Source organism: Anser cygnoides, chromosome 32 (genome assembly GCF_040182565.1).
Source record: "Anser cygnoides isolate HZ-2024a breed goose chromosome 32, Taihu_goose_T2T_genome, whole genome shotgun sequence".
Taxonomy (NCBI): Eukaryota; Metazoa; Chordata; class Aves; order Anseriformes; family Anatidae; genus Anser; species Anser cygnoides.
The window spans coordinates 15,291-251,631 of NC_089904.1; the positions used below are offsets into that span (position 1 = coordinate 15,291).

General features: G+C 61.7%; 18 protein-coding genes and 1 long non-coding RNA gene across 41 annotated transcripts; 11 read left to right on the plus strand and 8 right to left on the minus strand.

Annotated features, from left to right (window-relative positions):
• The first annotated feature begins 77,417 nt into the window (after nucleotides 1-77,417).
• Nucleotides 77,418-80,044, plus strand: LOC125181432 (zinc finger protein 629-like). Its single transcript, XM_066985466.1, has 4 exons — nucleotides 77,418-77,511; nucleotides 78,085-78,141; nucleotides 78,830-78,924; nucleotides 79,039-80,044. The coding sequence occupies exons 3-4, from the start codon at nucleotides 78,849-78,851 to the stop codon at nucleotides 79,845-79,847; spliced, it is 885 nt and encodes a 294-aa protein (XP_066841567.1). The 5' UTR covers nucleotides 77,418-77,511; nucleotides 78,085-78,141; nucleotides 78,830-78,848; the 3' UTR covers nucleotides 79,848-80,044.
• A 146-nt stretch (nucleotides 80,045-80,190) lies between these two features.
• Nucleotides 80,191-82,266, minus strand: PFDN5 (prefoldin subunit 5). Its single transcript, XM_066985467.1, has 6 exons — nucleotides 82,128-82,266; nucleotides 81,433-81,535; nucleotides 81,250-81,281; nucleotides 80,968-81,042; nucleotides 80,524-80,629; nucleotides 80,191-80,440 (listed from the first exon to the last, which is right to left on the minus strand). The coding sequence occupies exons 1-6, from the start codon at nucleotides 82,197-82,199 to the stop codon at nucleotides 80,361-80,363; spliced, it is 468 nt and encodes a 155-aa protein (XP_066841568.1). The 5' UTR covers nucleotides 82,200-82,266; the 3' UTR covers nucleotides 80,191-80,360.
• A 762-nt stretch (nucleotides 82,267-83,028) lies between these two features.
• ESPL1 (extra spindle pole bodies like 1, separase) lies at nucleotides 83,029-96,613 on the minus strand. 6 transcript variants are annotated; one of them, XM_066985460.1, is made up of 32 exons: nucleotides 96,474-96,613; nucleotides 95,413-95,512; nucleotides 94,305-94,392; nucleotides 93,168-94,211; nucleotides 92,948-93,052; nucleotides 92,723-92,843; nucleotides 92,381-92,517; nucleotides 92,008-92,201; nucleotides 91,649-91,891; nucleotides 91,310-91,454; nucleotides 91,073-91,214; nucleotides 90,156-90,295; nucleotides 89,935-90,069; nucleotides 89,729-89,848; nucleotides 89,386-89,557; nucleotides 89,113-89,241; nucleotides 88,866-89,022; nucleotides 88,290-88,399; nucleotides 86,832-88,132; nucleotides 86,361-86,739; nucleotides 86,093-86,251; nucleotides 85,678-85,891; nucleotides 85,374-85,555; nucleotides 85,163-85,290; nucleotides 84,967-85,089; nucleotides 84,733-84,888; nucleotides 84,489-84,659; nucleotides 84,289-84,393; nucleotides 84,061-84,173; nucleotides 83,884-83,967; nucleotides 83,648-83,812; nucleotides 83,029-83,356 (listed from the first exon to the last, which is right to left on the minus strand). In XM_066985460.1, exons 3-32 carry the CDS (start codon nucleotides 94,383-94,385, stop codon nucleotides 83,155-83,157), a joined length of 6,657 nt encoding a protein of 2,218 aa, XP_066841561.1. In that variant the 5' UTR covers nucleotides 94,386-94,392; nucleotides 95,413-95,512; nucleotides 96,474-96,613; the 3' UTR covers nucleotides 83,029-83,154. The 6 variants fall into 6 exon arrangements, with proteins under 6 accessions (XP_066841561.1, XP_066841563.1, XP_066841564.1 ...); XM_066985462.1 differs by having other exon boundaries at nucleotides 84,061-84,170; nucleotides 95,392-95,512; XM_066985463.1 differs by having other exon boundaries at nucleotides 83,666-83,812; nucleotides 95,392-95,512.
• On the minus strand, nucleotides 96,400-99,677 carry MFSD5 (major facilitator superfamily domain containing 5). Of its 2 annotated transcripts, XM_066985464.1 has the most exons (3): nucleotides 99,549-99,677; nucleotides 98,783-99,385; nucleotides 96,400-98,024 (listed from the first exon to the last, which is right to left on the minus strand). In XM_066985464.1, exons 2-3 carry the CDS (start codon nucleotides 98,878-98,880, stop codon nucleotides 96,629-96,631), a joined length of 1,494 nt encoding a protein of 497 aa, XP_066841565.1. In that variant the 5' UTR covers nucleotides 98,881-99,385; nucleotides 99,549-99,677; the 3' UTR covers nucleotides 96,400-96,628. The 2 variants fall into 2 exon arrangements, with proteins under 2 accessions (XP_066841565.1, XP_066841566.1); XM_066985465.1 differs by lacking the exon at nucleotides 99,549-99,677 and having other exon boundaries at nucleotides 98,833-99,501.
• A 3,743-nt stretch (nucleotides 99,678-103,420) lies between these two features.
• On the plus strand, nucleotides 103,421-111,782 carry RARG (retinoic acid receptor gamma). The gene is made up of 8 exons (XM_066985476.1): nucleotides 103,421-103,642; nucleotides 107,190-107,338; nucleotides 107,414-107,555; nucleotides 108,063-108,220; nucleotides 108,448-108,624; nucleotides 108,998-109,202; nucleotides 109,621-109,779; nucleotides 110,304-111,782. The coding sequence occupies exons 1-8, from the start codon at nucleotides 103,555-103,557 to the stop codon at nucleotides 110,465-110,467; spliced, it is 1,242 nt and encodes a 413-aa protein (XP_066841577.1). The 5' UTR covers nucleotides 103,421-103,554; the 3' UTR covers nucleotides 110,468-111,782.
• Nucleotides 111,783-112,526: 744 nt separating this feature from the next.
• Nucleotides 112,527-120,356, plus strand: ITGB7 (integrin subunit beta 7). The gene is made up of 15 exons (XM_066985471.1): nucleotides 112,527-112,651; nucleotides 112,723-112,796; nucleotides 113,928-114,129; nucleotides 114,529-114,699; nucleotides 114,793-115,034; nucleotides 115,602-115,760; nucleotides 115,846-115,941; nucleotides 116,026-116,115; nucleotides 116,289-116,429; nucleotides 116,864-117,051; nucleotides 117,428-117,648; nucleotides 118,421-118,643; nucleotides 119,104-119,330; nucleotides 119,742-119,902; nucleotides 120,002-120,356. The coding sequence occupies exons 1-15, from the start codon at nucleotides 112,591-112,593 to the stop codon at nucleotides 120,092-120,094; spliced, it is 2,349 nt and encodes a 782-aa protein (XP_066841572.1). The 5' UTR covers nucleotides 112,527-112,590; the 3' UTR covers nucleotides 120,095-120,356.
• ZNF740 (zinc finger protein 740) lies at nucleotides 120,195-124,035 on the minus strand. 3 transcript variants are annotated; one of them, XM_066985479.1, is made up of 7 exons: nucleotides 123,896-124,035; nucleotides 123,055-123,284; nucleotides 122,317-122,457; nucleotides 122,081-122,167; nucleotides 121,878-121,968; nucleotides 121,649-121,767; nucleotides 120,195-121,550 (listed from the first exon to the last, which is right to left on the minus strand). In XM_066985479.1, exons 2-7 carry the CDS (start codon nucleotides 123,070-123,072, stop codon nucleotides 121,461-121,463), a joined length of 546 nt encoding a protein of 181 aa, XP_066841580.1. In that variant the 5' UTR covers nucleotides 123,073-123,284; nucleotides 123,896-124,035; the 3' UTR covers nucleotides 120,195-121,460. The 3 variants fall into 3 exon arrangements, with proteins under 3 accessions (XP_066841580.1, XP_066841578.1, XP_066841579.1); XM_066985477.1 differs by having other exon boundaries at nucleotides 121,878-122,001; XM_066985478.1 differs by having other exon boundaries at nucleotides 121,878-122,001; nucleotides 122,847-123,284.
• On the plus strand, nucleotides 124,001-128,906 carry CSAD (cysteine sulfinic acid decarboxylase). 4 transcript variants are annotated; one of them, XM_066985474.1, is made up of 15 exons: nucleotides 124,001-124,115; nucleotides 125,208-125,359; nucleotides 125,446-125,572; nucleotides 126,072-126,162; nucleotides 126,251-126,357; nucleotides 126,442-126,557; nucleotides 126,633-126,712; nucleotides 126,790-126,844; nucleotides 127,230-127,346; nucleotides 127,445-127,509; nucleotides 127,630-127,711; nucleotides 127,789-127,988; nucleotides 128,089-128,140; nucleotides 128,383-128,472; nucleotides 128,549-128,906. In XM_066985474.1, the coding sequence occupies exons 2-15, from the start codon at nucleotides 125,210-125,212 to the stop codon at nucleotides 128,720-128,722; spliced, it is 1,506 nt and encodes a 501-aa protein (XP_066841575.1). In that variant the 5' UTR covers nucleotides 124,001-124,115; nucleotides 125,208-125,209; the 3' UTR covers nucleotides 128,723-128,906. The 4 variants fall into 4 exon arrangements, with proteins under 4 accessions (XP_066841575.1, XP_066841576.1, XP_066841574.1 ...); XM_066985475.1 differs by lacking the exon at nucleotides 124,001-124,115 and adding an exon at nucleotides 124,793-125,063; XM_066985473.1 differs by lacking the exon at nucleotides 124,001-124,115 and adding an exon at nucleotides 124,794-125,080.
• Nucleotides 128,907-128,936: 30 nt separating this feature from the next.
• LOC125181431 (uncharacterized) lies at nucleotides 128,937-131,073 on the minus strand. Its single transcript, XR_010827031.1, has 3 exons — nucleotides 130,927-131,073; nucleotides 129,760-130,181; nucleotides 128,937-129,306 (listed from the first exon to the last, which is right to left on the minus strand). It is a non-coding gene; the product is annotated as an uncharacterized lncRNA (long non-coding RNA).
• A 788-nt stretch (nucleotides 131,074-131,861) lies between these two features.
• Nucleotides 131,862-136,552, plus strand: SPRYD3 (SPRY domain containing 3). Of its 4 annotated transcripts, none has more exons than XM_066985611.1 (11): nucleotides 131,862-131,926; nucleotides 132,438-132,569; nucleotides 132,659-132,734; nucleotides 133,197-133,321; nucleotides 133,409-133,544; nucleotides 133,876-134,067; nucleotides 134,511-134,660; nucleotides 134,741-134,798; nucleotides 135,294-135,413; nucleotides 135,490-135,647; nucleotides 135,857-136,552. In XM_066985611.1, the coding sequence occupies exons 2-11, from the start codon at nucleotides 132,445-132,447 to the stop codon at nucleotides 135,989-135,991; spliced, it is 1,275 nt and encodes a 424-aa protein (XP_066841712.1). In that variant the 5' UTR covers nucleotides 131,862-131,926; nucleotides 132,438-132,444; the 3' UTR covers nucleotides 135,992-136,552. The 4 variants fall into 4 exon arrangements, with proteins under 4 accessions (XP_066841712.1, XP_066841711.1, XP_066841713.1 ...); XM_066985610.1 differs by having other exon boundaries at nucleotides 131,915-131,995; XM_066985612.1 differs by having other exon boundaries at nucleotides 131,915-131,995; nucleotides 133,409-133,502.
• TNS2 (tensin 2) lies at nucleotides 136,553-149,426 on the minus strand. Its single transcript, XM_066985401.1, is given in 34 exon segments — nucleotides 136,553-136,968; nucleotides 137,078-137,107; nucleotides 137,362-137,430; nucleotides 137,891-137,953; nucleotides 137,955-138,057; nucleotides 138,608-138,685; nucleotides 138,916-138,993; nucleotides 139,080-139,198; nucleotides 139,600-139,726; nucleotides 139,835-140,011; nucleotides 140,484-140,818; nucleotides 141,224-141,741; nucleotides 141,744-141,832; nucleotides 141,835-141,969; nucleotides 142,497-142,611; nucleotides 142,700-142,743; nucleotides 142,746-142,757; nucleotides 143,054-143,180; nucleotides 143,667-143,736; nucleotides 143,818-143,878; nucleotides 144,072-144,098; nucleotides 144,101-144,183; nucleotides 144,507-144,590; nucleotides 144,950-145,014; nucleotides 145,287-145,368; nucleotides 145,370-145,407; nucleotides 145,475-145,525; nucleotides 146,089-146,260; nucleotides 146,631-146,680; nucleotides 146,811-146,849; nucleotides 146,955-146,993; nucleotides 147,725-147,762; nucleotides 148,356-148,467; nucleotides 149,297-149,426. Coding segments are annotated over 34 exon segments (3,435 nt in total). The 5' UTR covers nucleotides 149,363-149,426; the 3' UTR covers nucleotides 136,553-136,829.
• Nucleotides 149,427-152,055: 2,629 nt separating this feature from the next.
• EIF4B (eukaryotic translation initiation factor 4B) lies at nucleotides 152,056-158,407 on the minus strand. Of its 8 annotated transcripts, none has more exons than XM_066985669.1 (15): nucleotides 158,315-158,407; nucleotides 156,936-157,076; nucleotides 155,960-156,168; nucleotides 155,246-155,362; nucleotides 154,943-154,997; nucleotides 154,592-154,735; nucleotides 154,187-154,297; nucleotides 153,800-153,979; nucleotides 153,477-153,711; nucleotides 153,279-153,394; nucleotides 152,966-153,179; nucleotides 152,746-152,810; nucleotides 152,514-152,598; nucleotides 152,344-152,416; nucleotides 152,056-152,218 (listed from the first exon to the last, which is right to left on the minus strand). In XM_066985669.1, the coding sequence occupies exons 1-15, from the start codon at nucleotides 158,325-158,327 to the stop codon at nucleotides 152,138-152,140; spliced, it is 1,839 nt and encodes a 612-aa protein (XP_066841770.1). In that variant the 5' UTR covers nucleotides 158,328-158,407; the 3' UTR covers nucleotides 152,056-152,137. The 8 variants fall into 8 exon arrangements, with proteins under 8 accessions (XP_066841770.1, XP_066841769.1, XP_066841764.1 ...); XM_066985668.1 differs by having other exon boundaries at nucleotides 152,056-152,215; nucleotides 152,514-152,601; XM_066985663.1 differs by having other exon boundaries at nucleotides 152,514-152,601.
• A 961-nt stretch (nucleotides 158,408-159,368) lies between these two features.
• KRT18 (keratin 18) lies at nucleotides 159,369-163,614 on the minus strand. The gene is made up of 7 exons (XM_048055988.2): nucleotides 163,067-163,614; nucleotides 162,227-162,309; nucleotides 161,419-161,575; nucleotides 161,186-161,350; nucleotides 160,696-160,821; nucleotides 160,362-160,585; nucleotides 159,369-159,591 (listed from the first exon to the last, which is right to left on the minus strand). Exons 1-7 carry the CDS (start codon nucleotides 163,529-163,531, stop codon nucleotides 159,477-159,479), a joined length of 1,335 nt encoding a protein of 444 aa, XP_047911945.1. The 5' UTR covers nucleotides 163,532-163,614; the 3' UTR covers nucleotides 159,369-159,476.
• Nucleotides 163,615-169,089: 5,475 nt separating this feature from the next.
• Nucleotides 169,090-175,058, plus strand: KRT8 (keratin 8). Of its 2 annotated transcripts, XM_066985742.1 has the most exons (9): nucleotides 169,090-169,550; nucleotides 170,746-170,954; nucleotides 171,511-171,571; nucleotides 171,645-171,740; nucleotides 171,825-171,989; nucleotides 173,291-173,416; nucleotides 174,124-174,344; nucleotides 174,434-174,489; nucleotides 174,583-175,058. In XM_066985742.1, the coding sequence occupies exons 1-9, from the start codon at nucleotides 169,224-169,226 to the stop codon at nucleotides 174,759-174,761; spliced, it is 1,440 nt and encodes a 479-aa protein (XP_066841843.1). In that variant the 5' UTR covers nucleotides 169,090-169,223; the 3' UTR covers nucleotides 174,762-175,058. The 2 variants fall into 2 exon arrangements, with proteins under 2 accessions (XP_066841843.1, XP_047911951.2); XM_048055994.2 differs by having other exon boundaries at nucleotides 174,434-175,058.
• Nucleotides 175,059-182,335: 7,277 nt separating this feature from the next.
• LOC106048691 (keratin, type II cytoskeletal 4-like) lies at nucleotides 182,336-187,611 on the plus strand. Its single transcript, XM_013200753.3, has 9 exons — nucleotides 182,336-183,033; nucleotides 183,431-183,645; nucleotides 184,724-184,784; nucleotides 185,168-185,263; nucleotides 185,359-185,523; nucleotides 185,695-185,820; nucleotides 186,061-186,281; nucleotides 186,457-186,491; nucleotides 186,598-187,611. The coding sequence occupies exons 1-9, from the start codon at nucleotides 182,491-182,493 to the stop codon at nucleotides 186,897-186,899; spliced, it is 1,764 nt and encodes a 587-aa protein (XP_013056207.3). The 5' UTR covers nucleotides 182,336-182,490; the 3' UTR covers nucleotides 186,900-187,611.
• A 3,688-nt stretch (nucleotides 187,612-191,299) lies between these two features.
• LOC125181399 (keratin, type II cytoskeletal 6C-like) lies at nucleotides 191,300-196,668 on the plus strand. The gene is made up of 9 exons (XM_066985741.1): nucleotides 191,300-192,042; nucleotides 192,718-192,932; nucleotides 193,172-193,232; nucleotides 193,480-193,575; nucleotides 193,740-193,904; nucleotides 194,366-194,491; nucleotides 194,677-194,897; nucleotides 195,340-195,374; nucleotides 195,475-196,668. The coding sequence occupies exons 1-9, from the start codon at nucleotides 191,407-191,409 to the stop codon at nucleotides 195,852-195,854; spliced, it is 1,935 nt and encodes a 644-aa protein (XP_066841842.1). The 5' UTR covers nucleotides 191,300-191,406; the 3' UTR covers nucleotides 195,855-196,668.
• Nucleotides 196,669-200,436: 3,768 nt separating this feature from the next.
• LOC125181400 (keratin, type II cytoskeletal 6C-like) lies at nucleotides 200,437-205,351 on the plus strand. The gene is made up of 9 exons (XM_048055990.2): nucleotides 200,437-201,168; nucleotides 201,968-202,182; nucleotides 202,376-202,436; nucleotides 202,594-202,689; nucleotides 202,854-203,018; nucleotides 203,137-203,262; nucleotides 203,489-203,709; nucleotides 204,023-204,057; nucleotides 204,158-205,351. The coding sequence occupies exons 1-9, from the start codon at nucleotides 200,551-200,553 to the stop codon at nucleotides 204,535-204,537; spliced, it is 1,917 nt and encodes a 638-aa protein (XP_047911947.1). The 5' UTR covers nucleotides 200,437-200,550; the 3' UTR covers nucleotides 204,538-205,351.
• A 4,354-nt stretch (nucleotides 205,352-209,705) lies between these two features.
• On the plus strand, nucleotides 209,706-214,336 carry LOC125181401 (keratin, type II cytoskeletal 6C-like). The gene is made up of 9 exons (XM_048055992.2): nucleotides 209,706-210,316; nucleotides 211,190-211,404; nucleotides 211,598-211,658; nucleotides 211,816-211,911; nucleotides 212,076-212,240; nucleotides 212,359-212,484; nucleotides 212,711-212,931; nucleotides 213,230-213,264; nucleotides 213,372-214,336. The coding sequence occupies exons 1-9, from the start codon at nucleotides 209,807-209,809 to the stop codon at nucleotides 213,641-213,643; spliced, it is 1,701 nt and encodes a 566-aa protein (XP_047911949.1). The 5' UTR covers nucleotides 209,706-209,806; the 3' UTR covers nucleotides 213,644-214,336.
• Nucleotides 214,337-223,594: 9,258 nt separating this feature from the next.
• Nucleotides 223,595-229,295, plus strand: LOC106048694 (keratin, type II cytoskeletal 8-like). Its single transcript, XM_066985402.1, has 11 exons — nucleotides 223,595-223,762; nucleotides 224,105-224,291; nucleotides 225,334-225,551; nucleotides 226,217-226,277; nucleotides 226,583-226,678; nucleotides 227,025-227,189; nucleotides 227,290-227,415; nucleotides 227,716-227,936; nucleotides 228,118-228,146; nucleotides 228,831-228,971; nucleotides 229,009-229,295. The coding sequence occupies exons 1-11, from the start codon at nucleotides 223,731-223,733 to the stop codon at nucleotides 229,293-229,295; spliced, it is 1,563 nt and encodes a 520-aa protein (XP_066841503.1). The 5' UTR covers nucleotides 223,595-223,730.
• The last annotated feature ends 7,046 nt before the right edge of the window (nucleotides 229,296-236,341 follow it).

Below are 236,341 nucleotides of genomic sequence, written 5' to 3' on the forward strand. Positions count from 1 at the left end.
TGGGGATGCACTGCAGTGAGTCCAGAGAGTGCAGTGGCACCACTGGAGATGCACTGCAGTGAGTCCAGATAGTGCACTGGCACCTTGGGGATGCAGTGCAGTGAGTCCAGAGAGTGCACTGGCACCACTCGGGATGCAGTGCAGTGAGTCCAGAGAGTGCACTTGCACCACTGGGGATGCAGTGCCGTGAGTCCACAGAGTGCACTGGCACCACTGGGGATGCAGTTCAGTGAGTCCAGAGAGTGCACTGGCACCACTGGGGATGAAGTTCAGTGAGTACAGAGAGTGCACTGGCACCACTGGGGATGCAGTGCAGTGAGTCCAGAGAGTCACTGGCACCAGTGGGGATGCAATGCAGTGAGTGCACTGGCACCACTGGGGATGCAGTACAGTGAGTCCAGCGTGTGCACTGGCACCACTGAGGATGCAGTGCAGTGAGTCCAGAGAGTGCACTGGCACCACTGGGGATGCAGTGCAGTCAGTCCAGAGAGTGCACTGGCACCACTGGGGATGCTCTGCAGTGGGTCCAGAGAGTGCACTGACACCACTCGGGATGCACTGCAGTGAGTCCAGAGAGTGCACTGGCACCACTAGGGATGCAGTGCAGTGAGTCCAGAGAGTGCACGGGCACCATAGGGATACACTGCAGTGAGTCCAGAGAGTGCACTGGCACCACTGAGGATGCAGTGCAGTGAGTCCAGAGAGTGCACTGGCACCACTGGGGATGCAGTGCAGTGAGTCCAGAGAGTGCACTGTCACCTTTGGGGATGCATTGCAGTGAGTCCAGGGAGTGCCCTGGCACCACTGGGGATGCACTGCAGTGAGTCCAGAGAGTGCACTGGCACCACTGGGGATGCAGTGCAGTGAGTCCAGAGAGTGCACTGGCACCACTGGGGATGCTCTGCAGTGAGTCCAGAGAGTGCAGTGGCACCACTGGGGATGCACTGCAGTGAGTCCAGAGAGTGCACTGGCACCACTAGGGATGCAGTGCAGTGAGTCCAGAGACAGCACGGGCACCATTGGGATACACTGCAGTGAGTCCAGAGAGTGCACTGGCACCACTGAGGATGCAGTGCAGTGAGTCCAGAGAGTGCACTGGCACCACTCGGGATGCCGTGTAGTGAGTCCAGAGAGTGCCCTGGGACCAGTGGGAATGCACTGCAGTGAGTCCAGAGAGTGCACTGGCACCAGTGGGGATGCAGTGCAGTGAGTCCAGACAGTGCCCTGGCACCACTGGGGATGCAGTGTAGTGAGTCCAGAGAGTGCACTGACACCACTGGGGATGCAGTGCAGTGAGTCCATAGAGTGCACTGGCACCACTGGGGATGCAGTGCAGTGAGTGCAGAGAGAGCACTGGCACCACTGGGGATGCAGTGCAGTGAGTCCAGAGAGAGTGCTCTGTCACCTTTGGGGATGCAATGCAGTGAGTCCAGAGAGTGCACTGGAACCACTGGGGATGCAGTGCAGTGAGTCCAGAGACTACACTGGCACCACTGGGGATGCAGTGCAGGGAGTCCAAAGAGTGCACTGGCACTACAGGTGATGCCGTGCAATGAGTCCAGAGAGTGCACTGGCACCACTGGAAATGCAGTGCAGTGAGTCCAGAGAGTGCACTGGCACCACTGGAGATGTAGTGCAGTGACTCCAGAGAGTGCACTGGCACCACTGGGGATGCACTGCAGTGAGTGCAGAGAGTGCACTGGCACCACTGGGGATGCACTGCAGTGACTCTAGAGAGTGCACTGGCACCACTGGGAATGCAGTTCAGTGAGTCCAGAGAGTGCACTGGCACCACTGGTGATGCAGTGCAGTGAGTAAACAGAGTGCACTGGCACCACTGCGGATGCAGTGCCGTGAGTCCAGAGAGTGCACTGTCAGCACTAGGGATTCAGTACAGTGAGTCCAGAGAGTGCACTGGCACCACTGGGAATGCAGTGCAGTGAGTCCAGAGAGTGTACTGGCACCACTGGGGATGCACTGCAGTGAGTCCAGAGAGTGCACTGGCACCACTGCGGATGCAGTGCAGTGAGTCCACAGAGTTCAATGGCACCACTGGGGATGCAGTGCCGTGAGTCCAGAGAGTGCACTAGCAGCACTGGGGATGCAGTGCTGTGAGTCCAGAGAGTGCACTGGCACCACTGGGAATGCAGTGCAGTGAGTCCAGAGATTGCACTGGCACCACTGGGGATGCAGTGCAGTGAGTAAACAGAGTGCACTGGCACTACTGCGGATGCAGTGCCGTGAGTCCAGAGAGTGCACTGGCACCACTGGGGATGCAGTGCAGTGAGTCCAGAGAGTGCACTGGCACCACTGAGGATGCAGTGCAGTGACTCCAGAGAGTGCACTGGCACCACTGGGGATGCAGTGCAGTGAGTCCAGAGAGTGCAGTGGCACCACTGGCGATGCAGTGCAGTGAGTCCATAGAGTGCACTGGCACCAGTGGGGATGCACTGCAGTGAGTCCAGAGAGTGCACTGGCACCACTGGGGATGCACTGCAGTGACTCTAGAGAGTGCACTGGCACCACTCGAAATACACTGCAGTGAGTCCAGAGAGTTCACTGGCACCACTGGGGATGCAGTGCAGTGAGTCCAGAGAGTGCACTGGCACCACTGGGGATGCACTGCAGTGAGTCCAGAGAGTGCACTGGCACCACTGGGGATGCAGTGCAGTGAGTCCAGAGTGTGCACTGGCACCACTGGAGCTGTACTCTAGTGAGTCCAGAGAGTGCACTGGCACCACTGGGAATGCAGTGCAGTGAGTCCAGAGATTGCACTGGCACCACTGGGGATGCAGTGCAGTGAGTAAACAGAGTGCACTGGCACTACTGGGGATGCAGTGCCGTGAGTCCAGAGAGTGCACTGGCACCACTGGGGATGCAGTGCAGTGAGTCCAGAGAGTGCACTGGCACCACTGGGGATGCAGTGCAGTGAGTCCAGTGTGTTCACTGGCACCACTGAGGATGCAGTGCAGTGAGTCCAGAGAGTGCACTGGCACCACTGGGGATGCAGTGCAGTGAGTCCAGAGAGTGCAGTGGCACCACTGGAGATGCAGTGCAGTGAGTCCATAGAGTGCACTGGCACCAGTGGGGATGCAGTGCAGTGAGTGCAGAGAGTGCACTGGCACCACTGGGGATGCAGTGCAGTGAGTCCAGAGAGTCACTGGCACCAGTGGGGATGCAATGCAGTGAGTGCACTGGCACCACTGGGGATGCACTGCCGTGACTCTAAAGAGTGCACTGGCACCACCGGGGATTCACTGCAGTGAGTCCAGAGAGTGCACTGGCACCACTGCGGATGTAGTGCAGTGAGTGCAGAGAGTGCACTGGCACCACTGTTGATGCAGTGCAGTGAGTCCAGAGAGTGCACTGGCACCATTGGAGCTGTACTGTAGTGAGTCCAGAGATTGCACTGGCAACACTGGGGATGCAGTGCAGTGAGTCCAGAGAGTGCACTGTCAGCACTGGGGATGCAGTGCAGTGAGTCCAGAGAGTGCACTGGCACCACTGGGGATGCACTGCAGTGAGTCCAGAGAGTGCACTGGCACCACTGGGGATGCAGTTCAGTGAGTCCAGAGAGTGCATTGGCACCACTGGGGATGAAGTTCAGTGAGTACAGAGAGTGCACTGGCAACACTGGGGATGCAGTGCAGTGAGTCCAGAGAGTGCACTGGCACCACTGGGGATGTAGTGCAGTGAATCCAGAGAGTGCACTGGCACCACTGCGGATGCACTGCAGTTAGTCCAGAGAGTGCACTGGCACCACTGGGGATGCAGGGCAGTCAGTCCAGAGAGTGCACTGGCACCACTGGGGATGCAGTGCAGTGAGTCCAGAGAGTGCACTGGCACCACTGGGGATGCAGTGCAGTGAGTCCAGAGAGTGCACTGTCAGCACTGGGGATGCAGTGCAGTGAGTCCAGAGAGTGCCCTGGCACCACTGGGGATGCACTGCAGTGAGTCCAGAGAGTGCACTGACACCACTCGGGATGCACTGCAGTGAGTCCAGAGAGTGCACTGGCACCACTAGGGATGCAGTTCAGTGAGTCCAGAGACTGCACGGGCACCATTGGGATACACTGCAGTGAGTCCAGAGAGTGCACTGGCACCACTCGGGATGCCGTGTAGTGAGTCCAGAGAGTGCCCTGGGACCAGTGGGAATGCACTGCAGTGAGTCCAGAGAGTGCACTGGCACCAGTGGGGATGCACTGCAGTGAGTCCAGAGAGTGCCCTGGCACCACTGGGGATGCAGTGTAGTGAGTCCAGAGAGTGCACTGGCACCACTGGGGATGCAGTGCAGTGAGTCCAGAGAGTGCACTGGCACCACTGGGGATACAGTTCAGTGACTCCAGAGAGTGCACTGGCACCACTGGGGATGCAGTGCACTGAGTCCAGAGAGTGCACTGGCACCAGTGGGGATGCACTGCAGTGAGTGCAGAGAGTGCACTGGCACCACTGGGGATGCACTGCAGTGACTCTAGAGAGTGCACTGGCACCACTGGGAATGCAGTGCAGTGAGTCCAGAGAGTGCACTGGCACCACTGGGGATGCAGTGCAGTGAGTAAACAGAGTGCACTGGCACCACTGCGGATGCAGTGCCGTGAGTCCAGAGTGTGTACTGGCACCACTGGGGATGCACTGCAGTGAGTCCAGAGAGTGCACTGGCACCACTGGGGATGTAGTGCAGTGAGTACACAGAGTTCAATGGCACCAATGGGGATGCAGTGCCGTGAGACCAGAGAGTGCACTAGCAGCACTGGGGATGCAGTGCCGTGAGTCCAGAGAGTGCTCTGGCACCACTGGGAATGCAGTGCTGTGAGTCCCGAGAGTGCACTGGCACCACTGGGGATGCAGTGCAGTGAGTAAACAGAGTACACTGGCACCACTGCGGATGCAGTGCCGTGAGTCCAGAGAGTGCACTGGCACCACTGGGGATGCAGTGCAGTGAGTCCAGAGAGTGCACTGGCACCACTGGGGATGCAGTGCAGGGAGTCCAGTGTGTGCACTGGCACCACTGAGGATGCAGTGCAGTGAGTCCAGAGAGTGCACTGGCACCACTGGGGATGCAGGGCAGTGAGTCCAGAGAGTGCAGTGGCACCACTGGGGATGCAGTGCAGTGAGTCCATAGAGTGCACTGGCACCAGTGGGGATGCAGTGCAGTGAGTGCAGAGAGTGCACTGGCACCACTGGGGATGCAGTGCAGTGAGTCCAGAGAGTGCACTGGCACCATTGGAGCTGTACTGTAGTGAGTCCAGAGATTGCACTGGCACCACTGGGGATGCAGTGCAGTGAGTCCAGAGAGTGCACTGGCACCACTGGGGATGCAGTGCAGTGAGTCCAGAGAGTGCACTGTCACCTTTGGGGATGCATTGCAGTGAGTCCAGGGAGTGCCCTGGCACCACTGGGGATGCAGTGCAGTGAGTCCAGAGGGTGCACTGGCACCACTGGGAATGCAGTGCAGTGAGTCCAGAGTGCACTGGCACCACTGGGGATGCAGTGCAGTGAGTAAACAGAGTGCACTGGCACCACTGGGGATGCAGTGCAGTGAGTCCAGAGAGTGCACTGGCACCACTGGGGATGCAGTGCAGGGAGTCCAGTGTGTGCACTGGCACCACTGAGGATGCACTGCAGTGAGTCCAGAGAGTGCACTGGCACCACTGGGGATGCAGTGCAGTGAGTCCAGAGAGTGCACTGGCACCAGTGGGAAGCACTGCAGTGAGTGCACTGGCACCACTGGGGATGCACTGCAGTGACTCTAAAGAGTGCACTGGCACCACTGGGCATACAGTGCAGTGAGTCCAGAGAGTGCACTGGCACCACTGGGGATGCACTGCAGTGAGTCCAGAGAGTGCACTGGCACCACTGAGGATGCAGTGCAGTGAGTAAACAGAGTGCACTGGCACCACTGCGGATGCAGTGCCGTGAGTCCAGAGAGTGCACTGTCAGCACTGGGGATGCAGTGCAGTTAGTCCAGAGAGTGCACTGGCACCACTGGGGATGCAGTGCAGTGAGTCCAGTGTGTTCACTGGCACCACTGAGGATGCAGTGCAGTGAGTCCAGAGAGTGCACTGGCACCACTGGGGATGCAGTGCAGTGAGTCCAGAGAGTGCAGTGGCACCACTGGGGATGCAGTGCAGTGAGTCCAGAGAGTGCACTGGCACCACTGGGGATGCAGTGCAGTGAGTCCAGAGAGTGCACTGGCACCATTGGAGCTGTACTGTAGTGAGTCCAGAGATTGCACTGGCACCACTGGGGATGCAGTGCAGTGAGTCCAGAGAGTGCACTGGCACCACTGGGGATGCAGTGCAGTGAGTCCAGAGAGTGCACTGGCACCACTGGGGATGCACTGCAGTGAGTCCAGAGAGTGCACTGGCACCTTTGGGGATGCAATGCAGTGAGTCCAGAGAGTGCCCTGGCACCACTGGGGATGCAGTGCAGTGAGTCCAGAGAGTGCACTGGCACCACTGGGGATGCAGCGCAGTGACTCCAGAGAGTGCACTGACACCACTCAGGATGCACTGCAGTGAGTCCAGAGAGTACACTGGCACCACAGAGGATGCAGTGCAGTGAGTCCAGAGAGTGCACTGGCACCACTGGGGATGCTGTGCAGTGAGTGCAGAGAGTGCACTGGCACCACTGGGGATGCCGTGCAGTGAGTAAACAGAGTGCACTGGCACCACTGGGGATGCACTGCAGTGAGTCCAGAGAGTGCACTGGCACCACTGGGGATGGAGTGCAGTGAGTCCAGAGAGTGCACTGGCACCACTAGGGATGCAGTGCAGTGAGTCCAGAGAGTGCACTGGCACCACTGGGGATGCAGTGCAGTGAGTCCAGAGAGTGCAGTGGCACCACTGGGGATGCAGTGCAGTGACTCCAGAGAGTGCACTGGCACCAGTTCGGATGCACCCAGGTTAGTTCAAAGAGCGCACTGGCACCACTGGGGATGCCGTGCAGTGAGTCCATAGACTGCACTGGCACCACTGGGGATGCAGTGCAGTGAGTCCAAAGAGTGCACTGGCACCACAGGGGATGCAGTGCAATGAGTCCAGAGAGTGCACTGGCACCACTGGGAATGCAGTGCAGTGAGTCCAGAGAGTGCACTGGCACCACTGGGGATGCAGTGCAGTGAGTAAACAGAGTGCACTGGCACCACTGCGGATGCAGTGCCGTGAGTCCAGAGAGTGCACTGTCAGCACTGGGGATGCAGTGCAGTGAGTCCAGAGAGTGCACTGGCACCACTGGGGATGCAGTGCAGTGAGTCCAGAGAGTGCACTGGCACCACTGGGGATGCAGTGCAGTGAGTCCATAGAGTGCACTGGCACCACTGGGGATGCAGTGCAGTGAGTCCAGAGAGTGCAGTGGCACCACTTGGGATGCAGTGCAGTGAGTCCAGAGAGTGCACTGGCACCACTGGGGATGCACTGCAGTGAGTGCACTGGCACCACTGGGGATGCACTGCAGTGACTCTAAAGAGTGCACTGGCACGACTGGGAATACACTGCAGTGAGTCCAGAGAGTGCACTGGCACCACTGCGGATGCACTGCAGTGAGTCCAGAGAGTGCACTGTCAGCACTGGGGATGCAGTGCAGTGAATGCAGAGGGTGCACTGGCACCATTGGAGCTGTACTGTAGTGAGTCCAGATATTTCACTGGCACCACTGGGGATGCAGTGCAGTGACTCCAGAGAGTGTACTGGCACCACTGGGGATGCAGCGCAGTGAGTCCAGAGACTGCACTGGCACCACTGGGGATGCAGTGCAGTGAGTCCAGACAGTGCACTGTCACCTTTGGGGATGCAATGCAGTGAGTCCAGAGAGTGCCCTGGCACCACTAGGGATGCAGTGCAGTGAGTCCAGAGAGTGCACTGGCACCACTCGGGATGCCGTGTAGTGAGTCCTGAGAGTGCACTGGCACCACTGGGGATGCACTGCAGTGAGTCCATAGAGTGCACTGGCACCACTGGGGATGCAGTGCAGTGAGTCCAAAGAGTGCACTGGCACCACAGGGGATGCAGTGCAGTGAGTCCAGAGAGTGCACTGGCACCACTGGGAATGCAGTGCAGTGAGTCCAGAGATTGCACTGGCACCACTGGGGATGCAGTGCAGTGAGTAAACAGAGTGCACTGGCACCACTGCGGATGCAGTGCCGTGAGTCCAGAGAGTGCACTGGCACCACTGGGGATGCAGTGCAGTGAGTCCAGAGAGTGCACTGGCACCACAGGGGATGCCGTGCAATGAGTCCAGAGAGTGCACGGGCTCCACTGGGGATGCAGTGCAGTGAGTCCAGAGAGTGCACTGGCACCACTGGGGATGCACTGCAGTGAGTAAACAGAGTGCACCTGCACCACTGGGGATGCAGTGCAGTGAGTCCAGAGAGTGCACTGGCACCACTGGGAATGCAGTGCAGTGAGTCCAGAGAGTGCACTGGCACTACTAGGGATGCAGTGCAGTGAGTCCAGAGAGTGCACTGTCACCACTGGGAATGCACTGCAGTGACTCCAGAGAGTGCCCTGGCACCATTTCGGATGCACCCAGGTGAGTCCAAAGAGTGCAGTTGCACCACTGGTGATGCAGTGCAGTGAGTCCAGAGAGTGCACTGGCACCACTGGGGATGCAGTGCAGTGAGTCCAGAGACTACACTGGCACCACTGGGGATGCAGTGCACTGAGTCCAAAGAGTGCACTGGCACCACAGGGGATGCCGTGCAATGAGTCCAGAGAGTGCACTGGCACCACTGGGGATGCAGTGCAGTGAGTAAACAGAGTGCATTGGCACCACTGGGGATGCAGTGCAGTGAGTCCAGAGAGTGCACTGACACCACTGAGGATGCAGTGCATTGAGTCCAGAGAGTGCACTGGCACCACTGGGGATGCACTGCAGTGAGTCCAGAGAGTGCACTGGCACCACTGAGGATGCAGTGCAGTGAGTAAACAGAGTGCACTGGCACCACTGCGGATGCAGTGCCGTGAGTCCAGAGAGTGCACTGTCAGCACTGGGGATGCAGTGCAGTTAGTCCAGAGAGTGCACTGGCACCACTGGGGATGCAGTGCAGTGAGTCCAGTGTGTTCACTGGCACCACTGAGGATGCAGTGCAGTGAGTCCAGAGAGTGCACTGGCAGCACTGGGGATGCACTGCAGTGAGTCCAGAGAGTGCACTGGCACCACTGGGGATGCAGTGCAGTGAGTCCAGAGAGTGCACTGGCACCACTGGGGATCCAGTGCAGTGAGTCCAGAGAGTACACTGGTACCATTGGGGATGCATTGCAGTTTCTCCAGAGAGTGCACTGGCACCACTGGCGATGCAGTACAGTGAGTCCACAGAGTGCACTGGCACCACTGGGGATGCACTGCAGTGAGTGCAGAGAGTGCACTGGCACCACTGGGGATGCAGTGCAGTGACTCCAGAGAGTGCACTGGCACCACTGGGGATGCAGTGCAGTGAGTCCAGAGAGTGCACTGGCACCACTGGGGATGCAGTGCAGTGAGTCCAGAGATTGCACTGGCACCACTGGGGATGCACTGCAGTGAGTCCAGAGAGTGCACTGGCACCTTTGGGGATGCAATGCAGTGAGTCCAGAGAGTGCCCTGGCACCACTGGGGATGCAGTGCAGTGAGTCCAGAGAGTGCACTGGCACCACTGGGGATGCAGCGCAGTGACTCCAGAGAGTGCACTGACACCACTCAGGATGCAGTGCAGTGAGTCCAGAGAGTGAACTGGCACCACTGGGGATGCAGTGCAGTGAGTCCAGAGAGTGCACTGGCACCACTGGGGATGCTGCGCAGTGAGTGCAGAGAGTGCACTGGCACCACTGGGGATGCCGTGCAGTGAGTCCGGAGAGTGCACTGGCACCACTGGGGATGCACTGCAGTGAGTCCAGAGAGTGCACTGGCACCAGTGGGGATGGAGTGCAGTGAGTCCAAAGAGTGCACTGGCACCACTGGGGATGCAGTGCAGTGAGTCCAGAGAGTGCACTGGCACCACTGGGGATGCAGTGCAGTGACTCCAGAGAGTGCACTGGCACCAGTTCGGATGCACACAGGTGAGTTCAAAGAGCGCACTGGCACCACTGGGGATGCAGTGCAGTGACTCCAGAGACTATACTGGCACCACTGGGGATGCAGTGCAGTGAGTCCAAAGAGTGCACTGGCACCACAGGGGATGCAGTGCAATGAGTCCAGAGAGTGCACTGGCACCACTGGGAATGCAGTGCAGTGAGTCCAGAGAGTTCACTGGCACCACTGGGGATGCAGTGCAGTGAGTAAACAGAGTGCACTGGCACCACTGCGGATGCAGTGCCGTGAGTCCAGAAAGTGCACTGTCAGCACTGGGGATGCAGTGCAGTGAGTCCAGAGAGTGCACTGGCACCACTGGGGATGCAGTGCAGTGAGTCCAGGGAGTGCACTGGCACCACTGGGGATGCAGTGCCGTGAGTCCAGAGAGTGCACTGCCACCACTGGGGATGCAGTGCAGTGAGTCCAGAGAGTGCACTGGCACCACTGGGGATGCACTGCAGTGAGTGCACTGGCACCACTGGGGATGCACTGCAGTGACTCTAAAGAGTGCACTGGCACCACTGGGAATACACTGCAGTGAGTCCAGAGAGTGCTCTGGCACCACTGCGGATGCACTGCAGTGAGTCCAGAGAGTGCACTGTCAGCACTGGGGATGCAGTGCAGTGAGTGCAGAGAGTGCACTGGCACCATTGGAGCTGTACTGTAGTGAGTCCAGATATTTCACTGGCACCACTGGGGATGCAGTGCAGTGACTCCAGAGAGTGCACTGGCACCGCTGGGGATGCAGTGCAGTGAGTCCAGAGAGTGTACTGGCACCACTGGGGATGCAGCGCAGTGAGTCCAGAGAGTGCACTGGCACCACTGGGGATGCAGTGCAGTGAGTCCAGACAGTGCACTGTTACCTTTGGGGATGCAACGCAGTGAGTCCAGAGAGTGCCCTGGCACCACTAGGGATGCAGTGCAGTGAGTCCAGAGAGTGCACTGGCCCGAATGGGGGTGCAGTGCAATGAGTCCTGAGAGTGCACTGGCACCACTGGGGATGCACTGCAGTGAGTCCATAGAGTGCACTGGCACCACTGGGGATGCAGTGCAGTGAGTCCAGAGAGTGCACTGTCACCTTTGGGGATGCATTGCAGTGAGTCCAGGGAGTGCCCTGGCACCACTGGGGATGCAGTGCAGTGAGTCCAGAGAGTGCACTGGCACAACTGGGAATGCAGTGCAGTGAGTAAACAGAGTGCACCTGCACCACTGGGGATGCAGTGCAGTGAGTCCAGAGAGTGCACTGGCACCACTGGGAATACACTGCAGTGAGTCCAGAGAGTGCACTGGCACTACTAGGGATGCACTGCAGTGAGTCCAGAGACTGCACTGTCACCACTGGGAATGCACTGCAGTGACTCCAGAGAGTGCCCTGGCACAACTGGGAATGCAGAGCAGTGAGTCCAGAGAGCGCACTGGCACCACTGGGGATGCAGTGCAGTGAGTAAACAGAGTGCACTGGCACCACTGGTAATGCAGTGCCGTGTGTCCAGACAGTGCACTGGCACCACTGGAGCTGTACTGTGGTGAGTCCAGAGAGTGCACTGGCACCTTTGGGGATGCAATGCAGTGACTCCAGAGAGTGCCCTGGCACAACTGGGAATGCAGTGCAGTGAGTCCAGAGAGTGAACTGGCACCACTGGGGATGCAGTGCAGTGAGTCCAGAGAGTGCACTGGCACCACTGGGGATGCAGTGCAGTGAGTCCAGAGAGTGCACTGGCACCACTGGAGCTGTACTGTAGTGAGTCCAGAGAGTGCACTGGCACCACTGGGAATGCACTGCAGTGACACCAGAGAGTGCCCTAGCACAACTGGGAATGCAGTGCAGTGAGTCCAGAGAGCGCACTGGCACCACTGGGGATGCAGTGCAGTGAGTAAACAGAGTGCACTGGCACCACTGCTGATGCAGTGCCGTGAGTCCAGAGAGTGCACTGGCACCACTGGGGATGCAGTGCAGTGAGTCCAGACAGTGCACTGGCACCACTGGGGATGCACTGCAGGGAGTCCAGAGAGTGCACTGGCACCACTGGGGATGCAGTGCAGTGAGTCCAGAGAGTGCACTGGCACCACTGGACCTGTACTGTAGTGAGTCCAGAGAGTGCAGTGACACCACTGGGAATGCAGTGCAGTGAGTCCAGAGAGTGCACTGGCACCACTGGGGATGCACTGCAGTGACTCTAGAGAGTGCACTGGCACCACTCAGAATACACTGTAGTGAGTCCAGAGAGTTCACTGGCACCACTGGGGATGCAGTGCAGTGACTCTAAAGAGTGCACTGGCACCACTGGGGATGCAGTGCAGTGAGTCCAGAGAGTGCACTGGCACCACTGGGGATGCACTGCAGTGAGTCCAGAGAGTGCACTGTCAGCACTGGGGATGCAGTGCAGTGAGTCCAGAGAGTGCACTGGCACCACTGGAGCTGTACTGTAGTGAGTCCAGAGATTGCACTGGCACCACTGGGGATGCAGTGCAGTGAGTAAACAGAGTACACTGGCACCACTGCGGATGCAGTGCCGTGAATCCAGAGAGTGCACTGGCACCACTGGGGATGCAGTGCAGTGAGTCCAGAGAGTGCACTGGCACCACTGGGGATGCAGTTCAGGGAGTCCAGAGAGTGCAGTGGCACCACTGGGGATGCAGTGCAGTGAGTCCAGAGAGTGCACTGGCACCACTGGGGATGCAGTGCAGTGAGTCCAGAGAGTGCACTGGCACCACTGGGGATGCAGTGCAGTGAGTCCATAGAGTGCACTGGCACCAGTGGGGATGCAGTGCAGTGAGTGCAGAGAGTGCACTGGCACCAGTGGGGATGCAGTGCAGTGAGTCCAGAGAGTCACTGGCACCAGTGGGGATGCAATGCAGTGAGTGCACTGGCACCACTGGGGATGCACTGCAGTGACTCTAAAGAGTGCACTGGCACCACCGGGGATTCACTGCAGTGAGTCCAGAGAGTGCACTGGCACCACTGGGGATGCACTGCAGTGAGTCCAGAGAGTGCACTGGCACCACTGGGGATGCAGTGCAGTGAGTCCAGAGAGTGCACTGGCACCATTGGAGCTGTACTGTAGTGAGTCCACAGATTGCACTGGCACCACTGGGGATGCAGTGCAGTGAGTCCAGAGAGTGCACTGGCACCACTGGGGATGCACTGCAGTGAGTGCACTGGCACCACTGGGGATGCACTGCAGTGACTCTAAAGAGTGCACTGGCACCACTGGGAATACACTGCAGTGAGTCCAGAGAGTGCACTGGCACCACTGCGGATGCACTGCAGTGAGTCCAGAGAGTGCACTGTCAGCACTGGGGATGCAGTGCAGTGAGTGCAGAGAGTGCACTGGCACCATTGGAGCTGTACTGTAGTGAGTCCAGATATTTCACTGGCACCACTGGGGATGCAGTGCAGTGACTCCAGAGAGTGCACTGGCACCACTGGGGATGCAGTGCAGTGAGTCCAGAGAGTGTACTGGCACCACTGGGGATGCAGCGCAGTGAGTCCAGAGACTGCACTGGCACCACTGGGGATGCAGTGCAGTGAGTCCAGACAGTGCACTGTCACCTTTGGGGATGCAATGCGGTGAGTCCAGAGAGTGCACTGGCACCACTAGGGATGCAGTGCAGTGAGTCCAGAGAGTGCACTGGCCCCAATGGGGGTGCAGTGCAGTGAGTCCTGAGAGTGCACTGGCACCACTGGGGATGCACTGCAGTGAGTCCATAGAGTGCACTGGCACCACTGGCGATGCAGTGCAGTGAGTCCAGAGAGTTCACTGTCACCTTTCGGGATGCATTGCAGTGAGTCCAGGGAGTGCCCTGGCACCACTGGGGATGCAGTGCAGTGAGTCCAGAGAGTGCACTGGCACCACTGGGGATGCAGTGCAGTCAGTCCAGAGAGTGCACTGGCACAACTGGGGATGCACTGCAGTGAGTCCAGAGAGTGCTCTGGCACCACTGGGGATGCAATGCAGTGAGTCCAGAGAGTGCACTGGCACCACTAGGGATGCAGTGCAGTGAGTCCAGAGACTGCACGGGCACCATTGGGATACACTGCAGTGAGTCCAGAGAGTGCACTGGCACCACTGAGGATGCAGTGCAGTGAGTCCAGAGAGTGCACTGGCACCACTCGGTATGCCGTGTAGTGAGTCCAGAGAGTGCCCTGGGACCAGTGGGAATGCACTGCAGTGAGTCCAGAGAGTGCACTGGCACCAGTGGGGATGCACTGCAGTGAGTCCAGAGAGTGCACTGGCACCACTGGGGATGCACTGCAGTGAGTCCAGAGAGTGCACTGGCACCACTGGGGATGCAGTGCAGTGAGTCCAGAGAGTGCAGTGGCACCACTGGGGATGCAGTGCAGTGACTCCAGAGAGTGCGCTGGCACCATTTCGGATGCACCCAGGTGAGTCCAAAGAGTGCAGTTGCACCACTGGTGATGCAGTGCAGTGAGTCCAGAGACTGCACGGGCACCACTGGGGATGCAGTGCAGTGAGTCCAGAGACTACACTGGCACCACTGGGGATGCAGTGCACTGAGTCCAAAGTGTGCACTGGCACCACAGGGGATGCCGTGCAATGAGTCCAGAGAGTGCACTGGCACCACTGGGGATGCAGTGCAGTGAGTAAACAGAGTGCACTGGCACCACTCGGGATGCAGTGCAGTGAGTCCAGAGAGTGCACTGGCACCACTGGGGATGCAGTGCAGGGAGTCCAGTGTGTGCACTGACACCACTGAGGATGCAGTGCAGTGAGTCCAGAGAATGCACTGGCACCACTGGGGATGCAGTGCAGTGAGTCCAGAGAGTGCACTTGCACCAGTGGGAAGCACTGCAGTGAGTGCACTGGCACCACTGGGGATGCACTACAGTGACTCTAAAGAGTGCACTGGCACCACTGGGAATACAGTGCAGTGAGTCCAGAGAGTGCACTGGCACCACTGGGGATGCAGTGCAGTGAGTCCAGAGAGTGCACTGGCACCACTCGGGATGCCGTGTAGTGAGTCCAGAGAGTGCCCTGGGACCAGTGGGAATGCACTGCAGTGAGTCCAGAGAGTGCACTGGCACCACTGGGGATGCACTGCAGTGAGTCCAGAGAGTGCACTGGCACCACTGGGGATGCACTGCAGTGAGTCCAGAGAGTGCACTGGCACCACTGGGGATGCAGTGCAGTGAGTCCAGAGAGTGCAGTGGCACCACTGGGGATGCAGTGCAGTGACTCCAGAGAGTGCGCTGGCACCATTTCGGATGCACCCAGGTGAGTCCAAAGAGTGCAGTTGCACCACTGGTGATGCAGTGCAGTGAGTCCAGAGAGTGCACTGGCACCACTGGGGATGCAGTGCAGTGAGTCCAGAGACTACACTGGCACCACTGGGGATGCAGTGCACTGAGTCCAAAGAGTGCACTGGCACCACAGGGGATGCCGTGCAATGAGTCCAGAGAGTGCACTGGCACCACTGGGGATGCAGTGCAGTGAGTAAACAGAGTGCACTGTCAGCACTGGGGATGCAGTGCAGTGAGTCCAGAGAGTGCACTGGCACCACTGGGGATGCAGTGCAGGGAGTCCAGTGTGTGCACTGACACCACTGAGGATGCAGTGCAGTGAGTCCAGAGAGTGCACTGGCACCACTGGGGATGCAGTGCAGTGAGTCCAGAGAGTGCACTGGCACCACTGAGGATGCAGTGCAGTGAGTAAACAGAGTGCACTGGCACCACTGCGGATGCAGTGCCGTGAGTCCAGAGAGTGCACTGTCAGCACTGGGGATGCAGTGCAGTTAGTCCAGAGAGTGCACTGGGACCACTGGGGATGCAGTGCAGTGAGTCCAGTGTGTTCACTGGCACCACTGAGGATGCAGTGCAGTGAGTCCAGAGAGTGCACTGGCACCACTGGGGATGCACTGCAGTGAGTCCAGAGAGTGCACTGGCACCACTGGGGATGCAGTGCAGTGAGTCCAGAGAGTGCACTGGCACCACTGGGGATGCAGTGCAGTGAGTCCAGAGAGTGCACTGGCACCATTGGAGCTGTACTGTAGTGAGTCCAGAGATTGCACTGGCACCACTGGGGATGCAGTGCAGTGAGTCCAGAGAGTGCACTGGCACCACTGGGGATGCAGTGCAGTGAGTCCAGATAGTGCACTGGCACCACTGGGGATGCAGTGCAGTGAGTCCAGAGAGTGCACTGGCACCTTTGGGGATGCAATGCAGTGAGTCCAGAGAGTGCACTGGCACCACTGGGGATGCACTGCAGTGAGTCCAGAGAGTGCACTGGCACCACTGGGGATGCAGCGCAGTGACTCCAGAGAGTGCACTGACACCACTCAGGATGCACTGCAGTGAGTCCAGAGAGTACACTGGCACCACAGAGGATGCAGTGCAGTGAGTCCAGAGAGTGCACTGGCACCACTGGGGATGCTGTGCAGTGAGTGCAGAGAGTGCACTGGCACCACTGGGGATGCCGTGCAGTGAGTCCGGAGAGTGCACTGGCACCACTGGGGATGCACTGCAGTGAGTCCAGAGAGTGCACTGGCACCAGTGGGGATGGAGTGCAGTGAGTCCAGAGAGTGCACTGGCACCACTGGGGATGCAGTGCAGTGAGTCCAGAGAGTGCACTGGCACCACTGGGGATGCAGTGCAGTGAGTCCAGATAGTGCAGTGGCACCCCTGGGGATGCAGTGCAGTGACTCCAGAGAGTGCACTGGCACCAGTTCGGATGCACCCAGGTGAGTTCAAAGAGCGCACTGGCACCACTGGGGATGCAGTGCAGTGACTCCAGAGACTATACTGGCACCACTGGGGATGCAGTGCAGTGAGTCCAAAGAGTGCACTGGCACCACAGGGGATGCAGTGCAATGAGTCCAGAGAGTGCACTGGCACCACTGGGAATGCAGTGCAGTGAGTCCAGAGAGTTCACTGGCACCACTGGGGATGCAGTGCAGTGAGTAAACAGAGTGCACTGGCACCACTGCGGATGCAGTGCCGTGAGTCCAGAAAGTGCACTGTCAGCACTGGGGATGCAGTGCAGTGAGTCCAGAGAGTGCACTGGCACCACTGGGGATGCAGTGCAGTGAGTGCAGAGAGTGCACTGGCACCACTGGGGATGCAGTGCAGTGAGTCCATAGGGTGCACTGGCACCACTGGGGATGCAGTGCAGTGAGTCCAGAGAGTGCACTGCCACCACTGGGGATGCAGTGCAGTGAGTCCAGAGAGTGCACTGGCACCACTGGGGATGCACTGCAGTGAGTGCACTGGCACCACTGGTGATGCACTGCAGTGACTCTAAAGAGTGCACTGGCACCACTGGGAATACACTGCAGTGAGTCCAGAGAGTGCACTGGCGCCACTGCGGATGCACTGCAGTGAGTCCAGAGAGTGCACTGTCAGCACTGGGGATGCAGTGCAGTGAGTGCAGAGAGTGCACTGGCACCATTGGAGCTGTACTGTAGTGAGTCCAGATATTTCACTGGCACCACTGGGGATGCAGTGCAGTGACTCCAGAGAGTGCACTGGCACCGCTGGGGATGCAGTGCAGTGAGTCCAGAGAGTGTACTGGCACCACTGGGGATGCACCGCAGTGAGTCCAGAGACTGCACTGGCACCACTGGGGATGCAGTGCAGTGAGTCCAGACAGTGCACTGTCACCTTTGGGGATGCAATGCAGTGAGTCCAGAGAGTGCCCTAGCACCACTAGGGATGCAGTGCAGTGAGTCCAGAGAGTGCACTGGCCCGAATGGGGGTGCAGTACAGTGAGTCCTGAGAGTGCACTGGCACCACTGGGGATGCACTGCAGTGAGTCCATAGAGTGCACTGGCACCACTGGGGATGCAGTGCAGTGAGTCCAGAGAGTGCACTGTCACCTTTGGGGATGCATTGCAGTGAGTCCAGGGAGTGCCCTGGCACCACTGGGGATGCAGTGCAGTGAGTCCAGAGAGTGCACTGGCACAACTGGGAATGCAGTGCAGTGAGTAAACAGAGTGCACCTGCACCACTGGGGATGCAGTGCAGTGAGTCCAGAGAGTGCACTGGCACCACTGGGAATGCAGTGCAGTGAGTCCAGAGAGTGCACTGGCACTACTAGGGATGCACTGCAGTGAGTCCAGAGACTGCACTGTCACCACTGGGAATGCACTGCAGTGACTCCAGAGAGTGCCCTGGCACAACTGGGAATGCAGTGCAGTGAGTCCAGAGAGCGCACTGGCACCACTGGGGATGCAGTGCAGTGAGTAAACAGAGTGCACTGGCACCACTGGTAATGCAGTGCCGTGAGTCCAGAGAGTGCACTGGCACCACTGGAGCTGTACTGTGGTGAGTCCAGAGAGTGCACTGGCACCACTGGGAATGCACTGCAGTGACTCCAGAGAGTGCCCTGGCACAACTGGGAATGCAGTGCAGTGAGTCCAGAGAGTGAACTGGCACCACTGGGGATGCAGTGCAGTGAGTCCAGAGAGTGCACTGGCACAACAGCGGATGCAGTGCAGTGAGTCCATAGAGTGCACTGGCACCACTGGAGCTGTACTGTAGTGAGTCCAGAGAGTGCACTGGCACCACTGGGGATGCAGTGCAGTGAGTAAACAGAGTGCACTGGCACCACTGCTGATGCAGTGCCGTGAGTCCAGAGAGTGCACTGGCACCACTGGGGATGCACTGCAGGGAGTCCAGTGTGTGCACTGTCAGCACTGGGGATGCAGTGCAGTGAGTCCAGAGAGTGCACTGGCACCACTGGGGATGCAGTGCAGTGAGTCCAGAGAGTGCACTGGCACCACTGGACCTGTACTGTAGTGAGTCCAGAGAGTGCAGTGACACCACTGGGAATGCAGTGCAGTGAGTCCAGAGAGTGCACTGGCACCACTGGGGATGCAGTGCAGTGACTCCAGAGAGTGCACTGGCACCAATGGGGATGCACTGCAGTGAGTCCAGAGAGTGCACTGGCACCACTGGGGATGCACTGCAGTGACTCTAGAGAGTGCACTGGCACCACTCGGAATACACTGTAGTGAGTCCAGAGAGTTCACTGGCACCACTGGGGATGCAGTGCAGTGAGTCCAGAGAGTGCACTGGCACCACTGGGGATGCACTGCAGTGAGTCCAGAGAGTGCACTGTCAGCACTGGGGATGCAGTGCAGTGAGTCCAGAGAGTGCACTGGCACCACTGGAGCTGTACTGTAGTGAGTCCAGAGAGTGCACTGGCACCACTGGGAATGCAGTGCAGTGAGTCCAGAGATTGCACTGGCACCACTGGGGATGCAGTGCAGTGAGTCCAAAGAGTGCACTGGCACCACTGGGGATGCAGTGCAGTGAGTCCAGAGAGTGCAGTGGCACCACTGGGGATGCAGTGCAGTGAGTCCAGAGAGTGCAGTGGCACCAGTGGGGATGCAGTGCAGTGAGCGCAGAGAGTGCAGTGGCACCACTGGGGATGCAGTGCAGTGAGTCCAGAGAGTGCACTGGCACCACTGGGGATGCACTGCAGTGAGTCCAGAGAGTGCACTGTCAGCACTGGGGATGCAGTGCAGTGAGTCCAGTGTGTGCACTGGCACCACTGAGGATGCAGTGCAGTGAGTCCAGAGAGTGCACTGGCACCACTGGGGATGCAGTGCAGTGAGTCCAGAGAGTGCAGTGGCACCACTGGGGATGCAGTGCAGTGAGTCCAAAGAGTGCACTGGCACCAGTGGGGATGCAGTGCAGTGAGTGCCGAGAGTGCACTGGCACCACTGGGGATGCAGTGCAGTGAGTCCAGAGAGTCACTGGCACCAGTGGGGATGCAATGCAGTGAGTGCACTGGCACCACTGGGGATGCACTGCAGTGACTCTAAAGAGTGCACTGGCACCACCGGGGATTCACTGCAGTGAGTCCAGAGAGTGCACTGGCACCACTGGGGATGCAGTGCAGTGAGTCCAGAGAGTGCACTGGCACCACTGGGGATGCAGTGCAGTGAGTCCAGAGAGTGCACTGGCACCATTGGAGCTGTACTGTAGCGAGTCCAGAGATTGCACTGGCACCACTGGGGATGCAGTGCAGTGAGTCCAGAGAGTGCACTGGCACCACTGGGGATGCACTGCAGTGAGTGCACTGGCACCACTGGGGATGCACTGCAGTGACTCTAAAGAGTGCACTGGCACCACTGGGAATACACTGCAGTGAGTCCAGAGAGTGCACTGGCACCACTGCGGATGCACTGCAGTGAGTCCAGAGAGTGCACTGTCAGCACTGGGGATGCAGTGCAGTGAGTGCAGAGAGTGCACTGGCACCATTGGAGCTGTACTGTAGTGAGTCCAGATATTTCACTGGCACCACTGGCGATGCAGTGCAGTGAGTCCAGAGAGTGCACTGGCACCACTGGGGATGCAGTGCAGTGAGTCCAGAGAGTGTACTGGCACCACTGGGGAAGCAGTGCAGTGAGTCCAGACAGTGCACTGTCACCTTTGGGATGCAATGCAGTGAGTCCAGAGAGTGCCCTGGGACCAGTGGGAATGCACTGCAGTGAGTCCAGAGAGTGCACTGGCACCACTGGGGATGCACTGCAGTGAGTCCAGAGAGTGCACTGGCACCACTGGGGATGCACTGCAGTGAGTCCAGAGAGTGCACTGTCAGCACTGGGGATGCAGTGCAGTGAGTCCAGTGTGTGCACTGGCACCACTGAGGATGCAGTGCAGTGAGTCCAGAGAGTGCACTGGCACCACTGGGGATGCAGTGCAGTGAGTCCAGAGAGTGCAGTGGCACCACTGGGGATGCAGTGCAGTGAGTCCAAAGAGTGCACTGGCACCAGTGGGGATGCAGTGCAGTGAGTGCAGAGAGTGCACTGGCACCACTGGGGATGCAGTGCAGTGAGTCCAGAGAGTCACTGGCACCAGTGGGGATGCAATGCAGTGAGTGCACTGGCACCACTGGGGATGCACTGCAGTGACTCTAAAGAGTGCACTGGCACCACCGGGGATTCACTGCAGTGAGTCCAGAGAGTGCACTGGCACCACTGGGGATGCAGTGCAGTGAGTCCAGAGAGTGCACTGGCACCACTGGGGATGCAGTGCAGTGAGTCCAGAGAGTGCACTGGCACCATTGGAGCTGTACTGTAGTGAGTCCAGAGATTGCACTGGCACCACTGGGGATGCAGTGCAGTGAGTCCAGAGAGTGCACTGGCACCACTGGGGATGCACTGCAGTGAGTGCACTGGCACCACTGGGGATGCACTGCAGTGACTCTAAAGAGTGCACTGGCACCACTGGGAATACACTGCAGTGAGTCCAGAGAGTGCACTGGCACCACTGCGGATGCACTGCAGTGAGTCCAGAGAGTGCACTGTCAGCACTGGGGATGCAGTGCAGTGAGTGCAGAGAGTGCACTGGCACCACTGGGGATGCACTGCAGTGAGTCCAGAGAGTGCACTGGCACCACTGAGGATGCAGTGCAGTGAGTAAACAGAGTGCACTGGCACCACTGCGGATGCAGTGCCGTGAGTCCAGAGAGTGCACTGTCAGCACTGGGGATGCAGTGCAGTTAGTCCAGAGAGTGCACTGGCACCACTGGGGATGCAGTGCAGTGAGTCCAGTGTGTTCACTGGCACCACTGAGGATGCAGTGCAGTGAGTCCAGAGAGTGCACTGGCAGCACTGGGGATGCACTGCAGTGAGTCCAGAGAGTGCACTGGCACCACTGGGGATCCAGTGCAGTGAGTGCAGAGAGTACACTGGTACCATTGGGGATGCATTGCAGTTTCTCCAGAGAGTGCACTGGCACCACTGGCGATGCAGTACAGTGAGTCCACAGAGTGCACTGGCACCACTGGGGATGCAGTGCAGTGAGTGCAGAGAGTGCACTGGCACCACTGGGGATGCAGTGCAGTGAGTCCAGAGAGTGCACTGGCACCACTGGGGATGCAGTGCAGTGAGTCCAGAGAGTGCACTGGCACCACTGGGGATGCAGTGCAGTGAGTGCAGATAGTGCACTGGCACCACTGGGGATGCACTGCAGTGAGTCCAGAGAGTGCACTGGCACCTTTGGGGATGCAATGCAGTGAGTCCAGAGAGTGCCCTGGCACCACTGGGGATGCAGTGCAGTCACTCCAGAGAGTGCACTGGCACCACTGGGGATGCAGCGCAGTGACTCCAGAGAGTGCACTGACACCACTCAGGATGCACTGCAGTGAGTCCAGAGAGTACACTGGCACCACAGAGGATGCAGTGCAGTGAGTCCAGAGAGTGCACTGGCACCACTGGGGATGCTGTGCAGTGAGTGCAGAGAGTGCACTGGCACCACTGGGGATGCCGTGCAGTGAGTCCGGAGAGTGCACTGGCACCACTGGGGATTCACTGCAGTGAGTCCAGAGAGTGCACTGGCACCAGTGGGGATGCAGTGCAGTGAGTCCAGAGAGTGCACTGGCACCACTGGGGATGCAGTGCAGTGAGTCCAGAGAGTGCAGTGGCACCACTGGGGATGCAGTGCAGTGACTCCAGAGAGTGCACTGGCACCAGTTCGGATGCACACAGGTGAGTTCAAAGAGCGCACTGGCACCACTGGGGATGCAGTGCAGTGACTCCAGAGACTATACTGGCACCACTGGGGATGCAGTGCAGTGAGTCCAAAGAGTGCACTGGCACCACAGGGGATGCAGTGCAATGAGTCCAGAGAGTGCACTGGCACCACTGGGAATGCAGTGCAGTGAGTCCAGAGAGTGCACTGGCACCACTGCGGATGCAGTGCCGTGAGTCCAGAAAGTGCACTGTCAGCACTGGGGATGCGGTGCAGTGAGTCCAGAGAGTGCACTGGCACCACTGGGGATGCAGTGCAGGGAGTCCAGTGTGTGCACTGGCACCACTGAGGATGCAGTGCAGTGAGTCCAGAGAGTGCACTGGCACCACTGGGGATGCAGTGCAGTGAGTCCAGAGAGTGCACTGGCACCACTGGGGATGCGGTGCAGTGAGTCCAGAGAGTGCACTGGCACCACTGGGGATGCAGTGCAGGGAGTCCAGTGTGTGCACTGGCACCACTGAGGATGCAGTGCAGTGAGTCCAGAGAGTGCACTGGCACCACTGCGGATGCAGTGCCGTGAGTCCAGAGAGTGCACTGGCACCACTGGGGATGCGGTGCAGTGAGTCCAGAGAGTGCACTGGCACCACTGGGGATGCAGTGCAGGGAGTCCAGTGTGTGCACTGGCACCACTGAGGATGCAGTGCAGTGAGTCCAGAGAGTGCACTGGCACCACTGGGGATGCAGTGCAGTGAGTCCAGAGAGTGCAGTGGCACCACTGGGGATGCAGTGCAGTGAGTCCATAGAGTGCACTGGCACCAGTGGGGATGCAGTGCAGTGAGTGCAGAGAGTGCACTGGCACCACTGGGGATGCAGTGCAGTGAGTCCAGAGAGTCACTGGCACCAGTGGGGATGCAATGCAGTGAGTGCACTGGCACCACTGGGGATGCACTGCAGTGACTCTAAAGAGTGCACTGGCACCACCGGGGATTCCCTGCAGTGAGTCCAGAGAGTGCACTGGCACCACTGGGGATGCACTGCAGTGAGTCCAGAGAGTGCACTGGCACCACTGGGGATGCAGTGCAGTGAGTGCAGAGAGTGCACTGGCACCATTGGAGCTGTACTGTAGTGAGTCCAGATATTTCACTGGCACCACTGGGGATGCAGTGCAGTGACTCCAGAGAGTGCACTGGCACCGCTGGGGATGCAGTGCAGTGAGTCCAGAGAGTGTACTGGCACCACTGGGGATGCAGCGCAGTGAGTCCAGAGACTGCACTGGCACCACTGGGGATGCAGTGCAGTGAGTCCAGACAGTGCACTGTCACCTTTGGGGATGCAATGCAGTGAGTCCAGAGAGTGCCCTGGCACCACTAGGGATGCAGTGCAGTGAGTCCAGAGAGTGCACTGGCCCCAATGGGGGTGCAGTGCAGTGAGTCCTGAGAGTGCACTGGCACCACTGGGGATGCACTGCAGTGAGTCCATAGAGTGCACTGGCACCACTGGGGATGCAGTGCAGTGAGTCCAGAGAGTGCACTGTCACCTTTGGGGATGCATTGCAGTGAGTCCAGGGAGTGCCCTGGCACCACTGGGGATGCAGTGCAGTGAGTCCAGAGAGTGCACTGTCACCTTTGGGGATGCATTGCAGTGAGTCCAGGGAGTGCCCTGGCACCACTGGGGATGCAGTGCAGTGAGTCCAGAGAGTGCACTGGCACAACTGGGAATGCAGTGCAGTGAGTAAACAGAGTGCACCTGCACCACTGGGGATGCAGTGCAGTGAGTCCAGAGAGTGCACTGGCACCACTGGGAATGCAGTGCAGTGAGTCCAGAGAGTGCACTGGCACTACTAGGGATGCACTGCAGTGAGTCCAGAGACTGCACTGTCACCACTGGGAATGCACTGCAGTGACTCCAGAGAGTGCCCTGGCACAACTGGGATTGCAGTGCAGTGAGTCCAGAGAGCGCACTGGCACCACTGGGGATGCAGTGCAGTGAGTAAACAGAGTGCACTGGCACCACTGGTAATGCAGTGCCGTGAGTCCAGAGAGTGCACTGGCACCACTGGAGCTGTACTGTGGTGAGTCCAGAGAGTGCACTGGCACCACTGGGAATGCACTGCAGTGACTCCAGAGAGTGCCCTGGCACAACTGGGAATGCAGTGCAGTGAGTCCAGAGAGTGCACTGGCACCACTGGGGATGCAGTGCAGTGAGTCCAGAGAGTGCACTGGCACAACAGCGGATGCAGTGCAGTGAGTCCATAGAGTGCACTGGCACCACTGGAGCTGTACTGTAGTGAGTCCAGAGAGTGCACTGGCACCACTGGGGATGCAGTGCAGTGAGTAAACAGAGTGCACTGGCACCACTGCTGATGCAGTGCCGTGAGTCCAGAGAGTGCACTGGCACCACTGGGGATGCACTGCAGGGAGTCCAGTGTGTGCACTGTCAGCACTGGGGATGCAGTGCAGTGAGTCCAGAGAGTGCACTGGCACCACTGGGGATGCAGTGCAGTGAGTCCAGAGAGTGCACTGGCACCACTGGACCTGTACTGTAGTGAGTCCAGAGAGTGCAGTGACACCACTGGGAATGCAGTGCAGTGAGTCCAGAGAGTGCACTGGCACCACTGGGGATGCAGTGCAGTGACTCCAGAGAGTGCACTGGCACCAATGGGGATGCACTGCAGTGAGTCCAGAGAGTGCACTGGCACCACTGGGGATGCACTGCAGTGACTCTAGAGAGTGCACTGGCACCACTCGGAATACACTGTAGTGAGTCCAGAGAGTTCACTGGCACCACTGGGGATGCAGTGCAGTGAGTCCAGAGAGTGCACTGGCACCACTGGGGATGCACTGCAGTGAGTCCAGAGAGTGCACTGTCAGCACTGGGGATGCAGTGCAGTGAGTCCAGAGAGTGCACTGGCACCACTGGAGCTGTACTGTAGTGAGTCCAGAGAGTGCACTGGCACCACTGGGAATGCAGTGCAGTGAGTCCAGAGATTGCACTGGCACCACTGGGGATGCAGTGCAGTGAGTCCAAAGAGTGCACTGGCACCACTGGGGATGCAGTGCAGTGAGTCCAGAGAGTGCAGTGGCACCACTGGGGATGCAGTGCAGTGAGTCCAGAGAGTGCAGTGGCACCAGTGGGGATGCAGTGCAGTGAGCGCAGAGAGTGCAGTGGCACCACTGGGGATGCAGTGCAGTGAGTCCAGAGAGTGCACTGGCACCACTGGGGATGCACTGCAGTGAGTCCAGAGAGTGCACTGTCAGCACTGGGGATGCAGTGCAGTGAGTCCAGTGTGTGCACTGGCACCACTGAGGATGCAGTGCAGTGAGTCCAGAGAGTGCACTGGCACCACTGGGGATGCAGTGCAGTGAGTCCAGAGAGTGCAGTGGCACCACTGGGGATGCAGTGCAGTGAGTCCAAAGAGTGCACTGGCACCAGTGGGGATGCAGTGCAGTGAGTGCAGAGAGTGCACTGGCACCACTGGGGATGCAGTGCAGTGAGTCCAGAGAGTCACTGGCACCAGTGGGGATGCAATGCAGTGAGTGCACTGGCACCACTGGGGATGCACTGCAGTGACTCTAAAGAGTGCACTGGCACCACCGGGGATTCACTGCAGTGAGTCCAGAGAGTGCACTGGCACCACTGGGGATGCAGTGCAGTGAGTCCAGAGAGTGCACTGGCACCACTGGGGATGCAGTGCAGTGAGTCCAGAGAGTGCACTGGCACCATTGGAGCTGTACTGTAGTGAGTCCAGAGATTGCACTGGCACCACTGGGGATGCAGTGCAGTGAGTCCAGAGAGTGCACTGGCACCACTGGGGATGCACTGCAGTGAGTGCACTGGCACCACTGGGGATGCACTGCAGTGACTCTAAAGAGTGCACTGGCACCACTGGGAATACACTGCAGTGAGTCCAGAGAGTGCACTGGCACCACTGCGGATGCACTGCAGTGAGTCCAGAGAGTGCACTGTCAGCACTGGGGATGCAGTGCAGTGAGTGCAGAGAGTGCACTGGCACCATTGGAGCTGTACTGTAGTGAGTCCAGATATTTCACTGGCACCACTGGCGATGCAGTGCAGTGAGTCCAGAGAGTGCACTGGCACCACTGGGGATGCAGTGCAGTGAGTCCAGAGAGTGTACTGGCACCACTGGGGAAGCAGTGCAGTGAGTCCAGACAGTGCACTGTCACCTTTGGGATGCAATGCAGTGAGTCCAGAGAGTGCCCTGGCACCACTAGGGATGCAGTGCAGTGAGTCCAGAGAGTGCACTGGCACCACTGGGGATGCAGTGCAGTGAGTCCAGAGAGTGCACTGGCACCACTGGGGATGCACTGCAGTGAGTCCAGAGAGTGCACTGTCAGCACTGGGGATGCAGTGCAGTGAGTCCAGTGTGTGCACTGGCACCACTGAGGATGCAGTGCAGTGAGTCCAGAGAGTGCACTGGCACCACTGGGGATGCAGTGCAGTGAGTCCAGAGAGTGCAGTGGCACCACTGGGGATGCAGTGCAGTGAGTCCAAAGAGTGCACTGGCACCAGTGGGGATGCAGTGCAGTGAGTGCAGAGAGTGCACTGGCACCACTGGGGATGCAGTGCAGTGAGTCCAGAGAGTCACTGGCACCAGTGGGGATGCAATGCAGTGAGTGCACTGGCACCACTGGGGATGCACTGCAGTGACTCTAAAGAGTGCACTGGCACCACCGGGGATTCACTGCAGTGAGTCCAGAGAGTGCACTGGCACCACTGGGGATGCAGTGCAGTGAGTCCAGAGAGTGCACTGGCACCACTGGGGATGCAGTGCAGTGAGTCCAGAGAGTGCACTGGCACCATTGGAGCTGTACTGTAGTGAGTCCAGAGATTGCACTGGCACCACTGGGGATGCAGTGCAGTGAGTCCAGAGAGTGCACTGGCACCACTGGGGATGCACTGCAGTGAGTGCACTGGCACCACTGGGGATGCACTGCAGTGACTCTAAAGAGTGCACTGGCACCACTGGGAATACACTGCAGTGAGTCCAGAGAGTGCACTGGCACCACTGCGGATGCACTGCAGTGAGTCCAGAGAGTGCACTGTCAGCACTGGGGATGCAGTGCAGTGAGTGCAGAGAGTGCACTGGCACCACTGGGGATGCACTGCAGTGAGTCCAGAGAGTGCACTGGCACCACTGAGGATGCAGTGCAGTGAGTAAACAGAGTGCACTGGCACCACTGCGGATGCAGTGCCGTGAGTCCAGAGAGTGCACTGTCAGCACTGGGGATGCAGTGCAGTTAGTCCAGAGAGTGCACTGGCACCACTGGGGATGCAGTGCAGTGAGTCCAGTGTGTTCACTGGCACCACTGAGGATGCAGTGCAGTGAGTCCAGAGAGTGCACTGGCAGCACTGGGGATGCACTGCAGTGAGTCCAGAGAGTGCACTGGCACCACTGGGGATCCAGTGCAGTGAGTGCAGAGAGTACACTGGTACCATTGGGGATGCATTGCAGTTTCTCCAGAGAGTGCACTGGCACCACTGGCGATGCAGTACAGTGAGTCCACAGAGTGCACTGGCACCACTGGGGATGCAGTGCAGTGAGTGCAGAGAGTGCACTGGCACCACTGGGGATGCAGTGCAGTGAGTCCAGAGAGTGCACTGGCACCACTGGGGATGCAGTGCAGTGAGTCCAGAGAGTGCACTGGCACCACTGGGGATGCAGTGCAGTGAGTGCAGATAGTGCACTGGCACCACTGGGGATGCACTGCAGTGAGTCCAGAGAGTGCACTGGCACCTTTGGGGATGCAATGCAGTGAGTCCAGAGAGTGCCCTGGCACCACTGGGGATGCAGTGCAGTGAGTCCAGAGAGTGCACTGGCACCACTGGGGATGCAGCGCAGTGACTCCAGAGAGTGCACTGACACCACTCAGGATGCACTGCAGTGAGTCCAGAGAGTACACTGGCACCACAGAGGATGCAGTGCAGTGAGTCCAGAGAGTGCACTGGCACCACTGGGGATGCTGTGCAGTGAGTGCAGAGAGTGCACTGGCACCACTGGGGATGCCGTGCAGTGAGTCCGGAGAGTGCACTGGCACCACTGGGGATTCACTGCAGTGAGTCCAGAGAGTGCACTGGCACCAGTGGGGATGCAGTGCAGTGAGTCCAGAGAGTGCACTGGCACCACTGGGGATGCAGTGCAGTGAGTCCAGAGAGTGCACTGGCACCACTGGGGATGCAGTGCAGTGACTCCAGAGAGTGCACTGGCACCAGTTCGGATGCACACAGGTGAGTTCAAAGAGCGCACTGGCACCACTGGGGATGCAGTGCAGTGACTCCAGAGACTATACTGGCACCACTGGGGATGCAGTGCAGTGAGTCCAAAGAGTGCACTGGCACCACAGGGGATGCAGTGCAATGAGTCCAGAGAGTGCACTGGCACCACTGGGAATGCAGTGCAGTGAGTCCAGAGAGTGCACTGGCACCACTGCGGATGCAGTGCCGTGAGTCCAGAAAGTGCACTGTCAGCACTGGGGATGCGGTGCAGTGAGTCCAGAGAGTGCACTGGCACCACTGGGGATGCAGTGCAGGGAGTCCAGTGTGTGCACTGGCACCACTGAGGATGCAGTGCAGTGAGTCCAGAGAGTGCACTGGCACCACTGGGGATGCAGTGCAGTGAGTCCAGAGAGTGCACTGGCACCACTGGGGATGCGGTGCAGTGAGTCCAGAGAGTGCACTGGCACCACTGGGGATGCAGTGCAGGGAGTCCAGTGTGTGCACTGGCACCACTGAGGATGCAGTGCAGTGAGTCCAGAGAGTGCACTGGCACCACTGCGGATGCAGTGCCGTGAGTCCAGAGAGTGCACTGGCACCACTGGGGATGCGGTGCAGTGAGTCCAGAGAGTGCACTGGCACCACTGGGGATGCAGTGCAGGGAGTCCAGTGTGTGCACTGGCACCACTGAGGATGCAGTGCAGTGAGTCCAGAGAGTGCACTGGCACCACTGGGGATGCAGTGCAGTGAGTCCAGAGAGTGCAGTGGCACCACTGGGGATGCAGTGCAGTGAGTCCATAGAGTGCACTGGCACCAGTGGGGATGCAGTGCAGTGAGTGCAGAGAGTGCACTGGCACCACTGGGGATGCAGTGCAGTGAGTCCAGAGAGTCACTGGCACCAGTGGGGATGCAATGCAGTGAGTGCACTGGCACCACTGGGGATGCACTGCAGTGACTCTAAAGAGTGCACTGGCACCACCGGGGATTCCCTGCAGTGAGTCCAGAGAGTGCACTGGCACCACTGGGGATGCACTGCAGTGAGTCCAGAGAGTGCACTGGCACCACTGGGGATGCAGTGCAGTGAGTGCAGAGAGTGCACTGGCACCATTGGAGCTGTACTGTAGTGAGTCCAGATATTTCACTGGCACCACTGGGGATGCAGTGCAGTGACTCCAGAGAGTGCACTGGCACCGCTGGGGATGCAGTGCAGTGAGTCCAGAGAGTGTACTGGCACCACTGGGGATGCAGCGCAGTGAGTCCAGAGACTGCACTGGCACCACTGGGGATGCAGTGCAGTGAGTCCAGACAGTGCACTGTCACCTTTGGGGATGCAATGCAGTGAGTCCAGAGAGTGCCCTGGCACCACTAGGGATGCAGTGCAGTGAGTCCAGAGAGTGCACTGGCCCCAATGGGGGTGCAGTGCAGTGAGTCCTGAGAGTGCACTGGCACCACTGGGGATGCACTGCAGTGAGTCCATAGAGTGCACTGGCACCACTGGCGATGCAGTGCAGTGAGTCCAGAGAGTTCACTGTCACCTTTCGGGATGCATTGCAGTGAGTCCAGGGAGTGCCCTGGCACCACTGGGGATGCAGTGCAGTGAGTCCAGAGAGTGCACTGGCACCACTGGGGATGCAGTGCAGTCAGTCCAGAGAGTGCACTGGCACAACTGGGGATGCACTGCAGTGAGTCCAGAGAGTGCTCTGGCACCACTGGGGATGCAATGCAGTGTGTCCAGAGAGTGCACTGGCAGCACTAGGGATGCAGTGCAGTGAGTCCAGAGACTGCACGGGCACCATTGGGATACACTGCAGTGAGTCCAGAGAGTGCACTGGCACCACTGAGGATGCAGTGCAGTGAGTCCAGAGAGTGCACTGGCACCACTCGGGATGCCGTGTAGTGAGTCCAGAGAGTGCCCTGGGACCAGTGGGAATGCACTGCAGTGAGTCCAGAGAGTGCACTGGCACCAGTGGGGATGCACTGCAGTGAGTCCAGAGAGTGCACTGGCACCACTGGGGATGCACTGCAGTGAGTCCAGAGAGTGCACTGGCACCACTGGGGATGCAGTGCAGTGAGTCCAGAGAGTGCAGTGGCACCACTGGGGACGCAGTGCAGTGACTCCAGAGAGTGCGCTGGCACCATTTCGGATGCACCCATGTGAGTCCAAAGAGTGCAGTTGCACCACTGGTGATGCAGTGCAGTGAGTCCAGAGAGTGCACTGGCACCACTGGGGATGCAGTGCAGTGAGTCCAGAGACTACACTGGCACCACTGGGGATGCAGTGCACTGAGTCCAAAGAGTGCACTGGCACCACAGGGGATGCCGTGCAATGAGTCCAGAGAGTGCACTGGCACCACTGGGGATGCAGTGCAGTGAGTAAACAGAGTGCACTGGCACCACTCGGGATGCAGTGCAGTGAGTCCAGAGAGTGCACTGGCACCACTGGGGATGCAGTGCAGTGAGTCCAGTGTGTGCACTGACACCACTGAGGATGCAGTGCAGTGAGTCCAGAGAATGCACTGGCACCACTGGGGATGCAGTGCAGTGAGTCCAGAGAGTGCACTGGCACCAGTGGGAAGCACTGCAGTGAGTGCACTGGCACCACTGGGGATGCACTACAGTGACTCTAAAGAGTGCACTGGCACCACTGGGAATACAGTGCAGTGAGTCCAGAGAGTGCACTGGCACCACTGGGGATGCAGTGCAGTGAGTCCAGAGAGTGCACTGGCACCACTCGGGATGCCGTGTAGTGAGTCCAGAGAGTGCCCTGGGACCAGTGGGAATGCACTGCAGTGAGTCCAGAGAGTGCACTGGCACCACTGGGGATGCACTGCAGTGAGTCCAGAGAGTGCACTGGCACCACTGGGGATGCACTGCAGTGAGTCCAGAGAGTGCACTGGCACCACTGGGGATGCAGTGCAGTGAGTCCAGAGAGTGCAGTGGCACCACTGGGGATGCAGTGCAGTGACTCCAGAGAGTGCGCTGGCACCATTTCGGATGCACCCAGGTGAGTCCAAAGAGTGCAGTTGCACCTCTGGTGATGCAGTGCAGTGAGTCCAGAGAGTGCACTGGCACCACTGGGGATGCAGTGCAGTGAGTCCAGAGACTACACTGGCACCACTGGGGATGCAGTGCACTGAGTCCAAAGAGTGCACTGGCACCACAGGGGATGCCGTGCAATGAGTCCAGAGAGTGCACTGGCACCACTGGGGATGCAGTGCAGTGAGTAAACAGAGTGCACTGGCACCACTGGGGATGCAGTGCAGTGAGTCCAGAGAGTGCACTGGCACCACTGGGGATGCAGTGCAGGGAGTCCAGTGTGTGCACTGACACCACTGAGGATGCAGTGCAGTGAGTCCAGAGAGTGCACTGGCACCACTGGGGATGCACTGCAGTGAGTCCAGAGAGTGCACTGGCACCACTGAGGATGCAGTGCAGTGAGTAAACAGAGTGCACTGGCACCACTGCGGATGCAGTGCCGTGAGTCCAGAGAGTGCACTGTCAGCACTGGGGATGCAGTGCAGTTAGTCCAGAGAGTGCACTGGCACCACTGGGGATGCAGTGCAGTGAGTCCAGTGTGTTCACTGGCACCACTGAGGATGCAGTGCAGTGAGTCCAGAGAGTGCACTGGCACAACTGGGGATGCACTGCAGTGAGTCCAGAGAGTGCACTGGCACCACTGGGGATGCAGTGCAGTGAGTCCAGAGAGTGCACTGGCACCACTGGGGATGCAGTGCAGTGAGTCCAGAGAGTGCACTGGCACCATTGGAGCTGTACTGTAGTGAGTCCAGAGATTGCACTGGCACCACTGGGGATGCAGTGCAGTGAGTCCAGAGAGTGCACTGGCACCACTGGGGATGCAGTGCAGTGAGTCCAGATAGTGCACTGGCACCACTGGGGATGCACTGCAGTGAGTCCAGAGAGTGCACTGGCACCTTTGGGGATGCAATGCAGTGAGTCCAGAGAGTGCCCTGGCACCACTGGGGATGCAGTGCAGTGAGTCCAGAGAGTGCACTGGCACCACTGGGGATGCAGCGCAGTGACTCCAGAGAGTGCACTGACACCACTCAGGATGCACTGCAGTGAGTCCAGAGAGTACACTGGCACCACAGAGGATGCAGTGCAGTGAGTCCAGAGAGTGCACTGGCACCACTGGGGATGCTGTGCAGTAAGTGCAGAGAGTGCACTGGCACCACTGGGGATGCCGTGCAGTGAGTCCAGAGAGTGCACTGTCAGCACTGGGGATGCAGTGCAGTGAGTCCAGAGAGTGCACTGGCACCAGTTGGGATGGAGTGCAGTGAGTCCAGAGAGTGCACTGGCACCACTGGGGATGCACTGCAGTGAGTCCAGAGAGTGCACTGGCACCACTGGGGATGCAGTGCAGTGAGTCCAGAGAGTGCAGTGGCACCCCTGGGGATGCAGTGCAGTGACTCCAGAGAGTGCACTGGCATCAGTTCGGATGCACCCAGGTGAGTTCAAAGAGCGCACTGGCACCACTGGGGATGCAGTGCAGTGACTCCAGAGACTATACTGGCACCACTGGGGATGCAGTGCAGTGAGTCCAAAGAGTGCACTGGCACCACTGGGGATGCAGTGCAGTGAGTCCAGAGAGTGCACTGGCACCACTGGGGATGCACTGCAGTGAGTGCACTGGCACCACTGGGGATGCACTGCAGTGACTCTAAAGAGTGCACTGGCACCACTGGGAATACACTGCAGTGAGTCCAGAGAGTGCACTGGCACCACTGCGGATGCACTGCAGTGAGTCCAGAGAGTGCACTGTCAGCACTGGGGATGCAGTGCAGTGAATGCAGAGGGTGCACTGGCACCATTGGAGCTGTACTGTAGTGAGTCCAGATATTTCACTGGCACCACTGGGGATGCAGTGCAGTGACTCCAGAGAGTGTACTGGCACCACTGGGGATGCAGCGCAGTGAGTCCAGAGACTGCACTGGCACCACTGGGGATGCAGTGCAGTGAGTCCAGACAGTGCACTGTCACCTTTGGGGATGCAATGCAGTGAGTCCAGAGAGTGCCCTGGCACCACTAGGGATGCAGTGCAGTGAGTCCAGAGAGTGCACTGGCACCACTCGGGATGCCGTGTAGTGAGTCCTGAGAGTGCACTGGCACCACTGGGGATGCACTGCAGTGAGTCCATAGAGTGCACTGGCACCACTGGGGATGCAGTGCAGTGAGTCCAAAGAGTGCACTGGCACCACAGGGGATGCAGTGCAGTGAGTCCAGAGAGTGCACTGGCACCACTGGGAATGCAGTGCAGTGAGTCCAGAGATTGCACTGGCACCACTGGGGATGCAGTGCAGTGAGTAAACAGAGTGCACTGGCACCACTGCGGATGCAGTGCCGTGAGTCCAGAGAGTGCACTGGCACCACTGGGGATGCAGTGCAGTGAGTCCAGAGAGTGCACTGGCACCACAGGGGATGCCGTGCAATGAGTCCAGAGAGTGCACGGGCACCACTGGGGATGCAGTGCAGTGAGTCCAGAGAGTGCACTGGCACCACTGGGGATGCACTGCAGTGAGTAAACAGAGTGCACCTGCACCACTGGGGATGCAGTGCAGTGAGTCCAGAGAGTGCACTGGCACCACTGGGAATGCAGTGCAGTGAGTCCAGAGAGTGCACTGGCACTACTAGGGATGCAGTGCAGTGAGTCCAGAGAGTGCACTGTCACCACTGGGAATGCACTGCAGTGACTCCAGAGAGTGCCCTGGCACCATTTCGGATGCACCCAGGTGAGTCCAAAGAGTGCAGTTGCACCACTGGTGATGCAGTGCAGTGAGTCCAGAGAGTGCACTGGCACCACTGGGGATGCAGTGCAGTGAGTCCAGAGACTACACTGGCACCACTGGGGATGCAGTGCTCTGAGTCCAAAGAGTGCACTGGCACCACAGGGGATGCCGTGCAATGAGTCCAGAGAGTGCACTGGCACCACTGGGGATGCAGTGCAGTGAGTAAACAGAGTGCATTGGCACCACTGGGGATGCAGTGCAGTGAGTCCAGAGAGTGCACTGACACCACTGAGGATGCAGTGCATTGAGTCCAGAGAGTGCACTGGCACCACTGGGGATGCACTGCAGTGAGTCCAGAGAGTGCACTGGCACCACTGAGGATGCAGTGCAGTGAGTAAACAGAGTGCACTGGCACCACTGCGGATGCAGTGCCGTGAGTCCAGAGAGTGCACTGTCAGCACTGGGGATGCAGTGCAGTTAGTCCAGAGAGTGCACTGGCACCACTGGGGATGCAGTGCAGTGAGTCCAGTGTGTTCACTGGCACCACTGAGGATGCAGTGCAGTGAGTCCAGAGAGTGCACTGGCAGCACTGGGGATGCACTGCAGTGAGTCCAGAGAGTGCACTGGCACCACTGGGGATGCAGTGCAGTGAGTCCAGAGAGTGCACTGGCACCACTGGGGATCCAGTGCAGTGAGTCCAGAGAGTACACTGGTACCATTGGGGATGCATTGCAGTTTCTCCAGAGAGTGCACTGGCACCACTGGCGATGCAGTACAGTGAGTCCACAGAGTGCACTGGCACCACTGGGGATGCACTGCAGTGAGTGCAGAGAGTGCACTGGCACCACTGGGGATGCAGTGCAGTGAGTCCAGAGAGTGCACTGGCACCACTGGGGATGCAGTGCAGTGAGTCCAGAGAGTGCACTGGCACCACTGGGGATGCAGTGCAGTGAGTCCAGAGATTGCACTGGCACCACTGGGGATGCACTGCAGTGAGTCCAGAGAGTGCACTGGCACCTTTGGGGATGCAATGCAGTGAGTCCAGAGAGTGCCCTGGCACCACTGGGGATGCAGTGCAGTGAGTCCAGAGAGTGCACTGGCACCACTGGGGATGCAGCGCAGTGACTCCAGAGAGTGCACTGACACCACTCAGGATGCAGTGCAGTGAGTCCAGAGAGTGAACTGGCACCACTGGGGATGCAGTGCAGTGAGTCCAGAGAGTGCACTGGCACCACTGGGGATGCTGCGCAGTGAGTGCAGAGAGTGCACTGGCACCACTGGGGATGCCGTGCAGTGAGTCCGGAGAGTGCACTGGCACCACTGGGGATGCACTGCAGTGAGTCCAGAGAGTGCACTGGCACCAGTGGGGATGGAGTGCAGTGAGTCCAAAGAGTGCACTGGCACCACTGGGGATGCAGTGCAGTGAGTCCAGAGAGTGCACTGGCACCACTGGGGATGCAGTGCAGTGACTCCAGAGAGTGCCCTGGCACCACTAGGGATGCAGTGCAGTGAGTCCAGAGAGTGCACTGGCACCACTCGGGATGCCGTGTAGTGAGTCCTGAGAGTGCACTGGCACCACTGGGGATGCACTGCAGTGAGTCCATAGAGTGCACTGGCACCACTGGGGATGCAGTGCAGTGAGTCCAAAGAGTGCACTGGCACCACAGGGGATGCAGTGCAGTGAGTCCAGAGAGTGCACTGGCACCACTGGGAATGCAGTGCAGTGAGTCCAGAGATTGCACTGGCACCACTGGGGATGCAGTGCAGTGAGTAAACAGAGTGCACTGGCACCACTGCGGATGCAGTGCCGTGAGTCCAGAGAGTGCACTGGCACCACTGGGGATGCAGTGCAGTGAGTCCAGAGAGTGCACTGGCACCACAGGGGATGCCGTGCAATGAGTCCAGAGAGTGCACGGGCACCACTGGGGATGCAGTGCAGTGAGTCCAGAGAGTGCACTGGCACCACTGGGGATGCACTGCAGTGAGTAAACAGAGTGCACCTGCACCACTGGGGATGCAGTGCAGTGAGTCCAGAGAGTGCACTGGCACCACTGGGAATGCAGTGCAGTGAGTCCAGAGAGTGCACTGGCACTACTAGGGATGCAGTGCAGTGAGTCCAGAGAGTGCACTGTCACCACTGGGAATGCACTGCAGTGACTCCAGAGAGTGCCCTGGCACCATTTCGGATGCACCCAGGTGAGTCCAAAGAGTGCAGTTGCACCACTGGTGATGCAGTGCAGTGAGTCCAGAGAGTGCACTGGCACCACTGGGGATGCAGTGCAGTGAGTCCAGAGACTACACTGGCACCACTGGGGATGCAGTGCACTGAGTCCAAAGAGTGCACTGGCACCACAGGGGATGCCGTGCAATGAGTCCAGAGAGTGCACTGGCACCACTGGGGATGCAGTGCAGTGAGTAAACAGAGTGCATTGGCACCACTGGGGATGCAGTGCAGTGAGTCCAGAGAGTGCACTGACACCACTGAGGATGCAGTGCATTGAGTCCAGAGAGTGCACTGGCACCACTGGGGATGCACTGCAGTGAGTCCAGAGAGTGCACTGGCACCACTGAGGATGCAGTGCAGTGAGTAAACAGAGTGCACTGGCACCACTGCGGATGCAGTGCCGTGAGTCCAGAGAGTGCACTGTCAGCACTGGGGATGCAGTGCAGTTAGTCCAGAGAGTGCACTGGCACCACTGGGGATGCAGTGCAGTGAGTCCAGTGTGTTCACTGGCACCACTGAGGATGCAGTGCAGTGAGTCCAGAGAGTGCACTGGCAGCACTGGGGATGCACTGCAGTGAGTCCAGAGAGTGCACTGGCACCACTGGGGATGCAGTGCAGTGAGTCCAGAGAGTGCACTGGCACCACTGGGGATCCAGTGCAGTGAGTCCAGAGAGTACACTGGTACCATTGGGGATGCATTGCAGTTTCTCCAGAGAGTGCACTGGCACCACTGGCGATGCAGTACAGTGAGTCCACAGAGTGCACTGGCACCACTGGGGATGCACTGCAGTGAGTGCAGAGAGTGCACTGGCACCACTGGGGATGCAGTGCAGTGAGTCCAGAGAGTGCACTGGCACCACTGGGGATGCAGTGCAGTGAGTCCAGAGAGTGCACTGGCACCACTGGGGATGCAGTGCAGTGAGTCCAGAGATTGCACTGGCACCACTGGGGATGCACTGCAGTGAGTCCAGAGAGTGCACTGGCACCTTTGGGGATGCAATGCAGTGAGTCCAGAGAGTGCCCTGGCACCACTGGGGATGCAGTGCAGTGAGTCCAGAGAGTGCACTGGCACCACTGGGGATGCAGCGCAGTGACTCCAGAGAGTGCACTGACACCACTCAGGATGCAGTGCAGTGAGTCCAGAGAGTGAACTGGCACCACTGGGGATGCAGTGCAGTGAGTCCAGAGAGTGCACTGGCACCACTGGGGATGCTGCGCAGTGAGTGCAGAGAGTGCACTGGCACCACTGGGGATGCCGTGCAGTGAGTCCGGAGAGTGCACTGGCACCACTGGGGATGCACTGCAGTGAGTCCAGAGAGTGCACTGGCACCAGTGGGGATGGAGTGCAGTGAGTCCAAAGAGTGCACTGGCACCACTGGGGATGCAGTGCAGTGAGTCCAGAGAGTGCACTGGCACCACTGGGGATGCAGTGCAGTGACTCCAGAGAGTGCACTGGCACCAGTTCGGATGCACACAGGTGAGTTCAAAGAGCGCACTGGCACCACTGGGGATGCAGTGCAGTGACTCCAGAGACTATACTGGCACCACTGGGGATGCAGTGCAGTGAGTCCAAAGAGTGCACTGGCACCACAGGGGATGCAGTGCAATGAGTCCAGAGAGTGCACTGGCACCACTGGGAATGCAGTGCAGTGAGTCCAGAGAGTTCACTGGCACCACTGGGGATGCAGTGCAGTGAGTAAACAGAGTGCACTGGCACCACTGCGGATGCAGTGCCGTGAGTCCAGAAAGTGCACTGTCAGCACTGGGGATGCAGTGCAGTGAGTCCAGAGAGTGCACTGGCACCACTGGGGATGCAGTGCAGTGAGTCCAGGGAGTGCACTGGCACCACTGGGGATGCAGTGCCGTGAGTCCAGAGAGTGCACTGCCACCACTGGGGATGCAGTGCAGTGAGTCCAGAGAGTGCACTGGCACCACTGGGGATGCACTGCAGTGAGTGCACTGGCACCACTGGGGATGCACTGCAGTGACTCTAAAGAGTGCACTGGCACCACTGGGAATACACTGCAGTGAGTCCAGAGAGTGCTCTGGCACCACTGCGGATGCACTGCAGTGAGTCCAGAGAGTGCACTGTCAGCACTGGGGATGCAGTGCAGTGAGTGCAGAGAGTGCACTGGCACCATTGGAGCTGTACTGTAGTGAGTCCAGATATTTCACTGGCACCACTGGGGATGCAGTGCAGTGACTCCAGAGAGTGCACTGGCACCGCTGGGGATGCAGTGCAGTGAGTCCAGAGAGTGTACTGGCACCACTGGGGATGCAGCGCAGTGAGTCCAGAGAGTGCACTGGCACCACTGGGGATGCAGTGCAGTGAGTCCAGACAGTGCACTGTTACCTTTGGGGATGCAACGCAGTGAGTCCAGAGAGTGCCCTGGCACCACTAGGGATGCAGTGCAGTGAGTCCAGAGAGTGCACTGGCCCGAATGGGGGTGCAGTGCAATGAGTCCTGAGAGTGCACTGGCACCACTGGGGATGCACTGCAGTGAGTCCATAGAGTGCACTGGCACCACTGGGGATGCAGTGCAGTGAGTCCAGAGAGTGCACTGTCACCTTTGGGGATGCATTGCAGTGAGTCCAGGGAGTGCCCTGGCACCACTGGGGATGCAGTGCAGTGAGTCCAGAGAGTGCACTGGCACAACTGGGAATGCAGTGCAGTGAGTAAACAGAGTGCACCTGCACCACTGGGGATGCAGTGCAGTGAGTCCAGAGAGTGCACTGGCACCACTGGGAATGCAGTGCAGTGAGTCCAGAGAGTGCACTGGCACTACTAGGGATGCACTGCAGTGAGTCCAGAGACTGCACTGTCACCACTGGGAATGCACTGCAGTGACTCCAGAGAGTGCCCTGGCACAACTGGGAATGCAGAGCAGTGAGTCCAGAGAGCGCACTGGCACCACTGGGGATGCAGTGCAGTGAGTAAACAGAGTGCACTGGCACCACTGGTAATGCAGTGCCGTGTGTCCAGACAGTGCACTGGCACCACTGGAGCTGTACTGTGGTGAGTCCAGAGAGTGCACTGGCACCTTTGGGGATGCAATGCAGTGACTCCAGAGAGTGCCCTGGCACAACTGGGAATGCAGTGCAGTGAGTCCAGAGAGTGAACTGGCACCACTGGGGATGCAGTGCAGTGAGTCCAGAGAGTGCACTGGCACCACTGGGGATGCAGTGCAGTGAGTCCAGAGAGTGCACTGGCACCACTGGAGCTGTACTGTAGTGAGTCCAGAGAGTGCACTGGCACCACTGGGAATGCACTGCAGTGACACCAGAGAGTGCCCTAGCACAACTGGGAATGCAGTGCAGTGAGTCCAGAGAGCGCACTGGCACCACTGGGGATGCAGTGCAGTGAGTAAACAGAGTGCACTGGCACCACTGCTGATGCAGTGCCGTGAGTCCAGAGAGTGCACTGGCACCACTGGGGATGCAGTGCAGTGAGTCCAGACAGTGCACTGGCACCACTGGGGATGCACTGCAGGGAGTCCAGAGAGTGCACTGGCACCACTGGGGATGCAGTGCAGTGAGTCCAGAGAGTGCACTGGCACCACTGGACCTGTACTGTAGTGAGTCCAGAGAGTGCAGTGACACCACTGGGAATGCAGTGCAGTGAGTCCAGAGAGTGCACTGGCACCACTGGGGATGCACTGCAGTGACTCTAGAGAGTGCACTGGCACCACTCAGAATACACTGTAGTGAGTCCAGAGAGTTCACTGGCACCACTGGGGATGCAGTGCAGTGACTCTAAAGAGTGCACTGGCACCACTGGGGATGCAGTGCAGTGAGTCCAGAGAGTGCACTGGCACCACTGGGGATGCACTGCAGTGAGTCCAGAGAGTGCACTGTCAGCACTGGGGATGCAGTGCAGTGAGTCCAGAGAGTGCACTGGCACCACTGGAGCTGTACTGTAGTGAGTCCAGAGATTGCACTGGCACCACTGGGGATGCAGTGCAGTGAGTAAACAGAGTACACTGGCACCACTGCGGATGCAGTGCCGTGAGTCCAGAGAGTGCACTGGCACCACTGGGGATGCAGTGCAGTGAGTCCAGAGAGTGCACTGGCACCACTGGGGATGCAGTTCAGGGAGTCCAGTGTGTGCACTGGCACCACTGAGGATGCAGTGCAGTGAGTCCAGAGAGTGCACTGGCACCACTGGGGATGCAGTGCAGTGAGTCCAGAGAGTGCACTGGCACCACTGGGGATGCAGTGCAGTGAGTCCAGAGAGTTCACTGGCACCACTGGGGATGCAGTGCAGTGAGTAAACAGAGTGCACTGGCACCACTGCGGATGCAGTGCCGTGAGTCCAGAAAGTGCACTGTCAGCACTGGGGATGCAGTGCAGTGAGTCCAGAGAGTGCACTGGCACCACTGGGGATGCAGTGCAGTGAGTCCAGGGAGTGCACTGGCACCACTGGGGATGCAGTGCCGTGAGTCCAGAGAGTGCACTGCCACCACTGGGGATGCAGTGCAGTGAGTCCAGAGAGTGCACTGGCACCACTGGGGATGCACTGCAGTGAGTGCACTGGCACCACTGGGGATGCACTGCAGTGACTCTAAAGAGTGCACTGGCACCACTGGGAATACACTGCAGTGAGTCCAGAGAGTGCTCTGGCACCACTGCGGATGCACTGCAGTGAGTCCAGAGAGTGCACTGTCAGCACTGGGGATGCAGTGCAGTGAGTGCAGAGAGTGCACTGGCACCATTGGAGCTGTACTGTAGTGAGTCCAGATATTTCACTGGCACCACTGGGGATGCAGTGCAGTGACTCCAGAGAGTGCACTGGCACCGCTGGGGATGCAGTGCAGTGAGTCCAGAGAGTGTACTGGCACCACTGGGGATGCAGCGCAGTGAGTCCAGAGAGTGCACTGGCACCACTGGGGATGCAGTGCAGTGAGTCCAGACAGTGCACTGTTACCTTTGGGGATGCAACGCAGTGAGTCCAGAGAGTGCCCTGGCACCACTAGGGATGCAGTGCAGTGAGTCCAGAGAGTGCACTGGCCCGAATGGGGGTGCAGTGCAATGAGTCCTGAGAGTGCACTGGCACCACTGGGGATGCACTGCAGTGAGTCCATAGAGTGCACTGGCACCACTGGGGATGCAGTGCAGTGAGTCCAGAGAGTGCACTGTCACCTTTGGGGATGCATTGCAGTGAGTCCAGGGAGTGCCCTGGCACCACTGGGGATGCAGTGCAGTGAGTCCAGAGAGTGCACTGGCACAACTGGGAATGCAGTGCAGTGAGTAAACAGAGTGCACCTGCACCACTGGGGATGCAGTGCAGTGAGTCCAGAGAGTGCACTGGCACCACTGGGAATGCAGTGCAGTGAGTCCAGAGAGTGCACTGGCACTACTAGGGATGCACTGCAGTGAGTCCAGAGACTGCACTGTCACCACTGGGAATGCACTGCAGTGACTCCAGAGAGTGCCCTGGCACAACTGGGAATGCAGAGCAGTGAGTCCAGAGAGCGCACTGGCACCACTGGGGATGCAGTGCAGTGAGTAAACAGAGTGCACTGGCACCACTGGTAATGCAGTGCCGTGTGTCCAGACAGTGCACTGGCACCACTGGAGCTGTACTGTGGTGAGTCCAGAGAGTGCACTGGCACCTTTGGGGATGCAATGCAGTGACTCCAGAGAGTGCCCTGGCACAACTGGGAATGCAGTGCAGTGAGTCCAGAGAGTGAACTGGCACCACTGGGGATGCAGTGCAGTGAGTCCAGAGAGTGCACTGGCACCACTGGGGATGCAGTGCAGTGAGTCCAGAGAGTGCACTGGCACCACTGGAGCTGTACTGTAGTGAGTCCAGAGAGTGCACTGGCACCACTGGGAATGCACTGCAGTGACACCAGAGAGTGCCCTAGCACAACTGGGAATGCAGTGCAGTGAGTCCAGAGAGCGCACTGGCACCACTGGGGATGCAGTGCAGTGAGTAAACAGAGTGCACTGGCACCACTGCTGATGCAGTGCCGTGAGTCCAGAGAGTGCACTGGCACCACTGGGGATGCAGTGCAGTGAGTCCAGACAGTGCACTGGCACCACTGGGGATGCACTGCAGGGAGTCCAGAGAGTGCACTGGCACCACTGGGGATGCAGTGCAGTGAGTCCAGAGAGTGCACTGGCACCACTGGACCTGTACTGTAGTGAGTCCAGAGAGTGCAGTGACACCACTGGGAATGCAGTGCAGTGAGTCCAGAGAGTGCACTGGCACCACTGGGGATGCACTGCAGTGACTCTAGAGAGTGCACTGGCACCACTCAGAATACACTGTAGTGAGTCCAGAGAGTTCACTGGCACCACTGGGGATGCAGTGCAGTGACTCTAAAGAGTGCACTGGCACCACTGGGGATGCAGTGCAGTGAGTCCAGAGAGTGCACTGGCACCACTGGGGATGCACTGCAGTGAGTCCAGAGAGTGCACTTTCAGCACTGGGGATGCAGTGCAGTGAGTCCAGAGAGTGCACTGGCACCACTGGAGCTGTACTGTAGTGAGTCCAGAGATTGCACTGGCACCACTGGGGATGCAGTGCAGTGAGTAAACAGAGTACACTGGCACCACTGCGGATGCAGTGCCGTGAGTCCAGAGAGTGCACTGGCACCACTGGGGATGCAGTGCAGTGAGTCCAGAGAGTGCACTGGCACCACTGGGGATGCAGTTCAGGGAGTCCAGTGTGTGCACTGGCACCACTGAGGATGCAGTGCAGTGAGTCCAGAGAGTGCACTGGCACCACTGGGGATGCAGTGCAGTGAGTCCAGAGAGTGCAGTGGCACCACTGGGGATGCAGTGCAGTGAGTCCATAGAGTGCACTGGCACCAGTGGGGATGCAGTGCAGTGAGTGCAGAGAGTGCACTGGCACCAGTGGGGATGCAGTGCAGTGAGTCCAGAGAGTCACTGGCACCAGTGGGGATGCAATGCAGTGAGTGCACTGGCACCACTGGGGATGCACTGCAGTGACTCTAAAGAGTGCACTGGCACCACCGGGGATTCACTGCAGTGAGTCCAGAGAGTGCACTGGCACCACTGGGGATGCACTGCAGTGAGTCCAGAGAGTGCACTGGCACCACTGGGGATGCAGTGCAGTGAGTCCAGAGAGTGCACTGGCACCATTGGAGCTGTACTGTAGTGAGTCCACAGATTGCACTGGCACCACTGGGGATGCAGTGCAGTGAGTCCAGAGAGTGCACTGGCACCACTGGGGATGCACTGCAGTGAGTGCACTGGCACCACTGGGGATGCACTGCAGTGACTCTAAAGAGTGCACTGGCACCACTGGGAATACACTGCAGTGAGTCCAGAGAGTGCACTGGCACCACTGCGGATGCACTGCAGTGAGTCCAGAGAGTGCACTGTCAGCACTGGGGATGCAGTGCAGTGAGTGCAGAGAGTTCACTGGCACCATTGGAGCTGTACTGTAGTGAGTCCAGATATTTCACTGGCACCACTGGGGATGCAGTGCAGTGACTCCAGAGAGTGCACTGGCACCGCTGGGGATGCAGTGCAGTGAGTCCAGAGAGTGTACTGGCACCACTGGGGATGCAGCGCAGTGAGTCCAGAGACTGCACTGGCACCACTGGGGATGCAGTGCAGTGAGTCCAGACAGTGCACTGTCACCTTTGGGGATGCAATGCGGTGAGTCCAGAGAGTGCACTGGCACCACTAGGGATGCAGTGCAGTGAGTCCAGAGAGTGCACTGGCCCCAATGGGGGTGCAGTGCAGTGAGTCCTGAGAGTGCACTGGCACCACTGGGGATGCACTGCAGTGAGTCCATAGAGTGCACTGGCACCACTGGCGATGCAGTGCAGTGAGTCCAGAGAGTTCACTGTCACCTTTCGGGATGCATTGCAGTGAGTCCAGGGAGTGCCCTGGCACCACTGGGGATGCAGTGCAGTGAGTCCAGAGAGTGCACTGGCACCACTGGGGATGCAGTGCAGTCAGTCCAGAGAGTGCACTGGCACAACTGGGGATGCACTGCAGTGAGTCCAGAGAGTGCTCTGGCACCACTGGGGATGCAATGCAGTGAGTCCAGAGAGTGCACTGGCACCACTAGGGATGCAGTGCAGTGAGTCCAGAGACTGCACGGGCACCATTGGGATACACTGCAGTGAGTCCAGAGAGTGCACTGGCACCACTGAGGATGCAGTGCAGTGAGTCCAGAGAGTGCACTGGCACCACTCGGTATGCCGTGTAGTGAGTCCAGAGAGTGCCCTGGGACCAGTGGGAATGCACTGCAGTGAGTCCAGAGAGTGCACTGGCACCAGTGGGGATGCACTGCAGTGAGTCCAGAGAGTGCACTGGCACCACTGGGGATGCACTGCAGTGAGTCCAGAGAGTGCACTGGCACCACTGGGGATGCAGTGCAGTGAGTCCAGAGAGTGCAGTGGCACCACTGGGGATGCAGTGCAGTGACTCCAGAGAGTGCGCTGGCACCATTTCGGATGCACCCAGGTGAGTCCAAAGAGTGCAGTTGCACCACTGGTGATGCAGTGCAGTGAGTCCAGAGACTGCACGGGCACCACTGGGGATGCAGTGCAGTGAGTCCAGAGACTACACTGGCACCACTGGGGATGCAGTGCACTGAGTCCAAAGTGTGCACTGGCACCACAGGGGATGCCGTGCAATGAGTCCAGAGAGTGCACTGGCACCACTGGGGATGCAGTGCAGTGAGTAAACAGAGTGCACTGGCACCACTCGGGATGCAGTGCAGTGAGTCCAGAGAGTGCACTGGCACCACTGGGGATGCAGTGCAGGGAGTCCAGTGTGTGCACTGACACCACTGAGGATGCAGTGCAGTGAGTCCAGAGAATGCACTGGCACCACTGGGGATGCAGTGCAGTGAGTCCAGAGAGTGCACTTGCACCAGTGGGAAGCACTGCAGTGAGTGCACTGGCACCACTGGGGATGCACTACAGTGACTCTAAAGAGTGCACTGGCACCACTGGGAATACAGTGCAGTGAGTCCAGAGAGTGCACTGGCACCACTGGGGATGCAGTGCAGTGAGTCCAGAGAGTGCACTGGCACCACTCGGGATGCCGTGTAGTGAGTCCAGAGAGTGCCCTGGGACCAGTGGGAATGCACTGCAGTGAGTCCAGAGAGTGCACTGGCACCACTGGGGATGCACTGCAGTGAGTCCAGAGAGTGCACTGGCACCACTGGGGATGCACTGCAGTGAGTCCAGAGAGTGCACTGGCACCACTGGGGATGCAGTGCAGTGAGTCCAGAGAGTGCAGTGGCACCACTGGGGATGCAGTGCAGTGACTCCAGAGAGTGCGCTGGCACCATTTCGGATGCACCCAGGTGAGTCCAAAGAGTGCAGTTGCACCACTGGTGATGCAGTGCAGTGAGTCCAGAGAGTGCACTGGCACCACTGGGGATGCAGTGCAGTGAGTCCAGAGACTACACTGGCACCACTGGGGATGCAGTGCACTGAGTCCAAAGAGTGCACTGGCACCACAGGGGATGCCGTGCAATGAGTCCAGAGAGTGCACTGGCACCACTGGGGATGCAGTGCAGTGAGTAAACAGAGTGCACTGTCAGCACTGGGGATGCAGTGCAGTGAGTCCAGAGAGTGCACTGGCACCACTGGGGATGCAGTGCAGGGAGTCCAGTGTGTGCACTGACACCACTGAGGATGCAGTGCAGTGAGTCCAGAGAGTGCACTGGCACCACTGGGGATGCAGTGCAGTGAGTCCAGAGAGTGCACTGGCACCACTGAGGATGCAGTGCAGTGAGTAAACAGAGTGCACTGGCACCACTGCGGATGCAGTGCCGTGAGTCCAGAGAGTGCACTGTCAGCACTGGGGATGCAGTGCAGTTAGTCCAGAGAGTGCACTGGCACCACTGGGGATGCAGTGCAGTGAGTCCAGTGTGTTCACTGGCACCACTGAGGATGCAGTGCAGTGAGTCCAGAGAGTGCACTGGCACCACTGGGGATGCACTGCAGTGAGTCCAGAGAGTGCACTGGCACCACTGGGGATGCAGTGCAGTGAGTCCAGAGAGTGCACTGGCACCACTGGGGATGCAGTGCAGTGAGTCCAGAGAGTGCACTGGCACCATTGGAGCTGTACTGTAGTGAGTCCAGAGATTGCACTGGCACCACTGGGGATGCAGTGCAGTGAGTCCAGAGAGTGCACTGGCACCACTGGGGATGCAGTGCAGTGAGTCCAGATAGTGCACTGGCACCACTGGGGATGCAGTGCAGTGAGTCCAGAGAGTGCACTGGCACCTTTGGGGATGCAATGCAGTGAGTCCAGAGAGTGCCCTGGCACCACTGGGGATGCAGTGCAGTGACTCCAGAGAGTGCACTGGCACCACTGGGGATGCAGCGCAGTGACTCCAGAGAGTGCACTGACACCACTCAGGATGCACTGCAGTGAGTCCAGAGAGTACACTGGCACCACAGAGGATGCAGTGCAGTGAGTCCAGAGAGTGCACTGGCACCACTGGGGATGCTGTGCAGTGAGTGCAGAGAGTGCACTGGCACCACTGGGGATGCCGTGCAGTGAGTCCGGAGAGTGCACTGGCACCACTGGGGATGCACTGCAGTGAGTCCAGAGAGTGCACTGGCACCAGTGGGGATGGAGTGCAGTGAGTCCAGAGAGTGCACTGGCACCACTGGGGATGCAGTGCAGTGAGTCCAGAGAGTGCACTGGCACCACTGGGGATGCAGTGCAGTGAGTCCAGATAGTGCAGTGGCACCCCTGGGGATGCAGTGCAGTGACTCCAGAGAGTGCACTGGCACCAGTTCGGATGCACCCAGGTGAGTTCAAAGAGCGCACTGGCACCACTGGGGATGCAGTGCAGTGACTCCAGAGACTATACTGGCACCACTGGGGATGCAGTGCAGTGAGTCCAAAGAGTGCACTGGCACCACAGGGGATGCAGTGCAATGAGTCCAGAGAGTGCACTGGCACCACTGGGAATGCAGTGCAGTGAGTCCAGAGAGTTCACTGGCACCACTGGGGATGCAGTGCAGTGAGTAAACAGAGTGCACTGGCACCACTGCGGATGCAGTGCCGTGAGTCCAGAAAGTGCACTGTCAGCACTGGGGATGCAGTGCAGTGAGTCCAGAGAGTGCACTGGCACCACTGGGGATGCAGTGCAGTGAGTCCAGAGAGTGCACTGGCACCACTGGGGATGCAGTGCAGTGAGTCCATAGGGTGCACTGGCACCACTGGGGATGCAGTGCAGTGAGTCCAGAGAGTGCACTGCCACCACTGGGGATGCAGTGCAGTGAGTCCAGAGAGTGCACTGGCACCACTGGGGATGCACTGCAGTGAGTGCACTGGCACCACTGGTGATGCACTGCAGTGACTCTAAAGAGTGCACTGGCACCACTGGGAATACACTGCAGTGAGTCCAGAGAGTGCACTGGCGCCACTGCGGATGCACTGCAGTGAGTCCAGAGAGTGCACTGTCAGCACTGGGGATGCAGTGCAGTGAGTGCAGAGAGTGCACTGGCACCATTGGAGCTGTACTGTAGTGAGTCCAGATATTTCACTGGCACCACTGGGGATGCAGTGCAGTGACTCCAGAGAGTGCACTGGCACCGCTGGGGATGCAGTGCAGTGAGTCCAGAGAGTGTACTGGCACCACTGGGGATGCACCGCAGTGAGTCCAGAGACTGCACTGGCACCACTGGGGATGCAGTGCAGTGAGTCCAGACAGTGCACTGTCACCTTTGGGGATGCAATGCAGTGAGTCCAGAGAGTGCCCTAGCACCACTAGGGATGCAGTGCAGTGAGTCCAGAGAGTGCACTGGCCCGAATGGGGGTGCAGTACAGTGAGTCCTGAGAGTGCACTGGCACCACTGGGGATGCACTGCAGTGAGTCCAGAGAGTGCACTGGCACCACTGGGGATGCAGTGCAGTGAGTCCAGAGAGTGCACTGTCACCTTTGGGGATGCATTGCAGTGAGTCCAGGGAGTGCCCTGGCACCACTGGGGATGCAGTGCAGTGAGTCCAGAGAGTGCACTGGCACAACTGGGAATGCAGTGCAGTGAGTAAACAGAGTGCACCTGCACCACTGGGGATGCAGTGCAGTGAGTCCAGAGAGTGCACTGGCACCACTGGGAATGCAGTGCAGTGAGTCCAGAGAGTGCACTGGCACTACTAGGGATGCACTGCAGTGAGTCCAGAGACTGCACTGTCACCACTGGGAATGCACTGCAGTGACTCCAGAGAGTGCCCTGGCACAACTGGGAATGCAGTGCAGTGAGTCCAGAGAGCGCACTGGCACCACTGGGGATGCAGTGCAGTGAGTAAACAGAGTGCACTGGCACCACTGGTAATGCAGTGCCGTGAGTCCAGAGAGTGCACTGGCACCACTGGAGCTGTACTGTGGTGAGTCCAGAGAGTGCACTGGCACCACTGGGAATGCACTGCAGTGACTCCAGAGAGTGCCCTGGCACAACTGGGAATGCAGTGCAGTGAGTCCAGAGAGTGAACTGGCACCACTGGGGATGCAGTGCAGTGAGTCCAGAGAGTGCACTGGCACAACAGCGGATGCAGTGCAGTGAGTCCATAGAGTGCACTGGCACCACTGGAGCTGTACTGTAGTGAGTCCAGAGAGTGCACTGGCACCACTGGGGATGCAGTGCAGTGAGTAAACAGAGTGCACTGGCACCACTGCTGATGCAGTGCCGTGAGTCCAGAGAGTGCACTGGCACCACTGGGGATGCACTGCAGGGAGTCCAGTGTGTGCACTGTCAGCACTGGGGATGCAGTGCAGTGAGTCCAGAGAGTGCACTGGCACCACTGGGGATGCAGTGCAGTGAGTCCAGAGAGTGCACTGGCACCACTGGACCTGTACTGTAGTGAGTCCAGAGAGTGCAGTGACACCACTGGGAATGCAGTGCAGTGAGTCCAGAGAGTGCACTGGCACCACTGGGTATGCAGTGCAGTGACTCCAGAGAGTGCACTGGCACCAATGGGGATGCACTGCAGTGAGTCCAGAGAGTGCACTGGCACCACTGGGGATGCACTGCAGTGACTCTAGAGAGTGCACTGGCACCACTCGGAATACACTGTAGTGAGTCCAGAGAGTTCACTGGCACCACTGGGGATGCAGTGCAGTGAGTCCAGAGAGTGCACTGGCACCACTGGGGATGCACTGCAGTGAGTCCAGAGAGTGCACTGTCAGCACTGGGGATGCAGTGCAGTGAGTCCAGAGAGTGCACTGGCACCACTGGAGCTGTACTGTAGTGAGTCCAGAGAGTGCACTGGCACCACTGGGAATGCAGTGCAGTGAGTCCAGAGATTGCACTGGCACCACTGGGGATGCAGTGCAGTGAGTCCAAAGAGTGCACTGGCACCACTGGGGATGCAGTGCAGTGAGTCCAGAGAGTGCAGTGGCACCACTGGGGATGCAGTGCAGTGAGTCCAGAGAGTGCAGTGGCACCAGTGGGGATGCAGTGCAGTGAGCGCAGAGAGTGCAGTGGCACCACTGGGGATGCAGTGCAGTGAGTCCAGAGAGTGCACTGGCACCACTGGGGATGCACTGCAGTGAGTCCAGAGAGTGCACTGTCAGCACTGGGGATGCAGTGCAGTGAGTCCAGTGTGTGCACTGGCACCACTGAGGATGCAGTGCAGTGAGTCCAGAGAGTGCACTGGCACCACTGGGGATGCAGTGCAGTGAGTCCAGAGAGTGCAGTGGCACCACTGGGGATGCAGTGCAGTGAGTCCAAAGAGTGCACTGGCACCAGTGGGGATGCAGTGCAGTGAGTGCAGAGAGTGCACTGGCACCACTGGGGATGCAGTGCAGTGAGTCCAGAGAGTCACTGGCACCAGTGGGGATGCAATGCAGTGAGTGCACTGGCACCACTGGGGATGCACTGCAGTGACTCTAAAGAGTGCACTGGCACCACCGGGGATTCACTGCAGTGAGTCCAGAGAGTGCACTGGCACCACTGGGGATGCAGTGCAGTGAGTCCAGAGAGTGCACTGGCACCACTGGGGATGCAGTGCAGTGAGTCCAGAGAGTGCACTGGCACCATTGGAGCTGTACTGTAGTGAGTCCAGAGATTGCACTGGCACCACTGGGGATGCAGTGCAGTGAGTCCAGAGAGTGCACTGGCACCACTGGGGATGCACTGCAGTGAGTGCACTGGCACCACTGGGGATGCACTGCAGTGACTCTAAAGAGTGCACTGGCACCACTGGGAATACACTGCAGTGAGTCCAGAGAGTGCACTGGCACCACTGCGGATGCACTGCAGTGAGTCCAGAGAGTGCACTGTCAGCACTGGGGATGCAGTGCAGTGAGTGCAGAGAGTGCACTGGCACCATTGGAGCTGTACTGTAGTGAGTCCAGATATTTCACTGGCACCACTGGCGATGCAGTGCAGTGAGTCCAGAGAGTGCACTGGCACCACTGGGGATGCAGTGCAGTGAGTCCAGAGAGTGTACTGGCACCACTGGGGAAGCAGTGCAGTGAGTCCAGACAGTGCACTGTCACCTTTGGGATGCAATGCAGTGAGTCCAGAGAGTGCCCTGGCACCACTAGGGATGCAGTGCAGTGAGTCCAGAGAGTGCACTGGCACCACTGGGGATGCAGTGCAGTGAGTCCAGAGAGTGCACTGGCACCACTGGGGATGCACTGCAGTGAGTCCAGAGAGTGCACTGTCAGCACTGGGGATGCAGTGCAGTGAGTCCAGTGTGTGCACTGGCACCACTGAGGATGCAGTGCAGTGAGTCCAGAGAGTGCACTGGCACCACTGGGGATGCAGTGCAGTGAGTCCAGAGAGTGCAGTGGCACCACTGGGGATGCAGTGCAGTGAGTCCAAAGAGTGCACTGGCACCAGTGGGGATGCAGTGCAGTGAGTGCAGAGAGTGCACTGGCACCACTGGGGATGCAGTGCAGTGAGTCCAGAGAGTCACTGGCACCAGTGGGGATGCAATGCAGTGAGTGCACTGGCACCACTGGGGATGCACTGCAGTGACTCTAAAGAGTGCACTGGCACCACCGGGGATTCACTGCAGTGAGTCCAGAGAGTGCACTGGCACCACTGGGGATGCAGTGCAGTGAGTCCAGAGAGTGCACTGGCACCACTGGGGATGCAGTGCAGTGAGTCCAGAGAGTGCACTGGCACCATTGGAGCTGTACTGTAGTGAGTCCAGAGATTGCACTGGCACCACTGGGGATGCAGTGCAGTGAGTCCAGAGAGTGCACTGGCACCACTGGGGATGCACTGCAGTGAGTGCACTGGCACCACTGGGGATGCACTGCAGTGACTCTAAAGAGTGCACTGGCACCACTGGGAATACACTGCAGTGAGTCCAGAGAGTGCACTGGCACCACTGCGGATGCACTGCAGTGAGTCCAGAGAGTGCACTGTCAGCACTGGGGATGCAGTGCAGTGAGTGCAGAGAGTGCACTGGCACCACTGGGGATGCACTGCAGTGAGTCCAGAGAGTGCACTGGCACCACTGAGGATGCAGTGCAGTGAGTAAACAGAGTGCACTGGCACCACTGCGGATGCAGTGCCGTGAGTCCAGAGAGTGCACTGTCAGCACTGGGGATGCAGTGCAGTTAGTCCAGAGAGTGCACTGGCACCACTGGGGATGCAGTGCAGTGAGTCCAGTGTGTTCACTGGCACCACTGAGGATGCAGTGCAGTGAGTCCAGAGAGTGCACTGGCAGCACTAGGGATGCACTGCAGTGAGTCCAGAGAGTGCACTGGCACCACTGGGGATCCAGTGCAGTGAGTGCAGAGAGTACACTGGTACCATTGGGGATGCATTGCAGTTTCTCCAGAGAGTGCACTGGCACCACTGGCGATGCAGTACAGTGAGTCCACAGAGTGCACTGGCACCACTGGGGATGCAGTGCAGTGAGTGCAGAGAGTGCACTGGCACCACTGGGGATGCAGTGCAGTGAGTCCAGAGAGTGCACTGGCACCACTGGGGATGCAGTGCAGTGAGTCCAGAGAGTGCACTGGCACCACTGGGGATGCAGTGCAGTGAGTGCAGATAGTGCACTGGCACCACTGGGGATGCACTGCAGTGAGTCCAGAGAGTGCACTGGCACCTTTGGGGATGCAATGCAGTGAGTCCAGAGAGTGCCCTGGCACCACTGGGGATGCAGTGCAGTCACTCCAGAGAGTGCACTGGCACCACTGGGGATGCAGCGCAGTGACTCCAGAGAGTGCACTGACACCACTCAGGATGCACTGCAGTGAGTCCAGAGAGTACACTGGCACCACAGAGGATGCAGTGCAGTGAGTCCAGAGAGTGCACTGGCACCACTGGGGATGCTGTGCAGTGAGTGCAGAGAGTGCACTGGCACCACTGGGGATGCCGTGCAGTGAGTCCGGAGAGTGCACTGGCACCACTGGGGATTCACTGCAGTGAGTCCAGAGAGTGCACTGGCACCAGTGGGGATGCAGTGCAGTGAGTCCAGAGAGTGCACTGGCACCACTGGGGATGCAGTGCAGTGAGTCCAGAGAGTGCAGTGGCACCACTGGGGATGCAGTGCAGTGACTCCAGAGAGTGCACTGGCACCAGTTCGGATGCACACAGGTGAGTTCAAAGAGCGCACTGGCACCACTGGGGATGCAGTGCAGTGACTCCAGAGACTATACTGGCACCACTGGGGATGCAGTGCAGTGAGTCCAAAGAGTGCACTGGCACCACAGGGGATGCAGTGCAATGAGTCCAGAGAGTGCACTGGCACCACTGGGAATGCAGTGCAGTGAGTCCAGAGAGTGCACTGGCACCACTGCGGATGCAGTGCCGTGAGTCCAGAAAGTGCACTGTCAGCACTGGGGATGCGGTGCAGTGAGTCCAGAGAGTGCACTGGCACCACTGGGGATGCAGTGCAGGGAGTCCAGTGTGTGCACTGGCACCACTGAGGATGCAGTGCAGTGAGTCCAGAGAGTGCACTGGCACCACTGGGGATGCAGTGCAGTGAGTCCAGAGAGTGCACTGGCACCACTGGGGATGCGGTGCAGTGAGTCCAGAGAGTGCACTGGCACCACTGGGGATGCAGTGCAGGGAGTCCAGTGTGTGCACTGGCACCACTGAGGATGCAGTGCAGTGAGTCCAGAGAGTGCACTGGCACCACTGCGGATGCAGTGCCGTGAGTCCAGAGAGTGCACTGGCACCACTGGGGATGCGGTGCAGTGAGTCCAGAGAGTGCACTGGCACCACTGGGGATGCAGTGCAGGGAGTCCAGTGTGTGCACTGGCACCACTGAGGATGCAGTGCAGTGAGTCCAGAGAGTGCACTGGCACCACTGGGGATGCAGTGCAGTGAGTCCAGAGAGTGCAGTGGCACCACTGGGGATGCAGTGCAGTGAGTCCATAGAGTGCACTGGCACCAGTGGGGATGCAGTGCAGTGAGTGCAGAGAGTGCACTGGCACCACTGGGGATGCAGTGCAGTGAGTCCAGAGAGTCACTGGCACCAGTGGGGATGCAATGCAGTGAGTGCACTGGCACCACTGGGGATGCACTGCAGTGACTCTAAAGAGTGCACTGGCACCACCGGGGATTCCCTGCAGTGAGTCCAGAGAGTGCACTGGCACCACTGGGGATGCACTGCAGTGAGTCCAGAGAGTGCACTGGCACCACTGGGGATGCAGTGCAGTGAGTGCAGAGAGTGCACTGGCACCATTGGAGCTGTACTGTAGTGAGTCCAGATATTTCACTGGCACCACTGGGGATGCACTGCAGTGAGTCCAGAGAGTGCACTGGCACCGCTGGGGATGCAGTGCAGTGAGTCCAGAGAGTGTACTGGCACCACTGGGGATGCAGCGCAGTGAGTCCAGAGACTGCACTGGCACCACTGGGGATGCAGTGCAGTGAGTCCAGACAGTGCACTGTCACCTTTGGGGATGCAATGCAGTGAGTCCAGAGAGTGCCCTGGCACCACTAGGGATGCAGTGCAGTGAGTCCAGAGAGTGCACTGGCCCCAATGGGGGTGCAGTGCAGTGAGTCCTGAGAGTGCACTGGCACCACTGGGGATGCACTGCAGTGAGTCCATAGAGTGCACTGGCACCACTGGGGATGCAGTGCAGTGAGTCCAGAGAGTGCACTGTCACCTTTGGGGATGCATTGCAGTGAGTCCAGGGAGTGCCCTGGCACCACTGGGGATGCAGTGCAGTGAGTCCAGAGAGTGCACTGTCACCTTTGGGGATGCATTGCAGTGAGTCCAGGGAGTGCCCTGGCACCACTGGGGATGCAGTGCAGTGAGTCCAGAGAGTGCACTGGCACAACTGGGGATGCACTGCAGTGAGTAAACAGAGTGCACCTGCACCACTGGGGATGCAGTGCAGTGAGTCCAGAGAGTGCACTGGCACCACTGGGAATGCAGTGCAGTGAGTCCAGAGAGTGCACTGGCACTACTAGGGATGCACTGCAGTGAGTCCAGAGACTGCACTGTCACCACTGGGAATGCACTGCAGTGACTCCAGAGAGTGCCCTGGCACAACTGGGAATGCAGTGCAGTGAGTCCAGAGAGCGCACTGGCACCACTGGGGATGCAGTGCAGTGAGTAAACAGAGTGCACTGGCACCACTGGTAATGCAGTGCCGTGAGTCCAGAGAGTGCACTGGCACCACTGGAGCTGTACTGTGGTGAGTCCAGAGAGTGCACTGGCACCACTGGGAATGCACTGCAGTGACTCCAGAGAGTGCCCTGGCACAACTGGGAATGCAGTGCAGTGAGTCCAGAGAGTGAACTGGCACCACTGGGGATGCAGTGCAGTGAGTCCAGAGAGTGCACTGGCACAACAGCGGATGCAGTGCAGTGAGTCCATAGAGTGCACTGGCACCACTGGAGCTGTACTGTAGTGAGTCCAGAGAGTGCACTGGCACCACTGGGGATGCAGTGCAGTGAGTAAACAGAGTGCACTGGCACCACTGCTGATGCAGTGCCGTGAGTCCAGAGAGTGCACTGGCACCACTGGGGATGCACTGCAGGGAGTCCAGTGTGTGCACTGTCAGCACTGGGGATGCAGTGCAGTGAGTCCAGAGAGTGCACTGGCACCACTGGGGATGCAGTGCAGTGAGTCCAGAGAGTGCACTGGCACCACTGGACCTGTACTGTAGTGAGTCCAGAGAGTGCAGTGACACCACTGGGAATGCAGTGCAGTGAGTCCAGAGAGTGCACTGGCACCACTGGGGATGCAGTGCAGTGACTCCAGAGAGTGCACTGGCACCAATGGGGATGCACTGCAGTGAGTCCAGAGAGTGCACTGGCACCACTGGGGATGCACTGCAGTGACTCTAGAGAGTGCACTGGCACCACTCGGAATACACTGTAGTGAGTCCAGAGAGTTCACTGGCACCACTGGGGATGCAGTGCAGTGAGTCCAGAGAGTGCACTGGCACCACTGGGGATGCACTGCAGTGAGTCCAGAGAGTGCACTGTCAGCACTGGGGATGCAGTGCAGTGAGTCCAGAGAGTGCACTGGCACCACTGGAGCTGTACTGTAGTGAGTCCAGAGAGTGCACTGGCACCACTGGGAATGCAGTGCAGTGAGTCCAGAGATTGCACTGGCACCACTGGGGATGCAGTGCAGTGAGTCCAAAGAGTGCACTGGCACCACTGGGGATGCAGTGCAGTGAGTCCAGAGAGTGCAGTGGCACCACTGGGGATGCAGTGCAGTGAGTCCAGAGAGTGCAGTGGCACCAGTGGGGATGCAGTGCAGTGAGCGCAGAGAGTGCAGTGGCACCACTGGGGATGCAGTGCAGTGAGTCCAGAGAGTGCACTGGCACCACTGGGGATGCACTGCAGTGAGTCCAGAGAGTGCACTGTCAGCACTGGGGATGCAGTGCAGTGAGTCCAGTGTGTGCACTGGCACCACTGAGGATGCAGTGCAGTGAGTCCAGAGAGTGCACTGGCACCACTGGGGATGCAGTGCAGTGAGTCCAGAGAGTGCAGTGGCACCACTGGGGATGCAGTGCAGTGAGTCCAAAGAGTGCACTGGCACCAGTGGGGATGCAGTGCAGTGAGTGCAGAGAGTGCACTGGCACCACTGGGGATGCAGTGCAGTGAGTCCAGAGAGTCACTGGCACCAGTGGGGATGCAATGCAGTGAGTGCACTGGCACCACTGGGGATGCACTGCAGTGACTCTAAAGAGTGCACTGGCACCACCGGGGATTCACTGCAGTGAGTCCAGAGAGTGCACTGGCACCACTGGGGATGCAGTGCAGTGAGTCCAGAGAGTGCACTGGCACCACTGGGGATGCAGTGCAGTGAGTCCAGAGAGTGCACTGGCACCATTGGAGCTGTACTGTAGTGAGTCCAGAGATTGCACTGGCACCACTGGGGATGCAGTGCAGTGAGTCCAGAGAGTGCACTGGCACCACTGGGGATGCACTGCAGTGAGTGCACTGGCACCACTGGGGATGCACTGCAGTGACTCTAAAGAGTGCACTGGCACCACTGGGAATACACTGCAGTGAGTCCAGAGAGTGCACTGGCACCACTGCGGATGCACTGCAGTGAGTCCAGAGAGTGCACTGTCAGCACTGGGGATGCAGTGCAGTGAGTGCAGAGAGTGCACTGGCACCATTGGAGCTGTACTGTAGTGAGTCCAGATATTTCACTGGCACCACTGGCGATGCAGTGCAGTGAGTCCAGAGAGTGCACTGGCACCACTGGGGATGCAGTGCAGTGAGTCCAGAGAGTGTACTGGCACCACTGGGGAAGCAGTGCAGTGAGTCCAGACAGTGCACTGTCACCTTTGGGATGCAATGCAGTGAGTCCAGAGAGTGCCCTGGCACCACTAGGGATGCAGTGCAGTGAGTCCAGAGAGTGCACTGGCACCACTGGGGATGCAGTGCAGTGAGTCCAGAGAGTGCACTGGCACCACTGGGGATGCACTGCAGTGAGTCCAGAGAGTGCACTGTCAGCACTGGGGATGCAGTGCAGTGAGTCCAGTGTGTGCACTGGCACCACTGAGGATGCAGTGCAGTGAGTCCAGAGAGTGCACTGGCACCACTGGGGATGCAGTGCAGTGAGTCCAGAGAGTGCAGTGGCACCACTGGGGATGCAGTGCAGTGAGTCCAAAGAGTGCACTGGCACCAGTGGGGATGCAGTGCAGTGAGTGCAGAGAGTGCACTGGCACCACTGGGGATGCAGTGCAGTGAGTCCAGAGAGTCACTGGCACCAGTGGGGATGCAATGCAGTGAGTGCACTGGCACCACTGGGGATGCACTGCAGTGACTCTAAAGAGTGCACTGGCACCACCGGGGATTCACTGCAGTGAGTCCAGAGAGTGCACTGGCACCACTGGGGATGCAGTGCAGTGAGTCCAGAGAGTGCACTGGCACCACTGGGGATGCAGTGCAGTGAGTCCAGAGAGTGCACTGGCACCATTGGAGCTGTACTGTAGTGAGTCCAGAGATTGCACTGGCACCACTGGGGATGCAGTGCAGTGAGTCCAGAGAGTGCACTGGCACCACTGGGGATGCACTGCAGTGAGTGCACTGGCACCACTGGGGATGCACTGCAGTGACTCTAAAGAGTGCACTGGCACCACTGGGAATACACTGCAGTGAGTCCAGAGAGTGCACTGGCACCACTGCGGATGCACTGCAGTGAGTCCAGAGAGTGCACTGGCACCACTGGGGATGCAGTGCAGTGAGTCCAGTGTGTTCACTGGCACCACTGAGGATGCAGTGCAGTGAGTCCAGAGAGTGCACTGGCAGCACTGGGGATGCACTGCAGTGAGTCCAGAGAGTGCACTGGCACCACTGGGGATCCAGTGCAGTGAGTGCAGAGAGTACACTGGTACCATTGGGGATGCATTGCAGTTTCTCCAGAGAGTGCACTGGCACCACTGGCGATGCAGTACAGTGAGTCCACAGAGTGCACTGGCACCACTGGGGATGCAGTGCAGTGAGTGCAGAGAGTGCACTGGCACCACTGGGGATGCAGTGCAGTGAGTCCAGAGAGTGCACTGGCACCACTGGGGATGCAGTGCAGTGAGTCCAGTGTGTTCACTGGCACCACTGAGGATGCAGTGCAGTGAGTAAACAGAGTGCACTGGCACCACTGCGGATGCAGTGCCGTGAGTCCAGAGAGTGCACTGGCACCACTGGGGATGCAGTGCAGTGAGTCCAGTGTGTTCACTGGCACCACTGAGGATGCAGTGCAGTGAGTCCAGAGAGTGCACTGGCAGCACTGGGGATGCACTGCAGTGAGTCCAGAGAGTGCACTGGCACCACTGGGGATCCAGTGCAGTGAGTGCAGAGAGTACACTGGTACCATTGGGGATGCATTGCAGTTTCTCCAGAGAGTGCACTGGCACCACTGGCGATGCAGTACAGTGAGTCCACAGAGTGCACTGGCACCACTGGGGATGCAGTGCAGTGAGTGCAGAGAGTGCACTGGCACCACTGGGGATGCAGTGCAGTGAGTCCAGAGAGTGCACTGGCACCACTGGGGATGCAGTGCAGTGAGTCCAGAGAGTGCACTGGCACCACTGGGGATGCAGTGCAGTGAGTGCAGATAGTGCACTGGCACCACTGGGGATGCACTGCAGTGAGTCCAGAGAGTGCACTGGCACCTTTGGGGATGCAATGCAGTGAGTCCAGAGAGTGCCCTGGCACCACTGGGGATGCAGTGCAGTCACTCCAGAGAGTGCACTGGCACCACTGGGGATGCAGCGCAGTGACTCCAGAGAGTGCACTGACACCACTCAGGATGCACTGCAGTGAGTCCAGAGAGTACACTGGCACCACAGAGGATGCAGTGCAGTGAGTCCAGAGAGTGCACTGGCACCACTGGGGATGCTGTGCAGTGAGTGCAGAGAGTGCACTGGCACCACTGGGGATGCCGTGCAGTGAGTCCGGAGAGTGCACTGGCACCACTGGGGATTCACTGCAGTGAGTCCAGAGAGTGCACTGGCACCAGTGGGGATGCAGTGCAGTGAGTCCAGAGAGTGCACTGGCACCACTGGGGATGCAGTGCAGTGAGTCCAGAGAGTGCAGTGGCACCACTGGGGATGCAGTGCAGTGACTCCAGAGAGTGCACTGGCACCAGTTCGGATGCACACAGGTGAGTTCAAAGAGCGCACTGGCACCACTGGGGATGCAGTGCAGTGACTCCAGAGACTATACTGGCACCACTGGGGATGCAGTGCAGTGAGTCCAAAGAGTGCACTGGCACCACAGGGGATGCAGTGCAATGAGTCCAGAGAGTGCACTGGCACCACTGGGAATGCAGTGCAGTGAGTCCAGAGAGTGCACTGGCACCACTGCGGATGCAGTGCCGTGAGTCCAGAAAGTGCACTGTCAGCACTGGGGATGCGGTGCAGTGAGTCCAGAGAGTGCACTGGCACCACTGGGGATGCAGTGCAGGGAGTCCAGTGTGTGCACTGGCACCACTGAGGATGCAGTGCAGTGAGTCCAGAGAGTGCACTGGCACCACTGGGGATGCAGTGCAGTGAGTCCAGAGAGTGCACTGGCACCACTGGGGATGCGGTGCAGTGAGTCCAGAGAGTGCACTGGCACCACTGGGGATGCAGTGCAGGGAGTCCAGTGTGTGCACTGGCACCACTGAGGATGCAGTGCAGTGAGTCCAGAGAGTGCACTGGCACCACTGCGGATGCAGTGCCGTGAGTCCAGAGAGTGCACTGGCACCACTGGGGATGCGGTGCAGTGAGTCCAGAGAGTGCACTGGCACCACTGGGGATGCAGTGCAGGGAGTCCAGTGTGTGCACTGGCACCACTGAGGATGCAGTGCAGTGAGTCCAGAGAGTGCACTGGCACCACTGGGGATGCAGTGCAGTGAGTCCAGAGAGTGCAGTGGCACCACTGGGGATGCAGTGCAGTGAGTCCATAGAGTGCACTGGCACCAGTGGGGATGCAGTGCAGTGAGTGCAGAGAGTGCACTGGCACCACTGGGGATGCAGTGCAGTGAGTCCAGAGAGTCACTGGCACCAGTGGGGATGCAATGCAGTGAGTGCACTGGCACCACTGGGGATGCACTGCAGTGACTCTAAAGAGTGCACTGGCACCACCGGGGATTCCCTGCAGTGAGTCCAGAGAGTGCACTGGCACCACTGGGGATGCACTGCAGTGAGTCCAGAGAGTGCACTGGCACCACTGGGGATGCAGTGCAGTGAGTGCAGAGAGTGCACTGGCACCATTGGAGCTGTACTGTAGTGAGTCCAGATATTTCACTGGCACCACTGGGGATGCAGTGCAGTGACTCCAGAGAGTGCACTGGCACCGCTGGGGATGCAGTGCAGTGAGTCCAGAGAGTGTACTGGCACCACTGGGGATGCAGCGCAGTGAGTCCAGAGACTGCACTGGCACCACTGGGGATGCAGTGCAGTGAGTCCAGACAGTGCACTGTCACCTTTGGGGATGCAATGCAGTGAGTCCAGAGAGTGCCCTGGCACCACTAGGGATGCAGTGCAGTGAGTCCAGAGAGTGCACTGGCCCCAATGGGGGTGCAGTGCAGTGAGTCCTGAGAGTGCACTGGCACCACTGGGGATGCACTGCAGTGAGTCCATAGAGTGCACTGGCACCACTGGCGATGCAGTGCAGTGAGTCCAGAGAGTTCACTGTCACCTTTCGGGATGCATTGCAGTGAGTCCAGGGAGTGCCCTGGCACCACTGGGGATGCAGTGCAGTGAGTCCAGAGAGTGCACTGGCACCACTGGGGATGCAGTGCAGTCAGTCCAGAGAGTGCACTGGCACAACTGGGGATGCACTGCAGTGAGTCCAGAGAGTGCTCTGGCACCACTGGGGATGCAATGCAGTGTGTCCAGAGAGTGCACTGGCAGCACTAGGGATGCAGTGCAGTGAGTCCAGAGACTGCACGGGCACCATTGGGATACACTGCAGTGAGTCCAGAGAGTGCACTGGCACCACTGAGGATGCAGTGCAGTGAGTCCAGAGAGTGCACTGGCACCACTCGGGATGCCGTGTAGTGAGTCCAGAGAGTGCCCTGGGACCAGTGGGAATGCACTGCAGTGAGTCCAGAGAGTGCACTGGCACCAGTGGGGATGCACTGCAGTGAGTCCAGAGAGTGCACTGGCACCACTGGGGATGCACTGCAGTGAGTCCAGAGAGTGCACTGGCACCACTGGGGATGCAGTGCAGTGAGTCCAGAGAGTGCAGTGGCACCACTGGGGACGCAGTGCAGTGACTCCAGAGAGTGCGCTGGCACCATTTCGGATGCACCCATGTGAGTCCAAAGAGTGCAGTTGCACCACTGGTGATGCAGTGCAGTGAGTCCAGAGAGTGCACTGGCACCACTGGGGATGCAGTGCAGTGAGTCCAGAGACTACACTGGCACCACTGGGGATGCAGTGCACTGAGTCCAAAGAGTGCACTGGCACCACAGGGGATGCCGTGCAATGAGTCCAGAGAGTGCACTGGCACCACTGGGGATGCAGTGCAGTGAGTAAACAGAGTGCACTGGCACCACTCGGGATGCAGTGCAGTGAGTCCAGAGAGTGCACTGGCACCACTGGGGATGCAGTGCAGTGAGTCCAGTGTGTGCACTGACACCACTGAGGATGCAGTGCAGTGAGTCCAGAGAGTGCACTGGCACCAGTGGGAAGCACTGCAGTGAGTGCACTGGCACCACTGGGGATGCACTACAGTGACTCTAAAGAGTGCACTGGCACCACTGGGAATACAGTGCAGTGAGTCCAGAGAGTGCACTGGCACCACTGGGGATGCAGTGCAGTGAGTCCAGAGAGTGCACTGGCACCACTCGGGATGCCGTGTAGTGAGTCCAGAGAGTGCCCTGGGACCAGTGGGAATGCACTGCAGTGAGTCCAGAGAGTGCACTGGCACCACTGGGGATGCACTGCAGTGAGTCCAGAGAGTGCACTGGCACCACTGGGGATGCAGTGCAGTGAGTCCAGAGAGTGCAGTGGCACCACTGGGGATGCAGTGCAGTGACTCCAGAGAGTGCGCTGGCACCATTTCGGATGCACCCAGGTGAGTCCAAAGAGTGCAGTTGCACCTCTGGTGATGCAGTGCAGTGAGTCCAGAGAGTGCACTGGCACCACTGGGGATGCAGTGCAGTGAGTCCAGAGACTACACTGGCACCACTGGGGATGCAGTGCACTGAGTCCAAAGAGTGCACTGGCACCACAGGGGATGCCGTGCAATGAGTCCAGAGAGTGCACTGGCACCACTGGGGATGCAGTGCAGTGAGTAAACAGAGTGCACTGGCACCACTGGGGATGCAGTGCAGTGAGTCCAGAGAGTGCACTGGCACCACTGGGGATGCAGTGCAGGGAGTCCAGTGTGTGCACTGACACCACTGAGGATGCAGTGCAGTGAGTCCAGAGAGTGCACTGGCACCACTGGGGATGCACTGCAGTGAGTCCAGAGAGTGCACTGGCACCACTGAGGATGCAGTGCAGTGAGTAAACAGAGTGCACTGGCACCACTGCGGATGCAGTGCCGTGAGTCCAGAGAGTGCACTGTCAGCACTGGGGATGCAGTGCAGTTAGTCCAGAGAGTGCACTGGCACCACTGGGGATGCAGTGCAGTGAGTCCAGTGTGTTCACTGGCACCACTGAGGATGCAGTGCAGTGAGTCCAGAGAGTGCACTGGCACAACTGGGGATGCACTGCAGTGAGTCCAGAGAGTGCACTGGCACCACTGGGGATGCAGTGCAGTGAGTCCAGAGAGTGCACTGGCACCACTGGGGATGCAGTGCAGTGAGTCCAGAGAGTGCACTGGCACCATTGGAGCTGTACTGTAGTGAGTCCAGAGATTGCACTGGCACCACTGGGGATGCAGTGCAGTGAGTCCAGAGAGTGCACTGGCACCACTGGGGATGCAGTGCAGTGAGTCCAGATAGTGCACTGGCACCACTGGGGATGCACTGCAGTGAGTCCAGAGAGTGCACTGGCACCACTGGGGATGCACTGCAGTGAGTCCAGAGAGTGCACTGGCACCTTTGGGGATGCAATGCAGTGAGTCCAGAGAGTGCACTGGCACCACTGGGGATGCAGCGCAGTGACTCCAGAGAGTGCACTGACACCACTCAGGATGCACTGCAGTGAGTCCAGAGAGTACACTGGCACCACAGAGGATGCAGTGCAGTGAGTCCAGAGAGTGCACTGGCACCACTGGGGATGCTGTGCAGTGAGTGCAGAGAGTGCACTGGCACCACTGGGGATGCCGTGCAGTGAGTCCAGAGAGTGCACTGTCAGCACTGGGGATGCAGTGCAGTGAGTCCAGAGAGTGCACTGGCACCAGTGGGGATGGAGTGCAGTGAGTCCAGAGAGTGCACTGGCACCACTGGGGATGCACTGCAGTGAGTCCAGAGAGTGCACTGGCACCACTGGGGATGCAGTGCAGTGAGTCCAGAGAGTGCAGTGGCACCCCTGGGGATGCAGTGCAGTGACTCCAGAGAGTGCACTGGCATCAGTTCGGATGCACCCAGGTGAGTTCAAAGAGCGCACTGGCACCACTGGGGATGCAGTGCAGTGACTCCAGAGACTATACTGGCACCACTGGGGATGCAGTGCAGTGAGTCCAAAGAGTGCACTGGCACCACAGGGGATGCAGTGCAATGAGTCCAGAGAGTGCACTGGCACCACTGGGAATGCAGTGCAGTGAGTCCAGAGAGTTCACTGGCACCACTGGGGATGCAGTGCAGTGAGTAAACAGAGTGCACTGGCACCACTGCGGATGCAGTGCCGTGAGTCCAGAAAGTGCACTGTCAGCACTGGGGATGCAGTGCAGTGAGTCCAGAGAGTGCACTGGCACCACTGGGGATGCAGTGCAGTGAGTCCAGAGAGTGCACTGGCACCACTGGGGATGCAGTGCAGTGAGTCCAGAGAGTGCACTGGCACCACTGGGGATGCAGTGCAGTGAGTCCAGAGAGTGCACTGGCACCACTGGGGATGCAGTGCAGTGAGTCCAGAGAGTGCACTGGCACCATTGGAGCTGTACTGTAGTGAGTCCAGAGAGTGCACTGGCACCACTGGGGATGCACTGCAGTGAGTCCAGAGAGTGCACTGGCACCACTGGGGATGCACTGCAGTGAGTCCAGAGAGTGCACTGGCACCACTGGGGATGCTGTGCAGTGAGTCCAGAGAGTGCACTGGCACCACTGGGGATGCACTGCCGTGAGTCCAGAGAGTGCACTGGCACCACTGGGGATGCAGTGCAGTGACTCCAGAGTGTGCACTGCACCACTGGGGATGCACCCCGGTGAGTCCAGAGAGTGCACTGGCACCACTGGGGATCCACCCTGGTGAGTCCAGAGAGTTCACTGGCACCACTGGGGATGCACTGCAGTTACTCCAGAGAGTGCACTGGCACCACTGGGGATGCACTGCAGTGACTCCAGAGAGTGCACTGGCACCACTGGGGATGCAGTTCAGTGAGTCCAGAGAGTGCACTGGCACCACTGGGGATGCACTGCAGTGAGTCCAGAGAGTGCAGTGATCCCCGTGGATCTCAGAACCTCGCCTTCTAAGTATTAGAGGCAAACGTGCTATTTGTATATGCTCCTTAGAAGCTAAACTGTGAGTCTGCAATTGTTTTACCTTACTGCAACTCAAGACCGCACTCGGAGCACTGACTCAATTCCGTGTGTGCTGTCTCCAGCTAGCTGTCAGGCACACACTACTCCATGGAGAAGTCAAATTTCCTCTGTAATTGCTTACCCTAACCAGTATGAGATGCAATAGGAAACTATGGAGGAAGCAACCTCTCCGTTGCACTCGAAGTCCATCCTACCGTCAGCTACAGCATGGGACAGAAACCATATTATTCAGATGCAGAGGTATCAAAGATGATCCTCTGACGTTGCATCGGAGAACTTGAGGATGGGGGCTGGCAGGAAGAAAAGTAACTAACAAGACAAGCCATCCTAAGTCTGTAAAAAAAAAAAAAAGAAAGAAAGGAAAAGGTTGGGGGGTGGGGGTGGGAAGCCAGTAAGAATCAGCCTGATAAAAGGTTTACAAATGAGATGAAGAAGAAGAGGAGAAGGGGAGAGATTGTCTATGCAAGGTAAGAGACCCAGGAGGCAAAGGCTGAAGTCTAGGAAGGCAGACTAGAATTTGACAAGGAAACATACTGGTTTTCTATGAAGAACAGAGCTAGCAGCAAGGACGTAATAATGGCAGACAAGGGAGACTAGTGCCTTTTCCTTTCACGTGAACATACTCCCTTCACTAGAGCATACTCCCCTTCAGTATGAAACGAGGACCAACACTCACAAAATTCAGTTATAAAATATGAAGCTGCCCTTTGGCAGTCTCTTTCTAAGTGCCCATACCCATCACTTGCTCCTCAAACACTTGCTCATATGTTAGAGAAATGCTCAATCAGTCTTGCTAAAAATACTAGCAGTGAGAGCATAGACTCATCTCTCCACAAGTGAGTAAAAGCAATCATTCTGCCTCAGTGCAAACATGCAGTATCAGTATGGGACAGACCACTCAAAGCCTAGAGCTTCTACTTTCTGTGCTAATTTTTTTTAGCATATATTCTTAACAGTTGCAATTTGTTATTAACAATCTATATTAAACATTTGATGTTTAATCGTAGCCTGCAACTCAGCTGTATTCAGCATGGACAGGAAAGTGCTCATTGGTAGGAACCTCATAAACTGCAAGTTAAGCAGGAAACCTACGTTATAAGACACATGCAGAAACTGCACCACCTGAATGTAAGCTAACTCCTTCTCTACGTTGGGTACCAAAAACCAACCCTGAATAACTCTCAATATTGCAGAAGCAAGTCCCAAGAATGTGTCTGTAGAAAAAAAAAATCGGGATGACAACAGAATTCATTTCAGAAGAGTCTTTTGAGGCAAGACTTCTTGCAGCCTTCCAGTAACTCACCAATAGAAATACACTTTTGTTATCAAAGATCTCTCTGCATTACAATTTGTGATGTGCCAGTTTCATACATTTTCTAACCCAAGACCAGCTTCTTGATGCACCACTCTAACACAAAAGAATGGATTTAGTCTATGCTGCCTGAACTGTACTTTCCTCAGTCAGAAGGTAATATGGTTCGTTCTGGAAAGCATCATTTTTAAGTAACAACCTTCCCCACAGGGGCCAAACATTACGTTAACCAGCCCAGGAGATATTCATGCTATTTCATACATGATGATAACAGGGAAGATACTTGCTATATTTAATTTCTAAAGCGAGCCTCCTTTGGCAAAAGAAAACGCTATTTATTTATTTATTTTGATTTTTATTTTTTTAAACTATGCTGTGGGTTGCTGTTTTCAAAGGCCTCTCTATCTTCTCTGATGAAGACCTCTGATGTAATTATGGAAGCTGCAGCTGTTTCCACTGACAAGCTCTCAAAGTCCTGGGTTCACTAACCTGTGACAGCCATAATATCCAATTGCAGGTGACAGAATATCACCTGCTCATTTCCTTTGAGGCCCATGTAAGCTCATGACAACAGAAGTACCATGAAAGGACCCATAATATTACCTTTATTTTCAGCTTCTTCTAAGTCCTTTTCATTTGCTAAGAGAATTTCTTCTCTCTGATCAGTTAATAAGTCAGCAAGACGATAAATAATCTCCGCTCTCTGAAAGAGACAAGTTTCTGAACTGCATTCTTATATGAAGTCCATGCTGTTTGACATCTGGCTCACTTCAGCTCATTTCTACTGACACATCTTCTCACTGTCTTGACTCCCTGAATGCTTGGAGCCAGCTGATTTTTTCCAGGACCCATTTGTGTTATAAGCCTGTATTTTAAAACTTGCCACATGTTCCCAACCTTAAAGAGTGAGCACATACTGTTCTTTCACCTGCTCAGGCTGCAGAGCTGCCAGGGTCCTGCCACCAGCTCGAGACCTTTCACCCTGCTGCTCTACTGGAGGGCCTGCCAAAAGAAACAAACAAACAAACAAAACACAACCACAAGACATGCAGACAAAGGTTACAGCCCATGTGGAAGGAAATGAACACTTAACCTTTCATCTTCCAACTCCTTACTCAAAGCAGGAAAACAGTTACGGTCTTAATAGACATATCAAAGAAATTTACTGTATGCCAGAACAGGAAAATCTGTATCAGATACCAAAATGCTGCCACGGACCCCAAGCATAGCCCTTTTCAAGGCATCACGGAGATTCAGCAAAATCATCCATGTCATAGGGGACAAACAAGCTTGTATCAAAGCTGTATACAGCTTGTATCAAAAAGACTTGATAAAAAGCAAAAGAATACAAGGCCAGCTAAACCTCAGGGCGTAGGAGAAAACTGAAAACAGGGAGGCATCCTTTCAAAAACTTTAATTATACAACAAATGAAAAGCGAAAAGATTGCAAAACAACATGGGAATGTACAAATAATACTAGAAGACAAAACCTTAACCCTAACCCCAAACCCATTCCCTATTCCTAACCCTAACCCTAACCCAAACCCCTTCCCTATTCCTAACCCAAACCCTAACCCTAACCCTAACTCTAAACCTAACCCTAACCCTAAACCCTAAGCCTAAGCCTAAACCTAACCCTAAAACCTGCCCCTAACCCTAAATCCTGCCCCTAAGCCAAACCCTACCCCTATACCTAACTGAAATCCTAACCCTATCCCTTTCCCTAACCCAAACCCTAACCCTAACCCTAACCTTAACCTAACACTAACCCTCTAACCCTAACCCTAAAAGTAACCCTAAACCTCAACCCTAACCCTAACTCCTAACCCTAACACTAATCATAAATCCTACCCCTAATCAAAACCCTAACGAAAACCCTAGCCCTAACTCAAACGCTTTACCTAGACCTAACCCAAACCCTAACCCTAACCCTAAACCCTAAGCCTAAGCCTAACCCTAACCCTAAATCCTGCCCCTAACCCAAACCCAAACCCGAACCCTAACCCAAACCATATCCCTATACCTAACCGAAACCCTAACCCTAACCCTAACTCTAACCTTATCCCTATCCCTAACCCAAACCCTAACCCGTCTGCCTGTCCGCTCTGGGGTTCCGCTCTGGGGTAACCCTACCCTGACCCTGACCCTGACCCTAACCTTAACCCTAACCCTAACTCTAACACTAACCCTAACCCGAAACATAACACAAACCCTAACAGTAACCATAACACTAACCCTAACAGTAACCATAAAGCCTTACACTAACCCTAACCCTGACCCTGACCTGACCCCTGACCCGGACCCCGACCCAAACCCAACCCTAACCCTAACCCTAACCCTAACCCTAATCCAATATGGCCTCCCGGAAGTCCAGTGCCCGAGAACTACATCTCCCGGCATGCTCTGGGAAACCAATATGGCCTCCCGGAAGTCCAGTGCCGGAAAACTACATCTCCCGGCATTCCACGGAATCCCAACATGGCCTCCCGGAAGTCCGGTGCCCGAGAACTACATCTCCCGGCATGCTCTGGGAAACCAATATGGCCTCCCGGAAGTCCAGTGCCGGAAAACTACATCTCCCGGCATTCCCCGGATTCCCAACATGGCCTCCCGGCAGTCCAGTGCTCCGAGAACTACATCTCCCGGCATGCTCTGGGAAACTAATATGGTCTCCCGGAAGTCCAGTGCCGGAAAACTACATCTCCCGGCATTCCCCGGGCTCCCAACATGGCCGCCTGGTGAGCAGCTTCTCGAGAACTACACCTCCCGACATGCTCTGGGAAGGCAACATGGCCTCCTAGAAACCCAGTGCCCAAGAACTACATTTCCCAGCACTCCCCGGAAAATTGAGCCTCGCAGCTTGCCGTAGGACGCCATTTTTTGCTCTGGTATATTCCCAGTTCCGTTTTGTGTTTATGGAGGTTTTCCCGCCGTTTTGGGGGTTTCCCCTCAATTTCGGGTTTTCAGCTCTCCATTTCAGGGTTCTTCCCCACAATTTTGGGGTTCCTTCCCCTAATTTGGTGCTTCGCCCCCCCCCCACTTTTGGGGTTTCCCCTCTGATTTGGGGATTCCTCACCCCCACTTCCAAGTCCCCCACAATTTTGGGGTCCCCCACGATCGTTTTTTGGCCTGCCACCCTAATATTAAGGTTCTTTCCCCCAATGTTGGGGTTCTCACCACATTTTTGAGGTTCCTTCCCTTAATTTGGGGCTTTGTCCCCCGAGATATGGGGTTTAACCCCAATTTTGGGGGGTCCCCTCTAATTTTGGGGATTCCTCCCCAGTTCTGGGGGGTCCACATTCAATTCTGGAATTTCACACTTCCATTTAAGTGTTCTTCCCCCCAATTTGGGGTTCACCCACCCAATTTTGGGGGTTCCTCCCCTAATTTGGTGGGACCCAAGCAATTTTGGGGATTGCCCCAATTTTAGAATCCCCCACCCTCCTTTTTTGGGTTTCCCCCTAATATTAAGAGTTCTTCCGCCCAATTTTAGGGGAAGGAACCTCAAAATTGTGGGGTCCCCCAAATTGGGGCTTCAACCCTTCAATTTTGGGGGTGCTCCCAACCTCTTATTTTGGCCTTCCGCCCTGATATTAGGCCTAACCACTAAGAACCCTGACCCCTAACCCTACGGCACCCAGGGATCTAACCATAACCCCTACCCCTGAAAACCCTAACCCAATAAAATTCACCCCACTAAACCCCTGAAGACCTCTGCCTAAAACCCCTAACCCTAAAAATTAGGACTGGACCCTGACCCTTATAACTCCAACCCTAACACCCTTAAAATCCTAACCCTAAACCCTGGAAACCCTAACCCTGAAACCCAACCCTAGTGCCTTAGCCCTGAAACCTTAAAACCCTAACACCTTGTTAGAAACACACTGTAACCAATACCATAGGCTCAGGCAAGGATCTCAGTGAGGTAGCATTTTTATTCGCAATTGCAATGGCAGGCATCCCACAAGCCACCTACTAGCTCCATAACACTAACTATTTATATACTTTATATACCTTTTTTTTTTTTTTCCTCTTCTCGATGACCGGGACCCTCCCCAGTTTCCCCATTGACTGGGTAATCCATGTTCACAATCTATCCAGTGCTTCATGGAAAATACACAGCTGCTGGCCTGTTACAAGTCAACTTGCTTTTTTTCTTGACTTTTTTCCTCTTTGAGGTGGTAATGGTTCTTACACTGTGATTTCCATGTAATTGCTCTAAGGATTCTGGTTGTCTGTATTTTACAAGGTTGTCTGTTCAGCTTTCTTATCACTGCAAGCATCTCTCAATACCACCTTCCTTCCCTCTAAACGATGGAACTCTGTGCAAAAACAGCATTTTTATCCCCACAACCTTGATCCCCTTACCCTAAAATCCTTATTCCCCTTAACCCAAACAACTCTAACCACAACCCTAACCCAGGTTAGGGTCACCAGGTTGCCTACCGAGTGCTTGACAGTTCCAGAAGGCGCTCTTTCCTTTGACTGGTTCCTCCTAAGGTTTACCCTCTACTAGGGAGGGAAAAGAAAAAGATAAGAAATTCAAAACCCCATATCTGCAAGCTTTCAAGATTCAACAGACCTCTTCCAGCACACTGTTCAAGCACTATGCGAACAGCTGCTCGCAAGCAGCTCGAGTCTCCCCTTCCACATCTGCAAACACCACTGAGATGACTGTGCCAGCTGCCCTTCAGTACGTGCCCAGAGGCAGACTGGATGTCTTTGCCAAAACAGTCCAGACAATGTATTAGTACACCGATGGACCGCCACGTTAGTTACCATCACTAACTGCCAGGCAGGACAGCTCCAGGCCAAACACACACACACAGGCACACTACAAACAAAACACAGAACAACAACAAAAAAAAAAGACTCCCAGAGGGAAGCCCTATGGCAACAGCAAGTCAGAACAGGTGCTCTGCAGCAGACACAAGGAGAGACTCCAATGTCATGACCTGCAACTGGAAGCAACTGCCAGAACTGGGATGATGGAGGCATAAAAAGCCTGCCTTTAAGACAGAGACCGGAAGGATGGGGAGTGTAAACCCCTTAAGAAAAAAGGCTTTGGAAATGAATTCCAAAGCCAGAGCTCCGGATGAAGCCCACATGACTTCCACAACAGCAACAATGGAAACAGATGCAATCTGAAACCAAATATGATGCGCAACACCTGAAACACATCTGCACTTTAAGCTGCGACTGCAAGTCAAAAAGTGCTCAGATCAGCCCTACCATGATGAAACAAGCATTTAGGACCTTTGGTGTGGCTACCAAGTTGCCCATCTAATCTGTCCAGTGGAAGAAGGCAATGAGGATATCAAGACCTGAGGGGTGCGTAACATATGATGATCGTATCAGGAAACATTTGATACAAAATAAAAATTACACACACAGAAGTAGTGAGCTCTTTAAGCTCCCACTGCAAGACAAGAGTTGCTCAGCTTCCAATTGAGCATCAGCATTATTCCAATGAGGTCAAGTGTTCAATACCCTCAGGATGGCTTCCCCAGGGCCTACTGAGCACCAAGAGCCACAGCACAGACAACACAGAACACAGGCACCAAGCTGGAACTGCCCTGCCTGGCACATGCTCAAGCCCTACCTGACAGAACCCCCACCCCCCTCTCCGTCTGACCGTGCTCAATCCTGAAAGGCCCCATCCGCTGCAATGACTTAAAAGCACAGACCCTCACCCTATGGGTCCATTCACAACACCAAACCAAACATAGCACTTGCCCCCCAACTTAGCTTGGGAATGATGGGAGGCAGGTTCCATCCTCAACAAGGAGCACAAAAGCTAGCCAGGACATTGCTTCATGCGCGAGGCTCCACTTTACCTGCAGAAATAAAGTGCCATTAGGCAAAGGCACGCAGGCCAAGCATCTTGCAATGCAACACCCACCTCAGAAACAAAACAGTAGTCAACTGACCTGCTCTGCTACTGAAATCAAATAGACAACTGCTACACAACTCCCCGCCTCCCCCTGCCAACCACCCTCAACACACAGCATTTGCCCCTGGACTTAATTCCCAGGGCTCAGAATTCATCCTCAATGTGGACCACAAAGGGCAACTAGTTCCCAGTATCTTCTTCGTCCCTGGAAAAGATGAGTCACCTAGAGGTGGACCAATAGACTGCCAAACCAAAAACAATGCCCGTTTTCCAACTTTTTGCCAGTCACCTTCCGATCCAGGCTTAGTGCTTCCATTCGCCGTGCCAAGCCAAGGTCACGTAGCTTAGACCAAGGAGAAAGAACAGACAAACGTGACAATCCACAAAACAGTCTATACTTTCTTTCCTTTTCTTTTTCTTTCCTCCTCTACCCCAACAGCCAAGAAGCCCCAGACCCACATTCCCCAACCCAGTACCACTGCTTTGCTCACCTAACATCCCAAAGAGATGCATCACGCTCCTGCTCCTCTTGCGCTCTGAGCATCTCCAGCATTTCAGAAACTGGAACTGATGACATCTGGCACGCCTCAGGAACGTGGCAAGAGATGTACTCCGCTGTTGCAAGGTGCTTGCAAAGCCTGCCTGACAGGCAAAACAAACTAACACAATCCACCAACCAACTCAGTGCCCACGCTGGCATCCACTTTTTTTGCAAGTTTCCAGCGTAGTCCGTGCCTATGACCTGGGCTACTAGAAACAAAAAGAGAAGGTCATGCCCGTGATGGACAAGCTAACAGTACAGCTCCTTACAGAGGTCTCAAGCACAGAGACCAGAGCCAGAAAAAAAACACCCTCAGGTCCACAAATACCAGAAGGCCATGAATGCACAGCAGACCTGACAGGGGTCATCACAGACTTATCCTTTACAGATGAAAAAGGTGACCCTGCTCAGCCTCTTCGTAATACTGCGCCTATGCAGTCAAGCCCCTTGTGGTGTGTACTGAAGCTCTTTGTGAATCCTGTGGACAGTTACATAAATGGCTTGATGTATCTAGAGATTAAAAAGTAACCCAAAAACAGAAGCATATATCACCACGTCCCAAAAACAAGTTAGCCAGCAACCCCTCCTAAACATACCTCTATTACGTGAATTCCAAGCACTCAAAATCTAGAAGGCTGCAAGGTCTAAAGACTCTACAGCCAAAAGTTCCAAAAATATAACAAACTGTCCCTATCCCTAAAAATGACTACACCTTAACTGCCAACTGCTGCTGTTTTCAGTTACATACTTGCACAGTGGACTTCAATGATACATTTCTCCTAAACCCTGCTCTGTCACTTTACTACCAAGGTGGGAACTTCAATAATATTTGACAAACAGGCGAAGACTAACATTAAGCCCTGTAATTCTGCAAAAATTATAAGGGACCCAGAACCACAAAGCAAACACACAAACTAACATTATCATCCTATCCATAAACATGCTATAAGAATTACTCACCTGTGGAAGAGCTACATGTAATAAAGGCACCTGCTACTATATAGATTGCTTTCCTCTAACAGATCCTACTAGTTGTTACCTCAAAAAGATGTGCATACTGGTCTCTGCTTGGAAACACATCAGTCCGTAGACTCCAACCCACCTAAGGAACCTTGCAACCAACTGAAGGAAAAACAAAGCACTTACCCCAAAGAGCAGCCCAGGCACAATGAGCTCTCTGATGGCATACCTGGGGCTCATATCCATTTGCCCCCCCCCCAGCACCCAAACCCAATCACCTGGGAAAGGGGAGTGGCAAAGCACATGAAAGTAGAAAGGGAGCAGGAGCAGCAGCAGCTGCGGTGTTTTTTGTTGTTGATTTTTTTTTTTTTTTTTTTTTTAAATCTGGTTTAGCTCAACACCATGCAGAGTGCAGACAAGAGAACTGGGGTATTTCTAGAAGCAACAATCTCCATGCTTTTGCTGCAGCTTTGAATATTGAAAGGACAATATGACCAAACAAGTAACCGAAATTTTTTCAACTGGAATTAGCTCACATCTTTCTTTACATAGAAAGAAAAATCTAGGAGCATAACAGATTACACGCCAAAAAAAAAAAAATCTATTCCATGTAATAACATCACTCTCAGGAAAAATCACGTACTTGAGTAGGCTATCTGAAAACCAAAAGGCTATGCTGATGGGTCAAAACACATTACAGGACAATGGAGCCTGGCCCTCTGCTGCACCAACTTAAAACCCATCTCTAAACTCACAAAGGCGCAACCCCAACCCAAGCACAGACACAGCATTTCAGCCCCAACATGCCTTTGGGAACTGCTGGAAAGCAGGCTTCATCCTCAGTGAGGCGTGCTCAGGCTACACGGGATGGGGCTTCAGGCACCGCTTCACCTACCAAAGAAGACCACCATCAGGAGCTGCCATGCCAGACAACCTTTTTCCCTCTACAACACCTTTCTCAGGAACCACGCAGCATTCAAGCAACCCCACATGCAACAGGACTCTGTGCCTTCTCTCTTTCCAAACAACCCTAAACATAACCCTAACCAGACCACTGAGCCAAACCCTAAGTAGGACCCTAGACAACACGTACGGCGCCACTTTCTCCCATCAAAATGTGCTCCCAACAGAAGCCTTTGGGTACACCTGAACTCCCTGGGGGAGCCTTTACGCAACCCCACACGCAAGAGGACTCTGCGCCTTCACTCTTTCCAAACAACCCTAAACATTTGATGGGGATGGGATGGGGATGTGGCTGGAGATGGGAATGGGGATTGGGATTGCATCACTTCCAGCCCCTATTTGCATGCGGAGTGGCTGCAGCCCTTACACAGAGCGGGAACGCCGTGGGGGGGGACGCTGCAAGGACCCCCCCCCATCCAAAGCACTGTGCCACCCCCCCTACCACCCCCTATCCCCCCCCCCGCCCCCAGTTCCATTAAAAAATAAAAAAATAACAATCGGGGGGTGAGGGAGGAGGGGGCACCCCCTCCGGTCCCCTTGGGCTTGGGGGGGCAGGGGTGTCGCAACGGGTGCCCCCCCCCCATTATTTCTCTCCCATCGAGCCCCCCCCCCAGCTGTCGGCCTCGCAGTATCCGGCAGCCTCGGCTCCCCCCGCTGGGCGGCCGCGGGGCCGGGGGACCGGGCTGTGGCTGGGACCTTCCTGTTCTCGGCCCCCCCCCGCCCCGCCGCCTCCTCGCCTCCCGCGACGGTGCCCCGAAACCGCTGGAAACCGCCCCCAAACCAACTGCCCCCCCCCCCGTCCCCCCCCGGCACCCGCTCTTTTCCCGAGTCCCCAAAGCCGCGCCGCGGCGCCCGGAGGTGAGTGATGGGGGGGAGGGCGAAGTCGTTTGGCGGGTGGAGATTTTGGGGGGATTCCCCCCCCCTCGCTCTTCGGTGACACCCCCCCCCCATTGCAGGGGAGGGGGGAGCCCCGCTTTGGGGGGGCTGGGGAGGCGCTGGGAGGGGGGCGGGTGATGGGGGGGTGATGTGGGTTTCCTTTGTGCCTCGCGGCCGCTCCCCCCAAAGGAAAAAAAAAAAAAACGTGGGGGAAACTGAGGCACGGAGCGGGGCGGGGGGGGGGCTGTCCTTGCGTCCCCCCACGGGGGTAGAACCCGCGGGAGCCCCGGCCTCTCGATCCGCGGGGACCTGGGGAGGGCGGGCCCGGTTTGCGGCTTGGGGTTTGCTCTGGGGGGGGCACCGATGCCCCGTGCCTCAGTTTCCCCCCGCTGCGTGCAACCGCGGCTGCTTCGGCCCCTCGCCCCCCCCCCCCTGCTGCCCCCCGCGCCCCCCGAGTGCTGGGGGGGGGCGGGGGGGGCTGGATAAGGACCCCTGGGTGCTCAGGGGGTGCACTGGGAGCCTATGGGGATGGACTGGGCAGTGTTGGGGTGCACTGGAAAGCTGTGGAAGGGGTACTGGGAAGCAGGGGGGTGCACTGGGAACCTCTGGGGATGAACTGGGAGGCATTGGGGTGCACTGAGAGGCTGGAGAGTGCACTGGGAACCTGTGAGGATAGACTGGGAACCTATGGGGGTGGACTGGGAGACGTTGGGGTGCACTGGGAAGCTCAGGGGGGTGGACTGGGTAAGCCGGGGGGGATGAACTGGGTGATGTTGAGATGCACTGGGAAGCTGGGGGGCTACACTGGGAACCTTGGGGGTTCCACTGGGCAGTTTTGGGGTGCACTGGGCAGTTTTGGAGGGTGCACTGGGAACCTTCTGGGTGCTTTGGGGTGCACTGGGCACATACAGGGGTGCACTGGGAACCTCTGGGAGTGCACTGGGCAAACTGGGGGGCACTGGGTGGTTTTGGAGTGCACGGAGCAGCACTGGGGCACGTTGGTTAGCTTCGAGGCGCACTGGGAACCTCGGGGTGCACTGGGTGGCATTGGGGTGCACTGGAATGGACTGGGCACTTTTGGGGTGTACTGGAAACACATTGGAGTGCACTGGGGGGCTTTGAGGTGCGCCGGATGCTTTTGGAGGGTGCTTGGATCAGTTTTAGGGTGCGCTGTGCAGCCCGGAGGACATGCTGGGAACGCTTGGGGTGCACTGGGCAAACTGGGGGATGCATTGGGAGCCTTTGTGGGTGCACTGGGTAAACTGGAAGCTGCACTGGGCAAACTGGGGGCCTCACTGAGAACCTTTGTGGGTGCACCGGGCAAACTGAGAACTGCACTGGGGACCTTTGTGGGTGCACTGGGCAAACTGGGAGCTGCACTGGGAACCTTTGGGGTTGCACTGTGCAAACTGGGAGCTGCACTGGGAACCCTCAGAGTGCACTGGGCAAACTGGGAGCTGCACTGGGGACCTTTGGGGCTGCACTGGGCCAACTGGGAGCGGCACCGTGCAACCCGGACCCTCCCCGCGCCCCCCCCCTCCCCGGGCTGCTCCGTTCCCCCCGGCCGCGCCCCCCCCGGGGTCCCGTTACCGGCCGCGGGCCCCCCCGGGGCTGCTCCTCTCCCCCCCTCCCCTCCCCGTCGCCCCCTCCTCGGTCCCCGCCGCCCCCTCCCCGTCCCCGAGGGGGGGTCGGGGCCTCCCCCGCCCCCCGCTCCCCCGGCGCCGGCGCGGAGCCGCCGCCGCCTCCTCGGGCCGGGCCGGGCGGAAGCGGCGGCGGCGGCGGCGGGGCCGCGGCGGGGCCCGGTAAGCCCGGGGCGGGGGGGGAGGAGGAGGAGGGGGGGGGAGGGAACCGGGGGGGGTGGGGAGGCGCGGGGGGGGAGCGCCGTGCCCGAGCCGCCCCCGCCCCGGTTGGTGCCCCCCCCGTGCCAAGATGGCCCCGGTCGCCGCCCGCAGCGCCGCCCCCCCCGACCCCCGCCCCCCCCCCTCCCCCCCTCGGCCGCATCCTGCGGGGGCTGGGGACGGGGTTGGGGACCGGTCCGTGACCCCCCCCCTCAGTCCATGACACCCCCCCCTCCTACGGAATCCGTTGACCCCCCCCCCCCCGGCATCCGGTTCCTCCTCCCAGGATCCGCCCCCCCCCAAATCTGCACCCCCAATCCTTCCCCCCCAAAATCTTCCCCCCTCAACCCCTCAATCCCCCCCATCTGCCTTTTCCAATCCTTTCCCCCCAAAAAATCTGCCCCCCCCTCCCCCCCACCTTAGTGTCTGTGATGCCCCCCACCCCCAGTTCTGGAGGGGGCACAGCCGGGGGGGAGCCCAGTCACAGAGGGGCTGTCACCTCCCCCCCCAGTGTTGCCGCCCGTGTGTCCCCCCCAGATCTCCGCTGCCGTCCCCTGGGCCGAGCACGGAGCCACTGCTGTCCCCGGAGCTGAGGTGAGGAGGGGGACGGGGGCACGGGGGAGGGACGGGACACAAAGGGATGGGGGGAGCAAAGAGGGGTGGGGGGGCACGAGAGGATGCAGGGGACACGATGGAACTGGAGGAGGGGGGGACACAAGGGACACGAAGGGGCACAAGGGGATTTGCAACGTCGAGGGGTTTGGGGTGGCACAAAGGGATTGGGGGCATCACAAGGGGATTTTTGGATGGCACGAGGGGATTTGGGGCTATACAAGGGGATTTGGGGGGGCACGAACAGGTTTTCGGGTGGCACAAGGGCACAAACGAGTTTTTGGGCGGCACAAGGGGATTTCTGGATGGCTTGAAGGGATTTCGGGTGGCTTGAGGAGATTTGGGGCAGCACAAAGGGACCTACGTTGGCACAAAGGGATTTGGGGTGGCACAAGAGGATTTGGGGTGAAATACGGGCATTTCGGGTGACTGAAGAGGATCTGGGGTGCCACAAGGGGATTTGCGGTGGCACAAAGTGTCCTGGGGGGACCACAAAGGGTCCTGGGGGGGCCATGAAGGGCCCCTAGCCCCCCAGCAGTTGCTGTAACCCCCCAAGGGCCGGGCACCCGCACGCAGCCACCGGTGCTTGGAGGCAGCACGGGGTGGGGGGCGTCAGAGAGGGTTTTGGGGTGGGGGTCCTGTGCTCAGCCAAGGGCTCGGCGCCCCCCAGGCCCCCCCCAGCCGCCCCCATGGAGCAGGACGAGCCCTGCGTGGTGGAGCTCCATGACTCGGACGAGGCAGGCATGGTGCGGAGGGTCTACATCGGTGAGGAGGGGGGCGCAGAGCCCCAGGGGGCAGAAAAGAGCCCCGGGGGAGTGGAAAGGAGTCTTGGGGGGGGGAGGTTCCCAGCCCCCTCCCCAGCCTCTCTGTGGCCTACAGCTGATGATGGCATCGTGAGCGACTGCGAGGATGAGGTGCTGCCGCACGAGATCATCCAGACCGTCATCCCCCACAGCCCCCTGGCCTCCAAGGGCAAGAGGCGGGGGGCGGCGGGGGGCCGGGGGGCCGGTGCCGGCTCAGCGGCAGGGGGCTACGGCGAGGAGGAGCAGGAGGGCAGTGGGGGGCGGCTGCGGGGGGGGCGGCAGCGCCCCTTTATCTGCAACGAGTGCGGGAAGAGCTTCAGCCACTGGTCCAAGCTGCTGCGGCACCAGCGGACTCACACCGGGGAGCGGCCGAGCACGTGTGGGGAGTGTGGGAAGAGCTTCAGCCAGAACTCGCACCTGGTGCAGCACCGCCGCACGCACACCGGGGAGAAGCCGTACCGCTGCGGGGACTGCGGGAAGAGCTTCAGCTGGAGCTCCAACCTGATCCAGCACCAGCGTATCCACACCGGGGAGAAGCCCTACACCTGCGGGCAGTGCGGGAAGAGCTTCACGCAGAGCAAGAACCTCATCAAGCACCAGCGCACCCACTCGGGCGCCCGGCCCCACCGCTGCGGGCAGTGCGGCCGCGGCTTCGCCCAGAGCACCAACCTGCTGAAGCACCAGCGGGTGCACGCCGCCCGCAGCCAGCCCCCGGCCTGCCCCGAGTGCGGGCAGAGCTGCCGCGACGGTGCCGAGCTGGAGCGGCACCGGGCGCAGGCACACGGCCACGAGCCCTACATCTGTGTGGAGTGCGGGGAGAGCTTCGCCAAGAGCGCCACGCTCAACCGCCACAAGCGCGTGCACAAGCCGCTCTTCGTGCGCTGAGCCAGGCCGCGGGCGGGCAGGCAGACGGACGGACTGCGCTGCCCATGCCGTGGGGCTCGGGCCCACGACGCCCTCGGCGAAGGGCTGGAGCCCACAGTTGTACATAGCGCGGGGCCGGGAGGAGGTGAGGGCAGAAGCCGCCACCGGGGCGAGGGGCCTGGGCACGGCTGTAGAATAAAGTACTTCTGTTGGGGGAAGGCGTCTGAGTTTTGTTGGACTGGGGGGGCTCCGCCACGTCCTCACCCCTGTGTAAGAGAGGTGGAGGGGCCGGGGCAGTTTCTCGGTTGCTTTTGGGGGCGCTCCCCCCAGCCCCGCGGTTCGAGAAGCAGCAGGCAGCGCTGGGGATGTTCCCACATCTCAATTTATTCCACACGCTGGCAGCGAGGGGCTGCCTACAAAAAGGGGAAGGGTCGGGGCATTGGCAAGGCGAGGAGCACGGGGAGGGGACACACTGCAGTCCGTGCCCCCGGCCCAGCAATGATGCAGAGGAAGGCAGCCCCCCGAGGCCGAAGGCTACGCCTTGGTGGTGGCACCCTGCGCTGCCCCCAGGGTTGTGAGCTGCTGGATCTTCTGGCTCATCATCTCCACCACGGCTGTGGGAAGAGGAGGCACCGGGGCGGTGAGGGGGCTGCCAGGGGGGCCCCAGGTGCTGAGCTGTGGCGGCGCTGGCCCTTACCCTGCTTCATGGCGTGCTTCTCCTGCAGCGCCGGCTGGATCTTCTCCATCTGCTTGGTCAGGAAGTCGATCTTCCGCTTGAAAAAGTCTCGGGCATCATTTGCCGTCTGAGCAGATAAAGGGCAACAGCGGCCTCGGGGCGCTGAGATCCTGCACGCCGCAGCCGGAGGCAGCCCCGTTCATCACCTGCCGCCAAAAGGCGGCTGCTCCGGGGCCAAGCCCGTGCTCCACGCACACCAGCACAGCCCCCGGGGGCGTGCAAAGGTGCTGAGCACCCTGCTGGGAGCCCCATTGCCCTCCCGGGGCTCAGAAATCAGCCTGCTTGCGCCATGGGGAAGCAGCGGCCGCAACGGCCCCAACCCAATGGCCGTTGGTGCAAACAGGCATGGGAGCAGTTCCCTAATTGCCAAACCGCCCTGTGACACTCCCGGCGCTCACCCCTCACCTTCTCCACGTAGTAGCCGGTTCCAACGTCGATCAGGACGCGCTCAACATCCGAGAGCTTCCCAGGGACGTACATCTGGCGGGGACAGTCAGGGAAAGCAGGGGACCAGGACGGTTACGCACCTCCCGGAGCAAAGCCCCGAGCTGGGGCAGAGCCGGGGCGCTGGCAGCACCACGCCATGCTGCCAGCGCAGGTTTGTGCTGGATCAACGGCACTGAGGGATGGAACCGATGGCCCTAAAGACCCCCGGGGTGTTAATGGTGTGGGGTCAGCAAAGGATACAGAGCTGGTGAGCGGCACCAGCAGGTCCTTCCCTGTGGGAGAGCAAGCAGAGAAGTGAGCACCAGGGCAAGGGGAGCCCCCAAGAACAGAGGTTGCTGCCTCTGTGCCCCAGGTGATTTTGAGCGAGATTCAGAGCCAGTGAGGCCAGGAGGGAGGAAATCGGCCCCTCGGGGTCCCACTCGCCTTCATTGCTTTTGTTGAGGACATTGAGGCAGTCCTTGGCTTCCACATACTTGGTCTGCACCACCTTGAGCTGGGCGATGGAGGACGAGAGGAACTCCACCTCCTGGGGAGAGAGCGTGCGGCCCGGCCGCGGGGGGACGGCTGGAGGGGACCCAAGGGCCGGAGGGGGCCCTCGTGGGGCTGGGTCCGCAGGGTCCCTTCTGGAGCTGGTTTTTGGGAACGGCCCCAAACCAGCCACGGGAGATCAGAGGGTGAGCCCTGGAGCCCAAGAGGGATGGGCGCAGGGGGAGCAGGAGGGAAACGGCCTCATCCCGGGGAGGGCACCAAGGTGGGGGCTGTCCCCAGCCGTGCCCCCCGCGGAAACGGGACTGGGGGACGTCGGGCGTGAAGCACCCTGCTGCGCAGCTCCTGTGGGCCAGCCGGCCCCACGCATCCTCCCTGGGCCCCACACACCTCCTCCCAGGCTCACACACTCCCCGTAAGCCGCACAGCCCCCCTTGTGCCCCACAGATTCCTCCAGGCCGCCACAGCCCCCCTGGGGCCGCAAAAGTCCCCCCCCAAACCTCCAGGCCCAGCCTCGCCCCACACACCTCCCCGCAGCCCCCCCCCCAGGCCCCCCCATTCCTCCCGGGCCCCACAACCCCTCCTGCCCCCCCCAGCCCCCTTTGTGCCCCCCAAGCCCCCCCCGGCCCCACCTGGTCGAGCTGCCCCTTGAGCACCTCCAGCTGCGGCAGGCTCAGCTCCGCCACGTTCACGGCCTGCGCCATCTTGGGCCCGGCCGCACCTCCCCGCCCCGCAGCGCCCCCCGGTGGCCGGAGGACCCCCGGGCCCCCCCCCCGCCCCCCAAGTTTCGGGGACCCGCAAAGGCAGCAGGTGCCGGGGGGGGTAGCAGAGGGGGGGCTGTGCCCGCTCCCAGAAAAAGGGGGAGTCCAGGGGGCAGCACCCCATTGCCCCCTCCCAAAGGAAAAAAGTTGCCGCCCCCCAGGAGGGGGACCCAAAGGTGCAGCCCCCCAGGAGCGCAGGCTGGATCCTCACTGCAGAGGGGGCTCCTCTGAGCCATGGGGGGCACACCAAGCAGCCCCCCCCCAACTGTTTGAGGGAGGCCCGGGGTCTCCCTCACAAACCAAGGGTGAAAGGGGGGGCTCTGAGACACCTCTGGGGGCAGGGGACCCCTCAGAAAAGGAAGGGTCCAGTTGTGGGACAGGGGACAAAGGGGAGCAGGACTGGAGAAGAGGAGGCTCAGGGGAGACCTCAATGCTCCCTCCACCCTGCAAGGAAGCAGGGGTCGGCTTTCTTCTTAAGGACCGGAGGGAATGGCCTCAAGTTGTGCTAGGGGAGGTTCAGGTTGGAAATTAGGAGACGTTTCTTCACAGAAAAAGTGGTCAGGCGTTGGGAGGGGTTGCCCAGGGAGGCGGTGGCATCACCAGCCCTGGGGGTGTTCACGAAGTGCATGGAGGAGGTGCTACAGCATAGGATTTAGGATGGAGTAGCTTAATGGGGAGTAGTGCTGCAAGAAGGAGGGCTGGACTCGAGGAGCCCGGTCCTTTCCCACCTTGTGCTTCTGTGAGTCCGTGATACAAGCGCACACCACCCACGTTCAAGGGGAACAGCTTTATTACCTCAGAACATAAAACCCAGCGGAATTAAAATAAATTAAAAGAGTAGGAAAGCCCCCAGCTGCCTCCCCAGGGCAAGGGGTACACCAGGGGGTGACAGCGGCTGTCACTGCAGACACACGGGCAGGCCGTAGGCGACGGGGGCAGCCCCGATGAGGTGCTTGAGACGGGGGGCTTGGCGCGCCTGGGCCACGTAGTGCAGGAGGGGGGCACCGGTGCCTGCCCGCAGCCAGCCCTGCAGCAGCGCCTCAGCGTAGCGGTCGATGTCACGGTCGGTCACGTCCCACAGGTTCCCCAGGACGAGGGGGCTGGGAGAAAAAAGGGTGTTAAGGCCAGCAGGGCTGGGTGCCATGCCCCCCCCCTCCCCCCGCCAGTCGCCTCTCTGGCCCCAGATCAGTCAGATGAAAGTGATCAGGACTGAGAGGAGGACAAGGAGAATGGTTACTGCTTACCAGCACAGGAAAAAGCCGGGGGGGAGGGGGGGGGAGCAATAAAAAGCAGCGAGGGGGGAGTGGGGCAAAAAAAAAGGCAAGAAGGGAAGGGGGCAAAGACTCCATCTGCCCCCCAAAAGCCACACCCCCCCCCCCTCCTCGCCTCACCAGCCGGCCAGGATGTACTTGAGGATGATGCCGGAGCCCTCGAGGCGGCCACGCACAGCTAGCGCAGCACTGCTGCAGCCAAAGAGCAGGGCCACGGCGCTGCAGTCCAGTCGGGCGATGGCCGTCCCATCCAGCAGGCGGGCACCCGCCCCGTGCCCTGCGTAGCTGCCAGGAACAAGAGCAGGGTGAGCAGGGTGAGCACGATGGCACGGCACAGCACTGTTATGGGCACTCACATGTAGAGGTCGTGCTCCAGCAGCGCTGCCTGCATCTGCTCCTGGCTGGGGATGGCTCCTGTGACTCCGCTCCAGCCCTGCTCGCTGCAGGAGAGGAGGTGAGAAGTCACAGAAAGGGGGGAGCGGACATGGACCCCCCCCCTCTTCCCCACTCTGTGCGCCCCGATTGCTCCTCACCTCTCAAACCAGCTCCGGAAGCGCTCTTCGGTGCTCGGGAGGTTGTTCTGGGGGTTGAGGATGTAGAAGGTCCTGGTGGGGTTGATGCCACGGCACAGCACAGAGCCTGCCTGCTGTGGGGGGAGAAGGAAGGAAAAAAAAAAATAATCACAAGTCAGCCCCAGCCCAGCCCCAGCCTCGAGGGGTCCCAAGCCCCGCGCAGAGCCAGGGTCCCCCCATTCCACTCACCCTCTGTGCCAGACTGTAGCTGAGGAGGAAGTGCAGGGACGGGAGGCGGGTGACGGGCAGGGTGCGCAGGCACGCCATGCTCTCCCAGGGCAGCTTCTGCAGGTGCTGCAGGGGAAGAGGAGGAGGAGGAAGGAGAGGAAGGCGTGAGCGACGCAGCGAACGTCTGAGCTGAGGGAGAAGTGGCAGGGGCAGGCTCTCACTTTATCCAGCACGAGGACGAGGGAGCCGCCAGGCGCCTGGGCGCAGCTCCTCCGCTTCTCCAGGGCCTCTTGCAGGAGGAGCTGCGCTTTGCAGGGCTGCGCCGGGCACAGCCCCACGGCCAGGGCTCGCACGTCAGCAGGGGTGAGGAGGGGAGCGGCGTTCAGCACGACCTGCGGCAAGGGGCAGGCGTGAGCGGAGGCAGAGCTCCCCCCGTGCCCTGCCCCAGCCCGGGGAGCTCAGCACCTTGAGCAGCGCCGGGTCCGAGCCCTGCCAGCCGCAGGGACGGAGCTGGGCAAAGAGGTGGGCGGCTTCCTCGGCCAGCACAGGCTCCTGGCTGGTGGGGAGCAGCGCTCCCTTCCAGCAGCCCAGCACCTCCATCTCCAGGGTCTCGATGAGGCTCTGCGAGAGATGACAGAATCACAGGGGGGTCCGAGTGTCACACCCAGGTGTGGGGGGCACGGGGTGCCTCTCGCCTACCTTCATCCTACGGTCCAGCTCGGAGCGGCACAGCCACCAGTCTCGCTTGTTGGTGCAGCTGCTGGTTTCCTTCTGCTCCTTCTGGATGGTGTCGAAGTCACTCAGCACCGAGCTCAGCGGGGCCTAGGGGAGGAAGGGAGCCGTGATTCCAGCCCCGGGCTCATCCCGGCTGCTCCACTCCGAGCCCTTCCCTCACCTTGGTAAACGCAGTCGGGATGCGGACAGTGATGGGAGCGCTGCCCCTCTCCAACCGCGTCAGCAGCAGCGTGTCCTCCACGGAGGAGAGCTGGATGCTCACGAGGGTCAACACGCAGACAGTCACCCCTGAAAAAGTCACCCCCAGACCTTCAGTAGAGGCCAAGGCATCAGGCAGCACCCTCCGGGGCTCTGTTTGGATCAGCCCTCACCTGCAGGGATCTGCTGCAGCTTCTCTCTGAAGCCGTTGAGCTCCTGGGGCCCCAGACCCGTGGGGCTGAAGCCAAAGAGGTTCTGGAGCTTGGTGAGGTGGTGGACGCGCGAGGGAGCGTCCTCCTGCAGGGAGAGCCCTCGGAGCTGCTCAGCCGCATCCACCGCCGACTTCTTCAGTTTGCTACAGAGGCAGAGGCAGTTGGGGGGGGAACGTTGCTCCAAACCAACCCCTCCAGGGCTCTGGGTCTGGCTGAGCCCCTTCGCCTTCTCAGCAAGGCTCCAGCAGGGAGGCGCGGGACCTACTGAAGCTTCCTGTGGACGATGCTGAGCAGCTGATGGCGCATGGTGACGGAGACCGACTCGGACAGCAGATAGGCGGTGGAGACGGGGTCCTGGTCGCCCGTGGCCAGAGCCAGGAGCTGGCAGAGCTGGCTGTAGAGCGTGCCAGGCGGGCAGTGGCTGATGCAGTTGAAGGCAGCTTTCAGGAACCCGCAGGCAGTGTCCAGCAAGGAAACATCTGGAAGGGGCAAAGCAACACCACCAGGATTAGGCAGCGAGCCTGCGGCCACCTTGGCTCTCCCTCTGCTGCTTTCCCCTCCACTTGTAGGGTTTTTGCCCTTTAAGGACACGCTTTGGCAGAGGTGCCCCCAGCTTTGCTGTTTGCCTCTTCCCACCCCGCGGTTCCCTGCTCCCGAGACGTGTCCCCGCACTCACTCACCTCCCACAGCCAGCAGGGCAGCAGAGAGGGCATCGAGGCACAGGGGGTTCCCGCTGCCCGGCCACCGCCCTGCTGGGATGTGCTCAGTGGCCTCGCGCCGCAGCACCTCGTGCTCCCCGTCCGCAGCCTCCTGCCTGCGCTGGGGCAGCTGGATGCTGCCTGCGGGGAGAGACGGAGCCTTTTGGTCCCTGGGGCTGGGGACAGCGGTGACAACATGACAGCTCGGGGCGCTTGAAGGCTCCCAGTGAGTCCTCGTTCCGCAGCTCACCTGCAGCTCCCTCTTCTTCCTTGGAGGCTCGCAAGAGCTCGAAGCTGCTGTCAAGCTCCTCATCTGCCTTCTCCTCCTCGATGGCTCTCAGAAGCTCCCGCTCCTCCTTGGCTCTCCTGCCCGGAGCCCTGCGGGTCACCCGCTGCCTCTTCTCCTCTGTGCCCGCAGCCCTGCGCCCTCTCTGGGGCCGGGTGCTGCTGCTGCTGTCCTCCGAGGAGCTCAGCTGGGAGCCCTCCATCCCTGAGAGTTTGGGGAGCAGAGCTCTCCGGCAGAGGGATGCTGACTGCAGCGTCCTGTGGCTGGGACCCAGGGTTCTGCCGGTTGCCGGGGTCAGCCCCAATTTGGGATCCTCGGTGTCGCTGTCATCACTGAACGTCACCTGCAGCGGCGGGACGGGGACGTGGCGGGGCTGCAGCTGCCTCTCAGGGCCGCAGCTGCCTCTTGGGGCCGCCTCCCTCCCTCCCCACTTACCGGCAGGCGAGACTTCGCCTTCCTGCGGGCTTTGGGTGCTTTCAGGAGCTGGGACTTGCTGAGCGGCGGCGAGGAGTCGCTGAACACGGTGAAGGGAGCCCTGGGGTGCAGGGCAGCCGCAGCCCCCCAGCCCCGTGTCTTGGCGGGGGCACAGACCTGGTGCGGGGTGCAGGGCACTGCCGCCGGCCGGATCACAATGGGGGGCACCTCAGCATCGGAGTCGCCCGAAGCGAAGATGTTGGCACCCGCCGTGGCCGGGGGCTTCGCTCTCTGGTTCTTCGCTCTGGCTTTGGGCATAGGGGCTGCTGCGGCCCCCTGGGCACGGGCCCTGGCAGGGGGACAGGCTTTGTGGCACGGGGTGCAAGGCACCACCGCCGGCTCGGCCTCAGAGTCGCTGAGCACGAAGGCTTGGTTGGCATCCACCACAGCTGGGAGCTTTGCTCTCCGGGTCTTCGTCGCTTTGGGCTTGGGCAGCGAGGACGCTGCTGGCGCCGCCTTGCTCCTGCCCCTCTGGGGCTGAGCCTTCTCCGTCTTGAGCACGGCCGCTGGCACATTGGGCTCGGTGGGACTCGGGGGGAGGGGCTGCCAAGCCCAAGGGGTGGCAAAGATGGCGGCCACAGAGCTGCCGTGCTTGGTGGCCAGGCAGCAAACGGTGGCCACGGCTTTGGCGAGCAGGAGGCTGGCCCTGGAGACCTCGAGGCTGGGCAGGTGGGGTCTGCGGGACGCCACGAAGGACAAACCGGCCTCCAGCTGCTCCGGCAGCTCCCCCTCGGGCCGGGGGCTGGCCAGGCTGTGAAGGGCCAGTGCAGCGTAGCCGGTGGCCACCAGGTCATCCAGCAGCTCCAGCGCAGGCACATCCCCGCCGCTGCCCAGCTTGTCCTGCAGCAGGGCGGCGAAGCGAGCGGCCACGGTGCCGCAGCGCCGCAGGGTGGCCAGGATCAGGCCCAGCCCCTCGGCCGCACTGCCCGCTGCCAGCTCGCCCTGGGCGCAGGTGAGCAGCCAGCGGAGGCAAAGGGTCGAGAGGGCCAGGTCGGAGCAAAGGCAGCAGGGGCAGGCGATGGGGTGGGCGAGGAAGGCCAGCCTCCTCCTCGGCTTGGGTTTCAGCTGCGGCGAGGAGCTGAGCGCGGCCGCCTTCTCCAGCCCGCTCACCATGGCCACGAACTCCAGCGCGGGGCCTTTCAGGAAGCCCTCGTCCTCCCCGGGGGGCTCAGAGCCGGGGTCCTGCTGCCTCCTGCCCCCCGGTCTGCCCTTCCTAGGCAGGATCCTCACGGGGCCTTGCTGTTTCTCGGCGGTGTCGAACTCTGCAGGCAGAGCAATTTGCGAAGGAACCCAAATGCATGTGGTGCAGCCAGCACCACAGCTTCTGCTTCCCAGGAGGGTCCCGGCTGCGGCTCCACGAGCACAGCCGGGGGCTCACCCTGCTCCCAGTCCCACTCCCAGCCTGGAGCCGGGACTCACCAGTGCTGGACTCCAGCAGGAACAGCGCCTGCTGCAAGTCCGCATGGCTCAGCTCCAGGTCACTCTGCTGCAGCTCCAGCTGCGCCTTCAGCACCAGAAAGGAAACGCACCTGGGAAGGGGGGAGGACAGCCCTCAGAGACCCCCCGCTGCCACAGCTCCAGCACCATGCACCAGAGAATGAGCTCGTGGGTGAGCTGGCAAGGACACTGCCAACAGGCACCCCCTGGGGCCACCAGGCACCCCCAAGCACCCTACTCCCCCAGGGCGACCAGGCACCCTGCTCCCCAGGCCTCCAGGCAATCCCTCCACCAACCCTCTGGGCCTCCATGCAACCCCACCAGGCACCCCCCCCCCCAGGGCCAGCAGGCACCCCCAGGCACCGCCCTGAGGTCTCCAGACACCTTCCCTGGGGCCACCAGGCATCCTGACAACCCCTCTGGGGCCACTAGGACACTCCCCACCCTGAGGCCACCAGGACACCACCACCCCCCCAAGGCCACCAGGCAGCCCCCCAAGGCCAGGACCAGTGCCATGGCCGCCCCCCCTCGCCCGCCCTCCCCCCAATGGTCACTCACCACCGGCTTGCCTGCAGCCTCGTGGCCAGCCTGACGGCCTCCAGGCAGAAGGCTTTGGCCCTGCACACCACCTCAGCGCGGCTGAGCAGGGCCACCAGGCACTCCGTGCAGCCCAGCACCTCAGCCAGCACCTGCCACTTCTGCAGCACGTTGTCCCCTGCGCCGCAGGACAGGGCTGGTGACCGGCGCTGCTCCCCCCTGGGGGGGATGCGCCCACGTCCTCCCACCCGCGGCACCGGTGCCTCACCGCAATCTATGAACTGCGCCTCCGCCGCCGGCTTCTGGGCGCCCAGCACGTCGCTGCCCACCAGGAGGAGGATGATGCTGCGGAAAAGCTTGTAGGCTTCGGCTAGAGCTGTCTCAGGAGTCTTCCACCCTGCACCAGGATGGCCGTGAGTGTCAGGGCTGACCCCCCGGCACCCACCTCCAGCCCCAAAACGGGGCTGTTTCAGGGGACAGCCGCGTTTCCGCAGGGCTTTGCCCGCACACAAGGAGGGTTTCCAGCGCCCCAGCGGCTCACCCTGCGCGGAGACACGCTGCCTGAGCTCTGGCGAGAGGCGGGCGGGCGGCAAGCTGAGGTAGACAGCAGTGAGCTGCAGGACGTGGGCTCGGAGCATGTACCACACCTTGGCCACCTTCTGCAGAGCCGGGTTCTGGAGCACCTCTAGCAGGAGGGCAAGGCCCTCCTCAATCTGCAGGAGGCAGCAGAGAGGGGAAAAGAGGCACCAGTCACCGCGTGGAGCATCTCCAGGGCTAAAGTGGGTGCAGGCCGCCAGGGAGAGGTTGCAGACAGAGCTGCTAAGGTCTCCTCTTGCCCCCTAACGCTGCACACGAGGCAGAAAAGGGTTTCTGGGGAGACCCACCTGGTTGCTGGCGCAGCACAGCTGGCTGCGGAGCATCAGGCAGGTTTGCTGCAGCAGCAGGTAGGAATCACTGCCGCTGTCGGCTTTCTGCAAGCAGGACTCTGTCTCCTCCAGGAAGAGCTGGAAGCCAACAAGCCTGTGAGGGCTGGGGCTGCGGGGACAAGCTGAGATGCCCTCCCTCCCTGCTGCTCCCCCACAGGCCTTGCCTCAGCGTAGCTGTGGCACTCGAGCTGGAGGAGCAGTTTGGTGACCTGGCAGAGGGCGCCAGCCGTGCCCAGGCTGTCCCCAAGCGCGCCGCACAGGGCTCGGACTAGCAGGTAGCTCTCCATGGCTTGCAGAGGCTGGGGGTGAGAAAAACCCATGGGTGTGTCAAGGGATGATGCTGGGGGGAGGCCGCTGCCCCCCTTGGCAGCCCCAGCAGTACTACCTTGGCCATCAGCCTGTAGAGAGACGCCGTGATGAGCAGGGAGGCCACGGTCTGCTCAGGGCTGTGCACAGCTGGGACACCCTCGGAGGCCAGGAGCTGCTTCCACAGGGCCAAGGCTTCGTCCAGGCTCTTGGACTGGGCTGAGGGCACGGCACGGGGCTGAGCCGCTTGGCAGCGGCACCAGGACACGGCCAGGCATGCCAGCAGGCATCTCCCGGCCAGCCCTTCCGTCCCCACACCTCCCCCATTGCCCTCCCCCCTTCCTTGGGGAGGGTGTCCTGGTTTCAGTTAGGACAGAGTTAATTTTCCTCCTAGTAGCTGGTGGGGTGCTATGTTTTGAGTTAGGATGAGAGGAGCGCTGATAACATGCTGGTGTTTTAATTGCTGCAGAGCAGTGCTTACACCAAGCCAAGGACTTTTCAGCTTCTCGCTCTGTCCTGCCAGCGGGCAGGCTGGGGGTGCAGCAGGAGCTGGGGGGGGGTGGACCCAGGACAGCTGACCCAAACTGGCCAGAGGGGTGTTCCATGCCATCTGGGGTCATAGCTGGGGGCTGGGTGGATTGGGGGGACCAAGTGCTCAGGGATAGGCTGGCCATCGGTCAGCGGGTGGTGAGCAATTGCATTGTGCATCACTTGTTTGTACACACTATTTTCAGTATTATCATCATCACTATTATTATTTTCCTTTCTTTTCTGTGCTAATACAATGTCTTTATCTCAACTCACAAGCTTTCATTTCTTTCTAATTCTCTCCACCATCCCAGAGAGAGAGGAGGGAGGGTGAGCAAACGGCTGTGTGGTGTTTAGCTGCCGACCGGGTTAAACCACAACAGAGGGGAACCCTGCTCCCACCCCAAAACCAGGTGCTCTGGAGGAGCCTTTTCTGCAGCGCCAACGGCCCGAACCTGCCGCGCTCACCTGACTCTGTCACCAGGTTGAAGGAAATGCCGTCGTACAGGAACTTCTCCTGCAGCCCCGCCTCGTAGTTGAGGTCGTTGGGCTCGAAGTCATCCAGGTTCTTCTGCCCCTGAGCCTTGGCTCTCTGCTCCCTCGCTATGCCCTGTGGCAGGGTAAAGGCAGCAGTGACATTCGGGGGGCAATGCGGGACCCCCAGGACGCCCCCCAGCAGCTGCGGGGTCACGTCTCCCCACGCACCTCCTCCAGCTTGGACTCCAGCGTGCAGATGTAGAGCCAGAGCAGAGCCTGTGCCCGGTCGTCGAGGAGCTGCTCCTGGTTCTGGGCGCTCCTGGGCACCGCCTCCAACAGCCGCAAGGCTTCACGCACCGAGTCCAGCGCGGAGCTGTCAGAAAAAGGGGTTAAAACACAGCCTTCCACCCCAAAACACACCTTAAGAGGAGGAGCGGACGTCACCAGCATCCAAACCAGCCAGGGCAATGTGACCCCGAACCCTTAAACCTTGCTGAGGGCCCTCGAGAGCCCCCCAGGGGCCTGCAGGGACCGACAACGGGCTCGCAGGCATGGCAGCGCACTCACCAGTCCGTCTGCTGGGCATACTTGTGGTAGCACAAGACCTGCGCCAGCTCCATTAAGCTGATGGCACGCTCGTGCAGGCGGCCGCTCTCCTCCGAGCAGATCTCCAGCAGGTCGCAGAGGACGTTGTAGCGCTCCTGCCCGGTGTCGGCACGGACGGCCTTGTACGCCTTCAGCTCCGCAAAGAGCACGGCTACCAAGGTCCCTGCGTCCGGGTAGCGCCCCTCCAAGCCTTCCTTCAGGGTCCTGGTGGAGCGGGGGGGCCGCATGGGGGCTCTGCACAGAGCCCGGCTCGGCGATACGGTTTCATGAGAGCCCCCTGAGGCACCCCCAGGCGTGGGGCAGCGCCAGGCTTCCCTCACCTCAGCCGCAGCTCCTCAGTTCCGTGCTTCACGGCGTCGGTTTTCACTCGGACCCAGAGGGAGACGGGCTCGGCCAGCAGCTCCACGAGGCGGCCCCGCAGCGCCGCCAGCCACTGCACAGTGGAGGCCAGGGCGCTCTCCAGCCGGCCCTGCTTTCGGTAGCTTTCCACCTGCAGCCTGAAGCATCTGTGCAGCTGCAGAGAGAGCGCGGAGGAGCGGCTTTGGCGCCCTGCCTGCCTGCCGAGCCCCATGCCGCAGCCTCTTCCCCTCCCGGGGGGAAGCCAGCCACTCCCCAGCCTCTCCTTCGCTCCCCCAGGCCACAGCTCAAAGCCTTCGGCCCCCTTTGGGCTGAGAAAGTCAGGACACCGCTCACCCTTTCATGGGGGACCTCAGAGTATTTGTAAGCATCCGTCGTCTCCAGCGTCTGGCAGAAGAGCTCAGAGACGGAGCTGGCCTCCTCGTGAAGGTTCTGGTTGTAGAAGATGTAGGCCAGCTTAAATGTGCACGATGCTGTTGCAGGGAAGAGAGAAACATCAAAGATGTGCTGCAAATTCAACGCCCCCCATCCTCCTCATCCCAGCCAGGCACTGCAGGTGGCCGAGGAGCCCTCGCCCCCATCGGTGCCCCTCAAAATGCTCCCAGGGGCACAAAGAGGGGCCGGCGGTAAGCTGCGTGAGCATGCTCGCCCCAGGCAGCCAGGTGTGGGGACACTGACCGGTGACATCGAGGTACTTCGCTCGCTCGGCGTCAGGGAGCCCCTCCAGCGCCTCCAGCATCCGCGCCACGGTGCCCCGGCAGCCTGATGTCAGCCGCTCCAGCCCCAGCCACCCGGCCGCCTGCAGGGGACACGGTGGCTGTCGGGGACTGCAGAAACACCCCTGGGGTGGCTCGAGCAGCCCCTGGAGCCCCCCCAAGGGACTGGCCCCGCTGCTTCTGGCACCTGGGAGCACTGGAAGGCATCGTACGCCACGCTGGTGAAGAGCTGGAGGCTGTGGTAGAGCAGCTGCTTTAGTGCTAGCCTCTGCCTCGTGCCGTCGGGGGGAACCTGCAGAAGGCAGGAGGTGACCGCGCGGCCACCAGTGAGGTTACAGCTTCCCCCCGGCCACTCCAATTAGCGGGGGAGCCCTCATTAGGCGCTAGCCCAGCTCCCGAAGCCTCACCCTCTGCAGCAGCTGGCCGAGGACACGGCAGTGCCCCTCCACAAAGGCGTAGAGACCGAGCACGTCCTCGCGGCCCAGGGGCTGCCGTGGGCTCCTCTTGGCGTGCTCGCCCAGGGCCAACACCACGAGCTGGCAGCCCTCGGCCAGCAGCCGCAGGAGACGCTCCGAAGCCTCGGCTGCGCCGCCCAGCGCCGCCGCTGCCTGCGAGAGATAGGGCCCTGCCGGCCTCGAGCCCTCGGCCAGCGCCCGGCTCAGCCTCACCGCGGCCTCCAGGAGGCCCAGGGGCTCACCCAGCAGCGCCCCGGAGCTGCCCAAGAAGCAGCGGGCATCCTCTGCCGCCTCCTCTGCCTCGCCGTAGCAGCCGCTCCTGCAGAGCTGCCGGCACTGCTCCAACGCCAGCTCGAAGAAGCAGAAGGCCTGCGGCAGGCCGGGGGGTCGTGGCGCATCCCGGCGCAGGGTGAGGAGGCAGCCCCCGAGCTGTCGGCCCAGCAAGGCTGAGGGTGGCACGCGGGGGGCTTCGGAGAGCGTGGCGGCGGCCGCCTGGCGCGCCGTCTGCGAGGTGAAGAAGGGCGGCTCCAGCGGCAGCAGGGCGCCCTCCTCCTCGTCCTCCAGCAGCAGGAGGAAGCGCAGGGCCCGCAGGCGGCCCCCCAGGCCGTCTGCCCTGTTCCACAGCACGACGAAGCCGCTGCGGGCGATGGCAGTGAAGTCAGCGCGGGGCGAGCGGCCGGGCTGGGGGGCGCGCAGGTGGGCAAGGAGGAGCTCGGCCGCTCGCTCGCGGGCAGTGTCGCAGCCCCCGGCGGCCGCGTTGCGCAGCAGGTGGTAGAGGATCTTCTCCAGGTAGAGGGGGGATGGTGGGGGGACGGCCGAGGCCACGTAGCCCCCACAGGCTGCCTCAGCCAGCCCCAGGAGGCTGGTGGCATGCTCGAGGCAGCCCTCCGGCTCCCCGCCCAGCTCACCCAGGCGCTGCACACAGGCTCGCAGGATTCGGTCGCACACCGTGCTCTGCGTGGCGTCCGGCGGCCCCAGGGGGCAGGAGAGGCTTTGCTGGAGAGGGAGGGAGATAGAAAGAGAGTTTTGGCTCCCCAGCAGGGGGTCCCAGCCCTCGTGCAGAGCTGGGCCCCCCCCCCCCCAACTCACCAACAGCTCCGCCAGCAGTGCCTCAGTGCCCTCCCTGCTGGCGGTGCGTGCCACAAAATCAGCGCCCCGGAGGTGCTTCATGGCAGCCCTGGGGGGCAGCGAGGGGGGAGGTAAGGGGGTGCTGGGGGGCCTGGTGCTCACAGCCCCACCCCCCCGGGTTTACATCCCTGCCACAGCCCCTGCTGCTTGGGGGCAGCTCCCAGAACTGCTCCTCAGCCCCCTCAGTGCTCACATCCCCCCCCAAACCCCTCCCCAGCTCCCCCCTCAGGCCTCAGGGCCCCCATCCCCCCCGGGTCTGCTCACGTACCCCCCACCACGCCTCAACCCCTACACCCCTCTAGAGCCCCAAAGACCCCCCGGTTCCTAGAGGCCCCCCCAGCCCCACCTCAGAGCCCCCTCCCAAGCCAGAAGGGCTGTCCCCGGGCCCACCTCTCGGCCTCCCCCAGGACCTGCAGGGCCCCAGCAGGCCCTGGCGCCCTCCCCCCAGCCCCTCAGCCCCCCCCTTAGGCCCTGCAGGACCCCCCCAACCCCTCATACCCCCCCGCGGGCCCTGCAGTGCCCCCCTCCTGCCCCTCAGCCCCCAAGGGGCCTACGGAGACCCCCCTGCCCCTCAGCTGCCCCCCAGGCCCTGCCCCCCCCCGCCCCTCAGGATGCCCCCGAGCCCCCCCGCCCCGACCTTACAGCCCCCGGCCCCGAGGCCCGCCCCCGCTCACCCGCGCTGCCGCTTCCCGTAGGCACGGCCGCGATCCCCGCCGCGCGCCCCGTTCAAATAGCCGCACCGCAGCCAATCAGGACCGGCCGCCCCGCGCGGGGCACGCCGGGACTTGTAGTCCTCGCACGGATCCGCGCATGCGCGCGGTGCGTGTAATGGGAGGAGGGAATATGGGGACCCCGTGTGGGGGGGGGGGCAAGTTGGGACCCCATGTAACGGGGGGGGGTTGTAAGGACTCTGTGTAAGCGGGGCGGGGGGCGTGTAGGGACCCTGCGTAACTGGGGGGGCAAGTTGGGGCCCCCTGCAATGGGGGGGTCCTGAGCGCAGGGAGGGAACGCGATGCAAAAAAAAATAAATGGGGGTGTGGGAATAAACCTGTTGTTTTTGCAGAGTTACACTGTTCAGAGGGAAGGAAGGTGGCATCGAGATGTGCTTGCAGCGGTAAGAGAGCTTAGCAGACCTTGTAAAATGCAGACAACCAGAATCCTTACAGCAACTAGGCAAAAAACACGGTGTCAAGTCAAGTCAGGTAAGTGAAAAAACATTACCACTTCAAAGAGTAAAAAGTCAAACGAAACTTGAAAAGTAACAGGCCCGCAACTGAAGGCCACGCATTGTCTGTGAAGCACCAGATAGGTTGTGAACCTGGAGTATCCCATGTCCTGGTTTCAGTTAGGACAGAGTTAATTTTCCTCCTAGTAGCTGGTGGGGTGCTATGTTTTGAGTTAGGATGAGAGGAGCGCTGATAACATGCTGGTGTTTTAATTGCTGCAGAGCAGTGCTTACACCAAGCCAAGGACTTTTCAGCTTCTCGCTCTGTCCTGCCAGCGGGCAGGCTGGGGGTGCAGCAGGAGCTGGGGGGGGGTGGACCCAGGACAGCTGACCCAAACTGGCCAGAGGGGTGTTCCATGCCATCTGGGGTCATAGCTGGGGGCTGGGTGGATTGGGGGGACCAAGTGCTCAGGGATAGGCTGGCCATCGGTCAGCGGGTGGTGAGCAATTGCATTGTGCATCACTTGTTTTGTACATATTATTATTATTATTATTACTCTATGTCCTAATAAACTGTCTCTATCTCAACCCACAGGCTTCACTTTCCCGTTTCTCTCCCCCATCCCAGAGAGGGAGGGGGGAGGGTGAGCGAACGGCTGTGTGGTGCTGAGCTGCCGACTGGGTTAACCCACAGCACCCAGTCCATGGGGAAACAGGGGAGGGCCGGCTCGTTGGGAAAGAGAGTCGATAAACCTAAGCCGTGCTGTGTGACTGGTAGGGGCGCTCCTGCCTGGAGGACGCCCGCCATCGCAGTCGCGACTAACAGTGCTGCCTCACTGAGATCCTGGCCTGAGCCCGTTATTGGCTACAGAGTTTCTCACATGGCAGAAGCACTTGCGGAAATGCTTTATTTTCTTTAAAAAAAGGGAAGGTGAGGGGTGCGGGGCTGCGCAGGGGGCACTCACCCTGCGGCGCTCCATCCCCATGTGCTTCCAGCGCTGTCCCCAGCAGGACGCGAGGGTGGGGGCGCCGTGGGGGTCACCAGCCGGGCGGGCTTCCCCCCTGGGCCACCACACCACACGCCGGGGCCCCAGCGGCACCCCCGAGGCCCCCTCCTGCGTCACAGCTCGGGGGCATCAGGCTGGCCCTGCGGGGCCGGCAGCCGGAGCTCAGCATCGTGGCGGACAACAGAGAAGAGGCCGACGACGGCGAGCAGCGCCAGCAGCATGAGGCCGCAGCAGGCGGAGAAGATGCTGCGGGTGCCGGACCCGCGGTCGGCGCCGTGCAGCAGCAGCAGCCCCAGGCAGGCCAGCAGGTTGAGCGGGACTCGGCACCAGTTCGTCACCCCCGGCCGGTCCTTCTCCGGGATCGCCTTGCGCCGCAGGAAGCCCATGGCGGGGAAGTAGAGCCCGCAGGAGAGCTCGAGGAGCAGGAAGGCCACGAAGGACTCGGCCGGGCTCTCCTGGCCGGGGTTGGTGGAGAAGGTGAGCATGAAGAGGGAGAAGAAGCCCACGAGGACGGAGAGCGAGAGCACGTGGACGGGCTGCAGGCGGTACCTCGGGGAGACAGCCAGGCGGTACAGCGAGGCGCCCACCATGCTGGCCGCCATGAAGCTGGAGAAGACGATGCCCAGCGGCGGCCCATGGGGGTCCAGCACGGGCGTCCAGAGGAAGACGAAAATGTAGATGACGCTCTCGAAGAGCGCCTGGACAGTGCCCAGCAGCAGCACGCGCCGGTCCGCCAGAAGGCGCCGCAGGCCGTCCGCGCAGGTCTTGGCGAGCGCCCGCTTCTTGCCATAGTTCTCGTCCCAGTCCTTCAAGGCCATGGCACCCGCCAGAACCAGCAGCGGGATGGACGCCACAAAGGGCGCCACCGGGCCCAGCCGCAGCCACTCGGCGGCGGCGTTGGCCACCACCCCGGCCCCCACGGCCACCACGTGGTTCCAGAAGGCTGCCCGCGAGAAGGTGGCGGGCACCCACTCTGCCGGGAAGTCGTGGTGCTCCACGTGCTCATGGACGTACCAGGCCTCGAAGGCGCAGAAGAGCAGCGCCGTGGACAGCCCGCCCAGCACCCTCCCCGCTGCCAGCACCAGGTAGTCACGGGACAGCTTGGTGAGGCAGCAGGCCGAGTAGGTCAGCGAGAAGAGCACGCACGACGCCCGGCGGCCCAGCGTGTCCACCAGCGAGGCGGCCACGGGCCCGAAGAGGACACTGGAGGCGAAGCCGCAGACGTAGAGCGCGGCGATCTGCGCCTCCACGAAGCCATAGTGCTGGTACAGCTTGTACAGGTACGGCCCCTGCAGCCAGTCGGCGGCCAGCGCGGGCAGGTAGCCGCGCAGGAAGCCCCGCTGGAAGCGGGCAAAGGCCGGGTTGGCGCCGGGGGGGGCGGCGGCAGCAGGGGGGCGCGAGTGGCGGGCGGCCAGCTCCAGCCCCAGCGCCGCTGCCAGCAGCAGGGCGAGGGCGGCATAGGCGGCGAGCAGCATGGCGCGCCCAGCCCTGCGGGCATCCCGGGGGCGGCTGTGGGGGGGGGGAAAGGGAGTAAGGTGGGTGATCGGTAACCCCCCCGAGACAATGCTGAGGCAATGGGCTGGGAGCGCCAGCAGGGGGCTGGGGGGCAGCGGGAGGAGGCCCCAGCCTGGGCACACGGCGACCCCCCCGCCCTGCGCACCCCTGGGTGGCTGTGGGACTGAGCTGTGCACCCCCTGCTGGACCCCCCCGCCCTATAGACCCCCTCGCATAGAGCCCTCTCCCTTCATATAGCCCCCCCCGCCCTATGGACACTCCCCCAAGCTCCCCTCCCTATGCACACCCCTGCTGACCCCCCCACCCCAAACACCCCCAAACGCCCTCCCCACACCATTCGCCCCATCCATGCCTCCCCCGGCCCCCCCTTCCCACGCCATACACCCCCCCCGACCCCCCCATACACACCCTCCCACTGACACCCCCCCGCCCCACAGACCCCCCCGGGCCTCTCCCATTGTCCAGAGGCCTCCCAGGGCCCCTAAACGCCCCCCAGCCCCGCCAGAACCCTCCTAAAGTCCCCCAGCCCCCCCCCCAAAGCCCCTAAAAATCCCCCAGGGCCCCCCACATTCACCGGGATCCCCCCAAGCCCCCCGTCAGCCCCACCCAGGTCCCCCCAAATCCCCCGGGCCCCTCCTCCACCCACCAGGCCGCCCCTCCCCCGGCCGCTCCGAACCCCCCAGCCCCCCCAAGCCCCCTAAAATCCCCGGGACCCCCCCAAAACCAGCAGAGCCCCCCCCCGCCCCCCCCACCTGCCCCTCAGCGGGGGGGACCGGCCGCGCACCCCGGCGCCTCCACGCACCCACTTCCGCTTCCGCTTGGCGCCGGCCGCCTCCGCGGGCGCCGCCATCTTGGCGCGCGTCACGTGAGAAGGGCCCTGCGCCCACCCCGCCCGGATTGGGGGGGGGGGTGGAGGGCCGCGCGCATGCGCCTGCTCAAGGAAGGGGGCGAGCCCCTCGCTGCGCGCGCCACGTGTTCGCCAGATCACGTGGGATGAGGTCACGTGGCGGCGCTCGGGGACTTTCGGAGGCGCTCGGGAGCGCTCGGCCCTGCTCGGCTCCGTTTGGGCCTGTTCGGCTCCGTTCAGCCCCGTTCGGCTCCACTCGGGCGCGCTCGGCGCCGCTCGGCTCCGTTCGGCCCTGCTCGGCCCCACTCGGCCCTGTTCGGCCCCGCTCGGCTCCGTTCGGCTCTGTTCGGCCCCGCTCGGTCCCACTCGGGCCTATTCGGCTCCGTTCGGCTCCACTCGGGGGCGCTCGGCCCCGCGCGCCCCTCCTGGGCCTCGCGTAACTGCCCCGTGCTGGTGCAACTGCCCCGGGCCTCGTGCAACTGCCCCATACCTTGTGCAAATGCCCCGCCTGGGGACAAACACCTTGTGCAATTGCCCCAAGCCCTGTGCAATCGCCCCCAACTCTCCTCACCCGCCCATCCCCGTGCAAACGCCCCCTCCCGCCTTGCACGACTCCCCCCTGCCTTTCATCCCCCCCGCCCTGCCCGTGCCTCAGTTTCCCCCGCACTCACCGGGGTCCCGGGGGGGGTCACCGCGCCCCCCTCACTTGATGCTGAGCCGCGGGCGGCAGGGCGGGGGGGGGCACCCGAGAGGGCACCGGGGGGGGCACCGGGGGCAGGCTGGGGGGGGGGGGCAGCAGGGCACGGCGGGCGGGCGGCACGGGGGGGGGCAGCAGGGGGGGGGGCAGCAAGGGGGGCGGCAGCAGGGGGGGTGACACGAGGGGGGGTGACGAGAGAGGCAGCAAGGCGAGGGGCAGCCCGGGGGGGAGCAGCAGGGGGGGTGGCAGCAGGGGAGGACGGGACACGGGCGGGGGCAGCAGGGGGGGTGACAAGGGGGCTGGCAGGGGGCTGAGCAGGGGGGGCAGCAGGGGGGGGGACAGCAGGGGGGGGGACAGCAGGGGTGGGGGCAGCAAGGGAGGTGGCAGCAGGGGGGGGGGCACGGTGGGGGACAGGGGGGGCTGCGGAGCCGCTGGCCGCGCCACGCCAGCCCCATGGCGCTGCCCCCCCCCCCGCGCCTCCCCCCCCGGTGGGGTATTTATAGCCTAAAGCCGGCTCAGCCGGGCGGGGGGGTTCACGTGGGCGCTCCCACGCGTGCACGGGGCCGGGGGCAGGCAGCTGCACCCCCCCCACCCCGTCACGGGGGGCGGGGGGGACACGGGAGCGGGGGGGGGGCACGGGGGGGGCACGGGGAGACACGGGGGATGGGGGTGACACGGGGGGACATCGGGGTAGGGGGACATGGGGGGGCACGGGCGGGACGTGGGGGGGACACGGGGACATGGGGGAGGCGTGGGGGGGGACACAGGGGGACACGGGGATATGGGGGGGCACGGGGACATGGGGGATGGAGGGACACGGGGGGGGCATGGGGGGACATGGGGGGGGCACGGGGGCATGGGACCAGGACACTTGCACATGCCAGGCCCCCCCGGGCACGTGGGTGCCGATGTTGCACACGCGTGTGCAAGGCGTGCGGTCGACGCCCCTCCCTGGCCCCGCCCCCTCCTCCCCCTCCTCGCGGGGGCCCGGGTGGGGGTGGAGGTGGTGGGGACCCCCCCGAAGGGAGGGGGGGGGCGATGTGGTCATGGAAAAAATTTGGGTTGGAGACGCCCGAGCTCAATGGGGGCTTTGTTCAGTGCTGCGGCGCCAGGGCCCCCGGGCGGGAGGTGCCGCCGGCCCCCCCCAGCTCTGCGGCGTGCCACGCCTCGGCAGGCCCCCGGGGGGTGTGTGTAAAGGCGTGCAATGCTGTGTAAAGCCGTGCAAAGGCATGCGATGCCATGCAAAACTGTGCAATGCTGTGGAAAACTGTGGAACGCCGTGCAAAGCCGTGCAATACTGTGCAAAACTGTTCACAATGCCGTGCAAAGCCATGTGTGGTCGTGCAAAGCAGTGCAAGGCTATGTAACGTGGTGCGATGCCACATATAGCCCTGCAATGCTTTGAAACGCGGCGTGAAATGCCATGCAAAGCCACGCAGTGCCGTGCAAAGTGGAGCAAAGCTGTGCAAAACCACAGCACGAAATGCTGTGCAGAGCCATGCAACGCTGTGCAAGGTGGTACAACAACATGCTGAGCCGTGGCACGCGTTGCTGTGCAAAGCCGTGTGATGCCGTGCAAAGCGGTACGATGGCATGTAAAACTGTGGCATGAAACACCGTGCAAAGCCATGCAATGCCATGAGACGCCATGCAAAGCCGTGCAATGTCATGCGAAGCGGTACAACGTCATGCAAAACTGTGCCATGAAACGCCGTGCAAAGCCACACGATGCTGTGCAAAGCCGTGCCAAGCTGTGCAAAGCCACAGCTGGCCGTGCAGCGCCAGGCCCCGCGGGGCTGTGCTGAGCCGTGCAGCACCGGTGGGGGTCTCCGTGGGGGGCAGCCCCCACGCGGATCGTGGCCGTGCTGCCCCGGGGTGCCTGGGGGGGGCGGGGAGGTGTGAGGGGGGGGGCTGCTGGTGCCGGGGTCACACCTGGTGTGTGTGCAACGCACAGAGGGCACACGCACCTCAAGGCACGGCAGGGGTGTGCACACACATGCATGATCACATGCGTGTGCATTGCTGCGTGCATGTGGTCTTGCACACCTGCACGCTCACACATGCTGACACACATGTGCAGCATTGTGCAATGCATGGTCTTGCACGTGGGCATGCTTGCACACTCACGCGTGCTCACATAGGCTCATGCGCGCTTGCAGATGTGCACTCACTTCTGCATCACCACCAGCGTGCAAGGCCTTGCACACGTGCATACCCCCACACTGGTGCGCCATCATCACACACGTGTGGTCTTGCAGACATGCTTGCTCACCTGTGCACACTCATGCACCCGTGCATGGTCTTGCATGTGCACGTGCTTGCACACTCTCGTGCACGCCCCCCAGCCCCACGAGGCCTCGTGCGAGGTCCTGTGCCCCCCAGCGCCTCCCGGCCACGGGTGCAGGGCCTGGTGCACGCGCAGGCTGGCGTGACAGCCCGTGTCCCAGCGTGCCCCGGGACTGGCGTGACGCCCCGTGTCCCGTCGTGCCCCAGGAGCACCCGGGGCCCTTGGCGTGTGGCCCCGTGTCCCAGCGTGCCCCGGGAGCACCGCGGGTGTTGGCGTCACTCCCAGCTTCCCAGTGTGCTCTGGGGCGGGGCGGCGTGACTGGGGAGGCCTCGCACACACGTGTGCAAGGGGCCTGCTGCAGCTCCCCCCCCAGGCCCATCTGCACCCGGTGTGCAAACCCTTGCACGCGCACAGGGCTGTGGCTCAACGTACGCTGCTCACCACCGCCTTGCACACGTGTCCCCGTGCAAGCCTGGCACTCACGTGCAAGCCTTGCACTAACCCCCTGGGCAGCCCTTGCACCAACATTCTGTGTGACCCTTGCACCAAAGCATCCCCGTGCAACACTTCCACAGCCCCCCCCCAACTCTTGCACAGAACCCCTCCCCCCCCCATTGCAGCTCTTGCACTAACTCACGCCTGTGCAGTCCTTGCACGGAAACCCTCTGTGCAATCCTTGCACCGAGCCCTCATGCAACCTGTGCACGGAAACACCCTCATAACATGCCCCTTGCACTAACTCATGCCCGTGTTGCACTTCTGCAGAAACACGTTCCCCGTGCAAGCCTTGCACTGCCCCCTTGTGCAAGCCTTGCGCTAAACCACCCCCGTGCAAGCCTTGCACAACCCTGGGCCCCCTTGCACGGAGCCCTGCCGCCCGCTGCCTCCAGGGCGGCCCTGTGCAAAGGTGTGCAAAGTGCAGGAGCGTGCAAGGGCCGTGCACCAGGGGGGGCATGTCCTGGTCCCCCTTACCCGTGGGTGGGGTTAATCGGGGCCTCTGATTTGGGCCTTTAATTAATTGGGGCCTTTAATTAATTGGGGCCTTTAACTGGGGCCTCGGCTGGCGCGGAGCAGGAAGGGGCCACTGGGGGACCCTGTGTCCCTCCCCATGTCCCCATGTCCCGCGCCATGTCCCGTGTCCCACGCCCCGTGCCGTGCCCCCGCCCCCGTCCCCGTGCCCCCGTCCCCGTGCCCCCATCCCCGTGCCACACGCCGTGTCCCCCGTGTCCCCCACCGCCCCCGTCCCCTCGTCCCGTATCCCCGTCCCCACCCCCGGGTCCCCCTGTCCCCGGGTCCCCCTGTACCCCACGGCCCCATCCCTGTCCCCCGCCGTGTCCCCCGCCCCCCCCGCCCCGTCCCAGTGCCCCCGCTCCCCCCGTCCCGTCGCGGTTCCCCCGGTCCCCCGTCCCCCCCGCTCCCTCCGGTCGCCCCGTGTCCCCCCGATCCCCCCCGGTGCCCCGCGCCCCCCGCCCCGCGCCGGTGCCCCCGCCCCGCCCCGCCCCCCCCCGGGGCGGTCTCTCCGCGGCTCCGCCGTGGCGGGGCCGGGGCCGAGCGGGGCCGCGCCCGGTGCCGGTGCCCGGGGCCCGGTGGCGGCGGGGCCGGGGCCGCTCCGCGGTGGCGGTGCCGGTGCCGGTGCCCGGTGCCCGTTCCCGTCCCGTTCCCGGTGTCCCGGCCCGGTGCCGGTCCCGGCCCGATGCTGGGCTGCCTGGGGGCGCTGCCGGCCCCGCGGCGGCTCCACGACGTCACCAACCGGCGGGGAGCGCTGCTGGGGGGGCGCCTCGGTGAGCGGGGGGGGCGCGGGGGGACGGGAACCGGGACGGGGCGGGGGCTGGGGGCGGCTGGGGGGGGGGGGGGACGGGGAGGGGGGGGAGAGGGAGGGAGTGTGAGTGCGGGGGGGGGAGTGTGGGGGGGGGGAGTGTGCGGAGAGGGTGAGTGTGAGGGGGGTGAGCGGGTGTGAGCGGGGACGGGTGCGAGCCGGGGACTGTGAGTGTGAGTGGGGAGGGAGGGTGAGGGGGAGTGTGGGGGAGTGTGAGGGGAGAGCGGGGGGAGTGTGAGGGTGGGGGTAGGTGTGAGTGTGAGTGGGGGGGTGAGGGGGAGTGAGGGTGTGTGTGACTGTGAGTGTGAGTGTGGGGGCAGTGAGGCTGGGTGTGGGTGTGAGTGAGGGTAAGGGTGGGGGTGAGGGCGCGAGTGGGTGGGGGGGAGTGGGAGTGAGCGTACGGGGCGAGTGTGAGGTCGTGGCGGGAGTGGGAGTGAGTGTGGGAGGGAGGGGGGTTGAGCAAGGGGGTGAGCAAGGGTGTTGGGTGAGCGTGAGCGTGAGTGTGGGGGTGACAGGATAAGTGTATGAGTGTGGGGGTGAGCGTGAGTGAGGGTGCGGGGTGAGGGTGGGAGTGAGTAAGGGGTGAGTGGGGGTGAGTGTGCAAGTGACAGTGAGGGTGAGAGGGAGGGTGGGTGTGAGTGACGGGGTGAGGGCGGGTGTGAGGGGTGTGAGAGGGAGGGTGAGTGTGAGAATGAGGGGGTGTGGGTGTGCGTGGGTGTGAGGTGTGACAGTAAGTGTGAGTGTGTAAGGGGGTGAGTGAGGGAGGGTGAGAGTGAGTGAGGGGTGTGAGGGTGAGGATGTGCATGTATGGGGGTGAGTGAGTGTGAATGTGAGTGAGCGTGAGAGTGAGCGAGGGGGTGAGTGTGTGTGCGGGTGAGGGTGAGTGTGTAAGGATGGGTGTGAGTGAGTGTGAGGGTGAGCGACTGAGTGGGACTGTGAGGGGCTGTGAGTGTGTGAGGGGGGTGTGGACAAGTGTGTGCGGGTACAGGCTTGTGAATGAGGGCGAGTGTGAGGTGTGAGGCTGGGTGTGAACGTGAGTGTGAGTGTTAGAGCGTGTGCAGGTCGGTGGCTAAATGTGAGTGACGCTGTAGGTGTGCGACAGTGTGAGAGTGTGCGATGGTGCATGAGCGTGTGATGGTGAGTAACTGCGATGGTGTGCGAGTGTGGCAGTGTGTGAGTGTGCAATGGTGCACACGTGTGTGATGGCATGTGAATGTGTGACAGCACATGAGTGTGCAACAGCACGTGAGAGTGCGACGGTGCACGAGTGCGTGTGGCTGAGCGGTGCCGGCTGCGGACGTGTGTGGGTGTGTGAGCTGCGGGCATGCAGGTGAGCGTGTTGTGTGGCGGCGTGTGCAAGCGTGTGTGTGCATGCGTGTGTGTGCGTGTGTGCGTGCCGGGCGTGTGGGCGTGAGTGAATGTGCCAGCGGTGCCTGTGAGACACAGCCGGGGTGTGCGGGCGTGACAGTGCCGGGGGGGACAGGCGAGTGTGCAAGCAGGGGGGGCAAGTGTGCAAGCACGGGGGACGAGCATGCGAGCGCCGTGAGGCATGGGGTGAGCTCGGGGGGGGTTGGGGGGGGCACATCCATGGGTGTGCGTGGGGGGCACACATGTGCAAGGCGGGTGTGCAAATCTGTGTGTGGGTGTGTGCAGCCCCAGGGGGGGACACCCCCCCCTCCGTCTGCCCCCCCATGTCCCGGGGTGCCCAGGCTGGGGGGGGGGGGGGGGAGATTTGTGCCTGGTTTTTGGGGGGGGGTCACGGAGCCCCCGGCTTTGGGGGGGCAACGAGGGGGGGGGGCAGGGCCGGGGGGGGCTGGGGGGAATTTGAGGGGGGTCTTGGGGGGATTTGGGGGGGGGCTGGGGGGATTTTGGGGGGGGTGCCTTTGCTGCCCCCCCCAAATCGCAGCCCAGCTTATGCTGGGGAATCCGACGCTGTTTTGTGGTTTTTTTTTTCGGTGGGGGGGCTCGGGGCTGGGCCCCCCCCGGTCCATGGGCAGGGCCCCCCCCGCCCAACTGGTTCCAGTCCCGCACTGGAAGCCGCCCAGTGCTGGCCGCCCGCCGGCTCCATGTGGCACTTAACCCCTGCGGGGCCGCCCCAAAACGCGCTGCCCCCCCCGGACACCCCCCCGAGGTGGGGGGGGGGGGGCTGTGCCCCCCCCCCGTTATAATATCCGCCCCCTCCCAAATCAGCAGCGGGCGCTGGGCTCTGTGTGCTGGGGGTTCCTGCTTAACCCTGTCCCGCCCCCCCCCCCCCCCCCCCCAAAAAAATAGCACAACGGGGCGTGTCCCGGCAGGGGGGGGCAGGTTTCGGGGTGTGAGCGCCTGCGTTGCCCCCCCGAAAAAAAAATCACAACAATCACAAAAAGGGGAAAAAAAATGCCGCTGCCTTCAGGGGGCGAAACTGAGGCGGGGGGGAACGGGAGGGGGGCGGGGGGGGGCACCCAGATATTTCGGGAGGTGCCGGGGGGCCTTTGGGGTGTCCCCCCCCCCAATTTCCCCCCCCCCGGCGGTGCGGCGCCTGCGCGGGGGCGGCGCTGGGTGTGGTGCGTGCCTGTGGTTGTGGCGGGGGGGGGCCGGGGGGGGCCGGCGGCTGGCTGCTGGGGACCAGAAAACAACCCCCCCCCCTAAAAAAAACACCCCCAGAACCCCTCCCCAAAGAAGCCCCCCAAAAAAACAGCCCCTGAAAAAAAACACCCCCCAAAAAAACACCTCCCAAAAAACACCCCCCCAAAAAAAACACCCCCCCAAAGATGCCCCCAAAAAGCCACCTCCCCCTCCCCCCCCCGAAAAAACCACTCCCCCAATGCCCCATCAACCCCCCCAGCCCCCCCCCCCCGTTTCTCCCCCCCGCGCCCAGCTGGGAGCGTTTTGGGGCCCGCCGCCGGCCCCGGGCAGGAATTTCCTCAATTTCAGCAATTTCGCTTTATTTTTTTTCTTTTTTTTCTTAAAAAAAATGCCGCCCCCCCCGCCACCCGCCCCCCCCCGTGCACACACAAGGGGCCGCACCCGGACACAGGCGGGAAAAAAACCTGACCCCCCCCCCCCCCCAGAAAAACACGCGCCGCCCCCCTCCTGGCACAGGGTTATGGGAGGGGGACACAGGGACAGGGGGACATGGGGGGGAGTGGGGGGGGGCACTGGGACCCCCCCGGGTTCTGTCCTCGAGGGGGGGGACGCAGCCTAGGGGGCCCCCTGTCCCCCCCCATCTGTCCCCCGCTGTCCCCTCCCTCTTTACCCCTTGTTCCTCTGCCCCCCCCCCCCGCCCCTTGCCCCCCCCCCACCCCACCCCCCACTGTCTGGGGGGGGATGCCCCCCCCGAGGGGCTGGGACCCCCCCAAAGCGCTGGGACCCCCCCCCCCGTCCTTCCCGTGCCTCAGTTTCCCTTTGAAGCAAGCAGGGCACAGCCGAGGGGGAAATCCCACCTGCAGGACGCAGAGCGGGGCCGCGGGGGGGGCTCAGCCGGCACCGCGCTGACCCCTCCCCCCCACTGACCCCCCCCCGTGCCCCCCCAGGCGTGGAGGCGCCGCGCAGCCCCCCCCCGGAGATGGTGCCCGGCTCGCCCTCGCCGCCGCCGCCGCCGCGTGTCTACAAGCCCTGCTTCGTCTGCAGCGACAAGTCCTCGGGCTACCACTACGGCGTCAGCTCCTGCGAGGGCTGCAAGGTGAGGGGGGGGGGCACCTGGCGCGGACCCCCCCCCCCCCACGCCCCCCCCCATCCCCGGCTTACCCCCCCGCAGGGCTTCTTCCGCCGCAGCATCCAGAAGAACATGGTGTACACGTGCCACCGCGACGGCCGCTGCCACATCAACAAGGCCACGCGCAACCGCTGCCAGTCCTGCCGCCTGCAGAAGTGCTTCGACGTCGGCATGTCCAAGGAGGGTGCGTGGGCCGGGGGGGGCCGGGGGGGGGCATGGGAGGGTGTGGAGGGGGCGGCCAACCCACCCCCCCTGCTGGGACCCCCCCCGTGCCCCTCTGGCTCCCCCCTGCTCTGCCATCCCTGTGGGCAGCCTCTGGGGTGGGGTTGGGGGATTTATTGGGGGGGGGGGGGAAGGGGGGAGTATGTGGCTTTTTTGGGCGGGGGGTGCTGGGGGGGGCCTTGGCAGGCCCCCCCGGCCACACTGTGCTATATGTGGATATCCTGCCGCTGGCGCATCCTGTCCCTGCGCCCCCCAAGGGGAGGAGGAAACGCAGCCTGGGGATGGGGCGGGAATGGGGGGTACCCTGTGACCCCCCCCCAAACCCCTCCCAACCCCCCCCAACCCCCCCACCCCCATCACCCCCAGCAGTCACACCGCACCGGGATGGGCGCCCACCCCCTGCGCGCTGGGGGTCCCGCCGTGCCCCATAGCATCCCCGCACCCCCCCCACATGTCCCCCCCCCCGCAGCCGTGCGCAACGACCGCAACAAGAAGAAGAAGGAGGCGCGGGGGGGGGAGGCGGCCGGGCGCGAGCTGAGCCCGGCGCTGGAGGAGCTGATCCAGAGGGTGCGCAGGGCGCACACCGAGACCTTCCCCTCGCTATGCCAGCTGGGCAAGTACACCACGGTGAGCCCCCGCATCCCCGGGGGGGGGGCGGCGGGGTGGGGGGCCCCCCCAGGTGACCCTGTGCCCCCCCCTGGTGACCCCCTGCCCCTCCCGGCCCCAGAACATGAGAGCGGAGCACCGTGTGCAGCGGGACCTGGGGCTGGGGATGCAGAAGGGGGCAGTGAACCCCTTGGTGACCCCCCCCCGGTGACCCCCCCATCTCCCCCCTCCCCCCCGGTGCCCCCAAGAACTCGAGCGCGGAGCACCGCGTGCAGCTGGACCTGGGGCTGTGGGACAAGTTCAGCGAGCTGGCCACCAAGTGCATCATCAAGATCGTGGAGTTCGCCAAGCGCCTGCCCGGCTTCACCGCGCTCACCATCGCCGACCAGATCACTCTGCTCAAGGCCGCCTGCCTCGACATCCTGGTGCGGGGGGGCAAGGGAACTGGGGGGGGGCGTGGGGAGGGGGTGTTGGTGCTGACCCCCCAGTCCCCCAGATGCTGCGGATCTGCACGCGCTGCACTAGGGGGGTGTGCAATGGTGGGGGGGTGTGGAGGGGTGTCAGCACTGACCCCCCCCAGCTCCCCATCCTGCAGATGCTGCGGATCTGCACGCGCTATACCGGGGGGGGGTGTGTGTATGTGCAATGGGGGTACGTATGGGGGGGGTGTCAGCGCTGAACCCCCCAGCTCCGCATCCCACAGATGCTGCGGATGTGCACGCGCTGCACTAGGGGGGTGTGCGATGGGGGGGGTTCGTGGGGGGGGGGCTGTCGGTGCTGACCCCCCTGCTCCCGCAGATGCTGCGGATCTGCACGCGCTACACCCCCGAGCAGGACACGATGACGTTCTCGGACGGGCTGACGCTGACGCGCACGCAGATGCACAACGCCGGCTTCGGGCCCCTCACCGACCTCGTCTTCGCCTTCGCCGGGCAGCTGCTGCCCCTCGGCATGGACGACACCGAGACCGGGCTGCTCAGCGCCATCTGCCTCATCTGCGGCGGTGCGGGGGGGCCGGGGATCACAGGGGGCTGCGGGGTCTGGGGCGCGTGGGGGACTGCTTGTGACTGCAGGGGACCTGGGGGGGCCGGGGGGCTGAGGGGGGGCTGCAGGGGTTACAGGGGGCTGCTGGGGGCTGCAGGGGATGTGGGGGGTGCTGAGGGGGGGGTCGCAGGGGGACAGGGGGTGTGGGGGGCTGGGGGGGGTGGGGTGCTGCAGGGGGCCGCAGGGGGCTGGGGCGCAGGGGGGACTCAGGGGCGTGGGGTGAGACGGGGGGGCTGGGGGGTACGGGGTGTGGTCCTGACGCCCCCCTCCCCGTGCCGCCCTGCATCCACCCGCACACACCCGTGGGGCTGCGGGACGCGTTCTTTTTTTTTGGGGGGGGGGGGGGGAGTCCTGACGCCCCCCCCCCACACCCCCAGACCGCATGGACCTGGAGGAGCCGCAGAAGGTGGAGCGGCTGCAGGAGCCGCTGCTCGAGGCGCTGCGGGTGTACGCGCGGCGGCGGCGGCCCCGCGAGCCCCACATGTTCCCCCGCATGCTGATGAAAATCACCGACCTGCGCGGCATCAGCACCAAGGGTGCGCGGGGGGGGGGCGGGGGGGGCAGCATGGGGGCGGGGGGAGGCGGCAGGGGGTAGTCGGGGGGGTGCCGGGGGGGCAAGGGGGTGCGGAAGGGGGGCGGAGGGGCAGTGGAGGGGCACCGGGGAGCACGGGGGTGTTGGGGGGGGGGGGGGGGGGGGCTTTGGTGGGGAGTTCTGGAGGGGGGGGCTTGGGGGGGAATTTGGGGGGTCTTAGGGGGCGAAATTTTGGACCAGGGGCTTGGGGGGGAATTTTGGGGGTTTTGGGGGGGGGATTTTTGGAGGGGGGGCTTGGGGGGAATTGGGGGGCCTTGGGGGGGGAGTTTTGAGGGGGGAGTTTGGGAGGGGAGGGGTTTCGGGGGAGGGGCTCACAAGAAGCCCGTGGGGATGGGGGGAGAGCTCACAGCGGGGCCTTTTGCATGGGGGGATGCAGAGAGTTGGGGGGGGGGCTGGTGGTGAGGGGGGTCCGGGGGGGTCTCGCGGTGCGGGGGGGTCACGAACAGCATCTGCGGGGGGGGGGGGCAGGCGCGGAGCGCGCCATCACGCTGAAGATGGAGATCCCGGGCCCGATGCCTCCCCTGATCCGCGAGATGCTGGAGAACCCTGAGATGTTCGAGGAGGAGGCGCCACCCCCCCCGGCCCCCCCCGCAGACCAGGACGCCCCCCCCGGCCCCCCTGCCTCGCCCTAAGGTGGGGGGGGGGGAGGCACCCACCGCTTCCAGCCCCCCCCATACAACACAGCCGCTGGGGGGTGGGGGTGCACGGTGCCCCCCCATTCCCCCCCCCCCCCCAAAAAAAAAAACTTGCTTTTTGCAAGGGGGGGGCTCCAGAGACTGACGGAGCCAGGCCCCGGGGGGATCCCCACGGCGCAGCCGTTGCCTTAAGCTGGGGGGCCCAGGGGGGCCCCCCCATCCTCAGCTTCATGCCAAAGGCCCCCCCCGCTGCCTCCCCCCCCAAGATTCGGGGGGGCGCTTAAAGGAGGGGGCAACAATGGACAGAAATTGCCCCCCCAATTAATGACCGGCACCCCCAGGAGTGCCACGTTCCCCCACACACACCGTGCCCCCCCCAAAAAAAGCGGGGGGGGGGGGCACAGCCAGGACTTTATTTATTCATGTCTAGGAAGACAAAATGAGACAGGGTGGATTTGGGGGGGGGGGGGGGGCCGCTTCCCCTCCCCCCCCGGGGGGTGCTGTTTGGGGGGGGTGCAGATAGGACTCGCCACCCCCCAGCTGTACGGGGGGGGGCATCTTATTTGCTGGGTTATTTTATATAAAAGTGGTGGTTGGGGGGGGGGGGGGTGCTGCTTGTGGGTTTTGCTTTTCTATGCTGTTGGGGTGGGGGGGGGACACAAACCCCCCCCCCTTGTTTGCCCCCCCCCCCTCGGGCACACAACACTACAGAGACCAAAGATGGGGGCGCATGGCGCCCCCACCCCCCCACCCCCCTGGAGTGGGGGTGTTCAAAGCCATAAAGACCCCAATGCCATGGGGGGGCCCTGCCCCGTACCCCCCCCTCCCAAATCCCTCCCAGGGCAGCTTTACAAGGGGGGGGGTGCCCCAATTGCCCCCGGGACCAAATTGCACCCCCCCCCCCCCGATGTCTGTTACCCCCAGCCTGGCTGGGTGTGGGGGGGTGCCCCTGCCCACCCCCCCCAGCGCTGGACCCGCCCCCCCACGCCCCCCCCCAATTTTGGGGGTGCAGGGCTGGCGGGGGGCCCGTTACACTACACGGGGGGGTGCCCCCCCCCCGGGGCAGCACTTTTCTCCCGTTATTTATTCCTTTGCGTTTACACCGGGGCCCCCCCAGACCCCTGGACCCTGGGGGGGGGGTCCCGGGGGGGGGCTCTCCCCCCCACCCCCACCCCGCTGTCGTCGCCCCCGGTGCCCGAGCTGCCCCCCCCCGCGGGGGGGGGCCCCGCAGCCATGTTTACAGCTCGCCCCGCCCCCCCCGGGGGGGCCACGGGGCTTTTCTATTTTTGCAAAATAAAGAAATGGAAACGAGGGGGGGCGGCGTGCTCCTTGGGGACCCCCCCGGGGGGGCGGGGCCACGGGGACAAGGAGGGGGGCATGGGGACACGCCATGGGACGGGGGGGTGCACCCACGGGGATAACGGGGGACAGTGGGGTGGGGGCCAGATTATGGGGGACAATGACGGGACCCCCCCCAGAATAATGGGGGACACCCCCAAGGTAGTTGGGGGACAACTGGGGACAGCGGGGGGAGGCCAGGGGTAATGGGGGGCAGTGGAGGGACCCCCCCCGAATAATGGGGACCCCCCCCCGGGGTAATGGGGAGGGGCCTGGGAGCAAGGGGTGGGCTCCCCCGGATAATGGGGGAGACCCGGGGACAATGGGGACCCCCCCAGGGTGATGGGGGGCACCTGGGGACAGCGCCCCCCCCCCCCCCGCTAACTCCTTCCTGGGGACAAGGGGGACGCCCCGTGGGACGGGGGGGGGACACCTGAGGCCCCCCCCTCGGGACGAGGCGGGGACACGGCGGGCCCCACCCCCCCCCCTTTACCGCCCCCCCCGCCGGTGGCTGCAGGGCCCCGGGTGGCCGCGGGGAGGCGACACCGGCACGGGCTGCGATGCCCCCCCCATGCCCCCCCCTCCACGCTCCCCCCGTGCCCCCTCATAACCCCTATAGCGTCCCCCATGCCCCCCTATAGAGCCCCCCATAGCGCCCGCCCCCCCCCCGCAGCCCTCCCATAGCGGGCAGGATGCGGCGCCCCCCCCGCCCCCCCCGCCCCGCCCCGCCCCGCCCCGGGGGGGCCCCACAGCCGCCGCCTCCCTCCTGCAGCGCCGGGGCCATGGGGCGACCGGGGGGGCTCCTGCTGCTGCCGCTGCTGCTGGCGGCCCCGGGGGGGGCAGGTGAGGGGGGGGGGGGATGAGGGGATGGGGCCCCCCCCCGGCCCCCCCCTGACCCCCCCGGCCTGCCGCAGGGTCCTGCCAGCCGCAGCCCACCTGTGAGGAGTGCATCCGCTCACACCCCCACTGCGCGTGGTGCGAGGAGCCGGTGAGTGGGACCCCCCGGGACCCCCCCGGGACCCCCAGGGGGGGCTCACCCCCAACTCTCACCTGCCCCGCTAGGGAATGGGGAGCCCCATGTCCTGGGGGGGGGTCAATGTCCTGGAGGGGTCCCTGTGTCCTGGGGGGGGGGGGTGTCCCTACTCTTGGGGGTTCACGTTGAGGGGTGGGGGCCCCGTGGGGGGGTCCCATGAAGGTCCCAGACTGATTTCGGGGGTGCCTGGGGGTCTCCCAGGGTCACGCTGTGCCGGGGGGGTCCCGGGGGGGCCCCACTGTCCCCTGGATGCCCCACGCACCCCATGGGAGAGGCACGGGGTCCCTGAGGTCCCGGGAGGGGTCCCGGGGGTCCCTGGGCCCTGGGGTCCTCGCTTTGCCATGGGGTCCCCACTGTCCCCAGGGTCCCAAAGGTCCCTGGGCTCCCCCCCATCCCCGGTGCCCCCCCCGTCCCAGGGGTCCCCCCTGTCCCCCCATGCCGTGGGGTGCCTGCCGTGCCCCCGTCCTCTTGGTGCCCCCCCCGCGCCCCGCGGTTTGTCACCAGGAAGCAGCGAAACCTCGGTGACAAACAGCGGGGGGGGCGGGGGGGGGTGCACCCAGCCCCGTCTCGCACGTCCCAAGGGTGTGGGGGGGAGGGGTGGGGGGTGGGGTGACGGGTGCGGGGGGGAGGCGCGGGGGGCATGGGTGCAGGGGACGTGGAGCAATGGGTGCAGGAGGGACGTGGGGTGCAGAGGGAAATGGGGGGCAGGGGACGTGCGGGGTGCTGGGCGCAGGTGACGGATGTGGGGTGCTGGGTGCAGGTGCTGGGTGCAGGACCCACATGGGGTGCAGGGTGAGCGGTGCAAGTGATGGGTGCAGGTGACGGATGTGGGGTGCTGGGTGCAGGGTGCTGGATGGGGGGTGCACGACCACAGGGGGTGCTGGGTGCAGGTGCAGGGTGCAGGACCCAGGTGCAGGGTGTTGGAGGGTGCAGGTGCTGGGTGCAGGTGCTGGGTGCTGGAAGGGGGTGCAGGGTGCTGGGTGCAGGTGCAGGGTGCTGCGTGCTGGAGGGTGCATGGTACTGGGTGCATGGTGCTCAGTGCCGGACCCAGGACCAAGGTGGGTGCTCCGCCCCCCCCCCCCCCAGGACTTCACGCGGGGGGGGCAGGCGGAGGCATCGCGCTGCGCCCCCCGGGAGGCCCTGAAGGATGCCGGGTGCCCCCCCCACGCCGTGCTGGAGCCCCGCGGGGACACGCGGGTGCTGGAGGACAAGGAGCTGGGGGGGGCCGGGGGGGCCAAGACGCAGAGCCAGCTGTGGCCCCAGAGGATTGAGCTGGATCTTCGGCCTGGTGCGGGGGGGGCCGGGGGGGTGGTACTGGAGGGGGTGGAATGGGAGTGGAACAGGGATGGGGGTGGTGGAATGGGGGGAATGGGGATGGGGGGGAATGGGGGTGATGGGGGAAATGGGGGGGGAATGGGGATGGGGGGTGGGATGGGGGCAGATGGGGATGGAGGCGGGTAATGGGGTGGAAGATGGGGAATGAGGATGGGGGGGTGGGGGGAGGATGGGTTTGGAATGGGGGGGCAGGTGGGGGTGGAAGGGGGGGAGATGGGGGTGGAAGAGGGGGTAAATGGGGATGGGGGAGATAGGGGTGCAATGGGGGGGTGGGGAGAGGGAGGGCAGTCGGGGCAGATGGGGGGGGATGGGGCACTGAAGTCCCGGGGGGGTCCCCTGACTGCCTCCCTAGGCGAGGAGCGGCCCCTGGAGGTGCGGTTCCGGCGCGCGGGCGGCCTCCCGCTGGACCTCTACTACCTGATGGACCTCTCGTACTCCATGCGCGACGACCTGCACACGCTGCGCCGCCTGGGCAGCGACCTGCTGGCCGCCCTGCGCAACGCCTCCGCCTCCGTGCGCATCGGTGGGACCCCCCTCGGGGGAAAAAAACAGCAAAAAAACCCAAACCCCTCCAACCCCCCCCCAAACCCACGCTGAGCGCGCCGTGCCCTCGCAGGGTTCGGCGCCTTCGTGGACAAGCCGGTGCTGCCGTTCGTCAGCACGGTGCCCTCCAAGCTGCACAACCCCTGCCCCGAGCGGGGGCAGCCCTGCGACCCCCCCGCTGCCTTCCGCCACCTGCTCTCGCTCACCGCCGACGCCGGGGAGTTCGCGCGGCGCCTCGAGGGGCAGCGCATCTCCGGCAACCTCGACGCGCCCGAGGGGGGCTTCGATGCCATGATGCAGGTGGCGCTGTGCCAGGTGGGGGCTGGGGGCGAGGGGGGGGCAGGCAAAAGGGGAGGGAGCGTGCGAGAGAGCAACAGGGGACACGTGCAAGGGGGGGAGCACGTGAAATAGAGAGTGCACGTGCAAGAGGGGGGCATGTGCAAGAGAGGGGGCACAGGCAAGGAGAGGCACATGCAAAGTGGGGGGTTGTGCAAGGGGGGGGCCACAGGCAAGAGTGCAAGTGTGCATGAGAGCAAGTGCGTGCGAGAGTGCAGATGTATGCAAGGGTATCTGTGCGTGCAAGAGCAAAAGCGGGGCTGCATGCAGGAGTAGTGGTGCATGCAGGAGAGTGGGCGCGTGCAAACGGGCACAAGAGTAGGTGTGCATGTGTGCGTGCCTGCTGGTGTGCATGGGGGTGTGTGTGTGCAAGCTGGTGGCAGCGGGGTCTGCAAGTATGTGCGCAAGAGAGCAGTTGTGCCTTCCTGCAAGCAGAGCACGTGCAAGGTGCTGTGCCTGCCCTGCGTGCCGCACGTGTGCAAGGTGCAGTGCGCGTGCAAGGCCCCGTGCAAGGCACGGTGCGCGTGCAAGGCCCGGTGCCCGCAGGAGCGCATCGGCTGGCGCCCCGTGACGCGGCTGCTGGTGTTCGCCTCGGACGACGCGTTCCACACGGCGGGCGACGGGCGCCTGGCCGGCATCGTCCTGCCCAGCGACAGCCGCTGCCACCTGGACGCCAGCGGCATCTACAACCGCAGCCACCTCTACGTAGGTGCCGGCACCCCGGGGGGGCGGGGGGGGATTTTGATGGGGGGGGGGCACGCAGCGCCCACTCGTGCCCCCCTCCCTGCAGGATTACCCCTCGGTGGGGCACTTGGCGCAGGTGCTGTCGGCTGCCAACATCCAGCCCATCTTTGCCGTCACCCGGCCCACGGTGCCGCTCTACAAGGTCCGGGGGGGGTTGGGAAGAGGGGGGGGGAGGCGGGGGGGTGGCACCACAATGATGCCGGGTCCCTGACCCCCCATCCCGCAGGAGCTGAGCCGCCTGATCCCCAAATCGGTGGTGGGGGAGCTGCGGGACGACTCGAGCAACGTGGTGCAGCTCATCATGGACGCCTACAACGTGAGGGGGGTGGGAGGGGTTACGGGGGGGGGGGCACGGGGGGACACCAGGGGGGTGTAGGGGACATGGGGGGCACAGGGGGACATGGGGACGCTGGGCACATGGGGGGGGGGCAGAAGGAACATGGGGACACGGGGGGGTGGTGCTGACGTGCCCCCCCCCCCCCCCCCCAGAGCCTGACCTCGACGGTGGAGCTGCAGCACTCGCCGCTGCCCCCCGGGCTCAGCCTCAGCTTCCAGGCCCACTGCGGGGGCCCCCCCGAGCCCCCCCAGCCCCACCGCGGCCTCTGCTCGGGCGTGCACGTCAACCAGCAGGTGTGTGTGGGGCGGGTGTCACACGGGGGTCCCCTTGCCGCTCGTGTCCCTGACCCGGGGGTGTCCCCGTCCCATGGTTGTCCCCATCCCTCGGGTGTCCCCATCCTGTGGGTGTCCCCTTCCCATGAATGTCTCCAAGCCGTGGCTGTCCCCATCCCACGGGTGTCCCTGTCCCGTGGATGTCTCCTGTCAGTGTCCCCGTCCCGCGAATGTCCCCGTCCCATGAGTGTCTCCACACTGTGGCTGTCCCCATGCCGTGGGTGTCCCCACCCCACGAATGTCCCCGCCCCGTGGTTGTGGTGTCCCCTTCCCATGGGTGTCCCTGTCCCTTGTGTGTCCCCTCACTGTCAGCGTCCCCAACCCACGGCTGTCCCCCCCCCCCCGTGGCTGTCCCCAACTTTTGGGTGTCCCCCCCGTGGCTGTCCCCCCCCTAGGTGAACTTCACGGTGCGGGTGCGGGCGGACGCGTGCCTGGAGGCCCCCCAGCACGTGGCCCTGCGGGTGCTGGGGGTGCCGGAGCAGCTGCACCTTAAGGTGCGCACCCTCTGCAGCTGCCTCTGCACCCAGCACGCCCTCCACGCCCCCCTCTGCCACGGGGGCGACCTCGACTGCGGCGTCTGCAGGTCTGGGGGGGCCCGGGGGGGGGCGGGGGGGGAAATGGGTGGGGGCTGTGGGGTCAGATACGGGTCAGTAGGGTCAGATGGGGGCGGTGGGGTGGGGGCTTTGGGCAGGGTGGGGGCAATGGGGTCAGATGGGGGTAATGGGGTCAGGTGGGGGCAATGGGATCAGATAGGGGGCGGTGGGGTGGGGGCTTTGGGCAGGGTGGGGGCTAAGGGGTCAGATAAGGGGTAATGGGGTCAGATGGGGCGGTGGGGTGGGTGCTGTGGGGTCAGACATGGGTCAATGCGGTCAGATGGGGCAGTGGTGTGGGGGCTATGGGGTCAGATGGGGGTGGTGGGGTGGGGGCTGTGGGGCTGACTCTGCCCCCCCCACCCCAAGGTGCCCTGTGGGCCGTCGGGGCCGGCGCTGTGAGTGCGAGGGGCCGGAGGCGGAGGAGGAGGTGGGGGGGGGCTGCCGGCCCCCCAACAGCACGGCCCCCCCCTGCAGCGGGCGGGGGCACTGCGTCTGTGGCGCCTGCGAGTGCCCCCCCGGGCTGAGCGGCCGCTTCTGCGAGTGCGACAGCAGCGCCTGCGAGCGGCACGAGGGGCTGCCCTGCGGAGGTGGGTGCAGGGGGAATACGGGGGACGCTGTGGGGGGGGGGGGCAGTCCCTGGGGTCCCCATCCCTTGGGGGGGGGGTCCTGTCCTGGTGGTGTGCCCCTGTGGGGTCCCCTCCCCATTGCACATCCCCACGGGGTCCCATCCCTGCTGTGTTCCCATGGGTCCTGTCCGTGTCCTGTGGGTTTGGTCCCTGTCCTTTGGGTCCTGTCCCCATCCCCTGGGTCCCATCCCCATCCTTAGGGTCCCGTCCCTGCCCTTAGGGATCTGTCTCTGTCCCTGTCCCCTGGGTCCCGTCCCTGTCCCCTTCCCACAGATCCCATCCATGTGCTGTGGGTTTGGTCCCCATCCTTAATGTCCCATCCCCTGGGTTCTGTCCCTGTCCCCATCCTTTGGTCCCTGTCCCTGTCCCTATCCTCAGGGCTCCATCTCTGTCCTCATCCTTTGGGTCCTGTCCCTGTTCCCGGAGCCCTGTCCCTGTCCCTATCCTTAGAGTCCCACTCCCCCGTCCCCTGGGTCCTGTCCCTGTCCCCATCCTTAGGGTCCCATCCGCGTCCCTATCCTTAGGTTCCCATTCCCTGGTCCTGACCCTGTCCCATTCCCACAGACCCCACCCGTGCCCTGTGGGTCCTGTCCCCATCCTTGGGGTCTGGCCCCTGCCCTCAGGTTCCCGTCCCTGTCCCCATCCCCTGGGTCCCATCCTTAGGGTCCCGTCCCCGTCCCCCCCCGTGTCCCGCGGGTGCCGTGCGGGCTCCCACGGCCGCATCCTGTTGCAGGCCCGCAGCGGGGCACGTGCGAGTGCGGGCGGTGCCGGTGCAGCGCGAACTTCACGGGCAGCGGCTGCGGGTGCAGCCTGGTGGGGGACGGCTGCAAACGGGGGGGCCGCGAGTGCAGCGGGCGGGGGCGCTGCGAGTGCGGGCGCTGCCGCTGCCAGCCCGGCTTCGTGGGGCCCTTTTGCGCCCACTGCCCCTCCTGCCCCGGGCCCTGCCAGCGCCTGCGGTGAGCGGGGGGGGGGGCAACGGGGGGACAGGGGACGCTGGGGGGTTGGGGACATTGGGGGTTGGGGAATGGGGGCGCGTGGGATGGGGACAGGGGGACAGGGATGGGATGGGGACAGGGGGACGTAGGGACAGGGATGGGAGGGGACTGGGGACAAGGGACGTGGGCACATGGGGTGGTTGGGGAATGGGGACAGGGATGGGACGTGGGCAGTTGGGACGTGGTGACAGGGACGGGATGGGGACACGGAGGCTGGGGAATGGGGACAGGGACAGGTGTGGACAAGGAGGGTACGGGGTGGCAGCGATGTGGGGAGGAGGGCTTGGAGGGTATGGGGTGGCCGCGGGTACGAGGGCATGGGGGGGACCCTGGGGACATGGGGACAGGCACGGGGGGGGACCGGGAGTTTGGGGACAGGGGACAGGGACAGGGCTGTGACGGCGCCAGGGGCTGCCCCCAGGGACTGCGTGGATTGCGGCGCCTTCGGGGGGGGGCCCCTGCGCGAGAACTGCAGCCAGGCCTGCAACGGGACGGTGCTGTGGGTGCAGCCCCCCCCGGCCCCCCCCACCCCCACCCTGTGCCGGGAGAAGGCGGCTGACGGGCGCATCCTCGTCTTCCTCATCGAGCGGGGGGGTGGCGAGGAGGAGGACGGCGGGGACGTGGTGGTCACCGTCTGGGCTGAGGAGGGTGAGCACGGGGGGGCACCGGGACCCCAAGCCCCCCAGGACCCCACACCTGGGGGTCCCCAAACCCCAAGGGACTGGGTTTGGGAGGGGCTGGCCCCCATAGGACCCCCAGCTGGGTTTGGGGAGGTGCTGGCCCCCAGGGGACCCCTTGGCCATGTTGAGGGGGGGACCCTTGGCCCCCATGGGACCCTTGGTGGGGTTTGGGGGGTCCTGGCCCCCATGGGACCCCTTGGATGGGTTTTAGGGGGGAGTCCTGGCCCCCGTGGCACCCCTTAGACAGGCCTGGGGATGTCCTGGTGTCCATGGGTCCCCCCAGCTGTGTTTGGGGGGCTCCTGGCCACCACACACACCCCCAGCTGGGTTCGGGGGGGCGGTGGGGGCCCCCCCAGCCCCGCTGACCCCCCACCCCCAGCCCCCCCGCAGCACCCGGCGGCGCTGGCGGCCGGGCTGGTGGCCGGGATCGTGGCAGGGGGGCTGCTGCTGGCGGCCGGGGGCCGCGGCTGGGCCGAGCTCCACGACCGGCGCGAAGTGCGGCGCTTTGAGCAGGAGCGGCGCCGCGCGCGCTGGGACGAGGTACGGGACCGGGGGGGGCTGCGGGGCCCCCGGGGGGGCTGCGGGGCCGGGGGGGTCCCGGTGCCGGCAGTGACCCCATGTCTATTCCCCCCCCCGCAGAACAACCCCTTGTTCAGGAGCGCCACCACCACCGTCGTCAACCCCAGCTACTGTCCGCAGCGAGGGGACGGCGATGCGGGGGGCCCGCAGTGACCCCCCCCCGAGCGTCCCCCCTTGTCGTCCTTGGACCCTGACCCCCCCCACCCCCCCCCCAAAAAAAGCCCCCTCCCGGCAGAAGAAGCAGAGCCGAGGGTAGAAAAGGGAAACCATCGAGTTTTATTTAAATACCCTACCGGCACGAAGGAACAGACGCCACGCTACTGGTAAAAAGAGACGAGTTTATGGCCTTATAAAAACTACAGCTCAAAAGGGATGCTGGCCCCCGCCGCGCCCCCCCGCCCCCCCCATAGCAAAATAAGTATATTAAAAACAACGAAAACCGAAACAAAACGGAACCCCCCCCCCCGCCCCGAGCCGTGGCACCGCGCGCGGTTTCGCTCCCGTTCCTCGTCAGCCCCCGCCGCGCCCACGGCCGCTCCTTTGCGGCCCCCCCCCGGCGGTAACGGAGCCCCCGCGGGGTTTGGGGGCGACCCCGTGCCCGTGTCCGGCCCCTCCTGGTGCTGCTCGCCCCGGGGGGGTCCCCGCCGCCCCCACACGGCTCCCCCAGAAGAGGAAGAGGAGGGGAGAGGCCGCGGGGGCCCCCAGGGGGGTTTTGGGGGACTACGGGGGGGGGCAGCCGCTGAATCGCCCCCCCCCCCCGTGGGAGCGCTGCCCCGAGGCGTTCCCCCCCCAGCCCTGGGTTTGGTTTTAAGGCCGGCGCTTTCGGAGGCGCCGGGGGGGGGGGGGCCATTGCTTGGCTCGCAGCGGGCTGGGGAGGGCTGGGGGGGCTCTGAGCGGGCCCAGGCGCTGCCCCCTCCTCCCCAGGGACCCCGACACAGTGGGGGGGCCCCACACTCCCCCCAGGACGGCTCAGAAGTGAGCAGAAGCCCCCCCCCGGCTTCTCAGCTCTCCCGATGCGATGGCTCCTGGGCTTTGACCAGGTCACGGGACTTTTGGGGTCGGCTTTGGGGTCAGTTTGGGGTCGGTTTTGGGGCTGGGGGCTCTGGGCAGCCCCCCCGTGAAGGTGGCAGTGGGGCGGGGGCCCACGAGCAGGCCCACGAGCCCCAAACCCCGGCGAGCACCGAGAGGGGAAGTGGCCGGGGCAGGCCCCGCCTCTCGCTCCGCTTTTCTTGCAAAACCCGAAGGTTTTGGGGCAGGCTCCTGGCCGCCGGGCGCCCCACCCGCGGGATTTGGGGCGCGGCGCTCTCGGGGCTGCTGGGAGGCGCCCGGCGGTGTGGGGGCCGGGGGGGGACGAGAGGAAGGCCGCCGCCGGCTGGGGGAAGGTTTCCAGATCATCTTCAGCCTATGTACAGTGTCGGGACCTCATCTGGCAGTCCTGGGGGGGCGGCACCCCCCGGCCCCGCGGCGGGGGGGGGCCCTGAGCGCCCGGCCGCGCCCCGCTGCGAGCGGTCACCTCGGCCTAGAGCAGCAGCTGCGCCTCGGGGGCTTTGGTTTGGCAGCCTTGGCACATCCGTTTGTGTCGCAGCAGCCGGTCTGTCCTGGAGAAGCTCTGCGGGGGGACACGGGCAGGGCGTGAGGAGCCCCCCCCGGCGAGGAGGAGCCCCCCCGGGGGTGAGGAGCCCCCCCCCCCGCCCTGCTGCCCCGTACCTGCATGCAGCGCTCGCACTGGTAGGGCTTCTCGCCGCTGTGCACGCGCTTGTGGCGCTCCAGGTGGTACTTCTGGATGAAGCGCATGTCGCACACGTCGCACTCGAAGGGCTTCTCGCCTGGGGGGCACGGGGGGGCGCTCAGGGGGGGGAATGCTGCCCCTGCCTCGAGGTAACGAGCCCAGGGTGGTTAATTAGGGTGGGGGGGGGGTTATTTGGGGCGCCCTTACCGGTGTGGATGAGGATGTGCCTCTTGAGGTGGTAGCTGCTGCGGAAGGCGCCGTAGCAGAGCTCGCAGATGAAGTTCTTGGCGCTGCTCAGCTGGAAGGAGCCGTTCTGCTTGATCACCACCATCTGGGGGGGCGGCCCCGTCAGCCCCCACCGCCGGCGGGGCTGGGCGCTGCCCCCCCCATCCTCCCCCCCCCCCACCTGCCTTTTTGATGGAGTTTTTGGGCTGCGACGCCTCAGCCGTCTCCTCCTCCTTGCGGCCGCGCGGCTTCTCGCCGTCCTGGCGCAGCGCCTTGTGGGGCGGGGCGGGGGGGCGGAAAAAAACTCGCGGTGAGACCCCCGGCGGCGCCGCTGCTGCCGCCGCTGCCGCCGCTGCTGCTGCCGCCGCTGCCGCCGCCGCCGCCGCTGCTGCCCCCGCGTCCCCCCGCGCTGCGGCCGTACCAGCACCTCCGGGCTGCCGCCGCCGCCGCGCTCGCGGCCCTCCGCCGCCGCCTTGGCGCCCTGCTTCGGCATCATCTTCTTGCTGGCCGCCGTGGGCACGAGGCACACGCCCGAGAGGCCCTCGCACGCCAGGAGGCTCGCCTGGAGGGGGGGGGGCACGGGGTGGGGGGCGAGAAAAGAAGAGAAGAGAAGGGCGGCGAGCTGCAGGCGCGAGCCACGCAGCGCCCCGGCCCTCCACACGCGGCGCCCGAAGCCCTGCCGGGGACGGGGGGGACGGGGGGGGGGGCGCCTCGCGCCACCCCGGGGGGGGGGCGAGAGCCAAAGCGGGGGCCTAACCGCTAACGGGGGGCGGGGGGGGGCAGAGGGGAGGGGGGGGGACACGGGGAGGGGAGGGCGGCGAGGGGGAGCGCGGGCCGGGCCAGGGATAGATGCCCGGTGGTGGTGGGTGGGGGGGGGCAGCCGGGGGGCCGCCGGGCGTCCCGGGGCTGAGCGGCTCCCCGGGGGGGGCGGGGGGGCGCGGGGCTCATTACCTGAGCCATGCTGGGTCTGTCTGTCTGTCTGTCTGTCCTCAACTGGCAATGCCTTAGCCTTAACGCTCCCAGGGAAGGATTTTAGGAAGCCTCGCTCTGTTTTGCTTTTTTTTTTTTTTGCTTTTTTTGGCTTTTTGGCTTTTTTTGTATTTTTTTGTGTGCTTTTCTCTCAGTTAATCATTTTTTTTTGGCCGGTCTTGCCCAGTACCCTCCACTTTGCCGACATCGTGCGGGGATCAGGGCGCCCGGTGCCGTGGCTGCGCTGGGGGGGGCGGCTCCTCCTCGGGCCCCCCCGGCGGGGACGGGGCCGGGCAGGGCGGGGGAGCGGGGGGACGGCGCCGGGGGGGGGCGCAGCGCCCTCACGGGGGGGGTCATCCCCGGCCCCCGCCCTCGGGGGGGCGCCGGCTCCGTGCGGGAGACGCTGCTGCGGGTCTTCGCCTGCGGGAAGGAGGAGACGTGATGGGGGGGGGGCACGGGGGGGGCGCACCCGGGAGGGTGGCACCGGGCGGGGGGGGAGATGGGGGCGGGGGGGAGCGGGCCTTAAGGCGGGGGGTGCACCTTAACGGGGGGTGGCACGGTGACAGGTCGCAGGGGGGGGGGCTTTTGGGGGGCGGGGGTCACGCTGCAGGCCCCGAAATGGAGGGGGGGCCTGGGAAGGGGGGGGCACCGGTCCCGGGGGGAGGTCTCGGTCCCCGTGGGGGGGATGGGGAGGGGGGCCGCCGGGCCCGGAGGGGGGGGTCACCGGGCCCCGGGGGGGACTTCTCAGCTCCAGGGGGGTCTTATTACCGGGGGGGGGGCTTCTACCGGGGGGGTTCTCGGTCCCGGGGTCTTATTACCGGGGGGGGCCCTCAATCCCCGGGGGGTTCCGGTCCCGGGGCCCCTCCCCCTCCCGCTGAGCCCCCCCCACCTGCAGCCCCTCCCCCTCCCCGCCCCCCCATCCGGGCCCGGTGCCCCGCGGTGTGTGGCTGGGGGGGGGCCGGGCCCGGCGCGGTGCCCCCCTCCCCCTCCCCCGTCCGCTCGCGGTGCCGGGGGGGCGGCGGGGCCTGTACCTGCCGGCCGCTCCGCTCCGCGCCGCCCCCGAGTTTACAAACGGCCGCCGCCGCCCCCCCTTCCTCGGCCGCCGCCGCCGACCCGGAACCGGAAGCGCCCGCCCTCCCCTTCCTCTCCCCTCCCGCCGCCGCCGCCGCTGCGGCCGGGACTTCCGGTGGGGAGCCCGGCGGAGGGAGAGGCGCCGCGCATGCGCGCTAAGGGCGCGTGAAGCCGAGCACGGTGCCGCCATCTTGGGGCCGGGAGGGCGTCTCCAGGGCAACCGGGGGGGGGGGAGCGGGGCGCCCTGGGCCGGGGGGGGGCGTTACTGCCCCCGGGGGTCCTCCCGCCCCCGGTACTGCCCCCAGGGGGTCCTTTCCCTCCATATTGCCCCCCAAGGGGTCCTCCCACCCCCGGTACTGCCTCCGGGGGGGTCCCTTCCCCCGGTGTTGCTCCCCGGGACCTCCTCCTGCCCCTGTTACTGCCCCCCGAGGGGTCCTTTCACCCCGTTATTGCCCCCCCCCCCGGGGCCTTTACCCCCGGTATTGCCCCCTGAGGGATCCTTCCACCCCCATTATTGCCCCCTGGGGGTCCTTTCCCTGGATATTGCCCCCCAAGGGGTCCTTCTGCCCCGGTACTGCCCCCCGAGGGGACCTTTCCCTCCAAATTGGCCCGCAAGGGGTCCTCCACCCCCATTATTGTCCCCCGGGGTGTTCTTCCCCCCCTGTTTCTGCCCCCCAGGGGCTCCTTGCCCCTTGTATTGCCCCAGGGGCAGCCTTTAAACCTCTCCCCCCATTCTATGCCCCCCCCATCCCGCCGTGCCCCCGGCCCTGCCCTCCCCAGCGCCCCCCCCCCCGGTGCCCCCCTCAGCCCCGCCCCCGCTGTCCCCAGCCCGCCCCCCCCCAGATGAATGCCCCTGGTGCCCCCGTCCCATCCTGGGGTGGGGGCCAAATGGGGGGGGGGCATCCCCAGAGCCCCCCGGGCAGGGCCGGGCCCACCGCCGTCCCCTCACATTGCCATCGGGAGCCTTCAGCCGGGACCAGCAGCCCGTACTGGGCGCACTGGGAGGCGCTGGGCCGTCCCCACGGCCCCTCCCTGGGGACGCCAGCGCTGGGGGGGGGCCGCACTTTGCCCCCGTCCCCTGGGAGGGGACGCGGGTGCCGGCTGCTGCCCTTCGCCCCCGCGCTTGTGGTGAGAAATCGGGTGAGGTGAGGGGAACGGGGGGGCCAGGGCATCGCCCCCTGAAAACGGGGACCCCCCCGGGGGAGTGACAGCCGCCCCGTGTCCGTCTGTCCCTCCGTGTGTCCGTCCGTCCTGTGTCCGTCCGTCCCGCAGGGATGAGCGGCGTGGCGGGGGCCGTGATGGCGGAGGGCAGCGCGCTGGAGCGGCCGGGCCTGGACAGGGCGGCGGGGGAGGAATTCCTGCGGGAGGCCTTCGAGGTGCTGCTGGACGAGGTCGTCCGCAAGGGCACGGACACGGCCCTCAAGGTGCCAGCGGGGCCGACACGGGGCGGGGGGGGCGTCCCTGAGCCCCTCTGGGGGTGCCGGGGGCTGAGCGCCGGGGCCTGGCCCAGGTGTGCGACTGGAGGGAGCCGCGGGAGCTGCGGGCGCTGCTGGACCTGGAGCTGCGCAGCCACGGGGAGCCCCCGCAGCGCCTGCTGCAGCGCTGCCGCGATGTCGCCCGCTACAGCGTCAAGACCGGTGAGCGCATGGACGAACCCGGCGGCCCTGGCTGATCCCAGTCGGTCCCAGTCGGTCCCAGTCGGTCCCAGGGCTGCCTGCAGGGCCCCCTCCCCGCCCGGCTGCTCCTTGCCCCAGGAGCGGGGGTCCCGCACGTCCCGGTCACGGCCCCGCCACGCACACTGGTCCCAGCAGCCCCAGCCCCACTCGTGTCCGCCCACCCATTAAGGTTCCCCCCCCCAAAGATCCCAACAACGCCACTCGTGTCCCTGTTACCCATAAAGGTCCCAGCAACCTCACTGGTGTCCCCCCACCCATTAAAGTGTCACCCCCCCCCAAAGATCCCACCTGCTCCACTCGTGTCCCCCCACCCCACGGACCTAGCTGCACCCCCCTTTGCTGCCCCGTGGCCGTGTCCCCATGGTCCTGTCAGGGCCGTGTCCCCGGGGTCCTGCAGTGCGGGGGCTCCCCGTGCTCCCCGCCCCCCCCCGTGGCTGATGTCCCCCATGTCCCCCCCCAGGACACCCCCGCTTCTTCAACCAGCTCTTCTCGGGGCTGGACCACCACGCGCTGGCGGGACGCCTGCTGACCGAGGCCCTCAACACCAGCCAGTGGGTGCCTGGGGACGTGGGAGGGGGGGTCTCGGGGCATGGGGGGACTCCGTTTCCAGCCCCCCCGGTCCTGTCGTGCCGCCCCCAGGTACACGTACGAGATCGCCCCGGTGTTCGTGCTGATGGAGGAGGTGGTGCTGGCCAAGCTGCGGGAGCTGGTGGGATGGAGCAGCGGCGACGGCACCTTCTGCCCTGGTGTGTGTGTGGGAGGGAGCTACGGGGGGGGGTCCCGGGGTCCGCATCACCCCCCAGGGCCGGTGCTGAGCGCCCCCCCCGCAGGAGGCTCCATCTCCAACATGTACGCCATGAACGTCGCCCGCTTCCAGCGCTTCCCCGAGGGCCGGCAGAGGGGCAGCCGGGCCCTGCCGCGCCTGGCGCTCTTCGCCTCACAGGAGGTGGGGATGGGGACGGGGTGGGGGGGCTCGGGGGCAGCCCCCCCCCGGCCCCCCAACCCCTGCTGCCCCCCCCAGAGCCACTACTCCATCGAGAAGGGGGCCGCCTTCCTGGGCATCGGCACCGACAACGTCTTCCTGGTGCGCACGGATGAGAGGTGAGGGCCCCAGGCACCGCGGGGGGGGGTTGGGACGGGACCCCCAGCCCTGCCGCTGAGCCCCCGGTACCCCACAGGGGGAAGATGATCCCTGAGGAGCTGGAGAAGGAGATCGAGAGGGCGAAAGGCGAGGTGAGGCCGCGGGGAGCCGGCCGTGGTGGGATCCTCTGCAAATACCCTGACCCCATTGTGCTGCCTCCGGCCCCCAACGTGCTGCCCTTGGCCCAAATATGCTGCCCCTGCCCCTACCTGCTTCCCCTCACCCCAATGCACTGCCCCCTGCCCCAATGCACTGCCCCCGGCCCCAGTGTGCTGCCCCCCACCCCAGTGCACCGTCCCCTGCCCCAATGCACTGTCCCTTGTCCCCCAGCGCGCTGCCCCCTGCCCCACTGTGCTCCCCCCTGCAATGCACTGCCCCTTCCCACCCCACTGCCCCCCATCCCGCTGTGCTGCCCCCATCCCGCTGTGCTGCCCCTGTCCCCACCCCTGCCCCCATCCCCACCCTGCCGCCCCCCAGGGCGCCGTGCCCTTCTTCGTCAGTGCCACGTGCGGCACCACCGTCCTGGGCGCCTTCGACCCGCTGGGCAGCGTGGCGGACGTGTGCCAGCGCCACGGCCTCTGGCTCCACGTGGACGTGAGTCTCTGGGGGGGGGCGGGAGGGGTCTCCCCGCAGCCCCCAATCCCTGGGGTGCCCCGGGGGCGCCCCCTGCTCCCACCCCCTGTGCCCCGCAGGCCGCCTGGGGCGGGAGCGCGCTGCTCTCCAGGACGCACCGACACCTCCTGGCCGGCATCGAGAGGTATCCGCGCTGCGAGACGGGCTCAGGACTCGCTGCTTAAGGACTCAGGGGGCTGGGGGGGCTGGGAGGGGGGGCCAGTGGCATCGTCCCCCTGACCCCCTGACCCCATTCTCCTCCCAGGGCTGACTCGGTGGCCTGGAACCCGCACAAGATGCTGGCGGTGGGGCTGCAGTGCTCGGCTCTGCTCCTCCGCGACACCTCCGTAGGTCCCGCGCCCCCACCCCGGGACCTCCAGGCCCCCCAGGACCCCGGTGCTGAGCCCCCTGCGGCCTCCCCCAGGGGCTGCTGCAGCGGTGCCACGGGGCAGGCGCCGCGTACCTCTTCCAGCCCGACAAATTCTACGACGTGGCGTACGACACCGGCGACAAGACGGTGCAGTGCGGCCGGCGCGTCGACTGCCTCAAGCTCTGGCTGCTCTGGAAGGCCGTGGGCACCGAGGGGCTGGAGCGCCGTGTTGACAGGGCCTTCGCCTGCACCAGGCGAGTGCCGGGACCCCTCCCCGAGCCTGGGGGGGCTGTGAGATGCCCCCCGCAGCATCTCGTGGCCCCGGGGCCGTGGCTGACGCTGCTCTGTCCCCAGGTACCTGGCGGAGGAGGTGAGGCGGAGGGACGGCTTCCAGCTGGTGCTCGAGGTACAGGGCCGCACGCCCGTGCTGCCGTCGGGGTGATTTCACGCCTTGGTGCTGCGGCATCACAAGGGAGCCCCGGGGGAGTGGGAGCAGGGAGCACCCCCCTCCTGTCCTGCGGCCACTTTGGGGTTCACACCAATCCATCAGGGTGTCCCCAGAAGCAGGGCACAGCCGGTGCCAGTGACCTTGGTAAGGCTCCGTTAACCCCCCACCCTCAGCCCATTTTCTGCCCTCGCCCCCTGCAGCCCGAATTCATCAACCTCTGCTTCTGGTTCGTGCCGCCCAGCCTGCGGGGCCGCGAGGGCTGCGAAGATTTCTGGCTGCGGCTGGGGAAGGTGAGCGCAGCACCCAGCCCCCCCCGCCCCCCCGCAACCCCCCCGGCAGCCCCCCCATGGCCCTGTCCCTGTGCAGGTGGCCCCCGCCATCAAGGAGAGGATGATGAAGGAGGGCTCCATGATGGTGGGCTACCAGCCCCACGGCGCCAGGGTCAACTTCTTCCGGCAGATCGTCACCAGCCCCGCCGTCACCAGGGCTGACCTTGACTTCTTCCTGGACGAGATCGAGAGGCTGGGGCGCGACCTCTAGGGCCCTGCATGCCCCCCTGGGGGGGGACATTTGGGGACCGAGGGTGGGGGGTGCTCCCCCTGCTCGTAGCCCAGTGAAGGCTGGACCGGCCTCCACCATGCTGTGAGGATGGGTGGAATAAATCCCTTTTTACCGTGGAATAAATCCCTTTTTACCATGGAATAAATCCCATTTTACCACGGAATAGACCCATTTCACCATAAGATAAACCCGATTTACTGTAGAATAAATACACTTTATTCTGCCGGTCCCAGCATAAAACAGCCCCGAGCATGGCCAGGACCCCCCCGGCTGCGCCCCCCCTACATGCCCTGCAGGAGCTCGAGCACCTCGGGGTCCACGGGGGCACCGCGCAGGCAGTCCCGCAGCCGGGCGGCCGTGGCCCCCCCCCTGCTGCCGCCGGCGCCACTCCCGCAGCATCTCGAAGGTGCGCAGCACGGCGCGCTGCGGCCGCTCCTCGCCGATCTGCTCGAGGCGGCTCTGCGGCAGCCCCAGGCAGGCGATGCCCACCTCCTGCCACTCGCTGCCCAGCCTCTGCGCCACCAGCAGCAGGTCCTGCTCCGTCAGCAGCCGGGGGGGGCGGCCTAGGGGCAGGGGGGAGCGTCAGGGGTGCTGCCACGTCCTCCCCGCACCCCCCAGTGCCTCCCCGAGCATCCTCAGCAGGTCCTGGTGATCCTTGGGCAGTGCTGCCAGCACCCCGGGCATCTCCAGCACCCCCAGGACCCTGGGCACCTCCAGCACCCCGAACACCTCCGGGACCCTGAGCGCCTCCAGCATCCCAGGCACCTTCAGCACCCCAAGCACCTCCAGGACCCGGGCACCTCCAGTATCCTGGATACCTCCCACAACCCGGGCGCCTCCAGTATCCAGAGCGCCTCCAGCGCCCCAAGCACCTCAAGCACCTCCAGCACCTCCAGCACTCCGGGCATCTCCAGCACCTCCAATACCCTGTGCGCCCCCAGCACCCCAAGTGCCTCCAGCACCCTGGGCACCCCAGACACCTCCAGTACCCCGGGCATCTCCGGTATGATGGATACCTCCAGCGTCCTGAACACCTCCAGCATCCGGAGCACCTGCAGCACCCCGAGCGCCTCCAGGACCCTGGGCATCTCCAGCACCCTGACCACCTCCAGCACCCTGGGCACCTGCGGCACCCTGAGCTCCGCCGCCGGCCTCACCGAGGCCGCCCGGGGCCTCGTCCTCCTCGGGGAGCTGGTACTGCCGCAGGAGGTCGTGGCGGCCGAGCTGCCGGAGGACGGCGGCGGCCACGAGCAGCGCGCGGCCGGGGAAGTGCTGCAGGAGCAGGGTGCAGAGCTCGGGGCGCGTGGCGGGGTGCAGGCGGCTCAGCGGCAGCTGCCCCCCCCCAGCAGGAACTTGAAGGCCTCGAACTCGTCCTCTGCCAGCGCCCGCTGCAGCCCCAGCAGCGTCTCACGCTCACCTGACGCCATCAGGGATGGAGCTGCCGGGAGGGGGGGGGGGGGCACGTCGGGGCACAGGGACAGACGAGGACCCCGGGGACAGCGCCGTGCGCCATCCCTGACCCATGTGTGTGCCCCCTCTGTCCTGTGTGTGTACCCCCCCACCATATGTGCCCCCCCCACTGCTGTGGGGAGGGGTCCCCTCGGCGTCCCCAGAGACATGGAGCCAGCTGTGGGGCACCCCAGTGTCCCCAGTACCCCCCCCATTGCCATAGGACCCCCCAGTGTCCCCAGTACCTCCCCGCTGCCAGGTGACACAGTCCCCCAGTGTCCCCAGAACCCCCCCACTGCCGTGGGAACTGGTCCCCCCAGTGTCCCCAGTACCCCCTCATCATCCCCAGTACGCCCGCACTGCCACGGGACCCAGTCCCCAGTGTTCCCAGTGTCTCCAGTAGCCCCCCACCATGAGACCAGTTCCACCAGTTGTCCCCAGTTCCCTCCCCCGCCATGAGACCCAGCCCACCAGAACCCCCAGTGCCCCCCCGCTGCCATTGGGCTGGGTCCCCCAGTGCTCCCAGTAATCCCCAGTGATCCCAGTATCCCCCGCCCCCCAGGGTCCGGTTCCCCCCGCCCCGCCCGTTGCTCGATATCTCCGGTTCCCCCCGGTTCCCCCCGGTTTCCGGGAGCACCCCGCCCCCCCCCCCCCGAGTCCCCCCGGCCCCTCCAGGAGCCCCCCGGCCCCCCCGCGCCCCCCCCCCCTCACCCCCCCCCCCCCCCCCCCCTCACCTCCTTCCTTTTCCCGCCAGGAGTTGGGGGCGTGGCCGGTGACAAAAGGGGGCGTGGCCGGGGCCGGAGGGGCGGGGCTTGGGAGGCGACTCCGGGCGGGGGCGCCCTGGGGTAGCCCCCAGTAGCCCCCGTTGGTCCCCAGTAGCCCCAGCCCCAGCGCCCCCAGTGCCCCCAGTCCCGTGCCCCTCAGGGCCCCCCCTACTCGTCCCCACTGCTGTGCTCCAGTGCTCCCAGTGCCCCCAGTATCTCCCAGTGCCCCCCAATATCCCCCAGTTCGCCCATTACCCCCCAATATCCCCCCTCCCAGTGCCCCCAGTACTCCCCATTATCCCCCAGTGCTCCCATTACCTCCCAGTTCCTCCAGTATTCCCCAGTGTCTCCCATTGCTCCCAGTATCCCCATTACCCCCCAGTACCCCCAGTACCTCCCAGTACTCCCAGTACCCCCCAGTATCCCCCAGTATCCCCCAGTACCCCCAGGATCCCCAGTACCTCCCAGTACCCACCAGTATCCCCCAGTACCCCCCAGTATTCTCCAATACCCCCAGTACCTCCCAGTACCCCCCAGTATCCCCCAGTATCCCCCAGTATCCCCCAGTACCCCCAGGATCCCCAGTACCTCCCAGTACCCCCCAGTATCCCCCAGTACCCCCCAGTATTCTCCAATACCCCCAGTACCTCCCAGTACGCCCAGTATCCCCAGTACCTCCCAGTATCCCCCAGTACCCCCCGTACCCCCCAGTACCCCCCAGTACCCCCAGTACCCCCCGTGCCCCCCGTGCCCCCAGTACCCCTCCCCGCCACCAGGGGGCGCTCTCTCCCTAACTCTGCCCGCGCTGTCACGTGACCCCGCAGGCTCACGCACCCTCCCTCCAGGCCCCTCCTCCCTCTCTCCCATTGGCTCTTCCTGCCGTCAGTCGCCCCGCGCCGGCTCGCGATTGGCGGCGCGGCGGCGGCGGGGCGGGGCTGGGAGGGGAGGAGGCGGAAGCGCGGCCCCGGCTGTGAGTGGGGAGCGGGGCCGGGAGCGGCCGGAGCGCGGCGCCATGGCGGGGGCGGGAGGGGCCGGGACGGTGAGGGGGTGGCACGGGGGGGGCTGGGGGGGGGCTCGGGGGGTCCCGGGGCGTCCCGGGGCGTCCCGGGGCTGGGGCTGGGGGAGGAGGGGGGGCGGGTTTGGGGCGGGCTCGGGGCTGGGGGGGGGCCTGGTTGGGGGGGGGGCTAGGGCGGGGGGGCAGGTTGGGGGGAGGCTGCCCTGGGGCTGGGGCGGGCTGCTTGTGAGGGAGGGGCGGGGGGCGGGGTCTGGGATTGGGGGGGCGCTTGTTGGGGGGCTGGGGGGGCGGCAGAGCCTGTCAGGACCCAGGTGGGGGGGTCGGGGGGGGCAGTTATGGGGGGGGGAGGCTTCGGGGCTGCCTGGGTGGGAGGGGGCTGCCTATGGGGCGGGGGGGGGCTGTGGGGGTCTGAGCGGTGGGGGGGCGGGGGGGGGGCTTGGGGGGGCTGACGTGCGGTGCCCCCCAGGCTGGCCATGGATGAGCTGCGCCTGCACTACAGGTTCCTCAGCTGGCGGCGCCGCATCCGCGAGATCCGCGAGGTGCGGGCCGGGCGCCAGGAGCGCTCCCGGCACATCCTGGTGGACGGCGACACCCTCAGGTAGGGGAGGGCGGGGGGGGGCGAGGGGTGACCCCCCCCCCAGTGCCTGAGCCCCCCCCCGCGGTGCCTGACCACCCCCCGTCCCACAGCTACCATGGGGACTCGGGCGAGGTGGGCTGCTACGTGGCGCCACGGCCGCTGACCAGGGACAACAACTACTTCGAGGTGGGTCCCGGGGGGGCTGGGAGGGTCCGGGGGGGGGGGGCTGGGGGGGCTCAGGTGCCCCCCCCCTTGCTTTTGGGGTCCCCATCTTCCTGAAGGGGGGGTCCTGGCCTTCTCCGGGGGTGTCCCATCCTTCCCGGATCCCAAGTTTTTGGGGTTCCCCAAGGAACAGCCAAGGAGGGGGGCAGGGGGGGGCTTTTGGGTGCCCCCCACCCTGTTTTTGGGGCCCCCACCCTTCTCTGCAGGGGTCCCATCCGCATCCCCAAATCCCTGCGAGGGGGCACTCCTGTACCAGGGGGGCACCGAGCCCCAACTGCAGCCCCCCAAAGCCCTGAGCAGACCCCACAGGTCCCTCCCCAGCCCCTCGGGGACACCGCGGGGGTCCCCATCCACCCCCCCCAGCCCCTCAGGGGGGCCGTGAGCGACTCCCCCCAGGGGGGGGCTGATGCCCGTGCACCCCCCCAGGTGTCGATCGTGGACAGCGGCGTGCGCGGCACCATCGCGGTGGGGCTGGTGCCGCAGTCGTACAGCCTGGACCACCAGCCGGGCTGGCTGCCCGACTCCGTGGCGTACCACGCCGATGACGGCAAGTGCGTGGGGACGGGGGGGACCTGGGGACTGGGGGGGGGTCCCACGGGCCCGGTGTCACCCCCCCAGGCGTGTGTGTGCCCCCCCAGGCTGTACAGCGGCCGGGCCAAGGGCCGGCAGTTCGGCACCAAGTGCAGCTCCGGCGACCGCATCGGCTGCGGCATCGAGCCGGCGTCCTTCGAGGTGCGCACGGCGCAGGTCTTCTTCACCAAGAACGGGGAGCGGGTGAGCAGGGGGGGGCACGGCGCAGGGGGGGCACGGCACGGGGGGGCACGGCGCGGGGCGGGGCACGGGGGGGCCCGACAGCGTCCCTGTCACCTCTCAGAGGGGCTCCGCTGTTGCGCTGCTGTCCCCTGAGGGGCTGTTCCTGGTCCTGAACCGCTGCCAGGGGGGGGCACACGGGGGTCCCATCAGTGTCCCCGTGTCCCCCCCCAGGTGCTCCCCCCCCCAAGGCGGGCTCCACCGCGATACCCCTGTCCCCCAGCGGGCTGTTCCCGGCCCCAAGTTGCTGCCGGGGGGGGGGGCACGGGGGGGTCTCACCGCCCCGTCCCCGCAGGTGGGCTCCACGGTGATGCCGCGCGGCCCCGAGGGGCTGTTCCCGGCCGTGGGCATGCACTCGCTGGGCGAGGAGGTGCGGCTGCACCTGCGGGCGGAGCTGGGCGCCGAGCAGGACGAGGGTGCCATGATGGTGGTGGACAGCCACGAGGACGAGTGGGGGCGGCTGCACGACGTCAGGGCCTGCGGCACGGTGCGGGGCTGGGGGCGCCGGGCGGGACTGGGGGGCTGGGAGCACTGGGGGGGACTGGGGCACTGGGGTCACAGTGAGCTCTGGGGGGCACTGGGAGCACTGGGGTCACAGTGGGCACTGGGGGGCACAGTGAGCACTGGGGGGCACTGGGAGCACTGGGGGGGGCTGGGGCACTGGGGTCACAGGGGGCACTGGGGGGCACTGGGAGCACTGGGGGGGGCTGGGGGCACTGGGAGCACTGGGGGGGACTGGGGCACTGGGACACAGTGAGTTCTGGGGGCACTGGTGTTTTTTACCCCTCCCAGATATTTTTTACCCTCCAGGCTGGTTTTTACCCTCCTTAGGCTGGTTTTTCCCCCCCCCAGGCTGACGTTACCCCCCCCCCGGCTCCCTCCTACCCCTCCGGCTCCCTCCTAACCCCCCCTTTGTGTTCCCCTCCCCAGCTCCTGGAGTACGCGGGCAAGGGCAAGAGCATCGTGGACGTGGGGCTGGCGCAGGCGCGGCGCCCGCTGAGCCCCCGCAGCCACTACTTCGAGGTGGAGATCGTGGACCCGGGCGAGAAGTGCTACATCGCGCTGGGGCTGGCGCGCAAGGTGCGCGGGGGGGCCTCCGCCGCGACCCCCCCCCCCGGCCCCGCTGAGCCTTCAGCCTCTTCCTCCTCCTCCTCCCCCAGGACTACCCCAAGAACCGGCACCCCGGCTGGAGCAGGGGCTCGGTGGCGTACCACGCAGGTGGGCCCCCCCCCCCGAAGATGGGGGGGGGGGACATGACGCCCCGCTCCCTCTTTGTGTCCCCCCTCCCCTGTTATTTGTCCCCGTTCTGGTGTTCCTTGCCCAAAAGCTGCGATGTGGGGGGGGGCCTTCAGCCGCCTCCTCCTCTTCCTGGAAACGGCCCCACCCTGAGCTGGGGGGGCTCTGTGACACCCCCCACTTTGTGGCTGGGGGGGGCAGCAGGGACATTGTGATGGGAGGGAATCAGGGAGGGGGCACCCGGCTGTGATGGGGGGTGGGCAGGGGGGAGACCCTGGTGATGCTACTGGGGGTTTTGGTGCCGTGGGGGGGGGTTATTGGTACCAGGAAGAGGGTTATTGATGGCGGGGGAGGGTTATTGGTGCCGGGGGGTGGGGTTATTGGTGCTGGGGGGGGGTTGTTGACACTGAGGGGGTTTATTGGTGCTGGGGGGCTTATTGGTGCCGGGGGGGTCAGTGACACCACCTCCCCCCCCAGATGACGGGAAGATTTTCCACGGCAGCGGCGTGGGGGACCCCTTCGGCCCCCGCTGCTACAAGGGCGACATAATGGGCTGCGGCATCATGTTCCCCCGCGACTACAGCCTGGACAGCGAAGGTACGGGGGGGGGTGCGGGGCCGGGACCGCCCCCCCCGTGGGGAAGCCCCCCAATGTGTGTTTGTGCCCCCCCCAGGGGACAGCGACGACCCCAGCGACACGGCCGAGGTGAGGCCGAAGGCTCGGGGGGTGCGCAACGTCACCTACCTGCACCAGGAGGAGGAGGAGGAGGAGGAGGAGGAGGAAGATGATGGCGAGGACACGGAGCAGGAGCACGGCGGCAGGAAGGTGGTGGTGAGTTGGGGGGGGCGCGGGGGGGGGGCACCGCGTTTTGGTGCCTTTCCTCGGGTTTATTTTGGGGGGGGGGGCACGGCACCCACCCCACCACCACGGGGCACAGCGCTGGGCACACCAGCGGGCACTGTTCCCTTTGCCCCCCCCCAATATTTTAGGGGGGCCCCCAGCCCCCCCCCCCCCACCGTGCCCCCCACCGTGCCCCCCAGGTGTTCTTCACCCGCAACGGGAAGATCATCGGCAAGAAGGAGGCGGCGGTGCCGCGGGGGGGCTACTTCCCCACCGTGGGCATGCTGAGCAGCGGCGAGAAGGTCAAGGTGGACCTGCACCCCCTCAGCGGGTAGCCCCCCCGTGACCCCCCCGGGACGCCCCCACAGCACCAGGGGCGTGGCCCCCCCCCCGTGCTGCCCCGGGGGTCCCCGTCCAGCCCCATGTCGCCCCCCTGTTGGGGTTGGGGGGGTCTCTCTGTCCCTCCCCCCTCCTGGAGGGGGCTTCTGGGTTGTCACCCCCCTTCCTGGGGGGGGTCTCTGTGTCCTCCCCCTTCCTGGAGGGCTTCTGTGTTGTCCTCCGGGGGGGCACATTTAAGGGTAGGTGGGTGTCGTCACCCCCCCCCCCCATCCATGCTGTCATTGTCCCCTTTTCATGAATGTACCCCCCCGGGGGGGCTCCAGCCCTGTTCCCCCCCCCCCAGCCCTCCTTTCGCTGGGTGGGGGTCACAAAGGGCTGCCCCCCCCCCCGACCGCCCCCCTCATGGCGCATTAAGGAGACGCTCGGTGCTTCTGGGGCCGTTTGCACATGGTTAATAAATGGGGGGCAGGGCTGGAGGCGGGGGGGGGCAGGGCTCTGTGCCCCCCCCCAGCTCGGTGCCCCCCCCCCCCGTACACAATACATATATATATTAGAGATGTCTGCTGGAAGCTTTTCTTACACAAAAATAGAGACTCTGTGCTTCGGGCCCCCCCACGGCAGGGGGGCCGGCCCCCCCCCGCTAAGGCTGGGCCCCCCCCCTTGGGGCTGGGGCTCCCCCTTAAAGCTGTGCCCCCCCCATTAGGCTGTGCCCCCCCATGGCTATGGGAAGGGGGGAGGGGGAGCGCCTCTCCCCAGCTGGCTGTTGATGGGGAGCACTATTTTTTGGTGGGGGGGGGCACTATTTTCGGGGGGGGGGCATTATTTGGGGGGGGCTCACTTGCGCTGGGTGCCCAGCATCACCTTGGTGATGAAGGCGACGATGGCGGCCGCCGGCTGCTCGGGGTCGAGCTCGGCGAAGAGGTGGCAGGCGTTGCACGGCCCCCCCGGCTGCTTGGCCACGAAGCCGAAGATCCTGGGGGGGGCACAGCAGGGACATTTTATTGGGGGATGGCACCGGGGGGGGGCACCTGGTGGTGTCCCCGTCCCGCCGGGGGGGGTCACGGAGGTCCCGCGGTGCTCACCGGGACGTGGTGCCGTCTGCGTTCGCCCACCTGCGGCGGGGGGGGGGGGGGGGTAGTTAGCAGGGTCGTGGCCTCCCCGACCTAAATTGTGCCCCCCCCCAATCGTCTGCCCCCTCCCAAGTCGTGTGCCCCCCCCAAATTGTATGCATCACCCCAAAAAGCTGTGTGCTCCCCCTTAAAGTCGTTTGCCCCCCCCAATCGTTTTCTCCCCCCAAAAATCGCGTGGCCCCCCCCCGAATCTTGTGCTCCCCCCCCCCTCGCGTCCCCCCCCCCCCATGCCCCACCTGCGGCCCTGGGGGTCGATGCTGCAGAAGGTGACGCTGGCCACGGGGTAGTGCCGGCGGAAGAAGAGCCTGGGGGGGGGCAGGGAGTGAGGGGGGATGGGGGGGGACCCCAGGGTGGTGGTGGGGGGTCTTGGGGGTCCCTTGGGTCTGGCGGGGCCCAGAGGGGTTCCAGGGTCTGGGGGAGTCCCGGGGGGGTCCCATGGGGGTCCTGTTGGGTTCCCTTGGCTCTGGGGGCGTCTCACTGGGGTCCCAGGGGGTCCCGTTGGGGTCCGCAGGGTCCCGGGGGGTCCTATTGGGGTCCTGGGGGAGTCCCGTTGGGGTCTGGGTGGGTCCTGTTGGGTGGGGGTGTCCCAGGGGGGCCCTTCTGGGTTCCCTTGGCTCTGGGGGGTGGGTCCCATTGGGGTCCCGTTGGGGTGGGGGGTCCCGGGGGGTCCCATTGGGTTCGGGGGAATCCCGGGGGGGGGTTCCAGGGTTCCCGTTGGGGTGGGGGGTCACGGGGGGTCCCGATGGGGTCCCGGGGGGGTCTCACTTGCGCTGCCGGTCGGTGAGGGTGATGCCGTGCGCCCCCGCCCTGAAGTGCACGGTGCCGGCGGGGGCGGGGGCTGGCGGCCAGCAGGGTGCTGGTGGCCCTGGCCACCGCCTGCGGCCCCGTCAGCGACTCGGTGCCCACCGAGCCCAGGAAGCGCACGCAGCACCCTGGGGGGGGGGGGGGGCTGCACCCCCGGCCTCGGGGCACCGGGCACGGGGCACGGCCACGGGGCTCCCAGTGCCACCAGTGCCGCCAGTCCCAGTGCCCTCCCAGTGACCCCAGTGCCACCAGTCCCAGCTCCCAGTCCTAGTCCCCAGTCCCAGTTCCACCAGTCCCAGCTCCCAGTCCTAATCCCCAGTCCCAGTTCCACCAGTCCCAGCTCCCAGTCCTAATCCCCAGTCCCAGTTCCACCAGTCCCAGCTCCCAGTCCTAGTCCCCAGTCCCAGTTTCACCAGTCCCAGCTCCCAGTCCTAGTCCCCAGTCCCAGTGCCACCAGTCCCAGTGCTCCCAGTCCCAGTTCCCCAACCCCACTGTCCCCATCCCAATGACCCCAATCCCAGTGCCCCCCCCCCCCCCATTCCCAGTACAATCCCAGTGACCCCATTCCGGTGCCCCCGCCCGGTTCCATTCCCCTCCGCTCCCAGTACCCCCCCATTCCCATCCCTTCCCCGTTCCCATCCCCCCCAGCGCCCCCCCTTCCCAGTGCCCCCCCCCCACCTGCTCCCTGCCGCAGCAGCTCCGCGGCCGTGCTGACGTTGGGGGGCGCCGACAACCCCAGTCCCTCCTGCAGCAGGTCTGGGGGGGGCGGGGGCACAGGCTGGGGGGGGCGCCGGGACCCCCATGAGCCCCCCCCCCCCCGAGCTCCCCCCCCCCCCATGTTCCCCCCCGCCCCCGGCAAGGGGCGGGGGGCATTTTAGGGTGGGGGTTGGTGGTTTGGGGGTGGGGATGAGGAGTGAATTGGGGGGGGAGAAGGGGCATGGGGGGTACATGGGGGGGGGGAGTTCAAGCGGGGGGGGGGCACCCACCTTTGCTGGGGATGCGGAGGGCACAGGGCAGGGAGATGGGGGTGATGGAGTGCTGCAGCACCAGGGCAGGCAGGCTCCCTGCAAATCGGGGCGGGGGGGGTTAGAGGCACCCCGACCCCTCCCCCGCGACCCCCCCCTCGGGCCCCCCGGCCCCCCCCCCTCACCGAAGTGCGGCTCCTCCTGGCCCCCCCGGATCTTGACGCCCCGCGGCCCCGTCTCGATGAGGAAGTGGCGCACCAGCTGCTCCTGGGGGTCCCCTGAGGGCGGGGGGAGGGGGGTCGGCCTCGGGGGAGGGCGATGCAGGCCCCCCCCAGTAAGGGTGGGAAGGTATGGGGGGGCGTGGGGTGAAATGGAGGGGGCTATGGGGTGAAATGGGGGGAGGGGGCATGGGGTGCTGGGGGCTGTGGGGTGAAATGGGGTGAAATGAGGGGGGGGACATCCTGTGAAATGGGGGGGGTAGGGGTGCTGGGGGGGGGCTATGGGGTTTGGTGGGGGCTGTTGGGGGTTGGGAGGAGCTTTATGGGGTACCCAGGGGACACAGGGGGGGGGGGTTAAGGGTGCTGGGGGGATTACAGGGTGCTGGGGGGCTCGATGGGCTGCTGGGGGCGGGGGGTGTCTGTGGGGCTTGGGGGGGGCTTTTGGATGCTGGGGGAGGGTCTATGCGGTGGGGAGAGGGTCCCTTACCCTTGGCGGGGGGCGCAGCCGGGGGGGGGCACGGCCACCCTGAGCGCCAGCCCGTAGGCGCCGCGGAAGGAGCTGCTGTCGCGGATGAGGAAGGTGCCCGGCTCCCGGCCCTTCAGCAGGGCCACGGCTGGGGGGGGGGGGGGGGGGGAGGTGGGGGTCCCCATGTCAATGTCACCCCCCCGCTGGGTGACACCGGGACCCCTCCCTGCCCAGCTCCCCCCCCCCGACCCCTTACCTTGCTCCCGCGACAGCCCTGGCTTATACCAGAACTTGGAGGTGTCCTGCGCAAAGGTGGTGCCCGCGGGGGTCCGGCTCCGGGGGGGGGCACCCATGGGTGCCCCCGCGCCCCGCTGGGGGGGGCGCTTCTCGGGCAAGGGGGCTGCTGGGCCGGGGGGGCTCGTAGTAGGCGGTGCTCAGGGGGAAGGCGGGGGTCGGGGACCCCCCGGGCTGCTGGGGGTGGGCTCCGGCTGCCCCTGGGGGGTTGCGGGCGGCGGGGGGCCCCGGGGGGGCGGCATCGCGGGGGGCTGTGCCAGGGCCCCCCTCGGCTGGGCTTCGGCGCTCTGTGGGCGCGGGGGGGGGGGGGTCAGGGCACGGCACAGCCCCCAGTAAGCCCCAGTAGCCCCCAGTAAGCCCAGTAACCCTCCCCAGCAGCCCCCAGTAACTCCCCAGTACCCCCGCATTAATCCCCCAGTAGCTCCCGGTAGCTCCCCCCGACCCCCTCTTGGTCCCCCAGTAACCCCCATTGGCGCCCAGTAGCCCCCCAGTAAGCCCCATTAGTTCCCATAGCCCCCCAGTAACTCCCATTAGCCCCCCATAGCCCCTCAGTAGATCCCCAGTACCCCCCCAGTAGCTCCCCAGTATCCCCCCCCATCCCCCCCACTCACCTCCGGGCGGGGGCGGCTCCTCCCCGGGGACCCCGAAGCCCTCCAGAGCCTCCAGCCCGGGGGGGCCGGGCCGGGGGGCAGCGCGGCCGGGGGGCGGGGGGCGGCCGCAGCGGGGGCAGCCGGGGCAGGGGGGCGGGGGGCGGCGGGGCCCCCCCTCGGACAGGGAGCGCTGCGCCCGCCGCTTCTCCGCCCCCGCCTCGCCCCCGCGGCACCTCGTACCCCCCGGGCCCCCCGCCGCTCCAGGCTGCCCAGGCGGCACGGGCAGGGGGGGCCAGGCTGGCGCGGCGGCACAGGGGGGGCCGCAGGGGGCCGGGGGGCCATAGGGGGCCGGGGGACTATAGGGTATTGGGGCGCTATAGGGCGTCGGGGGGCTATAGGGCGCCAGGGGGCTATAGGGCGCCGGGGGCTGTAGGGTGCGGGGCTGGGGGCTGGGGGCTGTAGGGTGCGGGGGTGCCGTGGGGAGGTTGGGGGCCATAGGGGGGTTGGGGGCCGCAGGGGGCCGGGGGGCTGTGGGGCGGCGGGGTGCCGTAGGGCGTTGAGGTGCTATAGGGGGTCAGGGCGCTATAGGGAGGCGAGGGGCTGTAGGAGGCGGCGGGGCTGTAGGAGGCAGGGGTGCTGTAGGATGCGGGGGGCTATAGGTTGTCGGGGGGCTATGGGATGCGGGGGTGCTATAGGATGCAGGGGGGCTATAGGTTGTCGGGGGCTATAGGCTGCTGGGGGGCTATAGGATGCGGGGGGGCTATAGGATGCCGGGGGCTATAGGTTGTGGGGGTGCCATAGGGGGTTGGGGTGCCATAGGGCGTTCCTGGGGCGCTATAGGCTGCCGGGGAGCCGTGGGGTGTCGGGGTGCTGTAGGGTGACAGCGCGCTGCAGGGTGCCTGGGGGCCGCAGGGTGCTGGGGCGCTGCAGGGGGCCGGGGGCTGTGGGGGGCTGCTGCGCCATAGGGTGCTGGGGCGCTATGGGGTGTCAGAGAGCTATGGGGTGTTGGGGCGCTACAGGGCCCTGGGTCGCTGTGGGGTGCTAGGGCGCTATGGGGTGTCGGGGTGCCATGGGTTATCAGAGCGCTACGGGATGGTGAGGTGCTATAGGGCCCTGGGTCGCTATAGGGCCCTGGGGTGCTATGGGGTGTCAGAGCACTATGGGGTGTCGGGGTACTATAGGGCCCTGGGTCCCTATGGGGTGCTGGGTCCCTATGGGGTGTCGGGGCGCTCTGTGGTGTCGGGGTGCTGTGGGGCGCCCTCCCGGGGGGCTGCTCCTGGGGGCTCTCGCGCCCCCGACCCCGAAGCCCCCCAGCAGCCGCTCCAGCTCCTGGCGCTCAGCGGCCGTGGGGGGCGGGGGGCGGCCGGGGGGGGCTCAGCTTCGTAGGGCTCGCCTGGGGGGGGCTCTCGCTGCCGTCCCCCCGGGGGAGCCCAGGGGCTGGGGGCCCCCTTCCTCTGCACGCGGGCGTAGGGGCTGCCGTCCAGTGGCCCCTGCGTGTGCGAGAGCTCTGTGGGAAATGGGGGGGGGGGGGCATGAGGGGGGGGCACCGAGACCCCCTGCACTTCCCAACCCCCCGGGGACCCCAAGCCCAAGGAGGGGACCCAGGAAATGGGGGGGGGGCACACTGGGGAATGAGGGGGGCTGTGCAGGGACCCCAAAATGGGGGGGGGGCAGAAAAGGGGGGAACCCAAAAAGGGAGGGGGCATTTGGATGTGCATGGAGGGACCCCGGGGCGGGGGGGGCACACTGGGGAAATGGGGGGATGCAGGGACATCAAAATGGGGGGGGGGGGGGGCTAAAAATGGGGGGGTGTTGTAAAAATGGGGGGGGGGTCCTAAAAATGGGGGAGGGGGTCCAAGAAGGGGAGGGGGGTGTCCAAAAAACTGGGGGGGGATGTCCCACATCACAGGGTAAGCACCCATGGCCCGGGGGGACCCCATTCGTGGGGGGCTTGGGGCGCAGACAGGGAGCCATGGGGGGTGGGGTGGGGGTGGGGGTCCCGGGGGAGCCCGGGGGGTTCGGGGGGCCCCGTACCCTCGGCGCTGTCCTCGTGCCGCAGGTTGAAGCCCTCGTAGGAGTCCCAGCGCACGGCGGGGGCGGCGGTGCCGTAATCCACGGCGGTGGGTGCCGAGCTGGGGGGGCTCCCAGCCTGGGGGGCAGAGGGTGAGGTGGGGGGGGGGCGTGGGGGGTGACGGGGGTGGGGGGGTCGGGGCAGGGCCCCCCTCCTCACCTTCCACCCTCTCGGGGCCGGAGGAGAAGACGAACTCGACGCTGGCCTCCGGGGGAAGCGATCGTCTGGGGGGGGGAGGGGGGCGGGGGGGTCAGGGCCTGAGCCCCCAAACCCCCCCTGACTCCCCGACCCCCCCCCCCCCCCAAATCCTCTCCCAACCCCCCCACCCCCCTGACAGCCCCCGGCCCTCTGTCATACCCCCAACCCCCCGATCCCCCCTCCCCACAAATCCCCCCCGACCCCTCCCTGGACCCCCCAAGCCCCCCGGACCCCCCTCACCGACCTCCCCTGGCCCCTCTGACCCCGCCCCCAACCCCTGACACCCCCCGGCCCACTCTGACCCCCGTGCCCCCCCGCCCACCCCTGCAGGCCTCGTCCAGCTCATCCTTTCGCAGGCGCAGGCGGGGGCCCTGCAGGGTGCAGGTGTGGAACTGGGCCCGGAACACGGCCTCGCGCCCGGCCCCCCCCCGCCGCTGGTAGCACTTCACCTGGGGGGGGGGGGACACACACGGCCCTTGCACGCGCAGCCCTTGCACGGGGCTTTGCCACACGTGCCCCTCGCGTGTGTCCCCCCCCCTCCAAATGCACCCCTTTTCCGTGCACCCCTTGCACGCCCCCCCGCATACACGCCTTGCACACATGCACCTTGCACGCCCCCTTGCACACACACCCCTTTCACCCCCACACCTTCCCTTGCACGCCCCCCTGCACACCCCCCCTTCCTCCCCCCTGCACCCACTCAGTCCCCCCTTGCACCCCCTTCACCCCCGTTGCACACCCCTCACATGCCCCCCCTTGCACACATACCCTGTGCACACGCACACCTCCTTCCTCCCCCCGCACCCACTCGCAGCCCCCCTGCCACCCCCCTTGCATTTCCCTTGCACACCCCCTTGCACCCCCAACCCCCTTGCACACCCCTTGCACACTCCTTGCACCCCCACCCCCTTGCACGCCCCTGCACCCCCCCTCACCATCACGTCCCCCTTCAGCAGCAGGGCCGGCTCCAGGCTGATGCAGAGGCTCTGGGGGCCGGGGGTGCTGCTGCAAGGGGGGGGGTTGAGTGCCAGGGGGCCCCCCAGGGAGCAGGGCTCGGGGAGGGCCGGGGGGCCGGGGGGTACTCACTACACGCCCGAGGTATAGACGAGCTGCAGGGACTGGTAGATCTTCAGGAAGGGCTGGCAGCCTGTGGGGGGGTGGGGGGGTCAGCGGGGGGGACCTGGGGGGGTCCCGGGGGGGGGACCTTGGGGGTCCCCGAGGGGTCTCGGGGTTCCCCGGAGGGTCCCCAGGGGTCCCCAGGGGGTTCCCGGGGGGGTCCAGGTGGGTCCTGGGGGGTCGGGGGGATCCCCGGGGGAGGGGTCCCGGGGGGTCCCGCTCACCGGCGCCAGGCTGGGCGGGGGGCAGGGGGGCAGCAGGACGTGGTGCAGGAACTGGGGGCTGCTGTTGAGCCGGATGCGCCCCGAGAGCAGCCCGCTGAAGTAAGCGATGTACCTGGGGAGGGCGGGGGCACCCGAAATGAGGAACCCCCAAAAAAGGAACCCCAAATAACAGCACCCCCAAATAAAGGCACCCCCAAATAAACGCACCTCCAAAATGAGGCACCCCAAGACAACCGCCCCCAAAGCACAGCACCCATAGCATGCCCCCCCCCCAAATGCCCCCCAAGCACCCATGCCCCAACCCCCCCAGCCCCCCAAAGCCCCCCCAAAGCCCCCCAACACCCCCCCCGAGCTCCACCCAGCCCCTCCCCCACCTCCCCCCATGTCCCCGCGCCCCCCCCCCCCCCAGCCCCCCAAGCCTCCCCAGCCCCCCACCTGCGCTGGGAGGGCTGCAGCGCCGCCCCCACCTTCTCCTCGCAGAACTTGCGCATGGACAGCGTGGCCAGGGCCTGGTCGGCGCTGGGGGGGGGGTCAGGGAGCACCCACCCTGGCACCCCCATGGCCCCCCCACAGCCCCCCATTGCCTCCCATAAACCCCTCATAACCCCCATAACTCCCCATAGCCCCCACACCCTCCCATAACCCCCCTAAACCCCAATAGCCCTCCCCATAATCCCCTAATAACCCCCCCACCCCCCCCAGACCCCCCCCCCATATCCCCCCATCCCCAAGAACCCCCAAAACACCCCCAAAATCCCCCATAACCCCATACCCCCCCGCCCCCCACCCCCAAGAGCCCCCCCATACTCCCCCTGACCCCCCAAGACCCCCCATACCCCCCCATCCCCAAGACCCCCCCCCCATGCCCCCCCCCGTACCTGGCCGACACCTTGCTGTAGTGCATGTAGGCAGCCACCACGACGCCCATCTTGCCCTTACTGCCCTGGGGGGGGGGACGGGACACGGGACGGGGGGGGTCAGTGTCCCTGCCTCCTGCTCCCAGCGCCCCCAGGCCCCCCACTGACCCACAGCAGCCCCCCCACGCCCACCCTCCCCACGCCTCCATAGCCCCCCCATGACCCCCCAGCCTCACACAGACCCCCAGAGCCCCCCAGCCCCATAGCCCCCCATATCCCCCCCCGATAGCCCCTCATAACCCCCTATAACCCCCCATAACGCCCCCAGCCCCCTATAACCCCCCCATAGCCCCCCCACCTTGCAGTGCAGCACGGCCACGTGCTGGGGGTGGGCGCGCAGCCACCCCTCCAGCGCCTTGCAGATGGAGCACAGCTTGTCCAGGGGGCGCGTGCAGGTCCGGCCACCCGAAGTCCTGCACCTGGGGGGGGCGTCAGCACCGGGACCCCCCGAGACCCCAGCCCCCCTCCTGTCCCCTACCCCCCCACCTTGGGGTGCAGGCGGGCGAGGTCGCGGCGCTTCTCAGACAGGTTGAAGACCTGGGCGGGGGGGGAACTGAAGCACGGCCCCCCGGCCTGACCCCAAGGACCCCCAGCCCTGTCCCCACCCAGCCCCAAGGACCCTGTGTTCTGTCCCCATCCGGTCCCCAGGGATTCCCTGCCCTGTCCCCATCCCATCCCACGTTCCCCCAGTGTCCCCAAGGACCCTGCGTCCTGTCCCCCGCTGTCCTGTCCCCAATCACCCTGTCCCCAGTCACCCAGTCACCCCAGTCACCCCAGTCACCCCATCCCCAATCACTCTGTGCCCCATCCCCACCCGTGCCCTGTCCCCAAGCATCCCAAGCACCCTGTGCCCTGTCCCCGATCGCCCTGTCCCCAAGTACCCCGTGCCTGTCCCCAGTCACCCCAGTCACCCCAAGCACCCCGTCCCCAATCACCCCCCGCCCTGTCCCAGTCACTACGTGCCCCATCCCCATCCATGCCCTGTCACCGAGCACCCTGTCCCCAAGCACCCCATGGCTGTCCCCCGTGACCCCACGCCTGCCCCCGAGCACGCCGAGCGCCCCGTCCCCACCGCCCCCGTGCCCGTGCCCGCGCCGTACGGCGTAGCGCTCGCGGTGCCTGGAGCGCAGCATCTGGGCCACGTCGCGCAGGTGCCCGCGGAGGCGCCGCTCGTCCAGCGCCGGGGGGAAGCTGAGCGCCAGCACCCGCTCGGTCACGTAGCTCAGGTCCAGCTCCGCCGCGCGCTCTAGCACCGCTGCCACGCTCAGGGTCCTGGGGACACAGCATGGGGACGGCGCCGGGGGGGCACCCGCGGGGACACGGCGTGGGGACGGCACCCATGGGGGACACCACCCGTGGGGACGCAGAGTGTGGGGATGGCGCCCATGGGGACAGCACATGGGGACAGGGTGGGGATGGCACCCATGGGGGCACAGCGTGGGGACAGCGCCCGCGGGGACAGCGCGTGGGGATGGCACCCACAAGGACAGAGAACGTGGGGACAGCGCACGGGGACAGCACCCACGGGTGACAGAGAGCATGGGGACAGAACACTGGGACACCACCCACAGGGACAGCGCCCCCCCCGCGGGTGACAGCGCCCCCCTTGGGATCATGGCCCCCCCAGCCCCCCCGTCCCTACCTGGGCAGGGTGCTGTGCTGCCGGGCGCTGCTCAGGGACTTGGTGGAGCCCTGGGGGGCACAGGGGGGGCTCATGGGGGTGGGGGGGGACACGTCCCTGTCCCCGTCCCCATCCCCATCCCCATCCCCATCCCCATCCCGTCCCTCGGGGCTGGGGGGACCGGGGGGGGCAAGGGCTCACCAGATGCTCGCTGCGGCGCACAGGGGCCGTGTTCCTCCTCTGGGGGGGCACAGAGAGCTGGGGGCGGGCGTGGCTGGGGCTGGACCCCGTTGTGGGGTGCGGGGGGGGGGTCCCCAGGCCCAGCCAGGCCCCCCCAGCACTTACCAGCTCGGGGGGGGGCGCGGCTTGGCATGGTGATGTCACCTGCAAGGGGCAAGGGGGGGTCACCCCGGCCCCACACCCCCAGTGGGACCCCAGCCCCACAGCAGCCCCCAGCCCCATATCAGGCCTGCCCAGCAGCCCCCCAGCCCCCCAGCAGCCCCCCCCAGTGGCCCCCAGTCCCATATCAGCCCCCCCAGCCCCCCAGCAGCCCCCCAGCAGCGCCCCCCAGCAGCGCCCCCCGGCCGGCCCCCCCGCGGCCCCGGGGGTGTTGCTCTTGGCGCGGGCCCCACTCGGGCACAGAGGCCTCGATTGATGCCGTGGGGCCGGGGGGGGGCGGTGGGGGGGGGCTGGAGCAGCGCGGGGGGCCCCCGGCAGGCGCTGCCTCAGTTTCCCCCAGCTCCTACCCCCCCCAAATCCCCCCCCCATCCGACAAGGGGGAAACTGAGGCACGCTTGGGGCTGGGGAGGGCACACGCTGCTCCTGCCCCCCCCTCGGCCCCCCCGTCCGTCTGCCCCCCCCCGCGGTTTGTCCAGCTGCAGCCCCTGGCCACCCGCCAAGGCCAACGTTGCACAACGCCAGCACGGGGGGGGGACTTGGGGACCGCCCCCCCTGTCCCCCCCCCTGCTGCTCTCCCACGGCCCTGGGGACCGGGAGGGGACAGCGGGGGTGGGGGGGCGCCAACAGCCCCCCCCTCGGCCACCAACAGCCCCCCCTGGTGCCACCAATGCCTCCAGTGCCCCCCCACCGGCCACCAGTGCCCCTCCCGGCCCTACCTTGGCCTCGCAGCGCTTGTGGCTGGCCACCTTGCACACTGCGGGGACACGGGGGGGGGTCAGGACCCCAGGGTCTGTCCCTGTGACCCCCCCACCCCCTTCCCCCCCCCCGGCAGTGTTGTGCTGGGAAGGGGGGGCAGGAGGGGGGGCGTATGAGGGGGTGGGGATGGGGGTAATGGGCTGTGGGGACATGGGGCTGGGAGACGTTGGGATGTGGGGACACTGGGGATATCGGGCCGGGGGCCAGGGGGGATTTGGGGCCAGGGGACCAGGGGGACAGGGGGGAGATGGGGACATGGGGACGGGGGGAACATGGGACTGGGGGACTTCGGGATATTGAGGATGTGGGGACAGGGAGATGGAGGAGATGGGGACACACGGGGCTGGGGGACATGGGGATATGGGGACATGGGACCTGGGGACAGGGACATTGGGATATGGGGCCAGGGGGATCTGGGGACATGGGGACAGGGGGAGATGGGGACACACTGGGATGGGAGTCGCTGGGACATGGGGACATGGGGAGCGGGGATATGGGGACATAGGGAGATGGGGAGATGGGGACACACGGGGCTGGGGGACATGGGGATATGGGGCCATGGGGCCATGGGGCCGCGCGTTTCGGGGCGACCTGTGCAGAGCAGCCCCTGCGCCCCGACGTCCTCGTGGCAGGCAGCGCAGCGCCGCGGCTTCTTGCGGAAGGATTTCTCCTGGAAGCTGTGGGGCTGCGGGGCCGGCCCGGGCTGGGGGGGCAGGGAAAAATGGGGGGGGACAGGGAAAAGGGGGGGGCACAGGGAAAAGGGGGGGGAACAGGGAAAAGGGGGGGCACGGGGCAGAGGCCGCTCAGCACCCCTCATACGCGGGGCACCCGGGCGCCCCCCCCGGTTCTCCTCACCCCCCCCGTCCACCCCCCCGTGCCCCCCCCGGTCCCCAGGGCCCCCCCGAGGCGCGGCCGCCGCGTCCCGGCCGCAGGAAGCGGGGCCGGGGCCAGCCCAGGAAGCGGGACCCGGGGCCGGAGCCGCCCCCCCCCGCCCCCCTGCCCCCCCCGCAACGATTCCCACGGCCCGGCCCGGGGGGGGGCGTGGGAACGGGACCGCGAGGGGGCGAGAAACGGGGGGGGGGGGGGGGCGAGGTCCCGTGGCAGAGCCCTCCCCGTGTCTCGTCCCCCCCCCGTTGTCTCGCCCCCCCCCCGGGCTGACCCCGCGATGCTCCCACAGGGGGGCCGTGCACGCCGGGACCCCCCCCCAGCCCCCCCTAATTGGGCACAGCCGCCCCCCCCCCCGCCCCCCGGCGGACCCTCCCCGCGCCCCCCGCCCCACGGGATCCCCCAGACCCCGCAGCGGGGCCGAGCCGCGCCCCCCCCCGGATGGTGACGGGGGGGACACCCCCCTAAAACCGACCCCCCCCCGAACTGACCCCCCCCGGAGGGTGACAGCCGCCCCCCACGGACCCCCACGCCGCGCCCCGCACCCGCCCCGATCTCCGCGGTCGCTCGTGGGGCGCACCCACGCCCCCCCCCCCGGCCCCCCCAGGCTCCCCCCGGCTCCCCGCGCCCCCCCCGCGCCCCGGTACCGAGGGGGGGCCGTGGCGGCGGCTCAGAGCCCGCAGCAGCGACCCCACGGCGCCCCGCGGCTGCATGGCGGCGGTCCCGAGTGGGGCGGGCCCGCGGCTTCCCGGCGGGGGGGGCGCGGGGGGGGGGACACGCGACACCGGGGGGGTGGGAGGAGGGACGGGGGGGGGGCCACGCGGGGACACGCGTGGGCCCGCCGCGGGGCGCTGCCGCTGTTTCCCACGCCCCCCCCCACGCCCCCCCCCCCCCCCCCCAGTACCTTCATTTCGTGCCCCCCCCCCGCCCGTCCCCGCTGCTCCCGGTCCGGGCCCGGTGGCGGCGGCGCTGGGGCGGCCCCGGGGGGCGGGGCGGGGCCCCCCCGCCTCCTCCCCTCCTCCCCCCCCCGGGTTGGACCGGCCCCGTTAACCCCTGCGGGGCTCCGGGCACGGAGGGGTTAACGCGGCCGGGGATGGGGACGGGGAGGGAAGGGTTAATGGGGGGGCTGTGGGGACCTATAGGATCCATAGGGACACCGGGTGTGGGACGTGGGGACCTATAGGCATCTGTAGGGACACCTGGTGCAGGGCTGTAGGGACCTATGGGGCCCACAGGGACACGGTGTGGGGCTATAGGGACCTATGGAGCCCCGTGGGGACACCTGGTCCGGGCTATAGGGACCTATGGAGCCCCACAGTGCCCCAGGGACACCCGCTCTGGGGGCTGTAGGGTCGAGGCCCCAGCCCCCCCCCCCCGTGGAGGTTTTGGGATGCAGGACGGGGGTTTGGGGTGGTTTTGGGGTGGTTTTGGGGTGCAGGACGGGGACCTCCTCCGGGGAACCCTCCCTGGTTCTGGCACCCAGGGGCTCGGCCCCCCCTGGCCGCCCCCGGCCCCCCCAACCCCCCGGAACCCACCTGGGGCCCCCCCCGGGCCGGGGGGGGGCGAGCAGCAGGGCCCTGCCCAGCACCGGGCGCCCATGGGGGGGGCCCGCTGCGGGATTTCCGCCGGCCCCTCCCTGCCCGGCTTGTTTATGGGATTTAACGGTTTTTTATGTTTTTGGGTTGTTTTTTCTATTAAAAATATTTTTTTATTTATTTCATCCACTCTTTTATTAGTTTTTTCTTGGGACCCCCCCCTGCAGGGCACACCTCTGGGGGGGAGTTGGGGCAGGGGACAGATTTAAGGGGGGGGGAAATGTGTCCTCAGTGGGGGGGGCTCAGTGTCCCCCCCCAGTTCTGTGTACCCCCCCCCCGTCTCAGTGTCCCCCCACTGCTGCCTCGCCCCCAAGTGCGCCCCCCCCATCCCCAGCAGCCCCCCCATCCGCAGGAGGTCCCTGGCTGCCCCCTCCCTCCCGTCCCCCCCCCCCCCCGGCTCCGGCCCCGCAGCCAACAGAGGCCGATTGTGCGGAGCCGGGATTTGGGGCTTTTTGGGGGGTTTGGGGCTTTTGGGGGGGGGTGAGGCTTTTAAAGGGTCCAGCCCCCAGGGGAGGGGGGGTGGGGGCTGCAGGACCCCAACTCGGCCTGCGGGACCCCCTGGCAATTAGTGATTAGCAGCAATTAGCTCCCCCCCCCGCTAATTAAACTTCACCTCGCTGTGGGCTCCGTGCCAAGAGCGCGGCAGGGACACGTCGCAGGGAGGGGGAGGAAATGGAAGAGGAGGAGGAGGAAGAGGAAGAGGAGGCTGGCCAAGGGACGAGCAGGAGGCTGCCAGGAGCTGCTGGGGGGGAGGAAGAGGAGGAAGAGGAGGATGACCAGAGGACAACCAGGAGGCCTCCAGGAGCTGTTGAGGAGGGGAGGCTTGGGGGGAGGAGGAAGAGGAGGAGGAAGAAGAGGAGGATGAGGAAGAGGAGGACGAAGGAGGATGAAGAGGAAAAAGAGGAAGAGGACGAAGGAGGATGAAGAGGAGGAAGAGGAAGAGGAGGATGAAGGAGGATGAAGAGGAGGAAGAGGCTGACCAAAGGACCACCAGGAGCTGCTGAGGAGGGGAGGCTGGGAGGGAAGAGGAAGAGAAGAAAGAAGAGGAAGGAGGAGGAGGGAAGAAGAAGAGGAAGAAGAGGAAGAGGGAAGAAGATGAGGTGGAGGCTGGCCAAGAGGCCAAGCAGGAGGCCTCCAGGAGCTGCTTAGTGGAGGCTGTGGGGCTGGGGAGGAGGATGAGGATGACGATGAGGAGGGGGATGAAGGCAGCCCCGGAGCAGCGAGGACTCGCACAGAGCTGGCCGCTGGAGGGGATGTTCAAGATCAGCTTTATTGGAGGAAACAACAAAAAAACCAACCCCAAACCCCCCCAACCCCCCCAAAGCCCCGGCCCAAGGGGGGGCCAAGTAAAAGGCAGCTGCGGGGCCTCCCCCGGAGCCTGCGGCGGGCACGCTGCCCCCCAGGCGCCCCCTCCCCAAACCGGGCTCAAACCCGAGGATTTTGGGGCTGCTTTGGGGCAGGCGGGGGGGGGCTGGGGGAGGCCCGGCGCCAGCCTCCGGAGGCCGGGACATGGTCCCAGGGCTGCGGGCCCGGGCTCCGAAGCCCCTCCGTGGGTGGGGGCCAGGGTCTGCGAGCCCCCTGCCTGCAGCCCGCGGGGCGCAGCCCTACCTGAGGCTCCGGGTGCTGAGCTCGGCCCTGCGAGGCCCGCGGAGGCTCCTGGGGCCGGCAGAGGCTGCAGCAGCGCGCACGGAGCGCGGCGTCCTTTTTTTTTTGTGTTTTCCTCTCTTTTGTACTTTGCAGGCACGTTTTTTTTTGTGTGTGGTTTGTGTTTTTTCCTGCGGTAAGAAGTTTAAGAAGGGTCTCCGGAGGCGCTGAGTTTCAGGATTTATTTGGGCCTGCTGGGGACAGGTTTGCTTTGGCTCCCCGGGGGGCACGGGGGGCGGCGCGAGGCTCTCATTCGGCGCTCTCCTCGTCCTCGCCGTCATCCTCACCGTCCACTGACAGCGCCGCGTACTTGCTGGCATGGCTGAACTGCTGGCAGGGAGGCAGCGGGGTGGGCACCGCGTCACCGGGGGGCTCAGCACCCCTGGGACCCCCCCGAGGAGCAGGGAACCCCCTCCCCAAGGAGGCCGGCCTCCCCCCACAGGCAGGGTGCTTACGGAGGCCGGGCTCTCGTCGAGTTTCTTTGGCTCAGGCGCAGGTCTCACGTCGTGATCCTTCCTGCTCTCCTTCCTGCAACACCCAGGGGATGCCGGGCTCAGGGGGGGGACGCCGGGCTCGGGGGGTCCCCATCCCTGTCCCCCCGCGCTCAGCACTACTGGGCACGCACCGCTCGGTGTCTCCTGGACCGCGGCCAGAGCTGCCGCTCCGCGCCTTGGGGCCGCTCTCCCGGGCGCCGTCCGCCTTGCTCTCGTCTCCTGGGGCAGGGGGGGCCGCGGGGTCTCGCCACCAGCCCTCTGCAGGGCTGCCCCCCCCCCGCAGGGCCCCGGGCCCCATCCCAGCGAGGGGACAGATCCCGGCGCTCTGCTGGGGGGGCGTGGTGCTGCCCCCCCCAGCCTCACCTTTCCTAGGGGCGCTCCTTGGGGCCACGCCATCCTCCAGGGGCAGGCCGGGCGCCGTCTGGCTGCTGCTGGGGGGGCAGAATGCAACCGTCAGCACCTCGGGGGGGGGCACCACCACCAGCCGGGGGGGTACACGATCCCCCGGGGCTGTGCCGGGACCTCCGCCGCTCCCAGGAACCCCGCCCCCGGGAGTTTGGGGGGCGTTTTGAGGCTCACCCACCTAGGGGGGGAGTGCTGCTCTGAATCCGAGCCGGGGGGGCGTGCAGGGGGGTTGGCGCTGCGCTTCACCCAGGCGTTCTCCTTCGGGGGGGGCGCGGGCATGGCCTTGAGGGGCTGCTTCTCCTCCTGGGGCCGGGCGGGGGGCGAGGGCGCCTCGTCCTCCCTGGCGAGCGGCTCGTTCTCCAGGGACTTCTCGCTCTCCCTCCGCCGCGTGGCTGCGAGGGGACGGGGCCGGAGGGGTCACACTGCCGTCCCGGGGGGGACACGGCACTGTCCCAGGGGGGTCATGTGACCCACACCGTCCCGCTACCTACTCCTGCCCGTGGGGCCGGTGCCTGCGGTAGGGCCAGGGGGGCCGCTCTGCGAGGACTCGCTCCCCGTCCGCGACCGCTCCTGGTTCTGGTTCTCCTCGCTGCGCCAGCTGGGGTGCCTGGGGCAGGGGGGGGTGAGCGGGGGCAGCCCGGCAGCGCCCCCCCCCCCCGGGCTTCGCACCCCCACCGACGACACCGCACCTCTCCCGGGGCCGCCTGTCTATCCGCTTGTCGTCCTCCAGCTGCCGCTGCAGCTTCTCCTGCTCCTTCTGCAGCCGCTCCTCCACCTCGCGCTCGCGGGCGGCCGTGTCCACCGGCTTGGCCCCCCCAAAGATGGAGGCCGCCCGGCTGGACTGCGGTGCGGGGGCCACCGACGCCTCCTCCTCCTTGGGCGCGCTGCGCGGCTTCAGGTTCAGCTTCGGCCGCTGGGTGGGACCTGGCGGGACCCCGCGGGTGCTGAGCGGGTTCTGGGGGGGGAACCCAGATGCCGCGCCCCCCCCCAGCGCTCCCCCCACGGCCGCTACCTCGGTCGTCGCGGCGGAAGTCGTCGCGGCCGTAATCGTCCCGCGAGTTCCACCTGTCCATGCGGTCGTCGCGGCGGTCGTAGCGGTCGTCGTAGCGGTCGCTGCCGCCCCGGTAGTCGTCGTCCCGGCGGTAGCCGCTGCCGAAGGCCCTCCTGCCACTGCCTATCCGCGAGTCGTAGCCTGGGGGCGGGTGGGGAAACACCCTGTGGGTCCTCCCTGCAGGGGAGCACCCCCGAGAGAGGGACCGGGCCCCAAATAGGGACGGACACCCGCCCGCCAGGGCCCAACGCTGCTCGCGGGGCAGCGGCTGCAGCAGGGGCACGGTGCCGAAGCCCCCCGGGCCCACCCCCTGCTGCCCCCAGCACGCCTCGCCCTGCCCTGCCCTACCTCGGTCGTAATCCCTGCTGCGGTCATCGTAGCGGTCCCGGCCCCCGAAGCCGCGGTCCATGTCCCTGCGCGGGCCGTCGCGATACCGATCATCGTAGCGATCCCGATACCCTGCGGCGGGGGGAGCGGGGCAGGGCGTGAGCGGGGGATTTGAGGGGAAAACCGAGGAAAATTGGCATCCTGAGAAATCAGACGGGGGACTGGACCCGAGCAACTGCTCCACGAGCGCCTGAGCACACCGCAAGGGTGTCGAGGCACTGGGGGAGTGGCGCAGCAGGCCATGGCTCCCGAGGGATGACCCCATGGGCAAGACGCAGCCCGTGGTGCTGTGCAGAGCCCCAGCGCTGCTCCCACCGCCCCGGCAGGGGGCCTGCCTCCCCTTGAGCCCCCCCTCGCCCCACTCACTGTCGCCGAAGCTGTCGTCGCCCCGGCGTGGCGGGTAGTCGTCGAAGCTGTCGGTGGCGGCGGGCCGGGCCCTCCAGTCGCTCTCAAACCTCTCCGAGTCGCGGAAGCGGTCCCGGTCCCTGCCGAAGCAGCGGTCGTCGCGATCTGGGGGGGGGGTGTGTGAAGGGAAGGGGGCCCTGAGCCAGCGCAGCCTGGGGCAGCATGATAGGGACGTCTGGGGGGGCCCCGCGATAAAGGAACACCCCGAGGCAGAGGGTGCTGAGGGTGCAGAGCGCCGCCCCGGCCCCACTGCAGCCCCCGGAGCCGTCGGGGGGAGCAGGGATGGAGCAGAGGAGGGGGTCCGGGTCCCACCTTTATCCTGAGCCTGATCAGCGACGTCCACGCGTATCCTTCTGTTCCCTAGGGACTGCAGACGGGCGGGCCGTCAGCCCCGCACCCCCATGGCGCAGATACGGGGCCGGGCCGGTGCCCGAGCTCCAGGGGATTTCACGCCGCAGGGGATCTCCAAAAGCCCCCAAACCCAACATTTTTTTCCCCACTTGAGCCTCTTTTTAACACGCACTCTACAACACGAGGCTCCGTAAGGCGCCTTCAGCCCCCAGGGCTGCGCAGGAAGGCGCCTGACGTGGGGGGGCCCCTGGGGGCTGCACTCACCTCTTCATTGAGGCTCAGCGCCTGGAACAAGGAGTCGATGTCCTCGAACTCGGCGTAGCCAAACCCTTTCAACCTCTCGGGGTTGGTCGGCTCCCGCGGCAGGCGCACGGCGCTGATCTGCGGGGGAGAGGGGACAGAGCTGGCGGTGAGGCGGCGACCCGCGCTGCCAGGGGGGGCAAACCCCGGGGACCACCAGAGGCCGTGCCAAGGCTTTTGGGGACTTCTGGACGATTCTGGGAACTTCTGGAGGTTTTTGGAGGCTTGCTGGGGCGCAGGCACAAGCTCAGTGTGTTGCCTACCCCACATCCACCCTGGTGCTCGTGGGGCCGGGAGCCATGGCCACCAGGAGAGCCCCGGGCAGCGGCACCAACCCGAGCCCTGAGCAGGCTGGGAGGCGTTTCCCCATCTTCCTTGTGACCCAAATCAAATCTTTTGTTAATGAACCATGTTTTCCCCTGTCCAGGCTGTCTGCCTACCATCTCCCTGCCTTTACTGGGAACCAGGAGCATCCCCACCCCATCCCGTCCCCATCCCGTCCCCATCCCCATCCCCTATCCCCATCCCCAATCCCAATCCCAATCCCAGCCCTTGGCCTCACCACCCTTCTCCAGCCACCGCCCTGTCCCTAAGGCCCCTTCTGCATCACAACCCCACCACAAAACCCGACGAGGACCCGCGCGGGGCCCTGCCTGGCTCCGTGCCCCCGCCACTCACGTTGAGGCCTCGGAAGAAGTCCTTGATGGACTCCTCGGTCACGTCGTAGGGCAGGTTGCCCAGGAAGGCCGTGTACGGGGGGCACTTGGGCAGGCGGCTCCTGTCGATGTTGGGCTCCCGCGCGGCGCGGGGGGCGGTGGGCAGGATGGAGCGGTCGATGGGGGGCGCCCGGTACACGTCGTCCTCGTTGCTGTGCCACGCTGTGGACACTGCACGCATGAACAGTGCTCAGGACAGCCCCGCGACGCTGGGGGGGCGCCCGGGGCAGAGCCCACAGCATCTGGGGCTTGGCCACCTGGACCGGTGGCCAACTGGCCCAGTGGCCGTCCGATCGCTTAGCCCAGGGGGCATTTAACCCAGCAGCCGGATGGCTCAATAACCATTTGGCCCAGTGGCCGCTTGGCCACTTAGCCCAGCAGCCATTTGGCTCAGTAGCCATTTAGCCCAGTGGCCATTTAACCCAGCACTCACCTGGCCACTGAGCCCAGTGGCCATTTATCTCTTTAGCCCAGTGGCCATTTGGCCCAGTGCCTGTTCAACCATTTAGCCCAGTGCCATGGATTCCAACAGCCAGCTGGCCATGTAGCCCAGTGGCCATTTAACCATTTAACCCAGTAGCCATCTGGCCATTTAGCTCACTGGCCATTTGGCCCAGCAGCCTTTTAAACATTTAGCCCAGTAGCCATTGACCCCAGCAGCCAGTTGGCCAGTTAGCCCAGTAGCTATTTAGCCAGTTAGCCCAGTGGTCAGTTAACCCAGCAGCCAGTTGGCCCAGTGATCTTTTAGCTCTTTAGCCCCATGGCCATTTAACCATTCAGCCCAGTGGCCACTTAACCATTTGGCCCAGTGGCCATTTGGCCCAGCAGCCATTTGGCCCAGTGGCCTTTTAACCATTTAGCCCAGTGGCCACTTAACCCAGCGGCCCCTTGCCCACTTGCCCCCATGCCCATTTGCCCCCGGTGCCCCCCCACCGTACCGTCCCCCTCCAGGTCGTCGGTCTCGTCGGCCCAGCTGACGGGTTTGGGGATGTAGGTGGGCCCCCCCCCGCCGCCGCCGTCCTCGGCCAGGAAGTCGGTGAGGGTCAGGGTCTTGCCCTTCTTGTTCTTCTTCTTGGCTGCTGGGGGGGCCGCGGGGGGGCACGTCAGGGGGCGCTGTGGGGGGGCCCTGCCGCGCCACGAGGGGTGGGGGGGGCCTGGGGTGAGGGGGCTTGGGGGGGGTGGGGATTACAGGGGGGGGTTCTGGGGTGAGGGGGGGGCTCTGGGGGTTACAGGGGGGGCCTGCAGCACGGGGGGGGTGTCTTTGGGGGTTACAGGGGTGGTTCTGGGGCAAAGGGGGGGCAGGGGGGCGTCCTGGAGGGGCTCTGGGGGGGTCCGGGGGACTCTAGGGGGGGGTCCAGGGGCATGTCCCACGGCTCTGAGCGGCAATCGGGTGGGGGTCGTTGGTGCAAGGGTGGTGGTGCATTGCACGGTGGGGTGGTGCACTGCATGGGGGGGGTGCTGCATGGCCCACGGGGGGGTGGTGGTGCACTGCACGCAGGGAGCTGATGGTGCATTGCACAAGGGCCAGCCCCGCACGGAGAGGCAACTGTGCCTTGCACAAGGAGGGGTGACGGTGCCCTGCACGCACATCAGCTGTGCACGGGGAGCCGATGGTGCCTTGCACAAGGAGGGGGTGGGGGTGCACTGCACGGGGCGGGGGGGGGAGGTTGACGCCCTACACACAGACCAGCTGCACACGGGGGGGGCTGGTGGTGCATTGCACGGGGGTGTTAGGGCGATGGTGCGCTGCACGGGGCGGGGAGCGTGATGCAGCGCACGCAGAGCAGCCACGCGCAGGGGTGATGGTGCATTGCACGCCAGGGTTGGTGCATTGCACAAGCGGGGGGATTGGCGCCCTGCAGCGGGGGGGGCCGGTGCCTGGCACACCCGGGGGGGCCGGTGCCTGGCACACGAGGGGGGAGGGGCTGCTGCCTCGCACACCCGCCGGGGCCGCTCCCCCCCCCCAGCCGCGTGCGCGCCGCGCCCCACGTGGCCCCCCCCGCCCCGCCCCGCCCCTGCCGGCCGCGCCTGCGCACTGCGCCGCCCGCAGGCCCCCTCCCCCCCCCGCTCCCCTCAGCGCCCCCCCTCCCCCCCCGCTCCCCGTTGGGGGGGGCGCTGAGGGGAGCGGCGGGGGAGGGGCGGGGGGGCCCGGCTCGCGCCGCTTCCCCCCCCCGAGACCCCCGCCCCCAGCCCCCGGCCCCGGCCCCGGCCCCCCCCCGCTCCCCGCCGCCCCCCGCCGGTGCCGCCGCGTCCCGGGGGCGGCCGCGGCCCCGCCCCCCCCCCCCCGCCGAGCCCGCGGCGGCCGCGCCGCGCTCACCTGAGGCCGCCATCTTGGGACGGGGAAGGCAAAGGGCCCGGATGGCGCCGTCACGTGGACAGCGCCGCCACGCCCCCCCGGCGGCGGGGGGCGGGGGGGGCGGGGCCTCGGGGGGCGGGGCCTGGCGGGGGGCGGGGCCTGGCGGGAGGGGCGGGGCTCGGGGGGCGGGACCGGGGCGGGACCCGGGGGGCGGGGCCGTTGAATTCTGCGGTTGGCGTCGCCGCCCGCGCGGGAGGGGGAGAGGGGCGGGCACGGCCGGGGGGGGGGGAGGGGGAGGGGGGAAAGGGGAGGGGGAGGGCGCCGGTACCGGGGTGCGCGGCGGCTGCGCGGCGTGCGAGGCACCGTGACCGCACGCGCAACGCACCGGCACCTCCTGTGCCGTGCACCGGCACCGTGGCGCGCATCATCATCATCATCCCCTCCCCACGCACGGCTGGCCCACGGGCAGTGCCCCACCGCCTTCCTGTGCGATTCACCTTCCCCCCGCGTGCAGCGCACCAGCACCTCCCCGTGCACAGCTGGCTCTTGTGCAACGCTCGGCTGCCCCCCGTGCACCACCACACGCTGTGCACTGCCAGGCCTCGTGCAGGGCGCGCTCACGCCTTCCCCAGGCGCTGACGGCGCTGGCGCAACGCACGCCTGCACCTCCGTGTGCTGCTGAGCCTCGTGCAATGCACACCTGCACCCCTGTGTGCTCCCGTCCGTCCGTCCGTCCCTCCCGCCCGTCCGTCCGTCCACCCCCCACCCTCTGGCCCTGCCCCCAGCCCACCCGTCCGTCCGTCCGTCCGTCCGTGCACCCACCCAGCTGCCCGCCCACCCTTCTGTCTGTCCGTCCACTCATCGGTCCGTCTGTCCACCCCCCCACCCCTCCGCCAGTCTGTCCCCCAATCCGTCCGTCTGTCCGTCCGTCCATCCTGCCAGTTCTCCCCCCACCCATCCGTCTGTCCGTCCGTCCACCCCCCATCCGTCCGTCTGTCCCCCCCCATCCGCCCCCCCCGCCTCAGTTTCCCTCCCGAAGCCCACCCCCCCCTGCCAATCAGGAGCAGACACGGAGTTGACCCCCCCGGGGGGATTTGCTGCTTTATTGCAGGGGGGTTGTCGAGGCTAGGGGGTGGGGGGGGCGCAGGGACCCCCCTCCACTGCCGGGGGGGGCAGGGCCCCCTCAGAGGACCCTGACCTTGACCTCCTTGGTCTCGGTCACCACCTTGCCGTCCAGCATGCGCTGTGAGCTCCGCACCGTGCTGCTGCTGCTCTCCTTGTCCAGCGCATCCTGCAGGCTGCGGGGGGGGGTCAGGGACAGGGAGGGTCCCCGTCCCCCCCCTCAGCGTCCCATGGGTGGGGTGCTGCCGCCCACAGGGAGGGAGCTGGGACTGCACGGCCATGAGCCTGACCTGGGTCCTGGTCCTAATCCTGACCCCGAGGCAGCTCCGCCCAACCCTAATCCAAACCCTATACCTAACCCTAATCCTAACCCTAATCCTAAACCCAGCCTGACCCAGATCCTAACCCCAACCCAACCCCAATCCAATCCTAACCCTAACCCCAACCCCAACCCTAACTCCAACCCCAACCCCAACCCCAACCCCAACCCCAACCCCAACCCTACCCTAACCCTAACCGTAAATCCAACCCCAACCCAATCCAACCCCAACCCAATCCTACCCCAACCCAATCAAACCCAATCCAACCCAACCTAACCGTAAACCTAACCTTAACCCCAACCCAATCCCACTCCAACCCAACCCCAACACAATCCCAATCTGACCCAACCCAACCCTAACCCCAAGCCCCCAACCGCAACCCCAACCTCAACCCCAATCCTAACCCTAAACCTAACCTTAACCCCAATCCAACCCAACCCCAACCCAACCCAATCCTACCCCAACCCCAACCCCAATCCTAACCCTAAACCTAAACTTAACCCCAACTCAACCCAACCCAACCCCAATGCAACCCCAACGCCAACCTAACCCTCACCTTAACCCCAACCCAACCGAGCCCCCTCCACCCTCCACCCTCCCAGCACCCCGCACCCCCCGCCCCGTACCTGAGCTGCTCGCCGCCGTCCAGCAGCTGCCGGTAGGTCGCGATCTCGGCCTCCAGCTTGCTCTTGACGTTGAGCAGCGCCTGGTACTCGTCGGCCTGGCGCTGCAGCTCCCCGCGCGCCTGCGCCAGCTCCGCCTCGGCGCGCAGGATGAGGCCGTTGAGCTGCTCCATCTGCAGCGCGTAGCGGCTCTCCACCTCCCGCAGGCTGCCCTCCAGGGCTCCGTTCTGCGCCCCCAGCACCACAGCTCAGCACCCACGTCCTCCCGAGACCCCCACCCACGTGGGGGGCTGCGGGATGTGGGGAGGGGAGAAAGGGGGGGCTCTGGGGTTGGCACCTGGTTGCGGAGCGACTCCAGGTCGATCTCCAGCGTCTGCGCTGAGCGGCGGAGGTCCACCACGGTGCTGCGGGCTGTGTCCACCTCCTTGCTGCTCTGCGTGATCTCAATGGTGCTCTCGGAGATCTGGGGGGGCAAGGGGGTGGGGGTGGGGATGGGAGTGGTTTTGGAGGTCACCGGGTGGGGCACAGCCATGAATGGAGCCCAGGAGTGGGGGTCCCACACGGCTCTCCCAGGGGTGTCCCCAGCCTCGCAGCGGGACTCCCCCTTAGAGAGGGTCCCCTTGGTGGGGCTGGGGTCCTGCGTGGGTCAGGGACTCCCAGGATCAGTGAGGTTCCCCCCCCAGCATTGCATGAGCCCCCCCCATGGGTGAGGACGTCCCTGGGGGGAAGGTCCCCAGCACCGGACCGGCACCAGTGCTGCTGGGGGACCACTGGGGGCTCCCCATCGTGCACCCCCCACCCCCCCCATGTCCCGGGGGGGCCCTCACCTGCTGCCCCCACTGCTTCTCCAGCTCCTCCAGGTTCTTCTGGGCCAGGGCGTCGTACTGCGCCCGGATCTCAGCCAGGACCTTGCCCAGGTCCTGAGCCTTGGGGGCGTCCACCTCCACCGTCAGCCCCGAGCCGGAGACCTGCGCCTGCAGGCTCCTCACCTCCTGGGGGGGAAAGGGGGGGTCAGAGTGGGTTCCCCCCGCATCCCCCGTCCCCCTGGGCCCCTTCCCACCTCCTCGTGGTTCTTCCTCATGAAGATGAGCTCCTCCTTGAGCGCCTCGATCTCGCCCTCCAGCTGCAGCCGGGCCATGTTGGTGTCGTCGATGACCTTGCGCAGCCCCGCGATGTCGCTCTCCACCGACATGCGGATGGCCAGCTCTGCCTCGTACCTGCAGCCACAGCGTGTCCCCAGGTGTGGCCCCAGCCCAGCCCCACTGGTGCCCCCCGGCCCCACACCGCCCCTTGCCCTGGACCAGCCCCGCTGCAGCCCCGGCCTCGTCCCAGCCCCGGCCCCACTGCTCGGACCCGTCCTTGTCCATCCCCATCCCCATTCCTATCCTTGTCCCATCCCATCCCATCCCATTCCCATCCATGTCCCTGTCTCATCCCTGTCTCCATCCTGTCCTTGTCCGCATTCCTTCTCGGCCCTATCCCTGTCCCTGTCCTTGTCCCCATTCCATCCCCATCCCATCCCATCCCCATCCCTGTCCCTGTCCATGTCCCCAACCCTGTCCCCATCTCCATTCCATCCCATCCCCATCCCAACCCTGTCCCCGTTCCCGTTCTCACCCTGTCCCCATCCCCATCCCCATCTCTGTCCTTGTCCCCATCTTGTCCTTTCCATTCCCAGTTTTGTCCCCATCCCCATCCTGTCCCTGTCCTTGTCCCTGATCTTATCCCCTCCTCCATCCCTGTCCATGTCCCTATCCCCATCCCATCGCAACCCCACCCCTGTCCCCATTGTTCCCCTTGTCCCCTTTGTCTTCATTGTCCCCAGTGTCCCCCCTTGTTCCCCTTCCACCGTCCTGCCCTGCTCTCACTTGACCCTGAAGTCGTCGGCCGCCAGCCGGGCGTTGTCGATCTGCAGCACGGTGCGGGCGTTCTCCACCGTGCTGTCGAAGATCTGCGGGGATGGGGACGTCAAGGCGTGCGGGGACCCCCCTGCGGCCCCCCCGGGGCCTCCGCCTTCCCTGGGCAGGTGCCACACCCCGGAAATGCCGGGGGGGGGGGGGGGGGGGGACAAGAGCCAGGTCCCCTGGGTGGGGCCGGCTGGCACTGGGCACCCTGGGGACCGGTCCCCTTCCCGTCCCTGTGTGACCTTGGGCCGAAGCCATGCCAAAACCGCGGCACCGCTGTGCTGGGGGGGGCGGACATGAGGGGTGGGTGGGGCAGCGCTAGCCGCGGGGTTTGTTTGCTTAATGAGGGGTGTGTTAATTAACCCCCCCAGTCAGCCCCCCGACACCCATGGCCTTGGTCATGTCCCCTCACCTGGTCCCGCAGCCGGGGGTGCGGTGTCCCCCAGTATCCCCATGGGGCGTCCCCATGCAGTGTCCCCCAATGTCCCTATGTGTGCCCCCCATTGTCCCCATGTGGGGACCCCCAGTGTCCCCATATGGTGCTTCCCAGTGTCCCCAAATGGTGTCCCACGCACTGCCCCCCGACACCCCTCCATGGTGTCCCCGTGCGCTGCCCCATGCGGTGTCCCCCGCTGTCCCCCGCAGCGGGGGCCGCTCCCACCCGCCGCCAGCCCCGGGTGCAAAGTCCGCCCGGCCCCGCGGCCGCTGAGGTTAATGCTTAACCTGGGGCTGGCAGCGCCTGCGGGAGGCTGGCAGCGCCCTGGGGCTGCGGTGCCAGCTCTGCCGGTCCCGTGCCGGACCCACCTTGCCGCGCAGGTCCTCGATCACCTCCCAGTAGTGGCTCCAGTCGTGGGTGCTGGGCCCCTTCTTGGCCAGGTGCTCGCGGATCTGCACCTCCAGCCGCCGGTTCTCCTGCTCCAGGCTCCGCACCTTGTCCAGGTAGGTGGCCAGGCGCTCGTTGAGGTCCTGCATCGTCTCCTTCTCGTTCTGCACCACGCCGGAGCCCGACAGCAGCAGGCTGCCTCCGTAACTGCCCCCGTAACCACCCCCGTAGCTGCCCCCATAGCTGCTCCCATAGCTAGCCCCATAGCCGGCCCCGTAGCCGGCCCCAAAGCCGCTGCCCAGGCTGCTGCTGCGGGTGATGGAGATGCGGGACCCTGAGCCCCCGGCCCCCGCGTAGACGCTGGCGGCGCTGCTCAGGGGCGCGAGGCGCCGGCTGCCACCCGAGCGGGACGAGCTGGAGTAGACGGTGCTGCGGGAGTAGCTCATGGTGCTGGGCGTATGGACGGATGGACGGGTGGAAGGACGGACGGACAGACCGACGAACGGACGGACCGACAGACAGACGGGCGGGCGAGCGGCCGGGCGTGATTTATAGGCGGGTGAGGGAAGGGGTGGCCCCGCCGCCGGCATCGCCCCGCTGGGGCCCGGGAAGGTGGGGCCGGATCCTGCAGCCGCTTTGGGTCCTGCCAAGGGACTGGGGCTGGGGGGGGAGGGGGAGGTCCTGGGAGTTTGGGGGGGGTCGTGGCACAGGGACGGGGCTTGGTCCCAGGCACCCGTGGGGAACGAGGGCAGAGGAATGGGGTCAGCCTCGTGAGTTTTGGGGGACCCAGGGGGCAGGGACAGGGCTCGGTCCCCTGCATTTAGGGGGACACGTGGCACAGGGAGGGAGCTCAGCCTGTGAATTTCGGGGGACCCAGGACATAGGGACAGGGCTCAGCCCCCTGAATTTTGGGGGACTCAGGGCACAGGGAGGAGGCTCAGCCCTGTGTATTTTGGGGGACCCAGGGCAGAGGAATGGGGTCAGCCCCCTGCATTTTGGGGGTCTCAGGGCATGGGGACAGATCAGCCCCCTGCATTTTGGGGGACCCAGGGCTTGGGGATGAAGCTCGCCCCTAACATTTTGGGGACACCCCCTCCCAACCCCACGCCACCCCCCCTCTCCCCCCCCATGCCACCGAGTCCCCCGGTCCTGGGCGGGGGCCGTGCGGGTCCCCAGCTAGGGACGGTCCCAGGTGCTCCGGGCTGGGGGGGGCGGTGGTGGCCCGGCCCAACCGGCTCCAGGAATCCTGCCCGGCCTCTCCCCAGCCCTGCTGCAACCCCCCCGGGGACACCCCGGGGGCACCTTGGGGACACCCCGGGGAGACCCCATAGACACAACCAGGGACACCCTGCACAAACCCCAGGGAAACCCTGGGGACACCCTGGGGACACCCCAGGAACACCCCGCAGACACCCCCAGGGACACCCCAGGTACATCTTGGGGACACCAGGAGCACCCTGGGGACACCCCAGGAAGACCTCAGGGACACCCCAGGGACACCCTGGGGACACCCCCCGCCCACCCCCTCTCCCTCCAGGTGCAGGGGAGCCCTCCCAGCCCTGCGGGACCCCCGACCCCCCTGCCCCCTCCCCCAGCGCCTGGCCGGGCCCTTATCTCCCTCTGGGCTGATTTGGGGCTGCACCCAGGCGGGCGCCGCATTCCAGCCCTTATCTGCCAGGGCATCGGCTCCCTGTGCTCTGGCCACAAAGGGGGTCCCACCCCCCCGGCTGTGGGGTGAGGAGCTGGGCACATCCCCGGGGGGCTTCAGGGCGTGCCGGGGGGGGGGGGGGGGGGGCTGGGGTGGGATTCTGCCACCCCCTGCTCCAGGAGGTGAGCATGCTCCTTTGCACGAGCACGCACCCCTGCACGAGCACCAGCTGCTGCAGAAACACTCCCTGTTGCAAAAACGTGCACTTTTGCACAGGCGCACGTTTGTAGGAACATGCACCTTGCACGAGTACACGCTGTGCATGAGCACACACTTCTTCACAATCACACGGCTGTGCCGGAGCACTCCCCGCTGCACAAACACTCCCTGCTGTAAAAAGCTGCACTTGTGCGTAGGCACGTCTGCAGGAACACGTGCCTTGCACAAGCAGGCATCTTTGCGTGAGTGTGCATTTTGCACGAGTACACACCTTCATACAAGCGCAGAGCTTTGCAAAAGTGTACAACTTTGCACAAGCATGCAGCTTTGCACAAGCACACAACTTTGTACCAGCACACACCCTTGCACAAGCGCACCCCTTTGCACAAGCGCACCCCTTAGCAGAACGCCTCCCCGCAGCACACCTTTGCATGGCTGCGCCTTGCAGGCCCGCGCACCTTTGCATAAGCAAATGCCCGTGCACCAGCACCTTTGGGGGGCGGGGGGGGGGGGCGTTTTGCACAGACACGGCTGTTTGCATGCGGGGGGGAGCAGGGGTGCAGTTTCCCTGCAGGCCCCCCCCAGCTTCCACAGCCGAGGCGCCCGCAGTGCTGCCATCCCACAGGGAGCGCAGAGTTTGCTCAGACCGGCTGAGGAAGGGCCCGTGGGGTGGGGGCCCGGCCCCCCCTGGCCCCCCCGGCCCCCCGGCTGCCTTTGTTCTGCTGCCAGCGCTGCAGCGTCCGTTTGATCGAGCCTGGAGCAGCAGCAGCAGGAGGAAGAGGAGGAGGAGGAGGAGAGGGGAGGATGGCAGGGAGGCGCTGGGGGCCCCCCCCATGGTGTCCAGCCCTGGGGTCCCCACGGTGTCTGACCCTGGGGTCCCCATGGTGCCCCATCCCAAAATCCCCATGGACCCCACCCAGTATCCCCATGGTGTCCCACCCCAGGGTCCTCATGGATTCCTGTCCCATGGGAATTGAGGCGGGGGGACAGGGGGTGCGGAGATATGGGGTGGGGGGACATAGGACATGGGGATATGGGCCATGGGGCCATGGGGGGGGGGGGCAGCCCAGCCGGGACCCCCAGCCCGGCTCCCCGAGGGTTAAACCGCGAGGTCCGGCCGCATTCCTGAGCAGTGAAGGCACCGCAGGGCCCAGCCGCCTCCTCCTCCTCCCCCTCCTCCTCCTCCTCCTCCTCCTCAGCCCTGGTTTTGGGTTGCAAACAGGCCTGGAACTGGGGGGGCTCCCCGCATCCTCCCCAGCATCGGTCATAGGGATGCAGGGGGTGGTGGCACCTGTGCCCCCCCCCCCCGGTCTGTGCTCCCATGGGGACATCCCAGGTCCCCCCGGCCGTCACCCCGGGGGGGGTCGTTCGGGGGCACCCAGGGGTACTCTGCCCGCCCCCCCACACGGGGGGGACACGCGGGGGGGTGGCCGGGGTGGGTGGCAGCAGGCAGTGACGCGGTGACACCGAGCCCAGGGCAAACAACGGAGCCTTGGCCCCCACCCAAAACGGGGCCGGGCCCCCCCGCGAGCTCTGCGGGGAGCCACCGAGGGGGGTCCCGAGCCTGGAGGGGTGCGGGGGGGTGACACTGAGCTGGGGGCCAGGGGGTGGCCGTGGGGCAGCGCTGAGGGGTCTGGGCGGGGTCTGGGAGCATCTCGGGGGCACAGATTTTTTATGGGTGCTGGCACGGAGCCCCCCCATGGGGCTGGGGTTTCCCTATGGGGCAGAGACGCTGCTTTGCCCCCCCCATGGGTGTGTTCTCCCCCCCCCCCCCCTTCGTGCCTCAGTTTCCCCACCCGCGGGCGGGGGTTGGCCCTAGGAAGTCCCTGCTTGGGCTGCAGGGACCTGGAGCGGGGCCGGGGGGGCCGGGGGGGTCTCTCGTGCTCCCCCGGGCCCTGGCCCCCACCCAGGGCCCCGCTCCCCCCCTGCCGGCGCTGTCGCGGCAGGCACGAGGCATTTGCCTGGGCTGCAAATTCCATCCTGATAAGAGAGGCTGTGGGGAGGGGGGGGCTCCTCCTGGGGGACGGAGCTTCCCAGCCCCCCACCGGCCACGGATGCTTCCAGCCCCCGAGGGGGAGGGGGGGGTTCAACACACCCACCCCCCAGGTTAAGTGGTTCTGGGGGGGCATTGAGACCCCCGTGTGCGCAAAGTGTGGGGGGAAGAACCCCGGGGGTGCTTCAGGTGTGGGGTTCGGGAGGGATGGGGGGGGACAGGGGCTGGGGGGGGACTGGGATGGGTGGTGGCTGTGTGGGCGCCAGGCTGGGGGGGGACATGGGGGTGAGGTCGCCCAGGTCCCACTCCCGGTCCCACTCCTGTTCCCTCTCCCGGTCCCATTCCTGATCCCGCTCCTGCTCCCATTCCCAATCCCACTCCCGCTCCCAGTCCTGTTCCCGCTCACCCCAACCAGCAGGTCCCCTCTTGGAGCCGGCCCCGCTCCAGGGGTCCCTGCTGCAGCCCCTCGCAACCAAAACCTCGCTGTTTTAGCCCAATACAGAGGAATCTGGAAGAGAGGGTGCCTGGCTCTGTCCTGGGATGGGGGGGTGGGGGGGTGGACAGGGTGGTGGTGGGGTGGATGGATGGACAGACCAACGGGCAGAAGGTTGGGGGGAGGGAGGGATGGAGGGATGGATGGGTGGGAGGGTGGATGGATGGACAGAAGGATGGATGGACGGACGGATGGATGCACAGAAGGGATGGGGTGGGGTGGGGATAGGGATGGGATGGGATGGGATGGGATGGGATGGGATGGGATGGGATGGGATGGGATGGGATGGGATGGGATGGGATGGATGGAGGGACGGACAGATGGATGTGTGGGTGGGTGTAGGATGGGAGGGGACCAACCTGGGGCCACCCGGAGCCAGAGGAGCAGCGGCGATCCCTTACCCCCTCTGCTTGCGCTCCATCCCCGCCGGTGCTGGCGCTGCCCCACGGCCACCCTCCCGGCCGTGCCGGTGCAGCAGCTCCCAGATCCCCGCCGGCAGGTGCAGGGCCTCGCGCCGCCGTCTCGGCCCCATGCCCGGGGCGAGCCCGGTCCTGCCCCACGCCGCTCCCGTCTGCCCTGCCAGCACCGCGCTGCGCCGGGAGCTGGGGCAGGAGGTGGCCGCATCCTGACCCCCATGGGACCGGGCTGCAGCGGCGCCCCTCGCACTGCAGAAACACCCGTGGGGGGCTTCTGGGGGGGTGCCCAGCAGGAGGGGACGGGGAGCTGGGGGCCATGGGGCTGGTGGGGGTGGGGGGGCTGGGAGTTTGGGGCTGGGGTCGGGTCAGGGGTTGGGGATGTGGTGTTGGAGACACGGGGCTGGGGACAGAGTCTGGGGCTGGGGGTTGGGACCATGGGGTTGGGGACATGAGCTGGGGACACCATTTGGGGCCACCAGATGGGGACACGGCTTGGAGTGGGGTGTTGGGGCCATGGGGCTGGGGTCAGGGCTGGGGGCAGGGGTTGGGGACATGAGATAGGGACATGGGGCTGGAGACATGGGGCTGGGGGCAGAGCCTGGGGCCAGGGGGGGACCATGGGGCTGGGACCATGGGTTGGGGACATGGTCTGGGGACACTGGATGGGGACATGGGGCTGGGGACACCATTTGGGGCCACCTGTTGGGGCCAGGGGCAGGGGTCCTGGGTCCTAGGCTCAGGGTCTGGATGCCGCAGCCAGGTGGGTTCCAGGAGTGGTGCTGAGCTCCGGGTGGGGGCAGCATGCGACCCCTGCCCCTGCCCCCAACCCACCCCCCAGGATTTTCGGCCAAGCACCCGCCCCAGCGCCCCGCTGGGGCAGGATCCCGGTGGATCCCATGGGCTCCCCGCTGCGAAGGGGTTAAGTGGCGCAGGTGCTGCGTTGGGCCCCGGCCTCCTTCCTGCTCTCCTCCCCCAGCTCCGGGATATAAACCCGGCCTCGCCCGCCCAGCCCGGCCCCTCGCAGCCTCCTGCGGCCTCCTCGCGCCCTGCAGCCTCGCAACCTGCCCACAACCTTCCTCCAGCCTCCTGAGACCTCCGTGCGCGCTTCTTGCAACCTCCCCGAAACCTCCTTGCAACCCCCTTGCGTGCTCCTTGCAACCTCGTTGCAACCTTGTTGCAACCTCCCCAAAACCTCCTCGCAACCTCTTTGCAACCTTGTTGCAACCCCCTCGCAAGCTTCTTGCAACCTCCTTGCAACTCCATTGCAACCTCATTGCAACCTCGCCACCTCCTCGCGACCCCCCCTAGAGCCTCTCGCCCCCTTCTGGCCCCGCTTGCCTGCCCCCCGCCCGCGCCCCCCGCCGCCACCATGTCCGTGCCGGTGCCCAGGACGACCACCCGCAGCAGCTCCGTCCGCTCCTTCAGCTCCCGCTCCTACACCGCCGGCCCCGCCGCCAGGATGAGCGCGGCCTCGGCCTTCGGGGGCTTTGGGGGGGGCCGGTACAGCGCTGGGGGGCTCTACCGGGGCCCGGCCGCCTCCTGCGGGTCCGGGGGGGGCATCACGGCTGTGAGCGTCAACCAGAGCCTGCTGACGCCCCTCAACCTGGAGATCGACCCCAGCATCCAGCGGGTGCGCAAGGAGGAGAAGGAGCAGATCAAGACCCTCAACAACAAGTTCGCTTCCTTCATTGACAAGGTGAGGCTGGGCACCCCCTGCCCCCGGGTGCCCCCCGCCCCGCTGTGCTGGCCCCGGGGGGCTTTGGGGGGACACGGCCCCGTCCCGCTTTTGTTTGCCCCAAACCTCCCCTGGTGGCGGGGCCGGAGGTGGCCGGGACCCCCTGGGGACCTCCTGAGCCCCTCGGGGACCTCCTGGGTGCATCCTGAGAGCTTTGGGGGTGTTGAGACCACCTGGGGACCTCCCGCCCCCCCTGGGGACACTGGGAACCCCTCCGAGACCTCCTGGACCCTTCGGGCACATCCTGACCCCTTTGGGGACATGGAGACCTCCTTGGGGACCTCCTTGGCCCCTTTGGGACCTCCTGGCCCCTTCGGACACCTCCCAGCCCCTTTGGGGACACTGAGACCCCCTTGGGGACCTTCTGCCCCCTTTGGGGACATTGAGACCCCCCTGGGGACATCCAGAACCCTCGGGACCTCCTGACCCCTTTGGGCACATCTTGGCCCCCTCGGGGACCTGCTGCCCCCCCCCAAGGACGCACTGTGGGGACACTCCTGTCCCCTCCTGCCCCCCTGCCGGGGACGTGGCAGGTTGTGGCATGGGGTGGGAGCTGGGGGGGGGGGGCGTTGTCCCTTTGTTGTCCCCCTCCAGCCTCCCTTCCTCCCCCCACAGACCCACACCGGGTGCTGCTCCCTCCCCCCCCTCCCCCCCCCCTCCCCCAGTACAGGTGCTCTGTGGGGCCTTGCCCCATGGTGGGGAGGGGGGGGCAGCAGGGGGTCCACAGGGCCAGCCCCACTCAGCACCCAGCCCCCCAAGCTTGCACCCCCCCACCCCAAATGTGCACCCCAGGACTAGAGATTTGCACTCCAAATGTGCACCTGAGACCCCAACCCCCACATCCCAGGACCCCATACCCAGCACCCCAAACCCACACCCAGCACCCCACGCCTGCATTCCACATCCACACCCTGCGCCCCAAGGTTGCACCCAGCACCCCAGAATTGCACCCAGCACCCAGACTCACTCCCCAGACCCCAAAGTTGCAACCCAGCCCCCACACTTGCACTTGTCCCCCTCCCTTGCTCCCCACCCCCCCCAAGCCTTGCAGCACTGTGCCGAGATCCCGGCCCCACGCCCCCCGATCCGGTGCTCCCGTGCCGAGGCAGCAGTGCTGGTGGTGCCGGCGGTGCCACCGCCCCGTGCCCCTCCCCAGGTGCGGTTCCTGGAGCAGCAGAACAAGATGCTGGAGACCAAGTGGGGGCTGCTGCAGAACCAGAAGCCCCCCCGCAGCAACTTGAACGCGCTCTTCGAGGCGTACGTGGGCACCCTGCGGCGCCAGCTCGACAGCCTGGGCCAGGAGCGGCTGCGGCTGGAGGCCGAGCTGGGCAGCATGCAGGGGCTGGTCGAGGAGTTCAAGAACAAGTGAGGGCCCCGGGGGGCTCCACGTCCCCCCCTGGGTGGTGGCCCCACGGTGGTTCTGGGGTTTGGGGGGAGGCTGTCACGGAGGCGGCTTTGCCTTGCTGCTCGTGGATGGGGCATGCTGCTGGGTGGGTCCCTGTGTCCCTGTGCCCCCATGTCCCTGTGTCCCCACACCCCCATGTCCCCCTGCACCCAGGTTTCTGCATCACCATGTGCCCAGGTCCCTGCGTCCCTGTATCCCCTTTCCCCAGGTCCCTCCATCCCCATGTCCCCATGGCCCTGCATCTCTGGGTCCCCACGTCCCCCCTGTCCCCACACTTGTTTCTGTCCCTGTGTCCCCTCATCCCAGAGCCCCCAATTCTTCTGATATCCCAAGTCCCTGCACCTTTGGGTCCCCATGTCCCTGTGTCCCCTTGTACATGTCCCCATCCCTCCCACCTCCCTGTGTCCGTATGTCCTCTACATCCCCATGTCCCTGCACCTCTGAGTCCCCCTGTCCCCTACATCCCCATGTTCCCCCCGTCCCCGTGCACCCGCCGAGCCTCCCCTGTGCCCGCAGGTACGAAGAGGAGATCAACCACCGCACCGAGAAGGAAAATGAGTTCGTGCTGCTGAAAAAGGCGAGGTGGCGGGGGCCGGGGGGGGGGCAGGTGGTGCCGGGGGGGGGCTGATGGGCTCCTGCTGCACCCCCAGGACGTGGACGAAGCCTACATGAACAAGGTGGAGCTGGAGTCGCGCCTGGAGAGCCTGACGGACGAGATCAACTTCCTCCGGCAGCTCTACGACGAGGTGGGGGCGCAGGGGGGGGCTGCTGTGTGTGTGGGGGGGGTGCAGCGAGGGGACCCCCACTCAGCCCCACCCCGTGCCCTGCAGGAGCTGCGGGAGCTGCAGTCACAGGTGTCGGACACGTCCGTGGTGCTCTCCATGGACAACAGCCGCAGCCTGGACCTGGACGGCATCATCGCCGAGGTGAAGGCGCAGTACGAGGAGATCGCCAACCGCAGCCGCGCCGAGGCCGAGAGCATGTACCAGATCAAGGTGGGGGGGCGCCCCGAGCCATGGGATGCTCTGTTCCCTGGGGTGCTCCATCCCCCGGGACACCCCCACACCAAGGTGCTCTGTCCTGCATAATCTCTGTCCCCAGGGATGCTCCGTCCCCTGGGATACTTCGTCCCCCAGGACCCTCCATGCCCCAGGACGCTCTCCCCTGGGATGCTCCATCCCCCGGGACTCTCCATGCCCTAGGACATCCCAACCATTGGGATGCTCTGCCCCCCCAGGATGCTCTGTCCCCCAGGACACCCCACACACTGGGTGCTCTGTCCCTTTTCATGCTCTGTCCCCCAGGACATCCCATATATTGGGGTGCTCCATCCCCCAGAACACCCCACACACCGGGGTGCTCCATACCCCAGGACACTCTGTCCCCCCAGCACACCCCATACACCGGGGTGCTCCATACACCGGGGTGCTCCATCCCCCAGCACACCCCACACGCCGCGACGCCCCGTCTCGCCGTCTGGGTCCTGCTCCTCCTGCCCTCGCCCAACCCTCCCCGCCCGGGGGCCAGGTGGCTGCTCCCAGTGCTCCCAGTGTCTGCGGCGTGGGCGAGCCGGGCCCCGTGACGGCTGCCCCGACCGGCCCGGCTGCAGCAGCCCCAGCCCCGAGCATCGCCCCCGGCGCACCCGGGCTCGCCCCGGCTCCTTGCTCCCCGATTTCCTGAGCCAGAGGAGCTTGTGGGGCTGCGGTGCTGAGGGGTGCAGGATGCCCTCACCGGAGCCCCCAGCCCCATCCCTGCTCTCCCAGAGCCCCCCCGGGGCTGTTCTCTTTGGCGGCCTCATCCCGGCCGTTGCCCCCCCACCACCGCTGCAGGGCAGCTGGGGGAGCGCAGGGGGACCCCAAGCGGGGCTGGGAGCGGAGGGACCCCGATGTCCTTCCCCCCTAGCCCCCTCGGGTGCTGTGCGCCCGTGGTGTTGTGGCCCCACGGCTCTGGGAGTGTGGCTCCGGGGTTTTGTGGTGCTGAGATTTTGTGGGAATGTGAGTTTGGGGTCCCGCAGTTGTGGGGTCCCGTGGTGATGGGGTCCCGTGGTGATGGGGTCTTGCAGAGACAGGGTTCTGAAATTTGGTGGCCCCATGAGTCTGTGGCTGTGTGCTTTGTTGCTCCTGTGATTCCACAATCACACAATTTCATGATCCCCTAATCCCATGACCCCCTAACTTTGTGATCCCCTAATTCCATGATCCCCTAATTTCACAACCCCACAGTTCCATGATCCCCTAATTCCACGATCCCCCAATTTCACGCTCCCCCAATTCCGTGACCCCCTGCCCCCCCGCAGTACGAGGAGCTGAAGACGACGGCGGGCAAGCACGGGGCCGACCTGCGCAGCACCCGCGGGGAGATCAGCGAGCTGAGCCGGCTCGTCCAGCGCACCCAGGCCGAGATCGAGGCGCTCAAGAACCAGGTGGGGCCCGGGCGGGGCCACCCCCGCCCTCCTCCTCCTCCTTCCTCCTCCGCCCTCGGCACCCCAGGGCCCCCCCGCGGCCCCATGGGGGGGCCCAGCCCATGGAGGTGCTGGGGGGCAAGGGGGGTTGGGGACTACAGGGGTGCAAGGGGCAATGCTGGGGGGCAAGGGAGGGGACTGGGGGACAAGGGGGGATGATGCTGGGGGGGTAGGGGGGGTACCAGGGTGCAAGGGGGGGGGGACTGGGGTGTTAGAAGGGATATTGGGGTGCAAGGGGCGATGCTGGGGGGCAAGGGAAGGGTATGGAGGTGCAAGGGGGGGATGCTGGGGGGCACGGCACTGAAAGGTGGGGTATGGGGGTGCAAGGAGGGGGGCATTGGGGTGCAAGGAGGGAGATTGTGCGGTGCAAGGGGGGAGGCAGCTGCAGTGCAAAGGTGGGACCTGGGGGTGAAAGGCGGGGTATGGGGATGCAAGGGGTGATATGGGGGTGTAAGGGGTGATATGGGGGTGCAAGGGGTGATGCTGGCCTGTAAGGGGAGGAGGCTGCTGGGGTGCAAGGGAGGATGTGGCATGGTGCAAGGGGGGGGACACTGGGGTATAGGGGGGTGCTGGGGTGCCAAGGGGGAGGCTGCGTGGCGCAAGGGGGGATGCCGGGGAGTGAGGGTCCCCCAAACCCTGGTGCGAGGGGACCCCCTCATGCGCCGCAGCGGGCCAGCCTGGAGGCGGCCATCGCAGAGGCGGAGGAGCGCGGGGAGCTGGCGCTGAAGGACGCGCGGGGCAAGCTGGCGGAGCTGGAGGCGGCGCTGCAGAAGGCGAAGCAGGATCTGGCCCGGACGCTGCGCGAGTACCAGGAGCTGATGAACGTCAAGCTGGCCCTGGACATCGAGATCGCGACCTACAGGAAGCTGCTGGAGGGCGAGGAGAGCAGGTGGGGGCCCCTCGGCGACACCCTTTTGGGGGGGGGACCCATCCTCCCCCCCCCAGCGGTGCTGAGCTGCCCCCCCCCCCTCCCCGCAGGCTGGAGGCGGGCGTGCAGAACCTGAGCATCCACACCAGGACGGCGAGCTACGCGGGTAAGGGGGGGTCCCGGGGCTGTGCCTCCCCTCCCCGCCACCCCAAGTTGCTCAGCACCCTCCCCTTCCTCCCCCCCCCCCTTCTTGTTGCAGCCGGCTACGGCGGGGGCTTCGGGGGGGGCTTCGGGAGCTCCTTCTCCAGTGGCTACGCCGTGCCCCCCCCGGCCCTGGAGGGCTCCCCTGTGGCCAAGTCGCGCGCCATCGTCATCAAGAAGATCGAGACCCGCGACGGCAAGCTGGTGTCCGAGTCCTCCGACGTGCTGGCCAACTGAGCCCCCCCGGGCACACCCGGAGCCGTTTGCGGCTGGATCCGGACCCCCAGGAGGGATGGGACCCCCCCCCGATAGGACCCCCCCCGGAACCCTCCTCTTGTCCTGTCCTGAGCCAGGGCCCCGCCGTCCGTCTGTCCGTCCTGCATCCCGCTGTCCGTCCCGTGCCCCCCCTGTGTGTCTGAGCCGCGGGGGGGGGCGGTGGGGTCCCCCCCCCACTGTAACCCCCCCCTCCTCTTACCCCCCAGTACAGGGCTGGGGGTGTCGGGGCTCCTGCAATAATAAACCCTTGGGAACCCACAGCGTGCCTGCGTGCTGGGGTCGGAGGGGAGCGTCAAAAGGGGGGGCATCAAAAGGGGGGCATCAAAAGGGGGGGACAAAGGGGTTCTGGGATGGTGTTAAAGGGGGGGGCATCAAAGGGGGGGGAAGGGGACCTTGTCGCCCCCAGGGCAGGGCTGCTGGCATCCGTCTGGGGTGCCAGGAGTCACCCGAGGGTGCTGGAGTTTGGGGTGCCAGGATCCGTCCCGAGGGGGTCCCAGGCTCCACCCGGGTGTCCTGGGCTCCCCCCCCTGCCATGCAGAGCCGGGCCCCGCTGGGTGCCCCCATTAATTACTGCGCTCGTTAGGGCTGCGCGTAACTGGGCAGGGGTCCAGCTGCAGCCTTCCAACCCAAACTGGCCCAATTCCGGCCGATTTCCCCCCAAAACCGAGGCCTCCTCCAGGAATCAGCACCCCTCGCCCCCCTGTGCTGGGGCCCCCATGAGATTCTCTGGTGTCTCGTATGAGGGTTGTGCCCATGGGGGGGGGGGGGGGGGGGGGGGGGGCGAAAAACCCCAAACCTTTTCCTTCGCCACCCCCCGCCCAGAAAGTTGTGTCCCCGCTCCGACCGAGGGCTTTGCTCCCGTGCTGGGGACCGGGCGGGGGGGGCAGGATGGGACCTTTGTCCCCGGGTTAACGGTTACGGCGCTGGGATCGATCCTGGTGGTGCCTGGGGGTCGGGGGGGGGTTAGGGGGTTTGGGGGGGGTCGGTGCCCACCGGGCACACGCGGGACGCCCCCAAAGCGTCCCTGGGAGGAGTGTTATGAGGGGGGGGCGGTGGGAATTGGGGTGCTCGGGGGGGGGAAGCCGGCCCCCAATTCCCGGCCCGGGGGTGACACCTGGCGTCAGCACCGCGAACCGCGCTCCGCGCTCCGCACCCCGCTCGCTGCTAATTGCCGCTAATTGCCGCTAATTAACGCCCCCCCCGCCCCCTCCTCCCCGGCCCCTCCTCCCCGCTCTGCACCCAACCACTGCTTGTTCGTTAATTAACCAATTAATTAATTAATGGGGGGGCAAAAAGGGCCGCATTTGGGGGTGGGGAGGGCCTGGGTGGCCACCAGAGGCTCCCCAAGAACCTCCCCGATGCCTCCCAGCTCCGGGGGGGCACAGCGGGCTGCCTTGGGGGGGGGGGCTCTGGGGGAGACCCTGACCCTATGGGAGGGGGGTGGGGGGTGTATGGAACAACGGGACCCCCCCCCCCCATGGTTCCCCCTTCCCAGCCCTCCCCCCCCAGCAGCTCCAGCCCCCCCTTTCCCCTTCCTGCCCCCCCCGGGTGAATTTTGGGGCTGCAGGCACTGGGGGGCAGCAGAGGAGCGGGGACGGCGCGAGCGCAACCGCGGGGTGGAGCCGGGCCCCCCCCGCGGAGTAGAGCCCCTGGGGCCCCCCCACCTTCCCCCAGCACCCGGGGAACCTCCCCCCTCCCCCGACCTGACCCTTTGTTTTTTTTTCTCCAGACTCCTCCCACCAAAGCATTTGGGGTCTGGAGGTGGCCGGGGGGGTGCTGAGCCCCCAGGGTCCCCTCCCGGTGCTGTGCTGAGGGGGGGGTTGGGGGGGGGGCGTCACGGTGCTCGGTGCCGCCGAGCTGGGGCTGGCGGTGCCCGGGGCTCCGAGGAAGGTGCCACAAGGGAAACTGAGGCACGGGGGGTGGGCTGGGGGCAGGGGGCGTGTGGGGGGTTGGCTTTTTTGGGGCTGGGGTGGGACTTTGGGGGCAGGGCTGCGTCTTGGCATTTCGGGGGGCATTCGGGGATTTGGGCATTTTTGGGATCAGGGTGGGATTTTGGTGTGCTCACCCCCACCCCATGCCATTGCCAACCCAATCCCCGTGCTCGCCATGTCGGAGGGGATGAGGCAGCACCCAGAGGTGCTGGGGGGGGGGATTACACCCAGCCCATCACCCCACCACAAGAACGTGCAGACACCAGGGTTGAACCCAGCTGGAGGGGGGCAATGCCACTGCCCCAAACTGGGGACACTGGGGCTTGGGGACAACAAAGATTGGGGACACCGAGGCTCTGGGACAGCAAAGTTTGGGGACAGCTGAGGATTGGGAACATCAAGGCTTGGGGACACTGGGGCTGGGGACACCAAGGTTTGGGGACACCAGGGCTTGGGGACACTGAGACTTGGGGTTACCAAAGACTGGGGACACCGAGGCTTGGGGCTACCAGGGCCTGGGGACTCATTCCAACCCCCCTGGTGGGTTCGATCCTGTGCCCCCCCGCAGGGCCGTGTCCCGGGGGGCCGTGGCGGTGCCGGTGCCGGTGCTGCCGCCTCGGCTTGCCCCGCGGGAGGTGCCCGTGACTCAGCGGGGCGGATGTGCCGGGCCCCGTGCGTGCCCACGTGCTTTGGGGGGGGGGGGGGGGCAGAGCCTTTTGGGGTGTCCCAGCATCGGGAGCGAGGAGCTGGAGGCCTCCAGTGGGCTCTGGGGGTGCTGGGTGTGGGGTCCCCTCCTGCCTGGTGGGGGGAGCAGGGGGACAGCATTTGGGTGCTCCCCAAAATTTTCCTCTCTGCCAGCACCGGGCACCTGCAGCTGCTGGCCGGTGACCCCCATCGGGGCCAGGCTGGGCTCCTTCACCCCAAAACCTCGGGGCGGCTTTGGGGTCCCTTCACTGGAAGCGAGCAGAACACAGGGAGGGGAGAGACCCCCCCCCGCCCCCCCCAAACCCGGGGGTGTGCCAAGGCGGGGGTCTTGGGGGTCCACCCCTGCAGCACTGTGTCCCGCCCTGGCAGGGGGACCCCAAAACCCTTCTGCCCCTGCCCTGACCTCGCTGAGCCCTGGCTGGGAGCGGCGAGGTGGGCACGGGGCAACGCTGGTGGCGGGGGGCTCGGCCAGGCGTGGCGAGGGGCACGGGGCCAGCAGCAAGCTGGGGCTTGCTGACGAGCTTTCGGCTGTAATTAGCAGTGGGGCAGGATCCGCCCAAAGCTCCTCGCTTGGTGTTTTCACACGCACACCCCTCTCACCCTTCCCGGCCCTTGGGGTGTTTCTCCTCCCCAAATCCCTATGGACGGGTCCAGCCCCAGGGCCTGGGGGGGCCTCAGAGGGTGCCCTGCGTTCGTGGGCCCCCCCCGGCCAGCACGGGACGGGTGGACAGATGGACGCGGGGATGTCCCATGGGCTCCTGCCTCCGTCCCCGAGGGGCTGGGGACGGCCCCGTCCCCTGGTCCCTGCCCTCCGTCCCCTCCCGGCTGGCTCTTGTTTTGCTTCCTGGTCCATTTTACCTGGTTTCTCCCCAAAATGTGCCATTTCTGCTGTTTGGAGGGGAAAGCCCCCTGCACCCTCCACAGCTGGCACTAGGAGCAGCTTTGCCATTTCCCTGGAGCTTGGAGGCTTCAACCCCATTTTCCCTCGTTCCTTTTCACTGAAATCCAGCATCCTGGCCCCAAACAGTGCTCTGGGGTGGGGAAATGCTCTGTGCCCCAAGTCCTCAAAGCAAGGCCATGTAAATGTGCACCCCCTCCGTCCCCACCACCCCCGTATTCAGCACAGACCCTCACAGCTCTGAATTGGCCCAAATTCGGGTGTCCCTGCTCACGTAGCTGCAGGCAGCCCCGAGTGCTCCCAGTCCTTTTGGGGTGCTTCTAGAGGGGCCGACGGTGCTGGGGGGGGGGGCGGTCCTGAGTGCTCTGGGGTTGTGCGGCTCTGAGTGTGGCACCAACACCCAATTCTCACTGCCTGGCAGCTGGGGCTCAGGTTTTGCACCATTTCTGAGGGACAGCCAGGGGGGTTGTTCCCTGTCTCCCCGAGGCCAAATTCCCCAAATTGTCCCCATGAGGCCACCGAGGCGGGAGGGGACCAGGTGGCTGGGGGAGCTCCGTGCCCCTGCCGGCCGTGGTGGCGCCCGCGGTGCTGCAGCAGGCACGAGTGGTCAGCGGCATCGCCCTCCTCGCACGAGTTATCGCCCTCATTAATGTCTCCTGCAGAGGGCCGCGGGTTCCCAGGGGAAGGTGTTGCCTGTGAGCTACGTCGGAGTGGGGTTGTTGCAGCCAGAGCCTCCCGAGCGAGCGCCCAGGGCTCTTGGCCATGCGCAACGGCAGCGGTGACAGCCCTAGGTGTGCCGCCGTCTTCTGCAACAGGAGCCTTTGATCTCGCTCGGGACCCACCTTGTTATTTCTGCTTTGTGCTTCCCAGCCCAGGCCCCAGCCCTGCAATTTGCCCGCTTACTAATTGCGAGCTGAGCGGCTGAGTCCTCGCTGCCTGACGAAGCGGGCTTTGCTCTCCCTGCTGCTTCTCTGGGGCAAAAGCGGGCCGGTTTGGGCTCCCTGGCCTTTCCCCCGCGGAGGGTGCCGAGGGATGCTGCGGACTGGGGGCAGCCCACGCTCGAGGCACCCTCAGCGGGCAGAGTCTGCGCTGCTCCCCCCTCTCCCCAGTGCCGGTGGCGGAGCTGCGGCTGCGCCATCGAAGCGTGGAGCAGCCCCGGGCGCTCCCCTGCCCGCTGCGCTTCATTCCGTCCTCTCTGCCTCCTGCTTTGCATCCCAGACCGGGCGGGGTGGGCCGAGCAGCCCCGGGGCACTGGGGAAAGCGAGCAGCTGAACTGGGGAGCCCAGTGCCACCTCTGTCCCCTACCCACCCGTGGCTTTTGTGGGGCTGCGAGGAGCTCGCGTGGGGCTGGATGGCTCCTTGCGCAGCCCTGTGGGTGCTCCTGGAGGTGCTGAGCGCCGTCAGCTCCCGTTGGGGTAAATCACAGGACCACGGGAGGCTGCCGGAGTTCAGGAAGTGTTTGGACAATGCTCTCAGACACATGGTCTGGTGTTTTGGGTGGTCCTTTGGGGACCCAGCAGTTGGACTTGATGGTCCTGGTGGGTCCCTTCCAACTCGGATGTTCTGTGATTCTGTGGGATCATCTGGGTTGGAAAAGACCTTCAGGATCACCAAGTCCAACCACTGACCCGACCTCTCGAGCCCCACCACTAAGCCATGCCCCTAAATCCTGGTTTATGGGATCCCACCACAGTCACCTCCTGCTCCTCCACGGAGCCCCACAGACCAGAGAGGTGGCACCTCCCTGTGTCCCCATACCACAACCGTGGTGGGCCCCAGCCCCACGGTGCCACCCCAGGGTGCCGGGGATCTGCCATAAGCGGTGCTGAAGCTCCGCAGCCGCGTGTCCCAGGAGCTCATTAACACTGCAGTGAAACCTCTGGGGATCAGGTTTCACTGCTGGGATGGAAAGGAAACGGCTATTTGTATCGTCCCATGGGAAGAGCCCATTTCCCCTCTGCAGCCTCTAAGCCTGGCCTAGCAAAGCTCGTATGCATGTGTGGGCGCCTAGGGGCTGTCCCGTGCCCAGCAGGAGGAGAAGTCCCTCGGCAGGTGGATGTGTGAGGGCATGGCTGGGGAGCGGTGGGGTTCCTGCAGCAGGTCCTTGGGGGTCTGTGTCTGTAGCGATGGAGCTGCCCAGTTTTAAACCATGCCTGTGGATTTTGGCTGGGTTTCTGGTGTAGGAAAGCGGCCTGAGCTGCTGGGTTTGGGGACGTCTGACCTCTGCTGCATGCTTTGCTGCCTGCAGCGGTCCCATTTGTGGGGTGGCACTGCAGGATCCAGATCTCTGCCCTGCACCCACGGTCCCAGGGGGGCCAGCTTCTCCCCCGGGGCTCCCCGGGCACCCACGCTCCTGCAGCCCTGCTGCAGGATGGGTGGAGATGCTCACCCTGGGGTCTCAGATGGGTTTTCCCACCCCAGCAGAGGGCTAGGCCTTGATGCTCAATGGGTGTTTCTTGGGCAAGCGTCCGGCCAGGCAGGGAGCCAGCGGTGTCCGCGGTGCCCGTCGGAGCCGCCCTGGGAGCTGCCAGCACTGCGCCCGCCAGGCTCCGGCAGGTTCGCACGGCTCCTCTGCCAGTTACGCAAGGTGGAGGCGATGCAGCTGCCACCGCCCTGCGTAAAGCAATCTCGGGGTGCCCCCGCAGCGGCCCTTTTGGGAAACGGGGGATCCCAGAGCCCTGGGGAGGGAGGGGGCTTACAGGAAGGACTTGGGGGGGTCTCACACTGAGGCTGTGTGCATGGGGGTGGCTGAGGGACCAGGAGCTCGTCGGCTTCTCCCCGCCGCACAAATCCCCTTGGGCTGAGGGTGCCGCAGCTCAGCAAACGCTGGATAAGGTTCAGGAGGAAAAGCCCCCCCTGGACCAACTGCTCATCCATGGGGATGCCTCAGCTCCACTCGTGGGCCCAAATTTGCATGTTTGCAGGGAAAAAGAAAGGAGGGAACAGGCTCGGAGCTGGAGCTGGCTCCCCAAACCTCTCCCACGAATGTTTCCAATAAAAGAGCTAATTACAGAGTGCGCTGCTAAGCTGCCTTTTATTGTCAGGGCTGCACTTGCAGCTTGTGGTTTGGGGGGAAGTCTCTCTTTTTTTTTTTAATAGCAGGATAAGTGGCGAGCCTCAGTTTGATGGCACCTCCAGACACCTCTGCTAATTAAAATATAAATTAAAAGTGGTTAAGCAATTAAGCAGTCTTTTTCAAAACAATGAGAGCTTGCCCCCTGGCTTCCTGCCCTCCAGGGAGGTGGAAGGGGAATGAGGGGAACCTGGAGCCCGGGGTGTGGAACCCAGGGGTACCCTGGTGGTACCCAGCCCACCTCCAGCCTCGGCACCAGCCTGGTGGTGGGATCGGGACCTTCTGCCGTGGGCACAGCTCATTAGCACTATGACCCTAATGAGGTGCGGTGAAGGGGGTGCAGCGTGGGAACCCAGAGCTGCTCTGCGGACCCCTCGTGTCCCTCCAGGCTCAATTCACCGCACTCGGGGTGATGTGACATGCCTTTAAAGCCTCCTAAAAGGTCTTCTGTACTGACACCAGGCTCGTTTGGTAACTCTGCCAAGGACTAACGCTCCCCAGGCTCCCTCCCTCGTTGTGAAACAGTTTTGGACAAACCAAGACAAAGCTCCCCGAGCAGAAAGTTGAACTGGAGTGCATCTGGGGCTGTGATTGGGAAACCAGGTTTTTGTTGGAATTCAGTGAACCTAGCACCTGCCATGAAGCTCAGAATGAATGATTTAGCTAAAGCAAGGGTCCCCCTTGAGGGTGTAACATGTCAAATAATTTGTAGTGCTTTGTCACTGCCATGAGAGCTATAGAAAGGCCCGTGATGAGTTGACAGCTCCAGCTAAGGGAATTTGAATGGGGGATGCGTTTCCAACACCAACAATAGCTTTGTTTTATTTTCTTAGCTATCTAGGGAGTGTTTTGAGGCAGGTCACGGTGATGGCAGAGAGGAGAGGGGAAGGCATGGTTCCAAGCACACCTAAAACGATTAATAGAGTAAAACCCAACTTCTCCACTCCCCTGACACCCAGCCAACTCCCTCAGCGCATAAAAAGGGGAATCGAGGCACGGTGCGGCAGGACAGACCTTCTTGTGCTTCGCAGCCCTCTGGACGCAGTTCTCCTCTCTCAGCACCTTCGCTCTCAACCCGCCGCTATGTCTCGCCAGTCGTGTGGCCTCAACAAGGGCTTCAGCTCCAGCTCTGCTTGCCTGGGAGGAGGGAGGAACAAAGTCTCCTTCAGCTCGGTGGCCCGAGGAGGATGCCGGGGCTCTGCCGGCAACGCCGGCGGCTTCAGCAGCAGAAGCCTCTATAGTCTGGGAGGGAGCAAAAGCACCTCTCTGGGAGGATTTGGTGGAGCTGGGGCCTGCAGAGGCTTTGGGGCTGGAGGCCAAGGAGGCTTTGGTTATGGTCTTGGTGCTGGGGCAGGATTTGGTGGCGGCTTTGGCGGTGGGGCCGGGATCGGCTTCGGCGGAGGCCTCGGTGGTGGTTTTGGTGGCTTTGGCGGAGGGTTTGACGGCGGGATGGGGGGGCAAGGCTTCCCCGCCTGCCCTCCGGGCGGCATCAGGGAGGTGACCATCAACCAGAGCCTGCTGGCCCCCCTCAACCTGGAAATCGACCCCGAGATCCAGAAGGTGCGAACGCAGGAGCGGGAGGAGCTGAAGACCCTCAACAACAAGTTTGCCTCCTTCATCGACAAGGTGAGCGCGGCACCGGGCTGGGCCCAGATGTGGTTGGGGCACCTCCCCGTGCCCCTTGTGATGGCCACGGGGTGGCTACATGGCCACCAGAGAGCCTGGAGAAATGGGCTCTCCAGGCGGGCTGGAGAAGTGACTTCTGCAAGGGGCAGGGGACATTGGGTTTCTCTGTGAGATGGGAGAGGAGAGGCCATCCGCCAGTGCCCGCTCAGCCCAGAGCTGCTGGGATGGGTTTTCCCATTGCCTATGGGACCCTGGGCAGGCTGGGAGCACTTTGAGGAGGAGAGAACATGTGGAAGGGCTGAACTCATTATATGCAGGTGATGGGAACAAAAAATGAATAGAAAGGTGCTTTTGGGAATGGTCTGACCTTCTTCCCCCCACCCCTGTGCTCGGTTAGGTGCGGTTCCTGGAGCAGCAGAACAAGGTCCTGGAGACCAAGTGGAAGCTCCTGCAGGAGCAGAGCCCGAGCACGGGTGGCCGGAGCCTCGACCCCTACTTCGAAGCCTACATCAGCGGGCTGCGCCAGCAGCTGGATGGGCTCTCGAGCGAAAAGCACCAGCTGGAGCTGGAGCTGAAGAGCTTCCAGGACATGGTGGAGGAGTTCAAGACCAAGTACGTTGCTGGCAGTGCGGGCGTGGTGGCACCTCCTGGGTTTTCTTTTTGGCAAAGCTCGGGCTGAACGGGTTCACGTCCTGGATTCGCTTGTGGCTGTGTCCAAGCTGGGGCTGCTTTCTCACAGGTCTGATTATTTTCCACCAGCTGCACAAGGCTACGTGCAGAGCTGGTCAAAACTCCAGACTTTTGCCATTCCTCTTTTTTTTTTTTTTTGCGTAGTGGCAAAAAAAAATCAAAATGAAAACTACCTTTGAACAGACAGAAAATTCAAGCAACCACAGGAATGAACTATGTTCCACTTGTTTTGGTGATTAAATAATGTAAAATGCTATGAGGAAGTTGCCACCAGCTGTGAGTTTTGACAGCAGGGGCCAATTTTTCAAGGTGTGTCTTGGTGCGTATTGTCTGAGCTGCAGCTGTCACCGAGGCAGGATCTTCTGCTGTTTGTCTTCCCCACTTAAGAATCTGTGACATTATGATTTAATGAACCAATTAGACCAGTTGCTAAATTGCAGCGTGATTTCCTCATGGATTTCCTCATGGACTCCTTAGTTAGATCTTCCTTCGGAAATATGAAGTGGAAGGAAGGATTATTTTCCCAGTATTATTTACGGGATTAATTTCTCTGGTTGGAAAAGCAAGAATGAAGCCTGGAGAAATGTCTGTGCTGAAAGACTTGCAAAAACCTGGGGGAAAGGAAGCTGGGGGCTCTCCAGGAGCACCCAGATCCCTCCTCTGCTGAAGCTGAGGGCCAGAAACTGGCTGCGTTTTGGAAATGCTCTCTGTGCTCTGCAGCAATTGCCCGCTGAGCAAGGGGCCAGATTCATCCCTGGCTGGAGGCTGGGGGGTCTGGGAGGTCCTGCAGGGTCCTGGAGGTGCTGCAGGGACCAGCAGGGCGTGGGACAGGAGGCGATGGGGTGCCCGGGGTAGCTCACGGGGAGGCCGCACCGCTGCTGCCTTCCCCCGCAGGATGAATTTTGCTGCGTGTTGCTCTGAGGCCAGCGGCCTTTGGCTGCCAGCAGCGGAGGCAGAGCCAAAGCAAGCAGAGAGATTCGATCTCCCTCATAATCAACAGGTACGAGGAGGAAATCAACAAAAGGACAACTGCAGAGAACGACTTCGTGCTCCTGAAGAAGGTAAAGTGCTGGGCTGCTTACAGCAGGAGGATAAAGCACTTGCAAAGGCGAGGGCAGATTTTAATTGAGCTTGTGCCTCATTAAGAAAAGGGGAGTTGAAGCCTGGAGAACCTTAGGGGCAAAGGATGAGGAAGCTGGGAGCTGCTGCTGCTGGCCAAACCTGCAGCACAATAACCAAATTATTGCCTTTGTCGGCATTTTCTGAGCACTTTGTTATGTTTAAATTTAATGCAATGCCCCGTGTGCTCGGAGGCTGTCTCAGCCCACCCGTGCGGGTTGGTGTCTGCGTTAGCACAGAGTGGGGCCCTGAGATGTGCGTACAACCAGGGGCTGGGGCTCGGCTGCCTGGGGCAGAAAGCTTCCACCCCCCCTTTCTGCTGCAGGACGTGGATGCCGTCTACATGACCAAGGTGGAGCTTCAGGCGAAGCTGGACTCCCTGGCGGATGAGGTCAACTTCATGAGGAGCCTCTACGAAGCGGTAAGGGGTCCCAGGGGCACAGCGGGGCAGAGAGGGGCCGCAGCACCCGAAGAAGGTCATGGCGGGGCTGAACCTGGTGCTGGTGCGGGTTGCAGGAGCTGTCCCAGATGCAGAAGACTGTGTCCGACACCTCCGTGGTCCTGTCCATGGACAACAACCGCAGCCTGGACCTGGACAGCATCATCGCGGAGGTCAAGGCACAGTACGAGGAGATCGCCAACAGAAGCCGGGTGGAGGCCGAGACCTGGTACCAGAGCAAGGTGCGGGCTCCACACGGGGCTGGGGCTGGTGGGACTGGGAAAGCTGGTGGGACTGGGGAGGCTGGGGCCGTGCTGGGAGCTGTGGAATCAGCCTGAGCAGGGTCTGCCATGGGGCGGTGTGGAGAGCCCGGTCGTGCTGCACTTCACATGCTCCTCTGGCTTCTGTACCAGTACGAAGAGCTGCAGGTCACAGCAGGAAAGCACGGAGACAGCCTGAAAGACACAAAGGCTGAGATATCTGAGCTCAACCGCATGATCCAGAGGATACGGGCTGAGATTGAGAGCGTGAAGAAGCAGGTAAGGCTTGCATTTTGGGGAAATGGGTAACTGGTAGCCGGTAACTGGTAACTGGGTAACTGGTAATGGATCCTGGTAAGTTCCTTCAGAGCTCCGCTACACCCCACACTCTGGTCAGAGGCTGCTGTGTTTGGAGCAGCTGAGCCCAGGAGGTGCGGGCACGGAGCGCAGTGTGCCCAGGGACCACGGGTGCTGCGTGCCTCCTGCCCCAGTCCTCGCATCCTTGGCTCTGCCCCGCAGTGCGAAACTGTGCAGAGCTCCATCGCGGACGCCGAGCAGCGTGGGGAGCTGGCCATCAAGGATGCCAAAGCCAAGCTGACCGAGCTGGAGGCGGCCCTGAAGAAAGCCAAGGCAGACCTGGCCCAGCAGCTGCGCGAGTACCAGGAGCTGATGAACGTCAAGCTGGCCCTGGACATCGAGATCGCGACCTACAGGAAGCTGCTGGAGGGCGAGGAGTGCAGGTGGGTGCAGGTCCAACCGAGCTCGACTGCATCCTGCTGGGTCCATGGGGAGGACGCAGCACTCTGCATCCCCTCTGCTAAAATATGAGCAGTGCTGCAGTGCACTACGCTCCTACGGACCCTGACGGACCGAGCCTGGCTGCGTGGTGCTGATATCCATCTCTTTTCCTTGCAGGATGTCTGGAGAGTGCCAGAGCTCCGTGAGCATCTGTAAGTACCACTCCCTGCTCCGATGGAGCACGGGGGGCCGTGGGGCGTGCTCCAGTGCTTTCGGCCCCGTTGGAGGTAACCCCACGCCTCCTGCTTGTCTCTGCAGCCGTGGTGGGCGGCAGCAGCTCTGTAGGAGGCGGATACGGCGGCAGCGGAGTCTACCTCGGAGGAGGAGGAGGAGGAGGAGGAATGGGATTCGGTGCTGGAAGTGGGAGAGGCAGCTGTAACACAGGCGGTGCTAGCTTCTGCTACAGCTTAGGAGGGGGCGGATTTGGTGCCGGGGGAGGATTTGGCTCCGGAGGGGCAGGGTTCTGCTCTGGAGGGGCAGGGTCCAACTCCGTCGTGGTGGGGTCTGGCAGCATCCTGAAGAAAAACAGCAGCTCCATGTCTGGGTGCCGGCGGGTCTAGGAGAGCGAGGTAACCCCCCTCCCCAGCACCCAAAGGAGAAAGGCAGCAAACCCCACCATGACCACTGCCACCCCTCTGCCGCAGAGGCACGGGCCATCCCCCCGTTTGGACCAGACCCCGTCCTCCTTCAGAAACTGCATGGGAAAGTGATGCTCAGCTACGTGCACCAGCTGGGACTGCTGACAAGCTCAGCAGTGGGCTCGAGGCGGTCTCACTTCCCCGGTCCTCGCCTTGGGATGCTGCTGGGCTGCTGACTGTGGGGCCAGGGGCTGCCATTTGAAAGCACACCCCCCCCCCCCCCCCCCCCGAAAAGCTACAGCAGTGGTGATGCTGAGGCTGCATGGTCCCAGGAAAGGCTCCAAGATCTAGCACCTGCAAAACCCGCAGGAGGGCTTGGTGTCCCTCAGGGTCCTGTCCTGCACCCCGACGTGGCACAGCTGCAGCCTGTGCTGATCACCAGCCCAGGCTCGAGCCCTAGACCAAGAATTTCCCAGCTGGTCCCAGCCAAAGAGACGTCCTCGCCTGCTGCAGTTTTGTTTTCCTAACCAAGGTACCGGCAGTTTCACCAGTGTCCTTCAGAAGCAATTGTAAAATGTTCGGTTTCATTCGGGCTTTCCCTTTTTGTTGCAATCGTGGGAATGTTGGCGCTTGTTTGCTTAAGCCTTTCTCCTTTGGCATGTGCCATACCCTAATAAACACTAGAGGCAGTAAACTTGTGTGGTTTTCTGTTCTGACCGGGGAGTTTCGTGTCCTAACAGGACTCCTCTTTGCGGAGATCTGGAAGCATTGCCTGGCTTTCCCTTGCCCTTTGCAGGTGGCACTGGAAGGCCCCGCAGAGGCAGCCGGGTTGGAGCCAGCTCTGGGGCCAGCCTGCAGCTCGGCGCTGTCACCCTCCCCTCCTCGGGGCACCAGAGGCAATCAGCCCCGTTCGAGCAGAGCAGATCAGGCCCTGGGGCTGGCATCCAGCCGGTGTTTGGAGCCCCTGTCCTTCCCCGTGCCGTCGGTGGGCGCCTCGTGGTGCTCCCTCTCCACTCCGCTCATGCGCCAGCAGGGCTGGAGCCGGGCTTTGGCACAACGCTGTGCCCAGCCTCCGGTGCCCACCATGCTCTGGCCTTTCAGCCCACCCTAGTCATCTGTGGCTGCTTTTGAGGTGTCTGCCACAGGGGCCTTGGAAACATGGCAGGCGCGAGTGCTCAGCCCCCTCTCAGGCAATACCCCTGCACAGAAGTAAAGTATTTCTGGGGAGCTGTAAACTTAGAGCCGAAAACTCCCAGTGTGGCTTCACCTCTTGCTCAGGAGACCTTGAGTCACGTCCCTGGTCAACCGCAGCCTTGCTCGGGGCTGTGAGTGAGTCACTTTCAGCTCAGCCCGTGCTCCGCTCCCTGCTTGCAGGTGCTGGAGCACTGGCGCAGCAGCGGCTGCGGCGTGTCACAACTCTGCCAGCCGAGGCATGTAACTGCTTGGCCGGGGACATGCTTTGGGCAAAGGTAAATGCATTGGTAAGTTGTAAAGGGACCCGAGATGGCACTGAATGAAGACAGCGACTTCCCTCGGAGTCAACCAAAGCTAGCTGTGCTGTGTGAGTGCCTCCAGCCCATGCCTCCTGATGGGAGGGCTGCCCCACGCAGAAACAAATGGCTGCTGGATGTGCACAAAGGCTTTACTTAAAACAAACACCAAAAAGCACTTTTCTTTTGTTCCTCCGATTGCAGCAGCAATTAAGGGAGGATTCTCCAGGGCTGGACTGAGATGTGACAGAGTTTCTGCCTTTTGTTGGAGCACTGAGAACTTCACCTGACCCGAAAGAAGTTTTGTTTAATTTCATTGTGATTGCCCTCCATGTTGAAAGTCCCTTCTAGAGCACGCTTGCACAGTGAAGATGCCTAGATGTCAAGTGCTTTATTGGAAGCATGGGAATTAACGCTCTGCTTAGCTTCTCCTCCAGAACTTCTGGTCTGAGCTGACGGCATCTCCCAAGCTCAGTGCGCTCTGGCAGCTCCCCACTGAGCCTTTTGCCCCAGGCGTCTCCCTCATTCCTGCCCCTTCGTTGTCCTCCAGCAGGGAGGACGTGGTTGGAGGCCATGAGGGCCCAGGCTGCCCGTTGCGTTTGGACGTATGATGCTGCTGAGCCCCAAATCCCTGCCTGATTTCCCAAACTTGGCTGCAGACACGGCAGTGACTCAACGAACGCGTTATCTAAACACGTGCACTTGGGACGGGAGCATTGTGCTGACTTAGCGCATCTCCTGCCGAGCGCGGCTGGGAATGTGAAACCTCCTGAGCCCGTCGTCCTGCCTACAGGAAAGAAAGAAAGCCACGCAACTGTGGATTTGGTAATCCGGAGGGGGGCGAGGGAAGAAATAAGTCACTTGCTAGATGTGTGTGCATGCGCACAGGGTTGCCTGCACTGCGACGCCCCAAGCCCACAGCACCCGCCTGAACCCTGCGGTGTGGCAGACGGTGGCAGGACGGCAGATAAATCAAAAGTGAAGTGCACTCACTGCCTGAGTCAGTACTGCCAGGTCTCACCTGCTATTTGTCCAATTTTTTTGTCCCAAAATTTGGAGAGAGACCAGTGAGCCACACGGGACGTCCCCAGGACACACACTAGGGTCTGCGTGCACCACGGGGCACAGCCACCAAAGCCCCATCGCCCCCACGGTCTCACGGGGTTTTGGCTCTGTATTTTTCAGCTGGCTCCTTTCCCTGACCCCTGCCCGTGAATGCGGTGCTGGTGCTGGGGTGGGATGAGTAGCCCCTGGGGCACGGTCGTGCGTTTCGGTGGTGCTGCCAGTTTAACTGCACATTAAGTGCTGCCTGGGTGCCTGAGGCGCTTTTGGAAATAGGAGCCTGGGTGATATTTTCGGAGGTATTTAAACTTCTGAAGATACCAGGAGTTGCTCGTGTGGATTTTCAGGAAGCACTTAATTGCCTGTGTCCTATGGGAACTTCTGAGAGTCTCGTCAGACGGCACAGTTAGATGCCTAAATAACCATAAAGAGGTTTGGGCTTCAATAGTGCCTAGGCAGCCTTAAAAATGTGGCGCTCTTGTTCTCCTGCTGTCAGGGATTGCTGAAAACTAATAAAGAAGATGAGCTGCTCAGTAAGAATTTTTAAATACGGGCAGTAGGTGTTATTTGGAAGCCAGGTTTCTGCAGGACAACAGGATGAATGCATGATGGTTCACAGTCTTATTATGGCAAGTTTAGCTTGTAAGCTGATTCCTTCTCAGTAACGATACCAGAACCAGAGCATTTTGATAAACTTCTAACTTTCTAAAACCCAGTGACTGCTTTCAAATAAGTGAAAAATGGATACCTACTCGAGGTCTTGAAGGAGGGCTCAACACAGCTTACAAGTGTGTCTGTCTGCCAAAAATATATTTGCATATAAATGCAGAAGTGAGCCAGGTAGCTGAAAAGCATGCATTTCCTCAAGTGAAAGTCCTTGTGCTCTCTGTTCTCCATTTTTATATGCCTCTACAAACAAGTTGAGCTCTTCAGCATCCTCTGCCTAGCTAATTACATTTAAGTGTTTATGGTGTGTGTTACGTGGGCAGCAGGACTTTGCATGCCTTCTTCTCTCTGCCTGTTCTCAGGGCTGGTCGCCCGCCTGTCCGCACTACAGTGGCTGAGCTCCTGATGTGTTCCCTGGCTCTTCTCATGGTCAGTCCCTTCCCGAAACCCTCAGGAAATCCCCAAGGGATTTCCCATCTGTGATGGTCGTGGCACTTCGCCACTGTTGCAGAGACCTTGGCATGAAGACACAGGGGCTCATGTTCAATGAGTTTGGTCCAAAAATGAAAGAATTTCCAGCACCAGCCATTGCCACGGCATCTCTTCTCTGGTAAGGTTTCATTTATCGAAAAGATACAAAGCCTCATCAAAATGCAATTTGCTGAGCCCTGGCTCTGGGTTGAGAAACTACTTCTCTAAGCCAAATGCAATTTTCCATGTAAAAAGAAGGCTAAGGGCGTAACATAGGTGTGTTTTGGGAATTGTGTAAGCCATGCTACAATTTGGCATGAGCCACAGTGCTTGCCTGCCATAGGGCTTTGGAGTGGAAGATCAAAATAGAGATAAACATAAGCAGGGAAACAACCACAATGGATGAAAGGTGAAAAAAAGACTAGTCTAACATAGGGAGACTGTTACCGTGCCACAGAAGTACAAGACTTCTTAGTCATTGAGTGCTACCCTTTGGTAGACATGGTTGCATCTTTGTTAATTTTCTTCTGCACTATAGGGCGTGTTTCTGGGTAGGGTCAATGTTTGGCAAATTGAAGATGAAAATCTGTAAACCACGCCAAGCTGATGAAGACAGTAACTGTCTCCTCCTTCACGCCCATGCAAACCCAGCCCACCTCCAGAAACAGATAAAAGAGAGCATCTGCTGCCCTCGAGTCAGAGGGACTTACTTCCCTTCTCTTTGCACTCACCTCCTTGCAGCCCAACCCCATTGATCTTTCTTCTCTTCTTGACTTTGACACCACTTGGAAGAAGCAGCCATGTCTCGGCAGTCTGTCTGCAGAAGCTTTGGAGGAGGGAGTAGAAGGGGCTACAGCTCTTGCTCTGCCATCGGTGGTGGCTTTGGAGGAGGTGGCGGCAGAAGCAGAAGCAGCTACAGCTCATTCTCTATGTCCAGGGGATACGGAGGTGGTGGACGTTGTGGAGGGTTTGGCAGCAGGAGCCTCCACAACATGGGTGGCAGCGGAAGGATTGCCATGGGAGGATGCTACGGTGGCGGAGGCTATGGAGGCAGAATGGGTGGCTTCGGTGGAGGCTATGGAGGAGGACTAGGCAGCTACGGAGGAGGAATGGGTGGCTTTGGAGGAATGGGTGGTGGAGGAATGGGCGGTGGTGGAATGGGCGGTGGAGGAATGGGCGGCTTTGGTGGAGGCATGGGTGGTTATGGTGGAGGAATGGGTGGTGGAGGAATGGGTGGCTTTGGTGGCCCAGGCTTTGGCATGCACGGCTTTGGTGGCCCTGGCAGAGGCGGCCCTGGCATCCAGCCGGTGCAGGTCGACTCAAGTCTCCTGCAGCCAGTCCATGTTGAGATTGACCCCCAGATCCAGCAAGTCAAAAACCAGGAGAAGGAGCAGATCAAGACTCTTAACAATCAGTTTGCTTCCTTCATTGACAAGGTGAGAGGGTGGGATTGTGACTAATAAGGGTCAACTTTTGGAGGAGCTGTCAAGTTCTGCAGAAATTTTCTCCTTTTTGAGCTAAGCATCAGTAGGCTGAGAAACTTGAGAAGAGCCTTGCTCTTAAGTACTGCTAGGGAAAAGATGAGAATCTCTCTTCCACATGAGATCAAAGCTATATCTTCAGGGCTTTACTCCAGCCTGTTGCACCAGGTTCAGCTAATAGGTTATTCCTGCAAACAGGATAAACGCCTCCAAACATTTTCTGGTTTCATGCACAAATTTTCACTTCTGCACCTTTTCCTTTCCAAATACCTTCCAGTTTATATATTCACCAATGTAGTTTTTTTTTCTTTTTTCTTTTTTTTTTTTTCCAAGTATCCAGGGTTTTAGTTTAGACTAGAAATCTAAACTTTGTAGGGTACCTGCCGTGGGAGAGTATTGCAGCTAGTGCTACATTTAAAAGCTCCTTTGATTTGAATATGACTTAGAACTTTCCTCCCTTTCTTGACCTCACAATGTAGTCAAAAACAGAGCTTTTAAACAAAATGTTAGCTAGCTCTCGTGTCATCATGCCAAGAAGAACTGGTGCCCTTTTCACAAAGTGGACGGGGTGCCCTGTCTGCTGCTGCTGCTCCACATCTGACGGTGGATGCTCCATGTGTTGGCTTTCAGGTGCGCTTCCTGGAGCAACAGAACAAGGTGCTCTCCACCAAGTGGGAGCTCCTACAGCAGCAAGGGCCCTCAGGGCCGAGGAAGAACCTGGATGTCCTCTTTGAGAATTACATCCAGAACCTGAAAAGGCAGCTGGACTCGATCCTGGCACAGAGGGGGCAGCTGGAATCAGAGCTGCAGAACATGCAGCAGTACGTTGAGGATTACAAAACCAAGTAAGTGCAGTGCCGGAGTAACACAGAAAGCAGCTCAAGCAGCAGACAGCGATGGTAATCTTTATTTCACAGATCATCTTTCTTTACATGTGCACTTTTTATGGCAATTATGGACAAAGTTAGGTCAATTTAAATATTTATTCTGTTTGTATGTGTGTGTGTGTATGTGTTTGTTTTGTTTAGCATTGCCTTAGGCAGGAAAATTCAGGAAACTCAGCTTATATTTTTACTCTCCATAGGTATGAGGAAGAGATCAACAGGCGCACAGCGGCCGAGAATGAGTTTGTGGTGCTCAAGAAGGTGAGTCACAGGCACTACAAAATGATTGCTCAAATATCAGGCTTTGTCTGTGCTTTGAGGGGATTCCCTCTTGGATCAGAAAACCAACGGAGATTGTAGGATCTGAGGGCGGCCCTTGGAAGCCTCTTACTTTTTCTTGCATGGCTGAACGGCACTGTCACAGCTGTTGCCTTCAGCACTGACCAACTTCTGTGGTCCTGAAGGATTTCCAAGAGAAAATGAAACCACTCTGTGATCTCTCCTGCAGGATGTGGACACTGCCTACATGACCAAAGTGGAGCTGGAAGCCAAGGTGGGAGCTCTGACCGACGAGATCAACTTCCTGAGGTGCATCTATGAGGAGGTAAGAGCCTGTCCGAGCTGCAGCGAGGTGCGGGGTGAGTCCAGGCACCGAGGGCAGGCGGGGTGCCCGTGGGGCCTGGGAGAATCTCTGGGGCTGCCGGAACGGCTGCTCTGCGCTGCCCTCCTCTCCTGCCACGCCGAGGCTGACTCCTGTGCTGGTTGCAGGAGCTGGCTCAGATGCAGACGATCAGCCGGGACTTGTCTGTGGTGGTGTCGATGGACAACAACCGCCACTTGGACCTGGACAGCATCATCGAGGAGGTCAGGCGCCAGTACGAGCAGATCGCTCAGAGCAGCAGAGCTGAAGCTGAGGCTTGGTACCAGAGCCAGGTGAGCTGGGAAGCACTTGAAGGAGCTGGGGTGGTGGTTTGAGTTTGCAGATGAATTGTGACAAAGTGACAGATGTCTTTAAGCTAACAGTGCTGGAAGAAGTCTCAAAAGGAAGGGTGTTGCAGCCGAGGGGTCTGGCTCCCTCTTTCCAACAAGTCCAGAATCTCACTCTAGCACATTGTCTTAATAAACAACATCCATTAGCTGGAAACTACCAGGACAGAGTAGCTATACAGAAACCAAAGGACACTTGTTTGTCTAAGATCTTTCTCCAAAGTCAGAAATGTAGGAAACAATGATAATTGTGTCTTAGAACCATCTTTCACATGGAGCTGGGCATCTGCCTTCTAGGGACCACTGTGATGGGTGCTCTTAGCAGCATGTGAGCTAGGGAAGTTGACAATCTAGTCTAGGCATCAGGAATGTTTCACTGAAGGGCTGCTTTGTCTCCCTGCCATCAGTACGAACAGCTGCAGAGCACTGCTGGAATGCACGGGGACAGCCTGCGCAACACCAAGATCGAGATCCAGGAGCTGACCAGGAACATCCAGAGGCTGCGGGCTGAAATTGAGAACGTGAAGAAGCAGGTAGGGGTTGTTTGGTGTCTCGCTGGATACCGTCTGGGTCACAAATTGTATTGTGTGGGGCAAAAACATTTTCTTCAACTATTGCTGTTGCCTTCATGGTGTTGCCTTTTTTTCTCCACTTGGAGCTTGGGGGCAGATGTAGGTGACAAAATATGACCTGAGAATTTGCTCTTCTTCTTGATCAGAACCAGCAGCTGCAGGCAGCTATTGCTGAGGCCGAGGAGCGGGGTGAGATGGCTCTGAAGGATGCCAGGTTGAAACTGGAGGAGCTGGAAAGTGCCCTGAGCAAAGACAAGGAGGAGCTGGCTCGCCTGTTGAAGGAGTACCAGGAGCTGCTGAACATCAAGATTGCCCTGGATGTGGAGATTGCCATGTACAGGAAGCTGCTGGAGGGAGAGGAGAACAGGTAAAACATTCCACCTCCATTCCAGGGGGATGTTACAACCTGAGCTGGACCCCATTAGATTTGATGTCACAGTGTAAGCTCAAAGCAGCTTTTCGGATTAAAATGGGTAGATATGTCTATTTGTACTCTGCATTACATTTCGGGTTCTCAGGATTGTCAGTTGACAATCCTGGTGATATAAACACCATTTTGATTCTAACACATGCAAATTTCATAATGAACCTGAAGTTTGGAAGAACCTCATTGCAAGGAGGGATTATCACTATCTTCCCTACCCAAATATTTTAGTGATACTGGGGTTCCCCATAGGGTTGAAATGGAAAAAATCAGCCAAAAAATAAAAAAGCACTTACGCCTATGGTTACATAATGAAAATTAACTTCTCAGTATATAAGATGTCTCTTTTGTTAGGCTACTAAAATTTACTATTTTCCTTTTTCAGGCTTTGCAATGACGGCATGTCCAACGTGAATGTCTGTAAGTATCCTCAGGTGTTTCCTTGTGGAGTAGCAGTGGGCTGTGTATTTTGGAGAGGCAACCTGCCACGGCCCATGCATAACCTGTGCTTGTCTTCCAGCTGTAGTAGGCAGGACCACCATCTCTGGAGGCCGAGGAGGCATGGGAGGAGGCTTCGGCGGCAGCGGCATGGGAGGAGGCTTTGGCGGCAGCAGCATGGGAGGAGGCTTTGGCGGCAGCGGCATGGGAGGAGGCTTCGGCGGCAGCGGCATGGGAGGAGGAATGGGAGGAGGTGTATGTGGAGTAGGAGGAGGCTTTGGAGGTGGAAGCTCTGGAGGCAGCTGTGGCATGGGAGGAGGAATGTACAGCGGAGGCTTCTCCTCTGGAAGTGGAAGGATGTGCGTGTCTGGAGGTGGCAACTTCAGCTCCGGTGGGGGATCCTCCTCCGTCCGGAGATGTGTCACAACCACCTCCGTCAAGTCTTCAGGAGTAAGGTTCTGAGCCCTGAAGCCAGATCGAGAAACAAAAGAAGCTTCTCCTCCCCTCTCCTGGCAGCAGCCCAGCCTCCTTAAATCCGACTCCGGTATCCCGCAAGGAAACGAACTGTGTCCCTCTTGGCCCACCACGTACCCGCTGCTCCTCCGGGCTCCTTCGCAGGAAGGGAGCCTCGTGGCCGTGCCACGCTGCTCGCTAGCCCCATGCCCAGCGATGAATAACTGAGCAAAGAAAAGTCTCTCATGCGGATACCCAGTGCGGAGAGCTGATTTAAAGGAGGGAAATGCTCTGCCTTTCTTGCTGCCTTGTACATTTCTGGCTGCCTTGTGGCAAACGTGTATAAAAACACTCTCTGTGCCTATTCCGTCAGGTTGCTTCCTAGATGGCCGTATCCCCGGGGTGCTTCTGCATGCAGTACATCCTGCTGCTTCCATTCACTTGTGCTGCGGGGCATGGCAGGCAGGGGCAAGTGGACTCCTCCTTTGGCAGAGCCGGGGAGCGAGCAGCCTCTCTGCAGGCAACCAGAGGGACAAATCGTCCCGGGGCGAAGCACCTGGGCAGCTTTAGGTGCCCGTTGTCCCCTGCTAGACGCAGGAGCGCTCTCTCGAGCTGTGGCTTCGGGCTCCACTTGCCCTTGCTCCATGGTACCTGCTGACACCTCCTGCCCGCGTGGACTCTTTGCAAAGAGAACCAAGCTTCCTTTTCTGTGCTAGGCCCGCTGTGACATGGAACCAGATGTACTGTGCCCCCCTCCTTTCCTTTCTGTGTGTGATATGTCCTTGGGATGTTGCCATTCTCAATAAATTGCAGAGAACATTCATGGTGTCTGCTCGTCACTGCTTTAGACGTCTCTTCTCTGTAGGATTGCTGCTGGGGAAGCGACATGGTGGGAACCTGGGTTGTGCTCAGCACGTCATGGCCGTGCCGTGAGGGCCTGGCACGTGTCCAGGTGTGGGGGACTCTGCCCTGCGCTGCTGCGGCCTCACCTCGAGCACTGGGCGCAGGTGCCACAGTATGAGAGGGCCCTAAAACTATCAGGAAGCCTCCAAAGGAGGGCGATAAAGAAGGTGAAGGGTCTGGAGGGGAGGGTGTGTGAGGAATGGCTGAGGTCCCTGGGTTTGTTTGGCCCAGAGCAGAGCAGGCTGAGGGGAGGTCTCCTCTTCTCCAGGCTAAACAACCCCAGCAGCTCCCCATAAAGCTTGAGTTCCAGACAATCCTTATGGGTCTCTTCCAACTCAGGATATGCGATATCTCTTGATATCTTGATAAAAGTCTCATGACTCTTCTTTGAAAACATGAGCCCACACATAGGGTGCTCTGATCAAATGTTATGCAGGCAGACAGCTCAGACAAAAGCATTTTTCTAGTATTCATGGCTCAGCCATGGTAACAACCAAGGGATTTGAAGGACTCTCTCACAGCATCCCCTTTGGATCTCCCCACAGACCAGTAGGCCACTGTGTTGAGGAGGGTGGCAGTGGTCTTGAGGGGGGAGGCCACCTCTCCAGCTGCCTGGGATCATGGGTATGGACACTGGCCAAGCAGCTGGCCTGAGGTCGACAAGGCGGCGGTGGCCAGGCAGGCTGCACAGCTCGGTGGCCTGCAGGGACCAAGGGATAATCCGTGCCGACTCATGGCCATCACGTCCTCACCGGCTGAAAAGTCAGCCGAACCTTTTGGTGCCTCGTCTCTGCATTGAGAGTGAGTGGGAGAGATTTGGTGTGGTGCAAGGGGGAGGCCGGGGAGCAGGAGGTGGGCAGAATGCTGATGTTTTTGATCTGCACTGTGCTTCAGTGCCTCCACCGCAAGAAGAGATCAAAGAGCCAGAAACCACTTTCAGTAGTGGTTTGGGAGTCCCACAGCAGTCTGCTGTGAGCGGCCAGTGTCCCTGTAGCAGGTCAGGAGGGGCCAACCTCGGGAGAGAGCCACTCGAGGCAATGGGGAATGGTTAGAGGGGTCTCAGAAGAGGGCCTTGTGCTCCCTCTGGGGAGCAGCAGAGCAGCGGTAGAGCTGGCAAAGGTGGCCTTGTTTGGCACCCAAGTGAGAGGATGGCACGGCAACGCCTCTGAGGAGCTGAGCCTCTGCCAAGAGCATTTTGGGTTTGGCCTGGGGCAGAGTCAACTGCTTTGGTGCTTAATTGGAGCGCTCGGTTTCCTTTCAGCCTTAGCACGGGAACACAGCATTGTGGGCATTGCTGTGAGGAGTGATGGTGGCATTCTTGTCTATGCCACCGCTTGAGTTTCATGCCAGAATGTCTTTGCTGTGCATGGGCTGAAGGTGCAGCTTGGCTTGGTCCACAGCCTGGCACTGCATCTACTTTTTCTGCAGAGTTTACGTTTTGCCTGGTGTTGATGATTTTGCTGCATATAATTTCTTGTGTAAGAGATCAGAAGGGATTGCTGGAGCCCAGGCTGCCTATCGAGTTTCACCTGGAGGAGGCTGATGCGACTCCAGGTCTGGAATAATCTACACATCTTGTCTGGAGATGTCAGAGTGACTCAATCTGGGCGTCTTATCTGTATGTGCTGAATGTGGTCAGCATCCAGGCATTCGGCTGACTTGACAGATTTTGCCCCTGGTTGTGGAGCTGCCATGTGGGATGTTACAAGCACCTTGTGCTGCCTACTGAGAAAAGCATCTCCCGTGTGTGTGGTAATCTGGAGGAAGGTCATGAGAAGATATGACCTGTTTTTTCCTGATGAAAAACTGAGCTACCTTACGTTTCTCTGGAACTGCACCCAATGGACAGGAGTAATGGATTGCAGCATGAGGTGGAGGGCTTAATTATCTGTCCTGGAATAATGACCAAGGAATTAGATCCTTCTTTTGAAAGAGGTGTCCCTTCTCTGCTGCGTGGATGGCTGCCAATCCTACAGCGGCAGCTTGTGGCTGAGCCAGGCTGCAGCCATCTGGATAGCCCTTGGCCAAGTATTCCTTGAGTCCCTCAAGGGTAACGTTCTCCACGCTGCTATGCCCTCCTGCATGAAGAGGCTGCGGAGCCAAGCATCCTCCTTCTCGGTGGCATTCAGTGGCATTTATGGTTTGGATTCCTCTAGCTATTCTGTGAGCCAGTTTTCCTAGGGCTTTCAAGTGTCTGTGGCTGAAGGCTGATACCTACTGATATTTTCAAACAATGCTTCATTGCGCAAGTCTTATGGGACATCATGAATGTAAATTTAATTCTTAGATCTTTTGAATAGCCTTAAATTCATGTTCATTATTGTTTTAAATCTTTTAAAGGTCTGTAATGTTTATTTTCACTTCTTATTTTTAGATTACTTGTGCTGGCTACATACTAGAGGAAATGTAAACATTTAGTGCTTTATTTCACACATTAACTGAAATGCATATTTGATTTCTTATTTCCAGGCTGATAATGCCTACAGAAAGCTTTTTAAATGGTATTCACACAACTCTGCCCCCTTGTAACCAGCACCTGTAATCTAGGTTCTTCAGGATACTGTGCATCAGTATCATTTTATATTTTATGCCCTAACCTGGATCTTTACGCAATATTACTTCAAATTTCTTTCACATGCAATTCAGTAATTGACATCTTTATTTCAAAGACATCCTACAGAATAAATTTCTTACCTTTCCCAATGGAAAAATTGAAAATAAGAGTATATACTATGCCTTAGAAGTTGAAGTAGTTCCATTTCTTAACATTTTTCCACTTGAGTTGTCTCATCTTTGCACATAAGCAGGTAAAGAAGAGGTCAGCAGCATTCCTCTAAGCAGCAGGAACCCCTCACTGTCTCAAATTATTCATCTGTCTTTCCACTTCTGCGGTGCTTTTCTCTCTCCCCAGTCATCATCGCTGCAGCAGCTGCTGAAGTGTCCCTCCCTCTGTTCTTCCCCAGGCAGTCATTCCCCATCGCCGCCCAAAGAGCTCAGGGAAGGAGCGTGGCGATTCACTCTGTGTTCTTCTCTCTGCTCCAGCCTTGTCCCAGTTGGTTTTAGCAGATCTGAGGAGATACGGTTGGAGGGAATTTAATCCGCAGGGAGAAGACACTCCCATCCAAAGTGACACCACGCACACTCCATAGAGATGTAATTCCTTCCTAGCAGGAGAATATGCTGAGTCTCTTCAAACTTTGGTGCCATGAATTCCCATTGAAGATTGGGAAACTTCTAAAATGCCAAAGGCAATTTCACATATAAAAAGGAGATTTAGGGTGTGTTTAAGGAATTGTGAAAGCTATATTATAGGTTGTATTTCATCAAAAGTTCTCCTTTCAGTGAAGCTTTGATTGGAAAGATCTATATCTGGAATTGTTCGGAGCCATTAAAGAAGGTTGGGAATCCAACGAGGGGCTGCAGAAAAGTGCATTATCGTGCAAGGTGGTTTCCAACATGTCATAAAATTATGAGAGGCCACTTAGTCACTGAGACCTGTTTCGATGTTCTTGTGCTTTTATTCACTTCTATATTGCAGGGTGTGTTTCTAGGCAGGCCCAAATATGGTAAAGCTACACTGAGAAGCTGTCAACAACACCATGCTGATGAAAATAATAAATTGGTTTCCACCTTCACACCCAAGCCGCTCCAGCCCACCTCCAGAAGCGGATAAAAGGGAGTGCCTGGAGTCGTGGAGCCAGAGAAGACTGCGCGCACTTCTCTCTGCATTCATTCCTCAGCAGCACAGCTCTGTTGTTCTATCTGCCCATCTTGACTTTGACACCACTTGGAAGAAGCAGCCATGTCTCGGCAGTCTGTCTGCAGAAGCTTTGGAGGAGGGAGTAGAAGGGGCTACAGTTCTTGCTCTGCCATCGGTGGTGGCTTTGGAGGAGGCAGCAGGAACAGAATCAGCTACAGCTCATATTCCTCAGCCAGGGGATTTGGAGGTGGTGGACAGTGTGGAGGGTTTGGCAGCAGGAGCCTCCATAACATGGGTGGCAGCAGAAGAATTGCCATAGGTGGATGCTACGGTGGCGGAGGCTATGGAGGCAGAATGGGTGGCTTCGGTGGAGGCTATGGAGGAGGAATGGGTGGCTTTGGCGGAGGAATGAGTTGTGGAGGAATGGGTGGCTTTGGTGGAGGAATGGGCGGTGGTGGAATGGGCGGTGGAGGAATGGGTGGCTTTGGTGGAGGAATGGGTGGTGGAGGAATGGGCGGCTTTGGTGGAGGAATGGGTGGCCCAGGAATGGGCGGCTTTGGTGGTCCCGGCTTCCCTGGAGGCATCCAGCCAGTGCAGGTTGACTCAAGTCTCCTACGGCCAGTCCATGTTGAGATTGACCCCCAGATCCAGCAGGTCAAAAACCAGGAGAAGGAGCAGATCAAGACTCTTAACAATCAGTTTGCCTCCTTCATTGACAAGGTGAGAACTTAGGACCATCCTTGTGTGGACGTGGGCTTTTTGAACAACTTTCCCATGGTGTGGAAAGGGAATTTTTTTCTTACCAAGTTTGATGGTACGTTTGATAGTACTTGATAAAGTTGCAAGAATGATGCCATTGCAGCAAGTTGTAATTAAGGTCTTATTAAGTAATACTGAACAATAGACAAGATTTTCATGCTAATGGAAGATTAAAGACAGTATCATCAGGACATTCTGTAGATTCTCTTGTCCAGTAATATCTTCTGCTTAATTTATAGTGATTCAGGGTAAACTCATCATCATGTACTTAGCTGTTCTAAGAGTTCTCATTACTGTAATTCAATTCGATGAAGCTTTTTTTTCAAGGAACTCATCCTTTTAACATATGAGTGTTAAATACCATTCAAGTGAACTTGGATTAATATAATTACAAATAGAAACCAAAGACAGAATCACTTGTAGAAGAATATACCAGCAGTTAGATGAATCAGTAATTGCTTTCTTGACTTCACAATTGCTGAGATGACAGTAATGTCCAAACCGGATGTCTTGGAGAGAGTGCAACTTATTTTCCAATTGGTAGCAACTATTTATCCCAAAGTGAGAACTTCAGAAAGGCTCACAATTTAAAAATGCCTGTGAAACATCAGGCACTTTAGAAGCTCGGAGCTTTGAGTTGGCCACAGTTCATTTGAGAAATGATTCTGTTGGCCTCCCAAAGAAGCGGGAGGTTTGAGGAGTGTGCTGCCTCCCAGGATCCCAGGGTGCGTAACTTACACAAGCCTCCGTGGGCTTTCAGGTGCGCTTCCTGGAGCAACAGAACAAGGTGCTCTCCACTAAGTGGGAGCTCCTGCAGCAGCAAGGGCCCTCAGGGCCGAGGAAGAACCTGGATGTCCTCTTTGAGAATTACATCCAGAACCTGAGGAGGAGGCTCGAGTCTCTAGTGGGACAGAGGGGAGAGCTGGAGTCGGAACTGCAGAACATGCGGCAATACGTCGAGGAGTACAAAACCAAGTAAGTGTCGAGACAGAGCGAGGAGGAAGGAAGCAGCAAGGCAGGAGAGCAGGGCCAGCCTGCGGGTGCCTGCAGTGTCTTTCCTCTGCTTGGGAGCCCTCCAGAAGGGGATCGGAGGGTTCTACGCAAGGAAGGGGGGGTTCTGCTGGTTGAGCATTGCAGGAGCCTCAGCTTGCCTTGTCTCCTTCCACAGGTATGAAGAAGAAATCAACAGGCGCACAGCTGCTGAGAACGAGTTTGTGGTGCTGAAGAAGGTGAGTGCCAGAGGCAGGAGAAGGGCGGTGAGCTGGAGGCAGGAGGCTGTCAGGAGGCAGCACTGGGACAGGCAGCTGCCAATAGCAGGCCCTGGCTGCCAGCGGCCCCTGGGCAATGGGGAGAGGCTGGTGCCCATCTGCATGATCTCTCCTGCAGGATGTGGACTGTGCCTACATGACCAAAGTGGAGCTGGAAGCCAAGGTGGGAGCTCTGACCGACGAGATCAACTTCCTGAGGTGCATCTACGAGGAGGTAAGAGCCTGTCCGAGCTGCAGCGAGGTGCGGGGTGAGTCCAGGCACCGAGGGCAGGCGGGGTGCCCGTGGGGCCTGGGAGAATCTCTGGGGCTGCCGGAACGGCTGCTCTGCGCTGCCCTCCTCTCCTGCCACGCCGAGGCTGACTCCTGTGCTGGTTGCAGGAGCTGGCTCAGATGCAGACGATCAGCCGGGACTTGTCTGTGGTGGTGTCGATGGACAACAACCGCCACTTGGACCTGGACAGCATCATCGAGGAGGTCAGGCGCCAGTACGAGCAGATCGCTCAGAACAGCCGGGCTGAAGCTGAGGCTTGGTACCAGAGCCGGGTGAGTCGGCAAGAGCCAAGGCAGCTGGGGCAGTCTCTGCCCCTCCATGGAGCACGGGGGATGGCTCAGTGCTTGTGAGGTTGTCTCATTGATGGGTTGTTTGTCTCGGTGCTGTCAGTATGAAGAGCTGCAGAGCACTGCTGGCAGGCACGGGGACAGCCTGCGCAACACCAAGATCGAGATCCAGGAGCTGACCAGGAATGTCCAGAGGCTGCGGGCTGAAATTGAGAGCGTGAAGAAGCAGGTGGGTGTTGCTGAGCATCTCCTTGGGTTCTGCCATCAGTCTGGGTTGTGGGTGAGCTGGCTGGTGTGCTCAGGGCTGCAGGAGGGAAGTGCAGCCACTGAAATGCAGCATCTGTGGAGGAGACTGCTTGCTCCTCCACAGTTTGTGCCCTCCAGTTTGCCTTTTGGGCTACTAGGGTGGAGGGTGTGCAGAAGGGGACTGAGGAAGTGCTCTTGTCCTTGCTCAGAACCAGCAGCTGCAGGCAGCTATTGCTGAGGCTGAGGAGCGGGGTGAGATGGCTCTGAAGGATGCCAGGAGGAAACTGGAGGAGCTGGAATGTGCCCTGAGCAAAGACAAGGAGGAGCTGGCTCGCCTGTTGAAGGAGTACCAGGAGCTGCTGAACATCAAGATTGCCCTGGATGTGGAGATTGCCATGTACAGGAAGCTGCTGGAGGGAGAGGAGAACAGGTACCATTCTTTCTTTGTGTCTATTTGACTGAACCATTCTTGATAGACTATTCTATGTGTGGGTCGGGTCTTCTCATAACCCACTGGAGATTAAAGTCATATTTTAAACATGCTTTAATTCTTAGCCCTAATCAGAAATGTTTTGCATATTTCTTATAAGAAGTTTTACTTTAGTGTTGCTTATTTATGTTAAGAAATAATTGGGAAAATCAAAAAGAATTTGGAAAATACATACAGTAAATAAAAAAGGAAATTCTCAGCTGAAGAAGCTTGCACTTCCAGTAAGACTAACTGGTACTGTTTCCTTTTTCAGGCTTTGCAATGACGGCATGTCCAACGTGAATGTCTGTAAGTATCCTCAGGTGTTTCCTTGTGGAGTAGCAGTGGGCTGTGTATTTTGGAGAGGCAACCTGCCACGGCCCATGCATAACCTGTGCTTGTCTTCCAGCTGTAGTAGGCAGGACCACCATCTCTGGAGGCCGAGGAGGCATGGGAGGAGGCTTCGGCGGCAGCGGCATGGGAGGAGGCTTTGGCGGCAGCAGCATGGGAGGAGGCTTTGGCGGCAGCGGCATGGGAGGAGGCTTCGGCGGCAGCGGCATGGGAGGAGGAATGGGAGGAGGTGTATGTGGAGTAGGAGGAGGCTTTGGAGGTGGAAGCTCTGGAGGCAGCTGTGGCATGGGAGGAGGAATGTACAGCGGAGGCTTCTCCTCTGGAAGTGGAAGGATGTGCGTGTCTGGAGGTGGCAACTTCAGCTCCGGTGGGGGATCCTCCTCCGTCCGGAGATGTGTCACAACCACCTCCGTCAAGTCTTCAGGAGTAAGGTTCTGAGCCCTGAAGCCAGATCGAGAAACAAAAGAAGCTTCTCCTCCCCTCTCCTGGCAGCAGCCCAGCCTCCTTAAATCCGACTCCGGTATCCCGCAAGGAAACGAACTGTGTCCCTCTTGGCCCACCACGTACCCGCTGCTCCTCCGGGCTCCTTCGCAGGAAGGGAGCCTCGTGGCCGTGCCACGCTGCTCGCTAGCCCCATGCCCAGCGATGAATAACTGAGCAAAGAAAAGTCTCTCATGCGGATACCCAGTGCGGAGAGCTGATTTAAAGGAGGGAAATGCTCTGCCTTTCTTGCTGCCTTGTACATTTCTGGCTGCCTTGTGGCAAACGTGTATAAAAACACTCTCTGTGCCTATTCCGTCAGGTTGCTTCCTAGATGGCCGTATCCCCGGGGTGCTTCTGCATGCAGTACATCCTGCTGCTTCCATTCACTTGTGCTGCGGGGCATGGCAGGCAGGGGCAAGTGGACTCCTCCTTTGGCAGAGCCGGGGAGCGAGCAGCCTCTCTGCAGGCAACCAGAGGGACAAATCGTCCCGGGGCGAAGCACCTGGGCAGCTTTAGGTGCCCGTTGTCCCCTGCTAGACGCAGGAGCGCTCTCTCGAGCTGTGGCTTCGGGCTCCACTTGCCCTTGCTCCATGGTACCTGCTGACACCTCCTGCCCGCGTGGACTCTTTGCAAAGAGAACCAAGCTTCCTTTTCTGTGCTAGGCCCGCTGTGACATGGAACCAGATGTACTGTGCCCCCCTCCTTTCCTTTCTGTGTGTGATATGTCCTTGGGATGTTGCCATTCTCAATAAATTGCAGAGAACATTCATGGTGTCTGCTCGTCACTGCTTTAGAAGTCTCTTCTCCGTAGGATTGCTGCTGGGGAAGCGACATGGTGGGAACCTGGGTTGTGCTCAGCACGTCATGGCCGTGCCGTGAGGGCCTGGCACGTGTCCAGGTGTGGGGGACTCTGCCCTGCGCTGCTGCGGCCTCACCTCGAGCACTGGGCGCAGGTGCCACAGTATGAGAGGGCCCTAAAACTATCAGGAAGCCTCCAAAGGAGGGCGATAAAGAAGGTGAAGGGTCTGGAGGGGAGGGTGTGTGAGGAATGGCTGAGGTCCCTGGGTTTGTTTGGCCCAGAGCAGAGCAGGCCGAGGGGAGGCCTCATGGCGGCCCGCAGCTCCCTCACGAGGGGAGCTGAGGGGCAGGCGCTGAGCTCCGTTCTCTGGGGACAGCGACAGGACCCGAGGGAACGGCATGGAGCTGGGACAGGGGAGGGTCAGGCTGGGTGTTAGGGAAAGGTTCTGCACCCAGAGGTGGTCGGGCACTGGGATGGGCTCCCCAGGGACGGCACCGAGCTGCAGGAGTTCAGGAAGCGTTTGGAGAATGCTCTCAGACATAGGATCTGATGTTTGGGTGCTCTTGTGTGGAACCAGGAATTAGACTAAATTATCCTTGTGGTTCTCTTGCAGCTTGGGATATTCTATGCTATCTCTGGATATATATTGATAAAAGCTTATTGACTTTTATCAGTTGTAGCATTGCCTGAAAATGCAAGTCCACAGCTACCATGGAGGGGGGTTTGGAAGCTCAATTCAGAAACCATGCAGTAAATGGGAACAGGCAGGAGCACTGTTCCTTGTAGCCTGATAATGGAGGAGTGCAGGAGGCTGGAAAGGTTTGGTTAGATCCTGATGTAGCCTCATCCTGTGAATCATGTACTGTCAACTCCACAGTGCAGGTGCGCAACAACAGGCTAGCCCTTGCCTGTTGGGTTCAGCAAACTAAGGCACTCGGTACCCTGCTAGCCACGTCACAGGTCACCCATGTTCTGCTGATATACAAACTGAGACTGACCTAGAAAGGGAGTTTATTTGTCTCTTTGATGTCAGATTCTCGGAGGATGTACAAAAGAAGCCATACTCAGGGTATGCTGAAATCAGGAACAGAAAATTATGGGCTTTGTGCAGCAACACTGGCTGAGCATAATGGCTAAACCAGTGGAGATTCAAACACATTGACACATGATGGAAACAGGCAGCGGCAGGGAGGAGCAGACATCAGATCAGTCTGTTGTTGAGACTTCATTTGAGTTTCCTGCCTTGGAGTGGACTTTGCTAAGTGGCAGAGGAACATGTCAATGGTAGAAGACTCGTGGTCAGAGGGGGGAGGCCACCTCTCCAGCTGCCTGGGATCATGGATATGGACACTGGCCAAGCAGCTGGCCTGAGGTCTACAAGGCGGCGGTGGCCAGGCGGGCTGCACAGCTCGGTGGCCTGTGGGCACCAAGGGATAATCCGTGCCGACTCATGGCCATCACGTCCTCACCGGCTGTCTGAAAAGTCAGCCGAGACTTTTTGTGCCTCGTCTCTGCATTGAGAGCTAATGGGAGAGATTTGGTGTGGTGCAAGGGGGAGGCCGGGGAGCAGGAGGTGGGCAGAATGCTGATGTTTTTGATCTGCACTGTGCTTCAGTGCCTCCACCGCAAGAAGAGATCAAAGAGCCAGAAACCACTTTCAGTAGTGGTTTGGGAGTCCCACAGCAGTCTGCTGTGAGCGGCCAGTGTCCCTGTAGCAGGTCAGGAGGGGCCAACCTCGGGAGAGAGCCACTCGAGGCAATGGGGAATGGTTAGAGGGGTCTCAGAAGAGGGCCTTGTGCTCCCTCTGGGGAGCAGCAGAGCAGCGGTAGAGCTGGCAAAGGTGGCCTTGTTTGGCACCCAAGTGAGAGGATGGCACGGCAACGCCTCTGAGGAGCTGAGCCTCTGCCAAGAGCATTTTGGGTTTGGCCTGGGGCAGAGTCAACTGCTTTGGTGCTTAATTGGAGCGCTCGGTTTCCTTTCAGCCTTAGCACGGGAACACAGCATTGTGGGCATTGCTGTGAGGAGTGATGGTGGCATTCTTGTCTATGCCACCGCTTGAGTTTCATGCCAGAATGTCTTTGCTGTGCATGGGCTGAAGGTGCAGCTTGGCTTGGTCCACAGCCTGGCACTGCATCTACTTTTTCTGCAGAGTTTACGTTTTGCCTAGTGTTGACGACTTTTGCTGTGCACAGCTCCTTGCGTAAGAGATCAGAAGGGATTGCTGGAGCCCAGGCTGCCTATCGAGTTTCACCTGGAGGAGGCTGATGCGACTCCAGGTCTGGAATAATCTACACATCTTGTCTGAAGACGTCAGAGTGACTCAATCTGGGCGTCTTATCTGTATGTGCTGAATGTGGTCAGCATCCAGGCATTCGGCTGACTTGACAGATTTTGCCCCTGGTTGTGGAGCCGCCATGTGGGATGTTACAAGCACCTTGTGCTGCCTACTGAGAAAAGCATCTCCTGTGTGTGTGGTAATCTGGAGGAAGGTCATGAGAAGATATGACCTGTTTTTTCCTGATGAAAAACTGAGCTACCTTACGTTTCTCTGGAACTGCACCCAATGGACAGGAGTAATGGATTGCAGCATGAGGTGGAGGGCTTAATTATCTGTCCTGGAATAATGACCAAGGAATGCATTCATTTCATTCAAGCTGCTTTTGAAAGAGGAGGTGTCTCCTCTCTGATTGCTGCCCTTGGCCAAGTGTTCCTTGGGTCCCTCAAGGGTAACGTTCTCCACGCTGCTATGCCCTCCTGCATGAAGAGGCTGCGGAGCCAAGCATCCTCCTTCTCGGTGGCATTCAGTGGCATTTATGATTTGGATTCCTCTAGCTATTCTGTGAGCCAGTTTTCCTAGGGCTTTCAAGTGTCTGTGGCTGAAGGCTGATACCTACTGATATTTTCAAACAACATTTTGTTGTTGTACAAGTCCTATAGAAGATTCTGAAAACTCAAACACACAAGGTGTATATTCCAGCTTGGGAGGTTAAACATAGTATAATGTTGGACTGCTGAAATGTTTAGGGGGCTATAAAGTATATTTCCTTTGACATTTTTGATGATTTTTTGAGTTAAGCACTAGGAAAAGATATATACATATTTTTTTCTTAAGGTTTATACACATAACTAAAAAGTGTATTTGATTAACAAGACTCAGAAAGTATCTCCAAAATGTCTTTCAGGTGAATTTCCTATGTCATAGCTGGATAATTTGTAGCAGCAGCTGGTTTCTTAAAAATACAGTTTTCTAAAATGAATTTAGTCAGAGTCTCCTCTCCCCCAGAAAAGTTCCTCTGGTCTCATGTGTCCTTGCCATAGGTCTTAGAATACATTTCATATTTTCAGCAAAGAAAATATTGCACCTCTGGCTATTTAAGAAAGCATCAAAGCTTCTTCAAACTTTCACATGCCCCTTATTTAGAAATGATCAAATATGATGAACTCAACCTGATCCTTTATCTACCAACTTAAGTAAAAAATATTATTTTCACAAGTCATTGTTATCCTTGCCCGCATTTCTCTGCTTTATTTCTGTCTTCATTCATCATTACCACTTCTAGCGTTGAGTGTCCTTCCTCTCCTCTGCAGGTTCAGCAGACCCTGTGCCTGTCAGAAAAGCACAAGGAAGGAGCGTGGCCATCCATGTTCTCTACTTCATTGTGCACTGGTGCTCAGAGTCTGGTTCTCGGTTATCTCAGGCTCCGAGAGACACATTCTGCGGGAGTTTGCCCTTGAAGCAGGCACTCCCATCCCAACCGATGGTGAGCGTGCTCTTAGGAGAGGAACTAAGCCCCTCCTTTCTGGATAAAAAAGAAATGCTGACTGTTGTTAAATGTTAATGTGTGGTATTCTTGCTTTACACTGGGAAACTGCTTTTTGGAAAGCCATCAGCAATTTTCCATATAAGAAGGAGATTCAGGGTGTGCTTGGGGGGATTGTGAAAGTCTCATTCTAGCTGATTTTCACCAGAATGCTTGTTTGACACTGAGCTTCCATGCAGCAGATCCAGATCCAGATAATCTGAAAAATTGCTAAGAATGGATAGAAAGGTAGGAGGAGGGAAGAACATGACTACATCACTATAAAACATATTTTTCCAGATGCCGCAAAGATATGAGAGTCCACTTACTCATTGAGACCTGTTTCAATGCTCTTGCTCTTTTATTCTCTTCTGCATTGCAAAGCGTATTTCTGGGTGGAGTCAACAATTTGGCAAAAATCTGTTAACCGCACCAAGCTGATGAACACAGTAAATTTGTTTCCTCTTCACGCCCATGTAGACCCAGCCCACCTCCAGAAACAGATAAAAGGGAATGCCTGAAGCTGTGGAGCCAGAGAAGACTGCACACACTTCTCTCCACATCCATCCCTCAGCAGCACAGCTCCATTGGTCTCTCTCCTCGACTCCACTTGGAAGAAGCAGCCATGTCTCGGCAGTCAATCTGCAGAAGCTTTGGAGGCGGAAGCAGAAGGGGATACAGCTCTTGCTCTGCCATCGGTGGTGGCTTTGGAGGAAGTGGGGGCAGAAGCAGGATCAGCTATAGCTCGTTCTCCACATCCAGGGGAACTGGAGGCGCTGGACGGTGTGGAGGTTTTAGCAGCAGGAGCCTCCACAACATGGGTGGCAGCGGAAGGATTTCCATGGGTGGCTCTTATGGCGGTGGATACGGATGTAGAATTGTTGGCTTTGGAGGAGGCTATGGAGGAGGATTTGGCAGCATTGGAGGAGGTGTCATTGGTGGAGGAATAGGCAGCTTTGGTGGCCCTGTGAGAGGTGGTCCTGGGTTCCCCGGAGGCATCCAGCCGGTGCAGGTTGACACAACCCTCCTGCGGCCAGTCCATGTTGATATTGATCCTCAGATCCAGCAAGTGAAGTGCCAGGAGAAGGAGCAGATCAAGACTCTTAACAATCAGTTTGCTTCCTTCATTGACAAGGTGAGAGGCTGGAACTACGTCTGCTTGGGATTGGGGTCTCTGAGGAACTTTTCTGTGCTGCAGAGGAGGGACCTGCTCAGTGTTGGCAGGTCTGGAAGGCTGGCAGTGTTCTCACTGAGTCCTGCTAAGGAAATGTGAAAATTTTACATCTGCAGTGAGGCCAAAGGACTTTCTCTAGGGTTGCTTGACCCAAATTCTTTCTTACCTTTTGTCTCTAGCCTTTTCTGGGGAGTCAGGCCAAAGGGATCATGGCATACCTGGTTATCCTAAGTGGTTTTTAAGCCTGTCCTTTTTCAAAGGTAGTTTCTTCTCAAGAAACTTAGAGAGTAGGAATGAAATTTCAGTTAATTCCTGGCAGTTCCTTATTTTGGTTCACACACTGATCAATGTCCTTTAGATTGTCTGTACCGGGAGAATATTGCTTGTCACTGTGCTTCATAGTCTGTTTTAATATAGGGCATATGTATTGAATGCTTTTTGTGCCTTCTATGATGAATGTTCTCCAATACAGAGATACGTGGGATTTCATTCATTATAATGCAGACAAGAAAGGATCTAATGCTTCTGCAAATTAATATGTCAAAAGTTGCAATTGGAGCTGTTAGTATGGAATCTAAACATTCTTATAGACATTCAAAAAACAATAAATATAGGAGCTGAAAAGAGAATAAATTCAAGAATAATAGAAAGAGAAGTGGAGGAAAAAGGGAGGAAATTTCCTCCTGGAAAAATGGTTTTCAACCAGCCATTTTTTCAGCCAGCCATTTCGTCATTTGAGAAATGATTCTGTTGGCCTCCCAAAGAAGCGGGAGGTTTGAGGAGTGTGCTGCCTCCCAGGCTGCGTAACTTACACAAGCTTCCGTGGGCTTTCAGGTGCGCTTCCTGGAGCAACAGAACAAGGTGCTCTCCACCAAGTGGGAGCTCCTACAGCAGCAAGGGCCCTCAGGGCCGAGGAAGAACCTGGATGTCCTCTTTGAGAATTACATCCAGAACCTGAGGAGGAGGCTCGAGTCTCTAGTGGGACAGAGGGGAGAGCTGGAGTCGGAACTGCAGAACATGCGGCAATACGTTGAGGAGTACAAAACCAAGTAAGTGCCGAGACAGAGAAAGGAGGAAGGAAGCAGCAAGGCAGGAGAGCAGGGCCAGCCTGCGGGTGCCTGCAGTGTCTTCCCTCTGCTTGGGAGCCCTCCAGAAGGGGATCGGAGGGTTCCGCGCAAGGAAGGGGGGGTTCTGCTGGTTGAGCATTGCAGGAGCCTCAGCTTGCCTTGTCTCCTTCCACAGGTATGAAGAAGAAATCAACAGGCGCACAGCTGCTGAGAACGAGTTTGTGGTGCTGAAGAAGGTGAGTGCCAGAGGCAGGAGAAGGGCGGTGAGCTGGAGGCAGGAGGCTGTCAGGAGGCAGCACTGGGACAGGCAGCTGCCAGTAGCAGGCCCTGGCTGCCAGCGGCCCCTGGGCAATGGGGAGAGGCTGGTGCCCATCTGCATGATCTCTCCTGCAGGATGTGGACTGTGCCTACATGACCAAAGTGGAGCTGGAAGCCAAGGTGGGAGCTCTGACCGACGAGATCAACTTCCTGAGGTGCATCTACGAGGAGGTAAGAGCCTGTCCGAGCTGCAGCGAGGTGCGGGGTGAGTCCAGGCACCGAGGGCAGGCGGGGTGCCCGTGGGGCCTGGGAGAATCTCTGGGGCTGCCGGAACGGCTGCTCTGCGCTGCCCTCCTCTCCTGCCACGCCGAGGCTGACTCCTGTGCTGGTTGCAGGAGCTGGCTCAGATGCAGACGATCAGCCGGGACTTGTCTGTGGTGGTGTCGATGGACAACAACCGCCACTTGGACCTGGACAGCATCATCGAGGAGGTCAGGCGCCAGTACGAGCAGATCGCTCAGAACAGCCGGGCTGAAGCTGAGGCTTGGTACCAGAGCCGGGTGAGTCGGCAAGAGCCAAGGCAGCTGGGGCAGTCTCTGCCCCTCCATGGAGCACGGGGGATGGCTCAGTGCTTGTGAGGTTGTCTCATTGATGGGTTGTTTGTCTCGGTGCTGTCAGTATGAAGAGCTGCAGAGCACTGCTGGCAGGCACGGGGACAGCCTGCGCAACACCAAGATCGAGATCCAGGAGCTGACCAGGAATGTCCAGAGGCTGCGGGCTGAAATTGAGAGCGTGAAGAAGCAGGTGGGTGTTGCTGAGCATCTCCTTGGGTTCTGCCATCAGTCTGGGTTGTGGGTGAGCTGGCTGGTGTGCTCAGGGCTGCAGGAGGGAAGTGCAGCCACTGAAATGCAGCATCTGTGGAGGAGACTGCTTGCTCCTCCACAGTTTGTGCCCTCCAGTTTGCCTTTTGGGCTACTAGGGTGGAGGGTGTGCAGAAGGGGACTGAGGAAGTGCTCTTGTCCTTGCTCAGAACCAGCAGCTGCAGGCAGCTATTGCTGAGGCTGAGGAGCGGGGTGAGATGGCTCTGAAGGATGCCAGGAGGAAACTGGAGGAGCTGGAATGTGCCCTGAGCAAAGACAAGGAGGAGCTGGCTCGCCTGTTGAAGGAGTACCAGGAGCTGCTGAACATCAAGATTGCCCTGGATGTGGAGATTGCCATGTACAGGAAGCTGCTGGAGGGAGAGGAGAACAGGTGAGACATGCTGTTATCTCAGCCTGACCAAGGTACTGCCTCTCCTTGGGGCAGACTGAGGCTTCATCATCTCTCACAACCCATATAAACTTGGTTTCTGATTTACTCTCAGTTTTTCCCAAAGTTTTTTTGGCAAAAAAAAAAAAAAAAAAAGAAAAACACCACAGGGACAATATCCTACTCTTATTGACTGTCTTTAGAAGAAGCAGGAAATAAATGAGTTACCTGGGAAACTGCACTGAGCTAAAGTGCTCTGTGTCGTGTCAGATTGACATCTTGCATTCCTTTCCCTACACAGGCTGTGTGGAGACAATCCAGCCAACGTGAATGTCTGTAAGTACCCGCGCTTCCTCTTCTTTGCAGAATGGCTTTTATCCTGGGTTTTGTGAGGATTCCCAGGCTGTCACTTCATGCACAGTGACACTGTCCTTCTCTTGCAGCTGTGGTAGGCAGAACCAACATTGCTGGAGGCAGAGTTGGTGGCTTTGGTGCCGGCAGTGGCATGGGAGGAGGAGTATGTGTGGTTGGAGGAGGAAGCATCGTCGGAGGCAGCTGTGGAGTGGGAGGAGGGATGTACAGCGGTGGCTTCTCCTCTGGCAGTGGAAGAATGTGCAGCTCTGGAGGTGGCAGCTTCGTTACTGGAGGTGGATCCTCCTCAGTACGGAGATGTGTCACAACCACAACGGTCAAATCTTCAGGTGTAAAATACTGAGTCCTGACCTCAGTCCCTCAAAGGAAAGAAGCATCTCCCAACCTCAGCCAGCGGCACAGCCCCTTGTATCCAGAACCGGTATCCAGCAAAGAAATGAACTGTTTCCCTCATAACTTCCTTAAACCATTCTGCCTCCTCCCCAGAGGGAGATTTGCAGCAAAACACCACCCTGTTGGCACTGCCTGCCTCCTCTCTGTGCTCCACCACTCTGCAGGGATGAAACATTTACAGCCCCATTAGGAAATATTTTCCTTGCGGATATCTGTCACCGGAGAGTTCATCCAAGGGCCCTACCTCCCTTGCTGTGCTCTGCTGGCTGAGCAGGAGTGTGTATGAATCTGCTCTTTCCTTTCACTTCTCAAGGTCTCTTTTTCAATGGCCTTGTTCTCCTTGTGCCTTCTGTGTCCTGCATGTTGCCCACATGCTTGTTTCAGCTGTATCGGGAATTCATGTAAGCAGAAGAAACGTGGTAATGTCTCGTAGTCAGATTTAGGAGTGAGAAGCAGCTCCCTGGAGCATTTGGCAGCTTTAATATTTTATAGATTCTTTTCCCTCTTCTCCTTCACAGCTGACGTATGCAAGGCCTTATTGCAAATCTTCTGTTACGTGAATTTGAATGCGTTGTTGCTTTCTACCAATACCCCATTTCCCTGAGTTCTTTCATTACCAATAAACTGCAGACAGGTGAAAAGATGTCTTTGTGTTGTGTTATCATTAAGCATTCCCGAGGGGGGGGTCCCGAGGGGCAAGAGATGTTGTTCTTTGCTATAGGAATAGCAATGCAACAGCACAGTGTGGGGTCTGTCCTACGGAGCAAATGCGGAGCACACTGTCCAGCACGACATCAGGGGGACTTGCAGGAGGTGGCCTGTCCCCAGGAGCTGGGGAACCCCATGGCCTCTGTCTCTCAGAACCCCTGGGCCCCCAGGCCATGAAGTTCCCAGCCAAAGGCAGAGGGAGGAAGCTGGACCTTCTCCTCACAGAGAGCCATGCGGCAGCATCCTGCTCTTCCCCAGCAGACTGTGTCTCCGCAGGGCAGGAGAGCCATGGGTGTAACACGAGGAGGACACACGTGGATTGAGCACGGCCTTTGGGATGTGGTAGTTGGGATGTGGTGGTTTGAACGTGGCAGTTGGATTGGGGTGGTTTGCACATGGCCGTTGCGATGTAGGCATTGGAGAGGGGACATTTGAACAGGGCCACTGGGATGCGGCAGTTGGACTTTGATAGTTTGAACACAGTCTTTGGGATGTGCCATTTTGAACATGGCCACTGGGACAAAAGAGGGCCAACTAAAAGAGGGTAGATTTAGATGAGATATAAGGAAGAAATTCATCACTTAGGGGGTGCTGAGGCACTGGAACAGGTTGCCCAGAGGAGCTGTGGATGCCCCATCCCTGGAGGTGTTCAAGCCCAGGTTGGATGGGGCTTGGAGCAACCTGGTCTGGTGGGAGGTGTCCCTGCCCATGTCAGGGGGTTGGGATTAGATGATCTTTAATGTCCCTTCCAACCCAAACCATTCCATGATGCCATGATCCTTTGGTGGTTGCCTGGAACTCCCACTGCACACACTGGAGGCCTCAATGGGGGAGGACACAAGAAGCAGACCAGCAGCGGGTGGCCAACTCCCCAGTGAAGGCTGGCTGTCCTCCACCCCCAGGACAGGTCGGATCCCCTGGGGAAGCAGCACCATCTGCCTGACGAGCAGGGCTCTGACACGGCCACCAACACCTCCTACGTGAGTGGTGGGAATGCCCAAGGGTGGTGTGCGGACACGAATTACTCATGAAGAAAAGCAATGTGAAAGGATGAGACACAGCCCCAAACCTGCTATTATAGCTCCAGATTGCCCAGCTGGGTTAGTCATTAGCCCTCCGTAAATTGCATCCCATTGCACCTGAATTAATTTGATTAATGCTTGGCTGTATTCTTCTCTGGCATTGGGAGGAGCGAGCGCTGGACCAGTCGGTGAATCAGCCTTGACTGTGCTGCTGTGTGTGCGTTGTCCTGCTGCAGGATGGTGTCTGGCAGACAAAAGTACAGAAGTGGAGCGGAGCTTTAATCTGGAGTCCTTGCCATCCAAATAAGAAAAGGAAATGAGGAAGAAAGAATAGCTCTCATCTGAACTCTTGTTTGTATAACCAGTGACATTTCTGATTCTGAAAATTTGTAGGCTGGGGTGGGAAAGATCAAGAAGACATCTCCTACTTCCCCGCCCTGGTGAAAAGCCCAAGGACAGGTACGGGCCAAGACGGCACAAAGCCCTTCAGTGTTCTTGGGGAATTCTTTCAGAGAGAGCGAAGGTCTCCAACGTGCTGAAACAGGGGAGCCCACGGCTCGGCTGTGCCCCAGACCTGCCGGCTCCACGCGCTGTGGCTCCAGCTGCAGGCTCGGTACCGCGGGAAGCCGCAGGCTCCTGCGAGTTCCCTGAGTTCTTCCTGGAGAGGGGCCAGGCTCAAACGTGGAGGTGCCGGAGTTTATCGTTCCCATCTGCTGGGCTTGTAAAAAAGGGAGTCGAGCTAATTGCTCAAGTGCATCCTGCTTGAAAGAAGGATGGTGACAGCCCGGTGACTGGGCTTCCCTGCATTTGCTCCGTGGGGCACTGTGATTGCTGCGGGCTCCAGTTTAAGAGCAGATCCGTATTTGCAGTGAAGGGGGTTGTTTGGTTTGAGAGAAGTGAACCCACTTGCGAAACAGCCTCAACCTCACCAAGCAATGGTTTTGCTTCAATTATTATCATATTTTTATTTTTTTTCTGCAGACAAGGTGTTGCCATTTTGGGAAAAGAGGATAAAAGTATCCAGAATTGTTTGGAGGAGGGTTATTTGTAAGGTTTTCTGCAAGAAGGACGTGCTTCTGTGCCCCCAGGAACATCCTGTGGGCTCTGCCTAGGTGCTCACAAGAACCCGCCTGCATTTTTGGGTCATTTTGCACTTGCAAAGACTGGTGTTTAATGTGAGATGGCAAATGCCCCACTCCTAGGGTTTCCTACTGAGTCTCCATCACCCAGTCCAGGTAACCTAGGGCTGGCAGACACAGGTTGCTGGCCCTCCCAGTATCCATCTGGCTCAGTCCAAGACCACTGGTGGTGGGTGCCTTGCGGCTCAGGGGACAACTGGATGTGGGTTGTGGGACCCTGAGCCCTCCTCCAATGCAGGGGTATCAGGGGTATCAGGGGTATCAGGTGTGTCAGGACCTGCTGAGTGTGAAGACAGCCCCGGACGTTGGGACGGCCGTATGCAGGGGAAGGGAACCAGCATGGGTCAGTGTCTGTTGTGTTACCCAGCCCAGGGTGTGAGTTCCTTGCATTGGGACTTGGAAAGAAATACAATAGATGCCATGTTTTATGAGTTAATTGAGGAATGAATTCGAGTGACATTATATTGGCTGTAATTAGAGCTGTAATGAGATTTTAATTGTCGCTAATCGTGTTTATGATGGGAGGGCCTCAGGAGCTACCAGGGCTGCTTCCCTTGGGTTGGTCACTGAACAAATACGGGGAAGACTCACGCACTTTGCATTGGATGGGACAGCGAACAGCTGGTGAGCAGGCAGCATTTGCTTTTATGAGGGACTCTGTGAGAAGGATGGGATCATTGTCTCCTGGGGTAATCTGCCTCCTCATCCTTTATGTTGTATTTACGTGGCTCATGTCTCCTGAGCAGCAGGAGTCTCTCAGAGTCCTGGAGGATGAGATGTTCAGGGCAGAGCTGAAGCACAGGGAGGTTATATGTGGCTGAAGCAGAAGCCAGCATCCTTCGGTCCCTTATCTCCTCTTGGAACAGGAATGGCAGCACCCCCAGCTCACTTGCCTTCAACTCTACTTGTCCAAGTTTGAAAGTAGCTCAAATAGTCAGCAGAAAACCTCAGCTGACCTCTGTACGTGCTCCATCATCCATCAAGTATCTGGCCTTGGGAGAAGACAGGAGGGAATTTTGATTTACTGAACTTCTGGCAACCGCATCACCTGTGCCTGGTGCTGCCAGCAACCCTTCCTCCTCTTCTTCCTTATACCCACTGGCTTGGATTCTGGTGCTTCTGTGCCCTTTGCCTTGCTCCTACGCTCACCCGCTCCACCCTGGGGGATGTCTGATGTTCCTTTAGGTTTACGCTCATGACCCCACAACCCACATTTTCTGACCATCTCTATTGCTACTTGAGCACCCAGGCATGCCGTGGCACAACGATGGCCGCTGTTAACCACGGGCTGAAGCCAACCCACGCCTCCCGTGGCACGGCGTGCTGATGAAGACAGCGGGGACACGGTCACCAGGTGCCAGCAGAGGGCTCGCAGCCTGCTCAGGGACACGGCCCTGTGCTTGCACACCCGAGCTCGCTCTCGTCCTCCGGGTTGATGACAAATTGACTGCCCTGCAAATTATGGGCCAGGCTGAGATGCAAACTTCAGGTCGTTTAGAAAAACACTACCTAAAGGGAGCACTGGCTGCATGGTGCTTTGCTCCCGGCTGACAGATGGATGAAAGGACAAGTGAGGCATTGCATCGCCAATAAATAACCATGTTTGTGACAGGTCTGTCTGAGCTGCTGGTCCTCGGCCTTGCCTCATCTTTAGAGGGCTTGACGTGTGTCTAGATTCAGCTGAAGCTGGAGCTGGTCTTTGTTCCAGGCACAGACCTCGTGCTGGTCCTGGGGGTCCCCAGAACAGCCTGCCTCCCTCCTCCCCCAAAAAGCACTCTCTGAAGTCCCTCCAGTAAGGCATTTGTGTTGTCTGCGCCTCCGCAGGTGCTGGAAACCTGCTGGAGCAGAAGCTGGGCTGGCAGCCAAGGAGCCAAGCCCGTCAGCTGGCCTGGATCGCTCCCTTCTTGCCTCTCCAGTCAAGTCCAGCTCCTTGCAGACACAGAAAAGGGAACGAAAGGGCCCCCGTGGCAGGTATTTCTCCCGTGATGGGGGGACGGCAGTGTTAGAGGTTCTCAGCCGGGAGGGTGCTTTGGTTGTATGGCAAATTTCTGGTGAAAACGTTGTTTGTTGGGAAAAGAGAGGCCAGATCCCCTCCGCCACCTCTGCTGCCGTGCACAAAGTCACCGTGGACCAATGTTTCCTGGCACCCCGCAGCCTCAGTGTCAAACCCAGGGCTCAGAAGGTGCCGATGCTGGGGAAGGAGCAAATCGAGACCTCAGCAAAACCCTTGCCTCTTGTTGGCAAGGTGGGAGCCGTGACTTTTCCCTTGTGAAGACTCGTGGTGGGCTGTGGCAGCCTGCAGCAGGTCGCCAGGTCCTTTTTCTGGGCATGGGGGGTATTTCGTGGTGGGGCTGTGATGGGTGGTAGCACCAGGCTAGCAGAGCATCAGCAGTAAGTGCAGCGGGGTGCTTCAGGCCTGGGGCATCCTGTGGCCATGCTGAGGACTCAGTGAATTGCACTGAGCTGTGCAATTCATAGCTCTGAGAGGATTTCAAAGCAGAGACTGTGGCAGGTGCCACTAGAGGGCTCAGAAAAGACATTAAGTGCATTGTAGAAAACATACGTACACACACATCTCAGTTACTCCTTACTGCCCAGAGTTAGCTGCCCATCTCCCTGCAATGTGCAGCAGGAGAGAGCCAAAATGGCTGGGGCTTGGGAGGTGAGCTGTTCAGTGACAACGTGTGAACGGAGAAGAAAGCAGGAGAGGATGCTTCCTGGGAAGCTCCTCTTGATAAAGGACAGCTCTGAGCAGCAGCTCAGCATGGCAAGATTAGACAAAATAGGGACAAAGCAGACAAAATGCCTTTAGAGCTGGGCATCACAAGGTGCTTACACTACGTGACCTTTTGATGGAGCCTTCCCTTGCTGGGCTTAGGTCTAGTCTAAGAAGAACCAAAATTCTGGTGCTTGGTGTTGGTTTGCCTGTTCTCCACCTGTGTTGTTGTCCTGTGGGTGCTGTTATTGCTCCCGCAGAGCTAATGACAGCAATTGAGGTTCCAATAACTCAAAAGAGTGATTTACTCAATTGATCAAAGTCTGACCTTGATTAGACTAATTATCAGCTCTAACCACTCGGGAGGCCAGCCCAGGTGGGACGTAGGCATGATGGTGTGGGTGTGGTGACCTTCCCAGCTGTAATGACACTCCGCACAACGAAGGCAACACTGGGACCCACTTCTTTTACCGGCTGCTAATCACATTGTTTACTGGATTCTGAACATCTGCCAGAATTATTTCCAGCTGTTTCAACTTCCTACTGGGGTGGGAAGGATGTTATTAAAATTGCTCCCATCACAAGCAGTGCCTTTGGGTGCTTGCTGTGACTCTTTCAGCATGTTCTCTCCCTCTGCTCTCTGACCAGGAGAACTGTTGATCCCCCGCCCAGCTGGGCAGGACAGGTCCACTGAGCAGATTTCCAGCATTTTCTGGGTTTCCTTGGATTTTATGAGAGTCCTGCCAGGCATGGCATGGGGTCATGGCTCAGACTGGGCTCACTTTGGCTGCTCACCCTGGGGAGCTGCTGGAAGCCAGCCCCAAGACTGGGGGGCTGTGACTTCTGGGGGGCTGCTCCTGTGTGTGCTGAGTGCTGGTGTTAGCTCTAGTAGCTCTCTGTCCTTATTCCTATTGTGGATTCAGACTATGAAGCTGCCCTTATCTTTTTCCTTTATTTGTGCCATGGATGCCTTTTACATTGGTATTTTCCTACTGAGGAGCAGCTGCACACAGAAAGAAGTCATGTTTTCTCATGGCACTTGGCACATTTAACCTAGAGTTCAACCCAAGTTTCCTCCTCATGCCCATTTTTCCTTTTATTTTTTTTTTTATTTTTTTTTATTCTGCAGCTCATCTCTATTTCTCCTGAAACCCTTTGGAGATTTCATCTCTGCAAGGCTCCAGCACAGCGCGCCCCAGCTCCAGGGCATCAGAGTGGCCCTGTGCTACCTCCTCATGAGTGCAGCTGCATAAAATAAAGTAATGAAAGCAACAAACCTCTGCCTCATCTACTCACTGCAGTTAGTAACAGCAATAGAAAAAACTGCTTCATTCTTTTCACACATTGTGTTAAGTTGGTACTTTCACATTCCTTGTAGGGGAAGTAAGAGATTAAGAGATATTATAATTAAGATTAGTATTTTCTGAATAGATCATTTAATATTATAGGTGGTTAAAATTAAGTTATAGACTTGTTTACCTTCCTGTTACCCTGGAATAATTAGTCATTAGTCACTTGTTAACGGGTCTGCAAGGCGAAGCAATGCTGCATGTGTACCAGAAGAATACCTGCTGGTCCAGACCTGAGGCTAAAAGGGAGCCCTAGCGCTGCCCACCCTGTGCAAAGTTGCTCCTGCAGGTGAGAGGAGGTAGGGAAGTGACACGGAGAGGCTCCATCCCGCAGAGCTTTGGCTTTTTTGGAGCCGAGCACCCATTCTGAAGCCATGGGGAGGGATGATGCTCCTGGAGCCCTTGGCCTGGCTGACACTGTCCTCGTGAGCCGAACGTTGGTTCCAGCCTCCTACAGGCTGGTGCCCTGGTGTCTTGGTCTCCACCCAATCTCATTTGCTGGCCTTCTTCAGCCTAAAAGGTAACTGCCCACGTGCCAGTGGAGATGCAGGGCTGTCCCCGAGCTGTCGTGGTCCCCAGGTTGCTTCTGTGCATTCGCACCATGGAGCAGCTCCCGGTGGGGAGGCCGACGGCAGGCACGGCACCTGGTTCCTGCCCATCTGCCCACTGAGTTTGCGCTGTTGGGCTCCATCGTCTCCCACCCTGGTTCTGCGCAACGGAACCGGTGTGTTTCCACAAAGCACTTCTGTTTACTGAGGCAAATGAGTGTTTTCCCCAGAAAAACCATTCCTGGCCTGCAGGAACCGGTGCCAGCCTCCGTCAGTCTCAAAGCCCTTCCACCTTAGGGGGCACCCAGACCTCTCCAACTTTCCTCTCCAGGAAGCTTCGCGACCTTGGTGTGCTGGGCTGGCAATTTGCCTGGCTCTGCACTTGCCCTGATGTGGGGCCCTTTTGCTTCTCCTCCTCCTCCTCTTCCTCCCTTCCAGTCTCTTTGTGGCTGTCATTGGTGCTGACAATGGAAGGTGGGGGAAAACAAAAGTCTGTGGGATGAGAGGCATTTTTATAGGTGTGCCTATGCGACCCCAGTCCCATTTCCTGGGTGTCTGAGGGCCCTACTTACACAGGTATTTAGGCAATCAGTGATCAAGATCTGCAATTTCAGTCCTGTGTATGAACGTCTATCTCTTCCATCTGCACCGCTATTAAATTTAAGTACTGTATTTATTAATGGACTACTGTACCACACTGCTGTGTGTCCAGTGGCTGCCAACTTCCTTGCAGTGCTCATTGGACATGGCTTGTAAAGGGCATTGGTTTGTGTCCCTAGGTGACCAGAAGATTTTGCACGGTTTTCTTCCCTGCCCTATTTTAGCCATTTAAGCTTTCTATTTTGAGTGGATTAGACGGTCCTGTGCAAGTGTAGATCCATTCCCTTGAGCGCAAGAAGCAGCCTAGGCAGTAAATTAGATGCCTTTTGGATACCATTTTAATTTGCTTCAACCCCCCACCCAAAGAACCAGGGGGACTTGCGTGGCCCCTAAAGGACCCCACTCCCTGACAGACTCAATGTTGGCCACCCCCATGGGAAGGACGTGTTGGGCCTGTGGTCCTTGTGGTGCATGTGTGGTGGGACCTCTCCTGCTGTTTCTTTCTGGTCCATGTTTGCTGGGACCTCTTTTACTGTTTCTTTTTGGTCCACATGTGTCTTGCTGTTCCCTGTGAAGTGTCAGAGCTACTCGGAGGCGTCTGAGAGCGATGCCAACTGGCTGCAGGGCGCAGGAGGCATCTCCTTCCTCCGCAGGATGCACGAGCATCTCTGAGCCCGGATGCGTCGCTGCTTCTGCAGCCAGCTCAGCAGGTCCAGGCGTGGCTGGGGCCACTGTGCCAAGGTTGATTCGTGCCAAGGCTGATTTGTGTTGAGGCTGAGCCATGCCGAGGCTGAGCTGTTTTGAGGCTGTGCAGTGCCAGCACCGTCCCAGAAGCAGCCCAGTTTATGTGGCACACGGGGCAGGATGGCTGCTACTCCTGTGGGGTTTGCAGGGTGCTGGTGCCTCATAGAGCAGTGCAGAGCTTGTGTGTGCTCCAGCAGCCACGTGGTTTGCTTCATGCGGGGAGCTGGTGCATGAGTTTAGGGCACTGGTTTTCATGCAGCACTTCCTTGCGAGGTGCCTGTGGTGGTTTGGTGCAGCTGGCAGCAAATCTGGCATTGTGCTAATCCCCTCCTGAGCCTAACGATGCCCTGAGATCTCAGCCCACCCACTCGTAGGTACATCAGCTCTCCCTACAAGCCTCCCATTCAGGGGGTTCTGAGTCTCTTCCCAAGGGACCCAGGGTGAGGGCTGCAAAGCCCTGGCCACGCACCTGGGGAGCTCGGCCCAGCACCCTTGGGAAGAAGTGCATCCTCTCGAGGCACAGCCCAGCACATCCGAAAGCTGTGCGAGGGACCAGGGAGAGGAGCTTGCCCCATGGAAATTGTTCCACCAGTGGTTCTGGGGATGCGGGATTGGACTTTGGTTGCTTTTCTGAGATATTAGTCAAAGCTGGAGGCTTTCAGTGGTGTCAGCAGCAGGATGCAGCCTGCTTTGTGTAGCACATGCTTCGGGTGATGGCACGAAGCAAGGTGGGTCGCCCCCAGCCCAAGTCACTATGAGGACAATACCAAGACATCGCATCTCATAAAATGAAGTGCCCAAAGAGGTGGGGAAATTCAAGAGAGGACAAACCATGGTAATGCATATGGATAACTGTGCGAGTTGTAATTAATGATGGAGGGCAGGCTAATGAGATAAGGAAATCTCATCTGAGCAAAGCTCATGAGTCAAGCAGGATTTGGAGAGTTTCACAATTCCTCCACTGGTGTGTGGTGTTTACTCCGTCCCCTATTCAAGCACCCATTAATTGCTGCATGATGAACCAATCCAATAACAATATTAACAGACCTGCTAATTACCACGGAATGGAGGCTAACTCCTCCAGATCATATAAAGGAGAACTTCTGTCACCCCCAGCAGAGGAGCTGAGGATCCTTCACTCGTTTCTCCTCCCGTTTTGCACTGTCCCCACCTGCTCTCTCGTCTTGTCCTAACACTCCGAAAGCAACGACATGAGCCACCAGTTCTCCAGATTTGGGGATGGGTACTTCAGCTCTTCTTCTGCTCACTGTGGCACACTGGGGAGCGGGAGGAGCACGGCTGCCATGAGCCATTGGGAAGGCGACAGAGAAGAGAGATGGGGTGGGTATGGGTATGGCAGCAGGAGTCTCCACAGCCTCGGAGGGTTTAGGAACATTTCTCCCAGTGGAGGCTATGGAGAAGAAGGAGGATATGGCAGGTGCCTGGGGTTCGGTGGTGGGAGATATCTTGATAGGGGCTTTGGAAGAAGAGGGTATTTTGTGGGAGATTTTCACGGTGGTGGTAGTGTGTACAGAGGAGGACCAGGCGGAGGGGCACATGGTGGATGTCTTGGCCTTGCCTTTAGCGAGCAAGGGGCTGGACGGAGCTTTGGGCACGCTGGTGTCAGCAGAGGCATCGAGGAGGTCCATGTCAACACCAGCCTGCTGAGGCCGATAAAAGTACAAGTTGACCCCGAGTTCCAGAGGATGCGGTCAGATGAGAAAGAGCAGATTAAGACTCTCAACAACAAATTTGCATCATTCATCGATAAGGTAAGTCCCTGTTCTTTTTGGACTTCTTATCCAGGATAGAGGGAATAGCAGGGGTGCTTCAGTGCCCACGAGACATGGGGACACACCTGATTCGGGCATCTGATCCCCCTTTACATTGCATCCTCTGCCCCAAAAATATCAGCATTGGCTGGATTCCCTTACGCTGGTGTGAAGTTGTTAATAGCTTGCTATAAATGCTGCTGCATGAATCACATTTAGCCCTGGGATAAGTATCTCTAAGTCGTCTTTTGTGGCAAGACAATAACAAACTGCTGGGATGTCACCGACATCATAACTCATTTCCTTTTAGAGGAAAAGGGTACGTGCATGGCTAGTCGTGTCCTGGGGCTTGAGAATTGTTTGTGCTAGCAAGAGAAATGGGTGGTGGACTTGGACATCCTTGGTATGTTCTGTTTCTTTTTCCCAAGCAAAGCAAAAGTCACATTTCTACCAACCACAAAGCAGAAAGTGACTCCTTTGCTTGGAGACCTGAGACTCTTCCCAGTGGCCGATGGCTCCCACGTTGTTCTTCACCTTTCTTTGTGTTATGCCCAATGCTTCCGCCTCTACGTGCAGTCTTATCTTCCCAGCCATTCCTACTCACAGGCACGGGAGAAAAACATCCAGAAAAACACTTCCACCCACACGGACCTGGCATGTGCCTCTGTTTGGGTGTTCACATGTGTCTCTGCATGGTGTGGAAGCTGGTGTTATTTGTCCCACGTGAAGACATAAGGGCTTCCTGTACCACCTTACAGAAACTCGTTGGTTACACCCAGCTATTTTAAGCATGCTTAGTGCTGAAAAAATGGGAGCACCTTTGACTCTTTTTTTTGGAACCTTCTGGATGTCAGCTCCCAGCTCACAACCTTTTTTGCTGTCCCTTTAGTTTTCCAAAAATGCCAGCTCTGCACGGTGTAGGTCTTTCTGACCTCCTTCTCTAAGGCGAGAGATATTTATGGAGTGGTCCTGTGTGGTCTGGGAAGGGGCTGGCTCTTCTCGCCCATATGTTGCTGCCAAGCTCCTCTGCTTTGCCTTCCAGGTTCAATGTCTTGAGCGGCAGAACCAGGCCCTGATGACCAAGTGGGAACTTCTGCAGCAGCAGAGCTCCAACCCGGAGGAGAGAAGGAACATTGCCACGTTCTTCCAGTCGTACATCAGCAACCTGCAGAGGCAGCTAGAGATGCTCCAGAGCCAGAAGGAGCAGCTGGATCCAGAAGCCTATAATATGCTTCAGCTTGTTGAAGACTACAAAAAGAGGTGAATAGTCTCAAGACTGGGAAAAGGCAGACTGTAGAGCTGGGATTTTCCAAAGTGGTGATAATTGTGCTCTGGGATGGCACGGCTTAGCTTCTTGCCTTCAAGTGGTTTGCAGCCGTTGTAGCACTACTCTGCGGCAGGTTCACTGTGGGACGCTGAAGCTGGAAGAGCAAACCGGATCCAGTGGGGATAGAACCCAGCGCAGTGACAGGAAAAAATCTGTGGATTTATTGTTTTGGTACTCCTTCATGCCCTGCCTCCCCCAGGCAGCGAGCAGCCCTGGATTCCTCACCCCTGCTTCCCTGGCAGGGGTTTGGTAAACCTGGAGGCAGGAGGAGGAGGGACAGAGCTGAGACGGGGGGCAAGTCGAGAAGAGTCGCTTCTTCTGGCTCAGCAGCATCCAAGAGACGTAACACTTTTCTACATGAAACGAGTTCAGAGTCACAAGGGCATTGTAGCTGATCTATAGCATGTTCTGTCTGCTGATGTAGCTTATGCCTTTGCAGAGGGTTTGCCATTGGTTTTGCAGCTGCTAGAAATTAAATGAAGTTAAACGAAAGCTTGACACATTCACTGTTTGGGCGATTCCCTTTGCTTTCTGAGCCACTTAACTGAAAAATTAAGACAGGCGATGAGCTACATATTTCTTTTCTCTGCTGCGACAGATTCGAGGATGAAATCAACAAGCGCACGTCCAAGGAAGAGGAGTTTGTGGAGCTTAAAAAGGTGAAGTAATGCGGGACATTGAGTTAACTTAAAGCCTCAGAAATAAAACAGCAACTGGATGGTTGCTAAGGTTTGCAAAAGTGGGGGTTTTGCCTAACTGAACTCCTCTAACTGGAGTAATCTAAAACCTGATCTTTTCACTGCAAGCAGGGAGAGAAATTTCCAAATGAAAGCTGAGATTCTCAGGCCATTATCTGACTCCGGGAATGAGGGCTTAATTAAATATTATCAAGTCTTGCAAGAATTGCATTTCGGTGGAGAGTTTGCCATCAAAGACACATAAGGGTCTGTGGATTTCCTTGCAGGAGCTGGACAGTGCCTACATGGGGAAGATGGAGTTTGAAGTTCGGGTGGAAATACTGAAGCAGGAGCTTGAGTTCCTCAGATGCTTGCATGATGCTGTGAGTATGCCTCTGGTTAAAAACTTCCCCTCGGGTCAGGAAGCACACGCATCTTTGGAGGCTCCAGGAAAATTCTCCCTTGTGTGTATGGTGGTGTTGCAGAGTGGGTCATCCTTGGCCTTGCATCTAATAAAATTGGTTTTTATCTGTGAGTGAGGAAGGGGGCTGGTGTGTCATGAAGGCTGGAAGAGACACTTGACAATTACAGCTGGTGGTGGAGCGATAGGACCTGGGGTGTGCAGGGGAATTCTGTTGGTAGCTGTCCTGAGGTCCCGTTTCGTTCCTCCTAACAGGGCCTGAACTGCTCAGTTGGCTGTTGAAATCCTAAATCTTGTTTTCCTTGCAGGAGCTGTCCCAGCTGCAAACAGTAGCTGGCAACACCAACGTTGTTCTGTCCATGGACAACAACAGGGAGCTGAACATGGATGGTGTCATTGAGGAAGTCAGGCAGGAGTATGAGGCAATTGCTCAGAAAAGCAAAGCTGAAGTAGATGCCATGTACCAAGGCAGGGTGAGTAGGCATCACCGAGGCAGAGAGATAAGTCTGTGCCTGGCTTGGGGTTCATTGGCCCAGAAACTAAAAATTCTGTTCTCTTCTTGCTGCACATCAGTACCAGGACCTTCAGAACATGTGGGTAAATCAACGGGAGCAACTGAGGAACAGTTACCAGGAAATCCAGGAACTTACCAGGCAGATCCAAAGACTCCAACCGGAAATTGAAATCATAAGGAAAAAGGTAAAGCTGATACTTTCCAACAAGACTAAACTATTCAGGTTATTCTTACACGGGGACTAAGCGCAGCCTGCCCTGCACTCAGCCCAGTGCAGCCTGTCCTTTGGAGGCAAACCTAGAGATGATATTTGCTCTTCAAACTGAAGCAGATTTAGGTTTTGGTTGTCTACACTGGGTTGTAATTTGAGTTGATTAACCCAGTCAGGTGTTGTATTGTTTGAGTTCTGTCACTGAGGTGGGAAAGCTGGAAAATCCCTGTTCTGTTGGAGGGCTACAGATGCATTCTATCTGTGCCCTCCACAGAATGCTGGACACGAAGAAGCCATTAAGGATGCTGAGCAGCATGGGAGCTCTGCTGTCAGAGACGGCCAGAAAAAGCTTCAGGATCTGGAGAATGCCCTGCAGCAGGCCAAAGATGACCTGGCTCGAATTCTTCATGATTATCAGGAGCTCCTGAATGTGAAATTGGCCCTAGATATTGAAATTGCCATGTACAGGTCACTGCTTGAGGAGGAGGAGACCAGGTAGGTACAGGTTATTCCCCCTGGGTGGGAGCAGCCGTGCTGTGCACTGTCCCATCCTCTCACCCATCACTTAGAAGAATTGCTACCTTGAAGGGGTGAGATTTTTCAGCCTAGTGATAGAGCCTAGGCTTACTTTTATATTTATTGGCTGCATCGTCTTAATGCCGCTTTTCATCCACAGGATACAAGAAGGCGCACCAGCCACAATCTGTAAGTATCTTGAGGTTTTGCTTTGCTTTCTTAAGGGCACTGTTATCATTCTGCTGTCAGCAGCACCTAACACCTAGCACCAGAACAACCCCATGTGCTTCTAGATTAGTTTCCTAGGGAAACAAAGTAAATGGTACTCCCTTCTGAGAGGGTGTGTGCATACATGTGTATACGCATTTATATGCTAATGTATGTGTCAATCTTGATCTACTAAATTTTGAACTTAACAGTTAAATTGAACCAAATCTCTAGGAAGTGGGAAATATATCACTTAGTCAGAATGTCCATATGGTGCCTGTCAGAACTAAATGAAAAAAAAGTCCTCAGATCTATGGAAATAGGAGCTAAAGGAGAGACTGACAAGTGCTTTTCTTCCTAAAAGAAAAGGCTGCACTGTATGTTCACCTGCAGTGTAAGACACAGATCGTGTAAAACATAGGCTGGTCAAGCCATAAGACCCAGAACCAGATGAGGCAAAATTTCATTACTATATTGCTAAACGAAGAACCTTCCTGACAATACTAACTGATACCATTATTAGTACTAGAGAAGCTCTGGTGACAGCCATAAAAAAAAATATATATACATATGCACATTATATATATATATACATATATGTATATTAATTTTGCTTATAATAGTTACCACTAAAAAATAAGGTGGATATGCTTTCATTCCTTGCAGGTATTGTTAAACACACTACAAGTTCTGCTGGTGGCTTTGAAAGAAACTCTGGGGATGTGAAAACAGGGAAGGGAGGGATGAACTCTGGTGGTAGAATAAACTCTGGAAGGAAAGGGTCAATGTCAGAAAAGGGAGGAGTGGGTGCAAGCTCAGGACCTGGGGGTGTAAACTATGGCAGTGGAGGGTCCATCTGTGGCGGAGGAGGGGGAGGAGGCTCTGCCTCTGGAGGAAGCTCTGGAGGTGGTGGGTCGAAATATGGAGGCTCTGGAAGCTCAGGTCATGGTGGGTCAAGCTATGGCAGTGGAGGGTCCATCTGTGGAGGAGGAGGAGGAGGCTCTGGAGTGCGAGGAAGCTCTGGAGGTGGTGGGTCGAAGTATGGGAGCTCTGGAAGCTCAGGTCATGGTGGATCGAGCTATGGCAGTGGAGGGCCCATCTGTAAAGGAGGAGGGTCTGGGTCTGGAGTAGGGGGGAGCTCCGGAGGTGGTGGATCCAAGTACGGGAGCTCTGGAAGCTCAGGTCATGGTGGATCGAGCTATGGCAGTGGAGGGCCCATCTGTAAAGGAGGAAAGTCTGGGTCTGGAGTAGGGGGAAGCTCCGGAGGTGGTGGATCCAAGTACGGGAGCTCTGGAAGCTCAGGACATGGTGGATCAAGCTATGGCAGTGGAAGGTCGATATGTGGAGGAGGAGGAGGAGGCGGCACTGGAGGAAGCTATGGAGGTGGTGAGTCTATGACTGGAGGCTCCGGAAGCTCAGGTCATGGTGGATCGAGCTATGGAAGTGGAGGGTCCATCTGTGGAGGAGGAGGAGTATCTGGAGTCAGCAGTGGCAGGAGAGAGTCCATGTCGGGCAAAGGTGGAAGCTCAGGTCACGGTGGATCGAGCTATGGCAGTGGAGGGTCCATCTGTAGTGGAGAAGGAGGAGGAGGCTCTGAGTCTGGCACAGTAGGAAGTTATGGAGGTGGTGGGGCTATTTCTGGAGGCTCTGGAAGCTCAGGTCATGATGGATCAAGCTATGGCAGTGGAGGGTCCATCTGTGGAGGAGGAGGAGGAGGAGGAGGCTCTGGCTCTGGAGGCAGCAGTGGCAGGAGAGGGTCCATTTCTGGAGGTTCTGGAAGCTCCGGTCATGGTGGATCGAGCTATGGCAGTGGAGGGTCCATCTGTGGACGAGGAGGAGGAGGCTCTGGCTCAGGTGGCAGCAGTGGCAGGAGGGGGTCTATCTCTGGAGGCTCTGGAAGCTCAAGTCATGGCGGATCGAGCTGTGGCAGTGGAGGGTCCATCTGTGGAGGAGGAGGAGGAGGCTCTGGAGGCAGCAGTGGCAGGAGGGGGTCTATTTCTGGAGGCTCTGGAAGCTCAGGTCATGGTGGATCGAGCTATGGCAGTGGAGGGTCCATCTGTGGAGGAGGAGGCTCTGGCTCTGGAGGCAGCAGTGGCAGAAGGGGGTCCATTTCTGGAGGCTCTGGAAGCTCAGGTCATGGTGGATCGAGCTATGGCAGTGGAGGGTCCATCTGTGGAGGAGGAGGAGGAGGCGGCTCTGGTTCTCATAGGAGGAAGTTATGGAGGTGGGGGTCTATTTCTGGAGGCTCTGGAAGCTCAGGTCATGGTGGATCGAGCTATGGCAGTGGAGGGTCCATCTGTGGAGGAGGAGGAGGAGGCTCTGGCTCATAGGAGGCAGCAGTGGCAGGTGGGGGTCTATTTCTGGAGACTCTGGAAGCTCAGGTCATGGTGGGTCGAGCTATGGCAGTGGAGGGTCCATCTGTGGAGGAGGAGGAGGAGGCTCTGGCTCTGGAGGCAGCAGTGGCAGGAGAGGGTCCATTTCTGGAGGCTCTGGAAGCTCAGGTCATGGTGGATCGAGCTATGGAAGTGGAGGGTCCATCTGTGGAGGAGGAGGAGGAGGAGGAGGCTCTGGAGGCAGCAGTGGCAGGAGAGGGTCCATTTCTGGAGGCTCTGGAAGCTCAGGTCATGGTGGATCGAGCTATGGAAGTGGAGGGTCCATCTGTGGAGGAGGAGGCTCTGGGTCTGGAGGCAGCAGTGGCAGGAGAGGTTCCATTTCTGCAGGCTCTGGGAGCGCAGGTCATGGTGGATCAAGCTATGGCAGTGGAGGGTCCGTCTGTGGAGGAGGAGGAGGCTCTGGGTGTGGCATAGGAGGAAGTTCTGGAGGTGGTGGGTCTATGTCTGGAGGCTCTGGAAGCTCAGGTCATGGTGGGTCGAGCTATGGCAGTGGAGGGTCCATCTGTAGTGGAGAAGGAGGAGGAGGCTCTGGCTCTGGAGGGAGCAGTGGCAGGAGGGGGTCCATGTCGGGCGAAGGTGGAAGCTCCGGTCATGGTGGATCGAGCTATGGCAGTGTGGGGTCCGTCTGTGGAGGAGGAGGCTCTGGAGGCAGCACTGGCAGGGGAGGGTCCATTTCTGGAGGCTCTGGAAGCTCCGGTCATGGTGGATCAAGTTATGGCAGTGGAGGGTCCATCTGTGGAGGAGGAGGAGGAGGAGGCTCTGGCTCAGGTGGCAGCAGTGGCAGGAGGGGGTCTATCTCTGGAGGCTCTGGAAGCCCAAGTCATGGTGGATCAAGCTATGGCAGTGGAGGGTCAATCTGTGGAGGAGAAGGAGGAGGAGGCTCTGGTGGCTGCAGTGGCAGGAGAGGGTCCATTTCTGGAGGCTCTGGAAGCTCAGGTCATGGTGGATCGAGCTATGGCAGTGGAGGGTCCATCTGTGGAGGAGGAGGAGGAGGAGGAGGAGGAGGAGGAGGCAGCAGTGGTAGGAGAGGGTCCATTTCTGGAGGCTCTGGAAGCTCAGGTCATGGTGGATCGAGCTATGGCAGTGGAGGGTCCATCTGTGGAGGAGGAGGAGGCGGCTCTGGTTCTGCCATAGGAGGAAGTTCTGGAGGTGGTGGGTCTATGTCTGGAGGCTCTGGAAGCTCAGGTCATGGTGGATTGAGCTATGGCAGTGGAGGGTCCATCTGTGGAGGAGGAGGCTCTGGCTCTGGCTCTGGAGGCAGCAGTGGCAGGAGAGGTTCCATTTCTGGAGGCTCTGGGAGCACAGGTCATGGTGGATCAAGCTATGGCAGTGGAGGGTCCATCTGTGGAGGAGGAGGAGGAGGTGGCTCTGGTTCTGCCATAGGAGGAAGTTATGGAGGTGGTGGGTCTATCTCTGGAGGTTCTGGAAGCTCAAGTCATGGTGGATCGAGCTATGGCAGTGGAGGGTCTATCTGTGGAGGAGGAGGAGGAGGCGGCTCTGGTTCTGCCATAGGAGGAAGTTCTGGAGGTGGTGGGTCTATGTCTGGAGGCTCTGGAAGCTCAGGTCATGGTGGATCGAGCTATGGCAGTGGAGGGTCCATCTGTGGAGGAGGAGGAGGAGGAGGAGGCTCTGGAGGCAGCAGTGGTAGGAGAGGGTCCATTTCTGGAGGCTCTGGAAGCTCAGGTCATGGTGGATCGAGCTATGGCAGTGGAGGGTCCATCTGTGGAGGAGGAGGAGGAGGCTCTGGCTCTGGAGGGAGCAGTGGCAGGAGGGGGTCCATGTCGGGCGAAGGTGGAAGCTCCGGTCATGGTGGATCGAGCTATGGCAGTGGAGGGTCCATCTGTGGAGGAGGAGGCTCTGGAGGCAGCACTGGCAGGAGAGGGTCCATTTCTGGAGGCTCTGGAAGCTCCGGTCATGGTGGATCAAGTTATGGCAGTGGAGGGTCCATCTGTGGAGGAGGAGGAGGAGGCTCAGGCTCAGGTGGCAGCAGTGGCAGGAGGGGGTCTATCTCTGGAGGCTCTGGAAGCCCAAGTCATGGTGGATCAAGCTATGGCAGTGGAGGGTCCATCTGTGAAGGAGGAGGAGGCTCAGGTGGCAGCAGTGGCAGGAGGGGGTCCATTTCTGGAGGCTCTGGAAGCCCAAGTCATGGTGGATCGAGCTATGGCAGTGGAGGGTCCATCTGTGGAGGAGGAGGAGGAGGCTCTGGCTCTGGTTCTGCCATAGGAGGAAGTTCTGGAGTTGGTGGGTCTATGTCTGGAGGCTCTGGTAGCTCAGGACATGGTGGGTCGAGCTATGGCAGTGGAGGGTCCATCTGTGGAGGAGGAGGAGGAGGCTCTGGAGGCAGCAGTGGCAGGAGGGGGTCCATTTCTGGAGGCTCTGGAAGCCCAAGTCATGGTGGATCGAGCTATGGCAGTGGAGGGTCTATCTGTGGAGGAGGAGGAGGAGGCGGCTCTGGTTCTGCCATAGGAGGAAGTTATGGAGGTGGTGGGTCTATGTCTGGAGGCTCCGGAAGCTCAGGTCATGGTGGATCGAGCTATGGCAGTGGAGGGTCCATCTGTGGTGGAGGAGGAGGAGGCTCTGGCTCTGGAGGCAGCAGTGGCAGGAGGGGGTCCATTTCTGGAGGCTCTGGAAGCTCAGGTCATGGTGGATCGAGCTATGGCAGTGGAGGGTCCATCTGTGGAGGAGGAGGAGGCGGCTCTGGCTCTGGAGGCAGCAGTGGCAGGAGACGGTCCATGTCGGGCGAAGGTGGATGCTCAGGTCATGGTGGATCGAGCTATGGCAGTGGAGGGTCCATCTGTGGAGGTGGAGGCTATGAAGGCAGCAGTGGCAGGAGAGGGTCCATTTCTGGAGGCTCTGGGAGCGCAGGTCATGGTGGATCAAGCTATGGCAGTGGAGGGTCCATCTGTGGAGGAGGAGGAGGAGGCTCAGGCTCAGGTGGCAGCAGTGGCAGGAGGGGGTCTATCTCTGGAGGCTCTGGAAGCCCAAGTCATGGTAGATCGAGCTATGGCAGTGGAGGGTCCATCTGTGGAGGAGGAGGAGGCTCAGGTGGCAGCAGTGGCAGGAGGGGGTCCATTTCTGGAGGCTCTGGAAGCCCAAGTCATGGTGGATCTAGCTATGGCAGTGGAGGGTCAATCTGTGGAGGAGAAGGAGGAGGAGGCTCTGGTGGCTGCAGTGGCAGGAGAGGGTCCATTTCTGGAGGCTCTGGAAGCTCAGGTCATGGTGGATCGAGCTGTGGCAGTGGAGGGTCCATCTGTGGAGGAGGAGGCTCTGGGTCTGGAGGCAGCAGCGGCAGGAGGGGGTCGATTTCTGGAGGCTCTGGAAGCTCAGGTCATGGTGGATCGAGCTATGGCAGTGGAGGGTCCATCTGTGGAGGAGGAGGAGGAGGAGGAGGCTCTGGAGGCAGCAGTGGCAGGGGAGGTTCCATTTCTGGAGGCTCTGGGAGCACAAGTCATGGTGGATCAAGCTATGGCAGTGGAGGGTCCATCTGTGGAGGAGGAGGAGGAGGCGGCTCTGGTTCTGCCATAGGAGGAAGTTCTGGAGGTGGTGGGTCTATGTCTGGAGGCTCTGGAAGCTCAGGTCATGGTGGATCGAGCTATGGCAGTGGAGGGTCCATCTGTGGAGGAGGAGGAGGAGGCTCTGGCTCTGGAGGCAGCAGTGGCAGGAGAGGGTCCATTTCTGGAGGTTCTGGAATCTCAGGTCATGGTGGATCGAGCTATGGCAGTGGAGGGTCCATCTGTGGAGGAGGAGGAGGAGGCTCTGGCTCAGGTGGCAGCAGTGGCAGGAGGGGGTCTATCTCTGGAGCTTCTGGAAGCTCAAGTCATGGTGGATCGAGCTATGGCAGTGGAGGGTCTATCTGTGGAGGAGGAGGAGGAGGCGGCTCTGGTTCTGCCATAGGAGGAAGTTCTGGAGGTGGTGGGTCTATGTCTGGAGGCTCTGGAAGCTCAGGTCATGGTGGATCGAGCTATGGCAGTGGAGGGTCCATCTGTGGAGGAGGAGGAGGAGGAGGAGGCTCTGGAGGCAGCAGTGGCAGGAGGGGGTCCATTTCTGGAGGCTCTGGAAGCCCAAGTCATGGTGGATCTAGCTATGGCAGTGGAGGGTCAATCTGTGGAGGAGAAGGAGGAGGAGGCTCTGGTGGCTGCAGTGGCAGGAGAGGGTCCATTTCTGGAGGCTCTAGAAGCTCAGGACATGGTGGATCGAGCTGTGGCAGTGGAGGGTCCATCTGTGGAGGAGGAGGCTCTGGGTCTGGAGGCAGCAGTGGCAGGAGGGGGTCGATTTCTGGAGGCTCTGGAAGCTCAGGTCATGGTGGATCGAGCTATGGCAGTGGAGGGTCCATCTGTGGAGGAGGAGGAGGAGGCTCTGGCTCTGGAGGCAGCAGTGGCAGGGGAGGTTCCATTTCTGGAGGCTCTGGGAGCACAGGTCATGGTGGATCAAGCTATGGCAGTGGAGGGTCCATCTGTGGAGGAGGAGGAGGAGGCGGCTCTGGTTCTGCCATAGGAGGAAGTTCTGGAGGTGGTGGGTCTATGTCTGGAGGCTCTGGAAGCTCAGGTCATGGTGGATCGAGCTATGGCAGTGGAGGGTCCATCTGTGGAGGAGGAGGAGGCTCAGGTGGCAGCAGTGGCAGGAGGGGGTCCATTTCTGGAGGCTCTGGAATCTCAAGTCATGGTGGCTCGAGCTATGGCAGTGGAGGGTCTATCTGTGGAGGAGGAGGAGGAGGCGGCTCTGGTTCTGCCATAGGAGGAAGTTATGGAGGTGGTGGGTCTATGTCTGGAGGCTCTGGAAGCTCAGGTCATGGTGGATCGAGCTATGGCAGTGGAGGGTCCATCTATGGAGGAGGAGGAGGAGGCTCTGGCTCTGGAGGCAGCAGTGGCAGGAGAGGTTCCATTTCTGGAGGGTCTGGAAGCTCAGGTCATGGTGTATCAAGCTATGGCAGTGGAGGGTCCATCTGTGGAGGAGGAGGAGGAGGAGGCTCTGGAGGCAGCAGTGGTAGGAGAGGGTCCATGTCGGGTGAAGGTGGAAGCTCCGGTCATGGTGGATCGAGCTATGGCAGTGGAAGGTCCATCTGTGGAGGTGGAGGCTATGAAGGCAGCAGTGGTAGGAGAGGGTCCATGTCTGGAGGCTCTGGAAGCTCAGGTCATGGTGGATCGAGCTATGGCAGTGGAGGGTCCATCTGTGGAGGAAGCTCTGGCTCAGGTGGCAGCAGTGGCAGGAGAGGGTCCATTTCTGGAGGCTCTGGAAGCTCAGGTCATGGTGGATCGAGCTGTGGCAGTGGAGGGTCAATCTGTGGAGGAGGAGGCTCTGGGTCTGGAGGCAGCAGTGGCAGGAGGGGGTCTATTTCTGCAGGCTCTGGAAGCTCAGGTCATGGTGGATCGAGCTATGGCAGTGGAGGGTCCGTCTGTGGAGGAGGCTCTGGAGGCAGCAGTGGCAGGAGAGGTTCCATTTCTGGAGGCTCTGGAAGCTCAGGTCATGGTGGATCAAGTTATGGCAGTGGAGGGTCCATCTGTGGAGGAGGAGGAGGAGGAGGCTCTGGGTCCGGCATAGGAGGAAGCTATGGAGGTGGTGGGTCTATGTCTGGAGGCTCCGGAAGCTCAGGTCATGGTGGATCGAGCTATGGCAGTGGAGGGTCCATCTGTGGAGGAGGAGGAGGAGGCTCAGGCTCAGGTGGCAGCAGTAGCAGGAGGGGGTCTATTTCTGCAGGCTCTGGGAGCCCAAGTCATGGTGGATCGAGCTATGGCAGTGGAGGGTCCATCTGTGGAGGAGGAGGAGGCTCTGGAGGCAGCAGTGGCA

Bases quoted from the DNA above. Each gene is read 5' to 3' on its own strand.
- KRT18 (XM_048055988.2), bottom strand. From the start codon at position 163,531: ATGAGCTACTCCCGCAGCACCGTCTACTCCAGCTCGTCCCGCTCGGGT. The intron at 160,822-161,185 runs GTGAGGGCCCCC...TTGCCCCCCCAG, and splicing joins AGAAGCAGTGGGGGCAGCAG to ATCTCCGAGAGCACCATTGA. The intron at 159,592-160,361 runs GTACGGGGCGGG...CCCCCCCCGCAG, and splicing joins GACGGCGGCGAGCAGCTCAG to CCTGCAGGATGCGCTGGACA.
- LOC106048694 (XM_066985402.1), top strand. From the start codon at position 223,731: ATGAGCCACCAGTTCTCCAGATTTGGGGATGG. The intron at 227,937-228,117 runs GTAGGTACAGGT...TTTCATCCACAG, and splicing joins CTTGAGGAGGAGGAGACCAG to GATACAAGAAGGCGCACCAG. The intron at 228,972-229,008 runs GTGCAAGCTCAG...AAACTATGGCAG, and splicing joins GTCAGAAAAGGGAGGAGTGG to TGGAGGGTCCATCTGTGGCG.
- LOC125181399 (XM_066985741.1), top strand. From the start codon at position 191,407: ATGTCTCGGCAGTCTGTCTGCAGAAGCTTTGGAGGAGGGAGTAGAAGG. The intron at 193,576-193,739 runs GTAAGAGCCTGT...TGCTGGTTGCAG, and splicing joins TGAGGTGCATCTATGAGGAG to GAGCTGGCTCAGATGCAGAC. The intron at 193,905-194,365 runs GTGAGCTGGGAA...CCCTGCCATCAG, and splicing joins AGGCTTGGTACCAGAGCCAG to TACGAACAGCTGCAGAGCAC.
- RARG (XM_066985476.1), top strand. From the start codon at position 103,555: ATGCTGGGCTGCCTGGGGGCGCTGCCGGCCCCGCGGCGGCTCCACGAC. The intron at 108,221-108,447 runs GTGAGCCCCCGC...GGTGCCCCCAAG, and splicing joins AGCTGGGCAAGTACACCACG to AACTCGAGCGCGGAGCACCG. The intron at 109,780-110,303 runs GTGCGCGGGGGG...GGGGGGGGGCAG, and splicing joins GCGCGGCATCAGCACCAAGG to GCGCGGAGCGCGCCATCACG.
- ZNF740 (XM_066985477.1), bottom strand. The intron at 122,002-122,080 runs GCAGGTGGGGGG...CCGCCCCCCCAG, and splicing joins CCAAAAACTCCATCAAAAAG to ATGGTGGTGATCAAGCAGAA. The intron at 121,551-121,648 runs GTACGGGGCAGC...GTCCCCCCGCAG, and splicing joins AGTGCGAGCGCTGCATGCAG to AGCTTCTCCAGGACAGACCG.
- LOC125181400 (XM_048055990.2), top strand. From the start codon at position 200,551: ATGTCTCGGCAGTCTGTCTGCAGAAGCTTTGGAGGAGGGAGTAGAAGG. The intron at 202,437-202,593 runs GTGAGTGCCAGA...TCTCTCCTGCAG, and splicing joins AGTTTGTGGTGCTGAAGAAG to GATGTGGACTGTGCCTACAT. The intron at 202,690-202,853 runs GTAAGAGCCTGT...TGCTGGTTGCAG, and splicing joins TGAGGTGCATCTACGAGGAG to GAGCTGGCTCAGATGCAGAC.
- EIF4B (XM_066985662.1), bottom strand. The intron at 156,169-156,935 runs GTACGGTGGGGG...TCATGCGTGCAG, and splicing joins CGACGACCTGGAGGGGGACG to TGTCCACAGCGTGGCACAGC. The intron at 153,180-153,278 runs GTAGGTAGCGGG...GTCCCCTCGCAG, and splicing joins CACCGGCCCCACGGGCAGGA to CCACGCGGCGGAGGGAGAGC.
- LOC125181401 (XM_048055992.2), top strand. From the start codon at position 209,807: ATGTCTCGGCAGTCAATCTGCAGAAGCTTTGGAGGCGGAAGCAGAAGG. The intron at 210,317-211,189 runs GTGAGAGGCTGG...GTGGGCTTTCAG, and splicing joins TTGCTTCCTTCATTGACAAG to GTGCGCTTCCTGGAGCAACA. The intron at 211,659-211,815 runs GTGAGTGCCAGA...TCTCTCCTGCAG, and splicing joins AGTTTGTGGTGCTGAAGAAG to GATGTGGACTGTGCCTACAT.
- CSAD (XM_066985474.1), top strand. From the start codon at position 125,210: ATGAGCGGCGTGGCGGGGGCCGTGATGGCGGAGGGCAGCGCGCTGGAG. The intron at 125,360-125,445 runs GTGCCAGCGGGG...GGCCTGGCCCAG, and splicing joins GCACGGACACGGCCCTCAAG to GTGTGCGACTGGAGGGAGCC. The intron at 126,845-127,229 runs GTGAGGCCGCGG...GCCGCCCCCCAG, and splicing joins TCGAGAGGGCGAAAGGCGAG to GGCGCCGTGCCCTTCTTCGT.
- ESPL1 (XM_066985460.1), bottom strand. From the start codon at position 94,385: ATGAAGCACCTCCGGGGCGCTGATTTTGTGGCACGCACCGCCAGCAGG. The intron at 94,212-94,304 runs GTGAGTTGGGGG...CTCCCTCTCCAG, and splicing joins CACTGCTGGCGGAGCTGTTG to CAAAGCCTCTCCTGCCCCCT. The intron at 89,849-89,934 runs GCAAGGCCTGTG...GTTGGCTTCCAG, and splicing joins AGTGCCACAGCTACGCTGAG to CTCTTCCTGGAGGAGACAGA.
- LOC125181432 (XM_066985466.1), top strand. From the start codon at position 78,849: ATGGAGCAGGACGAGCCCTGCGTGGTGGAGCTCCATGACTCGGACGAG. The intron at 78,925-79,038 runs GTGAGGAGGGGG...TGTGGCCTACAG, and splicing joins GGTGCGGAGGGTCTACATCG to CTGATGATGGCATCGTGAGC.
- MFSD5 (XM_066985464.1), bottom strand. From the start codon at position 98,880: ATGGCGGCGCCCGCGGAGGCGGCCGGCGCCAAGCGGAAGCGGAAGTGG. The intron at 98,025-98,782 runs GTGGGGGGGGCG...CCCCCCCCACAG, and splicing joins TCCCCCCCGCTGAGGGGCAG to CCGCCCCCGGGATGCCCGCA.
- SPRYD3 (XM_066985611.1), top strand. From the start codon at position 132,445: ATGGATGAGCTGCGCCTGCACTACAGGTTCCTCAGCTGGCGGCGCCGC. The intron at 133,322-133,408 runs GTGCGTGGGGAC...GTGCCCCCCCAG, and splicing joins TACCACGCCGATGACGGCAA to GCTGTACAGCGGCCGGGCCA. The intron at 135,414-135,489 runs GTACGGGGGGGG...TGCCCCCCCCAG, and splicing joins CTACAGCCTGGACAGCGAAG to GGGACAGCGACGACCCCAGC.
- LOC106048691 (XM_013200753.3), top strand. From the start codon at position 182,491: ATGTCTCGCCAGTCGTGTGGCCTCAACAAGGGCTTCAGCTCCAGCTCT. The intron at 183,034-183,430 runs GTGAGCGCGGCA...GTGCTCGGTTAG, and splicing joins TTGCCTCCTTCATCGACAAG to GTGCGGTTCCTGGAGCAGCA. The intron at 184,785-185,167 runs GTAAAGTGCTGG...TTTCTGCTGCAG, and splicing joins ACTTCGTGCTCCTGAAGAAG to GACGTGGATGCCGTCTACAT.
- KRT8 (XM_048055994.2), top strand. From the start codon at position 169,224: ATGTCCGTGCCGGTGCCCAGGACGACCACCCGCAGCAGCTCCGTCCGC. The intron at 170,955-171,510 runs GTGAGGGCCCCG...CTGTGCCCGCAG, and splicing joins GTCGAGGAGTTCAAGAACAA to GTACGAAGAGGAGATCAACC. The intron at 174,345-174,433 runs GTGGGGGCCCCT...CCCTCCCCGCAG, and splicing joins CTGGAGGGCGAGGAGAGCAG to GCTGGAGGCGGGCGTGCAGA.
- ITGB7 (XM_066985471.1), top strand. From the start codon at position 112,591: ATGGGGCGACCGGGGGGGCTCCTGCTGCTGCCGCTGCTGCTGGCGGCC. The intron at 114,700-114,792 runs GTGGGACCCCCC...GTGCCCTCGCAG, and splicing joins CTCCGCCTCCGTGCGCATCG to GGTTCGGCGCCTTCGTGGAC. The intron at 117,052-117,427 runs GTCTGGGGGGGC...CCCCACCCCAAG, and splicing joins CTCGACTGCGGCGTCTGCAG to GTGCCCTGTGGGCCGTCGGG.
- PFDN5 (XM_066985467.1), bottom strand. From the start codon at position 82,199: ATGGCGCAGGCCGTGAACGTGGCGGAGCTGAGCCTGCCGCAGCTGGAG. The intron at 80,630-80,967 runs GTGAGGGGTGAG...TTATCTGCTCAG, and splicing joins CCGGCTACTACGTGGAGAAG to ACGGCAAATGATGCCCGAGA. The intron at 80,441-80,523 runs GTAAGGGCCAGC...CTCTTCCCACAG, and splicing joins GAAGCACGCCATGAAGCAGG to CCGTGGTGGAGATGATGAGC.